At 45.6% G+C, this 283,365-nt stretch overlaps 6 protein-coding genes across 35 annotated transcripts; all 6 read left to right on the top strand.

Annotated features, from left to right (window-relative positions):
• Nucleotides 1-21,861: 21,861 nt before the first annotated feature.
• Nucleotides 21,862-25,297, top strand: LOC104046373 (transmembrane protein 151B). Its single transcript, XM_064461236.1, has one exon. The coding sequence runs from the start codon at nt 22,000-22,002 to the stop codon at nt 23,395-23,397; it is 1,398 nt and encodes a 465-aa protein (XP_064317306.1). The 5' UTR covers nt 21,862-21,999; the 3' UTR covers nt 23,398-25,297.
• A 4,294-nt stretch (nt 25,298-29,591) lies between these two features.
• TYRO3 (TYRO3 protein tyrosine kinase) lies at nt 29,592-72,957 on the top strand. Of its 5 annotated transcripts, none has more exons than XM_064462504.1 (19): nt 29,593-30,033; nt 33,126-33,309; nt 35,584-35,684; nt 39,784-39,954; nt 42,706-42,792; nt 46,872-46,987; nt 49,887-50,064; nt 50,550-50,692; nt 52,612-52,756; nt 56,969-57,098; nt 57,932-58,032; nt 59,092-59,187; nt 61,520-61,600; nt 63,291-63,383; nt 64,130-64,251; nt 64,372-64,481; nt 65,943-66,102; nt 67,493-67,629; nt 70,512-72,957. In XM_064462504.1, exons 1-19 carry the CDS (start codon nt 29,946-29,948, stop codon nt 70,879-70,881), a joined length of 2,613 nt encoding a protein of 870 aa, XP_064318574.1. In that variant the 5' UTR covers nt 29,593-29,945; the 3' UTR covers nt 70,882-72,957. The 5 variants fall into 5 exon arrangements, with proteins under 5 accessions (XP_064318576.1, XP_064318574.1, XP_064318577.1 ...); XM_064462505.1 differs by having other exon boundaries at nt 29,945-30,033; nt 33,161-33,309; XM_064462506.1 differs by lacking the exon at nt 39,784-39,954 and having other exon boundaries at nt 29,592-30,033.
• A 12,581-nt stretch (nt 72,958-85,538) lies between these two features.
• Nucleotides 85,539-149,763, top strand: MGA (MAX dimerization protein MGA). Of its 20 annotated transcripts, none has more exons than XM_064462484.1 (26): nt 85,540-85,861; nt 98,225-99,363; nt 105,000-105,930; nt 106,282-106,369; nt 106,510-106,605; nt 111,237-111,365; nt 112,850-112,948; nt 113,846-114,495; nt 115,146-115,503; nt 116,482-116,705; nt 117,631-117,771; nt 118,194-118,266; nt 119,653-120,170; nt 121,673-121,970; nt 123,703-124,338; nt 124,942-125,241; nt 126,704-128,400; nt 135,230-135,343; nt 136,232-136,356; nt 137,726-137,777; nt 139,477-139,662; nt 140,338-140,449; nt 142,073-142,303; nt 143,415-143,591; nt 144,004-144,156; nt 145,173-149,763. In XM_064462484.1, exons 2-26 carry the CDS (start codon nt 98,303-98,305, stop codon nt 146,471-146,473), a joined length of 9,750 nt encoding a protein of 3,249 aa, XP_064318554.1. In that variant the 5' UTR covers nt 85,540-85,861; nt 98,225-98,302; the 3' UTR covers nt 146,474-149,763. The 20 variants fall into 20 exon arrangements, with proteins under 20 accessions (XP_064318573.1, XP_064318554.1, XP_064318572.1 ...); XM_064462487.1 differs by lacking the exon at nt 85,540-85,861 and adding an exon at nt 94,770-94,872 and having other exon boundaries at nt 119,725-120,170; XM_064462485.1 differs by lacking the exon at nt 85,540-85,861 and adding an exon at nt 94,770-94,872 and having other exon boundaries at nt 124,945-125,241.
• A 16,868-nt stretch (nt 149,764-166,631) lies between these two features.
• Nucleotides 166,632-267,683, top strand: MAPKBP1 (mitogen-activated protein kinase binding protein 1). Of its 4 annotated transcripts, none has more exons than XM_064462475.1 (31): nt 166,632-166,953; nt 167,773-168,111; nt 195,880-195,971; nt 219,120-219,182; nt 219,765-219,822; nt 222,912-223,082; nt 225,634-225,771; nt 226,614-226,796; nt 227,954-228,114; nt 230,373-230,562; nt 231,537-231,683; nt 232,591-232,775; nt 232,887-232,978; nt 233,371-233,496; nt 235,170-235,240; nt 235,675-235,796; nt 236,866-236,941; nt 239,075-239,186; nt 239,759-239,822; nt 242,748-242,873; nt 248,362-248,510; nt 249,203-249,249; nt 249,773-250,009; nt 251,035-251,153; nt 252,825-252,970; nt 253,447-253,617; nt 254,488-254,566; nt 256,127-256,437; nt 257,230-258,141; nt 261,616-261,701; nt 262,702-267,683. In XM_064462475.1, the coding sequence occupies exons 2-31, from the start codon at nt 167,995-167,997 to the stop codon at nt 262,993-262,995; spliced, it is 4,845 nt and encodes a 1,614-aa protein (XP_064318545.1). In that variant the 5' UTR covers nt 166,632-166,953; nt 167,773-167,994; the 3' UTR covers nt 262,996-267,683. The 4 variants fall into 4 exon arrangements, with proteins under 4 accessions (XP_064318545.1, XP_064318543.1, XP_064318546.1 ...); XM_064462473.1 differs by having other exon boundaries at nt 166,633-166,953; nt 251,035-251,204; XM_064462474.1 differs by lacking the exon at nt 166,632-166,953 and adding an exon at nt 167,124-167,193 and having other exon boundaries at nt 251,035-251,204.
• Nucleotides 267,684-267,790: 107 nt separating this feature from the next.
• On the top strand, nt 267,791-277,129 carry JMJD7 (jumonji domain containing 7). Of its 3 annotated transcripts, none has more exons than XM_064462482.1 (8): nt 267,791-267,898; nt 269,180-269,250; nt 270,348-270,531; nt 271,355-271,411; nt 271,601-271,696; nt 273,513-273,589; nt 274,688-274,847; nt 276,515-277,129. In XM_064462482.1, the coding sequence occupies exons 1-8, from the start codon at nt 267,832-267,834 to the stop codon at nt 276,601-276,603; spliced, it is 801 nt and encodes a 266-aa protein (XP_064318552.1). In that variant the 5' UTR covers nt 267,791-267,831; the 3' UTR covers nt 276,604-277,129. The 3 variants fall into 3 exon arrangements, with proteins under 3 accessions (XP_064318552.1, XP_064318549.1, XP_064318551.1); XM_064462479.1 differs by having other exon boundaries at nt 269,180-269,333; nt 270,278-270,531; XM_064462481.1 differs by lacking the exon at nt 276,515-277,129 and adding an exon at nt 276,057-276,508 and having other exon boundaries at nt 269,180-269,333; nt 270,278-270,531.
• On the top strand, nt 276,993-282,764 carry LOC104042797 (acyl-coenzyme A thioesterase 1). 2 transcript variants are annotated; one of them, XM_064462478.1, is made up of 4 exons: nt 276,993-277,083; nt 277,178-278,794; nt 280,036-280,238; nt 281,695-282,764. In XM_064462478.1, the coding sequence occupies exons 2-4, from the start codon at nt 278,341-278,343 to the stop codon at nt 282,157-282,159; spliced, it is 1,122 nt and encodes a 373-aa protein (XP_064318548.1). In that variant the 5' UTR covers nt 276,993-277,083; nt 277,178-278,340; the 3' UTR covers nt 282,160-282,764. The 2 variants fall into 2 exon arrangements, with proteins under 2 accessions (XP_064318548.1, XP_009500598.2); XM_009502303.2 differs by lacking the exon at nt 276,993-277,083 and having other exon boundaries at nt 281,557-282,764.
• Nucleotides 282,765-283,365: the final 601 nt, after the last annotated feature.

Genomic DNA, 283,365 nt, shown 5'->3' with positions numbered 1-283,365 from the left:
TGCTCTTACTCCTGGGCTGCTTGGCTTGCCTGGCTGACACCTTTCCCATGCACAGCCTCTCCCTGCGGTCCGTACAGATGGGGTCCCCGACTTCAAAACACTGTCACCCCCTTCTGCCATACCGAATGGGCGTGCTCCTTCGCAGCTGCCTCGCGGCACACCGAAGCCCATTTTTTCTACCTCCCTTCATGGTGCCTTTAACTGTTGCTTTTTAACAGTCCCTACAAATAAAAATTTGGCACAAATATAACATTCAGCCCAGATTTCTCAGTGCACAGTTCTCTGGCTTGGCACATTTCCCCTCTAACCACAACACTCCATCACATCCCAGCACAGCCACAGCCACTGGTTTTATAGTGTATATAAGGTCGCTGAAATCATCTAGACAAACGTGCACAGGCTGACCAAGCAGAACGGGTTTTTAATTTCTCTCCTCCCCTATAGATCTTGGTGGGTAAGTCACAGGGACCCCTTCTGCGTTCTTTACTGCTCCTTCCCGTGTCCCTGATGTGACCTGCTCCCTGCCCATCAACTGGCTCGCTCATCCGCAAGAGATCTTTTCTCATTGTGCCACTTCTGGAAAGGAAACGGGGTATTTGAAATGTACATTTTCATGTGGTTTATAAACCTGCATTGTACTGCCTTCTGCTATGTGCATCCAGCAGCTCCTCTCCCGGGCTGACAGGAGCAAAAGCCAGACTATTTCGCACATCCAATATATTGGATGCAGCCAAATGCCATTCCTGCCAGGAGTTGTCCTCAGGGGAGGACATGGCACATGTGGCTGTAGCTACAGTGGCGCTAGGTGCGCTGCGGTGTGATCCAGAGCCACGGGAGGCAAAGGGAGTTTGTCGGTTGTCTCTCATAGACATCCTGCACCTCCGAAAATGGGTGGGTTTCTACACCTGGCACCACCCAAGACTTGTCCAATGCAATGAATGTCCTGAAATTCACAACACACCTACAAAATCCCAGCCTTGGAGCTTTTTTCTCTCTACATTCACACACCAAGCACTGTTCCCTGCTCTACGGTCCTTCTAACCAACCTCTCACGCAGCCCGAGTGCCTTGAAACTTGAAAGTGGAGTGGGGTTTTCCAGAGCAGCATGCCCGAAAAGCAGCAAGCGTGTTGTGGCAGGGGTTGAGGTGCGAATATTAAAGTGAAGGTTGATGCTTCAAGTCTGATCACTTGCCTGCTTGCAAGATTTTATGAAGCATTTAAAATATATACTGCTGTAGGGCACAGAGAGAGAAATGGATCAAATGAGACGAGCCTCACGAGGCAAAGAGTGTAATGAAACATGAAGCAAAACATGCAGAGATAAGATTGGTGCAGTACACCAGTCCTGGTCAGCAGGAGAGCCGATAATGACTGGATGCGCTGAGTGCAGGATGCAGGCAGGAGGAAGAGATATTGACAGTGCAGGGAGTTTGCAGGAGGCTGCAGTTGTGCGGGGAAGACCTGTGCTGGAGGCAGATGAAGGGCAGGCTCAGGCAGCAGGGAGGGGAGGAAGCGGCAGGAGCAGCGGGGTGCCTCCGTTTCGTGGGGGAAGGAGGTGCAGGTGGGGGACGGGCTGCTGGGGCAGCTCTTGTCGCACCGGGGGCAGCAGAAATCCCGCTGCGGGGGATGGGGGCGGGTTGGGGGCGGCTGCTGCTACTCCCCGGCCGAGCCTGGGGGGCTGGGGCGGCCTCAGGGCTCGGTCCCGGCAGCGTCGCCCCCGCCCCCCGGTGCGGGCATCCAGCGACCGGGGCATCTCCGGGCACGTTTGGCTGGCAGCTCCGTGCGGGAGCGCTAACCCGGGCCAGCCTTCCTCCTCCTCCTCCTCCTCCTCTTGCTGCTGCCGGGCCGAGAGGTGCCGCCGCCAGCCCGGGGGAGGTGCGGGACTCGGGAATAGTCGGGGGCGGGTGGCCGGGGCTGAGCTGCGTGAAGATGCGCCGAGATGGAGTGGCCGGCGGCGGGGGTGCACCCCGGAGGAGGCGGGGGGGGACACAAAGCTCACCCCCAGAAGGAGACGAGAGGGGACACCCCGGGGAGGGTAGGGGTTGGGGGGGCACCCCGGGAGGGGAGGGCGCACCCCGCAGCTCCAAGCCTCCCACCGGGCGGTCTCCTGCCCACCTGGGGGAGCCGGGAGCGGCAGGGGCACCCGCCACCCCCACCCCCCACCCCCCCGCCTCGTCTTTCTCTCCTCCCCTCCGCCGCCTCCCTCCCTCCCTCCCTCCCTCCCTCCCCGCCCGCCTGACTGGGATGGTGGAGGGAACCGGGAGCACCCGGCGGGGCGGCGGTGATGGCCAAGGATGTCCTCGGAAGGGGAAGCCGAGGCGGCTGCTGAGAGCGGGCCGGGCAGCACCCCCGCGCCGGGGGCCGCCGCCGGGCGGGAGGAGGTGAGGGGCGGCGGGGACGCCCGCCCCGCCCGGGGCCGGGCCGGGAGGACCGGGAACGGGGAGCGGGGGGCGAGCCGCGGCGGGAGGAGGGTACCCTGGCCGGGGGTGCTTTTTGCGGGGGGGGGGGAGCCGGGGAGCCAGCCGAGCCCGCCCGGTCACCTGCAGCCGCGCCGCGGGGGCGGCCGCCGGCCGGGGCGGGGCGGGGCGGGGCGGGGCGGGGCCCTGCGGGACCCCCCGCGCCGCCCCGCAGAGCCGGCCCTGAGCGCCCCTTGCCGACGGACCCCCGGTGCCTGGCTCGGGGCGGCGGGGGGCACGGGCAGGGGAAGTTTGGCTAAATACGCCCCTTGGGGTTCGGCCTGCTGCTCCCCTGGGGCTTCTGCAATGCCCGAGGAAATTGCGGCTCTGCCGGGCGCCGGCGGAGCTGGAGGAGGGGCCCATGGAACGTGGGAAGGGGCTTGCAGTGCGGGGCTCCGTGGCTTTCAAGTGTTTTGGGCCAAAGGAGGAGGTAATCCCTCTCCTTTTCCCTTGGGGCCCAGGCACTCCCGTTGCCTAATCTGCAATAGAAAATACCATAGAAAATACAGCTTAATATGTTTCTTGAGACCGGCTGGGAAGTGTTACTGTGGCCTTGCACGTTATAGACGGGGGACGACAGATGTGTCGGAGTGTTGACACAAAAAATCCTGAGCCACAAGGCATTGGCCAGGCAGAACTGCAGGGCTTCCTGGCAGCCAGTGGCAATGCGTGTACCGTCCTGCGCGTTCGGGACACCAAGCTGTCCTGTATTAGGAATGCCTGAGATTTTCTTCTATGCCTGATGTAGCCTTTGCTCCCAACTGTTTCGACAGGTCTGCCGTTTACATCCTGTGATCCATGCGCAGATCATGGAAGTAACTGAACTTTCTTCGTAATACGGAGTTAAAAATAAAAGTACACGCTCCCAGGGATGCAGAGGGCAGCCTTAAAGCAGGCACGGGAAACTGAAAACAGAAGTGAAAGCAACCCTGGAACATTGCTGTGTGCAGTCTGCTTAAAGCTTCTGTTAACGGGTCCCGTGGCTCATCAACAGCCTCATGGTCCTGTAGTCAAAATCTGGTAACCTCAACAAAGCCTGCCTGAAGCTGCAGTATACTTAGGCTAAAACTAAGCATCACTTTTTAAAGTACCTATAACAGAAAATTGACTTTGCAGCTCAGGTTGAAAAAACTGTCTTCCATGGGTGAAAATTAGGGTTTTCTTCGGTACAATTGCTTTTTAAACACCTGCGACACGGTTCACCGCAAAATGCTGTGGCTGGCTCCAGGATACAGCTGCTGTTCCAACGGTAGAGCTCCCCAATGTAATTACAGCCCTGCGGAAGATCAATAGATGGTTAATGCTGGAAGGGATTTTTTGACTTATTTGGTCTATGACCAGGAGCTACAGGAGGCTTTCCAATATATTAAGTGCGCCATAAAAACACCCAAGCCATTTCTAGACATGAGAGCACTTGATCTCCCCTCTAAGTACATTATATCTTGCGTCACTCATCCTGTTTTCAGTTTTTCTTCTGATCCAACACAAGCATTTGCACATTTGAGTCTATATCTTGAATATCTGTAACAGTGATATCTTAACACTGCAGTCCTACAATATTGGTCTTTTCTTCATGTTTTCTCCATCTCTGTTTAAGTATTCTTTTTGCGCTTGGACCTGCAGCTGCATTTAATGCCCAGTATTAAATGGGCATTTCATGGGCTTCTCTATTAGTCTTGTCATTTATGGATTTCATGTCGATCTTAACAGTGACTTAAAATTGCCTTTATTGGGTAATAAATCAAGGTGAGGTAAAACCCTGAGCTAGTAACGCAGAACGTGTCCGAAGCCTAAGTTTTTACTCTTGAAGGCAGGACAAGTGGAGGCGCAGCTGCGTAGCAGGAAGGAGAGAGGCGGTGCGGTTCCCTGCCACGGCTCTCGTCCTCTCCTGCCGAGGGCCGCTTAGGCTTACTGCTGATGTTGCCGAATGTCAGAGCAAGCCCTCGGACTACCTGCCAGTATTCTGGTTTGGGTTTTTTTCTGTTGAGGTATCAATTGCTTGAGCTGGATGATCTGGAACAGCCATGCTTTTGGTGGTGGTGTAGGATTTTACCATCCCATCAACTCTTGCAAGAAAGAATCAAGATCTTTTAGGGGAGGGAATGTAAAGGATGTTTTTCCAGGCATTTCAGCACTTATTGCTGTAGATTGATTCTCTGGACATATTTTCCTTCACTTTCCTCTCTGAGGTAATAGAACCTGCTGCTCTGTTCTGCCCCGGTTGAGCTGTGGGATAGCAGTTTTTCTTGTCTTACTACTGTGACAGCCTACACCTACACTGAAGAGTTGGTAGGGACTTCTGCATTTCTGCTAATTTACATCTCAATCGGGAAATGGTCTTAAATATTTAAGTCTTTAAAACTTAGTTGGAAATTGTTTTTCTTTTTTCAGGAGAGTGAAGCTGGTGAGTACAAACATAATTTATTTGCTACCATAGCCAAGTAATCACTGAAGAAAGCTGAAAGCAGCAGCCACTTGACGTTTTGAAATATGTATTTGCCTTGTCTGTACCGGCAGAGTCAAATGGCAGTTGTCCATGCCTGGTTTTATCTTCTCTTCCATATTTAACTACTTTAATTGGGCATGACATAATGTAATCAGTTAAGCTATTTAAATAAAAGGGGGAAGACCTTATAGGCCAATGTTCCTGAAACCCACAGTTATCAGCTCACTGATGGAGATGTTACAGAAGAGAGAGGCCACTTAAAACTGTCTCATCCACTTCTTACTGCCACTGCTCATTTCAAAAGTGCTGTTTGTGGTCACAACAGCACCAAGGGGTGTTACAAGATAAGAAAACATACATATTGCTTGTTTGCAGGCTACAGCTTTACAGACTGTCAGGTCAAAAGGCAGCTGGGTCCTTTTCTTTTAAGAATGCCACTGGAGAGACACCTTCTATTGTGGGTTTGACTCCATTTAGTTCTCCAGCTTTTTGATCCCTTTTCACAAATAGGAATGTCAAACACGTTTTTTTTTTATTCGTCAAGGCTTATTTTATGGCATCAAAAACATTGAGCATAAAGCCCTTTAGAACTTAGGCTGGGTAGCTTTAAATTGTCCCCATCTGATGTACTCGTGGGGCTGAGAGGTGGTGGAGGAAGCGAGGCAGGCAAGCCTCTCAGGTTTATCAGGCCTGCTGTAGGTACACTTTCCTCACCAGCAGGTCCCCACCAACTGATGAACCCTGCTCCATCACAGATCTCCAGGAGCCCCTTTGCTCCCCGCTGCCTCTCTGGTGACATCCTCTCCCTATAGAGGCTTGTTGTCATCCCTAAGGCTTCTGTGCTCAGGCGAAAGGAATCCAGGAGCAGGGGATGGAGAGCAGGGGGGACACAGGGCCTGTGATAGAGGTTAACGTCCTTCCCTGCCACCTTTTAAGCAGAAGCTGAGGAGGGACCATTGGGTACCAGTCTCCAGAGGGGCTATTTCCCTTGTAAACCTCCCTGCCGAAAGCTGCACAGGGCACTGACCTGATGGCCTCTCCCCAGAGGAGGGCACAAACTGTGAGATGTGGCTCCTAGGGAAGTTCTGCTTTTCCTTCTCAACAGCTCTTCCAAACCTCTTGCAAAAGGCCTGCTCAGCAGCACCCTGAATTATACCTGCTGGCTAGCCTGGCGGAAGGCTGCCACCATCCCAAGCAAGTGTGATTGACTAAACAGTTATTTTTTATGCAGTGCATGATATTGCCCCTCTTGAATGAGGGTCAAACAGGAAAAGCCCCTTTCTGCCTCTCCTGCCTGTGCATTCAGCAGACGTAAACCAAGAAGTGCATCTCATTCCTTGATCCCCCCCATATGAGGGATGGTCTCCCTCTTAGAGACAAAGGAAAAAGTCCAGCAGTAGTGGCGTCGGAGGAATTGGAAAGCTTTTTTCATGATCCTTCAGTTCCAGGCAATATTTGCATTGCAGATCCTGTCATAAGAAAATTCATGCTGAGGCATCACATATTTTTTCTGCTTTTGTTCTTTTCGTTGTCCCACTTTATCTTCTGATCACATGTCTGTTCTTGGTGCCCTGAAGTTGGCTGTCTTCTCTGTACTTCACATGAGAAGTTGCAAAGGGTAAAAAAAAATAGATAGGAAAAATCAAATGGTTGTGTCTGAGCTCCAAAGGGCAGCCTGGGCTCCATCTGCGTGGACTTTGACGGGCAAAGTCTTCTGTCCTCTCCAACAGAGAGTACTCCCTGACCACCCTGGGTGAGACAGAAGTGAGTTGCTCCTCCCGGCTGACTTTCCCAGTTCCCTCCAGTAATGGAATTTTCTTAACGGAGCATTGGGCTGGAGCAACTGGGGAGCTTGTGGAGCTCCGTCATTGGGGGGCTGTAAGGACAAATCAGGCAAACAGCTGTTAAGTATGTAGATGTTGCCTCCTGGGAGAAGGAGAGAGTAGGTGACTTAGTGGTAAGTGCCCCCTGGCTCCTAATGCTGTTCTCTCAGGTGGACAGACAGTCAGCTGATACCAGTGGAAAAGCAATGGGTCTGCACGTTGTTTTGAAGCCCCAAATACTCTCCTGGTTCTCCCGTTCTCACTTCAGAGACACCAAGGGATGATCTCCCCCCAGAAGGGAAGGGTGGATACCAAGGACACTTTTCAATCAATGCAAGCCATTGCAAGAGTGCGGTAGGAGGTATCTTATCCCTGGGAACAGGGCACGAGGCTTCCTCTCAGCTGTTTCTACACCTTGGAAGAAATTTGCTCAAATCATTGCGAGTGACCGGGGACATTGCGGAAACGGAGATCAAAAAGGGTAAAATGTCCCCAAGTAGTCCGGAGTGAGTGAGGCTTGTTCCTAGGTGTGTCCTAACACATGGTAGCGAGCTAACACCAAAAGCAGCGGCTGCTGAGCTATCATCGATACTATATGGCCTTTTCAGTTGTGACAGCGACACTGTCGGGACCCTACAGATAAGGCTGTGTTTGCTTTTTCACTTACGGCTGGAGTTCTACTTTTTGGAAAAGCATGGTTGAGTAGTTAATTAGTTTTTAAGTTCTAATCATGGAAAATATAGGTCACTCAGGAGTTCACTTTCAGACTCTAATCATTCATCAGGCTCCTCTGAGCTTAAGAGCTTTAAAGTTAAAACTAGCGCATCCTGAAACTTTGTTGAGGTCACAGTGGTTATAACAGCTTCGTTAACTACCCAGAACTATAACGGGGTAACTTCGTTTAAGCAGCAGCACGCAGAATAGCTGAAGAAGGTGCTGCCGGCAGCGGAGCTGGCAAGGTGTCTGCCCGCGGGAGCCCGCAGCGCAGGTCAGGGGTAGGAGCTGCCTCTGAGCTGCCCATGGTGGCTCCTCCCTGGGCACTGACCCCTCTGCCCGCAGCACGTCTCATCCACAGCTGCAAAAGCAAAGAAGAAAAGTGCCTGAAACTGGCAGGGCAGATGGCGAGTGGGAAGGCTGGAGGAGCCTGGCTGTGCACAGTGCCAGCAGCTCGGCAGCACCGGGAGGCTGGCAGCCTTCCCAGAGCAGAGTTAAGGTTGTGAAGCGGTGTCTGGCGTACCTGGCAGCCACTCTCACAGTGCCATGCGCGCCACCGGCAGAGGACGGAGGGGATTATGCCCCATGAAATGCCCAAGCTTTTACTTCTGTGACTTTACATCAGGTGAATAACCTGCAGGGGATCCCAACTCACACGTAGCACTGTTTCTATATGGCTGAGGTATTGCACATCCCAGTTCAGCATTCAGCCAGCGGAGGCCTGGTTAAGGAAAGGCTGGTAATACTGGGCCTCAGGGAAGACAGGGGCTGGAAACAGCTGGCTGGTGAGAGCAGGGACTGGTGGGGCGGGAGCCGACAGCAAAGGGCAGCGAGCAGGTCACGCTCCTGGCAAGGAAGCTAATGGTAGGTAATCGGTGTGATTTGCACATGTGGAGTCTGTATAACCTCGCTTTACCAGAGAAGTGGATGGGATCAGTTAGAGACTTCTACAGCTCGCAGCATATTTGGCTGCATGAGAGAAGTGATTTGTGGCCATGCATTTATGGCTGGAGGCCTTCTTCATACCCACGAGATTGATTGCCCTTAGGAACTGGACTGGGAATTGCGGTGTACAACATTTGATTACCGTGGTAACAAAAGTGATTCAGCACGAGGCATCGGCATCTGAGTAGCTCTCACAAACCAGCACGGTGTGTCCTGGAGGACAAGAGCTGGAAGAGCCTGAGTACCCACAGGCACAAGCCGTGCCATCTAGCCCACCCAGCGATGGGCAGAGCGAGCACGGAGCACCACGGAGGCTGGGATGGTAGCATCTGCCAGTAGGGTCCTGCCAGCATGGGGGTCCCTCTGAGGACCAAAAAGATGGAGAACGACCACCACCTCGTGCCTGCCTGGAAGTGAGGTGGCCAGCCAGAAGTGCCAGTACCTGGTGGAGGAAGGGGATTAGTGAGGGCATGTGCTGAAAGGATGGGAATGGCAGTCTGTCTGCAGGCCTGAGGTGCGCCGTGGTCCTCTGTAGGGGACTGTCTGTTGGCAGGCCAGGGCGGCAGCTCAATCCTCTGGTTCCCACCAGCTGGTACTCAGAGTGGCAGGATGCAACAGCTTACATGCAGATGAGACGCCTTCCCAGAGAGTGCAGCCACAATGCTTACGTGAAAGCGCTTTCTAAATGCCATTTTTTCAGTGTTTTCAGGTGCTATTAAAAGGTGTGCCGAAGCTATGCCATGGGCCAAAGTCAAGTCAAGAAATAAAATCCAGGTGTCCTGGCTCCCAGCTTCCCTTTTAACCATTAGGTGTTTAAATGAATTTCCAGTGAAGTTTTCACCTGCTGTGCTGTCACATATTATTACGGAATGTGTCACAGAGAAAGAAGAGAGAAGTGAGAGGGAGAGAGAAGTGATGTTTATGATGAAGCCTCTTACCTCAAAGGGAAGCATTAGCTGCTGGAATACTACCTCATCTTAACTGGAGCACCATTATAAAAAAAAATAAACCTGACAGCACTGAGGTCCCAGCTGTGTTCAAAAAGGTGCAAAGATGGGAAAACGCACTCCCTGAATCTGTCAGAGCAGCTGAAGCTCGAGCAGTGGCTGAGTGTTATTGCAAGGGATGCTCAGCTCAGCAGCGTGAGGGACCTGACACGGCCCCAGCCTGAGCTGCGGCAGCCCAGCACCACGGGCTGGCAGGTTCTCTGCTGAAGTGTGGCTGGCAGGCTCTCACTGGGAGGTCACACATGGGAAAGGGGAAGGCTGGAGGATGAGAGGTCAAATCACAGAGCCACCTTGTTCTGGTTTTACTAGGTAAAATGACGGCTTTGCAAAAAAAGAGAATAAAAATCAAACTTCATGGTTCTGGACAAAGCTTGATTCACAGTTCACTTTGAAAGACTTCCCCTGACTTCTCTGGAGCTTGGATCAGTCCCAGATCATATTTCTTCTGAGGACTTGGGAGATGTTCCTATCCCCCATTTAAATCTCAAGGTGTTCCTTCAAAGTAAACAAAGATTAAATGCCATTGATAATAATGAACTATTTTTTCTCATTTGCAAAGCCTCTCAACAGTGGCATTCAACAACTGGGCTGCAAATAGCTGGTGAGGAGCTAAGACTCAGGCTTCTTCCTCACAAGGCTGTCTCCTCCCGGCTCCCTGCCTCCCCGCCCAGGGAAGCTGGTCTGAGGCTGTTGTCCAGCCTGGCTCCAGGTCAGTCCCTCACTCCCCCGTGTTGAGATTGAGCGAAGGTCAGGCAGGGCCTGTGGCAAAGGTGGGAACACTAAAGCACAGGACATGCACCTTCAAGGATGGAGAGAATGCCTGTGAACCTAGGGACCCAGGACTGTGAAGGAACAAGCTGACCACTGAACTATGGCTCTAACATCCACTACTGCAGGCTGCTTGTTTGCACAGCACAAGAGAAAATACACCCGCTCAAGCACCGCCAGCCTCCTCTTGCTGCTCGCTCCTCCGCTACCCCTGAAGAGCTGCATCTTGCGAGCAAAGGTGGGTGAGAAAGAGGTATTTACAGGATTCCTGTTTAACCCGACTGGGACTTTGTCAAGCACACAGAGGCCAGCAGCTAGCTACTCTCCCCTTCTCCCCTCCCTGCTGTCCCCATCCCTCCGGGACTGAAGCAACAGGAGCTGGTCCCACCAGCCCTCCTCTTTTCCCTTGGCCGGTGTCAGTTTTCTCTTTGTGTCAGCAAAGACACCAGTAACACCAGTGCCATCAGCAGGTTGCATCTAGCTGATATCCTGGGGCTGTAGGACTTCTGTGTCCCCTGTGGCTTGCCCAAGGGTGCAGGGAGCTGGGTCTGGTGTTCGCAGGCTGGAGCACGCTGGAGCCTGCTCCTGCTGAGGTGAGGATCGCTCTGCTCTGCAGCCACAGGATGGACAGACACACGCATGCTGCCGTCAGCCCTGCCAGGAGCTCCCTGCAGCGCAGGAGCAGGGGCAAGGGCAGCTGCCCTGAAGCCCCTGTGCAGCGGGGCTGCTGACTGTGGTGGGGGGCAAGCGGGAGGCTAGGCACGATGCAAGCTGCAAAATACCAAACGGCACAGCTATGGCTCGTGCCAATCGCCCGGTCTCACTAATCTGGCAATGGCTGGGAACCACATCCCAGGACCTTTCCTGAGGATATGTGATGCTTTTATCATTTGACTGATAAGTATTGAGGTAAACCATGTTGTTATACCTGTAAAATTTACCCTGTGTCTACTAGGAACCACCGATATTCAAGGTGGGGGAGTGGGGAATATGAGCTAAACCTGTTGGGTATGCTTAAAGCGTAGGAAAAAGAACCATTCTTGGAGCTACTCACTTGTTCTGAGGCAGCTCAAATCCCAGCTTTTCTTTCCTGATGAACTCATTCCCAGCATTGACATTACTGGAAAAAATCCTCTGCCCCCAGAATATGGTCTTTGTGTTGCTGCCAAGTCAAAAGCCAGTGGCAGCAACATGAGCAACATGGGGGAAAAAGGGATAATTTTGTTAGTGTAGCATTTTCGTGAGCTTGTAGGAAGCTGCCACTAAAATAGCCCTGATTTCTGTTTTGCAAATGGTGACCACTTTGTTGATTCCTTGGCGCTGAAGATGGAAATGCACAGCCTTCCTTGGAGCCGCGTGCGGGAGCATCACCAGCCAGTGTGGCCAGGGCCAAATTCTTCGTGCCACTCTCATACTTACCCTTGTATTTTAGTAAGCGGCTTTCCCATCCTGCTGCGATGTGCGGCATATATATTGGCTGGGATCCAAATGTCTTTCTTTTCTGGGATTTCCTTTATTTCTGCTTGAAGTACTCAAAAGTATCCTGCAAGAGGGACTGCTGAATCTGACATTTTAGAGGACCGGAGGCTCCTTCTGTCCTGACCTCTGCTATCCTCTTCTTCAGATGATGGCTTGAATTCATTAGGGCAAATGGTGTGAAGTAACAGGCTGTTGTTCTGCGGTACTTCAGGGTGTCCTAGCATCTGAAATTCAGGTGAATCGGCAAGATTTGTGCCTTTTCATGGTTCTTCTTGTCCTGTGAGAGGCTTTGCTGGGGAGAGAATTTAATGCTACCATTTCATGCACCTTCCCACCCTGAAACATACCTTCTGACAGCTCTGTCGATGGAAGGAAGAGATTAAATCTCTGCAGGGGCTTAAACAACGAGAAACCAAGCGATGCCTGCTCACCACGGGAGGGCAACTGCCAAAGCGAATGCCTGAGTCAGTGAAGCTACGAACACATGGATTGCATGCAGGTTATTCTTTTTTAAATCAAGTAACATAATTTCTGCTTGGCATTGATGTCACGGCCCCTGCCTGCAGGAAGTTTTCATTCTCACAGAAGTTCCATGGCAGAAGAGGAAATGGTGCATCCAAAACGTACGTGCAGCCACCAGTGTGGTACACGTTCAAGGACTGGGCAGAAATTCTCTTTGGTGCAAAATGTCTTATTCTGTTGCCTTCTATCCCTTATATCTCCCGTCCCGTCCGTGCTGACAGCCACGCCAAGAGCACTTGTTACTGGCTCAGCATGAGCTAGGTGTAATGGCCGTCTTGCCGTTCAAGCTGGATGACAGGAGGGATTTTGTTTCAGGCTCCACAGGAGAGGATTTATGAGGTGGCTGGTGTAATATCTCCCTTTCCCTCACCAGGCCTTGTTATCGATGCCCCATGTGGTGCCCAGATTGGGTCACATGGTGGTGGAGCACTTCTGCCTGTCATACACCAACGTCTGGTTTAGCACAGCCCTGCAGGCTCCTTCCTCACCGTACTAATGCGTGCCTGACCTAGGAGTTCATTTGGCCCTGGAAGGCAATAAGAGGTTGTATTCTGCCTCTTCTCCTGTGGTTGTCTTCCCCCTGGTCACCCCAGACCTCTTGGGCCAGTCTTTCACCAGGATCACCTCAGGAGCGGGAAGGTATCTGCACCCACATCTGTTGTGGCTGCTTGGGGAAGGGTGGTAGAGATCTCCTTGCTCTTCTTGCATCATCCCTGTCCACTGCACGAATGGTAAAGCCTTTCTCACTGTCCAAGGTTGGTCCTGGTGTCGGAGCTCACATCATTTAAGGTTAACAGCCCAGCCTAGCGCTTGCCTAGCAAGGACTCTGTGGTCCTCTCTGTGTTATGTCCTGCCAGGAGGTGGAACATTTGCCACTGCTCTCTCTTGGTCAAGATAGAAGAGGTCTTGTAGGTAGAGACAAAAATCTGCTTTCATCCAGGCAGGTCACCCCCTGCCAAAGTGTGTGACTTGTGGTTATTGATTAGTCTTTCCCTTTCATGTATCTCATTGGGATGTATTCATCACTTGTATAAATCTGCAGAGACAAATGGAATTATGAATTGCATAAATTTATCAATTTTTTTTTCTGTCTTCTTGCTTTTCTGCTTTTACTTCTTTTCTTCCAATGCTATGTCAGTCTTTGCTCCACTCTTTTTTCCCCCATGGACAGGAAGATAATTCTTGCTAAACGAAAGAGGAAAAAAAAGAAGGAAAAGGTAAGATTGACCTTTTGCTCATATGAGTAATCCTGAGATGTGGGGTCCTTTTGTTCTTGAAAACAGTGATCGAGTCACCCCGTAGCCCCAAAGCCAGGTCTTGATAGAGAGCAGGAGCATGCGGTGATGCCGCACATCTCTCTGAGACACAGCTGCAGTGTCAGCCCTGCAACATGCTGTCACCTCCATGGGAGTCTCTGCCCCAATTTAGCACAACCTTATCCCACCCCCCAGGCTGTGAGGAGGAGAAAGGGGCATAGATCTGGGGATTTTTTTGAGAAGTTCCCAGTGGCAAGAAGCAGCTGTTCAGAAGTACTGCTTTCCAGGTCACAGATGGGCCCGGAGGACTGCTGGCTTATGAGACCGATGCTTTGGCGCTGTCAGGGGCAGTTCTTGCCCCACTGATCCTCACCCAGGTCCTTTCTCTGGGCCTGATTCCCTCCTGCCCCTGCCCAGGCTGACTGGTCTCCATCCTCGCCTGCCAGTGCCCTTCGCCTGCCTTGGTGGCACTGGCATTTGGAGCACGTCTAGGCTGTCCTTTTCTCTCCTCCACCTCTTGCCACCCCCCATGTTTCCCCTCATTTCTCTGTTTCTATTTGGGCCACGTCTTCCATACCCTCTGTTTTCTCTCATTTCATTTTAGACGTGATAGCATTTTGCTTCAGCAAAATTGCAGCTCTTGAGGTCATCCACCAAGGGCAAGCGCATTTACACGTGGGGTTTATACGGACAGCAAACGCCGTTGGCATGGTTTCCCTGAAGGAGGATTTTAATGCTTTTGAAATGGGGGAACCCAGATATCTGGCTGCAAACCACACGCAGCCAAACTTGGGCCCCAAACTGTCTACAAAACAAACATTAGAATAAATCCATGCAGGGGCAGCATATTTTCTGCCTGTACTGCTCGTGCTGGAGTTCTCAAGGAGACTGAAGCATGAAGTCTGACAGAAGAGGAAAAGCCATTTTGTCAGTCGAGAGCTGTGGAGAAATAGTAAGCATAAGGAAAAATGATATATCGAATTTTTAAAGACTCTGACTCCAAAACAGTTTGGTCCATTACCTTTGGACTTCACAGACTATTTCTTCCCCTCTGTTGGAGTCAGTTTGGTAACTTCCAGTTCAAATTTATTTTGCCAGTCAAAAACAGAAGTGGACGAAACAAGAGCTTTGTAATTGTCAGCGTAACTGTTTGCATGCCGTCAGCAGTACCGAGGCAGCTAGAAAAAGATGCTTCAAGCCCACACTGCTGTACAGCTACTTTTGGAGTAAAATACAGCTACTGATGAATAGCAGACCGCAACAGCAAGCTAGGTGATAATGTGCTCCACCAAAGCTTTGGGAGGATTTATCCTAGAATTGTGTCTAGACCTGCGTGTGGGATGACTCCTGGCAGTGAGCACTGGAAGCGTGAGGAGCGCCTTGGTGTCCACATAAGACCGAGAGCCTTGTTTTTATGATTGACACTTATTTTTATGAAGACAATTGTCTTGTATAAGTTAACGGGGTATTTAGCCATTAGAATGGCAGAGTTCTGCAGGAATAATTACCAGATTTGGCACTATCCACTGGAATTAAGCATAAAATCAGTACTGGTAACATTTACAGTTGGCACAAACTTTAGCAGGCTGGTCTGTAACGATGAGATGAACACAGTCCTACAGAGGGACCTGCTTCATTTGATAATTTTACTATTCAATCCAAAGCCAAATCTGAAGTTACACATTTCAGGGTGGAGAGTGCAGCCAACCATTCGGCTGTCCTCAGAAACGGTGACTTGAAAAATACCTGGGAGCAAAGCGGGTGAGTGGTTGAACATGAACTCCCAGGGTGGTGCTGGGCAAAAATCTGCTCATGGAACTCCTGAAGACAGTAAAAAGGGGGAATGAGTGGGAATGGGAGGTGATTTTATGTTTTGGTATGATGCCAGTGAAATAAGTGCTGAAGTCCTGTATCCACTTGCAGGGTACACGTTTGAGAAGGATCTCAAGGCGCTGGAGAGAAAGCAGAGCACCAAAAAGAGCTAGGAAAAGGACTATGCAGTGAAGGACTTCAAGACCTTGACCCATTTAAATTGTCAAAAAGAAGGCTGAGAGGTGTCATAATTAGAATGGAGAGGTATATTCAGAGAGAGGAGAGAGTCATATAAAAGGAGTCTTCCATCACCCAGAGAATGGGCATCCACACTGCCACGAATAGGGGCTCAAGTGAGGCAAAATTACAATGGCAGTAAAATTTCATCACCAGAACAAATTACAAAGTGGATCGCAGGTTCTGCATTTCTTTTAGTCTATCAGTTAAAGCAGAGTGTCTTTATGGAAGATGAGCTTTTACCACCACTTACAGGGCTGCACATAGGGCTGTAGAGTGAAATGGCATTGCCTGTGCGATATGGGAGCTACGGAGGGAAGGTGTAGTGTCTCCCAGTCTTAAGGTGTAAATATAGTTTGGGTTGTAATAGAAGCCAAGGCTTTCTGACTCAGAATAGCTTTGCAAAGTCAATAGGAGAAATTTCTGTGACTACCTGTAAGTGCTAAAGAACCGTCTGGCTGTTTATTATATCAAAAGTATCCCAGCCATCACCAAGGGTGACCCCTGCTGTCAAATATACTCCTCTCCAGAGGCCAGCAAAAGCAGCGAGCTGTCACTGGTAAAACAGAGGCACCGGAGTTTCAGGTTAGGGACCCAAAAACCTGGGCTGGTGGAATCTGTCTGGTTTTCTCTGAGTGTGGCTTTTCCTCCTCCTGCTAATGGGGGGGGCTCACCTGGGAGAATGGGGATGGCCAGCCCGCCTCAACCTGCACCCCAGGAAATTCATCAGTTCTTATGTATCCATCAAGGAAGGGACCTAGAGACATAGGCACAATTTGGTCACCCAGAAATATGTTGTTCTGCTTCTTTAGCGTCAGCCTGACATTTCAAATGTGCCTTTTAAGGAGAAATCAGGGCTGGGGGCTGTGTGTAATTTTTTACATTCTTGGCCACCGCCAGTACAGTGGCTTGCAGACTCACTCTAGGATGGTTACCAGCTACAACTTACTTGCCTGCATCTTAATGCTGCTCGCTCGCAAGTATTCAAGGGATGGGTCAGAGAGCCAAAACCAGCCGCTTGCTCTTGCCACCAGAGCATGCTCAGTTCCAGCTGCTAAGCAGGGGATGTGCCGGGCTGTGCACTCCCCCTCTGCTCTCTCTCCAACCCTTTCTGCGGGTGAGCGAGATTAGCAGCCCAAATCGGCGCACTGCTACAACACAGAGCATGTTTTAATGATTTTAATTACAGTTGCTGCAGCCAGAACCTGACCTGGCTGCTCTAGAGCCAGGATGAGCACTGGGTGGGTGTGCCTGTGTGCGAGGGAGGCTCCACACCGGTCCTTGCATACCTGCTTTTGATCTTGGGCATCTGCCATCGGAGGGTGTCTTTGAAGGCAATTGCCCTTTCAGCCACTGCCCGGATGTTTTATCATTTGCAAACGAAGTTTTGCACAGAACTTTCTTGAAAGAGAAATAATTGAAGTGTTGTCAGCCTGGAAACTCCTGTCTGCTACAGGTGTCGGTTGAAATTCCAGTTCTCTGTCGGCAGTTAGGGCTTTCCAGACTAACTTCCAGCAACTGCGGCAACAAATTAAATAGCATCTATTGTTTAGCGTCTCAAAAGGCTCCACAGACAGAAAATAGGCCATGGGAGGACGTGGAGCTGCCTCTTCGTTTTGCATGGTACACAGACCCTTTCGCTCGACCTGAGCTTTCTGGAAATGATGGGCCAAAAAAACCCGACGCAAATGCAGAGCGCTGCTGCGGAGCTGACTGCCTGGGGCAGAGCTGTCCCCAAACCTTGGCCCTCTCCACAAGTGCCACTTCTCATCCGTGACGCTCTCCTCATTTGTGCTGAGATCTACTAAAGAATTTGGGAAATATTTTTGTTGTTGTTTTTAAGTGTGGAAGAGTAAAGTGAATTTTGACTTGTGACTATGAATAGCTTGGGTAAGAGTTAGCAGGAGTTTCCAATCCGGTCAGGTATGATGAGAAGGGAGGCCTCTGAAAGCTGTTCAGCAGCATGCCAGAGCGTAGCAAGGCATTATTTATAGCGTATGTTTTTAACACGGCTTGAAATTCGTAAACAATAATACTGACAGCTCAGCTGTGCATCGTCACAGCATTCCATCCAAAACAGGAGATTTCCACAATTTGTGCTGTCATCAGAGCTGGTCAGGACCTTTCGGGTGAAACTCTTGATTTGGCAAAGCCATCCCTCTTCGCAGAAGTGGTTGTAGAATCACAGAACGGTTTGGGTTGGAAGAGGGCTTCAAAGATCATCTAGTCCAACCCCCCCCTCCATGGGCAGGGACATCTTGTACTAGATTGGGTTGCTGAAAGCCCTGTCCAACCTGACCTTGAACACTTCCAGCAATGGGACATCCACAACTTCTCTGGGCAACCTATGCCTCGTTTAGTCTTCTGTCAGGAGTTCTTTCAGGTCAGTGCTGGAAGCAAAGCCCGAAGCAAAGCCCCCAGTATGCAGGAGAGGAAGGACACCTCTCTTGATTTGGGTTAGAGACCCAAATCCGTGAGTCCTAGCTCACAGGCAAAGTGCCTGGTGACTGAACCTTCATCTGTTCTGGGGCAATCTCTGGCTCTGGCTTTCTGTCAGGCTCTCTGTCTTTGCTTTCTTCAGTTATGTTCCTCTATTAACATTTTCCAGGGATTATGCTTTTGTTCCACGTCAAAGCAACACAGATCCTGCAGCATTCCTCAAAGGACGCAACTCCCGTTTGTTGGCTGGCCCAAGTTATCATGGAAATTATTACTTTCCTTAAGCATTTATTGTGCTCATCCAGAAAGACAAGCCTGCCCTGTTTCGATCTGAAACACTATGCGCGGAAAGGAGAAAATTCCACGTAGTACCACAAACATCATGCTTGCAAGAAGGTGGTATGTTAATTAATAAAGTCTGGGAGCCACTGGTTTATCATATTAATGAATTTGTTATGCAGAGAGAGATGGAAAGATATATTTCCTTATTAAATTTTTGAATGTCTGATACTTTTATTGTAATTATGTTCTATTTTGAGTTTTTCTTATAGACACTCTAATAGTGCTTCTAGTAGTATAATTGTGTTAGAGAATTATTTCAGCAAAGGGGAGGAGAAATAAGGGGATATAAGCTAGATGAACGTATTCAGAACTTGAAATAGGAGGGACAGCTCTGGGGGGTAGACCCTCGAAGAGAGATCCTTTTATAACTGAGGAACTGCGAGGAGTGGGATCTGCTTAGGAACACAGGAAGGTACGAGACAGTGGGACAGAAGAGCCAGGAGAAAAGAATCATGTTTCTCCCAAAGGGTTTTGAAGGTGAAGGCTCTGCTGAACTGGACTGGTAGGTGTGTGAATCACAGAGATGTGGCAGTGGGCTCTATGGTGGCACGTCTTCACTAAGGCAAGGAGGAGAGAAGCTGCCTTTCTTACAGGCTGCAGTAAGAATAGTGAAGGTAGCCTGGCTCGGGCTGATCCAGCCCTTTCAGTGCAGTGGGTTGAAAACCATTTTTGAAGTGTCTCCAGAGGCCGCATACAGAAGTGTTATCTTGGACTGGCAAGCCTCTGAGCTTCTACCAGCCCAGCCTGGTGCTGCTTCAGGGCTGGTGAGACTCTTCCCCAAAGGGGAGATGGCATTTCATAGAGCTAAGCACGTGAGGAGACATTTGCCCACTCTGATACAGCCTCTGATAGCCCTAACCAGCAGCGCTGGTTGAATTACCCCTCGGGCAGAAGCCAAGGTGTGGGTTGTAAGTTGGACCACAGAGCTGCCGAGAGCAGAAGTTGTTAGTCAAGGGATGTGAGATAAAGGGAAGGTGGGGATTGTCTTTGGCAAATAGTGCCTTAACTGATGTGGGACAGCCCCCTTGCATGGCTGCGCTCAGGCCGGGCTGACAGCGCTTCAAACAAGTCATAATAAAAATTGGGGTCCCTGGGGCTGCATGGAGTACTTGAGCACTCACGTTACATTAAAACTGACTCCTGCACAGCTTTTTCTGGGTCCACTGGCATTCTTCACAGTATTAACCGCATGTGATTTTACTTGAGAGGTACTTGTGGAAACCTGAGTGTGAACTTAAATTCCCGAGTTAGAATATTGCCCAGCTGTTTTCTGTCCCAGTGACTGGAGTAGAGAGATGTTAATTTTTAGAGTTTTCTTCACCTCAGAAAACCTTCAGGAGAAAGAAAAGGGTAGAGGTTTGCAATTCTTCATTGCAATCTATACTTTTGCATTACTACGGCACTTAAAAACTCTGGTTCCATGTCAAGAAGAGACAAAGAATAGAAGGCAGTGATTCCTGGTGGAGTTCCCATGAGTGGGGAGAGCCAGGGGCTCTGACCCAGGGTCCAGTGTACCGCTGGGACAGAAGCCTATGCTGGGGCAGTGACCACACTGGAACAGAATGGTGGGTATTTGACAAGAGTTTCAAGGGATTAAACTCTCCATGACGGCATGTAGACTCAGGGTTTCACCCCCAAAACTCCCATAGTTATTTTTCAGCTGGTTTGGTGACTGCCTGAAGCCACATTGTGGCTTTCCTCAAGATTTCCTGCAAAAGGCTAAGGAAAACAGCCTTATTCTCACCCATACTAAGGTCTTTTCGCTGCCCTACCTACAGAAAAGTTATGTACTGTGTCCTTCATAACTCACTTAGCTTCTCTACACACATTTTGGCCACTGTAAAGACAATATAGTCTAGAATAATTATTCTTTATTCTGACACATACACAAAAAAGGCTTGAGATAAGAATTGAAATTTTTTACAGATTCCTTCTGGATGCATCAGGAAGATTCAGGAGCCAGATTCTGCCCTTAATCCCTGCGGATGAATACTAGTGTAGCTCCCTAAAATCAGTAAAATCACTCTGCACTTACACAGTGTCAGATTAGAAGCTACAAGATCAAAACCAAATCCCATGAAGTCTAGTTTAGTTTGGCAGTGCTCAAAGCAAGCCATAAAACCCTCTATAGTTACTTAGAAGTGGTTCTTCTTCCCCCCAAAAAGGAGTATTAAATCTGACCTCAGACCCCTGCAAGGCCAGGTGCCAATGCTTCCATCTTATTGAGAGGACAGTAAACTATTTCTAGTGGCACCGTGTTATTATTTCCTGAGTCATAAGGTGCTGCTTCTTAAATTCCTTGCTGGTTCAAGATTACTTACTGAATCCTAACTGTTGTGGGTCCGAGATAAGCTATACTAGGGGCAAACTTTATCCTGGGAGAAAGAGAAGGCATTTCCCAAACCTAGCATCTATTGGCATCTATGGAGCAGTTTGATGCATTAGAGGTCACCCCTTGGGAGAAGGAGTAACAGTGCTTCTATTTTTGCATTAAATCAGCCTCGGCAGAGGGCACGATGATGCATGAATATCAGTGTGTATCTGCTTTCTCACTGTCATTTCCTGGGAGTTAGGGGGGAGGCAAAAGACGGCGGTAACAAGAGGGACGCAGGCAGCCCTTCACATTACCTATCAGGGCAGCAGGGGGTCTTGCTTCAGGCACTTTCTACAGACAGGCAGCTGCCAGCTGGTAACGTAACTGGTCTTTGCAGGGAGACTACTCTGTTTCCTCTAGCTGCTTGGCTCGATTTGGCATTTTTTACTATAGCCCAACCTAACATGACTATGCAGCTGATTCACTGCACCATGGCTGGGGTAAGGGACTGCAATCACACCATCTCAGGGGACACAGAGTGCAAACTCCAGCTCTACTCCCAGCCTGACTTTTGGGACTTGAAAGAGAGGGATGTGCTATGTTTTAAATATTCACACATACACCCTTAGCTGCCATGCTTAAGCTTTCAGGTATTTTAGGTCAGAGCAAGACTTCTAACCAGCCTGAAGCTCTGCTGCATCGTGCTGTAATCCTGAGATTTTTTTCAACTAAATGTGCTTGAACCTAGTGATTTTCCTGATGGCTCACCTCCAAGAAAAATGGTGTCGGTCTTTTGGTAGGTTTCAGGGTTGGGTGTGAGTCAGCTCTGAGTCAGGCAGCAGCTCCAGCTCCACAAAGTGCTGGTCCCCTGTGTTGGCCATGGCCCTGCGATGGATGCTTCTCCCAAGCCTCCCCAGCAGCACTGTGTGGGAACCCAGCCGCTGGGCACTTGCGAAGCAAACGGACAAGTCCACAACCCCATGCTTTTGGCGGTTCGCATGCTGCAAAGCCCTCTCAGCCTTGGAAAATGGCAGGGTGCTTAGATGATGCTGGCTCCAGACAGGGAGAAGGAGATGGGGACCCATCTCACCCCCTGCAGGGGGGCCCATCTGGCAGGGGAGCGGGCATGGCAAGTCACTGCCACGTGAACAGCTTCCCTCCCCAGAGGCAGGAGGAAGCAAGGAAAGCGTTTGGTCCAGAGATCTCTGTCCCTGGCACAGCATGTCTGTTTATATTCACATTTATATTAAGCAGGGTGGTGTCCCAGTCCTCAGGCAGGTGAGAGCCAAGCCAGATGCAGTCTTGAAGGCAACAGTCACTGTGTACGTTGTGCAAAGTGGTGTGACTGACAGTTTCCTCGCTCTCTTTGTGTCCTTCTCTCCCCCTCCCTGGTGGTGTGATTGAAGCAACGCCCCGTGAAGCAGTCCCTGAGCGCCTGCATGTGCCGAGAGTCCCACTGGAAATGCCTCCTGCTCTCCATCCTCATGTACGGCTGCCTGGGTGCCGTGGCCTGGTGTCAGCTGGCCCGGGTCACGAAGCTCAGCTTTGATAGCTCCTTCAAGGGCAAGTCCATGATCTACCATGACAGCCCGTGCTCAGACGGCTACGTCTATATCCCACTGGCCTTCCTCTCTATGCTGTACGTGGTGTACCTGGTGGAGTGCTGGCACTGCCACGTCAAGAGAGAGCTGCAGTACAAGGCGGATGTGGACAGTGTCTATGAATGTATCAACCGCATGCAGCAAGCCACGCCGTGCATCTGGTGGAAGGCCATCAGCTACCACTTTGTGCGGCGAACCCGGCAGGTGACCCGCTACCGCAACGGTGATGCCTACACCACCACGCAAGTCTACCATGAGAGGGTCAACACCCATGTGGCTGAAGCTGAGTTTGACTACTCTCACTGCGGGTACAAGGACATCTCCAAGGAGCTCCTGGGCCTGGAGAGCTACACAGCCACCAAGCTGAGGTTCACCAAGTGCTTCAGCTTTGCCAACATCGAGTCTGAGAACTCTTACCTGACTCAGAGGGCTCACTTCTTCACGGAGATCGAGGGGCTGGATGACTACATGGAAGTGAGGGAAGGCATGCAGCTCAAAAATGTGGACTTTAAAGAGCTCATGATGGCCTATGGGGACCCCGATCATCTGCCATGGTACGTGTCCCACTATGCTTTCTGGGTGGCAGCCATCCTGATGATCTCATGGCCGCTCAGGGTACTCATAGAGTATCGGACTGCTTATGTCCACTACCATGTGGAGAAGCTGCTGGGTCTGGAGTACACAGTGCCCACGGCAGCGGAGGAGCCCTTGTACCGGTACTGCATGCCCCGAGATGCCACGCAGGACAGCACCGAGCTGGAGTGGCACATCTGCACCAACCGGCAGCTGATCCCCAGCTATTCAGAGGCCATGCTCATGGACCTGGCCAACTCCCCAGCCTACAACAGCTATGCGGCGTGCCGGTACGGCGAAACGGCCCATGGCTGCGAGCGCTGCAACCGTGCCTCCAGCACCTCCTCCATCTTCTCACGCCACGCTTTCCACAGCTGCAGTGGCAACTCCCGCCTCTCCCTCAACACCAGCCGCTTCTCCCTCTGCCGCGTCCACGGCTCCCACAGGACAGGCCTCTGGAGGAGCCGCAGCAGCAGCATCGCGGACCGGGGCTGCCAGGACGAGCAGTGCTGCTCCTACTCCAGCCAGCTAGCTGTCAACGAAAACCCCCCAACCTACCACGACGCCCGCTTCTTCCCTGTCCTGATTGTGCACAGGCCAGAGGGGCGTGATGGGCGTCATTTCTATGTCAGGCGCTCCTCCTGTCTAGAAACCTCTCTGTGACAGGCCTCCATGGTCTGTTGGCTCCTCTGCCCCAGGACAGGGCTTGCAGAGGTGCTGCTGGCAGGGACCCTGCAAGCATCTGTTCTCCACAGCGGGTCAGCAGGACAAGCTTCAGCTCTTCTCCCTGCCATTGCAGGAGGACGCAGTCACTCCGACCGATGGCTAACCTCATTTCCAAGAGCTTCCCCCCCTCCTTTGGCTGGTCTCCCTAGTCTTTCGCTCTCCTCTTCCTTTCGCTCTTTCGCTCCTCATCCTTTCTCTGCTCCTCGGCTCCCTGCCTGTTCTCCCATCCCACCTTCAGTCTTTTTTTTTTTACGTTTCATTCACAGCATTTGACCACTGTTTCTGCTGGAGGATTTATAAAGCCTGTGCTCTGCAGCATATATTTGCCCTCTTGGCTGCCCTGCAAGGTAAGAAACTCAGAGGGAGCAAGGCAAAAGGCACGCAGCCAGCCAGAGTCGAGGCAGAAAGAGAATTCAGATCTGCAGGCGCTGAGTCACCTCCTGCAAGCTCCAAATGCGGTGATTTTTAAAATTAGTTTATTTTCACCAGCCTTTTTTCCTCTTCTTGTGTCGTTTATTCTTCTCTTTCTTCATGTTCTCCTCTCGCTTTACCTTCACCTTCCTTTTTTTTTTTTAGTTTTCTCACTTCCGCTTTCCAAACTTTCTGGGGTTTTGCCAGTGAGGTTGTCTTTAGGATGTAATTGCATTCCATTGGGCAAAAATAAGGTATTCATGGCACAAATGTTACTGACTGCTGACACAGCCACAGGCTGTGCCCCTGAGAAGTGCTGAGGACTTTCTTCCCAGAGCAGTGACGTACACCAATAAAGCAAAAAGCCCTTTGCTCACCTTGCCCTGCCTGGTCTGCAGCAGAGACACTGCTGCGTTTCCAGCTGTAGTTAACCTTGTCCGGCTCCACCCCTGTTACTGATTGTTGAGAACTGTAATGTAGATCAGTGTCCTGTTGGTGCCACTATTTTTAGGACTGTGGGTCTGGTTTGTGGTTGTTTCATTCCTACCACTTGCTCAGAGCTGCACGGGCTGGGCACAGGGAGAGGGGCTGGAGAGGAAAAGGCAAATGTGGTATTAACCCTCCCACTGACAGGCTGGAGTTGTTAGGAAGCTCTTCCACCCACAGCATCTATTAGAGCAGTTGCAGAACAACTCTACGTTATCCTTCAGCTTTCCACGTGCCCTGGGGAGGGCTTCTGGCCCGTAGCCCGCTGCCACCTTCCCACCTTCCCAGGCGGGATGCAGTGCCACCCCAGCCCCGGGCAGGGAGCGCAGCTGGCAGCCACCCGCCCCGGCTGCTCCTGCCGGGCCCCTGCAAGGCTCCCCTCTGAGCGGGCCCAGCTCCTTCCAGAAACGATCGGATTAGTCCCAGCAATGCCAAGGCCAGAGAGTGTCCGGTCCTGGTGGAGCAGAGTGCTGCGCTCTGGGCTGTGGGCTGCCCTCCTGGCCCGGCCGGAGACGCCCCACCAGCCAGGGACGGGCCCGAGAAGCTTATGGCCACACTGAGGACCCGCCAGGGACCTGGCGCCTGCCCAACCTCTATCCCACAAGGGATGGTCATGCGCTGAGCAAGCTCCGTTCCATTTCGTTGTGTGGATGGCGGAGATCATTAGCCACCGTGACTGACAGGAGAGTGCGATACGATCGCAATACAGTCACTTTCAAAAGCAAAGCGTCACTCCCTACGGCAAGTAGGTAAGAAAGCGAGCCCCTGGAGGAGCTGGCAACAAATGCTTCCTCCCAAGTCCATTCTGTGTCTATCTACATGTAATACAAGATTCGTAAAGTCATATTAGTATGTGCAGATTACATATGACTCTGCATACTTATATGGTGATTTCCTATGGCATTGACTGTTGCACCATGTTAAATACATTTTGTTTCAGTTTGAGGACTCTTTTTCGATGTGCTGTGTTTTATTTCAACTCCAGAAATAGAAACATTGGCAATACCTGGCTAACCTGCTGCAAATGATGGCCCCATCAGAAAGGTTGCTCAAATTCGTATGAGTTTATCTTTTTTAATGTAAATACTTTATGTATGATTTCTGTGACATTTTCATTCTGACAGCTTGGTATTTATTGCAAAAGATAGATAACACATATGATGTGTTAGTTTATCACCTCTAAAAAAGAATAACCATCCCAGACACATGGAGGAAGCAGGTTTGGGGCCGGGGTAATGATTATGGTTGGGCTGGGGCCAAACTGGATAACACTGAAACTTAGAGAAAAATCCAAACTTAGATCCACCCTGCAGTGATCCAGCCCTAGCCCCCGTCTACACCATGCCACCTACCACCCCCAGGCAGAGCTGGAAGGGTTTGGTAACTAGGAAAGAATCAAGCCTGAACTTACAGCTCAGACTCATCTTGATTTACTTGTATTCTGAAGATGGAGTAAATGCAAGTCTTTCATATGGTTCTCTGACCTTATCTTCATTCTCACAGAATGTTAAACCCAGCACATATGGAAGATGTAAGAGCTGGAGGTGGCTGAAACTTCATGAAACAGAGAGGCTGGAATATTCCAACACGGTTTCTTACTGAAGAGGTGGTAGGGAGGAAGACAAGAAAGGAGAAAGGAAGAGATGGTCGAAAAATGTAAATTAAAAGAGAACAGAGTTCAGCGGCAGCTATGATAATTCCCAAATAAGCAGCGTACATCAGTTATGGCAAGCTGAGCCCAGACGCAGGCAGGGTGAGTTTCAGTCTTCTTGTGTAGCTGCTGCAGCCACCGGTAGCTTTAAATACCATGTCCAAGGTCTTGGCATGGCCAGTTTGGTCCCATATATATTTCAAGATGGAGAGTTATATTTGTGTCCTCAGAAGTGGCCATGTTAAACAGTGTTATTATCCGACATGAATAAGCTCTGGCAATCCCATTATTATGATGGGCTGGGCAGAGAATGAAGACAGTTTATGCCCAGTTTAACCTTTTTAGTGTCCCCAGAAGCCACTGTAATATCCAGCAGCTCTCAAGCTGTGTCCTTGGCAGGGTTTGGAAAGCCCAGAGGGTTTCTGCTTCCTCATTCCTTATGTTCTGGCCCAATTTTGGGGCATTTATTCGAGAAGCCATCCCTAAGATGCAAAAGCCCCCCCACACATGGAGCTCCCTCCTGTCACTTGCTATAGCCTCTGGTCGTGACTGAAAAGCTAGGAGCAGCTCCCGTTCTGGCCTGGGGCTGAATATGCTGGTTTCAACATATCACCCGCTCAGGAAGCACCTGGACAGCCATCCTGGGTCTTGTACACTGTAGAGCAGAGCTACTCCTGCGACCCTTGAACACTACTTCATTGTCGCTCTTGCCATTGCCACAGCTCCCTGACACAGGATTAGGGATCCATTCCCTAGCAATGGAGGGGATAATGCTGCTCTTCAAATCCCAAGTCAGAGGATGGAGTGGGCAGGTTCTCAAATCCAAGTGCAAACCAGGCAGCTCTACGGAAAATGCCTTGTGCAAAGCACAGGGGTTTTGTATCCAGCTGCAGACTGACTAATTCGACAGCGAAGTAGCGGCATGCGCCAGCAGCTTTTGCTGAACTTTTAGGGCTATGGCTTCTCATGCGGAAAATGTTTTGGGGTGCTTTGTCACTGGGATAACCCATCCTCATCCTGTTGGGTCTCGAAAATTAGAAAAGGCTGAACAGCACAGGAAGGTGAGGAAATCCAGCAAATACTTCTTTCCCTCCTGCCTTCTCTCTCCCCTCCCTCCCTCTCTTAATTTCTTCCTTCTTCCTTCTCCCTCACCTTCAGAAGTCTCCCAGCACTGGGAATTCACCTTTTGATTATTGTGCAGCTCTTCGGACATTTTCTAGAACGTGCCTACACCACCCAGCAGGTCCGTTGAGATGTGACAACGTACTATCTCAACAGAAGGAGCAAGGAAAAGATGTAAGCCAGGAGGGCACCAGCTTATTTATAAGCCACTGTGCTGTGCCCTGCGCGTGTGGGCAGTGAGCCCACTTATATAGAGTTATGACCTGTAGGACAAAGCCACGTTGCTTAATGCAGTGGCGTGAGAGGCCGGGAAAGTTTATTTGTCTTCAGTCTCTAAAAGTATTTCAGAATCACCAGTTCCTTTGATTTCTGCATGGTAATATTGCACTCCTCCGTAAGTTTTCCCACAGCAGTTTGCACTCCAACTGGCAACGCGTGCAGGATTTCAGTCCAATTTTCATATGGCTCTTCCTGCCTATCGCTGTTGACACAAAGCCCTTCTTAGAAGAGCTGAAGCCAGATCCACTGCTGGGGAAAATTCCCTTTGGTCTCCTGCTTCCAGCACAGCTTTGCTGTCTTACACCAGCCCGGAGTCTGGCCTGTGCTGTGCTACAACAGCTTCCTATCCCATACTCCTCTTTGCAGATGAAAGCTCCTTTTCCGTTCTCCTTCCCCTTCCCAAAGCCTTTGGGAGCATCACGTATGACGTTTGGACGAAGCACAACATGCCCGTTGAGGTAGAGGAATGCTCTGGCCACACCGTGTGGAGTCAAGCCTCTCTCTGCCGCAGCCTCCCCGGATGGGCTTGGCCAAGTCACAACGCTTGCCTGTGCCTCCTCTCCCCTCCTTGTACACCCGAGAGTTTCCTGAGCCCACAGGGTCAGTATAACGTAGCAAGCCTCTGTAACTGTAAGGCTGGAAGAAAACCCTAGAAGGAAAACGCTGTAAAAACGCAGCATTATTCTAATGGCCATTATTTTTTCTCATGAGACAACTAAAATCTGCAAAAGTAGCTAGTTCCTGAAGGTGCTGTCACCATGAGTAAGTGCAGAAACACACCATGCACTTGGATAGATGGATATATATGGATACACGGGGGAGAGAGAGCAGCAACAGCAACGGTGCGCGAAGCTTTTAGCAAACACCAGCGCAGAAGCGCTCAGCCCAAAAGCCACCGTGCTCCCGGCGACAGGCATGTCACGATTTCCTGTCCCCGAGAGCGCCGAGGCTTCCCACCAATTCTCGGGTGGATGGCTTGTCGGTGTCTCCTCCTGGGCACCTCATTGCTTGCGGGACACTGGGGTGGGAGTGACATTTCCATTCCAGTCGTGAAGTCTTCTTGGCGTTGCTCCAGTCCCCCGGGAATTCCTCCCAGAAATGGACGTGGCTGGGGGCGGGCCGTGGGGGAGATCAGAGCTTGGGAGGGAGTTACGTGAGTTTATGGTGCCTCAGTTTCCCCATCTCCCTGATGGGGGATACCGCTGTTTCCTCACACCCCTCCGCTTAGCCAGGTTTGCAGCGCATTGCAGGAACCGCTGGGGAAGCATTGCACACCAATGGCTGTGGCAGAGCGGAAAGCTGCATTGTGTTTTAACACTATTGATCCTCACGGTGCCTTCCAACCCAGATTCTCACCGTAACCCCTACAAAAAGGCAACACTAGATTTTTTTTTTTTTTAAATTCTTTGTCGGTGACTTTTCCACACCGTGCTAGTAACTCTGTGGCAGCAGAGATCTCCTTCCTCAGACCTCTCCCTACTTTTCCAATGGTGGAAAAGAGGGCAAGGCCGAGCTGATCCTGCTTGGAGGGGACGGTGCATCTCCTCCCGTTCCCGGTGCTCTTCCACAAGATCAGGCACCGGGATGGGGCGGCCAGCATCCCCAGGGCCGGGGTCCGGCTGGTGAGGGGAGCCGAGGCAAGGAGAGGGAGAGGGCTGCCGTGGGGAGATGGGGCTGGGGGCGCTGGGGGCGCGAGGTGAGGTGCTGCTCGCCCCGGCAGAGCTTTGGTTTTGGGGGGGGGGGGGGGGGCTGAGCCCCGGTGGGGTCCCCAAGCCCTCCTCCCCTGGGGGGGGGGGCTGGAGGGTGCATGTGGGAGCAGGCTGGCCTCCTGCTTCCATATGTAAGTAGGGGAATAAGCGATCTGGTTGTGTGTCCGTCCCCCCCCCGCCCGATGCCCCGGCACCTTCCGCCGATGTGGGTCACCGGCTGCCGCCGCTCCGGCAACTGGGCCGCCCGCTGGGGCAGCCCCCGGGGGCCCGCCTCCAGCCCCCCCCCCCCCACCCCCTCCCGGCCGCCCTCCGGAGGGGCCCGGCCCCCGGGGCGGGGGGCGGCGGGGTCCCCCCCGCGGCGCCGTCCCGCAGCGCCGGAGCGGGGGCGGTGGGCGCGCCGTTGCGGGGGCGGCGGGCTCCGGGCTCATGCATATTCATGAGCGTGATGTCAGAGGGGGAGCACAGCGCTCGGTGACCGCCCGAGAGCGCCATTTCCTGGAGGAGAAGGCGGCGGCTGAGGAGGGACGGACGGACGGACGGACGGGCGGACGGGCGGAACCGCGCGGAGCCGCGCGCCGGCAGGTGGAGATCGCCCGGCTCCAGCCCCGCACCGCCCCGCACCGGCCCCGTCGCTCCCCGGCGGAACCTGCTGCCGCTCGCCCCGGCCGGAGCCGCGGCCAGAAGTTGGAGCGTCCCCGCAGCCTCTCGGGGGAGTCCGGTGGCGGGCAGCGACGCGGGGCCGCCTCCGTCGCCTCCGTCGCCGGTGGGAGCCCCCCGCAGCGCCGGGAGCTCGCGGGGCGAGGGGGGAGGATGGTGGTGCGGGAGCGATGGAGCTGAAGCGGAGCATGGCGATCCCGCCGTTCCTCTTGTTGGGACTGTGGGCTGCGGCGCTGCGGGACGTGGCCGCCGTGGCAGGTGAGAGGGGCGCACAGCGCTGGGCGGGCGGGGGTCGCCGCGGCCCCGGGGCCTCGGGCAGCCGCGGGTCGGGGCTGGGGCCGCCCCGTTTTGCCCTCCCCCCCGCGCCCGGGCTGTGCGGGGCGCGGCCGGTCGCCCGCGAGCACCGGGTAGTAAATCGCAGCCTGAATAATCCTCCTCGTTGTTTGCCGAGGCGGTGCTCTGGTATTTGCCTACCGCGGATCCCCGCCGAGGGAAGCCGGGCATTCCTGAGTGGCTTTGGTTGGGTTTGGTTCCCCTTCCCCCCCCCACCCCGCTCCCCAACTCGTTTTCCCAAGTTTCCCGAAGTGCGGGAGCCTCTCGGCGCCCAGGCGAACCCCCCGCCGGCTCCCCCGGGCGTTCGGGCTCCGCGCTGCCTGCGGGGCGGTGAGCTGCGGTACCACGGGCTGGGGAGCCCGCGGTACGGGGTCCGAAGGAAGCTGGGGAGCAAAAACCTTTGCCTTGGCATGCCTGGGTAGACATCTTCCTCTCTCTCCGCTCCCAAAATAACTTTGCAAAATGCATACTTCTTTCCTAGGAATCAAAATATTCACTTTAAAAAACAAACAAACGTAGCAAACCCCAAACCAAACCAACAAATATGTCATGTATTTTGACAACTACTATGTTTGTTTGCTGTCAATTCTGTCTCACAACCGGCTGATAAGAAATTTAATACAACTTCATTTCCTAGCTATACGTTTTAACTCCTGCAGGTCTTACAGGTAGGCTTGGAGGAACCTATTTGGATGAGATTATTTCTTGCGCTGGCAAGAATGTTATCAGATGAGAAATCGTGAGTGGGAGAGTCAGAGGAGGAATAGGTGGAAATTAAAATCTATCTTGGCCTCCTCCTCTTCCTGATACTTGCAGGAAGAGGTGCTGCAGCTAAAACCGTATTTTTGTCAAAAACCTGTGAATTTATTAAAAATCCTTGATCTGTATTTCTTCATTTCAGTCGGTCCTGATGGAGGGTTTTTACTTGAGTGATGTGGAAAATTACAGCTCGGGCCGAACACTTGTACTGTGTATTCGTTTCCTACACCATTCATTTGTATGGGAACTGAAAACCATAAAGGGTCCCTAACGACACTTCTATGTTTAATTTGTGGCTAACTCTTTCCAGCAGGGCAGGCTGAGGAAAGCTGAGTACTTTGCTTTTCCATGAAGGCACCTGTATTGAAAGTGTCTGTCAGTTCGTGCACGCATTCAACAGCCTGGCGTAACACAGAGAGAGAGCTGCTGTGAAGCTTTCATGTTTTATTCCAATATTGTGAGTGGTGAAAGGGAGGATGCTTTCTGGCATGCACTGGAACATGTAATTTGTGTTACAGATGAGTTAAGTAATAGGAGGTTAGATCATCCTCACCCAAGGTGATTAAATCCTTAGCCCAGCAAACGAGCTGTAGCAACTGAACTAAAATGATCATCTTACCAGTTTTCCAGTGCTCTCTGTGAGTTTGCTAAATTAATAACAGCGGATAGAAAGGCAAAAGACCGAGTGTGGGAAACCAGATGTTTACAGTCTGGGGGATCTCATTAAAGAAAGGAATAAAGTCCTTCTGCCTGTGTTCCGGGATTGCTCCTGCAGCAGCGGTGCTCGGCAGGGTACCAGCTGCCGGTGGCGGAGCGCCGGCTGGTCCCACAGTGCTGGCTTCCCCTTCTTCCAGCTGTTCGAATCGTGCCGCAAGTCCCTCCACTGTTGCTTTGCCCTGCGAGGTGGTGCCCTCGTGGCTGTGGGAGGGTGGCGTGTTGGCAAGAAGGGAGCTGGCACATAAGAAATCTCTATTCGATCACCGATCAGGCTGTGACAGAGTTGGAGAGCAACAGGGCTGCTCGGTGAGCGGCGCTCGGGATTTCACAACTGGCATGTTTCTGTCTGGCTCTGTAGGCTAGCGAGGCATCGCGTGAGAAGCTGACCAGCCGGTGAACTGGGTGAAGTTGTAAAGTATTGTGATAACACGGCTGTGCAAGAGCAACAGAGCGATGGAGCAATTTGTTTCTGAAGGATGTGGAGGCCACTGCTAGGGCATAATATTGGACTAGGCTAGACCTGTTCTGGTCTGTCAGTCCTGTGCTACTGCATAGGAAATGGCCACTCTCCCTAACAAAACTAGCTTTACATTTATTTCCCACCTTCTTGCTTTCCCACGATCTCCTTTGATCCTCCGGTTCCTCCTTTATATGCCTTTCTTTCTTAAATGTGCTTATATAGTTGGCTTCCGTGTTTTCTCATGGTAACAAATTCCATATATTCTGCTTGAGGGAAACACTCCCCATCCACCCACACACGTAACTGTGCTCAGGGCCAAATTCTGATCGCTTCTGTGTCAATGTAAACCTGAGCAGCTCCACCGACTCTAGCCCTGCTGCTTTGGGCTTGCAACTACATAGCTCCGAGTATAACATCGTCCTTTGCTGTAACGAAGGGTCAGGGAGGATTGTTTGAGCACACGCCCACATCACACGACAGAAATATCTGTTCTGTAAACAGTTCTGCTCCTCGGCGAGGTATGCTGTGGAATAGGCTTTGCTTTCACGCGTTTTGCAAATTGCAGAGAAGCTTTCTGTAATGAGAGGAACCGCGTACGCTGAATAAGGAGACGTAATTGATTCTTTCTCGTATCCCAGCTCTTTACAAATGCATACAATGGAGCAAACACGATCATTTCTTAGCAGCACAGGAACACCATAGCTGAAATTCAAACCTGGGGAGAAGAGGGAGGTGTGGTACCGTGTCGAGCGAATGTGCTTAGCACTGCCGGATCACTGACACGGCAAAGCTCCCAGCGATTCTGTCTGGCTCGGCTCTGCAGAAGCTCACCCTGCTGTTACATGAGTTGAAAAAAGCCCCGTGTACGGACTGAGCCACCACTTTTCTCCATCTATTGTGCTTTCAGTGCTTGCCTTTGACTATTGCCTAGCAGACGTGGTAGAGCAGCGCTGAGACTAACAGACCCCTCTGCAATGTATGCTAGTAGGGTGTGTAATCCCAGACCACCAACCTAGAGTAATTTGCTGTACTCCAACCCCCCTTCTTCTGGGGGTGGGGCGGAGTAGTATTTTTTTTTTAGGTATGAAATTTACAGGATCTCCAATCAAATTAAAGGTGTCCCAGGGTCAACCCGTCAAACTAAATTGCAGCCTCGAGGGAATGGAAGATCCCGAGATGTCGTGGATCAAGGACGGAGCAGTGGTGCAAAGCGTAGACCAGGTGTACATTCCAGTAGATGAAGAACACTGGATCGGCTTCCTCAGGTACAACAGATGCAGAGAAGGAAGAATATCGCGAAAACAATTGCAGAGTTTTCTGCTGTCAGCTATATCTATGCAACTGCAGTGCCCTCGGCGGGGCAGGGTCCTTAGGTCCGCAGTTCAGTGCGTGGCAAGGGCAGAACTGAGAGCAGAACTGAAGCCGCTGAGGGCTGAGATTTTATGCACTAGAACCATATTGGTTTCCTGACTACTGTGGTGACAGGTGCTTTGCTAATGCTGGTGATGCTTGAGGCGTGACGTCAAGGTGCAAGGATGTTCTTGCCTTGTTTGTTCATCTTCTGCCGTGCAGCAGGAAGACTAAGGTCTGTCTTGTGTAAATAGGTTTCCTCTCTCGTACTCATTCCATTCTCTTTCTCTCTTGAGCTGTCAGTCTGCCTAAAGGGTGAGGCTTGTTAACTGAAATGAGATTCCCAGGACTATAACCCCTTTGTTTCTCTGGGGAGGAGTGTTTGTCACCTGAACCATCCCTGAGTCGTTTTGCAGAGACTTTCCTAATACGTTTACACTACTTGATATCAGTCCTGCCCCGCTCAGAGGCACAAAAAAGTCTTCTGCAAAGCACTTCTCTGTGCCTTTATTTCAGCAGAAGTGGGATGTCAGCTTGTTCTGGAAGTACCAACTTAAACAAGACCCAAGGTTCTGCTCTGGCTTTTTCTATGCATAAAGAGAGCTTGTACAAGCAAGCATGCCTTGTCACTGAGGTCTTAAAACCGTTGACTGACTGAGAATCTCCCCTGAGCTCTGGCTTCATCTCCTGTTAGGTTTCTTGGATTGACATTGCACGGAGTCTCCAATTCCAGCGACTAAAGTCTCTGTGCTAAAGCTTGTCTGTAATAAACATTTTGATAGGAAAAAAAATCTGTTCCCAGTAAAACGATTGCATAACATTATGTTGTGAAAACAATGGAAACGATTTGTCTTGAAACCATACCATTTACTTCCCCTCAGTTTCCCTAGTCGCCCCTCACAGTCTCTCAGTCTGATCTCCTTTCTCACCTCTTGTTTTCTCCCACTGAGAACTTTCTGTGGCACCAGGGCTAAGTACAGGGTGCTAAATCTAGATGCGTCTTTGTCTTTTTCTACTTTTTCCTTTCTCCTCCTAAAGTGATCATTTCTACCACCCACTGTGTGACTCTCTGCTGCGATCGCTGTGTTTCAGAACGTGCGGCTGGACGGGCAGGACAGCTGATGCCGTTTGAAGGTACAGCTCTGAAAATCAGGCTGTAGCGGGTTCGTTTTGGGCATTTCAGCAAACACTCTCCCTTTTCTGTCTTCCTTTCTGAGGTGTTCTTCCCCTTCCCCAAGGTGGACTGCTAGCATTAGAAAGGCGGACGTCCGATCTGCTGAGGATCCCTGCATGGCAGCAGACGCACGGCTGCACATCCCATGAGAGGCAATCAACGTTTGTACATTGACAGGCACTCAGAGTCACCCTGGTGCCTTCGGTAGCGCAGGCCTTGTTGCTTTGGGACCAAATTCTGCCCTTAGTCATGACGCTAGCCTCATGTTGCTGGTGGTAGTGAGGATACCGCAGATTTCCAGTGGAGCTGAATTTCTCCCCTGAGCTATGACTTGAATGCTTGTGTCCATGGCTGCCTTCCCTTGCTTGGATGCATCTTCTCAGAAGGGGAGCTGTTGAGCAAGGGAGGACACAGAAGAGTTTGTAGGGTGAGGTTGTGTGCTGGAGTAGGCCAGCATAACCCCTTGAAATCACAAATGGAGGGGCCCAAGGAGTTTTGCAGTGTGAGGCACTCTTGGGATAAGTATAACATGGAGTGCAGTTGAGGGTGGGCCTTTTCTAACCCATCTATTCCTGTATGAGGCTGTCACCAGTCCTGTCACCTAACTGAGACAAAACAGCCAGGCTCGTTGGAAGTTTGTCATTTGGAGTTTTCTGCTAGCTCAGACACCGTAGGCCAAGCTGTCGCTCTTGAAGGCTGTAGCCACGGTTCAGGATCAAGACAACCACCCCCTTCCTATCCTCAAAGGACACAAATGACGGGTTTTCTGTGCTGACGTTTTGGAGGAAGGCTGCTCTGCTGAGGATTCCCTCCACCCACTTTAGAGAGGAGCCTCCCACCTCTGCTGTTCTGCTGCGCCCTGCGTGCTGGCTAGCTGTTGCCCTCCTCCCCAGAGCTGGCTGCGTCTCAGTGGGTTTTGTCCATGCATCTGGTTTGCCAAACACTGGAGGGTCCTTTGGGGCAAAAACATGCTTTATCCACGTAAAATATCGATATGGCTTTTGACTTTTTTCAGCTTGAAATCCGTCGAGCGGACAGATTCTGGGAAGTACTGGTGCCAGGTTGAGAACGGGGGGAAGAAGGAAGAATCACAGCAAGTGTGGCTCATAGTGGAAGGTAAGGAGGAGTAGTAGTGCTGGTTTCCTTTCAGGGCTGACCCACCAATATGCTCTAGGTGGTAGTGGTGAGAGCAGATTGCTCCAGTGACAGGCTTCTTGGCTCTGAACCATTGCTGCTCACTGCAGTGAGATTACTACAGAGCAGGAGTAAGAAGTGGTAGGAGAGTAGCTTCAAGGAGAGCAGCTGTCAGTTTATTACCTTCTGGTTTTATTTTGGCACATTAGGAAACAAGTGAAAGATCCTTTCATGCACGTGCATTTCTTTCCAGCCCCTCAATCAGTTGTTCCTTTGGTCTCCAAATAATTTGTAGAATGATGGGATATTTCAGGTTGAAAGGGATCCATGGGGATCATTTGGTCCAACCCACTTCTCAAAGCAGGGTCACAGCCTGGTTCTGTGTATCAGCCAAACAGGTCTTTAAGGGCAAGGTACAGCTTTAGCCCAATTCTGAGTTTCGGGAGAAGGGCTGTACATCAGCGCTTCATAGCTGTGGCTGTTCCACGCGGCACTTTTTTGCCCAGTCTTGTCTGATAGAGAATAACTTCTACGTAGCTGCCCAAAAGTTGCCCAAGGCAGTGTGGATTGCTGGCTTCTTACTGTCTGTAGTTTCATTTTCCTTGAACCACGATTGTGTTAGATCCTCAGAAGCTAGTAGTTGTAGGATGGCTTAATATTTGGTGAGGAAGTTGACAAGAACAGCGCACCGGCAGCGAGAAGTGGCTTTTTGAATGTAGTCGGTAACATTTTGGGCCAGAGCTGAACTGACAGTCCTAAAGAGGGGGAGCAGGGAGGGTGTCGTGGGAGGTGGTGTGGTCTGAGTGATTTACAGCAAAGGTCTCACTCAAAGCCATGGAAACATTCATAGCAGTTCTCCTGGGAAGAGGAATGCTTACCTGCAGCCTTCCATAGATCCCAAGCTTTTGTCCGCCTAAATTTTCAGGTGCAGTTTCAGCTGGAGAACATTGTGTACAGCTTAAAATGCTCTCTATTGTGCAGGGTTTCTATTTCTATTCCAATTAATTGTGGCCTGCTCCAGACGCGGCCGCATTTGCATGGTGGGTGCATTAGGAGGGATTGGGTAGCTCAGTGTGTTAAGCCACCTGAAAAACGAAGGAGTCCTGGATGGTGCAGGCAAGAAATATCAAAGTCACAAAAAACAGCTGCAGCTAGGTGAGGGGGAGTGTTGAGAATGAAGGCCAAAGCTTACAGAGGAAGCATAAGCTAAAAAAATGCAACTGGTCACCATTATGAGAAAAGCAAGTACGGCAGAAGTTAGTTAAACTTGAACCGAGCATGCAATCATGTGAAATGGGAGTTAGCGGAAAAAATTAAAAAATAACAAATAGTAGTAAGGAGTGGATTTTTAAAAATGTGTCAGCTGTTAGCATAAGAAAACCCTGAGGAATGCAAAAGCCCCACTGTCACTGTTATCGCCGCATGTATTTCTTCCCTGGGCGTACCAGCCTCGTCTGGAAGCAGTTGCTGTGTTGGTAACAAGGGTTGCCCTCTTTGACTGAGAAAGGATCTTCACTCTAGTCATTTGCAGCCTTCGGTAGATGCTGACACCCTTCAGCGTGCCACAAAACAAGCGTGGACTGCTGGTGATCTAATGTAAGGCAAGCTCGGATGGATTTCTGTGCTGTCTAATATCTGCCTTGAGATCCACTTAGGTAGTTTGTTTCAGGCAGAATTCATAGCGATGGTATTTGAACGGTCTTTGTAATACAGCTAAAAGGCTTGATCTTACAAAACACTTCTCAGAATTTACAAAAACAAAATTATTTTGAAACTATTTTCTGGTTTAGAAGCTAGATTCTGGCCTTACCAAGAAGATGATAGCGTTCGATGCCTGGAGATGTAATCTAAGAGGCACGGCGCAGAGTGTGGCCACCTGAAAAACATGGATTGTGTTTCTTACAGAACTATCCCTCTGAAATTACACCTCTGACCGTGCGGCTCTTCCCAGGGCTGCTAACCCCTTGTGGCTACAGTCAGAGAGCCAGCCACAGCCACGCCTGCGTGGACACGTCCCGCTGAATTAATGCTGTCTGAAAACGGAGCTGTAGGGAAAAAATCGGCCCCGTAGGTTGGATGCTGGCTTGGAACAGGGACCAGACAGGTTCATTTCCTTGCTTTGCCACAGATTTGCTGGCTGTTGACTGCTCAGCGCATCTGTGAAAGGGGGGGTGCCGGCAGGAGCCGGGAGGCTGATTGTGTCACAGACAGTGAGGTATCCAGGTAACGTGTGTACGGGGGCAGTGCAAGTTCCTGAGCTGGATGAGTCAGCTGCGCTCCCTGAACTATGAGAGTTTTTAATTGTGGTCTTGTCTGATCTGGTTAGCTGCTCCCAAAGTGAGCAAACCTGCTGAGCTGGGCAGGATCCTCCCGAAAGACTACCTCAGGTGCCGTGGCAAAGGGACAGGAGGTGGGGATCCTGCTCACAGGTAGAAGAAACGATGGTATTTTCCCTTCTGATTTTCCTTGGAGAAGGAGGGTAGAGCAGTTGGAGGTGTCACAGCTGATATCTGGAAAGTTTATTCACTTTTATTGGTTGAGTATGACTGCAATAAAAAAAAAAACCAAGTAAAACATGTTAGCAAAGCCCAGCGGTAAATCATGATGATGTCGTGAGCATTAGCCTTTGTACAGGCAGGCAGCATCATTCCTGAAGTGACCTATTTTTAGACCTGTTCTAATTCGCTCATTTACTTGCCATTCTAAAGGGAGTGGGCAAGGAGGCGAGGATGGCACAAAACCTGCCATCTGAAAGACACAAAGAGCAACTGGACGGTCAGTGAAAGACCAAGGACACCACTTTCAGCTGGACTGTAGGAGAAATGTCAAGCCTTAGTCTTGTAAATCCCTGTTTAGGCACCTGCTCTTGGAGGTGCTCAGCATCTGCCACACCAACTTGAGCCACTTGGACCTGTCATCTTTGGCCGGGGACAGACAGTGTAATTTAAGCATGTGAAAGCACAGTATTGTTGGTTCCTCTGTTTATGTGAGGCAGCAGACCAGCAGTTTCCACAACACGCTTTTTCCAGCTGAGAATACCTGATTTTGCTGTAGGTGCAGTTGGTAGCAGCTGTGCTTGACACCCGAAGCCTTGAGGATAAAAGAGAACTCAGTGTTTCTCTGGACCTTCAGTTCTTCCACCAGCCACCAGCAGCGCACGCTGGTTGTCCTGCAGGGTCAGCACTGGTGCCGGTGGCTGGTGCATTTTGTATTACTGGTTTGGAGCACCGAAACCACAAGAATTTTGGCATTGCCCTTAAGAGGAACCACATCTCTTGATGTGTTGAGTTATGCTCAGCTATTGCCACTTAGAGATGACCTGAAGGAGTTAGCATTGCAGCTGCATTTTGTTCCCTATGGAACCTGATCTGAGGCCTGTTGTACCAAGCAGGAATCTTTCCATGGTGGGGAACAGATAGTTATCAAGAGAGCTGTATCCATGGATAGCCTCCAGCTCTGAAACAAATTACCCCAAACTCCAAGGCAGCCTGGTTCTCATGGCGTCTGACCATGCTGGAAGGCGGCTCCACTCAATTAAGCTGTGGAGAAAGAATTGTAAATTATTCCAGTCTCTCACCGAGGTGATTCTTTCCTCATTCATGGGTTTGTTACAGCTGCCAGTTCAACACGTTCACAAGCTTCAGTTTTTAATGCATAGCAAGAAGCATCTGCAGCTGGATTAGGTGTCTTTTAAAGTGTTGTCTGCCATGGCTAAAGTTATTGACTGTTGCTCCTTTAAACACCAATCTCTCCAGCTGAAAAATTGAGCAAATACTTCCACTAGTAGCTGCTTCATAGGGGGAATCTTGAAGAAGACTCAGTGAAAGAGGGTTTTCAAAGGCATTTTGGGAAGCAAGCACTCTTTTTCTCTCTGACTTCTCCTGGTGGGACAATGTGGACATTCGTGCCCTGAGGTGATCCAGCATATCTGACCCTTAGTTCTTGTGAAGGGCTTGGAGGGGCTCAGATTAGGCGTAGGGGCAGGGCAGATGGGTGTCCAGTGTTGGGCACTGGTATTAGTGGAAATAAGCAAGAGACAGGAGTCTCTCCGATTATTATCACTTGTCTGTTACTTTTCTAGGTGTGCCCTACTTTACTGTGGAGCCCGAGGATGCGTCCGTGTCCCCTAATGCCCCATTTCATATGGCCTGTGCTGCTGTTGGTCCCCCTGAACCAGTGACAATTGTCTGGTGGATGGGAGACTCTAGAGTGGGGCTTCCAGACATCTCCCCCTCCATCCTAAATGTGTCAGGTAAGGCTGCTGCCAATTCAGGGGATCACTTTGAGCATCAGAAGAGGAGGAGAGCTCTCTTCTGATCGTGCCTAGTGACACTGGGTAGCTGCACAGTGTGAGAATGGTCTTTGTACATTGAGGGCTGAGAGATCGTGATCTCATACAAAGCCAGATCATCTCAAGGGTTGATCGTTGCCCTGTGTATTTTCTGCTGGCTTGAGGCACACAGGCTCTTCAGAGCTTGGGTGGGTCTGGCGCTGCAGTAAAGATGCTACTGGGCAGATGTTGCATTGCATCTCTCTTTTGTTCCACCTCATGGAGGGTGTTTATTGTTATATTAAGTGACTCTGTTGGTGGCATTTGGCTTAGAAATCTCCAAGCATTGACATGTAACAGATGCCACCTCCTCCTTCTGTGCACGGCCGTGCCATGCACTACTTTCCCCTTTTTTCTCCCCTCTCTGTTCTTGCAGGCTTGATGGATGCTCTTCCTGTTAAAACCTGACCACCTCATGTAATTGTGTCATGCTTTTGAAGTGGTTGTTTTGGTGCTGCATTGAGCTGGTCGATATCCTCAGAGACCAAGGTTTGCCGCTGATCACTAGGGGCATGGTGGTATGACTGCCTTCCCCAGCGGCGCCAGCTAAAGAACTCAGGAGCGAGTAGGTGTTCGGACGTCTCTTCAGCCCGCCTTCAGGGATGGGCGATGTATCCCTGCTGGGACTTGGCCACAGCTATTCTTCTAGTTACCTTGTAAAGGTAACTTTATTCTAGTTAGCTGCCAACAGCTTTGTGTGACTTCTTTTCTATGCTGCTGTTTTATTATTCTGAGCCAAAGTTGAACTAGCTATTTAGAAAGACAAGGTTTTACGACTCACTCATCTCTGGGGCCTCTTCATCAGTCTTAATACAGTTACACCCAGGGGGAGTTTCTTTCTGTACATCTTTGGCCATCCTTTGAGCTATCCAATCCTATTAAGCCTTCCTTTAGAACCTAATTTATATGTAAATCAAAACCTGATTTGTGACTTGCAATGGCTTTATCATCTGCTCCCTCTCTTACGTAGCCACTCAGTGCTGTTCCAAGTTGGAAATGAAAACTGCTCCCTTATGATTTAATCTGCCTGTTGAAATGGAAACTGAAAAGACTGATAGTCAAGAAGGGAAAGACCAAAAAAAAAAAGTCTCCCTTCTTCCACTGAACTCATCCCACGGTACCTCACAAAACTTCTGTCATTGTGGGGCAGCAGCATAGGGGCCTAAAGAAGGGCGTCTGCTCCAAGTGATTCTCCAAATGAATTCCTATTTTATATGTTCATCACCAGCTTCTTTCTTCGCCCCTTTGAGCGTTCTTTGGGATGTCCCTTGGGCAGATTGTCTTTGCAATGGAAAAATGCAGCAGGACACAAGCTGCATGGTCAGATTGCCAAAGCATGTTAAAAAAAGACGGTTGGTAAGAAAATAAACGCTGCTAGCTAAAGAAAGTATCAAATTATGAAGAAAATAATAATAATAAAGTACTGGCTAGAAAGCAAACATTTAGGAAGTTGAGCAAGCAGTTGGTCTGGTAAAAGGATCGTTGTACTTGGAAAGCAGTGCTGGCAATGGTGCCAGAGAGCAAGGAGATCTTGGTTTGTGGTATGTTTTGTGTTTTCCTCAGGGCAGGGCCGTGTCTGGTACTGTCTCTGGGACATGCCTACCATGTCAGGTACTGCTTTGCTCTGCTCTGCTGCCTGGCCTTCAGCCTGCTCGCAGCGTTTTCCCCTGGTTCACTGGGGTGAATGGAAGAAGCTAAAATACTTTGTTCTTTCACTTCATAGCAGTCCTCCTCCTCTTCCACTACACCTTCTTCACAGTGCTGTTAATCTCAGGCTCACGAGATGAATCAAAGGGCAAGGACAAACACTGCAGGCTGCTCTGTGCAGCTCTGAAATCTTTTTCCCTTCTAAACTGTATGCCCATAGTGTGCCAATCCATAACTTTTCTCAGATGGAGCCCTGTAAGGCAACTGGGGGCCAAGCTGAGTGAAAACATGTGGTGGACACACTTCTCCAGGCAGCTTTGCAAATCTTTCTCAATTCTGATTAGTTAGCAATGCCTACATGCACCTTGGAGCCGCCAGACATCAGACTGATGCCATGTTCAGGCCCTGTGGGATGGATGGATGCTCACAGAAGAGAGGGAGCATAGTCCTCATTTGTATTGTGTCACCCCTAGGAAGTGCCTCGGTGCTGGTGCAGTAGCATTTTACTTCTGCTTCCTTTGCGTGCCTTCAAAAGTCTGATGCAAGGTGAGGGACAGGTGGGCATTAGCTTGAAACCTGTGGCATCTGGTTGGAAGTTTGCCTGGGCTTATAGCTCAGTTAGAAGATGGTTGTTGCTCAGGTGGCAGGCTGAGGTCCAGAGCGTTGGATGTTGTATAAGCACGTGGTTCGGCACAGTCCTTGCTCCAGAGATGCTCACCAGAATGTGGGAAGTGGATATCAACTAACTAGGCACTGTGAGCTGCTGTTCTGCCAGATTCATCCTTCTTTTTCTGTGCTTTCTGAAGCTCCCGTGGAAGCTTTTCTACATTGCCACACTCTCTCCATTAAAAATGTGTTTAGCACGTTAATTACATTCAAATCCACGTGCCTTTGGCACCTAGCTCAGCCCTCCAATTGCCTGTACAGCTTGAGCTGGATGTCACACATAATTGAAATTCTGCTGAAGGTTGAAGTTGGATTATATAGCTGTTTGTGTTTCCTTTCCTTTTTTTGGCTGATCTCCAGGTATTAATCAAAGCACAGTTTTCTCCTGCGAAGCTCACAACATAAAGGGATTGTCTTCATCTCGGACAGCCACTGTTCAAATTAAAGGTGAGAGAGTGCAAGAGAATGGGCAAGGGACTTGGTTTGCTCTCTGGGGAGGGAAAGTAGGACTCCTTAATGCAAGGGGTTGCCTCAAAGCTGCCAACAACCAGCACCCGTTGGAGCCCTCAGCAGTCGAAACAATTCTTTGTGCTCTGACAGCAGTTCCCGCTTGCTATGCAGGGCCATATCCCAGGCTGTTGAAAGTAAACCGCATCTGATTCAGGAGTGGAAATGTGATGCCAAATAACAGTTTTTCCTTGAAAAGGAGAGAGTCGGAGCGGTGAAGTTGTTTGTGAGAGATGTAGCCAGATAATCCATCAGTAGCTGGGGAAATCTTTCCTTCTTGGAGATAGGCGGGACTTGTTAGAGCTAAAGGGGCCATTGCTTCTGCTTGCTTCTATTGGCATCACGTTATATGCTGAAAAAACACAAGGAAGGCGATCACCAGTGGCCAGTAGCATCTGTTCATCCGTGCTGTTTTTACAGATATTTTTTTTCTTTTTTTTTAAGTCTTTGCTCTTTGAAATCTCATTCAAAACAAATAATTCCTAGCTTTTGCATGACCAGATCCCATTTGGAAGTCCCTAAGTTGATGTCACGTTTCCTCTGTTCCTCCAGGTGACAGAAACAGGGATAATAAGAGCAATCAGCTCTTCCCTTCCTCTTCATGTTGAGATGCTTCTGTATTTGAATTTTTAGTCACGCTTTAATGCGCATTAAATTACATGATTATCAGTTCCAGGAGAGGCATCAGAAAAATTGTCACAAAAATAATTTGTTCCAAGTGGTGGCTTATTGCTCAGCACGAATAAGAGCAAGCATTTATGTCTGTATCAGAACTCACAGTTGTATTAGCTAATATTCATTACAGGGTAGCTTAAAATCCAGCTCTCACACTGTATTTTTCTTCAGGACATTTGTGGTTTCTGCTATGCCAGGAATGCAGTGTGCTGCACTAGTAAGATTTATAACTTTAAAATTTTGATGTCGTTGCCTTAAAGGCTTGTCTACACAGGGGGATTAGTTATTGTGGAATATATCTTCTATGGATATTTTTATCCTGGGATAGAATTTAGCTCATAAAGCTATTATGCTTTAAAAAAATCTCATCAAGTTGTAATTTGAAATAACATTTAGCAAAAACAAGCTTTTTTTTTTTAATGTCAACACAGATTTTTAAATTTTATTTTTTTTTTAAATAATAATGTGATGGGGTAAAGGCCTCAGAATTCTCACATTTCCCAGCAGTTATGTTTAGCCAAAAGTGCTCCATAGGGATCAGTCATCAGCTGATGAATGCACACAACCTATTTGGGAGGGATGTACGCGTGCACACAAGCGCACACGCTTTAGAGCTGAGGAAGAGCAAGCTTAAGTGATTCGGCAAACGCTGCACCAGTATGTGGCGTGTCCTAGAGATAAAAAAACAGGTTTTAAATAGCGAGTCCAGTGCTGTAGTGATAAAAGTTCTAACTGTAATGCCTCAAAGGTATGTATAAGAGAGTAGTTACAAACTTAGGGAAGTGACGAGGCTCTTCCAAAGAGCAGAAGTTTTGAAGATCTGGTACAGCTCCTGTTAAAATGGATGCAAAGCTCCTAACGAGGACATCAGCAGGAACAAGAGCGGGCCCAGATAATGTTTATTTAGCCCCTGACCTTATGAACATGTTGACTTCAGTGAAATTAATCCTGGGAGTAGTTGTCCGTACATGCATGATCAGGGCCTTCCTACACAGATCCATCTGCTCATGAGGACTCTCAAGCCTTTCTACAATTTATTAAACAATTTGTTTCTTCTGTGTTTCCAGAGGCAAATATTTCTGCTAGGACATTTACAAACTGTTAACATTTCTTCCTATTTGCTGCTGTTGTTTTTCATTATCTATTCTCTGTAGTGCCCACAATGTGCTGGGTGTACTCCAAGCAGAAGATTACTGTAATTGTAGCCCACAGTCCCAGCTGCGTACAAAGCCCCATTGTTCCAGCCACTCTACAAGCACAGAGGAAGCTAACTCTCATTATGTTAGCACTCAAGGTCCTGTTTTCAGACTGGCTTTGCTCTCCTTCATGTGTGCAGCTAAGACTTTTGGGGTTGTATCGTACGCTTCAGAGCACAACAGGGAACAGTCACCCAGAGTTTTTTCCCAACACATGATGGGGAAACGCGTCTGTCCCCTCGACAGATTGCTGGATTAGGGGAAGGTGCTAGTGAGCTGACCCTCTTCAATGGCTGTCTCCATTACAGAGTAGATGTGTTAGTAGTTGATTATTTATTCTCCTTTGGGCCTGTCATCTGGTGTTGAAAATGACATGTTGCTAAACCCAAAAGTTATGTGTTAAGTCTTTTGTAAAGGGCAATGTTTCAGTGATACCCAAGTAAGCAGTGAAAGCAAGCTTTCTTCCCCCAAAGAGCTTATAAACCTGAACACCCAACTCCAAAAGGCAAAGAAACCAAGACACAGAAACGACTTAAGTTAGCTCACAAAGACCTTTCACTGAAAGGCAGAGAACTCATTGCCCATCTTCCATCCCAGACCCTTGCTCTGCTGCCCCACCTCCCACCCGTGCACCCAGTTCTTATCTAGGTGGCAGCTTCTTCCCCGAGTCCTGGTAACTAGTTAACCAGACAACCTTTATAGGCTTGATGTGTGGCACGGCCTATTCCCGGCACCATCCTCTCCTCTAGGCCCTCTGCAGAGACCTGGAAGGGGGCTTTGGTCTAAGCATCTATCCTGCAGGATGGCCCTGTGGAGATGCTGAAGGCAGTATTGTGGTTGTCCTCCACACAGCGAGAGACAAAGGTGCCCTCTGGCAGAGCAGAAGGTGCACCTGGAGGAATCCTGGTTTGCAGTTACTTTTCCAGCGCTGCTTTCCACTGGATACAGCTCAGGAGAAGTGGGGAAAATCGGTCTGTAGGCAGAATGTCCTGCGGACCACTGGGTTTTTGAAAGAGGACTCCTGAGGGTACAGTTTGTTCAGATGCTGCAGCACAGGATTTTTTTTTAAATGAGCAAAAGGTCAGGGGAGAGGTTGGTATCCATGAAGCTGGCAATTTTTTGAGGAGTGGGCTGCCTAAACAAAAACAGAGACTCAGGAGTGAAAAAGAGATGGTATGGGGCATATTGGGAAGAATAGGAAGTAATTATGTGGAATTACAGTGGGAGGAAAAGACAAGGCAAAGGGAGGCACTGAGGATCTTAAAAGGAAGCCGAAGAGCTCAAGTTAATGTGACAATGTACTAGAGACCCCTGCAGTGATGGAGGTGTCTGGTCAGAGGGAGAGCGGAGGGGCAGCAGTCTGGTGCTGCTCGGTTGTGGTAGGAGGTGAAAGCAGCTGAATAAACGGCCAGTCTGGGAATCCTGATTTTGTTCCTGGCTCTGTCCCTAACTTGTAGTGCAGTGTCAGCCATGAGGCGCTCCCTAAGCCTCAGATTGCCCCTTTATACAACAGAGAGTGCTTTCCAAGTTTATTTATGCCAAGGCTGAAGGAGGCACAGATTTCAGTCCAGGATCTGTCCCAGGGTGTTTCGGGAAGGGTTTGTAATGGACACCTGGAGGCAGCACTTTCACAGCACAAAGCGGTCTGCTGCAAACCCGGCTGCAGGGTTATTTGGGTCGCTGCAGCAAACCACCCTTCCACTGGTGCTGGCAGAGCTGGTTTCGGGGTGGGGCTGGACTGAGAACCGGGGGAGGGATTTTAAACCCTGATTCGGTTCACAGTGTAGGTCCACAGACAATTGTGTGTGCCGGGCCGGGTCATGCATTGCAGCGGAGGGGGCAGGGAAGAGGGCTGAGTAGCCAAGGTGTAAACATCACATGCTGGCATCGCTATCAAAGAGAGCAACCGCTGCCTGTATGCATCAGGCAAGTGTGCTGGACGGTTAAAGAATGGATGCCAATAGCTTGTTCGATGATAAGATAATAGTTTCATTCACAACAGTCAGGGACACTCTCTAAAGATGTGATATTGTACTATTTGTGTTTGTGATTTCATTGCATAATTTCTAGCCTGAAGCCTCTGCCATTTTCGCGTGAATACCTGCTCAGTTCTGTATATACTGAAAGGTGTGTTTGTTTCCTTTATAGCCATGCCTCTCCCGCCTCTCAATGTAACTGTAAGCCAAGTCACCAGCAGCAATGCCAGCGTGGTCTGGGTGCCAGGATTTGATGGCCGCGCACCCCTCCACTCTTGCACCCTCCAGGTATGGCCCCTCTGGATTGTCCCTTGCCCTGCATGAAGAATGGGATTCCCTTGAGCCATGACACTGCTTGGGCCATCTTTTGCTCTCCTAACTGCTTTGTAGCAATGTTTGGATTATTATTCCACAGTTTTAAAACACGGAAACTTCACAGGATGCAACTCCGGGCATAAACAGGTGCCAAACAGCAGGGCCAGTTCATGCTCAAAGTGTCCGGCTGAGAATTTGAGGCTGGCCCCGTGCTCCCTCCCGGCAGGTTATCGCATCGGTTGCTCCACGGCAGTGTCGTACACTGCAGCACCGGTGAAGCACATACCACCCTATGGGAAGCGCCCTTGGGTGGCTGCAGGGTGCTCGCACGTCCTGCTAGCACGGAGCCGATGGCCTGTGGCACCCTGTTCCGCTGCAGTGCCCTCTGACGCCCGCGCCAGCTCTGCCCTGCGCGTTGCGGTGCCAGGGGAAATGCTGGGCTCCGCACTTACTGGTGAGCCCAAGGGGTGAGGAGCTTGCGAAGTATAGGATGTGGTACAAGAAACGTGGGAATGACGGAAGCGGGAGACAGATTGGGCTTTTCGACGCAAAGTCAGGCCTATTTGCGTGTTTCAGAAAAATTTTAAGCTCTGCCTCTAAATCTTGATTGTTTTTCCATTGTCAAAGACCAGTTCTGCCCAGAAAATAAAGGGCGATAACATCCTTTAGCTCTACTGGGTGCCGAGCACTCAACATCTATGAAAAAATGGACTGCTTCTTTATGTTCCTGGGAACAATGTTGTGTCCAGCTTCAGAGTTAGTTTCTGGCATTGCACACTTAACTGTAAAATCAGATCAAACAGGCAGCAACTGAGTGTTAAAAAGAAATGGTGATTCCTAAGGCAGGCCATGTAAACACAGCTAGGCACATTCCCCATGGATTTACCTGTCAGGTGTGAATATTGGGCCCTCATGCTTTCCCTACCTGATTACAGCAGCAATGTGAGCTGGAGTGGAATTTCTATAACGTGTTGCCAACTATGTAGAGGAGGATTATAAACACAAGGTATGCTGGAAACAGCCTAGCTTATTTGCTTGCAGTCCTGTTTTTATTTGGGGAGGAAACCAGAGATTTCATGCTCTGATATTTATTTCCTTTCACAAGGAAAAGAAACGATCATCTTGTTTTAACTCGGCGGCAGAAAGAATGCCTGAATATAGCTGGCCCCAATCTCTGGGTTTTGTTGCTGCTTCTGGTTTTGTTCGCAGTCAAAAATGGTTTTCTTTCTCTGTTTTACAATGTGAGTTATCTCCAGTTGGAACAACCTGTTCTCTCTGGCTTGCTTGCTGCAATGCTAATCACCTTGGGTTTTGAGTTCCTCCTCTCACTTTTGGCAGAGGCACGGTTTGGAGGGGGGCGGCGGGCGGGGGCGGGTGGGACATGTGGAAAAGAGGCTGAATCAGAGCAGCTCAGTTTCTGCCCTCTCATCAGTCTCTCACCCCTTTTGTAAGCTTTTTCTGTTCTATTTGGGGAGGACAAAGTTCCTGCTTTTGGATCTGGGAGCAGGGTAACTTGGCAATAACTCCACTGATGGAAAGCTGTGCTTCCTCTGTCTCCCACACTGAGAGGTTTTGTGAGAGACGCTGACCCACATTTCCATGTGAAAATGCACACGCTCCTGGCTCCCCAGGATTCCACTTCTGCTCCGAGCCTCCTGGAAAGGGAAGGGGGATTGAAACTTGCCCATGGTTTTCTGGCACTTGGCAGAGGGGGGGCCCCAACAGCACCATGTTCAGACAGGGAGGTTGCTTCTGGGGACAGCATAGGGACTCGCCGGGTTTACTCACTGTTAACACAAGCCATGATCCAGGGCGTAAAGGGGGCAGATGTAAGAGCCCCAACTCTTCAGACTGTTGAACAGAAACACATCATCAAACTGACAGGGTTTTATACAGAAGTCTCCTTGTCTTTTCCCTGCTTTGGGTGATACTGATCATGACAACAGTAGGCTTTTCTGTTAAGGAAACTTGGGATTATTCCTTTTTATGAGCCAAATAAATCAGTGGGCTAGAAGTGTGCATGAGAATGAGCAGAAGGGCAGAGAGAAAGGGAGAAAGACTGCTATATAATGAATAAAAAGTCCACATGAGTGTTTCAGTTTTGTCAGCACACCTCGCTTTTACTCCCAGCTTTGCTATTTCATATGCACTTGAGAAGAAAGATACACTGAGCCTGGGAGCTATGCAGTGATTTCTGCTATTGTCAGGAACATTGAGCTTGCCTGTGCATTAAAAGCACACAGTGATACCACGTTTAAATTAACATTGATGTTGCTTAAAAGTTCAGATTTGGGAGGGAAAAAAAAAGGGGTTGCAGGAGTGGTAAAAAGTTTCTTTTCAGTTTAATTTGAAACAGTTTAGTTGGACCAAGCCATCAGTGTCTACCATGTCTTTAATCCACTACAAAACTGAAAATATACGAACTTCTGAAAAAGGACTTGAGAAAAAGGTGATGCTAGGCAACAGGGGAGTTAATCTACCAATTTGCATTGCCCAAATTTAGATAAGCCTCAGAAGCTAGCTGCTAGCACTCAAAGGGTCAAGCACATTTAGTTTTCTTTAAAGGAAATAATTATCAACTGTAGAATTTGTAAGATAGGTAAGGAAGCGTTTTAAAATATGGAACCACATTTTCAGCTAGTGGAAAACTGTTGTACTGCCAGAGGTAGGAGAGTGATGTGACTTAAACCAAATAAAGGCATGGCTCATGGTTCTTCATTCGACGACTCCCTTTTCAGTATTTTAAACACCGCTGGTACCATATCTATTCTTACCCGTTCCTAAACTAACCATGAAATGGATTCTTATCCCTCTGGGCCGGTTAGTCATATGGCTTATGGCAACAGTCTTCTCCGTTTCACTCTTGGCACAGGTAGCTGAGTCCCCAGACGGCCAGGAGGTCTCCACCGAAGTCACCCCAGTGCCCCCCTTTGCCTACCACGTGCAAGGCCTGAAGCATTCCACCAACTACAGTGTTCGTGTGCAGTGCAGCAATGAGATGGGCAGCTCCCCTTTCACCGACAGGGTTTATTTCCAGACCCTGGAGCTTGGTAAGCAAATAGCCGACAAGAACAGGGAAGCAGTTCTGAATATGAAAAGGAGACAATGGTAAACTTAACTGAACAGTTCCTTGCTAATTCTGAAACGCAGGAAACATACTGTCAGATTGCTTGACCGCTCTAAGGGTCTCCTAACACCTAACGTAATGATACGCAGTCAAATGGGGTTAACAGCAATGACACACAACAAACAAGCTGATCCAGCCGTGGGGCTTTCTGCATGCTAGGCATATGTCTCCTTGGCTGCCTGAGATTCTTGGGGTCTCAGAAAGAAACAAGAGCCGCTGACCAACCTTATCTTCTCCACTTGAAGCAAACATAGTGCTGGTGGCGTGCAGAAGTTGTTTGTTCCCCTCACGCTCTCTTTTCTGGCTGATCTCTGGAAAGAAGGTGAAACTATCTTTTCAGCCACTTTCAGTGTGGGTAGTGCCTTATTTTCCTGCACAGAGTGATTGTGATCTGTCCTTTGCTTTCAGCTCCAAGCAGCACTCCACAAAATATCCATGTTATCCAAAGAGATCCTGGTCTTATTTTGGAGTGGGAAGGTGTGGCTCCGGATGTGCTGAAAGAAAATGTCCTGGGATACAGGCTGGAGTGGATTCAGGATAATGTAACTCAGGTAACAGATCGAGAGGGGAGCTGAGCCATTGGGCACAGAGTCGGAGAACACTCGTATTACGTTTTCTAGGCATAAGGGTCCCTCATCCCTTATGGTCATGGTTTAACCCCAGCCAGTGACTCTGCCCCACACAGCCGCTTGCTCACTCCCCCACAGTGGGATGGGGGAGAGAACTGGAAGGGTAAAAGTGAGACAACTTGTGGGTTGAGATACAGGCAGTTTAATAAGTGAAGCAAAAGCCATGCACTCGAGCAAAGCAAAACAAGGGATTAATTCACCCCTTCCCACGGGCAGGCAGGTGCTCAGCTGTCTCCAGGAAAGCGGGGCTCCATCACACCTAACAGTTACTTGGGAAGACAAACGCCATCACTCCAAACGTCCCCCCTTCCTCCTCCTTCCCCCACTTTTATTGCTGAGCATGACATCATATGGTGTGGGAGGGACATCCCTTGGGTCAGTTGGGGTCAGCTGTCCCAGCCGTGTCCCCTCCCGACCCCTTGTGCCCCCCCAGCCCACTCGCTGGTGGGGTGGGGTGAGAGAGAGAAAAGGCCTTGACTCTGTGTCAGCACTGCTCAGCAGGAACAACAACATCCCCGTGTTATCGGCACTGTTCCCGGCACAAATCCAGAACATCGCCCCACACCAGCTACTAGGAAGGAAATTATCTCTATCCCAGCCAGAACCAGCACACTTATCCATACCAGGAGACTAGATTGCTGGCATTGCTTTTGTGTAAATGGATCTGTTATGATTTGCCACAACTCCTCAGTGTTCGGTGTCAAGATTTAGTCCCATTTCTCCCTTCCTGGCATATTCAGAATTCCTTGGCTTGAATGTTCATCTGCAGACAGACCTATTCTCTGCTGTTCCTTGTACAACAAGGACAACATAGAGATAATTCAGTTAATCTCTGCCTCTTTCTAGTGCTGTCCCAAAAGCAGCTCAGACAGTACAGGATCTGGGCTTTCTCTCTCCTGTGGCTGGGGCTTGGCTTTCCAAATCTTAGCAGCAAAGGTGTATTTAATAAGTGAATGAGTTATACTGTAAATCACAGAAAGAAGGTTGCAGAATCTTTTATTTAATGTACAATATATAGGGAGTTGAAAAGACCCTGTCATGGTAGAAGGCCTTTCATTTGTGCTTCAGCATTGACCTTTCCCAGGCGTCTATCTGCCTTTGAAGTTCACAGCATTTCTTATGGTTTCTCACTTCTTAATATGTATTTAGCCAGTGCTTATTAATGATGAAGAAGCCTGTAATAGTAGACAGCTAGAGGGAAGAGACTTATTTCCTTTTTTGCATGATTCACTTCATACTAGGTCAGTGTCACTGACATTCAATGGCAATATTTTGAGTTCCCATTTAATTGACATTGTGTCAGTGGTGGCAGCCAAATCTTCATGGGTTTACTGCAAATGATGTGCGTGAAGATCCACAAAATTACTGAAAATATGTTGGCCTTGCCCTCCTAAGTGAAAACTGGCCATGAAATTCAGAAGCCATTTGGGATTTGGTCAACAAGTTAAAACAGGCAGACTCCTCCCTTGGATTAAAACTGTCAGATGCTAGTATGTGAGCGCATCTTTGCGTTTAAACCACGGGAAGGAGGTGTATCTTTTAATAGCAGAAAAAAAAACATGTTTCTGTAGCAACTTTCATGGAAGGAGCAGAGAAGGAATTCATTAAACCTTATATCTTCCCTACACCATGGGAAGCTATTAGCAATTTTTGAGAAGAGAAACCCAAGATGACAGCCCAAGTTAGTGGCAAAACTGAGACCAGGATGCAGGAGTCACAACTCCCAACCCTTGTTATAGCACCAGTGAAGTACACAGTAGTGTTTGGTTTAGTTCTAAAAGTGAATTTTTAGACTCGATTCCTTTTAAGACAGCTTACCGTTTGTTGCCGTTTCCTCTCAGGGGGAGATGATCGTACAGGATACAAAAGCTAATCTCACAATGTGGAATCCTCTCAAAGACCTGATCATCAGGGTGTGCGTGCTGAACTCTGCAGGATGCGGGCCCTGGAGTGACCTCTTCCTGCTTGAAGCCCAAGAGGTGATGGGTGAGTATCCACTGCCTTCCCTTCACTTTGGGGAAAAAAAGTCAGAAGTGCTTGGACTTCTGTTTTCTCTGACCCTTCTCCTTTCAGTGCTTACAGCTGACTGAGCCACGTGGCTTTATACAACAGCACACTTCATCAAGCAGAGTAAAAATGAAATAATATTTTAAAAGCTGGTATAAACAGAACAGCTTCTGGCCACTACTGTGTCTTCTTTAATGGGCTTTTGCTGTGCTTAGTGCACAGCAGGGCGAGAAGAGGCACAATAGAAAAGCTGCGAATGAAGGTTTGAAGTCCTTCATTTAGGCTTAAGCCACACACACATTTACAAGAGCAAATGTGACAGAAAACCCCTCTAAACAGAGGTTCTCTTCTCTGATTTAATTTGAAGTCATTCCTGACTAGTTTCACTTGGACTTAATTTAAACCACGGCCACATGGGGTTTTGTAATGGTTTTAATGAATGCTTTTATATTAAACCAGTTTAGCTCTCTCCGTGGAAAAGCTGAGCTACTGAAGAGGGAGGTGATGGTACAGAAGCTGTACCACGCAATCTGGACCGCATGGAAGAGTTTGTTGGGAGCAAAGAACATGCACGCGTGGAGTGTTATTCTAGCGATAAAGGGCAGTTTTGCTTGCTGCTTGTGTTTCACAGTGAATGGGAAATGAGAGTCAGGCTATGGAGAAGGGCAGGATGTTTTACGGGGAGATGGGTAGCCTGAAGAGAAGAACACTGCTTGTGAAGGAAACTGTAAAACAAATAAGAGGAAGATGTTCAGAATAAAAATACAAATTGGTGATAAGAAGTCAGTGAAGTGCGATTGTGCATAAAGCCCACCATCTCCTCAGGTTCTGTTCCCACCACCTGTGGCAGGATGAGACAGCAATCTCTAATGCTGACCCATCTGCTGCTGCTTTCTTCCCAACCCACATGTCTTTTGAGGAATCACATGGACATTGATCCCTCCTGGTCCCTCCACACTTAGGGGTTGCAGGGGGAACCTACAGGTGGGGTTCCCAGGCAAGCAGGAGGTGGGGGATAGGGGCAGAGTAACCAGGAGAGAACTGTAGCCTTACTTGTAGTAGTGCATCTAATGCTGGTTTTAATGTGCATGTTACTCAGAAAGGCCCTTTGGCAACCTGGTTCTTGTGTTGAAGCTGGCGGTTATGTGTGAGCACACAGTCACTGTGGGATCAAAGCCCTCAGATTATTTAAAGCAGAATGAAGGGGTGTGGAGGTCCAGAGCTGACTCTACTAGAGGTTGGGCATCAGTTCCATCAATTTTTTTTCCTCCAGCTTTTTGCTCAGTTATTTTTCTGTGGCACCCAAACACAGAGAAAAGTACCTGAAAGGACTAGAAGATCCCTTTGGAAAACGATCAACATTGGCAAGAAGCCCCAGGGAATGTATGGGGTTTGCACTTCACAGGGAGCTGGAATGGGATAATCCTGAAAGCACAAAATGTTTGCTTGTTTTTATTTAAAACCACTTCAGAAAAGTAGCATCAGGAGTGGTGCTTGTTTTGGCCAAATGCTGTTTGAAAGCACATGTATTTCTTCACAAGCATAACAGGCTGGAAATAAAGGTTCACTGTGGAAACACTGACAGGCCTTGAACAGCAGAGCTGCAGAAAGACTGCAGTTTTGTTTCAGGCCTGGTAGAAAATATAAGTCGCTTCCTTTCCTAAAATAGCAAACTGGCACTGGTTGCTTTATGTGAGAAATGCCAGGGGTGGTTTCTGACCAGCTCCCAGTGCGGCAGTAAGGATGACTAAGCTTGTATAAACTTTAAGTTGTCTTATTTGTCATCACAGCAAAGCTAGTGGGAGCTCCACCCTGCTTATGCAGAGATCCTGTGCACTATTAAGAGAGATTGTTTTATTATTTCCAATAGCATTCTCAGTACAAACCTCTTTCACTGCAGAGAGAGGAACAGAATGGTCTGAAAGCTTTTTCCTGTCTGTAATCTTCATGATCGTATGCAGGAGAAGACTCCTGGATTACATTCTTTACATACCTTTGTGATATAAAACCAAAAATAAAAGGGGGTCTTTCATCATCAAAGGACTCCTAAATACCCATTTAAGCTCATCTAATAACACTGTCTTCCCTCTGCCTTGTGCGGTCTTAAGGATTATGCTGGCTGGAAAAGGGGATACAGGAAATGGGAGGGAGACGGAGTTGGGGGAGGAGAGGCAACTCAGTCTTGGGCTGCAGCCGTCCTCTCTAGGTCAGTGGCACAAGAGGGAAGCAGTGATCTGTGGGGCAGAGGAGGAGGAGCAGTGATTTTCAATATTAATTTCTATTTCTGACACATTTGCTAGAAACTGCGGGGTGGGCTCCTGATTCCTAGCAGTTTAGAAACAGGGAGAAGAGTTTTGTTTTGTTTTCATCCGTCCTCCTTTTGGAGGGACCCCCTGGAAGGTGACCTAAATCCCTGCTCTCTCAGCTAGCAGGCAGAGACTAGAAAAACAGGCTGAAAGAGATTTGCCTGACCATAGCAGGAAGGAAACCTTACCATTAACTATCAGAGAGGACCTTTTACATCAGTGTTGTTCATTGTTTCTGCCCTGATTGTTTGGCAGTAACAGCCCAAGTGATCGGCTTGGGAATTGTGGAGGGTTGGAGTTACCTTTCATTGTATTTTCATTCCACTTGTGCTTCTGATCCCTCTCCCTCCTCATAAACAGCCTTGAAGCCCAGGTCAGAAGGTGCTGCAGGAGAGAGTATCATAAAACCCAGAGCCTATAAAGCCTTCTGGGTGGGAAAAGTATATGTGAGTCACTGAAAGATATAAGATGCTGAAAAATAGGTGCCAAAGCTCTGATAGTTGTTTCAGGCCGAGAAGTACTAGTCTGCTTCCTCAGTGGTCCAGAATTCTGTTTCCTTACGCTCTGCCTGTTCATTAGACTAACATTGCTGCTTTAAAAACTTGGATGGCTAGACAGTGTAAGTAGTAATGAAGCCTTAGAAGCCTTTTCCCTGCCAGGACTCTGCCAGTAAGGATGTTTGACTCCTTTTCACATACATCTATGCAGAGGTTCATTTAAATCTCAGCCCGTTAACCTAACATCTCTCTTAAGGACAGGTTTACTTACACTGTCATGACACATAACATCATAGAATTACTTACATTGTCAAAGATGATTCTTCCTTAGCTTCTGGTAAAGCACAGTCAACTCCTGAAGGTGAGCAAGGGAGCATGAAGATGAAGGAAGAGCTTAGGGACCGGTTACCTGTTCTTGTTTGCTCTTCGACAATTTGGAGATATGAGGGCTGTCCTAGACTTTAATAAACCCATTCAAATTCACACTTAATCTTTAGTAGTTGTATTTGGAGAAGAAATCTCTCAGGGAATTGGATTAATTTATCTGTTGTTTGCCAAGCATAGATAATATTCCTTTATTCATAACCATATTGCTTATCTTCCTTCCCTGGCAGCGTACTCAGATGGGCAGCATCTCCAGTTCTTCTGTAGACAGTTTGTAGTCAAAAGCGTACATATTCTGGGAGCAGATATTAGACCAGAATTAGGACCTGCGTGCGAGCTAACTTATTTCTTGACTCGTGGGGCACTTTTGAAAATTCACCTTCTCTTTGGTAGAGACACATTGAGAAGTTACAACCACCCAACACCATTGGGAAGCTACAGCCAATACCAAGACCCACAGGGTGCTTCTCTTTGTGGGAGGGGTGAGAGGCAGAATTTAAATATTTTCAGCCAGATTGCCATGAGGCAATTGTCTTTCTCTGTTGTCTTTCAAAATGCTATCTGGTTGGCATTCAAGCAGTGCTTTGTAGCCTGGTCAAGGCTCTGCTGGCTGCCTCAAACAGGACAAGGTGAAACCTGCACAGAAGGTGCTCATATCAAGCAACCTTTTTGTGCTGAGACTCCAGTTTAAAGCGCCCCAGATCATGAGTTCACGTAGTCTAATCTGGAGCAGCGCTTTTTACTTTCTTGAGGTTCAGATCTAAGAACAGGTTCTGATAACTGGATGCGTCTGCTCTGCCTTTGCTGTATGAAACAGCTAGTTTTTCTCATGATTAACTGAGTAGCCGCTTGTGCCAAATTCCAGCGTACAATGATTCACTGTGTACACCAGATCTAGCAGCATGGCTTGTCCATTTAAAAGCAGAAAGAAGAAATATCCCAGTATGGTCTGTTTACCATTGACAGTTTTCTGTTTCCTGACTGGTGTTTTCTCCGTCATCTAGGTGGCCAGAGACAACCTCCTTATGGGACATCCTGGGTTCCCGTGGCATTGGGCATTCTCACAGCTCTGGTCACGGCAGTTGCCCTGGCTCTGATTCTGCTTCGAAAAAGAAGAAAGGAAACTCGGTTTGGGTAAGCGAAGTTCTCCTTGTACTGATTGGAGAGATCTTTGCTTTCTCCTCCGGTGTGGTGTCTGACTCAGCTGTTTTTCAGAAAGCATTGTGGATTGAGTACCTTTGGCACTTTCTTTGGATAACTGTTTTTTTCACAATTTTAGGGGTGACGCTGGATTAGAGAGTAGCAGGAAAGTGCCCGCCCTACCTTTTCTTCAAAATGAGAACACCAGAAATACAGTAGAAAAAAATGTTACGTCAATAGCTGGGCTTTATTAGAATATAGAAATATAAACTAGATCAAGATAATTCTGTAAGTCCTTAGCACTGCTGCTTAAGAGTTTCAAAGAGAAGAGACCCACAGATGTATCATCTTCTGTGTTCTTATGGGCTGGGCCCTTTATCCCATGCTGGTTTTCAGTCCAGCAGCTTCTTGTAACTTCCTGACTGCCAAGAACCCTCTGGATCCCCAGGAAAGTCTCCTTTTCATCACCTCTAACACTTGGACATGGGTTGCACCCTTTCACAAGCAAGATTCCCACTCTTTTCAGAGTCTCCCAGACTTCTCTCTCACAGCAGCATCTGTTTATGTGACTTTTGCAACCTGCCCCAGCCTGCAGCTTCTCCCAGGCACTCAGGATGAGTGATTTCCCTCTTTGGGAAGGCTCCCACCTCTCTAGATGCATCAGCAAGGCAGCATAAACCCATTGTTCCAGCTACGCCCTCTTTAACAAAACAGTCTGTAGTGTTTATATGGCAAGGTGTGAGAAATCATCCATAATACTCAACACACCCTTTTAGAACTGAATGGCCCATGTAATCATGGCCCTGTGTGTCTTTTCTGCCTTCTAGCCATGCCTTTGGCAGTGTGGTTGGCAGAGGGGATCCAGCAGTCCATTTCAGAGCTGCCAGGTCTTTCAACAGGGAGGGTCCAGAGCTCATTGAAGCAACATGTAAGTAAAATGACCGGAGTGATTCTGCCTGAGAAGCTGTGTTCACACATGTACTATGCTTTCTCTTTGTTTTCCCTGAAACGGATGTTTTTGGATCAAGAACATGGGATTCATTTACAAGGAGGCTTAGACACTGGAGATGGCAGAGGTGAAAGGCCAGAATTGCTGTTGCCATACCAATTACATACCACTTGCTAATTACAGCTACAGTCATTGTGTATATTAGTGCAAGGCGTAAATTCACCACTCCCCTGCCCCAGTTTCACGCTATAGGGACTCCTTTGTAATACGCAACAGTGAGATAAATACGAGTTAACAATATTAGCAGTACGCTTTAAACTAAGTGTGTTGAGTTGTGCTATAAGCCTGAACCAATCAATCAGTCTTGGAAGGCCTGGAATTAGTAACTTCTCAAACAGGAGATGGAGTCCCAGGAATGGCCAGAGTTAAGATGATCCATTTCTGTCTCCTCGTTCAGCAAGGGCATGGCTCTCTGAGACGATGCTGCGTGGCTGGGTTAGAATGATGCTTTAGCTGTCTTTGACTTTGCTCCCCTGGGTTTAGAGGACTCTCCATTAAATCTAGTGACCGCAAACTGTTGGATATTATGTTACCCTCTCATCCAGGTACCGTGAGACTTGTACTTAAAATAGTCCGAGAGCCAGTCGTTGAAAACTGGTGCATCTCCATCAGCTTAAATGAAGCTGTGTAAACCAGTGTCTGTCAGTGTCCCTTCTGATGGGATTTTGTCTTCTCACCGTTATTTCCAGCAGTTCTGTATTTCTGTTGCTCTTGGTGTGTTTAAGAGTTGTGTTATCCACCCTCTCCCTTTCAGTATTACTGGTACATTTTCTCGTGGTTGAAAGTTATTGGCCTCTTGTCTATGCCGAGGCTAGAGGACATGGAAGGGAACTCCGTCTTTGTCAAGTTTTCCCGCTTACGGTATGGGAATAGGGTTGGAGGTGGAGATTAGAACAGGTGACCCTTGATGTTGTGGCAGAATATTTAAGTATCCTTTATTTGACTCCTCCTTTGTTGTTTTGTTTTTTTTTTTTCCAGTGGAGAGTGTAGGTATCAGTGATGAGCTGAAGACAAAACTCAAAGATGTCCTAATCCAGGAACAGCAGTTCACCTTGGGAAGAATGTTGGGCAAGGGTAAGAACCAAAACTGAGCACAGCTTTTACATTGAAATCACCGCTTGTGTTGCCTTTACTGTTGAGTAGGGAGAAGCAATTTTAACTCCTTCTGCTTGTAATTTAAATGGAGCTCTCCTTTCTGCTGGGATAAAACATTTCAAAGGTTTAGCATAACTAAGAGAATATTGGCTAATCCATTCCTAGAATGTGGCTCTACAGAGTCATGAACTGACGTCTATGCACAGCTTTCCAACGTACTGTTGATTCACTGGTGTGTGAATTTCTTTCAGAGATTTAAACAAGGAATATTCAATTAAACTTCTGCTTTTTCTACTAACAAAGTGGTGCTGTAGAATTCCCTCCATTTATGTAAGCATGCATCAAGTATTGAACGGGCTGAGACAATACAGAGACAGAGATGATCTACCTCAAACACTCCAACCCCTCAAAAAAATTGTTGATTCAGTTTCAGATATTCTAAATGTCTGGGGTGGTTTGACGCCAGATTTTAGTTTGGGCTCTTAAGAGGCACATTTGGAACACGTACTGAATTTTGCTGGCATTTGTCCTCAGTAGTTCAGGTCCGTAGGAGCTCTTCTGATCGTGGATCTCCATCTGGATCTCCCACACAGGTGCTCCTAACATTTCTCTGAGGTTTTCAGGTCAGGAGGGATGGCCAGAGTAAAGGTGGGATGCTTCTCACGTGACTTAAGCTAAAAGATTGGCCCAGAAACTGCGTGTGAAAAGATGGTTTTGAATTTAGATTTCCCAAATGGCAGGCCAGTGTGCTAACTGTTGAATCATCCTTCCTTACTTCTCAGGCTGAAGGTTATCTCTAGAAATAAGTGAAAACATGTAACAATAGAGCCAATAACTAAGAGAGGAGCAAAAGTCAGGGGTCATAAGCAAAAGGAACCTGAAGCGTTTGGCTTCCTTTTTCTTTATAAGACTAGTTTTCTTGCAGTTTTCTTTGACCCTTTCCCACTGGGAGCATTCTGCTGCTCCATCCCTCCCAGAACAAATGCGTTTTTTTCAGAGCAGGAAGATGACCTTCTTGCAGAAGTGGTCTCAGAGGGTTTAGCAATGCTAAGTAATTAAACAGCTGCGTCATCTGTTTGTGAGTGTCAGCTCTCGGCCAGTTTCTGGGATCCTGCTTCAACCCTTCTGGGCTGTCCCCATGACAGGTAAAAAACTGGAATTCGGCTGCAGTCGGGCACCTGGGGATGGCCTTGGTGGGAGGATGCTAGGTGGCAGGATCTGGTCTGTGTGTCAGCCCTATTCCCCCAGCTCAGCATACAGGTTATAAGATGGCATGACTGTGTTATCTTGGGCTCTGCTGACTCTGCAGCTGAGCAACAGCTCCATCATACAGAAGCAGTGCAAAATGCCTGTGCTCCTTCCCGTTTTCCTCTTTTGTGGTCAGAGCCACTGCTCTTGGTTGTTGTGAAATAAGCATGTGCCATACAGTAGTGAAGGACACTGATGAAAAGCTAGTGGAAAGATAGTATTTTTGGAGTAGGTGTCCTGAGTGCCATACTTTGCTTCCTTCTTTGCAGTACCAGAGTTCCTCACAGTAATGCATTTTGGGTGGGTTAAGCAGTTACAAAATTAGGGAGAGCAAATCTAGAGCCAGATCTAATGCAAAGAGGCTTTTACACCGTGGTATAAAGCCACTTCAGGCTAAAATAATTTTTAAGAGGGTTTGGCCAGTTGCATTTCCTCTTGTGTCCCTTAGAGAACACACCAGGGTAAACACTTCCTCCTGTGAGTTAGCATATCACGTACGCACAGGTAGGTGTTCTATGTTTTGTCTGGTCAGCTGTGATTCATAGAAGTCACTCCCTGAGTTTTGAGAGATAAGGCCTGATTGTGTCTCAGATGGTTGAGTCCTGGCACCGTTACTTAGCTCTGACGGATGTCAGCGCTGAAAGCCTCTTCAGCCAACCCATGCACTCACTGTTCCAGCTAATAGCCCCCTCTCTGACCAGCGCCTCACTCAGGCTCATCCCTCATGATATGGCTTCCCCAGAAACATCTGCCTGGGATCCCATCTTATACTCTGACTCTGCATCATCCATCTGGTAGAGGATTGCTTTCTTTCCCTCTTGTTTTCCTTTGCCTTCTGGACTGCCAGCACAGTGGCCTCTGCATACTGGTAGTGCTACCTCTTCTAGGCACATGGATGCTGAAAGCTGCTGGCTGGAACTGCGGAATGACAAATGAAGCTGGGAGCTGCATTTCTTATGGTTTTTCAGCTTCCTTGCCAGTGACGCCTGGAGTGAACGTGCTGTGAATGATACTTTCTTCACAAGAAGCTGTTCCCTCACTGCCTGCTCTGGTCATTTCACAGGGGAGTTTGGGTCAGTTCGAGAGGCCCTACTGAAGCTAGATGATGGCTCTTTCCAGAAAGTGGCAGTGAAGATGCTGAAAGGTAAGTGAGAGCAGGGCTACCTGAAGTATTTAAGAGAGCTTGGAAAAATTAAATGCCATCTGCCTTTTTCTCCAGCAAACATCCCCTGAAGCTCTTTACTCCTCTCTGAGCTTCCCACTCAACCACTCTACCCACGTTGTCTCCTATCCCTTTCACATCAGTCTTTTTGTAGTGGAAGCTGTTCAGGGAAGGATCTATACCACCTTAGTTGCTTGTACAGCACCTAGCACGTGGTGAGTGCAACCAAAACCAAGACATGGCTACAGCTTCTTCTGCGTATAGAGGATCTTGTTCAATTGCTTGGTTCAAGCAGCACTACATCGCGTGGCATAGACAGCTGAGGCAGGTCTGCTTTGCCCTAATAATTCAGCAGTGAAAGGTGGTATTCCTCCAAGCATATATCCTAGAATAAACAGAAGAGTACTTGGGCTGAATGCAGCGACAAGCTAACTCATCTCAGTCAGGCATATTTGAGTACGTAGGCTAACTCCCTTCTCATTTGCCATCTGATGAGCGTGCATAGCAAGGGCAACTAACACGTTCACCAGGCAGAAGTCTGTAACAAGAAAACCAATTAACAGGTAGGTATTAGTCAAAGCAAGTATGTGCATATATGTGTGTATATATGTTAACCTGTGTTATTTCACCCCTATTGCCTGTAAGACAAAAATTAACTGTGACTGACTTAAAGCAGAGTCACATTCACTTATCTCTGGAGCTGAGTTTGGCTTCCACAGAATACCCATTTGTATTAACACAGTAACCCTACATCAGTGTGAGTTCCATCATGTTCTCCGCTTTCAGCAATAATCCCAATCAGTTTGCAAGCTGTTTTGTGTAGTCAGGCTGTCTACCTTCAGGCATCTAACTTGGGATCTGCCACCTTCCCGAGACACTTTCTTTTCTCCATTGACTGTAAAAAAGGAATCTACTTTTGTCTTCTGAATCATATTTCAATTACTTGCCTAAAGCACATAATGTGAATACTCCCCCACAGGTCTAAATCTGATCTTGCTGCAGGACTGGAGGACTCCCACTAAATTTAGCAGCAGCAGTGGGTGAGGTAGTCCACCGGGCTAATTCTTGATGATATTGATATACTTCCATAAATCTGGAGTAATAGCAATGAGAAACAATTTACTCCAAATTTATGCTCATACATGTCACTACTGAATTTGGTCCAAGGTCTCTAGGAGTGTGGTTATTTAAGGAATCTTAGCTCTAGCACCTTAAAGACTCATTCATGCTAAGAGACGTAAAAGCATTGATCTTTTCATGCCATCCTTATCAGATACAAATTGGTGTCTTCCATGCCAGCCATCTCCTCACTTTCAACATTGTCTTTAATTTTGTGTGACGCCTCCTCTCTCCAAGGTCCTTCTAGCTAAATAATTCCTACGTCTTTAACACACACATGATTTCCATGGCTTCCAGAAAGGTTGTTACTGAGAAAAGAGCTGCAAATCAGCAGGTCTTTGCCGTGAATCAATTTCTTGGATATCCCTGATGTACACTTACCGCCGCCCATCCCAGGAGGAAGTGTCAGGCTTTGCTTTGTAAACTGGCTCATATAGCTGTAGGTCTGAGAGGATGTGCTGCGCCACAAAGATCAGGCTTCTGATAATCATTATCTGTAAAGTCCCTTGGAGCCTCCCACAAAGGAGGAAAACTTACAGTCGCTTTTTTCCAGCGGACATCTTCACCTCAACTGACATCGAGGAGTTCCTGCGAGAGGCTGCGTGCATGAAGGAGTTTGACCACCCGCACGTCACTAAACTGATTGGTAAGCCAGCGCCGCTGCCTGTGGTGCCGCAGACCCCCTCCCAGTCCCACACAGTCCTGCACAGCCTCGCCTCCTCACCCCCGCTGCTGTCCAGCCCCAGCGCTAGAGCAGCTACCTCTGTGCTGCCTGGAGTCCTGCATGTACCAGCATCGCTCTGTCCCAGTCTCGAGGGACCTGGCGTGTGTGTAAGTGCTCACAACGCATGCCCTCATACGCCAGCAATGAGCGTCTCTCCTTTGAGCCACTTCTTTGGTTCTTGCAAATAATACAGAGGGGGTTTGGCTGGCTAAGAAATGTCCGAACTTCTGTGAGGTACGGACAGGTGGGTTGGTAGAAAAATCGAGGGAAGGGAGATTGTGCCTTTCCAAAATACTGTGTAAAAAGCAAGACATTCATGGGTGGGCGCTATGGAACATGGACAATTTCCAGAATGTGGAGATCGCTCTGCAGACCCTGGGGTCTGGGGCTGTCTGGTCTGGAGTGATCCTAGAAACATTTATACCCAGTACAGCAAGGAAAGCTGAGAGCCACCGGGCACTTAGTACTGCCTCTGAAGTAAACAGGGTTAGAGGTAGCTTCTCACCTCCTGGCACAAAGCCACGCAAAGGAGCTTGGAGCATGGAACTGACCCACCAAACTGACACGTTTTCCTCCACATTTGTAAGAGGAAGGCGCAGCAGCCTGTAAGATTCCCCTTTGGACTGACGTGTTTGCTAAAACTCCTTTGCTGTTTGTGTCCTCATTAGGAGTCAGTCTACGGAGCCGTCCCAAGGGCCGACTCCCAATTCCCATGGTGATCCTGCCCTTCATGAAGCATGGAGACCTTCACGCTTTTCTGCTGATGTCACGGATTGGGGAAAACCCTTTTGTAAGTGTGTCTTACTGTAGAATTCCTTCTGAGGCGGTGTGGACTTTCAGATAATTTACTCAGATCAGTTCAGTGCTTGAAAGCCTCCAGGAACAGAACTTAAACTGTTATTTCTTTCAGAACTTGCCTGTTCAGACGCTCCTCAAGTTCATGATTGACATTGCCAGCGGAATGGAGTACTTGAGCTCAAAAAATTTCATACACAGAGACCTTGCAGCTCGGAACTGCATGTAAGTGACACACGAGTTTTTAGAGAAAAGAAGGACCAGAGTGGGTGGGAGAGGGATGAGAAGTTTTTGCATGACAGAAGTGGGACGGGATCCTGTCAGAGGACGCTGGTCTTTGCATTTAAGTGACAATAGGCATGGGGGAGCCATGGCCGTGGGGGGGTGTGGGGGTGGTGCTGGGGACAGGGAGCAACTCCTAATGTCCCACTGAGCTTCTAAATCAACCCTATTTATAAAGAACTTTTCCATCATTGGCCTGCACATATATTTTCATAGGGTTGATTACAATATGTGTTTGTAATTAGTTACTCTAATGGCTGTGTGTCAGCATGGCTATTTATTCCACAATGTAATGTAACCAACAGGAGGGAACGGGTTTGGCTTTGGTAGGAGAAAGGAACTTTCACTGTAGCCTGAAATCTGTATTTCTTGTACCTATTTTGAGGACTTGATTATCGCAGTGTAAGAAATGTAGAATTTCCCTGAAAGCTTGTGAAGAATGGCTTATGTGGAGAATGCCTTTATAAATAATTGCATGGTAAACACACTGTATGATCCCACAGTGCTGTTCTTGTCCCCAAACTGCCTTGCCTGATTTGAAGGGAAGAAAAGTCCTTTTTTTATCCTTTCCTCTCTTCTTCCCTGAGAATGGAGTAAGGAACAACCCATTCCACAGACAGAACTCTGAATAAAACCACGACAACCGGTAAAATCCGCAATGAGACACAGATTTCCAAAGGCATTTGAATTTCCAGATGTACGGACAGGAGCCTGATAGTCACGATGAAAAATGATGGGTTAGCCTGCTTTGACATTTATGAGAAACGCATACTCATTTCCTATTTTTAAACATTTAAAAAAAATACAGACTTCCTTCAGAGGAAGCTGCATGCCTATTTCATCGTATCTTCTTGGAAAAGCAGGGGGTCCTTTATGAGTCCTGGGAGCATGAAGTCTTTGTGGGCTTTATTTGCGCTGCCTACCGACAGCGTGTCCAGGTCTAAGTGGGTGACAGAGCAATTCAGACCATTAACGAGTCCTGGAGAGAACATCTTGCAGATCTAGTTTGGGCAGTTGTAATAGGAAGCCTAGGCAAGCGCCTGTGTTTTTTGATTGCCTGTACAGAGTGTAGGCCGCAGTTGTAGCAATGAGCACTACAGATGTCTTCTGTTAATCTTGGAAACTACAGGAAGTATCTGAGTCGCTTTGGCTGATAGACTAGACCACATAAGCGTGGCCATTTCTTACTTTCTTAGTCCTAATTATCTCCCTGTTAGTCTCAATGAACTGTTGTGAGACCACTAGACTAATTCACATTGGTCATCAAGAAGATGAAGTCATTATCCTTCTGGGCAATACTTGCTGAACTATATGCCTCAGTTCCCTGGCCAGACAGGGACATACCTCTTTTTTGGCTGAGGTAGCCATTAAGTGCTTTTCTCAGTCATTAAAACTTTCCCTTAGGCTGGATGAGAACATGAGCGTGAGTGTTGCAGACTTTGGGCTTTCTAAGAAGATCTACAGCGGAGACTACTACCGTCAGGGCTGTGCTTCCAAGCTGCCAGTGAAGTGGCTCGCTCTGGAAAGTCTGGCGGATAATCTGTACACAACACACAGTGATGTGGTGAGTTTTGCTCTGGTGCATTTCGGGACCGCCTGTGTTCCTGCTGAAGCGGAGGAATGCTTCTGTATTCACTGAGGGTGGGAAAAGGCCCTTCTGATGGGAAAGGGAGTTTGCCTTGTGTTTGAGGGACAGTGCCACCTCTGCTGTGGGTGCTTTCGGAACTCAAGACTAAAGATGCGTACGAGTAGTTTATGGCAGAAGACATGAATCCTTTTCCTCTTGTCCTTTGGTCCTTCATTCTTCGGTGCTTATCCCCATCCCCTCCTTCAATTTTCCACTTCTTTTCCTCTCTCTTTATGTAGTCTCTTCTTTCTTACTCTTTCTGTTCTGCGTGACAATTTGAAGGTGACATTTGAAACGCACATACGCCACACACTCGTGTACGCATGCAGCAATTGTACTCCATTCTACAGAAGGCATGGGTGGAACTTTGTAGACTCTGAATATATCAGTGCTTAGACACTCCTCCCCATAACTTTGTGCTTGGAGGGTGAGGCTAAACCCATTCATCTGAAATTTTTGCTTCCTTTCCCTTTGTTTTTTTTTTCCTCTGATACTTTCTCCCCTCTTTCTTGCTGCCTTTTGATCTGGTTTCACACTAGTATTGCCCTTCAGACCTGTGGACTTGCCTTCCCAGTTATCCATGTCACAGTGTCCCTGAAGAGATCACCAAGAGCACCTTCTAGCTTGGCTGCTGTGTTGCCTGGTGATTGCTGTAACCACTGTGGACAGTGTTTAGTGATTGCTGATTGCTAGTTCATACAGATTATGATAGACACTGTACAGGGTTTTACTTATGAAAATCATAATTTTTGCACCTAACAAACCTTGCAGTTTAGATTTAAGTTTACACGTACGACCGTTGCAGTGCAGAGCACAAACGAACGTGAATGAAAATGAATGTGAGCCATAAGTGGTTTGTTCCTTGCCCTGTTTTATTGGCTAAACACTGCTCTGATTTGTGCCTTTACGTTTCCGGTAACCCAGAATCTGGCTCAATGAATTAAGCAGCTGATTTGTGAGCCCCAACCCAAAATCTTCATGTAGCTGAGAACCGCAAAACTGATAACAGTATGCCTTAAAGAACCATGAGTAGGAGATGCTTGGGAGAGGTCTGCAGGTGGAAGACAGCAGCATCTCCCAAATCTTCCCCTACTCCGCTGCAGGATGGGGCTGAGCAGGGCCTTCAGCTGTGTCCCAAGATGATGTGTCAGCATAAGTTGGGTCATTTGCTTGTTTTCTAGCTAGTGTTCGGATAGTCCTTGCATCACTGCTACTCACGTGGCATTACGCAGGCTGGGAGGATTGGCGCTGTCTGAGCACGCTGAAACCCCACCACAGCAAGCAGGGAGCTGTCTGTTCACTTGTTTTGTGTGCTCTTCCCTTTCAGTGGGCGTTTGGGGTGACCATGTGGGAGATTGTGACCCGAGGGCAAACCCCTTATGCTGGCATTGAGAATGCAGAAATCTACAACTACCTCATCAGCGGGAACAGGCTGAAGCAGCCACCGGAGTGCTTGGAAGATGTGTGAGTACTTCTTTGCCCTGCTGACATGATTCCTTGAGAAGTTTGCCTCACTGGAAGGAAACAGGGGCAGCTGGCTAGAGCTCTGGTCTGAATCTATCCACTTTTTAGGATACAGAGGCATTCACTAGAAAATCTCTGAGTTACCCACGAGATACTCTTTGCTGGCACAGCTCCCTGGAACCTGTGGTAGCTACACAGACAGCTAACTTGTCTCAAGTGTTTGAACAGCGTCAGCATTAGAACCTCTTGGCTTTGTGGAAGCTATAACTGTGTTTCCAGAAACTCACTGCTCCCTACCTTTTCAGATCAGCATGTGTGAAAAGAGATGAGTTTCATGGCACGCCCTGAAGGCTGAATAGAAAAGCAATCTAGCAAGAGTATGAGAAAAGTGGATGGCAGAGGCAGTGGCCTGCATGTGTCTTTCAAAGCTGGGCCCAGTTTTCAAAATCGGATCTACTACTCTCACAGAAATAGCAGGGTGAAAGAGAACGGGGGAGATAGGAGGATCTAAAGTTCCGTAGATCAGTGTCCCACCTTAAATTATAGGTGGAAAAAAACCCAGGACAGTCTTGCAGATACTGGTTTCAGAACCTTTCAGACTTGTAGGAAGGACTCCGCAGGCTAGCCTGCGGAGGAGCAGACAGCCTCATGCTGCAGCCTGTACTCCTGCCTTAGTCCTGCGGCCGAGGGTAACCTGGCCTGCAGGTTACATGAAATGTGTGCCCAGGCACCGTTGCTCCATGGGCGGTGGCTGCAGTAAGTTTCCTAGAGTCCACACATGGCGTTGAGGACCTCCAGGGAGCATCACCATAACTTTTCCCAGTGCAAAAGCTTGCCTAGACCAGACGAGGTGAAATCATTTCACTGAGTGCCCAAGCAAGCCTCTCTTTTCTCTGTGTCCTGCCCAAAGCAGGACATAACTACGAGCACTGACTTCAGTGGCCTTTTCAAGCCATTCCTTTTGTGTAAAATGGACAGCATGAAGTCCTCTTTCCTCCCTCTTCCCTCCTGCTCAGACGGTGGATTATTTCATGTGGTTTCCTTTCTCCAGCCCTTTTTCCACATAGGGAATTATCTGGACTCTTTTTATTAAAGCTGTACACTTCTATCTACTCAGCAGTTCATTTTAACTGTTCCTGAGTTCAAATTACAACATCATTATGCCACTGCTTAAAATCATTATATGTCTGCATCTTGACTGCTGTGCGTAGTTATGGTTCCAAGGTCTGGAGCTTATGGCCATAGGATGTTACAGATGCTAAAAGTAGAGAAAAGATTCAAAAAGCTGCAAGGTATTGAGGAAAAATCCATCAAAAACTACTAAAATGGTACAACCTCCATTTTAAGAGGCCCTTGAGCTACAGGTTATTGAGACCTGAGAGAAGATGCCAGAAAGGTCTCACTACATGCTCACCTGCAGGTTATGTGCTTTCCCCAAGCATCTGCCACTGACCACTGTCAGAGGCTGGGTGCCGGGGCAAATGGACTTTTGGGCTGATTTGGTACAGCCAGTAGTTTTCTACCTTTCTTTCAAATTAATTTCTGCTGTTTGCCAGCGAGGGTAAAAGAAACTATTTAACTTGGTGCCACAGAATAGGAAGTTTCTATGTTATCTGGAGCATTTTGTAAGGGATGTAAATCGGGATTAAGACAACTGAACCATAGAAGTTTTCTGTAGAACTAGTGTGAGATCAAAAACAGTCTTGTAAAGCTGATAGCAAGCAAGGGACACAAAAAGTAAAATAAAAGCCATCATGAAATGCTTTATTTCCCAGTAAAGGCCATATCAGATTTTTTCCATTTACAACTTTAACTGAGGTTTGTTTGTCTGTGGTGTTTTTCAGTGCCACTACTGTGCTTTGTCCCCGTTCCCTGCAGAACTGGCAACAATAACGCCATAGGAATGCAGCTGCCAGTCTTGTGGGTGATGCACAAAGAGGAGGAGGACAATGGCTCTGGCCGTGCTCCAGCCCAGTAGGCTCCGGCGGGAGGCCTGGCCGGCAGGAGGCCAGCCAGCACAGCGCTGAGCCATGGCGGCGGAGGCAGGACAGTCGAGCTCCTCACTCCTTGCCCAAGCACAGGCTGTCGGAGCCAGCCTCACGCTGGCCCTCAGGCAGCCAGAGCTGAGGTAGCTGGCGTTCGACCGCAGGAGAAACGCTGCAGGGCAGAGGCAGAGGCTGGTAGCGGCCCTGAACACGTCTTCTGCGTAGTGGTGGTGCCTTTGTGGTAGAAAGTCTGTTTCAGCATCCCTCTTCCAGCGGTGAAGCTGTTGTCCATTGCTCCACAGCCCTCTAAACAAACCCACCGTGCTTTTTGCCATCCCGCTGGCAACCTGTCGGGCAGCAACAGTGGCACACCTCCGTTGCTCCAGGAGTCCTGGGTTAACACGGTCTGAAATAAGAATTTTCTGGAAATAACTTGCACCTCCCACAGTTGGATCTCTGTTTTCTTTCCTTCTGTGTTTTATCTGCTCTTGAACAGAATTTGGAGGGGTGGCTTCAGCCACAGCAGAGGTTGTCGGGATGCTTTTTGTGAATAAATTCAAAAACTATTACTAAGATTTACACTCACGGTCCTATTCTAGCTCTTCAGAGACAGGTTTTTACCAAGATGTTCAGCAGCCATTGACAGGGCTTTTGGGGTTTTTTTGGTACTGTCGAAATAATTATTTTGACCAGAATGAGAATGCCTTTGAAAATGGGAAGGAACAAGGATTTAGATCCGTGATGGCTGCCCACATGCTATCACCTGTGCAAGGCCAAAGCTGGGAGGTTTTGGGGAAGGTGTCTGTGCTTTTTAAGCTGCACTGTGCAGAGCCTGCTCAGAGATGCAGGGGGTGGTTGCTCCGTTTCTCAGTGCTCTTGTCTCCCTCTATTTTGCAGCTACGATCTGATGTGCAGATGTTGGCATCCTGAGCCCAAGCTACGCCCCAGCTTTGGAGTGCTCCGGTCCCAGCTGGAAATGATTCGGGGGAGGATGTCCACACTCTCTTCCAGTCAAGATCCTCTCTATGTCAACATTGGGAAGGACAAAGAGGCATCTGCGAGTGACCTGCACGCTTCCTCTGCAAACACAGACGGTGAAGAGACCATTGCTGGGGCAGCTGCCGCTGTCACGAGTGACTATCGCTACATCATGAGCCCCTTGTGCCTTGGAGATGGTGCCGAGGGTGAAAGGCATCCAGATGGGCAGGAAGGGGAGGACAAAAGCCTTCTGTGTGAGCTGGAGACAGAAGGAGAGAAAAGTTGTTAGCCTGTACATAGCACTGACACTCTGCTTCCCTGGGACGGGATGTGTGAGGCCGCGGTGCTGTGTCGCCTGGGACTCCAATGCCGGATCTGGAATGTCTTTGAACAGCACTGGCCAGAGCTCTTGGGCTGCTTTTGTGGCTTTCACCACCTGTGTGGGCTGCAGTGGTGGTGGCTCGGAAGGACCGCAACCCCAAGAATCCCTTGGATTTGGGGGAGAGGGGCAGGAGAGTTACAGGTTGATTGCATCCCGCTGAAGGGAGTTCAAAGCTAAGGCGGGCAGTCAGAGTCTGTGCTCTGCTCCTCACCGATTGCTGGAGCAGAGCTGCATACACCTTCTGTTCAGTCAGTGCTCGCTCTCGTGTAGATGTTGTCTTCAATCCTGGCTGCGTGACTCTGGGACTAGTACCTCTGAAATCGCCAGTGGGTATTTACACTGTCACTCAGGACAAGAAGGCAAAACTCCCCTTGTGTTCACCCAGCAGTACTGCCTAGACTTGTTGCCTACCTCAGTGGTTCTCAAACTGATCCGCGGATCTGCTTCTACCCAGCACTGATTTTGATCATCTGGCTTATTTCATGCAGTGACACTTGCTGCTTCCTCAGTCCGGGGGTTTTTTAAGAGTTTCAGATGTTTTGGTGAGCGATGGAATCAGAAAAAAAATGAAAATCCAGCATCCCTCTTCACCCACGTATCTCTTTTTATGCCTTTTTTTCTTCTGTTTGATGCCAGTTCAGGCCTGACCAGACTTGCAGCTGGCATTAAAATGCGAAGGGAGGGAGAGCAGCTGGCATGTGTGAGGACAGAATCCAATTTCAAAGGGATGGAAAGGAAACAGGGCAGAGAGAGGACTGAACAGCAGTATGGGGAAACAAGTGCTAATTAATGCTAAGCGCTGCCCTCCAGGGGAGGAAGGAGACAGCTTAGATACAGAATGGCAGACTTCATTCGGTTTCAGCGGGAGCAGGATTCAGCCCTTGCTTTAAAATAGGATTAATTTAATTTAATCTCTAACAGTCCTATGACTTCTTCAAATAACCAAGTGCTGTAGCTGCTGTAGTGAAGGTGTGAAATTGGTTTTGGGGAAGGTGTGTGTGTTTCGGGGAAGGGATCAGCTGTGAGATCTCTTTCTGAAGAGAGAGTCCTCATGATGAAAAAGCTTGAGAACCACTGGCCTTCCTTTTAGGAGGTCTTCTGGTACGCTGTAAAAGCCACATCAGAACATAGACTACTATCACTGCAGCCTTCCAGACAGGGCAAAATTAATGGTTTTGCTCTTCGGGTTTTGTTTTGTTTTCCAACCAGCATGTCTGACTCACTGTAACTGCAAGTGCTTGTGTGGTTTTTAATAATTTAATATTTTACTGTAAATCAGCATTTGTTTTGTGCAGTGGTTCCCAGCAAGGAAATGCAGTTACATCTTGCTCTACTTATCCTAAATATTTGCTAGATCTTAATTTCTTTTGTTTCCAGTGTGCTGAAAACTCGGCAGTACCACAAGACTTAGGATTCCACGTTGCTCTTCCTCAGAAACAAATGCCATCGTTTGCTGAGTTGGCAAAGGTGGGACCAATAAGTCAAATGAGATTGCAGGCTTGGTATCAGAACACGCCACCCTTCCATGCCCAGTATTTGCTTACTGTAAGGTTTGGGGCTAACTACAAAATTGAGGTCCGGTTTCAGCCCTTAGTGAGAACACCTCCTAGGGAAGGGGAATTTCAGTCTGGGGCTCGGGCACGGGTCCTTTCTGTAAAGTTTCCTGTTGAAGAGCGATGTCCTGCACATGCCTCCAGAAGTGCAGTACAGTTTCTCAGTGGCAGGTACAATCTGCACCATCTCATACCCCAGGCAGTTACAGGCTTTTCTCTTCATTTAGCTGGAATGCTGTAAACGCAGGTGAGAAGATAACACCTAACAAAGGGTAACAAAAACCTGTGCAGTGCCCCTTTGCAGTGAAGGCAGAAGGCTGTGCTCCTTGCAGTTGCCTGGGAAGCACAGATGTACATATAGACTCTAACTTTGGGAAGCATGTCTTTAGTTTTTATGCATTTTTTAATAATAAAACATGTACTGTGTCTGAGTCCCAGCCTTCTTATCTGTGGCAGAGTTTGTGATGATGCTCACCGGGTGGGGTCACAGCGAATCTGTCAGCCCCAGCTAAAAGCCATCTTTCTCCCTTCCCCAAGCACAATTAAGCTGCTTCTTGGAGGCAGAGAACAGGTTTGGCCTCTCCCAATGGCAGTTCCTCTGCGTTGCTCCAACCTTGAGACTGAAGGCCAAAATCTGATTTGGTGGTTCCACAAAGAGAGAGGCTCTGTGGCCATCGCCGTGCAGGAGCCTGGAGAGAGGCCCTTACTGGGACGTGCTGCATCCTACTTGGGAATGCGAAACCTCTGCACCAGTTCTTCCCTGAGGACTGTCACCTGTACCCATCTAACTACTGGCAGTGCTGTCTGTGGAAGAGAGGTTTGGGGGCAGTGGGTAAAATTCAGCTGCTGAGTCAAATGTTCCAAGCACAACATAGAAGAGCCCCTGGATTTCCAGCTCACCGAGAAGAAAAGGTGTACCTCACACTTTCATTCTTCATCAGCAAGCAGCACATTGCACGCCCTCTGCCTGCCAGCTCACACAGAGTGGAAAAGCGATGGTAAACTGTAAGAGTGCTCACCCCCCATCTGCAATGCAGGAAAAATTAGTTCTGAAGCGCGAAGTGGCTGATTTAGTTAATATTTTAAGGTTCCATTGCCCAGTGATGTCCCTTGGATCTCATTCAAATGATGATTTAATCCTTTTGCACGCAAGCCTGTTTAGACCAGGTACAAATGAGGCTGTGTTGTGGGTGGGAAAAGTGACACCAGAAGAAGAGCTAGTGAGCGAAGAGGGAGGAAAGGAAATGTTAAAACGGGACAGATGGGATGAGCTGTGAAGACAGTAAACAAGGGAGTCGGAAAGCAGAGATGGGGAATTTTATACATGAAATCCCAGAACAGAGAAACCGTTGCCCTAGCTGGGACCAGGCAGGGGGTCTGAGGTGGGGGCTGGCTTTGTGTTTTGGTAAAGGGTGAGATGCTCTGGTCCAGCCCAGCTGCCCTGCAGTGCATTGCTCTTAAAGCGTGAAGAGGCTGTAGGCAGCTGGCCTGGCTCTGGGTCCACTTGATGACAGCACTGTGACCCTGACCCCAGGGAAGCTTTAGCCTAACAGTTCTGATTTAGGCACCAGTCTGGCACGCTGGTTTCCTAACTAAACCAAACATTTACCCCACAACCACCCATTTTTTCCCACCACCCCAGTACAACCGTGCAGTGCCTCCCATCCTGCCAAGCAGCAGCCCTTGCCCCATCCCCTGTGGTGGGACAGCCGAGGGGCACTGCACGTTTCTGCTGAAGCAACCTGTATCCCACGCTGGTAGGCCTGACCACACTCCTCCATTCACATCTACCTGAGAATAGGACAGGGTCTTCTCCTTTCTAACGCAGGCTTAAGCCGCTCAGCGCAGTTACCAGCCCAGCTGTGAGACAGTGTGGCCCCGTGGTGCCTCGCAAGAGCACGGCAGAAGCTCATACCTCCATCTGTATTGTGTAGGGGTAGTTAACACACAAGGAGAGATGCCCTCATCAGCTCCAGTGCTGCTGGAGACTCCGCAGCCTCCCTGGGCAGCCTGTGCCACTGCTCTGGCACCCTCACAGAAAATAAGTTTTTTCTCAAGTTTAAGTGGAACTTCCCGTGTTCCAACTTGCGCCCGTCGCCCCTTGGCCTGGCGTTGGGCACAACGCTCCAGCCCGACCCAATACCAGAACAGTGCGGGGCGTAGCATGCTCAGGGCTGACGGCTCAGCAGGCCCCTGCAGTGCATGGATATACCTCAGAGGTAATGCACAGCTGGGACCTGCCTCCTTACCTTCCTTCTTGACCTGTGTTTGGAGGAAAGTCTTGCAGTCTCGACTCAGTAAAAACACTCCCTGAAGCCAAACGCAATTAATTTTGAGTAAAAGTTTGGGTCTGGTTGACCAGAGAAAGGATCAATATTCGTGCATAGATATTTTCCTGATTTACATTCTATTTTGCTGCCGGTATTCATTCACCCCGATGCTCAACGGTCACCAGCTTTTACAAATTCTCACATTTTTTACCAGGGATTTCTGTGATGGACCCTCATGCACAGTCCTATTTTTATACTGATTTGTTATTTAATACCTATTACGCTCCCTTAAAATAGCAAGTTGTTCTATGAACACTCGGAGCGAAAGAAGCCTGGTCTCCTGTGGATTTGCGTCCCACAGGTGATTGCAAGCCCCAGGTGAAGCTTGCCCCTAGTTAGGGTGATTACAAGAGCTGCTCCCTTGGTGGAGTCTCTGGTGTCCCATACAAAGTCATTGAACTTCCATCTGCAGTGAAGGTACTGATGTGGCACTAATAGAGTCTGCCACAAAGAGCCTGTTTTCAGAAAACTTGTAAGAACTTAATTATCCTTCAGACCTCAATCTTGCCATCACATTTGGCTGAAATGAAGCCGTAGATTCAAAAGCTACTAGGGCCAACACGTGCAGCTGGTGATCAGAAAGCCTTGTTACCATGGGAAACCAAGCTAAAAATCAATGACTTCCTCCAAGAACAGAAAAGACTGACGGACATGGTTTTTGATTGCATTTACTCTGTCATATAAAAGGAAATCGGCATCAGTATGAACCAGACCTCAGCCACTGCACCGAGGTCTAGTGGCAAAACAAAGATGATCGACTACTCGCTTACTAATTACTCCGTGGATCCTCCGGCTTGAGGCACGCCAAGCCAATTCATTCCTAAATGCGGGTAGGCTGGGGAAACGGAACAGCTTTTGGTCATGTTGACAATAGCACCAAAATTAGGAGCTGGGTATTTCAGCAGCACTGTTGCTGGCTCCCACTGAGCCCAGCTTTCCGGGCGGGTGCTCCAATGAGCCACCAGCCGCAGCTTGGAAAGTATCTAAACAGCTTTTGTCTCCTCCAGTTTCTTTTCACTGGCTAAATTAGAACTGAGAGAAACATTTGACCTCAGGAAATGGATGACACTTGTTGATTTAAGCTTTGTTGAGTTCAGTAGGGATTTAATGGGACTGGACTAATTTCCAGAAGAGTCTTTACAGCAGCTGGCTCTTGCCAGCCTGCTATGTGAGTGAGCGAGCAGAAATTCATGAAAAGGAAAGAGGGTTTGCATGCATAAATGATCTAATTGGGAATATAAGATATTGCATTACATGCTGATAAACACGTTGTCAGTAAAGGTGACAAAAAGGGGGAGCTGAGAGAAACGGTGGGGCATTGGAGGGAAGCATGTTCTGTACACTGCAACATGGCAATTAGTGTAGCAAATTCAGAGGGTTGCTGCTTTCTTAGTTAATATATAAGACAACGATCCTGGCTGCTACGCTGTCATTACCCAAGCTGCGTGGGAGACTGCTGCCGCCTCTTTACTTCTGCTCTGCCAATGAATGCCTCTGCAACAGCCACTTTTGCTTGTGTGACGCAGGTGTTAGCTGGAGCAGAGAGCCCTTTGGCACTGGCTGCTGCCTCTCCTTGTTTCTTCTTATGAAATTACCTTAAAAGAAGCTTAAAAACACAAGGTTCACATTGCTAGATGATGTAAAGCTGCATGCCTCCACTAACATCAGCTAAGGTTCAGGCCTAATTAATACGTTTCCCAGTATTATTTGTCTACATCCTTCCTCTTGCACAAAGATACACAAAGCGAAACGGGAGCAGAAGCATTTTGCAGGCTTGTGGCTGGATGTACAAGGAGGGACTGAGCTAATTTAACAGGCTTTTGATGCCTGTGAACCTTGTACCAGAGCTGCAGGGTGTAAGGGCAAAGGAAGATGCAGTCTTGGGGGTTACGCAGGGCATCCAAACTGCACCCCAGAATGAAGCAGGTGCTTAGCTGTTGCCTGAAGCCCTGGTACTAAAAATACCTGGTCAAATCCTGATTTCAAGGCTTGGCATTTATTCAGACAGCTAGGGCAGTTTTAGAGCCATGTTCCTGGTATTTGTTTGTTCCTTCTCTGCTGGATTTGGGGATCCTGGCAGCTGGGGCCAGCAGTGCCGGTGCCGCTGAAGGTAGCGAAGACAGCAGACAATGCAGAGAAAAGGATGAAGCACAGGCACATGTTTCTACCGGCACTGCTGTGGGGGTGGAAATCTCCGGCAGAGCAAACAGCCGGTGACTTCTCACACTCCCTCCCCACCTCCCCCCCCCGCCCCAGTCTGATTCACTCCAGCTTGTCTGCCAACGCTCCCAATTGCGCCAATGCACTTTCGTGGATGCTGATATGCTGGGCTGTACCTGAGGCAACAATTGGGCTCGCTACGTGAAATATTTCCCATATTTTCTGCCTATTGATGAAATCTCTCTGGGTCACCACTGAAATGGCTCAGCCTGCTGCCCTGCCAGCGGGCCAACTTCTTCTGCAGGCATCATCAGGCAAGGATCCAAATGAGAGGAGCTGAACCTATTTATAGCAGAAAATAACATGGCTCGATATTTCTTCTTTTTCTCTCTTAATATACTCCAGGAAATATTGCCAGTCTGCTGAGCTCTGTCGAGCTGTAGGTGGGGGGCTGAAGTGCTGTAATTGAAGACAACAGTTGGCCCACAGGGACTTTATTTGGGGATTTATGCTCTCACATTCACGTTCGACCATTGTTGTCTCAGTGGAGCAGAACTTATCCCAGGGGCCTCCTGTACCATGGGCCTGAACTGCCCGTTGCCAATACTGGTGTATATCAGTGAGAAAGGCACCAAGATCATCAGAGGTTGGTTCCCTGGCATGAAATAACACAACTGAGAGAAGAACATAGTTGTAATCTAGATATGCACCCAGCCTGCCTTTATACGATGCCCTGATCTCTCCTGGGTGAAGATGATTTGCTGGGATGACATTGGTTTTCCTCCTTGCGCCTGTTCAGCCACTGAAGCGTTATTTAGCACTGCTGAGCCCTGATGCTGATCCCACAGCAGGGGCAATGCGCAGCAGTTCACGGAAGTCCATGGGATGATGCCGTCACAAGGCTGGCAAGCATTCAACATCGTGCTTTACAGCTTGCCTGTTTCTAGGCTAATTTCTATTGGCATCAGAAATCTGTGAACGTAGAATATCTGCACTTGCCTTTGTTCCAGGAAGGCTCTAAACCTTCATGAGAAAAAATTAATGGATTTATTTTCTCAGTAAACATCTTACAAATGGTCTGGGCAACAGAGCATCATTGAGGGTGAGCTTGGCAAATAAAGAAAAAGATGTTTTCAGCGCAACATTAGTGCAAAAGGGGGTAAAATCCTAAAGAAGACAAGGCCTTCTGTGGTCTTCCCATGCATTAGCAGGGTGAGGTGTATCTCTGTCTCACTCACAACTGTTTTTTCCTGGACCTGCTATCGCAGGTGGAAGCAAGATGCTGCCTTGTTTTCGCCAGCTATGGTGGAAGGGCACAACATAACTTTCCCTCGGTGCAGATGAACAGGCAATTGTCCAGTTTCTTCCCACCTGAGCTTTTGCTTGCTGGGAAGATGCTGGAAACAGGAGCTGAGCTGGCTGTGGAGGTGGTGGTGGTGGGATCCCTCCGGAGGAGCACAGAAAAGCCCCAGCGCAGGCCGTAGGGAGCAAGATTTTACTCTGAGGATGTTGGGGATTAAATTCCATTTTGGCCCCCCCATGGCCAGCTACAGAGGGCCAGCCAGGGAGCTGGAGCTGGCTGCTTCAGCGGAGAGCTGGAAAGATCAGAGAGGTCAGTGGTGGGATAACGTGCCCATCAGGGACATTTTGTCCTCTGCAGCATGACGTTTGTGTCTCTCAGAAGTGCTGGCCTCCTCTTCTACAGCAGGAATCAGAGCTGCTCTAGGGACTCAGCTGACAGCAGACTTTGCCCTGCCTTTTAAAAATCCTTCACATCTCATTGTTTACCTTCCTCAGAAACACACCCATAAAAGCAGTTGAACACGGGCCCTCCAGAAAGCTGAAAACATTCATTTAATGACCTTCAGGTCTATAGGGGAAACCCTTCACCATTTACCAGAAGGTCCTGTTTCCCCCACAGCTCTTCTTCCAGCCTGCCCTCCTACCTGCCTGCCCACAAAATCCTATTTTGCATCCTGCAAATGTAATTTCAATACCTCCCCTTGGCCACATTCTCCTTCATATCCCTGCCCCAACTCAGGTAGAGAGCCGTCACTCTGCCTGGCTTGGGGCAGGCCCAGCAACAACGGCAGCCCCTGAGCCCCAGCAGTGTTTCCACCCGCGAGGATGCTGCGCATGCTGGCTGAATCCTTCGTCTTGTTGACTAATTCAAGACCTTTGCCACCACGCCACTGAACTGCCTGGGGGTCTGGGGCAGCAGGCACACTCCCCCAGCCAGCCTCAGCGCACTGCTCTGCTTAGCAGTCTTGCTGGTGAACAGTGAAGAGTAATCCCGCTGATGTTTCTGAACATAAATTTTAACGTGGTTCAGCTGTTAAGAGGGAGTAGCAGACTGCTGAGCGAGAGAAAATTGTGGCCTTTGGCTCTATGCACTCTGAGAGTTGGGAGACTTTCTTGGCTGGACTTTACTTCTGCTCAGTTACACCTACTGACTCCTGCAAAACTACAGGAAGCAACTGACATGAGAATTTGGCCCTAAACTAGTAATTTTTGCCTTGCATTGATATTCGGTGTACAAAACCTGCGATTTCTGGATGTGCAATTGGTGACGTCCCCTGTGAAGCCAACAGTGAAACAGGCTTGGGAGAGCTCCGGAAACACCTTCGACAAGTGCCTCCTCTCAGTCCATGCAGTGTTTGTTGCATGTTTGCTCTCCAGGATGATTTGTGATGTGGTTATGTTGTTTATTGGCAGCATCTATGGTGAAAGTGCTTTGCATATTTGATGGTTGCCTTGTCCGTGCCGTTTTGTAATTTCTCTGGATGCATTTCAGTGAAATACATAATGTGTGAACCCTGGCTTTCAGTGGACACTGTAGAGTTTCCTTGCTTTGGATAAGGATGCTGCTTTCACAGTGAATGTCCTGGTGGTGCCTCCTCACCATGCGTTGGGGAGTTTTGGCTGATGCCCTGCTGGGAGACAGGCTGCGGGAGTGCACCTACTGCACCCAGATTGCCAAAGGGCTGCCGGTTCCCAGGCCCAGAGACAAGCTGGACTGAAGCAACCATCCCTGCCCCACCTGGGTACAACACAAGCAGCGGGTTGCTAACGCCAACCGTTTTGGTCTGTGAATATGCTCTGGCTCCATAACTTGATGCAGCCATAGCTTTTGAGCAAGTTTCCTTGCCTCAGGTGAGATGGAGAGGGCTGGTGCTCCGCTGCCGGGTCTCTGAGCTGGTTTCTGGGTTATGTGCCTGCCTCAGGAGCTTTATTTTTCCTTTGCAACAGCCTCTGAGGCGGGACATGGGTGGCAGCCAAGCAGGCAGGTGCTTAGGGCAGTGCTTTGCTTTGGGTGGCAAAATTGCCCGTCCTGCTGCTTAGCTCTGCCAGGGCAGTGCTGGGAGCCAGGGGAGGGGAGAGGGGTCCCCCAGGCGCAGGTGGGAGGGCTGGTGCCTTGGGCTCCCCCTCCGTGCACCCACCTGCTGTTGGCCATTCACACATCCTTGAGGAAGGCAAACATTTTGCACACGTGTGGGAGCCTGTAGATAGCCCGTAATGGTCTGAAGATGGTTTCCAACCCACCCAAGCAAGCTCACTGCCCCCACTGCTTCCCCTCTAAGCAGTGCCCCAGCCCCTGGCACCTGCCCCTTCCCTTTCTCCTCGTCCTCTCGCTTTTCCTTCCTCTCTGTTACCCCCTGGGGAGGCCTCCAGTTTTGGGGAAGGGCCAAAGGCTTGGCCCCAGCGTGGTGGCAGCTGGCAGCCTGGGCTGCAGGGGCAGAGCTCTGGCCCTTGCAGAAGGGATGAACTATGCCTCCTTCATGTCTCCTTGCACCGGTGCAGTCAGGATGGAGAGGCTGCAGGGCAATGATACAGTTTGTCTTTTAGTGCCATTTAGATCTTTAGTATCTTTTGGGGCTCTCAAAGCTGCTTTCAGTAAGGACATCGCAGTATGAGAACTACTGGCTTCACACATCTGAGAAATCATCAGCACTTCCAACTTAAAAGGAAACTCAATACAGGGCCCTTCTTACAGGGGGACCCTCAGGAAACCAGGGCTGGGGAGCCAGCCTCATGCTCTTCCCTGGCTGCACAACGTCCTCCACATTGTACTTCAGGAAAGGTTTATCCCCCCCACCCCCTTGCCTCCATTTCTTAAAAGGTCTTGGATTCATGCGGTTGCAATAATGAACTGCCCGCAGGGAGCTGCGCCTGCATCCTCCTTCCTTGAAGCTTTGGCAGGGGGAAGGTTTATCCCCTCGCTCTCGGAGTCGCCCACTGCAGTAGGGAAGGGGCAGCACAGAGCCAGGCACCTGGGGACAGTGGTTCATAGCCATTTGGGCAGGGAAGTGTTTGTTAGGCTGTGGTCCCTTCAAAAGGGGAAAAGGAAGGAAAAAGACACGGCTCGGCAAGGCTTATTGCAGCAGAAAAGCCAAACCTCTGGTGAATAAAGCAGCTGGGAGAAACAGTACGGCTGGAAGAGCGGCGCTGGGAGGGCTGTTGTTTGCTGTTCCCTCAGGGAGTGATGATCTTGAGCCACAGCCCACAGGTAGCTTGTGCCTCTTAGGAACTGGGCCACAGCAAGAAAGCCAAGTCCAAGTGTCTCACCACACATGCATTCCCAGGAGGTTTCTGCCTTAAATAAACACCGTGCCAGAGCAAACTGCACAGAGACGTGCCACAGCCAGCAGCTTGCCTCATTTGGGTGCTGTGGCATGTCTCCTCTCTGTGGAAAGACAGATGGTGAGGGACTGAAGTGCAGTCCTGTTTGTGCCCTGACTTCTGAGGGCTGGGTAGGGCAACAGACAAGCCAGTGAGGGAAAAACTCAGAAGTCGCAACTGTCCCTGGTCCCTGTGGAGGAAAGCTGGGATGGGAAGACCCCTGTGGAGAAGAGGACTTGGCCATCTTGCAATCTGCTGTAAAAGAGAAAAAGGGAGCCCAACCTCAGCAGTGCAGGCTCTCACGTGCGTCCAGAGACAGAGGGGTGTCCTCACCACCACCGACCAGAAGATGTAAGAAGGCAGGCTACTAGAGGATGCAGTCTGGAGACCTCAAGTAAGCTCTTGGTGGACTTTATTACATCTGTGAAACAAAAAACGACAGTAAAGCTAGTGACATGCCTTCCACTTTGCTGGTTTTCCTTGCAGAACTATTTAAGACAATCCGGACAGGCCTTCCTCCTGGCCTTACCTCTCCAGTCCCAGAAGCTGATCCCTGGCCTTCAGGCCTTGGAAAGAAAAGCAAAAAACCCCAAGTTCTTGCCGTGCAATTACAGTGCTACCTTTGCGGCTCCAGTGACAAGTATAAAAGGAAGGTTCGGGCTTAAATTGTGAGGATGATGCACAACAGCAGCAGCAGCTCCAAGCGTTAACCAAGACAACTGATCTTTCTGAAAGCTTTACCCAGTGAAAACAACATTAAGGAACTCTTAGAAAGCAGCCACCATCAATGACCCCTTTCCATACATACAGACAAGAAAGTCCGTATTTGGGACGCAAAATCAACACTAGAAAGCTGGTAAATGCCAGCTTCACAATTATCTCAGCAATCTTTATCTGGCTCCCATGTGCTTAACGATGATTTCATGAAATATTCACACATTATTTTCTTCATATTATCCTGACTCATTCAGTGCCCAGGAAGTTGCATCCTTCATTCTGACATTTTGCAGACTTTGAATGATTGATTAAAGTGTTTAAATAACATACTTCAAACATAAGGGTGGTGGTCATTGTTAAATGTAATTATTGTGGTTTAAATGTAATAATTTTTACATTATGACTAATTATAAGTGGATATTATTAATGGGAGAACTAAATTTGTTTTTTGGGGTTTGGATTCTGCAGTCATCAGGAATAAACACACCAGGTGATGAGTTTGGCAATAAAATGCCAGCCTTAGGCACAGACCAGATTTAGCGCCACCCTTTCTCTTTGTATCACACTTCCTTCCTCCCACGAGCTCAGCCCACTCAAAACCTGTATAATTTCTTCCTATAAAAGGATATGCCTGTTTCTGCTCAGTTTTCTAAAGCATATGCCTTTATTTCCTAAATATGTTCCTCAGTGGGAACTCTCCTAATGGATTTACAGGCCCATTTTACCGTTCTTCCTGGGATGGGTGGGAATGGAAGAGCTGGAAAAGTTGGGGTTTGATTTAGAGTAAAGGGGAGGAGGCCCGTGGTGAAGGATCTGCAAACAGGAGAGCAGAGAGAAGTGGGATAGTGTGTGGGAGCCTCTGGGAGAGATGATGATGTGGAAAAGCAGCGTGGTCCCTGGGCAAACATGCCCATGGAAGAACAGGTGCTGCTCTTCCCCCAGTTTTCCCTTTTAAAGGTTTTATTCAGAAAGGAAAGGAGTGGGAGAGGAGGAATACTCTTTTTTCTCGCTTATTTAAGCTCCCTGAATCTCTAATGAGCTCCAGGTTCCCAATACTCATCTTCCAAAATAAAAAAACCAACCCCAAAACCCGATTAGCCAACAAGCAGAAGATTGTTCGTAGGTGAATAAAAGCAGAAGGAATGAGCAGCAAAGATTTTTTCCTGCAAAACCTCACCATGTAATTTGGGCATCTCTGCTTCAAATTACATGCACACTTTCAAAATTAAGATTTCCACATCTGACTTGCATAGGAACTTCTTCAGCAGAGCAGTCGTGAGATCTGCCTCTCGCAGATAAAGGATGGGTTTTGCACTTAGAGACCAAAATAATGTTGGGTTTTTTTGTTTTGTTTTGGTTTTGGGTTTTTTTTTTGGCTGTAGCACACTGTTGGCTCACTTCTCTGATATTCACAAACACCGCCAGGTTTCCTTCCAGACCGCTCCAGTCAAAATGCCTTTTTCCCCTGAGAAATAACCATCAATGACCTACTTCCCCTGCCTGTGTTATCTTTCATTTATCCAGAGCCCCAGAACCTTCATTTGCCTTTGCGTTACTTCTGGTTCCTTCCTGGGTTTGCAGCAACATTACCTTTAATGTCAAATGGTAAATTTAATTTGCGTGGCGTTTCCTCTGCGTGGTCTGTTAACTAAAACGCACCTTGCAGCTGGGAATCGGGCACCGCATCCATTACAGTAGCAGGAATTTCAAAGAAGCAGTTGCAACGTGGCCGTCCCTCGATCTGCTCATGAACTCCAAAAAGACAAGGACCACACCTTCCAGAAAATACTCAGCTGACACCCAAACGCTTCCAAACGTTGGCTGCAAGATTGCAAAAGCCCGCCACAGGTTTAGCTTCTGTACCGGTTAATGTGTTTGTAACCCTTGCACACGGATTCCTCAAAAATATTTATCCAACAGGGGAGAGAAGATACTCTTGAGCTTTTCAGTGACCTGGGAATCAACTGCTCAATTCAATACAATTCCGAAGGTTGTTCAATTTTGTAAAATTATAAATCTACACCTAATTAGATGCCTCCCTTTTTATATCCCTTGTGGATCCCTAAGCCGTATGGTCACAAATTCTCCGTAACATTACCACGCCTGGGGGACGCTGATCGCCGCCATAGCTGAGCACCCTGCCAGGCCGAGACCTCCACCACAGAAGTTTTATCCCAGCGCTGCACGACGGCGCCGTTTACCACCACCTTTTGCTTACGTTTTTGTTTCGTTTCCACTGCATGTGATCTGCCTGTACCCGAGTCAGCCTAAAATTATTTTTCCTGACTGTACGAGATGCCTCACCTTTTCCGTTGACACAACTACCGTACTGTCGGTTACAGCTGCCGCCGAGTTCGTCCAGCCTCACCTATCTGTACGTGCCCACGCTGCCTAGAGCGCAAGGGGTTTTGTTTACATATATTTTTGGGTTTGTTTTTTTTTTTTCAGCATTTGTTCCATTATTTTAGTCAGGGCTGAATACAGCCTTTCCGGATGGGAATCTCTGGGACCACCTTTTGTCCAAGCCGCTGTTATATTTAGATCTATTATTGTGTATGCCCCCACGCTGGAGGACTGGACAGCCTTTACCTGTTAACTCTTTCAGCTGATAGATCAGCACCGGAGACCTCCCACTAACTCAGTAACCAGTACGATTACGGTTCCGTGGGTGCTCAACAAACACACTCGCCCCCAGGAGTCCTGCAGGGCACAGAGGTTTTGTGCAAGAAGAGTGAAAAACCAGTATGAAGATGTTTATTAACCACGCGCGAGGGCAGGGGCTCCAACGACCGCCCGATCACCGCCCCCCTCTGCAGGCGGACCCCTTTTTCCCCGGGTTGTGGAGATGCCGCTGGCGGGGGGTGGGGGGGGGCGGGCCGTGACGGTGCCGCGGGAGGAGAGCGCCCACGAGAGGCGCCAGCGGGGACGGCGCGTGTGTCGTGCCGTGTCGTGCCGTGTCGTGTCTCCCCTCCCCGCGGCATCGGGACCGACCCGGCGATCGATCGCCCCTCGCTGCCGGCCCGGAGAGAGCACCCATTGGCCCCACTAACCGCGCCCGTGCGGCCCACGCGCGAGCGGCGTGTTTCCCTCGCGCAAGGGCGGGGGAGGGGCAGGAAGGGCGTGGCCCGGCGGAGGGGAACGGAAGTACGTCGGAGGGAGGATCCGGCCAATCGGTAGCGCTCCGCTGGCGGGCGTCGCGAGGCAGCTTTAACGGCCGCCGGTGGCGCGCGCCTCCTCTTCACCCTCCCCCCCCCCCCCCCCCTCCCCGAGCACCGCCCGCCTCCCGGAGCGGCCACCCCCGTAAGACGGGAACCGGAGCGGCCCCGCCGCGGGAAAGGAGGGGGGGGGGAACCGGGAGCGGCCCACGTGATGGGCCGGTGCAGCCAATGAAGACGGCAGGAGGTTGCGCGTGGTAGGCGAAGGCCGCGGGAAGCCGCGAGCGGGGCGCGTGGGCCAGGGCGTTGCTCGGTGCCCCGCAGCCGCGTGAAGCACGGCGGCGGGAGACAGGTAGGAGACGGCCGAACTCCCCTCCCCCCCCTCCTTCCCCCAGTTTGGAAGTTTTTAAGTCGAGGAGGCGGCGTGAGGTGCGCGCGTCACGTGAAGGCCCAGTCACACGTGCGCGCTCCTTCCCCTTCGCCTGCCGGGGCCGCGTTTGAGGCGTGAGGGGGCACCGGCGGCGGGGAGCGGCGGGCGGGCTGGCCTCCCTTCCCGCCCGCCCCCGCTGCGCTCTCTCCCCGCTCCGTCCGGGGTCGCGGGTAGATGGAGGTGGGGGCTGGGCGGTGGCTGGCAGTCACCTGACGCAGGGGTGTGCTGGGGGGAGTTAAAGGGACAGAGCACTCCCCGCCGCTCCGAATCCGGGCTCTCCAACCGGGAAGGGTCGGGTGAGGCCCAGCCCCGAGCAGCTGCCGCGTCTTAGAGCCATCGCGCTCCGGGGGACCGTCCCCCGGCGGGGGCGTGGCCGACGCCACCCGTGAGACGGGGCTGGGTTACCCGCGCCCCGCCCCGCCAGGAGAGCCGCCCCCCTCCCCGGGGACCTGCCGCCCCCCCCCCCCGCCCCGCAGTCCCGGTGCTGGGGGCCGCACCCGCCCCTCCGCCCGAGCCGGCGCGGCGGGAGGGAGGCCGCGGGGCCCCTCAGCCGGAGGCGGGGCGGTAACGGCTCAGCGGGGCGGCGCGCGTGCGCCCGGGCACGTCGCGTGAGGCGGCCGTTAGCGGTGGGTGGGGGCACCGCCCCCCCCCCCTCCCCGCTGCCGTGCCCTGTCAGCTCTCGGTTACCGGTGGCTCGGCCAACCCGCTGGTATTGTGGTATTTCCTAGCTTTCCGCTGGCTGAGGCCGAGCGCCGCGGGGCCGAGCCACAGTCTTTGACTGTCCCGCCGCGAGGAGACGGAGAAATAAACCACGGTGCTCGCCTGGAAGGGCGATGCGGTGCCGGGGTCGCGTTCCCTGGTGGCCTTTGGCACCGCACTAGTTGATAACTGGTTTAAAAGGGGTTTAAAGAACGGTAAGGTGAGCGTAGCCTGCAGCTGGTAGTTGTGAGGTTAGCAGTTATCTCATCAGCCTGGTTAGGCGAGCGGGTTCCAATAACGTGGTTCGAGTTTCTTGGCTAGCTTCTTAAGATGTACAAATTTATGCAGTCACACCGCCTTACTCCTAACACGTAGCATCTGAACGCGTGGATTGTCTTTAATCACGCTTGATGGAGTGGGCTAAAACCCTGAAGATTTGAAGTTGCTACAGACTTTGAAAACCGAAGGTTGTGTAAAGAAGAAGGGGGGCTGCTGCTGAACTGGTCTTGCTGCTTTAAGGTGTTTTGCCCGATGCAGCCGCTGGCTCTGGGACCTGAGCACCCTTTCAGCGCCCTCGGGCACAGTTCCATGTGGGTCTGTATTGGGAACCTGAATGGAGAATTGATTCTGCTTGAAAAACGTTGCTGTGGACGAGCGTTTTTGTGCACCTATGGGGAAAAAAGTATAGTTCTTAGGTCTGGCAGAGATGGGCAGTATTTGTTCACTTAAGTGTTCCATCTGGCAGCAGCTGGCTACTAATCTCACCTACTGCTTGCTCAGCGTTGATGCAGATGCTGTTGTGCCTGCCACGGGCTGGAAACATGCAACTGGATGTTAGTCCTAACCGCTTGAGAATAAACTTGTTTGGTCACCTACCAGAGGAAAAAAATAATTGAAATTCTTTCTCTTTGAGCTTCTGCCATGTCTTCATTTACATTTGAATCAGCTAGATCGCTTCTAAAGTATGTGGTTGTGTGTGTTGGCTTTTAAAATCCTAATTTCCTGAGGAATGGGAAGTCCAAGACATTCTTTTTATAAACAATGAAACAGATCTCTGCCTAGACGAGTGAGAAAGATCTCATCCAAGAAGAGGCTGTTGTCCGTTTGCTGTTTCATAGACAGCAGAGGATCTACTACAAAATTCAGCCATGGTATGAACATAGGAAACAGTGCTGTTAGCTGTGACGCCAGCAGGGCTTACTTGATGTCTTATTCTTCTATAATTAAGGGTGTGGTGTGGTGGATGTTTGGGTTTTTTAGTGCGTGTGTGTTGTTGTAGTGCTTTTTTTTTTTTAATACTGGGTGACTTTAGAACAAAGAATCAGAAGCTGGTGGTGGTGGTGTTTGTTCTCCACAGAAAGATGGAATCTGCTTTGACTGCTGGATTTTGGCAGTTTTTAGTACCTATGATAAATTCTTGATATATCTTTTTCTGAACTGGGTAAGGAAGAATGCAGTGAGAATGATATGGGTAGGAAGAATGATGAAGGCTTGTCAAGAGAAGAAAGCAACCAGAAGAAAGTCTCTACCTTTTTTCTTTTTTTTCCCTTTTTTTTTAAATCAGGCCCCAAACAGAACGGCAGTGAGGGATGTGAACAGTATAAAAGACAGAAAATGAATGTGGGAGCCAGATAAAACATATCTACAATAAAAATGTTTGTGTTCCTTGCTACAGTCGCTATCTTCAGGAAATGCCAATTTGCGGAATGACAAGATTGTGGCCTAATTACTGTTAAACAAATACTTGTGATGATGAAATTGTGCTGTTTTGCTAACTCTTGTAGCACAGTGCTTTCTGCTAATGTGGTGTGGTCTGCCAGGGTAGGTCAGTGAGTCAGTGATGAAGATGTATATAAACCTGGAACCCATTGCCAAGAGTCTGGTACTTTAATTGGTGTTAATCTCGGGTTTTTTTTAACATAGCTTAAAAGGGGAATAGAGGTTCCCTGGCAGTTCTAACTTTATGAGCCAGTGGTGACTGTAGAAATGAGTATTTTTATAAGGCAACAGCTGAATAAGTAGTATAGTCCTGAGCTCAGGTGAGGGCTTTTTTGACTTGTTCTGCTGAATATTCTTTTTTGCCTCTATGATGTGGACAAGATCCCCAGCTGAAGATTCATATATGTGATAAATGTTCCTCATGATGGCCATAATAGGACTGAAATTCATCAAAGTGGTGGTATTCCTGCTGATTATGGCCTGTTTCTGCCAGTGTTGCATGGCAAAAATAACAAAAATAATGAATTATTGCTTTATTCTTTTATTTTGTAGTTTTTGGTAGTTTAAACAGTATATTGAAAAAAATACAATAATTGAATGTATAAGTAGCGGGCATACCAACAACTTTCTGATAAAATATGGAGAGTCATGTGAAATACATTATTTTAAATAATTGAATAATTTGAACAATTGAAATAATAACGTATAGAGGTAAAAAAAGAGCAGTTTTTTGTGGTGAACACTGGATTTCCTCCCTGCCCTCTCACTGGTGGTTCATACTTTATATAAAAGGTTTGTGTGTTTCCTTTTTGCAGTCTTCAGTCTTTGGGAAGAATTCTGTATTTCCCAAAAGCTGGAGAATACTGTGCACCGTATGCTGCAGGATTAATGCTGGTAAACAAAGCACCAACTTTACAGGGGACTGAAAGTTCGGGCTCTTGGGGCAAAGTGTTGGCATTGGAGAGGTGAAGCAGGTATTTCCCTCCTCCTCCCCCCGCGTTTGCCCTGTTCCTCCAATAGTAGCTGCTGCTTTTGCAGGGGTGTAGCTGACCGTTGATGAAGCATTTCCTGAACTACCACCTATGCATCCTGCAGTAGTCAGGGCTCTGAGTGTTCAGTGAATTTGGTCTGAGTATAAAGGAATGCTGAAATCTGATGGCGCGCAAGCTGTGTCATACTTGCTGTGGGGACAGCGCATTCTGTGTGCAGCTGTAGCATGTGTTTTAGCATGTTTGCACCAGCAAGAAAACATAAATCTGGAAAAGCAGATTTCCTGCTCTTCCTCCTCCCTCCCCCTGCCCCCCCCCCCAGTTAATTTCTTGCAATAAAATTTTCAATCTCATGCTTTTTAGCTAGATTCTGCCACTGCTTATACCTTTTAATCTTACTGACACTGGATTATAATTCCTCACTATAGCTATATGAAGAACTTAAGATGCTTCTCTACCATAAATAAAATAATGTAAACTTTTGAAGTAGATTTTGGCTGGGAATCTGTTGCCTAAGGACAGGGGTCCAGAGCTGTTGTAGATGCTGCAAGTTATTAGAGACACCCGTGTAGAGCAAATGTGCAACTGTGCCAGTACCCTTCTGGAGAAGCAGCTGGAGGCCAGTGGTGCCAGTTACAGTATAGAAAATAGGACTAGATACCTTTCCATAGGCAGTTTAATCCAACCTGGAGTTTTTAGAACTCACAGACTTTCTTGCAGGGTGCTACTGTGTTAATCATTCTCCAAAGTGGCAAAACATTGGCTAAAGAAAAAATGTCTTTGTATTTTAACCCTTCTAGTGTGCACATTGCACAACACTTCTGACTATAACATCACTAGATTTTTCAGGTCTTTAATTTTTTTTTTAATGGCCAAAACTTGGGACTTTGATTGTCAGGGCTGTCTGGTCATAGTAATACACTGGTAGCCTCTGGGCTCTGCTGAATGACTGACTGGCTGCCACTGTGGATGTATTACACTGTCACAGTTGGTTTTGATAGCTGTTGGTTTCCGCTAGTGAGCCGGGTTTCAGCTATGGCTTGTTTTTAGCTAGTGAATTTGAGAGCTGAAAGCCTCCTTTATGCTCTAGTAGTAATGCCTTTCAAAGTACACTGTATGACAGAAATGTCCTGTCGTGGATCTACTTGTGCAGTAGAGATCTACTGAAAACGGGATTGCTTACAGAAAGTGTAATTGGCACATGTTTTATGTTTTCCACAGGTTGGCAACTGTTATGTTCTGCTTCTCTGTGTCTGCAACATATGTTGCTCTCCCACATACAGATCTTTAGCAAAGCCTGGGCCTTGTGACCCTCCAGCTCGTGATCTGTTACTAATCTTTACGGAATCTTTTTTTTTTTGGAGACAGGTTGGAAATAAGAGTGGCTGAAGAACACAGGTTTTTTTGCTACAGCTCCAACTAGCAATCTCTGGACTGCTGGCTGGTAAAAGTTACAGGCTCTGTGTTACTCATAGGGTGTAGGCTTGAACTGGTGTTTTGTGCTTGTAGACATCGCTAAAAGAAGGAATATGATTTACTGGATACTGACATACAGTTTGTAAAGACTGATTCATACTTTCAAGGTGCTGCAAAGCAGGGAATATGTCTGGAAGAAGCATTTTGAGGAACAGGGTACTTCTTGGTAGTGAACTTGAGCATTTCAAATGCAACATCACATTACTGGTCAGTGTAAGGTAACTCCCCCTGGTCATGGAGGGCAGTATTCAGCCGGTGCAAACCGGTTCATTTCTGTGCTGCCAATTCGGTGTTTAACGCAAACAAGGACTTAAAACTGGTATTTGTACTAATCTAAATGGGCTGTAGTTCTTAATTGCAGTAGTCCTGTTTCTTGTCAGCTATAAGCTGCTCAGAACCGGGTTACCTGAGCTGGTGGGAATCTGTGGTACTGCTGTGACTTCTACTGGTGAAGTTGTTCTCTTGATAAACTAGAGGTTTCACTTTGCTGCAGGCAAGAATTTCTACCTGTGTTAGGTAAAATGGTAGCAAAATCCCTGGGAACATCAACAATCTTTAGTGTTCTTCTCTTATCGTCCCTGGAACATGTGGCTTGTGGGACATGAAGGCGGCGCTGTCTGCTATTCAGTTCTGTGTGGCTGCTCTTAATTGTACAAACGGCCCTCTTGCTGAAGGAAAAAAAGATTTGGTTTTGTATTGTCACTGTTCAGAAACATACTGCTTAGTAGAAACTAGTGTCACTGTATCCTGTGACCCTGAAACTTGATGACTGCTATACCTAATATGTGATTACTGTAGGTCTAAAATGACTATTCCTGATCAATCTTGGACAACGTGGCTTAGTTTTTTAGCTGGTGTAATTATTTCTGATCGAATTTAAGGGGAAAATACCATGCTGGATCCAACAGCTTGAGGATGCTGCAGCTCCGTGTCCCCAGGTATAACCAGTAGTAGGGCTGAAGATGTATTCCCTGTAGGCACAAGTACACAGGGCACACGTATACATGACGTATACACTTCTGGCCACACAGATTGGGAAGACACACAGATACTCACAGGAACACAGACAGCAGCGACAGCCTCATCCCGCTCCCTTCCCTCAGCAGGATGGAGGATCAGCTAGCAAGAGTGTGTGTGCATATATATTTTTATATATGCACATGCATATATATGTATGTATATACATGTATGAGGTAGATTCCCTCCAGCAGCTGAGCTTGGACATATAGTCTGCCTGGCAGCTGGTTCCTGGATCCCAGTCTCCCCAGTTGCTGCTTGCTGGACACTTAAGCCCCTGAGGCTGGGACTGCCCTGGCTCCCTGATGTCCAGCACCCACAGCCCCACATGACCCTTCCCCAACAAGAGGCAGGGGTGTGCATATGCATACGGAGCTGGTGGCACTCCCCAGCCCCAGGCATGCAACCCCCACACTGCCCAGTGGTTATAGGTAAACTGGAATGCTTTAGTTCCTTTCTTCCCTTTACTTCCCATTTGCTACATGAAATGTGAAGGCACTTGGCTGTTAGCCTTGGGTTTTTCTTGTGCAAAGATATTTTGGAAACTTCTGAGAGAGAATTGTAATGTGAAGCTGTTTTAGAGAATGGCTGAACACAACCCTTAACAAACAGAATACCATCTCTTCGTTATTTTTTTTTTTTATCTCTTCCCTTCTGGTTCCTCTGAATCTTTATTCTCTTCAAATCTGCTGCTTCCAGCATTTGGGGTGTTTCCCTTGCACCATGCCAACCTTATTTAGTACACAGATGTCAAGGTTTGACCCCTGCTGGCAACCAAGACCCCCACAGCTGCTTGCTCACTCCCCCACAGTGGGATGGGGGAGAGAATTGGAAGGGTAAAAGTGAGACAACTTGTGGGTTGAGATACAAGCAGTTTAATAAGTGAAGCAAAAGCCATGCACTCGAGCAAAGCAAAACAAGGGATTAATTCACCCCTTCCCACAGGCAGGCAGGTGCTCAGCTGTCTCCAGGAAAGCGGGGCTCCATCACACCTAACAGTCACTTGGGAAGACAAACGCCATCACTCCAAACGTCCCCCCTTCCTCCTTCTTCCCCCACTTTTATTGCTGAGCATGACATCATATGGTGTGGGAGGGACATCCCTTGGGTCAGTTGGGGTCAGCTGTCCCAGCCGTGTCCCCTCCCGACCCCTTGTGTCCCCCCAGCCCACTCGCTGGTGGGGTGGGGTGAGAGAGAGAAAAGGCCTTGGCTCTGTGTCAGCACTGCTCAGCAGGAACAACAACATCCCCGTGTTATCGGCACTGTTCCCGGCACAAATCCAGAACATCGCCCCACATCAGCTACTAGGAAGGAAATTATCTCTATCCCAGCCAGAACCAGCACAGTGGGGCTAAAGCTTCCCTTTAGCCTCTGTCCATTTATAAACTGCTGGAAGTATCAAAATTACAATCTTAGATCCTTTCATATTTGCAGAATTTTGTATTTAAGCAGTTTCTCTGTATAGCGAATGTGTTTAATACTCTATTTTTCAGCCTGAATTAATTCTTCTAGTTAAAAGGGAAAAAATACTCCATGGTCTTCTCCTACAGACCTGCCTGTGTTACTGTTCAGATGCAAGTTTTTAAAGTGTGTTAAGAGTGTGCTTTCTTTAGTTATGTATATCTGAGATGAACTCCTACAGCATGAACTTCTGTTGCCAAGAAACCTTCGAGAGGGTGCTGGCCTTTGTAACGTTGCTCTTGATTTGCCCATTTTCTCCATCCTAACTGCAAAGGCACTATTGTGTTGGCTGAACCGAGGAGCAGTGCTAGCGAGGTGGGGGTCTGCGGTAGGTGGTGGTCGGTACAGAGTTCTGGTCTGCTCATGACTCTGGTGTCAGCCTGCTGACTCTGGTGGCTTGACTTTCTGGCACCACTCTGTAAATATCTGTCTTTTCAGAATGGATGCGGTGTTGTAAAACAAATATCCTTAATGGAAAAAGGGGGCCTGGGGGGCTTCACAGAGGTGTTCACCTGCAGCTGTGCTTGCTGCATTGTGGTGTGAATTCCCTCAAGCCCAAACAGAATTCGGGATGTTATTCTCGTAGGCGCCTGGCTTACAAAATGTGATTTCCTTGGCGTGTGTGAAGGACTCCCAGCCTAGGGCTGGCGTGGCAGGCTGCTTGGTTAGGTGCTGAGGGTGTCAAGGTTATGCCTAGACGGTGCTAAGCCAGGTTTTGTTGGTCAACTCGTTTGCCTAACGTGACAGGAGTGGCCAGGCCTTGGGTCCCCGTTAACCTGGGGCGTGGTGTGCTGGGTTTGTGTTTATCCGTCTGCAAGTCGGGGTGCACTAATGCAGCCGCGGCGTTGTAGGGTCAAACCCGGACCTGAGCTTGGGCGGGTCAGCGAGAACTTGCGCAGAGAGGGGTGGAGGCTTTGGCGTGAGCCCCCGGGCTGAGGTTTCCCCGGGGAGGCGGGCGGTGCGGGTCGCCCGGCGGCAGCTCTCCCGGGTGTTGCCTTTGGGGAGGAGAAGGGCGGCGCTTTCCCGGGAAGGCGGCGAGGGAGGAGGCAGGCGGTGCCCGCGGGGGAGGCCCGGTGCGCGGTACGCTGCGACGTCCCGCCGGCGCCGCCCCCTGGCCGTCGCGTGCCAGCGCGGGAGGCGTCCCCGCCGCCGGCGGGCTCCGGGCCAGACCCGTGACCTGAGGGGGGGGGCGGGGGGAGCGCTGTGCGGCCGGGCGCCTCGTCGGCCGGCGGCGCTGCCGCTCGGAGCCCCGCGGGGCTTCGAAGGCTGTAGAGGAGGCGGCGGCGGCGGGGGCGCGCGCGGCGGCTCGCCGCGCCCGCGCCCGTTCGAGAAGCTTCCCCGCGCGCGCGGCGCTGCGCGGGGCGGGTCCGGGCCGAGCGCTTGGCGCGGGCACGTGACGGGCAGGCGGGAGGGAAAGGGGGGGGGGGGGTGCGCGACCTGGCGGCGCGCCTGCGCGCGCTGCGGCGCGGTGACGTCACCGCCGTGCGCACGCACGTTGTCCCCAGCTGGCGGACACACGGTCGGCGTGAGGAGAAAGGAAGTGGGAGGCCCCTCGCCTCGCCTCGCCGCACGGTAACGACCGGGGGCGGGGGCGCGCCGGGGGCACCGGCTGCCAGCGCCGCCCGCCAGCGCCGCCCGCCAGCGCCGCGAGCCTCCCCCCCTGCGCCGCCCGCCCCAACTGAGAAAATTAACACCAGGCTTAGCCACGAGGCGACGGGGCCCCGGGCCCGCCGGCCGCCACGCGAGGCGCCGCTTCGGGGTCGCCCTGGGAGCGCCGCTGTCACCGGGGCCGGGCCGGGGCCGGGGAGCGGGCAAGAGCGGCGCGGCTTCCCCCACGTGCGCTGGTGCCGCTGCCCTGCGCCTCCTCCAGCCGCCGCAGGCGGGCGGTTCCGGGCGCGGGCGGCCCCCGGCTGCCTGCCCCCATCCCGGGGCTTCCGGAAGGGGGCTGCCAGCCGCGGGGAGGCGGGGACCCGCGGGGGGGCGGGCATTAAAAGCGACTAGCGCCGCTCGGCCGGTGGCTGTGACGGGCGGACGGGCGCAGCCTGCCGGGCCGGGGCCGCCCCTCCCGGGGTGCACCGGCGGACGGACGGGCAGACGGACGGCACCGCCACCGCGGTGTTGAACGGCGGCGCCGCGCTTTCAGCACTCGCTGCCATTGGAGCCTGCGGCGGGCTCCCGTCGGCACCGCGGCGGCGGTTGGCGGACCGCGCCGCGGGTCTCGCGCTCGGCATCTCCCCGCCGCCGCGTCACGGCTTTCCTCACGCGGGCAGCCAGATGTCGTCATCGGCTCGCTGCGCGCCTAACGGCGCCTACCCCGCGGCGCCAGAAACCCCTGCGGGACTTCCTGCCTGCTAGCACTGTGCGCAGAAATCCTGGGCTCGTTTGCAGTTGGGGCTGGTTTTTGTTTGGGGTTTTTCTTCTGTTTTGTTTTTTGAAACTGGTCTTTTGACATCCAATTATCTCCTGCTTTAGCACATCTCAGTACAACTTTGATTATTTTTGGCCACTGCTTTCTAGTTGGTTACATGTTGCTTCTCAAGGTCTCTCTATAAAGGTAGAGGGGGGAAGCATCCGAAGCAGGTTAGAATTTCCAACTTCCGTAAATACACACGTTTTCCTTGAAATACTGGATTAGAAACCCCATCCTATAATAAAATAGGCTGGTGTGTACAACCAAGTGTAATGTGGGAAATTGTTCCTGTAATAGACCGCGTTAGAGCTGAAATAACGTAGCTTTTGGCTACTGTAATTGCACATAATCACGTTGAACCACGTGCATCTTTGACGTGATATGGCAAGCTGTGCGTATGGTAGAAATAACTACAATGGTGCAATGTAAGAGCTACAGCAGCTGGAAAACAGAAACTGTGACTCAGTGGCTCCTTGTATGCGTAGAGTTTTTGCTGAATGCATGGTGGTTGAGCTTTCTTGAATTTATTTTTTGCATGTGTAAGTTCTGTCTTAAGTAAATCTAAAGTTACAGGCTTTCTGTGTGTCTTAAACCAGATTTGAAATCACTTTGATAGGGTATTTCCTTCATGAGCTAACACAATTGTAATGTATATTGCACAGCATTAATGTGAATTCACTTTTTGATTGTATCTTCAGTATACATATATAAGTGCTCTATGGGTATATAGAGAGGGTAAGTTGGTGGAAAATCATGTACAACTTAAGACATGATTTCTTTCTCCCTACTCCCTGTATCTGATTTTTAATAGAGATTTATATTTCCGTTGTGTTTTTATAGACAAAGGTTAAAAAGTAGGGTTTTTTTGGATGGCTTTTTGTGTTGCTGGGACTTAAGATGTGCTCTACTGAAAAAGCAGGGCAATATTCTTAAAACAGAAAATCTGAAGCTGATTTTGAACAGCTAATTCATTTTTGCGTTCTGGAATATTACAAGTAGTGCTGGGTTGAGTGGTTGTGGGGGGGAGGGGTCTCAAAACCTGTGTGGAATAGGTTTGGGTTTTTTCCTCCAATTTAACTTCTACATGAAGTCTTAAAGCGCAAAGTTTAACAGGCGGAAGTATATCTCTTGTATTTCCTAGGTGTCAAGAACATTTATTATGGAGTATAAACTGCCTGACTCCTGAGCTTTGTGGTCATTTCCCACATGTGTGTGGCAGGTGGTTTGCACAGAGGAGTGTTTCTTCCTGCAGTACCCCAATCCTAACTAAACAAAATGTGTCTTTTACACATTTAACTCAAACTCCTGAGTTTTAAATAAATCTTTGGGAAGAAATATTGTTTTCAAGCAGCTAACTCCCAGTGATGGTGATTGACTCTTGTCTCTGGTTCCTACTAACTAGACGTTTGATCCAAGGATCAATTTTATTTTTGTCAGTGTTGTATTCCATATATAATAAGGATCAAAATACAAACATCTGAATGTAGAAATGGCATTCGTGTGAGTTACCAGAAGAGCTTACTTTAAATTTTCACCTCAAGAAATGTACAGGCTGTTTGGAAAATGAAGTTGTTTTGTTTAGAGTCTTTTGTTTGAATTTGGAAGTCTGAGTCTTTTGTTAGTGTTGACATAATACTTAACCTGTGAGGTAGACATGCAAGTGGAATTGTGTATATGCAGATAAAGGTAACTATTTTAGTTCCCTGGACAGTGATTAGCCTAATCATAATGGTACAAATGTTTTCTTATGTGATTTAAATTATTTCCATAATTTAGAAGATCGAGGTAGCTGAGGGTTGCCTGGTGCTTCACATTCATCCGTTTAATCTTAGCTGCCTCGCTGGCCTTTGGGGGGGTTAGTTTGTCCCCCTTTCCCCAAAGCTTATTTGTTTGAACTATTTTTTTTCACCTGCTGTTCTTTTTCTCTGCCTTGGACAGATGTTTAGAAGTTCTTGGGGTTGGGTGAGGGGGAGCAAAGAAATTCCAGCCACAGAAATTTAGTCTTTTTCAATAAAGAAATTGGGGGAAATGTTTAACACTTTTTTTTTTTTCTTTCTTTCCCCCTTTTATTTTTGAGAAGTTTTGGACCTCTGGGAACTCCAGAGCAAATGACTTCTGTCTTTGTGCCAGAGATGTGCCATTTGCTCTTCTGAAAACTTCTGCACATTTTGCTAAAAGCTGTTCATTAAGCAAATGATCTGAAGAGTTGAGGGAGTATCAGAACAAAGAGCACTTTGAAATATCAAGCACAGCACGGAGTCCTGTTGTGGCAAAGTGTTATATGAAAATGCAGTTTAAAGGTGTCATAGCCCCCTAGCCTCTAAGGCCTAAATTATATACACACAAGCAACCTTGGTTGGATGCATCCTAATTGAGCTCCATTTTTTAGTACTGACTATCTTTTAAGTTTTTAACATGGAGAGCTGTTACAAAAAGGATTTCTCATGAGACTTCATGCCTGCCTTAGATTGTATTTGAATAATTTTAACTGGGTTTTCCTTTCCTTTTTTCCAGAATGCTGAACACACATACAAGATTACCAGAACTGTGTAGAATTTGCATTTGGTTTGAGAGCTTGTAAGAGTGCTCATCATGGAGAAACAGCAGATTGTCTTGGGTAGCCGTGATGGTGGGACTGTTTCTGGTGCAGCGCCTGCTTTTTTTGTCATCTTGAAACAACAGCAGGGAAATGGTAAAGCTGACCAAGGAGTACTTGTAGCAAACCGTGATGCTTGTGCTCTCGCCAGCAGCGTATCGACTCCAATAAAATCCAAAGTCAAGACCTGCCTCCCAGCTGACTGTGTCTCAGGGGGCATTACCGTCACCCTAGATAACAACAGCATGTGGAACGAATTCTACCATCGCAACACGGAGATGATTCTGACGAAGCAGGGGAGGCGCATGTTCCCGTACTGCCGATACTGGATTACAGGTCTGGATGCCAGTCAGAGGTACATCCTAGTCATGGACATATCCCCTGTGGACAATCACCGATACAAGTGGAATGGCCGTTGGTGGGAGCCCAGTGGGAAGGCAGAACCGCACGTTCTCGGGCGAGTGTTTATCCATCCAGCATCCCCTTCCACTGGCCAGTACTGGATGCATCAGCCAGTGTCCTTCTACAAACTCAAACTTACCAACAATACCCTGGACCAGGAGGGTCATATAATCTTGCATTCTATGCACCGTTATCTGCCACGACTTCACTTGGTGCCTGCAGACAAAGCCACAGGAGTCATTCAGCTCAATGGCCCTGATGTCCATACGTTTACGTTTCCACAGACAGAGTTCTTCGCAGTTACAGCCTACCAGAACATCCAGATTACCCAGCTGAAAATAGATTACAATCCTTTTGCTAAAGGATTCAGAGGTGACGGGTTGAATAGTCGACCTCAGCATGATGTGAAACAAAACAGTAACTTAGAATTGGAAGGTGATGTTTTTAGCGCTGCTAACGTTCGTGGTCGCTCTACTGAAGTTGATGCATTAGATTTGCATCAGAGAAGTTTAGATTCTTCATTCATTGGTCAAAACCCATCAGACATTGATCTGGAAAAAGAGTCCTTTAATGCAGAAAGGGACTTACTGGGTTTCCTTAGCACTGACCTGTCTTTGGGTGATATGCCAAAGCTAAAACAAGAAGTCTCTGAAAGGTGGGTTAACGTTTTATTTTTGGCACAAGTACTGGTTGAGTTGGGGTACTTGGCAAAACATTAAATAATAGGATGCTCAGTATACAGGTTTACAGCTAGAGTTTGTCTGACCTGAAATGGCAAAACACTTAGTATTATTAAAAGCTTTTCTTTGAGTAAATGGTCATGTATCAGTCTGGACTTTCTCATGTGTATGAGGAGTCTAAGAGTTCAGTATTTTCTCCCTATGTTGCTTTAACTCCTTTTGTAAAGAAGTGTTGAGGGATTTCTCTTAACCTTCTTAGCATTTTAGAAGACTAAATTTATTTTTTCAGAGTTTTAAACAGAGCACATAGCAGTCATCAAAACATTGCCTTGCCTTTCTTTTTAGGTCCGCTTACCACAGCGACGTGCTATCTCTGTATCTTCAATTTTCATTAGCGAGTGGGTGTGCGTGGGCATTTAGGTTGGGTATGTGCAGGGATTGCTACAAGGCAGTTGTAACTGGCAGTATGCCACTGTTTTGTCAATAACTGCTTGTGTGAATTCCTCTATTCCCTATAGTAGTATGAGGTAGCCTGCCTGTTGGTAGTCAGTTGCCTCATGTTTCCTGTGAGGTAACTGGATCTCCACCTAGGAAATACCTCAGAATAACTGTCACATTGTTCAGACCTTAATTTTACTCTGGTGATTTTATGTCTGTGTACTTCTCCAGTATTAACTTTTGGAACCATTCTATTCATATCACACAAACAGTAGAAAAGTGACCTAGTGTATATTGAGAGCCTACCCATAGTCTGGAACCTGCTAACCAGGAAGTGTTCGTGTTGGTAAAGTGAGTCTGGTGATACCTGTAGTTTTCCTCCACTTTCACTTAAGTTTCCAAAATCTAAGCAATAGAATAGAGCAGATGTAGGGAATAGTTAATCTGTGTCAAGAGGTGCTAGAAATACTTCAAATCTGAAGAAGTGATTTAAAAAAAAAACCAACACAAAAGTTTCTCTCCTGCTGCGTTTGTTCATGTCTGTCTGTGAATACCAGACTTAATGTGACAAAAGCAGCCTTATGTAGGTCAGTACACCAAGAAATTATTTAAATGCAGGCTATCTGGATGATGTTAATGGTCTAATTAGAGGTCAGTTCTTAGAAGAAAAAAAATTGTATTTATGACATAGTTTGTTTCAAAGGCTATATTTCTAACCTGTTCTAACCTCTGTCCTTTTAGAGAGGACAGAGGTTTGCTTGATTTATTTTTGTGTTTTCCTTGCAGAAAACAGCTCTGTGCCTTTTGAGTAACTGAGAAACATTATAAATTTCTCCATTCTTTGAGACTTTATTGAGTTTAGTAGCAATAATTCTTAAGAATACTAGAATTGCTTTGGGATCCAGAGTGTCCTAACCTTTCTTCTGCAGTATTTTCAAGTGTCAGTGTATTAGGAAGAACATCTTCTAGACTACTTATACTCTCCAAAAATGTTTTAAATTCTAGAGAAACAAATCTTGAAGACTGAAAGTACACTGAGTACACACAGAGAGGATGGGCATTTTTTAGTTACTAAGAATACAGCATGGAGAAATGTTTAGATAACTTTGCATATTGGAAATAAAACAGTAAAACTCTGAAAAATTTACTGAAAGGTTTATTTTGTTTTATTTTATTTTGTGATATTTTTTTTCTCCTTGGGGTTACCTGCAGTTGAAGAAGTTAAAATTCTGATGATTTTGTTTGCCTGAAGGCGTCATTGAAGCAAATTGTTTGGATTAATTCAAAAACTAATGTTTGAATTGGACAGCTTGGGTTTGTGGTTTGTTTGTGTTTGGTTTTTTTTGTTCCCTGCTTTCCCAGGGAATAAAACCCGTCATTTTAAGGACTCAAGGATCTTCCTTAAGAACTGATGAGGCAAATTGGCAGACTAAATTTCTTTTCGTCCAAAGCATTTTAGATGCCTTCCCGGGTTTCACCTCCAAGATAGTTATCTCTCAAATGTGCTAAAAGTCACACAGAAAGGGAAAGACTATAAAGGGGTTTTCTCTATTCTGGGCTGGGAAGCATCTGTCATTTGATGAATAAATGTTACCAGAGTCCTATAACTACCCTCAAGCATTGTCCAGCTTTTCATTTTATGTTTCTGTAGTCTATGTGAAAGTCATATTCTGTACTTGGAAAGAAAAAAATTGATCTCGTCCAAGAAATGTCAGAACTGTCTTTGTATCCCGGAATTTCAGATCGTTAGTTCTCCTTTTTCCTTCAGATCAGTTGACAGAGCTTTCATGCCATGCAGTTGAGATCCGTTTATAAATATGTCAGCCTTTCAAGGACAGTGTTATGTGTCTAGTTTGACAAAGATGCCACTCACTTGAATGTTTATGTATTAATGAAGACTGGGCAATTTTTTTTTGTCACTGGCAAGCTATTACTAGTAGTTGATAGGCACTCTCTTGCTTTAATGCAGGGTAGTGATTTCTGCTGAGTTTAGATTTGGGTGAGAGTCAGAAGTTGGGAACTGCTGCCTCTCAGATAATGCGCTCCAAAGGAAGTGGAGTTCCTCGTGCTGTAGTGCATGGTATTTCCCAACAATGCGCAATTTTTCTGACATTTTTGAGCACGGAACAATGTAGAAGGTTGCATATAGCTGAGAATAATTTTAATCTTGAGTTATTAGTGCTCTTTGGAAATAAAGGAATGTCTTCTTTATACAAGGTAATATGATTATTTTTTCTGAGGCCTGGTAGTGTGTTTAGTTTCACCAGGTGTATTGTAAAGAAAATGAAGGTTTAATTTGAGTTGTGGACACTTCTGTAGGAATGCTTATGCCTGGAACTGCTCAAATGTTGGAGGCGTGGAGGGAACCACAAACAAACCTTACTGTTTTAGGTCTTACAGGCTAATGTACCCTTTCTCCCTTCAGAGGTCTTTTGAGTTTCCTGGATCAGAAATAGAAGTACTGTGGGATTTTTAATGCTCCAATAGTCTTTTTTTTTCTAATTTAGTTGTCTTGTGTTTAGTCTGACAGTTTACTTTTCTTCTCTCCTTGCCTTTTGGAAGGGGAAGGCAAGAGATCATCCTTCAAACCTTAGCCACAGATTGTTAGATTAATTCCTAACTAGACCAGTTGTTTCTCTTTTTTTTTTATGGTGTTTTTTTTTAAATGATCTACCTAATAAAAAAAGATCTGTGTATCTCAGTGCTTTCAATAAAGGACCAGCTAAATGGTTTTTAATTTAGCAAAATGCAAGAAAACTATTTTTCTGCTTTTACTGTTTTATTGTGAGGGTACAAAATACATGGGGTATAAAGAAGCTTGCTTAAATATGAGCATTGTTCCACATCAGGTGAAGAACGTTAAGACGTTATTTCACTATATTTACCTGATCTCAGATTAAGCCGAGGATTTTGAGGGGACAAACTTGCATGATTCATCTTCCCATAGTATATGGGAAGAGAAGTTTCTGTGACTGCTTATGTTATACATAACTACAAAAACTAAGGGCCCCATGAAATTACTTGAGTGCTAATAGGCAACTTTTTATATTGTTTGAAAATTTGATAATTGCATCTGAATTAAAAATCTAGGAAAATGCGGCTCAGCTTTTTGTGCAAATACTTAATATTCTCATGCACACACAAATATAGATGGGCGATACCTCACTCTTGTCACCATCTGTCTTATGGTAGCAATATGCAGAGTAAAATAATGTTTGTGTTTGAAAATTGCATTTTTACAGCAGGGCTTCTTTGTTTTGGATACTGTCTGGATCCCTAATGGAAGAGTAATCCTTAGCTTGAGTGTGCATATTGCAAGATAAAAGAAAATGGCTGGAGAAGTCCAGGCTTTACTGGGCTTCCAACTGACAACAGTAAAACTCAGATGAGAAATTTATTCTTGGCCGGCAAATTTCTTAGGGTTTTTTGTGTCTCTATTTCAGAGAATTTTAAGATAGAGGACCAGATGACTTGGACCTTCTTAATAGTGTTCACTGTAATTGTGGATTTGCTGTACTGAATAAAAAACTCTAGCTGTAATGTGACAGGACTTTATGTTGCCCGTAACCTGTAAGTGGATTGTCTTAGATTTTCTTTCACAGTAGACTCACTGAAGAGAGGCTTTTTGATCTTAAAAAGGCTTTTTAATCTTATGTTTGACATCCTTATTAGAAAGTCTCTAGCTTTCGTTTAGGAAACTCATGGGCCAGAGAGGACAGTAGATGGAACAGGGCTGGTATGCAGTTCTCCTCCTGCCTGCTATTCCTTCACAAGGCAGGCTATTGCTTTAAGGTTAATTCTGGTTACTTAGTGTTCTGAACTGCAGCAGGTTTTCTAGGTAGGTTCCATCTTGTTCTTAGGAATTTTGTATGTAAATATATAAATCTGTCTTGACTGCTCCCTGTTTTAACACTGCAGTCTTTCTTCACGAGGTGGAGATTCCCAGCTCCATGCTGTGACTGTTGTATGTCCCAGCTTTTTTCCCTTAAGTATGTCCTCAGTCTACAAGAAGCAGAAGCAGCCTCTTCCTCTGCATCTTCCCCTCCCTCAGTCCAAGCCAGGGGTTCAACTGAGCATAGGCATTCTTTAAAGGGGGGCAGGATGGTGGTGTTGGATAATAAAAATAAAATATACATGTATCTATGCCCAACATATAAAGCAATATTCCCTTTATTTATAACATATCGTCATAATTTCAAATATAACTTTTAATGTTAGCATTAACTAATATTAACAAATACTCTTAATAACACAATTTGAATTTAACATAATATTTAGCATAATTAAAATTATATATAGCATCTTATAAAATATATGAAGGGAATATTGGAATACTATCCAATATATTTAGTAATTAAGTTCTGGCTGTTATTTTCTGAGGTTCATTGTGGATATGAGTTTCTGTTTTCATATCTTAGCTGTTTCCTCTTGATGGGGAGCCAGCTTCTGATGCAATTAACAAAACTACCGACTGCAGTTTTTTGACTGATGTGCCTGTCCCTCAAGCCCATCACTGGAGTGTAACTGGCTGCACCATTAGTCTTCAGTATCTAATGCAGGATATGTCAAATTCTGGTTAGGTTAATACTCAGACGTAGTGGAAGATGGAGCATAATTCAACAGAATATTAACATTCTGTAAGCATTTGAACAGTTGAATTTAGGAATTGTTTGTACTTGGCTTCAGGAAGAATGAACTAAAACTTTACTTAAATCATGTAAACTGAAGTGCATTAGGCACTCACTTGGCTTCTTACTTGCAAGCAAAATGGCTTAAGGCACAAGGTGACTTAATGAGATACACAGCAAACCAAGGCCACCTCTGAGCATTTAAAACACGATAGCTTAGCGTGAGTTCACGCCAAGTCTCAAATAGGAAAAAGTGCAAATGTTGCCCTGATATTACTAGGGAAGGAAATTGTGCTGCTAGCTGCTGTCCTCAGATAAGAAGTTGGATTGTTTTTAATGATGGTAGTGTTGGTTGGGTTTTTTTGAGTGCTTCTAAAAATGCAGGCTTGTAAATTACAGCTTATTTAGAAGACGCATGGCTCGGGGCATTTTGGAAGCTTTTTGTAATGTGTAATGGGGGATTATGAGAGATGATGGAATTTTGGTAAAGGAAGAGATTTGGTAAAGTTCTTTGTTTTGTTTTTGTCCCCTCCATCCCACCCTAGTCCCATTGCTAGTAGTTACGAAAGCAGTTCCCGTGTGGCATCCCCACTGGACCCAAATGGACAATTTAACGTAGTCATTAAGGAGGAACCAGTAGATGACTATGACTACGAGTCAAGTATTTGCACACAAGGAGTAAGTGTGAAACAAGAAGAGACAGATGAAGAAACTGATGAGTATTCCAACACTGATGATGATGATCCCATCCTACAGAAACACCTGATGAGACGCAGTGAAACTGATGGAATTGATGGAGAGTTCAGGTCTAGGAAGCGTGTGCTAACCAGTCCTTCGGGTGTTGCCAAAGCAAAAATGTTAAAACTGGATGGTGGGAAGATGCCTGTGGTCTATCTGGAACCTTGTGCAGTCACAAAGAGCACAGTGAAGATATCTGAGCTGCCGCAGACCATGCTCTCATCTTGCAAGAAGGATAAATCCTCTTTGAGTGCAATACTGGATTCCTTGCCTGTGTGTTTTGAAAATCACAAAGGCTCTTGCTCAGGCGCAGCCACTGTAACTGAGGAGTTAGTTATCAAAAAACAATCTTCTGGGAGTAGAATGTCACAGAAATACCCTTCGATCAGAGAGGCCCAGTGGGCTCTATCTAAATCACCTAATTTTAATCTCAGGGGCTCTGTAAGTTGTCACTTTTCAGCTAAAGAGATCTGTGGAAGAAAAAGGCCTGGCATACTGAAGAGTCCTGCATCCCTGAAAGGCGCTGGTAGCAATCAAAACACCCTATCATCAGTGACAACTAAAAGAGGAAGGCCACGGAAACTGAAAATTTCCAAGGCTGGTCGACCACCTAAAGGTATAGGGAAAACTGTAATAACAGGCAAGAATGCTTCTCTGGGGCCTGGGAATATTCTTCCAGATGTTAAGCCGGACCTTGAAGATGTTGATGGAGTCCTCTTTGTGTCCTTTGCATCAAAGGTAAAGCCTAACTGTTTTGAGTAAAATTCAAAACCTTTTCTAATGTCATTTTTAAGCCCTTGGTACTTAGAAGCTGAAGTCATATTTTCTTTTAAACTGAGTTTTGAGATTTGTGGCCTCTTTCCAAATCTGTCATTATCTTGTCCCTATGTTAATCCAAACATTTTCTTACTACTTAGCAACTTGGGGAGAAACAGTGGGATCTAGAGCTCTGTATAAAAGAGAGCGTACTTCTTTATTAAACAATCTCATGTTTTGAATATTTCAGTTATATATTGATGTGGCCTAGTTTGCATCTGAGTCATCATTTTAAGTTACCTTATACTTATTCAAGGCTATTTATGTATGTAGGAAGCTCTTGATATTCACACTGTTGATAGAACTGGAGGAGAAGAGTCCCAGAATCCTCAGGCCCCCTTGTTGACTACAAATGATCCAGGTACGTTTTTGTATTTTTAGTAAGTGGCTACTCCCTGCAATAAGGGTATTTGTAAAGACGCACTGGAAAATTAATCAGTTAAGTCAAGTTTTTGCATGGTAAATGTTTTTATATGTTCTCTTTTTTTATTTTTGGAGCAGATTGTCAAGCAAGAATACAAGTACTGGAAAAGGAATTGATGGAAGAGCTGAAGACCTTGAGGCATAAGCAAGTTATACATCCTAGCCTTCAGGAAGGTAAGTGGGCAGTGTACATATTGTTGCACCTGGTTGTATATTATACTTAATCATACTGAGTTGGTAATTTCCTACTGGATTTAATACTGTGTATGCCTGATACAGCTGGGATCTGATTTTTGGTGTTTTGGGTTTTTTTTTCCCACCCAAATACAGGAAGTGTACAGGTATATAGTACAAATGTGAGAGCATGAAAGGAAATTTGTGTGAAACTGTTTTCCTCTTGCCACTTGTGGCAATGAGAGAGGATCTGTGGTATCTGACCCAGTTTTTTTCTCAGAGGCTTCAAAAGTAGTTTCAGCCAGCCAATAGAGATGTTCTTGTTTTCACACGTTCAAACTAGAAGAGATGGAGGAGGCAAAAGATGACTGATGAATCTCCCAACAGCAGAGCAAGAGGCTGCATGCAGCAGAAGATGCTGAGCCTTCAGACTTTGGGCCATGCTTGTCTTGTAATGAGCGAATCCTTGTAGAGAGCAGATGGAGCTGGTTTTACTCCTCCATAGGAAAATAGTCATTTTATGGTAGCAGAGGAGCTAGAGATCCAGAAACAGTTAACTAAGACTACATTTGTTATGTTTGAGTCCATATTTCTTTGAGTCACTGTAGATCCAGGTTCATTAGCTACATAAGAGAGCCAAGCAAGGTACTTTTAACTTGTCATCTTTCATTTATATACAATATTATCCTGAGGTCTGATGGAAGAAAGTCAAGGATCAACACAGCAGGACTTAATGTTCTCTCTACTTATGATGTTGAGAGTCTTCAGCAATAGTAATCCTGAGACCAGTGGTGTTAACATATGCATCAGAGCAAATGATGAAGAAAATGATCCAAATGGAAGCATCGTACCTCATGCTCTTGAGGTTCTGGCTCTGAATCTTTCAAACATAAAACTGTAATGCTGTAGGGATTGAGACTCCAGATATTGGTCTTGATTCAAATACTAGTTATTTTGGGTCCTCACAGAGCTTCAACTGTGAAGACCCCTGTATTATCTTGAAGGGTTTATGCATGGCATATGATGAGAACTAGTCTGGCATTTTTGCAGCTGTTTAAAGGGATGCGTTTGCATCTCGCTAGTGTTGAGCTGACATTCCTGTCTTCCACCTCTGCAAAGCAGTCATAAGAAGGGTAACAGAGAGCTCTTAAAGCTGTGTCGTAGATGTGGTGAGAATGAAACAAGATAATGTATCACTAGCCAGATTGTACCTCAGTGGTATAGCATCAGTGTTGACAGTTGTACCATGGATGTCTAAATGCAGTTTTCCCCTCCCATGATTCCAGAAATAGGCTGCCCTGTTTTCTGATGACCTCACTGGCCACCCTGCCCTCACAGGTCTGTGTGTGTTGTCGTATTTCAAGAATGGTGGTAAAATCCCTTTTGTAGTCAGCTGCTGGGAATGCTACATACAGTGCTAAGGAAATGTTACAGTAATGTTAAGGCTCTTTAGGATTATCTGTGGGTCCCTTAGATGTTATCTTTACCCAGGAAAAGTATAATAAAATCGTGGTATGCTGGCAACCGCATCACTAACGAGGGCTATTTTACTCGTGAGATGATCCTGAAACTGGGAACGTGTAAAACCCACATGCTTTTACTCCAGCTTGTAAATGAGTGGTGGTGAAGTGTGTGGTACCTTCTGAAGGGTGTTGAGCAGTTCACAGAACTACAAAATGGACAAGAAAAGGCAAACATCTAAGAAAAAAGATCTGAAGAGTATTGACTTTCTTGAATGCTTGTGACTGTCATTTCCAGTGTTGGGATGGTAATCTGCTGAGCCTGTTAAATGGTGAAATTGTAGTTCAGCAGTGAAGAGAATGACCCTCGCTTGTCTAATTTTCAGAGGGAAAAGAAGCTATGTGAAGACTATTTGCAGCATAGAGCATTGCTACAGATAAATACGGATGTAATTTGATCAGGTGAATTACAATACATACACTTCTGTTGTTAGACTTGAGCTGGTGCACATGAACTGGATATCAGTCTTTATTGAGATTACCTTCACATTCAAAAAAGTTACAGATATGTTGCCTTCCACTACAGACTTGAGATTAGAGAAGGAAAACGTTAATGGATAGAGGGATTGGGTTCCCCCCCCCCCAATATCATCAGTAACACATAAGAAGGTGGCTGATGAATGCCTCTAGGCCAGACTTAAGGGCTGTATCTTTTCCCAGACATACTGATTCTAAGTATCATCCTGGAGCTTGGTGCAGCCTCATTCACTGTCTTGATTCTGGTACCTGTACTCCAGAATTTCTTGGCCACAGATCATGACTAATATCTCCTTGTCATCTACTATAAAGCAGACAGAGACATGGTTCCCTTCTGTCTGGATGATTTGAAGTGCATGTTTCTAAATGTGCTTTCAGCTATTTTGTAGAAGCTTTACTGGCTTTCTTGTTCTCACTGCAGTATGAGCAATGGACGTACCAATTTTGATGTTAACTCCACTTTTGGTTTTAGACAACGTAGCTGGGAAGCTTAAGTTTCTTAGATCCACTGATGATCTCTTGGAGCTGTACCTGAACCCCACGATTGTTGTTTTGTGAAGTTAGGAAAACAGTGATTGAGGCTATCTAGATCTTAGACACCAGGACCGCAGGAAGAAGATGCTTCAGAAAGAAGGGAATTCAACTTAAGCACCTTAAAAAGAAAGCTTCTGCTGGAGTACTGGATCACAGTGGGGATGCCTCTTTTATCTGAGCTAATTTGAAACCCCTATTACATTCCTGAAAATCAAAGGCACTGTTGTCAAGCATAGTATTTCAGATTTAGCAGCTGCATCTGATGGAGAGGAGAAAGTTCTGAAGGATATGGTTCTTCGTTTGCTATGATTTGATTACAGCAACTGAAATTTAGCAATACTGGGGATGATAGGAATTAATAAAAATGATAGTTCATGTGTCATGTATGGTGATGTCTGTACTGATGTATACTTACTCTTACCATTTGTTCTCGTTAGGCTGTCTGTGTTCATTCCATGTTGCCCTTGTTGGAGTCATCCTCTGTTTTTTGTCTGGGTGTCTTTTACTTCATGATCCTAAACTGAAGTAATCGATTGTATGTATGGGGGGTGGTCTTATTTTTGAGTGTTAAACAAAGCTAGGCTTTTTTTGAAGATGACAGAATAATTCAAATGGAGTGTCAAGAAAAATAAACTGTACTCTTTCAATTTAATTTTAAACTGAGTTCGAAAATATATGGATGGCACCTTGACATTTGGCAGTTGACATGTTTTTATACAAAATGCTGGATTGACTTGCTTGCTGCTCATTTTCTCTATGAAGGTTTGAAAATTATATCTCACTAGTCTGTCTTTGATAAAGTATCAGTTTAGACAACCATGTCTGAGATTTGTTCCATGTTGATTGTTTTCGGGCTGCCAGTAATCAGGTTACTGTGGTGCCACTTATGAACATAAATGTGTACCACCAACACAAGGTTTCTTCTGTATGTGCGAACACTTTTTTATGTGTTCCGAGCCTTGTCAAGTCATGCATTTTCAATTTCAAAACTCACATATTTAAAATACAAATTTCAGACTTATTGGCAACAGGAGCAACATCTGTAGGTTTCTGTAGCTGAAAACCAAAATAGATGTTCTCAACTCCAGGCTGTGAGTGGAATTTGATTGAAAAACTGATTTATTGAATTCAGTGTAACAATATTTTCTGAAAAAGGTATGAGGTCAAATTTACTAGTGTGTTTTTTTCCCCTCACCATTTCTGTATCTGTATTTGTTTTGGCATGGATAAAGATGCCTTTTGTGACCAAGTGAAGTCTTTCAGTGTGAGTACTTTGGGGGAGTTGATGAAGGAAGATGTTATAGGCAATTAAGCATTTGTGGTGGCATCAACAGGATGGATTGTCTAGTTTCTCTATAGCCAGTTTTCCCCTGCTTCAAAAAGAGGCGGGGGTGGGAAGAAGCGTTCTATTGGAAACTGCCAAGCCCGGAAAAAAAAACAAACCTGCTCAGGTCTGGATCATTTGATGACCTAGTCCTGAGAGGGCTGTCTGAATACAATTTTATTTATATCATAATTTCCAAACACGCGCACACACTTCTTCAGAACTAAAATGTGGTTTGCTCTTGTCTCTTATTGCTGGTTGAAACAGAAGTGTGTGGGATATATCTTCTTGTACAAGAATAGGTTTCAGTAGAGAAGGGAATGTGCAAATACCATGGACAGAATTGTTAATTTATGTAGTGAAACAAAATGTCAGATAGTCAGCTGGGTTGGTTCAGGCAGTAACTCTAGCCTTCGAGGATATAAATGATGCTAACCTCTTAAAATAAATGAACAAACATCTGTTGTGAGAATTATTACAACACGGGCACTTTGGTTAATAAATGTGGAAATTTCAGTAGTAATCAAGAAAACTATGAAAAGTAATTAAATTTCTATCCTGATTTAAGATTCCTTAAAATAATCTTTAATTCATACCTGCTGCAAATTCAGTAAAGTAACAGTTAGAGTTGCTCTTTTCAGGTCTTTTAAAATGGTGGGTGAATGCTAGAAAAGCCTATATGTAACTTACTGGTTTATTTTTTAGTAAATATCTTTACTTTCTTTTTCCTAACATCTTGCTGCATTGAGACATTTACTGATACTTGCCTCTTGTAGTGGGACTGAAGTTGAATTCTGTGGACCCAACAATGAGCATTGACTTGAAATACTTGGGTGTGCAGCTTCCTCTTTCCTACTCAAACTACTCTTTGTGGAGCTATCCAGGAGCCAATCCCAATTCTCCAGGTGGGTAGAATATGAATTCGGTGAAATCTGAAGTATTACCTTTTTATTATCAATGATCGAAGGAGGGAATGGCAATTTAGTTGAACTTGATGTCTTAAAGAGATTAAAGCGGTATTAAAATGACAAAATGCGAGAACTTCCTTAAATCACGATGCAGTTACTGGCCAAGGAGTCCTGAGTAATTTTGGCCAGATTGCCCTTAGCCTTCACTTTTGTGGTGGTTGAGATGCAGTAATAATATGTCTGGTTTACTTTAATATGGGCCTGTTTTGTCTACTGAAGCTGGATTTTCTAAATATAAATACACACATTAGCTACTCTCAAATGTATGAGAAAAAGTCTAAGCAATCTGCATTTCTCTGATGTCACTCACATGCGAAACAAAAAATTGTCTTTCACAGAGCTTTCCAGCTCTGTGTATCAGAACTTTCCAGAAAAAGAGCTTGATGCACCACTTGGGGACTAACCTATAACTTCATGATAATTATTACAAAAGTGCTGACCAATTGTGCTTTTTTAAAAACTTATTTGGTATCCCAACGAGTGCATTTTTCGTTATAATGTGACTATGATTCTAATACTGTTGGTAGTATGGTATGGTACCAATAATGTTGGTAGATACTGTTTTTAATAATAAACTGGACAGAATATAGGGGTGCTTATCTTTCTCCTACTTACCTGTTTCTCCTACATTAATATGCCAATTGCTGTGTCTTCCTTAATCTGTTGCTTCTGGGAGCTGGTAAAGGGGCAGATGTATCTCAGCTTTCTTTACACTGCAAAAGAGGCAGATGGAGTTCAGAAGACCTCAGTCAGCTCAGTGTCAAATGCAACTAGCCACACAGATCCCTATTAGTACTTTTTCATTCCAGCTTAGCTCCCAGACCTGACGGGTAACTTGACAGAGATGTCGTGGTTTGCCTTTTGTGATTATTTGCTGTGTCTATCCTTAGTTGATACTCAGCTGAATTTGACAGAACAGCAAATGTTGAATGAGGTTTCTACAGGTTTTATAAGAGTCATTGGATCAACTGAGGGGGGGAAACTAATATTACTTGCCTTGCTGAGAGAGGTTGTAGTATCAATTCAAAACCTGCCTCTTCCATTTTAGCCTGCTACCTTGCTGATTTGCCTGTTTTGAGTTCTGGAATCAACTGCTGGCACCATTGCTAAGGAGACTAAAACTGTAAATACGGGAGAAGACATCTTTTGTATGGGATAGCAGATGCATGACCATATAGCAGAACTCTACAGGAAGCTTGGTTTTGTTAAGTATTCTGTTAATTTAAAAACAAAGAAACAAACAAAAACCAAAGCAACCAACCAACAAACCAAAGCCACCTAGGTCAAAATCAAGTCTCTTTATTCAGTCTTTTTATTTACTACTGTTCATCTATCCCTGAAAAGGAATAAGTAGAGTTTGCTAGGACACTGATACAATCAAGCGTGATTCGTGAACTGAGGATAGCTTTCTTCTTTTCCAGATACCGGATTTCCTTTTGTTTCCAGGACAGGAAAGACAAATGATTTCACAAAAATCAAAGGTTGGCGAGGGAAGCTTCATGGTGCTTCTAGAAATGAAGGTAAAAAAAAAAAAATATATATCAGTGTATATATTTCCAATACATGGCATTTTTCTTGACCTTCCATAATCTTGCAGTTTGGTAATTGTGTGTGTCTTTACGAGAATTTTTTTTTTGAAACTGTCATGAATAAAGAAATTTTTATACCACTTCAGTAGTCAGAATGGAGGCTTATGAGGGAAGAGAAACTTACTCTGAGTAAGAGAAAAATACAGTTATTCAGTACTGTATTCAGTAACACAGTTATATAGGAAATCCAATTTTACACAGAAGGCTTGAGTGAAGGTCAAAGCTGTAATAGTTTTGGTGGTGTTCATCAATTTTGATTTTACTTGGAAGTGTGGTGATTTCATAACTCTGTTGCCCCAGAGACCTTAATGAAATAGAGTAATTTTTATTTATATTGGTGTATTTGTAACTCCAATTAGAGTAGATAGTCCTTACCTATTTGATGACTTTGCCCTGCCTCAGGGAGAAATGGATTTTTGACAATTTTCCAATTTTTATTCTATATTTAGATTAAATATTTATATTGTACCTTCTGCATTTTCATACAATGTTGTGTTGGGGTATTCTGGATGTATCGTGGTGTACCAGGTAGGCTAGATGTTCAGGAAGGACATCAACATGCAACAAAGTAGGCTGCATAGAAGCACTGCCTGTTGAGTTCTTGCTGGTTTTGTGAACGAATACACATGTAAAATATCAACAAATCCAGTTGTTCAGACAGCTGGTTGTGTTTGAGTGGATTATATTTGGCATGCCTGTGTTGTACTCTTCTAAAATAATTGTATATATATTTTTAGAGAGGTATTTACCTCTTCTATATCTTAATTATTATAAGAGTTGCCAGTACGTTTTTCCAGGAGCTAGCTAAAGTGCTCTTTATTTGTTCAGGTGGCAGTTCCGAAGGTTCTTTGAAGAATCGCTCAGCATTCTGTAGTGACAAGCTGGATGAGTACCTGGAAAATGAAGGGAAGTTGATGGAAACGAGTATGGGATTCTCTTCTAGCACTCCCACTTCTCCTGTGGTGTATCAGCTTCCCACTAAGAGCACTAGCTATGTGCGAACACTTGACAGTGTTTTAAAGAAGCAGTCCACCATAATTCCATCAACATCTTACACGTTCAAGCCTGTTCCTCTGTCAGCTACCTCTAGGAAGACAAGGACTCAAAACAGACAGACATCTACAAACAGTAGAGTAAAATCATCTTACAAGCCTATACTGCCTTCACCTTTTTCTGGAAAGCAGAAACAGAACTCTTCAGCAGTAGGGGAAAAGGCTGCTAAGTCAGTCTCAAATAACAGTTTGGCTAACCAAGCAGATAGTTTTGTGGTGCCAGCTCTGGATGAAAGCATACTTCCAAAACAGATTAGTTTGCGCCAAGCACCACAACAGCAACAAGCAGCTCGTCCACCAGGTTTGTCTAAATCTCAAGTGAAGTTAATGGACTTGGAAGACTGTGCTCTCTGGGATGGCAAACCACGGACCTATATTACGGAAGAACGGGCAGACATCTCTCTGGCAACCCTGCTCACAGCTCAGGTAGCTCTATAAGAGTTTCCTTTCTGTACCATTGCTTTTCTAAATGTGTGCACTTTCTGATGTTGCATATAGATGCAGAAAATAAGACTGAAGCCGCTAAGGAGCGTGGCAAAGCATGATGTTCTGTTGTGGTGTGGTCTTTGCAGGGAAAGTTGAGAAGTGTTGACTTAGCAGTATGTGAAGAAACTAATTGTGATAATAGCGGGTTGATATGCATCGTTAATCATTTGAATTAACTCAGATTTACACCATTAAAAATTCTGGTTAATACAATTGCTATTCAGTAACTGCATTTCCTATTTGTTGCTGCTTTTTCCCCCCAGTTGAACTAACTGCAAAAAAATCCGGGTCGTATAACTTGGTTGTTACATAACAACCTCTTTTGCTTTCTTCACGTCCTACTTATTACCAAGATAGTTTAGCCATCTCAAATTGCCTCTCAGAAGACCTTAAGTGTGAACTCTCCTCTTTGTGTTTTTTTTGTTTGTTTGTTTTAAGATAGATGACAAATTTCTCTGTGTAAACCATGTAGTTGGAGGAGTTATTCTAAATGAACTTCGAGTAGCGATTTTGCATATGCTTTATTTAATCTTACTAAAATTTCTTCTTACTAAAGTTTGAAGTGTATGCTTCTCTAAAACTTTTTTTAGGCTTCTCTCAAAAACAAACCTATCCACAAAATAATAAGACGACGAGCACCTCCTTGTAATAATGATTTCTGTCGACTGGGGTGCGTATGTGCCAGTCTAGCACTGGAGAAGCGTCAGCCTACCCACTGCCGCAGACCGGACTGTATGTTTGGTTGTACTTGCTTGAAGAGAAGAGTGTTGCTGGTGAAGGGGGGATCAAAACATAAGAAAATAATGAAAAAGGCTGTACGTGGAAATCTCGTGTTCTATGGAACACAAGAAGATCAGCAAGAGGATGAAGATATAGAAGAGGAGGGTGATGGGGAGGAAGACGAGCTGAAGCAGAAAGATAAGAAGAAGAGAAAAAGGGTAGAATACAGTGAGTATTGCTGGGCAAAAGGGATTGCTTGCAGCTTTGCAGAAACCACCTCTCTTGGTGGGCATTTTTATTAGGACATAGTATTGATGCAGTTTCTAATTCCAGAAATTGGGAGTGAATTCCAAGAGATGTCTGCAGTATCAGCTTTTGTATAGCTGACTAGCAGGAAATAACACCTTTTCCCTTTTTTAAAACTCTTACCTGGTCAGCATTTTGGGCACTACTTCATTTTGATCACTAGTTTATTGTGATCAAATAGCTGGAGTTTCTTTTTGATAATTTAAACTCTTGCTCAACTCTCTAAATATCTTTAAGGACTAAGGATATGAGAATTATAATTACTACTATCACTGTTGGTAATCTTCACAGTCATAGTGATGTTTTCTCTCCCTCTTACCAAGTGAATATCTAGAGCTGTATTTTCAGTTGCTGTGTATAGTTCACTGACTTCAGTGGAAATATAGTGATTTACAGTCATTTTAGATATATTCTAAGGTATACTCGTAAAACCAAATTGGTAGAAATTGGCCATGAATTTACACTTACACTTTCTTGCTAGTAGTACTTCTGGCAATAGCTAAAAACAAACATAGTGTTATCTGGTTTTCCACTGGAATAAATTACTTATTCCGTAGAGCTGTGGTATAAAGTCTGGGTGTTTTGGGGGTGTTTATAATTAAGTGTATAGCATCAGTGAAGACTGCTGATTCTTCGGTGTTTCTCTGTATCTGATATTACAGTACAACTGAGAAATTATGAGTGTAGAATAATTTTTATTTTAATTTCCTCTTTTTGTGGACCAATCCCAGTCACTTTTGGCTAGAATTTGAGACAAGAAAAACAACCAGTAGTGTATTCTGGCAGTATGAACTAGTGATTGCTGTATGACTAGACCTTGGGCTCAAAAATTTCTGTTACGGCTGTGTTAGATGGTGTTTCATTCATAAGTAAGTTGGGTTTTTTCCTGTTTTTTTTCAGCTATCTGTGACTCGGAGCCGGAACAGCCTATTAAGAATTGTCCATTGTGGGTGAAAGTAGAAGGTGAAATAGATCCAGAGCCAATTTACATCCCGACACCATCTGTTATTGAACCAGTTAAATCTGCAGTACTGCCCAACCCTGAAGTCTTGCCTTCTAGTAAGCACAGATCTTCCAGTGGAATGAAACAAGGCAGAGTGTACACTCCTAAACCCAATCCAGTGGTAAGAAAGGAAAGGAGATGCGTTCATTTATCTTTGTATTGAAAATTAAGCTAAGCAGGCCAAATGCTTCTGTGCTAGGCCATTTTAGATGAAATTTGAGATGAAAGCCTAAGACTGACAGCTCATAGGTATGTTGATAAGTTGGGATGAACTTTCTGTGTATAAATCTTTAACTATCTCTGTTGAGAATTCACTGTAGTGATACACAGATGGTGAAAGGTGATTATGATTCATTAATAGCCTGATTTAAAAAGTGCAATAATGTATACTATTTCTGGCAAAATGATTGTTGGTCCTGTAATGTTTGTATAAATTGTTAGCTGCATAACGTAGCCTCTGATTAATGAATTACTTGCAAAAAAAAAAAAAAAGGGATACAGACACACGGGGTTCAGTATAGTTCTGGAGTCTTTTTTTTGGCTCTTGTTTGAGGTTTCACTGCCAATGTTGGAATAATCTGCACTTGCCTCTCCCCTCACCTTAGTGTCTAACAACAGCAACAACAGCAGTAGAGGAGGAACAGCACTAGAGTTGTGTCTAGTTACGTCTGAAGAACAAACATACCAGGGCTACTATTTAATGTATACCAGATAATGTTAAAAAAGCATGATACTTAGGACTCATTTCCCCACTTAAAAGAGTATCTGAATGGGTTTGGGGTTTTTTTGGGGGGGTGGGGTGGTGTTCTGTGCTACCCCTCTACCACCCGGCCCTGAATGTGTCATCTGGAAGCAAGATCTAGGCTGGGCTATGTGATACACTAAGAGGGCAGATTCAGCTTTAAATGATAGACCTTTCTTTTGACATTTACTATTGAAGCATTAATGTTGAAGTGTTGTTAGAAAGCATAACTGTTCCACGAATCTAATGTGTATCTAGAACGGAGAGATTTTCTTTTCTTTTTTGGTTTTTCTTTTTTCGCTAGATTCGAGAGGAGGACAAAGATCCTGTCTACTTGTACTTTGAAAGTATGATGACTTGTGCAAGGGTACGAGCATATGAACGCAGGAGAGAGGAGAAAAAGCAACAAAAAGACAAAAGCGATTCGCAGAGTTCTAGCATAAAGGTAAGAAGTCACAGTAACTAGTTTGTGTCATAGAACAGGCAGGTATATTGAAAATGCAGAAGTAATTTTTTCCCCAGAAACTCCTCCATGACATGAGGGCTTGACTTATATTTCATGGTGATAGGGATGTGGAGCGTGGAGCCTAAATCACCTAGCAGTGCTGGTAGATTTACCTCATTACTATGATAGAAATTATCTTGTCTGTGGAAATTCCTGGCTGACGAGTGCGTTACCGTGTGAGGCTTAAATGTTCATTGTTAAAAGAGCTGTTCTAAGATAAAAATTGTAACACTGTCAAAGTTAGCGTATGTTTTATGATTTGGTGTGACAGTATGATGAAGTAGTTTATTTTGTGATGTGATTTTTAGTTTGGAAGAGATACAGAGGATGAATATTTTTCTTGCATTTCTTTCCTCCCACAGGAGCATGAACCAGAGCTTCAGTCTCCTGAGAAAGCAACCTGTGAGGTAGACAAAGACGCTGATAAATCAGGAGGTAAGAGCTGAGTCTTAAATATAATTTGACCTCTTGGTAGTTCCACATGTTTGCGGGGGTTTAATGTTGGCTTTACTTTTTTTTTATTATGCAGCTATTGATGAAACAAAAGTCCGTGTGCTGGGGGAGTTATTACAGTTGTCAATAAAAAAATCTTGATATGCTTACAGTTTCCTGTTTTCTTAAGCAGTTGTGTTTGTGTCACATGGGAGATACAGCAGGCTTTATATCCACTACTTGCTCTAAGGTTAAAATGACTGGTAGCTTGTTTAGCAATAAAAGATAATACTGCACAGCAAACTTGTCTTCAGGAGTGATAATTAGATTCTTGGAAATGAGTGGAGATTGCTGTACATGGTTTGTCTGGGTTGTTTTTTTCCCCCCTTTTTTTCCTTACTATTACATTGTAGTTACTGAAGAATTAATATCCAAGTGGTACTGTGAGGATGGGATCCTCGTGTTCTCCACTTAGAACCCTATGGGACAAGGAAGCGCCTATACTTTATTTGGAGTTGATTGATGTTGAATTCTTTTAGTTCAAGTGGAAAGGTTGAATTGAAGTTTTGCTATGTTACATATATATAATACTGGGTTTGAGTTTCTAGTTCATAAAGAAGTAGGCTAGACATCTGTGTTCTCCTTCAGTCTGAAGTGGCCCAAGTCATGTTATGACCTTTAAAATGAGACATGTACTAGAGGCATTGTGTCACCCACTAATGAAATATAGCTGCCTTTTTGAGCTGAATTTTTTCACAGTTTAATGTATACAGCAGCACACTCTACATTTAAGGATGGGAATGGAAAAATAATACAACTAGTTGAAAATGCTGGAGAATTGGTAGGTGAAATTAAAACAGCCAGGACACAGGGCTCAACATCCTTACAGGTTTGCAAAAGTGACGTTGGATCTCTAATGACAACAAAAGGTCATGCTTCTGTTGCACATCTTCTGCAAGATAGTTCTACTAGCGGCATGTTTGCCCCTCATGCCATTATAGGACAGTGGTCCTTTTCTGGCTCCAAGAGAAAAGTGCCATCTCTTGAATAACCAGCGATGCTTTCTACTGCATGTTGGTGTTTGTTGGAGGTCTTTCATCCATGTACTGAAACAACCCAGCTTTGTTTAGCTTGTGATGCAATGGGATACAACCTGAGATGGTACGGCTGCAGGGAATGAACTGTGAGAAATAGTTCCATTAGTTTTGCAGTGAGTTTTTGCTTGCTTGTGAAGCTCTGCAAGGGGAAGTGATGCTTTGAACCGTTCTTTTACTTGTTGTTGCCCTGCAGTTGAGAAAGGGTGGAGGTGCGGGCAGAATAAAACTGTTTGAATATCCAGGTGATTAAAATGCCATAGTATTGCAGAAACCTATTTCAATTCTTTCTCAGAGAAAAGCTGGTGGTCTTCCCGTAGTGAGGGGGACTCTTCCTCCACCTCCTATGTTCATCACACCACTCCAGGTGGACCAACCAAGCTTATCGAGATTATCTCTGACTGCAACTGGGAGGAAGATCACAGTAAGATCTTGACCATCTTACCACAACATATCAACAGTAACGCGCCACAGTGCCTCAAAGTGGGTAGCTTCGTTATTGAATTGGCTTCAGAACGCAAAGCCGAGGATGAGAAGGACCCTCCCATCTACTCCTCCAGAGTGAAAATTTCAGTGCCGTCCTACCAGGACAAGGATGAGAAGCCTGAGATACCTGTCTTGGATACTCCTGATAGCAGAGTGCTGTCACGCAAAAACCCAGAAAATCTAAAGTTCTTGCGGGCAGACACATTGGACAAACTGCAGAAGTTGCATGGGGGCAAAGGCTTGCCTTTTTATGCAGGGGTTTCTCCTGCAGGAAAGCTGGTCGTCTACAAACGCAAAGCTAATATGAGCCCCTCAGGCTTGATTCAGGTGGGTCCCTCTGCCTTTACTGTGGAGATTAGATTCAGTTTCATCCAGTATTGCAGAACTCCTTGAAGGGGAGAACACTCTTTAACTAGTCTGCCTAGTCTTTTGCCTGTCCAGACCAGGATTCTTAGTATCTGGTGGCATTCCTGCCTCTCCATAAGCTTGTCCCTTTCAAGATTGACTCAATAACAGGAAATGTGTTTAGAAGTCTGAAATATGACGGTTTAGTTTGCCCTTTTAGCCATTTGGGTCTTGGTGGCCCAAGTACAGAATCTCTCTCAAGATCTTTTTGGTGCTTTTGAAAACTCCCTGCAGGTGCATTTGACAGATAATACTTCTAAATGAATGGCTGTTAGAGGCCACAAAAAGAATATTATCTGAGGAAGTGTACACTGGAACAAAACTTTAAAATGGAACTGTAAACATAAATTGCTTTTTGCTACAGCTTACTGTTAATCTTCACTAATAGCCTGTGTCCTCTTTGCAGAATAGGTGTTGTTCATCGAGACTCCATAATCCATAGCTAAAAGTGAGTCCTTTCTCTGCAGATTCGTGCTGCCGATTTGGTATTATGAATTGGTGATAGGAATTTTAGGGCTAGGATGAAGGTGGTCTTAATCAAAGGTGTTTGTGGTTATAACAACACCACTTTCAGGGAAGGCATATGAATTAGAAGATAAGAGTAAAAATTTTTTTCATAAACCGTTGCAGATACGGGACCCTTACAAAGAGAAGCTAGTGGAGAGAAAAAAAATGTAGGGGGAGATTTCTTGCATTTAATAAAAATTCCTCAATAGAAACAGTCAAGACCTTACTTAGTAGTAGCATATTTAAATATATTTGGGTTTTAGAAGGTATTATCAAACAACGTGAAAGTAAAATGCAACACTACCAAAACTTCCCATTGACCTGTAGGCATAAAGCCTGACATTGAGAGATGTTCCTTTTCTTCTCTCCCGTGCAGTCAGTTACCACTACACTTCTGAATTCGAAGTTAGTCAGCTCATCCTACCTTAATTTCAGTGTCAAATGACAGTACGGATAAGAAAAATGCTGATAAAGCCTTTACAAGCTCTTTAGAGTTTTGTCCCAATGTATATGACAGAAGTAATCTTTCTTTGGTGATGCTAGGTGATAATTAGGTTTGAGAATTTGGATAAAATTATCCTTTAATTTGGGAGCCCATTTTTATTGAGGACATATAAGGAACAAATAAGGAACAGGAAGAACAAATGCTAGCTTCCCACTACCTAATTTCAGTGATTTCACATGCTCCTTTGGACTCTGTAGTTTTATGTGAGTCTGAGTAGCATCTAAAAATCTGTTTTAGAAAGATGTAAGAGTTTGAAGTTCTCCTGGGCAGTAAGGAAATTAGGAATTCCCATTCTGAATTGCAATGGTTTTTTTTGAAAAGGACACTTGGAAGTCCCATGGAATTAAACACCTCTCCAGAGGTGGTGAATTAGCACTCTTTTCACAAAGTTTCCCTTTTCCACTTTTTTCAGGTTAATGATAAAAGGTATCCTCAGGCCAAACTGCTTTTGGGACAGATGGGGGCATTACATCCCACCAGTCGGCTAGCAGCTTATATCACAGGCAGGCTGCAACCCACAGTACTTGATTTCTCAACCCTCAGTACTGTGATCTCCAAGGTAGCATCCAGTGCTAAAGCACCTGCTTCTGGGACACCATCAGTCCAGGTGCCCACAACATCAACTCCCAAAACTACATCTTCCACCAGCACTACTTCAACCCCCTCTGTGACGACTCTGAAAACCCATGTCCCAGCACAGAGACAGATAGGTAGGTTGGAACTTATTACTGTGTTTTAAATTGCGTGAAGCTGAAGTAAAAAGTGAGTGTACAGCATTGCTGTTGATTTCTGTGGAACAGTGCATGCTGCCTTTGGCTGCATTGCCTACCTAAACTGCCTCTGCAATAAATAACCTCTTTAAAGCAAAAAGTTTTATTTTGACTTCAGAATACGATTACAGATGTTGACGATTAGTTATTTTATTAATGCTACTAGAGCATATTTTCAAGAGACAAGGAAGAGTGGATGGAGACACGCTGAATGTTAAGCTTGGATTTTTGTTTTGAGAGTGTCCTTACTATGATTTTTAATTGCTTTTCATCAAACATCGATTTAACTTAAAATGAGTAAAGGATCACTCTAATCTGTGGTTCTTCGCTGTTAGTTTTTCTGATGATGTTGCACTTATAGTTGGAATTCCTGTGACCACCAGAGATGCGTGAAGCAGCAGTGAAAGACAAGATGGTCCAAATCTGGATTAGCGAAACAACAGGTGTGCAGCCAATAACCACACTGGCCTGTAATCTCATCGGATTTCACAAGCTAAACAGGGTTGGACTTACTCAGTGCTTTGAGTAAAAAAAAAACCAAAAAAATATTTAAAAAAAAGTATCAGAAGAAGCATGTGGTACTTGTGTCTGAGTTGGTACTGAAATGGTTACCCCAGCATGGCAAGAGAGGAAGTTTCCTTTAGCTATTACATTTTGCATGAGTTAAAAAAGAAAATATCTAGTGCCCATCCACATACTCCCCACACGTTAATTAAAGATGTGAAGAAGCTTTGCAAGAGAAAAGGATGTTACCTGTGTCCTGGCAAAACTTTAATTTCTGATTGATTGTTTTGTTTTTCTGCCTAAATTTTCATTGCCATGTAAATGGGTGTGTTGTTTTTCTTGTCCTGTAATAAAACTTCTTGTTTTGTGTGTTAATGCAATATTAAAGAGCTGGCTGCATTCCATTGATGGGTGAAGTGATTGTTGCATATATGATTTAAGTGTTCTGGTATATTCTGGGTTAAAAACGCTGTATGCATAAATAACTACAATAACTGAGGTGGGCTTGCTGCATAATCTCAATGCTGTTGTACTCTTCTGTAGGCATCTGGAGTGATGTAGATGCAGTATTCTGATCCCTTGGCGAGAAAGGGCTGAGGGCAAGGATCTTCCCAATGGTGATTACTTCCCATTGGTTAAATTTTTGTCCCATCCAGTCCTCAGTTGCATGAATGTCACTGCAATAAGGGGACATGGCAAACTCTTACCTCCCTCCCACGCCTTTCCCCCATGGCTTTGTCAGATGCGGACACAGTAGAAGGGGGATGAAAACCAAGAAGTGGTGAAAAGAGATGGATCACACAAGCTGTTACAGGAAGAATTTGAGGTTTAGAAAATAGTTTGAGACCATTATTTCACTTAGGTGTTTGCTTTCCTGTACTGTAATTAGAATTGGCTGTTCATAGTTTCATGATAAAGAGCAACCCCTCAAGACCTGATTCTTTTGTGTGGCCAGGAAGAAATGCAACAAAAAGCTATAGAAGTGGAATAAAGCAGACTTATTTCTAATATGTAAGGCATGCTCAGGACCACCATAAAGGTTTCAATTTAATTACAAGCTACAAAGAAAATGGAGGCTCAGATTCATGCTGAAATTACACTTGTAGAGCCTCATGAAAGGCAAAGAGGAAATCTATTAAAATTTTGACCTGCAAGTTTTTATTTGCAGCTGCCCGACACTCCCCTGGTGGTGTGTTCACACAGTTTGTGATGAACAAAGCCGGAGCTCTACAGCAGAAGATTCCTGGAGCGAGCACACGCCAGCCTCCCTCAGGGCCACAGAAGTTCAGTGTCAAGCCTACACCGATAATGGTTGTCGCTCCTGTGGTTCCCTTGAGGCAATCTCCAGCTCAATGCACAGTCTGTCCTGGGGTCACTACAGCCACCACCACTTCTCCAGTTACTGTGGAAAGTACCAATGTGGCAGCATCTACTGTGACCACTCCTAGCCAGACAAGAGCTAATGAACCTGCCTGCTCTCCTCCTGCAGTTAAAGTCACAGCTCCTCCTGCAACATCTGGAACCAACACCTGTACTACTACTCCCTCGTCCACCACTCCTGCTTCCACTGTGAACATAACGAAAGCAGCGGGGATTGTTGCGCCAGTAGCAACCATGTCATTCCCTAAAACTGTAGTAACAACACCAACTGTTACTTGTCCCGTTGTCACAACATCCACTTCTACAGTTGTACTAACAACTGCAACAGCTACATCTGTGGTGACCAGGCCAACTTCCTCTGCTGGCTCCCTTCCCATTATACTATCAGGAGTTAATACAAGTCCTGCACTGAATCCAAAGAGAGGTAAGGCATAGGTGCTTTGGGCTGTTACTGCAAATGCTTTGGTTTTTTATTCTGCCTCCTTCATAGCTGGAGTACAGTCTGCGACTGTAGAACCCCATTTAAATATAGATTCACTTGCCTCCACCCTTCTTTCCAAAATAGGACAAGAAATGTAATCTCTTAAGTTGCTTGTTTTATTCCAGCCTGAGCTGGTAGAGGAGGAAAAAGAATGTAGCTTTCTGGTCAGTGACTGCTATGAAATGAGCTGGAAGTCTCACATCACTTCTTGGCCTGTAGAAACATATAGCACAGTTACTGCTATGACTGCTAGAATTTCACAGCTGGCATAGAGTTCAAGAAGTAGGTGTGGAATTACTCTGTCATTAACACGGAGGTCTTCTGAGTCATGGTAGAGAAATGTCAATAGAACTGCATGAAAAAGACTGTCCTGGCCTGGTTGGTTCTTTGAATTCTGTGAATAAAAAGAGAAAAAAATGCTTTCAAACCAATCTAAAGCTATCCAGTTGTTTCCAAAACATTTGTGCTTGTTTTCATTAAGGATAATGCCTGGTTTGTAGGCTGTTCTCTTAAGTTGATCTTTATATAACTTCAAAAATGTTTCAGAAGATGTGACTCCACAAGCTATAAATAAGCCTCCCCAGAAGATGCCTCCTGGAACAGAGAAACGCATAGGACCTCGGTTGTTGCTGATTCCAGTGCATCAGACGTCTCCTGCTTTGCGACCGCTAAACAACATGCAGCTTGCTCAGAGGCAGAGGATGATCCTTCAGCCTCTCAGGAGCCCTGGTGGTGTGAACCTGTTCCGGCATCCTAATGGACAGATAATTCAGCTTGTCCCTCTGCATCAGTTTCGAGCTGCAGGTACCCAGCCGAGTGTGCAGCCAGTGATGTTCCGCAATCCAGGTACAAGGTCCAGTCTGCCTGTCTCAGCTGACCAGTGTGTTACCCAGAAATGAACAGTGTAATAAATGTCTCTGTGAGGCTCATTCCCCTGCTGGAAGTAATAGAACAGAGTCTAATTTGGTTCTGCATATGTAGTTGAAGAACATAGTGTAATTATTTGTAACACAACTTAAATACCATCCATCTAAAATACAGAAAGTGCAGTTAATAGCTAAGTCACCAAAATTTGGGAGTTCTGTGCAGCAAGTAAAAAGGCCTCTGTTGTGCATGTGGCAATGAGCTGTGTCCATTGTACTGTCAGAACTTAAAAGCAACTCTGTTGATCTGGTGATTCAAAAGTAATTCTTGTTGGAGGTTCTTTTAAAAAGAATGAGCTGTTACTTGTGCCTCATTGGATGTGCTGCTCTGTTTTTGTTTGGTTTGCAGATTTATTAATGCTTTTACAGCAGATATTCAAATCAAATGTTACACTACAGTACAAAATTGCTGGGTTTTTTCCTCAGTATGTATGAACAAAAAAAAAGTGATTTTTTGAGCTGTTTCTCTAGTACAGAGTTGAAGACAGGGTTGGAAGAGTTAGAAATTGCAGGGGTATCTAACAAAAAGTAGGTAGGACACTTGCTGAGCATACTGCTGTACATATTTGTAAATAAAACATGTTTATAAATAAAATACCCTTTAAATGCATGTTTACTTTCCAGTAGGATTTTCTTCTGTTCTCCCTTTATAAAGAAGCATCTTGAGGAGAGGGAGACAGAGTGGTGTTAAAAAGAGAGAGGTGAGAACAAGCAGAGCAGGTGACAAAACTGGGGAGAAGATAATCCTGTGCCTTAGTTTGATACGAGCATGAGGTGTAGTAAAGAATCAGTCAGAAAGTTCATTCCTTTCTGGTTTGGGGCTTTTGCTGTGTAAGAGAAACTAGGTGCCAGTGGTGGTATTTTTACCTCCTTTCCTTACGGAGTTTGAAACGCCGCTGAGGAGTTCATTAAGGTGAAAAAGGTTGTGGTATAATCGTGTAATTTTGTCATGCTTGTAATGGTTTTTCTCTATGGAAGTCTTTTTCTGAGGGAGGGGGGAAAAAAGGGGTTTAAATTTTTTTTTTTTTTTAAGAAAATCCCCATTTTCCTGTTTTCCAGGGAAAGTAAGATACAGAGAACTTTCAACTAAATGCAGTGCCTTTTATTTTTTGCTTTTGATTAAAAAGCTTAATGCGAGAACTTACCATTAAATCTGTTAGAGTAGCTACCTCCTATATTTTGTTGGGGTGTTTCATATAAAAACTCAACAGTTAATATGTCTTTATGCAGTACCAGCTCTTTCGCTGATATCTTGCCGTCAAATAGTGGATCACATTGTGATCCTTGAGAATGCTGGCTACTCCTAGTACAGCGTCAAATATTAAAACTAAAAGAAAAAAAATTGCTTTGAGAAAGTATTAGTTGATGTTTTGTTTTCCTCACAGGATCTGTTGTAGGAATCCGGTTGCCTGCACCTTCTAAGCCTCCTGAGCCTCCTGCGTCTTCCACTTACTCTGTGTCTTCCGCTTCTGCTGCAAATTCAGCTGTACAGACTGCAGTACCCAAGTTATCCCCTACGTCTAACCTAGCCACTCAAGCATCTTCTCTTCTTCCTTCAGTAACAAGTTTTGTGTCACAGGCAGGCACTCTGACCCTGAGGATCTCTCCTCCTGCTGCTAGCAGTGTGGCAACTCAGCCAGCCTCTGAGTGTAAAGTAACCTGCAGCTCAGGTGGTCTGCCAGCTACCACTGCTAACCTCATACCTTTGCAATCCGGTAGTTTTGCTTTACTTCAGCTCCCAGGACAGAAGACTGTGCCTAACTCCATTCTTCACCATTTTGCATCTCTTCAGATGAAGAAAGATTATAGGAAAATATGCAAGAAAGAGGACTCAGGTGCTGCTCAGCAGAATGAAAATGGGAAGGCTTCCTGTTCAAATGACATTGAAGTTATAGAGTCTGAGGTCACAGTGTCAGATAGGAAACAAGAAAATGAGTTGTCGGTTAACCAGTCAAATAATGTTGAAGGGTCAGCACCTGGCACAATCGCACCTGATATAAATTCTATGACATCAGAAATGGTGGAGAAGGACTCAAAGATGATAGAGAACTCTTGTGATGATAGCTGCTCTTCTCAGCATGATGTTTCTGCAGATGTCATATCATCTGACCATTCGTACATCAGTGAGAAGCCAACTGATGACGAAGAAAAAGGGGCCTCTGAGGAGAAAGAGGATTCTGTCAGTTCTGAAGCTGTAGTGGAGGCTGTTTCAGCTAACTCTGAAACTGTCTGTGGGTCACCAGATCAGCCTCTAGTTGTTCCTGTGGATAATGCACATTCACAGAGTCTCAAGAATCAGGAGACTGCACGGTTGAAGAATCATGGGAAGGAACAAATACGTGCTGGACAGGAAGAGCATCTAATAAAAGAGCAAGAAGGAGATGCAGAGACACACATGGAGGACAACAACAAGGCAAGTTCTGGGCAGTCACAGAGTCAACAAAAGCAAGATACACAGCTGGAGAACAAGAAGGAATGGAGAGGGACTGAACTGTCTCAGAACAAACGATGCCAGGTTGATGCCATGCAGCCAGATGTGGGAAGGAAGGACTATATGGGCTCTATAGAAGCAGAAAGCATAAGAGAAAAAAAAGGAAGTAAGTCTGAAATCAGTTCTGCAAAAGAGCAGGATAATGCTTCAGGAGAAGAGCATACAGTCAATACCAAAGAAGGCAAAACAAATGTAGCTAGGCAGGAAGGCAGTAACAACAAAGAACAAGAGGCTTTTGATTCTCAGGAAGAAATGAAAACAGGTCATGATATTGTAACACACGTCAACAGTTCTTGGAGCAAAATATCTAGCATTGTACCCGCTTTAGAAAATAAAAGTGAGGCGGGTAACAAAGCTGATACATCTGAGAAAAGTGACTTTTTGACACCAGAACAGAGGGCACAGGAAGCCAGGCATCACAAAAAGGGTTATATGCCCACTATTGATATAACTGCTGATGATATGGAAGAGGAAGAAGAGGAAGATGAGGATGAGGATGAAGAGGATGAAAAAACTGATGATTCTGCTGATGAGATGCTGGATGGTGCTTCTGACTTCCCAAGTGAAGAGGAAGTAGATGTTGAAAAAGTGGTAAGCATTTAACTGTTTATGAAGGGATATAACTTTTTTTTTAATTGACCAGCTAACGTGTCACAACCCATGGATTTGAAAGATACAGTATGATGTTTGTGTTCCGGACTTCAGTTTCCTTAGAAAGTCTGGATTGGAATTCCGAGTTTATTTCTTAGTTGTGTGCTTTTTTTATAGGTAGCATCGTAGTGGCCTTTTGGAAATTCGCTGTTTTCCAGATAAAAGGAGTTATATTGAGCAAGCTATAATAGAACCATTGCATGTTGTCTTCCTCCAGTATTTACTCAGGCAACTCGCTTCCTGTAACATGACTTATGATCCTAAAATGTAGTAGCCAACCTAGTATTTCTGTTACTTTAAGCTGTTTACTCCTTAATTTTTGTAGCCCTTAGTTAACATTTGTTTCTGGAAGGAATGTTTGAGTCTCTTAAATTCCTTTTGAAATTTAGTCATTCTTTTAAGTAGTGTGTGAAAGCTGTCATTCCCTATTTGGTAGAAAACAAATTTGCTCCAGAAAGCACAGAAGAAGGGTAAACTATTGCTTGGTACAGCTAAGGTTTTAACAGTCTACAGCTAGGTTTTAACAGTCACAGAATTTCCATCAAATTTCACGCAAAAAAAAAAAAAAAAAAAAAATATCCCACGTCCAACTCCTTGATGTACTTTTTAGATACCAGTATGTGCATTCTTACTTAAAATTTATGAAGTTGTGGGTGTTTGAGTCAGTCAAATAGACATAAGGAGTAAGGTAGACATTTCTTGGGATGAGATAAAAGTGGAAAGAGAAAAAAAACTGGAGAGGAATTGAACAAACGAATCGGCAACAGGGGAGATAGTGTCTTCAGGAATTTGGAAGTGTATAGTTTTTCTAGGCCTTCTGTGTTAAAGTAGTCCCCTCGCAGCTGAAAACCAAATTAGATTACTTTTTCTTCTAACCACATCCAGAGTAACTCAGTTAAGTCAGAAACTCTGGCTTCTAGAGAATCTATTTAACTTTCAGAAAAATTGACTAATCAATTCATATTCTAGCTCACTATTCTTGGGCAAGATGATAGCATCTCAGCTGCATGAAGGTGAGGAAACTGAAAGCAGATGTAATTTTTGGAAGTTCTTTCAAGCTGAAAACTGAGCTGTTGCTGTCTTGTCTCGAGTCAAACGGTGACAGTTTAATAACACCTCTATCCCTCAGTAACTTCAGCAGAGTAATTATCAAGTTTTGAGAACCACGGTTAATTCATGCCTGATGCCCAATAATCTTTCCAGACAAGGTAGTCTTAGGAATCTGTTGGTAAGCCAATATAATGTGTAGGTCACAGAGTAGCCTGTTATCAGGGTTCATGTTTTGAAGATGCATTTTCTTTTGTCCTGCAAAAAGATGATGAAATAAAGAAATAATTATCAGAGATTATAAGAAATGTTTGTTTTGGAAGAAACTTGCTATGCAGGTTCTGACGAATGTGATTTGGTAAGCCATATAAGGGGATGTCTTTACCATAAGCTCACACAAACATGAGTCAGCTACCTTTGCTTCTAGAGCAGTAAAGCTGAGGAATGATATCTCAGGACTGTGCAAAAACCTAATCTGGCTGAATTCTTGGTTTGTTGGACTGTGCTGCCTGCAAGTTAAGTTAGCACGTCAATGCCTAATGGAAAACTCAGTTTCAAATCTAAATGTGTCTCTGTTGTTTCTCACTGGGATATACTCTTATCAGTGTAGTGCTTACAAGACAGGCTGCACTGGTATTGTTTGTCAGACTGGATGAAGTCAGGCCATATAAACAGACTGCGAGGGGCTGTTTATCTGTTTCATTAAGCTAGTAGAAACAGAAGCAAAGTGTGCGCACACGTCCACTAATACTTTTGTTTAGTGGAAATACTGATGACAGCTCTCTTACTACTAGTTTGGAATATAGACTGTTACTCAGGAAAGAGCCATTAAAAACTGCAGAAAAATCCAGTGAGAGTCAGGATGATTGCTGCTTGCCTATAGTAGCTATTACTGTTTCTTTTTTAGTACATTTCCCCACACTTGTTCTCACTGGAGTAATGACTTCATTGTTCTTAATTTTGCATAGTGATTCTCTTCAGATGACCTTCTTACCTTGTGCTAGCTTTGTGTCCTTAAGAGACTCTTGTACACTCCTCTACTCAAAAAAAAAAAAGCTTCCTGAGATGGTATCCTTGCCTTTTCGCATTTCCTACCCTGAACTGCATCCAGAGAAGCTTAGGAGGGTTGATCGTCTTGGATTTGGTGAAATGAATAAAACCTTTTGTGAATATCTATATAAGCAAACTAATCAGTATCAGGGCCTGGTGTCTGAACAGATCCAAGTGCCGTGGTCTGGGACATGACGTTAAACTCTTGATCTCCAAGGCATGATGATTGTGCACAAAATAGTTGAGAATGACTGCTTGGCCTGGGCTAGGTCACGGACTGTGCCTGTGAATTGTTCACGAGTGCTTGTTGGCTTAAGCCAAAACCATGCCAGTGTTGTTCTAGTATTTTAATGCTACGGCTAGAGTCCCATGATCCCATTTAACTTACTAGCCTAAACATAGCTTCTGTGTCTGGCAAGTTATTTTAGTTTAAATGTTGTCAAAACTAATTTTTCAAACGTTCTTCTTCTGAGCTGAATATTAAAATGATAAGGAACTATTATGAATTATTATAACATTATCAGTTTAATAAAAAGTGCAAGTGGCATATTTTGTGGACTACTTAAGTTCTAACAATCCCTTGCACGTTCTGAGCTTTTGGTACAGACCATGTATGAAACCTGCAGACATCGTAGCATAGGAGGCAGATCCGGAAATGAGGCATTTGCTTGCGTGGTGTCTAATGCCATCCATTGTCATCCACCCTCCTTCGTTCTCAGTACTGTCACTGAGGACCCTCTGCCCATCAGGCAATTTCCTCTTCAGGAACCAGCCATAGGGGTGCCGATTGCCAGGAACAGACAGATAAAAGTAAGAGGAGATTGCTTAGAAACAGGTGTTGAAATGCAGAGAGAGAAAAGTGCTGACATTTCTGCAGCAACATTGACACTTCTGCTGTACTGTGGGATTGCTCCTCTTGTGTGTCTATTCCTTAAGGTACTTCATTCTTAAAAGCTTGAAGGCATGTAGAAGCTTTGTAACTACAGGACCTGTGGAAAGACTAGTGTTAGCAAGGTAGGGCTCCCACAGGCATTGTAAGTGTTGCACCCCAAGAAGTCATGCTAGGCTATGAATTGGGTTCAGCCTATGACGGGTTGGCAGTTCTTACATAGGAATAGCTGTTCGTATGGTAGAACTTCAGTGGGCTTACTTCTGATGGTCTTTACAATTGTGATAATTTTTCCTGTTATTAGGAATTCAGAGGTAGCAAGGAAAGATTTACCACCCTGAAGCATTTGTTAGATGTAAGAATGAAAAAAATAATGTGCTTTGTTTTATATATGCCCACATACAGGATTTGTAAACTTCAAGATGTGAAGTTCTTGGTGGGAAGTGGAGAGTTTTTACTTCCATTTTCCCCCCTGTCTTTCATGAAAAAGATGCCATGTCTCGGGTTTTGAATACCATTTTTCTAGAGTGGTAGTATGTAGAAAGTTCCACCATGAGAACAGCTCATGGATAATTACTACCAACCCTTTGGTAAGCCCAGTGTAACTTGTCAGCACTCAAAAGCTTTACCACAATAGTGTTTCCACAGTAAGCTAATTTCTTGTTGGTTCCTCCCCCCCCCCTTCTGTTTCGTAGCTTATTCTGGACTACCCTGCATGTCCCCTTTCACTGCAGTGTAATGATGTCCAAAAGTAGTTTAGACAAGGTAGTCCTGCTCATTGAAGAAAAAGAATACACATCTCTTGCATGTGGAATCACAGCAATGAGACTGTATAAAGTGGACAAGCTAGAGAAAATATCAGGAGGCTTCCAGCATCAAGGAGGTTTATGGATGACCCAGGAGAGCAGTGTATAATGAAATACAATTATGTTGTCATAAAATGTGACCTGTTAAAATCACATAACCCTGTACCTCTCACACCTGTAGTATTTTCAACATAATGGCACGTATTTATTCAGTAGTTCTGTAATTTAAATAGTATCTTTGCTTGAATAATTTCTGTTCAGTGTTCCTTCCTCTGGCTTTATGGTGCTTTTCCTTCTCTTATCAGGCCCTGGGGAGGATTAAAAAAAGGCTGTGGAAGCAGCAATGCTACATGTTTACATCACCTGTTGTAGCTTAACAGAAGGTCTGCGTCTGCGGAGACGGTGTAATTTTGATATCTTCCAAATTTTTTTCTTTTGCTTTCCCTTCCTTCTCCTCTTACGAGTTTAAGAGACTTAAGGTTCAAGCTTATGCTCTTTTCCTCAGCTGAGGAGTTCTTGGAATTTCAGCACTCTGGGTCCTCTAGTACATCCTCTAAGTTCACTCTGTGAATCCTGGCATAGCAATTAAGGACTCTGAGAGAATTTGGAAATCTTCAGTTGTGTGTTTTATTTTCTTGCCTTTCTGTGTCTGTGTGCAAATGGGTCGGTCTCTTCAATGGGGAAGCTAGAGAACTGACTTAAAGGCGACTTGGATGCATCTGTTGTCTTAAGAACAAAATGACTTGATAAAAAACATGCGTCCAAAAAGTCGCTCCTGCTCATTAAAACTGGATCTTGACAAGATCTGTAACAAGTAAAGCAGGTGTGAGGAGCGGCTGATGAAAAATTGCTGGCTGTTTGCTTAAGTCATACTCTCCAAGTGAGATTTTATATAGTAGAACTTAAAAGCTTCCATAAGTATATAGAGCCACTCAACAGATGTGAAACAAAGTTGCGTACTGTTCACAGGCAGTGTTTGAAAGCTGCTGAAACTCGAACCAGTCTGAGCTCGGTCACACTTCCAGTAGCCCCTGCGTGTGTGTTCTGGATCCAGGCTGCAGGCAGTATGTGATTGGACCTCAGCAAGGTCCCAGGGACATGGTGTTTCCTGACAGCTCTCCTGCTGCCTTGAGGAGTGGTGGTGACATGCAGCTCCTGACCAGCCTGTCAAGTTCAAAGTGACACGCTGCTTCCTTGGTAAAGACAGTTCATTTTCTTGGTGCTGTACGCAGTCCTAGTGCTAATGTGTCTTGCTTTGTAGGAGAATATTTACAAGATGCAACAAACAAGGATTTTATGGGCTTTCATGCGCAGAGAGAAAAGAAAGAGTACTTACGCTTCTGCCCGTACCATACTTCCAAAGTCAGATGAGAATTTTTTTTTACCTCCATGCTGCTCTCTATATTCATACCAGGGACTGTCATGGCATAATACTAGCTGCTCTGAAGGAAAGCTGCAAGACGCCCCAGAAGTTAGTAGTAGTAGAATAACTTATCTCCTTTCCAAATACAGAACTCAACAGAGATCCAAGCTGCTCTCCTGGGCAGAGAAGAATGGTGTCTTTAAGTCAGCATGTGTTAAAAATATCTTTGAAAGGAAGAGTGAGATTGTTCTCTAAGGCTAGTAATTTCTCATCTAAGGTCGCTCTCCTTGCTGTTCTCTTTTTCAAAAGACATGACCTTTTACAAGCATAGAGATAAAGTAGCATGGGAGTGTCCACAGTACATAATGTGGGAGCGTGCAGAGCAACTTGTAGAAGTAAGGATGCTTTTCTGTTCAGATCTGGCAGCTGTAGCTGGTAACCTGAGCATCACTTCTCTTTGTTTCAGCAGTAACATCTCGATACCTCAGAGCACAGAAAGAGGTGTCAGCTTCTCTGTCAGTGAGTAGTTCAGACGTTTATACCTCTTTCTACACAGAATCTATGCTACCAACACTTTGTAGGCCCCCTTATGATGTGAGTAGAAAGTGATGGAAGACTCAGGAATATTTGAGAGTGGTTTTACAGGGTGAGGGTGCTGCATGGTTTGTCTTAAAAGATTGGAAGATTCTGCTGGCAGTATTGCATATGTGGGTGTATGTAGACAACAAAATATATGTACTATATACATACACACTTTTATATATACATATATATGCCCTCTTTCATATAAGTATATATGCACATAGAGTCGCTAGATATTTTACTAAAGGCTATATTGCTACAAAGTACACATTGCTATACTTTCTGAAGGTTATATCGCAGTGCAGCCTTCAGTATAGGAGGGCAAGCTTCCTTAATTTTTCACACTGATTCTGTTTTCAGTTTTCCGTAGCCTCGATCTCACAGCCATGGGAGATGAAGTATTACAGAAAGTTTAAAAAATACTGATAATTTTAAGTGGCAGCATGATTGACAATGGTGGTCACTCTGTGGTGTCAGTAACTAAGATGGTAATTTTTATGTTGTTTGAATTTTAGATAGCCCTGCTGCGAGTTGTGAGTTTTGGGGTTGTGTGTTCCTTCATTTTTTTGTTTTAGAAAAGGTTGTGTTTAGTCAATATGAAGAAGCCAAACATTGTATCAAACATGAGGTTATTAGAGATCCTGCTTCTCTGTCAAAAAGGAAATTATCAGCTAAGATTTACTGCCTGGTTATAAATTGAGTCCCTTTAAACTAACATAGCTGTAAATTTCATGACTGATTGGAAATGTGTATCCTTAACCACATTTCAGTTCTGCTTGTGTGGTAATGTAGGCTGCTCTTGTTTGTTTTTTGTTATAGTGCTGTATTATAGCCTGATCTGTGGTCAGCTGAGTAAGTGCAACACTTTCTCCTTTCTAACCAGTTTCTTAAAACAGCTGCACGAGCTGTAGGTAACTTTAAATAATTAGTACTATGAAAAGCATTTATTAGAGACATTGCACATTGCTCTTTTTTCTTCCCTGTTCTGCTCTTAGTGTGTTTTTTGTGATTAACTGTTTGCATCAATTTCAGGTAAGTATTCAGTTCAGAGAAGAAGGAGATTGCAGCTCCTCAAAAAGAAAGAAAAGAAGGACAAAGAGAAGGAAGGAAAGACAGAAGAGAAGAATAGGAGGAGGACAAGATTGGGTTAGTTCAGGGAATTGGGTGAAATAGAGTACAGAATGGAAGTATAATTACATTTTCTTGCTTAAGGAGGAGAAAGAGTTCTGCGTTCTGTAAGCAGACCAAAGATTATAATATTAAAAAAGTCAATAAAAACTGTAATACAAGAAGTTGCTTGAATAAGGCTTGTTTTGTTTGCGGGGGGAGGGGAATCACTGGTACAACAAATGGCCACAAGATTGATATTTAACTCTTGTAGTTTGCTACAGCACTTCAGTTGTTCTCTATCTCTGTCTTCACAGATGGTAGCAAGTTTTTTTGGTCAGGCAAGCACGGAGAAAAAGTACTCTTCAGAATATGATAAATATTTAAAATAATTACTGGGCAGCGTTTTGGAAAGAGCCAAAATCATACTCTTCATGTAAGCAGTTTACTGTATGTCCCGAAGAAGCCTGGTTGTATGATGTTCTAACTGTTGCTGTCTTGGTATAAGACACCATTACCAAGGTGATAGCTATCGCAACTTGTGTCCAAAGAAAATGTTAGCGAGAGCCTACAGCAGTAGATCATAAAGGCAGTTTAATCTTATTTGAAAATGGAGGCAGGAAAGCTCTGCCCTGAGAAAGCTTTTTGTCTCACCCACAGTAAAAACGTAAATGACAGAGGTGGGTTTTGCCCTTACCAAAACTAATTTTGCAGAGTTACTAGTGAGAGGAATTCCTTGAGGTGACAGTTAAAATAACCACCTGCCTTAGCACTGTTCATTGGCCAGCGTAGCCAGAGATGTTGATTCTTTAATGGTTCTTAATGTTCTAATGTAATCTCTCTTGAGACTGAAGTGAAACTGTTTTGGCCTGAGCTCTATTGCGAAGTAGATACTCATTTTAAAAAACAAAACAAAAACTGTTCCAGGATGCGTGTGAATACAGTGAGGATGACGAGCAGGTGGACATTGAGACCGTGGAGGAGCTTTCAGAGAAGATTAACATTGCCCGTCTGAAGGCCACAGCTGCTAATATCCGACCTTCCAAACAGAAGTAAGCATCCTTGGAGAGCACTACAGTTTTGTATTTTATTGATGAGCTGGCATTGAATGAACCCATTAAATAACAGGTTTATTGTGATGGTAAGATAAAACAAGGCTTGTGTCAGGTCTTCCTGAGCGCTGGTGCTTCCCAGTGTCCGTGAGGATGGGGCTGTCAGAACTAAGGGTAGATTCAAGGTGTCTTAGCCTTCTTTTTTTATTCCCCCTCTAATTAAATTTGTTTGTGGGTATGTGTATCTTGTAATGTAAAATTATTACGAGTGAATCTCCTCCTTTCCTGCAAACGGAACGTGAGCAGGGACATCTTGGTTTTAAATGTGATTTTGTAAGCTTTGTTTGTTCTTGCTGGTGGACTTGTTATTTTTAGGCAGGAGCAGTCATTGGCTTAACCCCTGATTCTGTAAATGAAAGCTTTGTCTTTGGGACCATTGCCCCAGTGAAGAAAGTATTTTCTTATTTACATATAGTCTGCCATGGTTGGATAGCTTGGCTTGTTTTGTTCTGTTTTTGTTTGTGTTTTTGTTATTGTTGCTGCCCTCGCATTTATAATGACAAAAGGCAAAGTAAAGACGCGGCTTACTGGAGGTATGTAAAGATGGTCATGGCTATTTCTCGGTTGCACCAAATGAGAACGGGGAACATCGCATCCTTAGTTCTTTTTGTTTGCAGAATTTTTTTGTAGAAATGTTGAAAAATCTGTTTGGTGATATTATATATCTCCCAGATAGCTCCTTCGCCCCACCCAAGATACAGTTCAACTTTTATCCTTAGATGGCGACTTAGCTATAAATTGTGAAAATCTTTCAGTGAGAAAAACAGATGTCCTGTTTTGTAAAAAAAATAATTCTTTCAAATGTGTATTGTTCTTTGTTTTCTTGAAGCTTCTGAGATATAAGGAAGCTGTTGTTATATATTAGGATAGTCATAAATGTGAGGGTTTTGACTGGTTGTTCTTGGGGGAGGGATTGCTCTGCCATCTGTATTGAATCTGTGGTTTTTTTTTAAAAGAAGAACCAAAACGTAATTAAAAAAAACCCAAACCAAAAGTTTTCTGTAGCTAACAGTCACAGGCTGAGTTTATTCTCTTTGGCATATAGTGAAATAGTCTGTCTTTTGCACTACAGGACAATTTTACAGTTTTCAGAACCGCTGATTTTTTTTTTTTACCAGGATGATGGCATTGGAGATAGAGTTCACTTTCTTGAGAAAGCTGAACAGTATCCTGCTTTCATGTAGTTTTACAAGGAAGAGATAATTTCAAGGGATGAAAATGAGTAATTCTAGGCTGTTGGAATGTAGTTGATGAGGATAGAGTGCATGAGATGAGTAGTGTTGGGAAAAACTTTCTACCTTTCTTCCAGATACCATGCTCGTAATTCTTCGGATGAAAAATTATCAGAAAAACCTACGAAGGTATATGTTTGCTCTCCTCTTTCCTTTTGGTATCACACCTCCATTTTAAAGATAAACTTTCATCTCAAGTGCAGCTCTTAATGCAATTTATCTACCTTCCATATATTTATGATGAAATGCAAGAAACAAAATGCGTATATGGGGGAAAGGGGCTCAGTCCAAATCTCATTAAAGAAAAAGGACTGCTACTGGCATCAGTGGGTTTCCGATTCAGTTTTATGTATGGGAGGAAATCTGCCTTTTCTAATTAGTATGTTTGCTTAGGTTTTGTGTTCTTGGCATAGATAACTTTTACAGCACATGTAATGAACAACTGAGAAATGTTTTCACATGTCGAAGAAGACGCTATGTAGCATTACATAGGCACAGCACTGGGCAAAGGATTTCTGAAAACGTTAGTTTAATAATATGTATTTAGGCAAGTTAAAGATAATGCAGAATCCTTTCAAACCAAAACTCACTGCAGTCCTTCTGAAGCTTCCGCTGTATTTTAGGGTGGCTTTGAAGCCAGTTTCACTAACTGTCCATCATAACTGTCTGCAATGTACTTGGCGTCAGGTCTAGAGCTACCTGCTGGGGTGGGGCGGGGCTTTGAAGTTGGGTGTGAGCCTGGTGTATGTCTTATAGATCAGTGCAGACTGGTATGTTTGCTTTTGCCTGAGATGGAGATGGGTTCCAGGATGCTCTGCCCGCCTCGCCTTCTCCACATATTCTTCTCTCTGCCTTTGAAGTTACGGAATGAGGCCCTTCCTTGAAAGGAACCCATTGCCCAACGCAAGAGCAGATGCGGCGGCAGCCTTACTGTGCTCAGTCTGCCTATGGGGGCAAAATGGATGTCAGGAGCCAGGTGTAAGGAGACAGTCTTCAGATTCCTCCTAAGGCCAGCAGGCACAGAAATAATATCACTGGACCTGAGGAGTCTTTCCACTGATTCAGTGGGGTTTGGAGCAGACCTCATATGATGTAAAAACTGCATTAACAGTGCTTTTTAAATATTGCTTCATCATGAAATAGCATAATTGTACAAAACCTGTAGGAGTACCAATGAAATAACAAACCTTCAAATCTGTAGAGATTAGTAATTATGCTTATTGCCTGTCAACCTTTTTGAAAACTTGATCAAATTCAAAATCAGAGCCTGTCTTTGACACTTGCTGTTTCTTGGTAGATGTCTGAGGTGAGAAGTTTCAGTGCTGCCTTTCACATTCTTACCTGCGATGTCACTTGGCCCCGACCCATATATACCCATGAAACATAACAGAAGTCAAACTAGTTTAACTCCAGGGCAAAATTCAAGCATCCTATATTTGATGCTGTTGTCTCATTCATCAATAGATTTTTTTGACAAGCAAACAACAACAGAAAATTTGACTGAAACATGCGTGATTTTGCTGTAATGCTGTGGCTTACCTAAGTAGCCTTGTATTGCAAAAAATAAAAGCTTATGAATAGAAGGGACTGCTCATGGTCTTTTCCTTTAGGGTTGATGTGATTATGTTGGTTACTTCTTGTTGGTCAGCATTTCATGCTTAGTGTGTGTGCTTCTGACACTGAACTTTCATGAAGACATAATGGCAGAACAGCATGGCATGAAATCTTCAGGTGTCTGTAGAAACCTTGTAAATCAGGCATGCCTTTGAACATTGTTTGCCATTACCTTTTTTTTTATTTAAACTGGTCAATATGGTTACTTCTCCAGCAGAAACCTCGATTCTGGAACAGAAAGCTGAAGACTGAGGCAGAAGCCTTTGCTCATTACCGCCAGACACACACAGCAAACGAACGCCGGCGACGTAACGAAATGAGAGATCTCTTTGAAAAGTTGAAGAGAACTCTGGGATTACACAGCCTTCCCAAGGTCTCCAAATGCTACATTCTCAAGCAAGTAAGTGTTTTGAAGCTTAAGTGAGGAGGGGAATCATTTTGTCTGGACAGAGTAATTAAGCTAGTGTGAGTCCCAGTGATACTGTGAATAGAGAACTACTGCCACCTTTACAGGACTCTAGAATAAAACAGTATCTGAAAGAATCTCTGCTCCTGGAAGCTTGGAAGCTTAATCTTGATGGCACAGATGGGTATTTTCATATTAGCCCTCTCCTCATTGTATTCTTTGTGAATTTAGCCATGGAAGGTTATGTCTTAATTCCTTAGTGGTTTATATTGAAGACTCCCTTTTTAATGCAGGAGCGGATAGCATTTCATTAAGTATTATATTGACATTAAAAACTTTAATTGTAAAGATGTAAATGACAGAAAACAAAACATAAGCTGTAGATACCCAATTATGCTTATCAGCTGTACCTTGAAATTGAGGGATTAAAAGTTGGGGTTTTTCTGTAAAATAGCTGAACTTCGGAGGAAGGACAACAAGATGTTAATCACTTTTTTCAGCTTGCACTCAAGGAAAGCTGGCCTTACGTGGTACTTCACATGCCGAGTCCTAGTTTCTCCAGATGCTGAAAATGTCTAAATAAATTCTGTAAAGGTTTCTGGGGAGGAAAATTATTTTATTAAGTCGTCTATCGTTGGTTTATAAATCAGTTCCCTGACACTTTTCTAGGCCTATGAAGAAATCCAAGGATTGACTGATCAGGCGGATAAACTTATTGGACAGAAGAACTTACTGACACGCAAACAGGCTGTTTTGATTCGAAAAGTATCCACACTTTCAGGTGAGACTATTTTTGCATATGGACTAGCTGGAATAATGAAAGAAAAGGCTTTTAAGAACAGGATTGAGTGGAGTAATCCTCTGTGAATCCGGGTGAGTCATTAGTTCACATAAAATTTAGACTCTTGACGCCAGAGACCTGCTAAGCTCTGACTCAGTGATACACTCATCATGCTGATAAGAATGGCTTTTATTTTCTTTCGTGTCTAAAGGAAGTGCAGAGTGATCTCCGTGCTGCAAGCCACAGGCTTGGGTTCCTGTGCATTGGGTATGCATTAGTGGTGGTGGGGGGTTACTTTGTTCTGTTATGGATCACTTCCTGAGACGGCTTTTCTGCTCCGTGTCTCACAAGTATACACAGCTGTCTTTGACCAGTACCAAAACTTCTGACTCCTTTGGACAGCTTTGCAGATAACTATCCTTGTACTGCTTTTCTGACAACTACTGCTAGAGTGTCTAGAAGGCGGCAGCTCTGTCCATCAAACAAAATTCTAGTATATTCTGAGCTGCTACTCATCTAGGCATTTCAAGACAAAACCACGTCATATTTATTCGTAGAATCATAGAATCATTAAGGTTGGAAAAGATATCCAAGTACATCAAGTCCAACCATATTGTGTCTTTCTGTCTTATTTGGAGGTGTAGGAAGGCTGTGGCCCCTGTTCAGCCAGTGCCAAAATGTGTGTGAACAAACAAAACATTGAATTTATTCTTGTAATCTTCATAGTGCCTGGGAATAAAAACAGGAGACTACCTGTAAAGTAGAAATGAAAGATACTTAAATCTTGTGTATTTATATGAATCAGTTTGTGTATATTTGAGGAACTGTTTAAAAAAAAAAATTGACTGTTTTAGTGAACCCATTTCTTAATGTAGTAGTGTATGGTAGGCCTTTTGACAGGGAATGGAAGCAACTTCACAAAGTAGTTTTCTGATCTTTTGCATTCCTAGTGAAGTACCTCAAAAGTGATGAGATAAAAAAAATCCTGTCTCAGGAGAGTCAGTTAAATATAGACTTAGTTAAAGATAGACCGTGATGTTAGAACATAAATACTAAGCAGGAAACAAGCCAGTATTGTTATTTCAACTTTGATCATATCAAATTGTGTGCAGCTGCAGAAAACAAATTATTTATAAAATCTTTGTGTTCAAGGTTACAATTTTTATGTCACCAGTAAACTCTATATGAGCTTACCTTGAAATGTCATTTTGAGTAACAGGGTCTGCTCGTCCAAGAAATCTCATATGAGCAAAGGTAACATTTTGCCTGGTAGTTGTATATTTATCATTAGGAGAGATGTTCTTTTCACAGCTGTGGATATTTTCAAATGGTACTTGTTCAGCAAGCACTAGTGCTTGTCCAAGCCGATTTCTGCTCATCCAAGTCGCAGATAAATTCTAAAACGTGGACGTTTCTGAAGAGAAAAAAAAAATATTCTTGGAATAAATAAGTAATTACTTCCCTCTTGTATTAAGTGTGCTATTTACTTGGTGGGGGTGGTGGTTACCTATTGTACGGAAGTTGAACGGTGTCAGCGTAGTAGATGTTTATTTCTGTCTTCAGCCCGTTATCTTTGGAAAGAGAGTTTGAAGGTGGGTTGACTCTGTGGTAATTTTTCTGTAGGGAAGACAGAAGAGGTTGTCCTGAAGAAGCTAGAATACATTTATGCCAAACAAAAAGCAGTAGAGGCACAAAAAAAGAAGAAACAGGCTGAGCCAGAGGAATCTATTGCAACCTCGACTGCTAGCACACAGGAAGAAGGATCCTCTCCTGCCAGAGAGCTGGCCCAGGTGGCCATGACAAACAGAAGAGGCAAACCATTGATACTTGCCAGAAAAGGAGGCCGTGCCACAGGTGGGCTAAGCGCGATGCATGTTTCGCATAAAGGGGAGACAGATGTTGAAGCAGCACCCCATGGGAGGGCAAATGCTAGCCTGCTTGTGGGGGCAACTTCTTTCTTGAAGCAGAATTAAGTATAAGACCAGGAAGCGTCTGCCCAATAGGTGTGGAAACCATTTATTTTCAGTAAGTATGAGACCAGCAGTACTGAGGTCTTCAGATGAGCGTGACTTTTCAGTTTCAGAATGATGGGAACTAAATTCCTGTTAAGTTGCCCTTGGTTTCATGGAGCTTCACTGCAATCCTGCAGCGATTTCTGAGAGGCAAAGGTGGGTCATCTTCTGCTGACTCAAAACCAGAAGCCCAACCCCCAGAGTACTGGAGTTGCTAGAATACATTCAGTTTTTAAAACATTCATTTTTTTAAAACATCTCCCCCCCCCTCAAAGCTAGCTCTCAAAGTGGTGGAAGGCTCTTGAATTGAGTGACAGAATTGTCAAAGACTTGAGAATTTTTTTTGGAGCTGAGAATTTGTGGAGAAATATTTGGTGTTTATGGAGAATTTCTCACCATAAACGCAGGAAGGACCATAAGAATGGCAGAAGTCCAAACTTTCATGGTAGCACCACTTTGATACTCTGTGAGGATCTGGTGGCGCTTCTTATTTTGGTAATAATAAACAGACCTTACTTGAAGTGGTCTTGGGCTTTTCTAAACAACCAATCAGTCTGGTTTCCCAAGCCTTACTTTTGTCCAGTCCTGGAGAAGTTTGGCATCAGAATTTGGATGTGGATGCGGTGAAAGAACGTCCTTTCTTTCTTTGGACTAAGCAAGCCCCCTTTGTAATTTTCAGCAAGACTGCTCTGATACCTGATCAGGATGCCACTCTGGGGCGTTGGGATTATGTTATACTGCCTGAAGAGATAGTAGACTGGCTCTGGCTGCGTAGGTGAGGTACCTGGAGCCTGCATAGCTTCTGTAGTGGCTTTCTAATCTAGGGCTTGTGTACCCTCTAGCTGGAGTGCCTTCCACAGCTGTACATACCATCGGGTTGCAGGATATCATTTGCCATCAAGGGTGCTATGCCAGAATAAATTACTGATTCACATACATCTTTTTTTCTACAGAGGACACCTCCTCCTCTCTTACGCTCACTGCTGCGAGCCTAGTGATGACTCCACAGGGGCAGGTGCTGACACTGAAGAGCCCGCTGGTACCAGGGCAGGTAGCAGCTGTTCCTCCCACACTCTTGCAAGCTGAATTAAAGCCTCGAGCTGTCAATACTACCATGACAGCACAGCCAGGTATGATTGTGTGAGAACATATTAATGAAAATCAGTATCATGCTGTTTATAGATGGGCATAGCAGTTTACAAAGTAACATGTTATATAATTTCTGCTTTAATTTTTCGGTTTTTATAACCTGAGTGAGGTAGAACCTAACTCCAAGAGATTTGATATAATTAGCTCAAACTGTCCATTTATCAACAGGTAAGTAATATCTGTTGATTTTTCACTATTCCCAAATTAGAGAGACATAGGGCAGATATCTTAATCACCCAACCGATCTATATTTCTATTTTTACCACTTTCAGATGGTATTACAGTGTAAAGCCTTGCCTAGAATTGCAAGGCTTTTATGTTTCAGGCTTGACTGAAAGGCTCTGAAAGGCTCTTGTTTCCACCTCACCCTCCCTTCCCCTTTTCTTGGATAAGGTATTGCTTCTGTGATGATTCAGCTGCCAGGATCAACAGTTCCTGTCCAAGTAAAAGGAATCCTTACTAACTCTACTATTCCCATTACACTGTCAACTGTTGCTGGAAACCCAGTGCCCTCAACAGTAGTGTCAGCTACAGAGCCCAGTTCAGGTAGGCTCTTTCGTTTTTGTGGCTCTTTTTGCTTGCATGCAAGGACCATTACCCTTACAAAAATGAACAAAAATTGTTTCCTTACTGAGAAGTAACGATAGGTATTATTGCCTGAGTATTCAAAGGCAATCACTATTAAACGATTTGAACAGTTTAGACTGGCCTCTAGGGGATTATAGATGAGAGCTTGTTAACTTTCCTTCACCTCAGCAATCCTCCTCGCCCTCAGCAAAATCAGAATAAGCAGGGACTGGAATGTGTTTGTGGTGTAATGCAGTCTGCTGGGGAAGCTGCAGTTGAAAATCTTCACCTCTTACACCCAGGCTCTTACCCTGGCACAGCCCCTTCCCACCGCCTGCCCGCTCTGCTGTCCGCTGGAGAGATGCTTCAAGACTGAGAACTGGGTCTAGGTGTGGGGCAGTTCCTTCCAATAGTGTGCTGCTTGCCATCTGGTGTGTTAAAAGCAAGCTGCTCATTTTCTGCTTCGTTGTGGTCATTGGGTCATAACGAAAGAGGAAAGTTCACTTCAGATTTGGGGCTGGGAAAAATCTGAGTGCTATAAATAGGGAACCGCTTGGAGGCAGAAAGCAAGTTATCGTGTAGTCCCTGAAGTGCCTCTGTAGAAAACCAGTATTGCAAAATATGAGCATAGAAGTAAAACATGAAAAAACAGTAAGGGAGAAAATTGTCATTCCGTTTTCCTTGTGCCTCACCAACAGAACTGTAAGTGCTACTGACGCTTGCATTTATGCCAGCCTGCCAAGTGAAGGGACCGGGCCAGTGGTTCTGGGGTAATAGATGCGGAGCTTGCTTTTTCTGCAAGTGGGAAGTTAAGCTGTTAGTGTTTCAAGGCTTTTGACCAAAACGGTGTAAGTGGTTTAAATTGTGAATAGCAGCTTACTTGAGGAAGACTCAAGTAAGTTAAGTAACCTGAAAGGGAGCAAATTATATTTAATTAAGGATTATCTTGCAGCGAGCATGGGTCCTGATGGATGCTGCTTTGTTTGGTTTTGCAGAAAGCGAAGATTCGTTCATGATGCCAAAGATTGTTAACGTGACATCACTGGCTGCTGAGGGAAGCATGAGTCTAACCCTGAACAGAAATAAAAATTCTAATAGAACAACAGCTCTGGGTGCTCAGGCTTCTGAGCAATCCTTGGCTGCAACACCCCTTGAGAATAGGAAGAGTGATAGCATCCTTTCAGAAGAAAAAGCCAAACCAGGTTCTGGAGACAGTGGTGGAGATGAAAGAAACACCACAGGTCCTGCGAAAGTTTTCTTTGAAAATAAAGATGGCTTTCCGCAGCTCCGGAACGTGTTGTGTACAAAGGAACCTCCCAAGTCCTTTAGCAAAAAGCCCTCTGTTGGTGAGTTTGTAGGAAGCCAAGCCAGGAGGAAAGATGGTGATCCTGGAGGGGAAAGATTAAAATCTAAAGACTTGCCGTTCCGCAAGCTGCAGATCAAAGATTCCAGGATAGAAATGGAATTGAGGAAAGTCGCGTCTGCAATGGAGGAAGCAGAACTGGATGCAAATGAGCTGCTGAGCAGCATCGAGGAGAGCGATGACACTGATGAAACCCTCACCTCACTGCTCAATGAGATTGCCTTCCTCAATCAGCAACTGAACGACGATGCTTCAGCTATGTCAGAACTGCCCAGCACTCTCAACTCAGATTTCTCTCATGAAGATGCAGAAGCTCGTCAAGGAACAGCCAGTGATTTCGCTTCTGCAGATGGGTCTTCCTTCCAGTTCAGCCATTTGGGAGGCACTTTTAAGGACCTTTCTGAAGTTCCAGAGGGTGGTGGCTCTATAAGCCCTCTCCTGCTGCACCTGGAAGACGACGACCTTACTGATGGGGACAAGAACGCTGGGGAGCCTTCGTCTGAAGCAGATGTTTTAAAGATAGTAATAGGTGCTGAAATGAAGGATCCACTTCCCAATCTGTCTGTAACCAGCGGTGGGAATGGCAAAAAAGTAACAACCTTGGCCGAGACCACTAGTGTGACTCCACCAGTTTTGCAGATGAAAACTAGTCCAGAAGTTAGTAATGCTGATGCTTTGTGGAGGCCCATGCCCAAGCTGGCACCGCTTGGCTTAAAAGTGGCGAGTCTGCCGGTAGACTCAGAAGGGCAGAGTAATAAAGTGATGCCCTTGCTGGCACCGGTAGTCGCAAAAGTGACACCCAGTGGGGTAAAAACTTCATTACCTGCAACTGTCCAAGAAGGACAGGATAACAAGGTGATGCCCACATTAGCACCTGTGGTTACAAAACTGAATACTGCTGGGACCTTGCCTTCAAATTCAGCAGGCAAATAAATGCGTATATTTTTAATGGCATACTGGAACGGAGATCTGGATCAGTGAACCAGTGTTGGAGTTTGGCAGCCTCACTTGTCTGCAACACTCGTTTTCTGTATGGCATCAGCACTCTCTTCATCTGAGGGCAGGCCCCAAATTGAGAAATAAGTGCTATGAAACTTTAAGCATGTTGACATATTTTTACCTCAATATTGTATTCTGGGTGTTCTCCTTCCCCTTCACAAAACAAGGAAGATGATCTGTAACCATTGCTGGGCACATGGTATCCTTCCAAAACTGGGTCCTTCACAGAAAGAGTTTGTTGAAGGACTGAGAAACCTAGGCTATTGAAAGAGATTTCCCCCCTGCCCGTCCCCCCCCTTCTCCCCCAGTAGGGAGGCAGCTCTCTGGTGGGGAAAACCAGTCGGGATTACTTGTTTTTGTACCAGGCAAATTATCTATGCAGAAATGGGATTGTTCACAATTGCTGTTTTTAGTGTTTGCAGGATATGATGAATGTGCAGAAATGACATTGCAGTTACTCTCCAACTTGTTACCTAGAGCAGCAGAAGGAAAATAGAGACTGTGCACAGGGGCTGAAGTGAAAGGATTTTGTTCTTTGGTGCTAGGTAGTTCTCTGGCAGAGACTCTTTAGGAGCTTATGCACAGAAGATTTCCATAAACATCTGTAACTCTCACTACATGGGGAAGAAAATTATATTTCCGAGTGTAATGAGAAGGAGGACAGCATGTTAACTTTAATAAAACTACTAAAAAAAGAAAATCCCCATCACTTTTGCCTCCTGCCCGATGCAGATACTCCCTCCTCTGGTGCTTGGGGCATTCAGAAGGAAAAATTACAGAGAGTAGAAAGAAACATGGGCACCCTGTTGCTACATCTTTAAATACATTGCCGAAGTAGCTCGAGTGTTTTCCCAGTTCCCGTTTGCTTTCCTCCTGTCGTTCTTCAAGATGTATTTGGTGGTTAGGAATGTTAATAGGAAGGGTCGCTTCATAAAAATACGGAATGTTTTCAGGTCTGTAGCCTACCATAAATGAGCGAGGTGTATATGTGAATGTATATATGAAAATATGTGTATATCTTTCCAAACCTTCCATTTCTTTATAAATTCAGGAAAGGTACTCAGAGGTTTCTCACTGCATTTGCACAAGCTGTGTATAGCAAAAAAAAAAAGTCAAGAAAAAAATGCTCATTACCAGGGAAATAGGGCAGTATTGAATCACAAGATGTATTTTTTATTGTTCTCTGCCACTGCTTACTCAATAACCTGTAGAGACGCTTCACTGTTCAGCTGGTGGATGTGAAGGGCCTACAGACTGTAAAGATATTTATATTTTTGTACACAATTTTTGTTTTCATAATTTTCTTGACAAATGAAATTTTCAGCCTAGGAGAGATGATTTGTTAATGAGTGTATACACAATCTTTTCCTATCAAGTTTGTAAATATGAGTTGTGGTGCGCTTGAGGGGCTTCTGAACTGCTCCATAAAGGTCAAAAACTTTGGCATGAAAACTAGACAGAATTTGGTGGTGCATTTCACTTTATGTTTTAGGAACATAGTCCCGTTTTACTGTTTCAGCAACAGCAGCTGGGATTCCCCCCCCCGCCCCCAATTCCCTTTCTTTGGTGATGCAGTAATGCAGGATTTTCATCTTTCCACAACACCAGGCTTTGCAGGTGTTGAGGGCGATGTTCTTCCGTGGTTCGGGAGCAGCGTGCGGGCAGAGTGTGAGCATCCGCCCTGCTCAGTGAGCTGCATCTTCTGGAGCTGTGCCTAGGCTAGAACCACCGGGGATACCCGTACCGCGGCTGTTTCCCCGTCGTCTTTTATGATTTTTATATCATGCTGCAGAGGAGAGAAGCCCTTCAAGCTCAGTATGCATAAAGTTACTCCAGAGCCTACCTAAAAATGGCTTTTCACCTGGCCATTCTAAATGGATTGTTTTAAATCGGTTACACGTAATTCTTTATTGCATCCTGCTTATTTGCTATTTTAATATTTGATACAAGTTCTGGGTTGGTGATTTGGAAGAGAGTATAGGTCAGCATGTGAGTCATGCAGGGTCTCACAGTTGTCACTGAATGCCTTAGAAAAGGGAATTTATGATATGAGTAAGCATTTAGACATAAGTATTTTAAACCAGTGGAAATCTGGAGTAACTAAATCAGTAGCACTACATCAGACTTAAATTTATTTACCTGGAAATCTGGTTCTGAGCATTTCTAATAGGCTGAAGTTGCTTTTTTTTATTATTTTACCCACGGCAGTTTGTTTTGCCAACAGATTTCCTTCCTCCTGTGCATGAAACAGCACCCAGAACTGTGCTGCGATCCTTTTAAAATTCCTACTCGCTGACCTTTCTTTCTGCACCCTGTCCTTTTATGGTTCCAAATGGCTAATTTTAATTACAGAATTGAATACTAATCATATCGGAATACTTTTTTTTAAAGTACGGGTGCTTTGCACACTTCTGTGGGACAGAGAAAGCTGTAACGTGAAAACCATTCAGTGATTATCTAAAATAAGTGCTGTAATTTTGAGGATGTTTTGTCCATTATCAAGGTAATGGAAAATACCTGGATGTGTTTTCTGTTTGGCACCAGGCAGGAAGGAATCTTGCTGCAGTGAAAATGTGCTGCATAAAGGTGACAGCAAAAAATTTTTTTGGTTCCTGAACGTGATTATTAAATTAACGAGGAACAGAGCCCAGATTTGGCTGCAGAAAATGGTAGTTGGTGTGCAGTTCCAGGGAGGATCCATGGTGGGTTCTACCAGGCAACAAAGCACGTTTGAAATGCTCTTAGCTTTTGCTCTCCTTGTTCCGCCGTCTCATGGCTGCAGCTTAATACTTTGCGATGAATCTAAATGCTGACTCTCTCTTCTTTGCGCTTCTCCCAAGCTCCCATTGGTTTGGAACAAACCTTTTAAAGATTATGTATGCTGTCTTTTGAGGCAATAATGCAAGAATATGACACGTAATGAAAAGATTTTAGAATCAGGAGGACAAAGGAAACCCCTGCAAGGCGCACGCTCTCACTAGACCAAGAGACCCGGAGATTTTCTTTGTTTTTTATGCATCTGTAAATAGACTGGAATGTTTTTAAGAATATAATGAAATGTCAGATTTAGCTTTTTTCCTTTTATATATTAAAATATATCTTTCCCTCTTTTCTGCTTTTGAAAAATTGATATTTTTGTAGAAATCTAACAGTACAGGACTCAAATAACTGTATGTGAGGACAAAGCATAAAACTAAAATAAACCAATCGAGGTCGACTAGAAACTGGCTTTGGAAGTTTATTACAGGGAGGGAGAGGGGGAAGAAGCGTCGTGGCTGCTGGTGACACGTGGCGTTGGGCCTGAGCCGGCGACGCGCGCGTGCGCTCCGCGGCAGAAGTTTGGGCACCGCAAACACCTGGGTTTTGGTTCAGGTGATCGGACAGCTTGGAGGAGCAGTTCTGTCTCTGGTCTCGAGCAGTAAGCAGGACGTGTTGCTGGTTTTAAAAAGGGATTTTGACTGGCTAAATGCAGAAGTACCAAAGGGGCTTTATTTTCATCAAAATGCATCTTTGATCATGGCATGAAAAGGGGAGGGGGGGAACCCCAACAGTTGAAGATTAAGTCCACGTAAAACCATTCTCCAGTGTCCCTCCCCCAGCCCCAAGCTTAGGTTAATCCTTTGTATCCGTTTCCTCTAGAGAAGTTGTCTGACACGGCTGTCCTTACGGGAGCAAGTGGGATGTTCTGTCGCCAAGTGAGGCGTCAGAGGGGATGCTTTTTTAGCAGAAATAGACAAAATGCCCATAACAAGTCACTGTCTATTGCCTCCATATCCATTAAATGGAAGATAACACATTTGCTAAATGTTGTTTGTTTTAAAGTAGTGGAACGTCTGCAAATAAGCAAGTCTGACTACAGACCTGAGCAAAGAAAGTACAACAGTCATGCGTGAGGGTAAGTGACGGGCTGGAAAAGGGATGTCACAGATTTTATTTTATTTTTTTTAAAGAGGAGGATCAGACCTCGCAGGAGAGAATGAACAAACGTGGGTGATAGTCAGGTAACATAGCTTTGAAAACTTCTGATGAAGCCCTGCAGCAAGGCCTCATCCCATGAATCCTTATTTTAAGGGGTAAAGTTACTTCTTGGAATAGAAAGGAGGATAAGCGTAGGGTCTGTCCAGTCAGGCTTGCAATGGAAAGAACTCCTCAATAGAGTCCCGTGACGATCTTTGCTGGGGACCGATGTTTTCCAGCATATTCATTGTGTTTTTGGAAACACGGACGATGGTACAAATAGGCTCAGCTGGCTGGTTGTCTATGAAAAGGTACAGGGAGCTTTTACGCCACCTGATTTAAGGCCGGATTTGAGTCCATAAATGCAGCCTAAAAATGTGCAGAGGACCAGTTTGTCTGTAATTAGCAAAGAATGGAATCTAAATTACTGCCACTTGGGATCCTAGTAGTGGAGGAATTGTGGCACCCTCTGTGTGATCACTTAAGCTTGGTGCATCATCGATTTGCCCTTTTAACTGCCGCTGCCGGCCAGTGTGGTGACCTTGCACCGCTGTGTGCGTGGCTATTTCTGGGCACTGGAATTTTGCATTGCCTCAGCTGGCACCTTTGTCTGTTTTGGGTCTCTTGGGAGCTGGGGGTCCAGCTCCCGTAACAGCTTTTTTGGAGGTTCCCCCATCTTCCTTTTGAAACAGAATTCTACCCCGGGAAGATTTGGAGTCTCCACTTGTCTGAGAGTCTCCTCCGACAAAGGAAAGCCGCAGTCTCTCCTTCCCACCAGCCCCCCGGGCCTTGCTGGCTGCCGGCACAAACAGCCCCTGCAGCATTTCAAGGCAATTGCAAAGCCCTTTGCCCCAGGTTTGTGGCGGCGTGCTCATCAGGATGAGCGTGCCCCCGTGCTGGGCAGGCCTCCAGGACGCGGTCACGCCTGTCCGTGAGCCGCTGCGAGCATCCGCCCCGCCAGCCTGGGGCATCGCGCTGGCGCTGGGGTAGCGGGGCCGCTCCCTCGCAGCCCCGCGCGGGTAGCAGGAGTCCTGTCATGCAGGGCAGAAGCAACGGAAGGCCTCTCCTTGCTTTACAGTGTTCGCTTACCTGTTCCACCTCGTCCTTGTGAGAGTTCCCTGGTTTTTGCAGGGCTGCCTCCGTGCAGGACTGTGGTTCCTTGAGGTTACAGCTCTTGGCCCTGTGTCTCCTCTAGTGAAAAGCAGATGCTGGAAATCAAAGCCTGAGGGACCCAAAACCTGGAGGTGGCTCCCTAAAACGCTGTCTTTGCAGCCTTCCTCCTCGGCACAAGGCTGGCAACCAGCCGGGCCAGGGTCCGTGCCTGTGTGAGGTGTGGGTGTGAAGGGGAGGGTGCATCAGCACCGCCCTGGCCAAGGCAGGTGTCCGTAAGGGCAGCGGCGCCTGCCCGGCCGCGGTCACAGGCTACGTGGGCGTAGGCGGGGGGGCTGCGGGGCTGCAAAGGCAGGCCTCGCGCTCTCCTGTGCCAGCCCGCTGCGACCAGCTCCGAGGAGGAGGAGGTGGGCTTGCCTGCGTGGTTTTTGACTGCTTTTCTTCTCTCTGGCTGGCAGCAGGGCTCCTGCCTCCCCGCCGGCCTCGGGGCCCCTGTCGTTCCCCCGGCTGACTCAGAGGGGTGCCCCCCGCCAGCGCCGCCGCACGCCGTGCCGCGTGGGCTGCGACCGGGCCATCGAACGGCAGCTACAGAAAGGTACACGCGCATAAGCCGTATGCCATTTTTCGTGACTTTCGGTTGTGATTAACTCCTTAGACAACAGCCGCGTGAAACAATTTGGCTGGCTCCTCCTGAGCCGCTCCCCTGGCCAAAGCTGGGGTTTGAGGGCAAAAAATGCAGTGAAAAATGCGAGGTGTGGGGCTCAGCCCCTGTTTCTCCAGTGCCCAGGGCTGTATGAGGCCAAAGCTTTTGGGCAAGGTCTGTAGGCTGGCATGGGTCTGCACAGCCTACATCAGCAACGGGCTGCAATTGCAGCTGAGGCTCCCGAGCCCCGCAAGGCTACTTCACGCTGCTGAGGTGCCAAAGGACCTGGCACACGGACTTTGGGTCCCTGGGCTTTGGGATCTAGTCATATATGATTGTTATTAGAAAAAAAAAAAAAAGTAAAATAACCCCAGCGTTATCACCAGTCAGCTTAAAAACGGGGGGCCAGAGTTTGTTTTTAAACTGTGCTGGACCCAATCTACATAAAAACATAAATAGGAGGATGAATGTATGACAGAAGCTTGCTGATTTCTGGAACAAGTGCAATGTGTTTTCTGCCCCCTGGCCTTCCCCTGGACATTCTGCAGAGTGAAAATATGACCGAGGCTTCTTTGGTTTGTAACTATGTGATTGAGGCCCATTAACAGGAGAGTAACAGCTTTACAGGCATTTTTAGGACAGCACAGCAGCACCCTGCTGTTCCCCCGAAGGACTGAGAGCACCTGTTGCAGCAGCACGTGTCGCTGTAGCATCTTGTTGAACACTGGGCCGGGATTTCCCACAGCAGTAAGAGGAGAAGGGTGGGTCTGTGCTGGAGGTGACGGGGTGGTTTGGCGGAGGCAACTGGGGAAGCTGCCAGCGTCACCCCTCCCTCGCTGCTGCCACAGTACCCTGTGTGCCAGGCCCCTTGCAGGAGCTGCTCCTGCCCTGAGGGGCAGAGGCTCCTCTTTCTCCCCTTCTCCCACCAGCCCTTCTGCCTTGCACGGGCCCGGGCCTCTGAGTCCCCATCCGTGGCATAAGGAGAAGGGTCTCAGCCCCTGCTCTCTTCCCCACTCCACCCTGCCACAGCGCCTCAAAGCCCAGGCCTGTGGCTACGCTCACCTTGCTGGCTCAAAGTCAACTGCTAAGCAAATGCTGGGGTTTCTCGTCTTGAGAGCGAGAGTAGGGCAGCCTCCCAGTGTGAGAGTGCTCTGGCAGAGCCCTGCTGGTCCTGCTGAGTGGAGCTCCAGCCATCCGCCCGGCTGCAAAGAGTGGATCCTCAGCACCAGCCTCCTACAGGTTTTGTACCTAGCCACCTCTATCCTGCTTTCCTTCAGGTGCCACATATTGTGCCTTATCCTGCAACCATCAAACGCACACCTTGCACCCCCCGAGTCGTGCCTGTGCACTCAGAGCTCACCCGGGCAGCGGTATCAGGGCAAGCCCTCTGCTCCCTTCTGCTTCCCTCCAGCTTGCCCTGCCCTCTGCGTAAGTGAGGGCTTGCCAGTTGTGCTCTTTTACTCACGTATCTTCCACTCTGAGATGCCCCAAACCAATGCTAAAATTATTGAACAGATCCTGGAATTCCTTGCTGAGTTGCTTTCTCCTGAAGGGAAAAAACCTAATGGCGACCAGGTGTCTGCTTTCTTCTGGTATCGAATGAAGCCCAGAGCTGTTTGGGTAAAGAGCAGCTAAAGATGCTTCTTCCCACAGAAGCCGCTTGTTGCTTGGCGTGGCTGAAGCTGGGCCGCCCCAAGAGTGAGCCTGTGGCCCTTTCTGCATGGGGGCACAGCGCTCTGTTATTCAGCTTTGTCTGCCCCTGCCTAAGCCAGGGGCACCGGCAGTGCAAGCTTTGGAAATGTGTTAGCTAATGTTATGCCTTATTTCTGAGACGTGCTAGACCTGGACTTTACTATAAAACAAAGTTATGCAGCTGGAGTAAAACGTGATTCGATAAACCATTACTGTCCCTTTGGGGCCTGGCTGGAGCCATGGTTTGAATGCTCAGCCTTGGAAAAGCGGCAGGGCCCGGACAAGGTGCCTCCTCGTCCCCGGGAGCGGGGCGCCGGGGCGGGTGGGAGGCTGGTGGGACCCCCCCGCAGAACCTGCCCCTTGATGCGGGGTGAGGAGCAGCCACTGGCTTGGCTGGCCTTGGCCGGGTTCGGGGTGTGCGGGAGGTGGTGATGGGGCCTGCTGACGGCTAGCAGCCCCTCGCTCGAGGGCCTGGGACTGGTTATGGGGCTGGGTAAATTTGGATGGGCCAAGCTTCAGCAAAATTCAAACGTGAACATTTCCACGTATGAGATGGGTAACACAGCTGATAGGATTTTTCTCCCCTGGTTATCTTGATGCTTTTTTTTAATGACGTAGATCTGATGTGATTGTGTTGTAACTTGTGTTACGGCGATTGGTCGCAAAGGCCTGATGGAAAAAGGAGATGCCTGCAAATCTTTTGCAGCAGTAACGAGTAACTCCAGCCCATCAACCAGTGCCCTTGCTTCTAGGTTACGACGACTCTTCGGTTTAAAAAAAATGGCTTAAGCAGACTTTCAGCTTGTGATCATTTTGCAAAGGTTTAAAATTGCTTCCTCATCTTTTGGATGTCCATGGCAAAAAAAAAAACCAACAAGTCTTCCTGCAGAATCTCACCCCAGAAATGTTTTGTGGCTCTGACATATGGGGCAATCAACTTGAACCGGGAGGCTTAGTCTCCAGGAAGAAATTTTAATAAATGGCTCCCACCAGGCGAGCTGAACTGATGGCAGCCACAGTGGGAACTGTTTACTACCGTGCTCCAGCATAGACAAGGCCTCATTGTCTGGCTTTGACGGGGAAAATGTCCAGTTTCATAAACTTTGCTGAGCAAGGGAGAAAATAATTATATTGCAGATCAGCTTACAAGGGGCACATTCATGTTTGAAAGAAAACTTGATTTTTCATAGGGTGGGGAAGAGAGGCATAACTGCCAAAGGGAAAAGCCAGCGGCTTTCGTGACCTACTAAAATTGCTTCAAGTCAGAAGTTATTCCTGGCCGAAGGTGGGTCCCAGGGGGTTGGATCCTTGGCTCTGTCTGGGAGGCAGGCAGTGCAAGGGGAAAGCGTGCGGGAAACCAAGCGCTCCTCCGCCTCCCGAGCTGCTCCGGGTGCAGCCGGCGCCCTGGCGTGAGGCGGGCAGGGCAGGCAGCGGAGCACGCGCCCCGGCTGGAGGGAAAGCCGTCGCTGCAGCTGCGCCATCACGCCCGGGCCCCGCCGCCCGCACGCCTCTGAGCTGCCCAGCGGGCGCTTGCCGGGGCAGACGCTGCGGCGGCAGGCCTGCGCGCCCCGGGCTCTGCCTCAGGAGGAGCCCGCAGGCGCTTGCGAGGAGGTCAGCGCGGCGCTCCCCCCGCGAGCCGCGAACCCGCGTGGGTGGTGGGCTCCCCACGGCTACTCGCCAGGTGAGCGGCATCGTGCCGCAGGAGTGCTGCTGCCTAAAATTTGCCTGTTTTCAACTCCCAATTACCACAGTCACAATTTCATATGCAGTATTTGAGCGAAGCGCTGGCAGCGTTTTGCTTCATGTGTTTCTACTTAGGAGGACGACAGGGTGAACGCTGAAGGAATATGTTTTACAGCACTGGTTTGGCTGTGATGAGCCACATGCAGCTGGCCCCAGCTCCTGACTGGCTGCCTTCTCCTGGCACTGGGAGTATTAGTTGAAGCCATCTTGGTTGTCTCCCCAAGGGGGAGGATGTAATTATCTTCTTTTAGCAAGATTGCATGTAATTTTCTCCCCTCTATCTTAAAAAAAAAAACCAAACCAAACTGAAACAGAAGCAGAAATGAACTGTGTAACAAGCTGATAACCTATTAATTCTTTCATCACATTGAGCACAAAGCTCTGATGAGCCTAGCGCTATAAGTCTTGCTGGTTTTTTGTGAACATTTCTTTCAAGGAAGCAAGTGGTCTCTTTGCAGGAAGCCACAACACCAGCCTAAACCCAGTGTGTTGTCATGGCACTGTCAATAGTTGCCCTTACCTGTACGCCAAACTGTGGGCACTTGTAGGATCGTAGGAAACTCATATGGGGAGGGACGTCCAGAGAGCTGTAGTCCAGCCGCCTGCTCAGGGCAGGGTCAGCCATGAGATCAAACCAGGTTGCTCAGGGCTTCCTCCAGCCAGGACTTAAATACCTCAAGGGATGGAGATGGTGCCACTGCCCTGGGCAACGTTTCTCAGCTGTTGCTACCAGCCTTCCTAATTCCAGTCATTCTGGGAATGATATTTTCGGTTTGCTGTGTCTTTGGCATTTATTCACTGTGCACTCTATTTTTCACCACCTAGAGTCTATCCAGAAGAATTTCCTTTCCACTTTGATTTCTTTCTCTGTCTCCAGGGTTGTTACACATCGCACTGTTGCTCGTGAACATCCTAGCGCAGGCCACGCCGCTCTCTTGCATTCTCTCATCTGCTGAGGTTTTTGATGCCGTGCTGATCACCGTGACATCTGAAGAGTTTCTCCCGTGCACTTACGACATGGCTATACTTTTATATTTCCCTCTCTTCCGGTCAGTCATCCTGTGCCCGTGTTTTTATATGTCCTTGTTCTGAAGGGCACCCACTTGCCAACTCTCTTTTGACAGGATTGTTTCATGAGTTTTGTGTTTCACTCTTCTGCTTGTATCATATTTAGTATACCATGTCCTGAGGGCAACTGCTGTCCAACGTTTGTCCCATTTAATTGAATTATGGTTGCCACAGGGAGTGGAAAGGTCAAATTTCATTCTGCGTGGTGAATTCTGCAAGCCAAGGTACGTTACAGAGGAAGGGGGCAACCTGGCTCCCAAAGCCTGTGTCAGGGAGCCAGGGGTTGAACTGATGGGGATTTTAAAAGGCATCGCCCTTCTTCCCAAGGAAATGCAGTTGGAGTTGGGTACCGAATTTAGTCTTATTGGAAAACCCCAGCTGTGCAGCCAAGCACCGCAGTTCTTTTTGTGCCTATCTCCATGCTGCTTCTCTGCTTTCTGGCCAGAGCCTCCTCTGGGACAGAGTCGTGCTTTGCCTCAGATGCCTACCGAAGTCCTCTCAGAGAGTGTCTCTAGAGAACCAAGCACAAGCGGAGGGACTGATATAAACTGCATACTTCTAGGTAGGGCTGGGCAGGGTACCAGCAACGGGTCTGCAAAAACACAAATAGATGCAGTGCTAGCATTTCTGGTATTTAGTTTTTAAACAGCATGAAATGTTTGCATTTCAGCCTCCGTGCCTCATTTCAGCATCTCTGAGGCAAGAGGATGGAGCTTAGTGCTCATGGATGCCACAGTGCTAAGCCCTCCCCTTACAGGCTCTGTAACAACCCCTGGGGGCCTCCACACTGACCTCCTCCACACTGACCTCCTCCACACTGACCTCCTCCACACTGACCTCCTCCACACTGACCTCCTCCACACTGACCTCCTCCACACTGACCTCCTCCACACTGACCTCCTCCACACTGACCTCCTCCACACTGACCTCCTCCACACTGACCTCCGTACGGACCCTGAGGCAGCCCTGCCTGCAGGAGCAGGACACAGAGGTGGGCATTCAGTGGGAAGCAGCAGAACATCTTTATGGGAGGGTCTGGGACACAGCAGGATGTTTTGGGAAAAACTTTCTTGAAAGGTTTTGTTTTGATGTTTGCTTTGTGTTTGTAAGGATGTGAAAGGCAAAAAGCAGAGCAAGTAAAGGGAGTGTTAATGAAACGTCACCCTGCAGGCAGGACTTCATGAGAACAGATGAAGAAAATGAGGCAAAAGACAGTGCTTGAAACCCCACCAGCTGAGTGTTGCTCAACAACATGAGAGAAAGAGAGCGATAACTTGCGTGCTCCAACATTCATATTTGAGCCCTAACAGGGAAGGCAGGGTCATGACATGAGAGGAAATTTAGAACATCATCGCCATGCTAAGTGTGACTGCAGGAGACAGCGAGCAGCTGCAAAAACTGATATAAATGGGTGGATTTCATGGCTTGCAATATAATGCTTTGAAATCACTTGTCATCAGAGGGACTTTCGTTTTTGCTTGCTCACTCACAGTTTTGCTGTAGTTCTTCAATTTCAATTTCAATTCAGTTCTTCAACTTTCAATTCAGTAGTAATAATAAAATGCTTCTGTCGAGGCCAGAGAGCCGTACAACACATTCAGGCTGTAAGATCTGTCATGCCGTCGTCTTCTCAGGCCAAAACCCAAAGCCAGCTGAGTTTTGGTTTACACTGTCAGCTTGCTGAGGATCACCAAGAGCAAGACTAACTCCAGCCAGGGCACTGTCTGCTTTGGGCTTGCAGAAGATATTTGTGCTACATTGTTCTCCTTAATTACTGCTCTCTGGAAACATAAGGCATGGGATAAAGGAGAATGAAACAAACAGGCTTATTTAGGTCAATTACAAAAGTACAAGCTAATTGCAAACAAAGCGGTAAAACGAGTAGAGGAGGCTCAGAGGAAAACATTGTCAAGAGTGACCTACATACTCTCGGGGAGGGAGGGGGAGGTTAGACAGCAGGCGGTGGGGCACGCATAGCTCAGCACGAGAGGGGTTTGCATGCTTCTCTCCTCTCAGGTCCCTGGCCTGGGGCCAGCCTGCATGCTGAGTGCCATCCCCGTGGTCTGCGAAGAGCTGGCCTCAAACATGTAAGAACATCCAGGGAGCCATCAGCCAAGTGATGCGGAGGCATCGGTCTTATGTGACCTTCAGCCCTACAGGGAGATGCAAGACCTCTTCCCCAAGCTTTGGGGCAGACCTGGAAAATAATAGCCCGCTGGTTTCCATGCAGAACAGCCCTGGAGTGAAAACAGCGTAGTCTGTACGCTCTTGCTTGTGCTGCCAGAGGGAGGACAAGTGAGGGACAATCAGTTGCTTAGACACATGCTGGAGAACATATCTTGTGATCCCTTTCTGTGCCTGTAACGGTAAGGAGCTCTCTCTAATCCAACCTGACCCAACAATAACCTAACCCAACCCAACCTTCCTACGGGAAACAGGCCCTTGGGTGATCTTAGAGCGGTAATGCAGCGACTTTCAACCTCCGCTCAGTGAGCCCTTGCAGCTACTTTTAAAACGTTTGTAAAAGGTAGCAGTTCTCGACTACCCTTCACAAACCTCCTAAACCCACTGCCAACAGGCTGAAGCGTGTAGGCGTCTGCACTGCAAAACATTCATGGGCCCAAAACTGGGAAAGGTATGAAGTGGCTACTCTGAGGGAAACCTTTCTTGTTCCTCGCAGAGTTCAATGGTAAATTCAGCCTCTGCTTTGTATTTCCCAGAGAGCAGTAATTAAGAACAATGGAACACAAATAACTCCTACAAAAGGGAACAAGGATTTGGCATTCCTTATTTAAGTGTCAGCTCAGTCAAATGCTTTTCTATCATGTGGTTTTCAGCTCTGGGCTCCCCTTACAAGGAGGGACCTCTGTATCCAACATCCAATCTGTGCGTGCCTGCCAGCCCTGGTGCCTGGCCAGTCTGTGAGAGGCAGCCCTCTCCTGTCTGCACGCTGCCATTCTTGTCTCTGCCCACATCCAAGGGCCCAGCTAATTACTCTGTAAAAAAGGCAGGAGTTCATGCAAGACTGCAGTTCCGCTGGGGGCTTTTGAGACTGTCAAACCATTTGGTCCTGCGTGTAAATCGTACCAGACTCAGATCTGAGCTTAAAGAAACCCCTGTGGATTCGCCTGGGTAACACGTCATGGCTTATCTGAGCAGCCAGAGCTGTGATGGTGAGGAGTTCACAGGACCGAGAGAGTGTCCAGGCTGAGCTCTGCCTCAGTACTTGCGACATCCGAGCACTGACAAGGCTGTCATGAGGACCATTCACAGCGCGTGCTGCCGGAGGTGGCTGTGGGAAGTCCTGCAGCCATTCCTCCAGGCTTAAATCAGCTGGCCCAGGTTTTTTTTTAATCAATCACATCTGCCACCTCAGAGCAAGTGTACAGAAGCATACCTCGCTGCACACCAAACATGCACGTGCCTCAGGCACCAGTGAGTCAGACAGCAGCCTTGGTTTGAGAGCTGAGCAGACACACGCACGCACTTTGCTAATTATGTTAAAAATAGTTTTATCCGAGGGCATGGATTTTGTTGATCCCTTGAAATACAGGAGTGAGACTTAAGTGGACAAGTTCACCTGTTATAACAGCAGAGCCAAAATTTAAATGGGTTTATATTTTTTTTTCCTTCAGTTTAGGACATTCTTCTAATTCATTAAAAAAAAAAAAAAATCAGTGTAGCTGTGCTTGGGATTCCCAGGTACATCTGCGCACCTTTTGTCATATTACAGAAATCATCTATCCTTGGTGGATACAAGCCTTTCCTAAGCAGCATCTTCCTATCTTCAGCCAGGCTTTCTATACTACACGTTTTGTTCGTACGCCCATGGTTTCTCTTTGTCAGCACGATTTCCTGGCGCCCAGCTGAATGGTATTCATGCATGTATAGTTTTCTTTTTTTAAAGCTTAGCTGGGATTTGTGATATAAGCATGTTCTCCCTGGATGGTTTACAAAGCATGGATGATGTCTACATGACTTTTCCATGGAAACAGATGAAGAAAAGATCCTGTGTAACCTCTGCCTGGAATCTAAACTTTTTAAGTCATGTACCAGGAGTCTGATAGAAAGACCCAGGCTATGGTTGGAAACAATTTCCAGAACTTTATTTTGCTTATCCCTTGTAGCTGCAGCAATAAAGGAGAGATAGGAAGGAACAAAGCTCACTGCAGGAAAACAAATCAACAAAACCAACTAACTCCAGCAGGGGTTCATCACCTGTAACGCTGTACATTGAGCATTGAAAACTTTTGTGTGTCCTACAAAGAATCCTCTGTGCATTTTGCCAGGGCAAACTCATATCTAATTAAGAGGTTAATAATGACATTATTAAGCTTGCAGTAATTTTTATTTCTGGAGAAAAATCAAATGTAAAATGCTCTCCATACATACTCCATGGTAGTTGCTTTTCTTCTCTTACCTTCTACCCTTCTATTTTCTCATCTAGGTATTTTTATTCCGGACTAGACCAAAGCTGTTTATCTTTCTGCCTCCACCCTCTCTCCCTGTCCGAGTTCCTGCTGTTCACTGCTCTAACAAGTCAACAGGTGGAAAAAGGCATTACAACCCTGCTGAATCAACATCCTGTGAGGCTAAAATGATAGCTGTTAGCCTAAATGGAAAGCAGCCCCGTGGTCCTTTGGAGGTGGAAGGGTAGACAACTGTTAGGGAAGAAGACTGAATGCTCTTCTTCCGCAGGGTTTCAAAGTTTGTGGGAAAAAAAAAAATGTGTTCCCTCATCTTCACTTGGCCCAAAAGCTGCTCAGGAAAGTGACAATGAGAGTGTGGAGCAAAATGTCTGTCCTGAATATTTTTGCAGACTCACATGAGCAAGTTCAAGCCATGCCCTCAGCTGTCTGGAAGCTGTGAATCTGCATGAGTGTGACGCTGATCCCTGTCTACCTCACCTGGTCTCTGAGCTGGCCCCAGTTGCTCATGCTGGATGCCACAACTTCCAGTTTGGACTCCCTCCAGTACCAGGAGAGCAGGTCAGCTCTAACACGTTGGTGTGTGGAAAAAAAAAAAAAAAAAAGAAATCCTTTCTCAGATCTATTTCTCTTACTAAGAAATCAATAAAAAATTGGCAGAAACAAGCTGAGCAAGCAACCATCCTGGGTCATGGCTGCAGCGTGGAGTCAACATATCAGGGTCTCAGGGGCATGGAGCACCTTGCTGCCCCTGCCAGACAGAGCCCAGTGGATCCGGAGATGGGACGACGACTGCCCTCATTGTGTCAGCACAGCTGGCTGGAGGGTCACCTCACGCTCCCTGCTTGGCTGCAGATGACAAGAGCTTTGCATGTAAGGAGAACAAGTTCAAGGAAAGGTTTTAATATCACACTGAGAGGGCTTGTGTAGCACTTCTGCTCTGTTGCTTTGTGTCTTCTTTCACATGCTTTTTTTATCATGGTATTTTTGGCTAGGAAAATAATTTTGTTTAAAATCTCTTCAAAAACGTTCCTTTTGCTTGGAGCCCTACAGGAGGATTATGGGATTATTTCCAAGATGCTATTTCTTAGAAAAGCACAGATGATTTCTGCAACAGAGAAAAACATTTTCAGATACTTCATTACCTAAAGCTTAAAAATACGACATTTCGTTTATCGAGGCATCTGTTCTCTTTCATTTTTTATGGCATCCCTTGGAAGACTACTTTAAGAACACATCATTCAAGACCAAATGCTGCAAATTCCAAAGAAAAATGATATAATTTATTCATGGTACTTTGCCCTTTCTGGCAAGGAAGAACTCATGATCTCTGGAGTGAAACTGAAAATCCTGTTGCCTTCGGTTATCAACTGATGGCAGCCAGTGCTGCCCAATGGAGACGGGCCTTACAGGACTGTGCTGTAAAAGACAAGCTTTGTTCTGACGTAAAGGCACTCAAGAAAAAGGCGAGCAATAGCGAGAAGACAATAATAGGGGCACAACAAGAGTAAGAGCAGTAATCGGTGGGATGGGTGAGCACAGCGAGAAGCACACTCACCATCACAAGCCACACACGTGTGCCTTTAATGAGCTTCGACAGAAGCAGCAGCAAATGACTGACCAGCAGTTTACCAGCTTGACTGCTGCCGTGGGAGAGCTTATTTTGGACACCATGAGCAAGAGCAACATCAGGAGGCATGTCATGGCGCAGCAGGTTTACCACTTGCTTCTAGACATGCCACTCTTAGTTTCAAGTTATTTGGTATTTATTGGAGGATATGACTGGGAGAACAGAAGCCATGCAGGTTAGCATCATCTTCTCCAGGTTCACCCAAGCTAGAAGTCTAGTAGTTGTACAGACAGTGCAAGGGTTTTGCACTAACCTTTCATAAGTTGATACTGCAATTGGAAAAATCAGGCCCTTCTAATGGTGAAATAGGTGTGTGGCAAGACTTGTACGGCAATGCCTAGAGGAATAAAAAGAACAAGTGTTTGTATTAATAAAACTATAGAAAAAGTTTCTTTAAAAATAACTGGTAAGATCCTTCTTTTTAGGATGAACTGAAGAAGCTCTGTGATATTTCATCCTGCTTAAAAAAATAACTAGAAAGGTAGTATGCTTTAGTCAGAAAATCAGAAACATCCGTTCCCTGTCCCAGTTCCCTTTCACCGAATTTAGAAGTCCACTGATGTTTCAGAGTTAGCCTGTCTCTTCGGTGCTTCACAGACACAAAGCACTGTAATCACAAATCACACTATGCCGGGCTCAGCTTTCCACAAAAGAGGAACAATGCTAGCTGCTTTTAAACAGTGTCTCCCAAGCAAACATCTCAGCTGTCCCTTGTTTTCAAAGACATCCCTCACTTCTTTCTCAAATATATGCATGTTTCTCCCAAATGTGATGACTCTGATGTTTTACTGATGAAGAGCAGAAATTTAAGAACTGTCAACTATTTTTTTCCCCCTGTGCAGTGCCAGGTCCCAGTCCTGTACAGGCTGGTGCACGTTTTTAACTCCATGTCCAGTGTGAGTTGTTCCACTCACTAGAATTGATAGTCTGGATAAAACTAAACATATGTTTAAATCTTCATAGAAAAGGGATTTTATTTTTGCAGCAGCAGCTCTGGTTTCCTTCATGAATTTCTCCTCATCCTTAGCAACATGGCACTGTTATTCAGCAATAGGGCAATAGAGTCGGTAGGAATGGACAACATTCACATTTTCTAGAATTCTTTTCTTACGTGCCACCCCTCGGGTTGCAGGCCATGTCTGGGCCTGAAAGCTAAGACAAAGGATTTTATGATGCTATACTTATATTACTAGCTCCCATGGACTTCAATTACTTTTATTTTTAAAATAATTGCAACATTACCAACTCTTGCAATTTTACTGTAAACCTCACAAAATTTGGTATCTTTCGGAAAGCCCCCGTTCCTGGAACCTTGTGACTTTTTGACACAGCAACAAGCATGGCTTTCTCTATGGCACCTGTGTATCAAAACTAAAGCCTAACATAGGTAGGAAACAGATATTTTAAATTCATTTCCTGCGGGTTACTGTGACATGACTGGAACTAATAGAGATTAGAAAGATGTCCCATGTTTTGCCTCTGAGTGGTTTCATCAATACATGCAGGTTTCTGACGAGTCAAGCCTTAAGATCCTAATCCCGCAAGCCCTTGTGCCTGCTCAGGATCCCGCTTGGAATGCAAACAGCCTTTTCCTGAAATTCAGGCAGAGCAGGTTCACATAGTCACAAGCTGTGACAGTGGCAGTGTGCTGGCCACCATGGGCACCGCTAAGGAGAAGACCATAGCCCATATGTGGATCCTTTGTCATAGTAAATCTGTGAGTGAACTTCAGCAGATTTTCGTGGACTATTTTCTGGAACGATCATCTCCCATTACTGCAAATACTCTGGGTTTGCATTAATCACTGAAGATGGGACAGTCACGAAAGTCGGGAAAGGTGGGGATGGCAGCTGCTATAGGAAATGGGGAGCCAGAAGGATGATCCAAGGACAGAGGATAGGTTGCAATAAGTGGCAGAGCATGTTAAGGAAGTGGGTGCCAGCAGGACTTTTCCACCCTAAGAAATGCTGGTTTCCTTTCTCACCTTTAGGGCTTTGGTGTTAGGCCAGTGTGGATGTGTCCACAGCCTCTTTGAACTCTTAGAAAGAGAGCTACATCCTAAATGTACACTCTTTTATAGCAATTCAGGCTTGGTGGCCTGTGAAATCTGCCTCCCTGCCTCCTCCCATGCAGTTAGTGCCTGCCATGGCATGGCAGGGCAGCTGTCTGTCCCCATTTGGGAAGCACAAGAATTAGCGTAGCGCTTCTGAACTCTTCCATGGGGAACAGATAATAGGTAGTTCCAGGGCAAAACCTTCTGCTGGCCTGGTGTATGTTTGCTTCTAGGCTCTCATCTGCCATGAGCCAGCACACAAGCATCGAAATTTCTGACTCCATTGGCTCCATCCCCACATCTTGATGTGACAGCAGCCTGCCAGACTCTTAGCAAGAACTTTGTAGAGAGCTATGGGGAGAAGGAGCTCCAGGACCTCTTCATAGGTGGGAACAGACCACAGTTGCACTGGAGTCCTGCTGTGCCATTGTGAGGCTGTGGAGAACAATGGTCATCTGGTTATGTCCAGCTCAGCTGCTATGGCTTTGGCTTTGCCAGCAGCCTCTGCATCAGCTAGTGCCCCAGTAAAGGATCCAAACACCAGTGATTCGGAAGATGTGTATCATCCAAGCCTGACTACCCTGAGGTAAGGTGGTCACTCAACCCATTTTACACTGACTGCAGGACCCAGAATCACAGAATGGCAGGGGTTGGAAGGGACCTCTGGAGATCATCTTGTCCAAGCCCCCTGCTTGAACAGGCACACCCAGAGCAGGGGGCACAGGAATGTGTCCAGGAGGGTTTTGAATGTCTCCAGGGAAGGAGACTCTACAACCTCCCTGGGCAGCCTGTGCCACTGCTCTGTCACCCTCACAGGAAAGAAGTTTTTTCTCATGTTTAGCTGGAACTTCCTGTTTTCCAGTTTGTGACCATTGGCCCTTGTCCTGTCGTTTGGCACTACTGAAAAGAGGCTGGCCCCATCCTTTTGACACCCACCCTTCAGATATTTATAAGTATTGATAAGATCCCCCCTCAGTCTTCTCCAGGCTAAACAAACCCAGGTCTCTCAGCCTTTCCTCATATGGGAGACGCTCCAGTCCCTGGATCATCTTGGTAGCTCTCTGCTGGACTTGCTCCAGCAGTTCCCTGTCCTTCTTGAACAGGGGGGCCCAGAACTGGCCGCAGAACTCCAGATGTGGTCTCACTGGGGCAGAGTAGAGGGGGCCAAACTCCTTTCCATGCACCCCAGGACACCGCTGGCCCCCTTGGCTCCAAGGGCCCGGTGCTGGCTCAGGGTCACCTCGCTGCCCCCCAGGGCCTTCTCAGCAGAGCCGCTCTCCAGCAGGTCCCCCCCAGCCTGTGCTGGTGCGGGGGGTTGTTCCTCCCCAGGGGCAGGACCTGGCACTTGCTCTTGTTGAATCCCATGAGGTTCCCCTGGGCCCAGCTCTCCAGCCTGTCCAGGTCTCACTGGATGGCAGCACAGCCTTCTGGTGTATCAGCTGCTCCTCCCAGCTTGGTATCACCAGCGAACTTGCTGAGGTTACGCTCTATCCCTTTGTCCAGGTCATTGATGAATATATTGAACAGACTCAAGCCTTTCCAGAAGCATCCTCAGCACCGCTGCCCTCCAGGCCTGGAGACCCCTCGGGTGTCCCCGCAACGCTGTGCGTGTCTCTCGGGTGGGAGATGCACTCCCACTTTTCGCTGAGACTGACCAGCGCCAAGCTCCCTCACGGCCCGTTCACCGCCGCCGCGCCGCGATCCCTCCGCTTCCCCGTCTCCCTCCGCCGCCCCCCCCACCGCGGTTTGACCCGCGCGGGCCGCCGTAGCGCGGCGGGGCGGTCGGCCGGGGGATGCGGGCGGTGCTGGGGCCGCCGGGGGCAGCGGCTGTGGCGAGCGACGCGGGCGGGCGCTCGCCCCTGGGCTCCCGGGACCGCCACGGGGCTCGCCTAGGCGGCCTCGGCCCCGCCACCGCCGCGTCTGGCCGAGACGAGCCGCCCCCGCGCTCCCGCCGCCTCTGAGGGAGCGGCCCCCGCCCCGCCCGCGGGGGCGGCCCGCGCCGCGGCCCCTCCTCGGGGGAGGCCGGCTGCATGGGCAGGCGCTGCGGGGCTCCGTGGTGCCCGGCCTCGTCGAGCCGCTCCTGGGCACCAGGTAGGAGAGGTTTAACCCGGCGGAGGAGAAGGCGCGTTCCCCCAGTCCGCAGCGCTGCCGCTGCCGGGAGAGGGGCTGGTGGTTGTGCTGACTTGGACGGTTCTCTCTTCCCCGCCTCTCTCCCCTTCTCTCTTCCCCGCTCTCTCTTCCCCCCGCCCCCATTTTGCACGGAAGCCGGCTGGATAACTTACTGCAGGCTTTGGCTGAATCCCTCCTTCCCCCTTCCTCGCTTCGGGAAAGGTGAACGTTTTGGCGGGGGGGGTGGGGTGGGGTGTCTGTGATTGTTGGCAGCAGTTGCAGCTCCTCATTCACCCCCTTTATAAATAGGGGGTGCGGGGATGTGCAACATTATCTGCCTTTATTATCAGATATCACACGCTTTATATATGCGTACTTAAAGCAGAGCTAAATTTGTGGGAGTTAAAAACTCCCTCGTGTGTATTCTCGGTGTGCTTCTGTGACTTGGTGTTTAATAACGAGGTACGGTGTTGTGCTTTCCAGACCATGAAGCCTAAGGTGGAATGGATATGTATGGAGCAAAAGCAAGGGGCTGGACTGACTGCTGTTAATAGGCTGCAACAATGGGAATTTCTGTCTTTGTCATAAGATGATGCCGAAGTGTAAAACACCTAAATTTTGCATCTGGGGATTGGTTTAGATTATACTAAAAGGATGATAATTTTTGTGGAAGCCTTGGGGAATAAGTAATACTGCACACATCCTTATCATAAACTCCTGAATTTGGCATTTCTTGCAAAGAATAAGGCTGGAATTTATTGCAAATGTTGTATTGACCCACAGGCGCATCTTTCTGTTTAGATTACTGCTGATTTGATCCTCTGGAATCTGCAAAAGGAAAGTCTGCCAGCCTCTGTGAATAGCTTTGCAGTGTAACAGGACTGGAGTCCCTGAGCAGAATTGCTGAGAGATATGTGAACGAATGTAAGCAAAGCTGAGCACGTCAGAATTTCTGCCTCAAACCTGGGCTCGTTCCCCAGGTGAAGTTTGTGTGTGGGGTGAATACCCTCTTGGCACCTGGAGATGATGTCAGTCGAAGGGTCTACAATAACAAGTCGGATCAAAAATCTGCTTCGCTCCCCTTCCATTAAGCTGAGGAGAAGCAAGCCTGGGAACAAGCGGGAAGATATAGGCAGCAAGGTGAGTGCTGTGTGGTGCGGTCAGCACGCTTTAACTTTGTTGCCTAAGGTCCCGTCTGTGTTAGCAATACTGCTTTGGGAGACCTGGTGTAACCGTAGGGTGATGCACAGCAACTGATATGTGACTGTAGTTTGTCTTTTAGTTGGGTTCTTTACTGTGCTGCAGATCCTTGCTGAAGCCCGGGTCCCTTTTCTGAAACATGCTCTTTTTGCTTGTATGGTATGTGCTCAGTCTGTATCAGAAAGCTTTTGGTATTTTCCACACTGTGGTGTGGGGAATTGTTACAGATGACTGACAGGAGAAATATAATGCTGCCTCTTCCTCCATGTTTCCAACTGCTAACCGGCATTACCAGCAGCTAACCATACACAAAGACACGTTCTTCTGTGTAAGCCATTGCTCTCAGCCCGGCAAAGGAGTGTTCTGTGAGCATGTGGGGAATGCTAGGATGGTCTGAAGGATGAAGGATGTGAGATGTGTCTCAGAGGTGACTGTTCAGGTGGGGTCTGTGTTCCACAGGCCTGGATGCGCTTTCTTCAGTGTTCCTTCTCTGCTTGCCTCAGACACCCTTCCCTTGGAGATGTCTTGTCTGGGGTATAATTGCTTCTGCCTGAAAAATCCATCATTCTTGGCATTATGGAGAACTCCTGACAGACAGTCACTCACTGGGAATTGACTTGTGTCATGAGGAGAGGAGGATGACTTAACCCCGGCTGCAGGGAGAACAGGAGCTGGGTGGCATTGCCTTGTGCTGACAGCAGGCGTTTCTGAGTCAGGGCACCTTGTTCTGCCCCTGCCACTGTTTCACTTGTAGCCCTGGGCAAACCACTCAGCCTTTTTGTAGCTCACTTTCTCCATAAATAGAAAGCTTAATCCCTCTTCCCTTGTGAAGACTCACTAATAAACAAGAAATGCTTGTAATCTGTGACTGCAAAGTACATTTATTTGTCTCAAAACAGTAGTGCTTCAAAATTTATTTCGTGGAGTGAAGAGTGTCTGTAAAACTTCAGGGGAAATAAATGACCCCTTACCTAAATGGCCTGTCCCCAGCATGAAATCCTGTTCTCAGAACTGTAGTTCAAGTCAGAGTTTCCCTGAGATGACTGCTCAGTACTGAGGAACACAATATTCTTCTCTTGCTGAGCAAGAGAAAAACCCGCTCAGCTTCCTCAAAGTTGTCTGGAGGAGAGTCCTTGGTGTTTGTGTGTGATCTCGGTATGTGCATGCATGTGCTGCACTTAATGCAGCCTGTGAACTGCCAGGGAAATGTGCTTTGTAGCTGTTGCTGAAGAGCAGATAGTTGATCTGTATTCTGCAGAGACCCCTGTCAAAAGAGCCAAAAGCCACCTGTTCCACTGCATGCAGTGGTCGTTGGATTCTGGCTCTGTGAATAGGTGTGAGGTCAGCACACTCCATTTCAGAGCTGAGATCTACTGCCACATACCCCAGGTCTTCTCTGGTACCTATTTCATTTTGTTTTCCTTGCACGTGCCTTTTGGAAGAGCTCTGTTGTATCCTTTGTGCTGTCTCCCAGTGTGCAGCCAGAGCTGTCTGATCCCCTGGGGATATCATGGATTCATTCCACACCATCCAATTAGAGTGTGAGGTCTGGATTTTCTGTATCTTATTAGTAAGAGCAGTTAATCAGTGAGATGCAAAGGAATTGCTGGGGAGTTTGCTGGTAAAAGCAATTTGTCACTGATGAGGAGGTAGTTGCTGGTGTTGGTTTCCTAGTGATCTGCTCTGAATTTCCCTCAAATGAGTTATGGCCTGCCTTCAGTGGGACAGCTGGAGTGGGCAAGGCAAAAAGGAGTGGGCCCCTTACCAAAGATCTGACATATGTTGGTTGTTTGTGAAGATGCTCCCTCTGCTATGTGAGCGTAAATCCCTTGGGACTGAAATTGAGCATCGTACATGCTGCTCCTGAAGAATCCTTGCTGAGCTGCAGGGACTGGTTTTTCAGGCATCTTTTGTCTCTTGGACGTTTTGAGAAATGGCTGCTCCAAGAGTTGTATGTGACTCTAGTCTTGTGGAAGTGTGGAAGGGCATATGAAGCTGGTAGCTTTGGGTGGTCATCTCTGCTGAATGCTGCTTGGTTACGCAGGACAGAGGACTGTCGCCTTTAGATTAATGCATGAAAGGTGATACTGTGCTTTGTACGTGCAGATGTAGGTGAAGAGCAGGTCCTCAAAGCCCTGTGGTTCCTCTGAGTCCCTCAAGCTTTTATTGCAACCAGCTGCTCAATTTAAGATGGACAGGCACCCTCAGCGGCACTGCCTTGACTTCCATGAGCTATGATTTTCCTTGCCAGTGGAAGGTGTCCCTGGTGTCTCTTCTCTTTCCTGAGCAAGCCTTTGGCAGTGTGAGGCATGCCAGGCTGTCTCAGTGGTTAGGGACAGACCCCCTTGGGCAGTTTGTCATGCTGAAGAGAAGCCCTGTGAAAACTGGCTCCTTTCAGTGAAGCAGCCTTGTAATGCTGGGCTGGATGTGGGCAGGCTGTGGGAGGCTGGCTTCGCAGAGACCTGTTTGTGCATTGCTCTGGAAGGGGGAGTGTGGGTAAGTACAGATATTTTGCATGAGGGCTGTGCAGGACATGCAGTGTGTTACTTGGGAGCTGTACAAGAGAGAACTTGTTTTGTGACTTTTATTAGGACTTATTCCTCACCTATAATTAATGCATGGTTGTACTGTGCAGCCCCAGGAGATCTCTGCAGGAGTAAAACTAAGGAACCAATATTTATTCATGCATATTTAAAAAAAATAAAATAAGGGGAAGGAACAGCAGTTCTTTACGTAACGCTTGTTGACAAATTGGATGTAGTGTTCATGTTGCTGCTTTTTGAAAACAACTTTTGTTTTGTGGGAGTGAGTCCTGATTTTTGTTGCTGCGTGACTAGCTCTGTGTTTGGATGGGGTTTTTTGTGTGTCTTCTGATGTTCATGGCTTGAATCCACTTTTTCTGTCCCCTCCAGGTCTCTGTTTTTTTCGTGTTGAATCAATATAGACCTAGAGTACAGTGACTTAAGTCTAGCCTTGGTGTTTGTTGGGATTGTAACATGCCAGTGTTGTGGCTGGAAGCTAAAATTTCCTTAGATAAGTTGGTTGGCCTTAGTTCAATTTTGAAAGAATTACTAGCCCTACCAGAAACCCAGCCGTGCATTTGGTCACCATGCTTGTGATTCCAGTAGAGACAGAAAGTTAAAAACTAGGCAGCGAGCTAAAACTAGCCTTTTGAAGCAGCACTGATCACCCTGAATGATCGGCACTAGCAGGACAGTGGGGTTGAGCCATTTCCCATCGCTAAATCCCTGGTTGCTGTGGTACCATGGCGTTTGGCTACACAAATCTCTCTCTGCCCACAAAAGTAATGTACCTGAGCAGGTACACTTCCTGCAGGGGCTGTTCATATCATTAAGCTCTACTCTTCTAAATATAAGCATCATTTTAACTGATGCAGCTGTGCCTATTTGGGGGGGGCCTGTATCTTCAGTCAAACCAGATTATGAATGTCAATGTAGAAACAAATCGCTACAAAACCTGCTACAGGCTTTTCCCTACAATGGTAAGGCAGTGAGTCAAAGAAACACATTTGGAATTTGCTGCTTGTTTCTTTGATCTCTCCTGTTTTTTCTAAGCCAGAAATATTTCAAATTGCCAGTTTAGAAGAGTGCTTTGAGTAAAACCTGATGTTCCCCAGCAGGAAGTCATTCAGCACGGGGACTGTTGTATTTTGGTCTCCCACGCAGCTGGAGCACCTGTTTCTACTCCATAATGTTGGGTTGGACTGAAAATGAGCCCTGATTAGGGCAGCAGAAACATGTATGCCTGCTTCTGTGTCCTGCCGATGAGCAGGGTGTGCACAGGCGCAGATTTAAGAGGGAAGCAGGTCCATGGAACCTTGAGATCCCTGATGCCTTGTCATGCCCCTCACATTCCCAATGCAGTTCTCCAGCTCCTCAATCCCCTGAAAAGCTGCAGGGCTCAGCTAGGACTGTAAGCGGTCCTGGACACAGGAGAATGGAGTAATGTTTCTGGCCTGGCTCTAGCTTCCTGCCTTCAGAACACAGTCCTTTTTGTTTGAAAATATTGTAGCTTCCAACATGAATCAGTTTAGACTGCTACTGGTCTTAACTGGATCAGCTGACAATTGCTGAACCTGAACTGGAACAGAACCAAAGACCATGCAAGTTTGATTCACTGATATAAAGTGTTCAAAAATCATCACCTCTTATTAAATGGTTTAAGGTGCAGCTGAGGCCTGTTACGGAGTGGGATTCTTTGTAAGTCTGTGGGAACAACTTGGTCCTGTGGCAGCAGAGCCTGCTAGGTTCCTCATGGGCAGCATTTCCCAGGAAGCTGGATGCGGGGCTGAGCAGCCTGGCTGCGTGGCTGAGGTAAAGAGCAGACTGTCTGATGCTGTCATAAGCTTTTGTTTTGGCAGGATTTGGAAAGGTCTTTTACACAATGATAGTGCTTTTGAGGAGCTGTTCAGTGCCGTATTGCTCTATTCCCCTTCTCTGCTCCACTAGTCTGAGTAGTGCTCACCCCACCAGCTCTGGGACCAGTGCAGCCAGTGGCACAGCTGAGAGGATGCATCTAACCCTGGTCTGGCCTTCTGCTGTTGTGCCTGTTCTGCTTCAGAGCTGATATCCATGAATGCTGCTTGGCCCTGGTTGATAGCAAGGGATCCCTCTCACAGCTCTGCACCGCTCAGTCTAATTGCACCCAGTTGCTTCAACAGCTTAGGTGCTGCTGTCTAGAGATAGAAGGGATTTTATCTCTCTCTGGTCAGGCTTATAACAATGTCTCTTAAGGCAGAGGATAAAGGCTGGTTAGCTTCTCCATAGCCAGACCTGCATTTCAGTGGCATGTCCGTATGTGTGGATAGAGTCAGTGTAACAACTGGAAGTGTCATAGCTCTGGGGCTGAATCCTTCCCTGCTGGACTGCTCTGGTTCCTTCCCTTTCATCCTCAAATACATAGTGCTCAAGACGACTTTGTGTTTGTTAGCAATCTCACACACAGGTTTTCCTCGCTCTGTTCTTTGCTCTGTGCGTGTTATGCCTGAAATTACAGGGTGGTCTGGCTTGGAGTCGAACATGAATGTTAAATGTGACTTATAGCCACAGGGCATATCAAAGCCAAAGTTTTTCTGCTGGTGGACTGTAGCACTAATTGCTTCTTGTTCTTGAAGTAGGATGGATGTAAAAGCATATAGCAATTCAACATGTTTGGTTTTGTAGCCTGCAACTGTATCCATGAACCACTGTGACTCTTGCCAATTCTGAGACAAGGTTGCTGGAAGGATCACCCTTCTGTCCACCCCTAAATAATGTGCTGTCTTTACCACAAAAGACAGCAGGAAGACCCCTCTATAGCAGGGAGGAGCAATGATGTGCTGACAGCTGGGGTGCAGTCAGCACAAATTACACAAACCAGGTCACTTGCTGAGTGAGTTTAAATGGTTATTGCTTTCCTTGGGTGGTCACACGCTGCTTTCCTGGAGGGTCTTTTAGATCTGCTCAGGTCTTGGCTTGCATGTTGTTCTTTACCTCCTTCACATAAGCTGAGTGTTCTGAGAAGGCACGTGAGACTTAGCTAACCTGGCTGGAGAGACTCGTAAGCAGGTTTTACTCTGTCCCTGCTGTGCTGGATAAACCGTACACATATAGACTGATGACCTCATTTTGCTTGTGAGCTGTTGTTCTGCAGTGGGCTGTGAAGCATGTAGTGTTATGCCAAAGACCTGGCTGGGATGGTGAGGTGGCAGAGGTCAGGGCTGGTCAGGGGTGTTGCAGGTGGTACATTTGCTGCTTGCTGGTCAGAGCTGTTGTTCACTGTAGTGCAGGGAAGGCTGGTGGAGAAAGACATCCACAGACACAGTGGAAAGAGACCTCCTCCAAAGTATACCATCTGTTTTGCTAGCTGTGTGCTTGGCGTTGCCTGTGGTGTATCACCTCATTTGCTTCAGGAGGGCAGAACAGTTGAAGTGATGGTTGGGAGTCAGGCCAGGTTGGACCACTATCTGCTTTTGTATCATCAAGGGTCTGCAAGTGCCTGTAAAATGACTTGTATATTTTTTCACTCTCCTCTGTGTCTAGTGGAAAGCAACCGCAAGGCATCACCTCTGTTTCCAGCTGAGAAAGTGGCGGTCAGCATTTTGATGGCCTGGCAAAGCTGAGAAGATAAGTTTGCTTTCTAAGACCTGAGTCTTAGGAATTAGTTTCTTCGTTAGCTTTGATACAGTTTTCTCTGTGAGAATGAAAGCAAACACCATGTACTAGGCAGTCTTTGGCTTTTTTTTAAAAGGTCTCTTGTCTTGATGTTGGGGCAGGGAGTGGCACTTACATGGCACTCAAGCAGCGCTTAGCGAAATGAAGCCATGATATTGGTGCTGAGTGATCTGAATAATTAACTAGCACCAGGCCTAGTTTCAGTCACTTCAGGCTTCTGTTTGTGTCTGATGTACCTGGCTTTGCCAAGCTGGCAATTTCCGAGGGCTCCTGTATGTGCATAGCAAAGTTGCAGCGTTTCCTGCTCAGGTTTCCAGCTCCAGATGTGGGCTGGTCCCTGTGCCTGAAACCCTGCGGGCTCTGCTGATGCTGTACCCACCAAAGGGTGGCTACTGAAATTCAGAAAAACCTCCTGCTATTTCCTTTCACCACAGTGCTGTTTAGCCTTTCCCAGAGCATGCCTGCATGTTGTGCAAGGAAAATACAGCTGAGGCCTGTGGCTGTTGTAACCAGCAGTGGATATGTGCCGTGTGATCTGTCTTCAAAAATATTAGTGCAAAGGTGAGTCGCTGCTAATATTTGTATGACCATAGACTGCAGGAGCATCACATCTCTACCTTGCTTTGGTGAGGTTTGGACAGATATGTGATAAAGTAGACCCAGCCAAGAGGAGCCTCAGGCTTAAAAAACACAGGTGTGGGAGGAATGGGGCATGATTTTCCTCTACACACATGGCTCCAAACTCCCACTGGAAGTCTGAGGCAGACCTAGAAATTGAATCCTGATCCTCTGAGGCCAAATCTTAGCCTTATCCACAAAGCCCAGTCTCTTGCAGATTACTAGGGATGTTTCTCACCTCTTCCGTATGAGGACTGTGTGTTCATTTAGGATTATTTACTTAAAAGTCCCCAAACCATGCTGTTGTAAATGCTGACTCGGTTCCATTGTCACTAATGATTTCAGTAGCTCTGGTGATGATGACTTTCCAACAGGCTCAGGCAGATTAAGCACCGTATGAATTAGAGCTGTGGAAACCCCAGTAAGCCTTGTAATTTTGCTAGTGTCCCAGGAGACCTGTACTGTTGTTGGTTACTGTGGGGAAGCTCTGACTGAAGATCGTACCACAGAAAACTCTGTGAACTGCTGTTGTATTCAGTGTTTCCAATCCAATAGCAATAAAAGTCAGGCCTGCTTGTTCTCCCAAATACAGTATTAAAATTCACAGTTGGTCAAGAAGCCTAATGTGATTTAACAACTATTATGATATTTCTCACCTGGGGGAATTTGAACAATGACATTCCTTCCTCTACACTGATGGTTCTTTATTTTCTGCAACTCCCAAACACTTTGCATAGTTAGGCTGAAACTCCCCCTATCATGGATCAAGAGAGACTCCTTTCTCTGGAAGAAAGTAGATTATTAGAGGCTGTGTAGTAGTAGAGAGTCAATACATTGACAAATGGCTTGAGAGCAGGCAGATGGAGGAGTTTCTGGAAGAAGGAGAAAGCAACTTTATGGCAGTGTCAATGGATTGAAGGATATAGAATTCTTAAGCTCTCTGCTCCTGTTTTTCTTCCAAGTAGGCACTGTGAAAAACAGTGCTGCCTGTTCAGAAACCCTCCCCTATGGACACGCAGCCTCAGCGCAGGGTAGTTGTTTGAACTTCCAGTACTGAAGTGTTAGCTACGTCTCCTGCGCTGAACAGCGGTAACCTTTGAGCTTACCCAAGGGCTTTGAAATTGGTTGCTCACCTTTGAGTAGCACATCAGGGGCCGATTGCTTTTGAAGTCTTGTTTGTGCTAGGGATGCCTTCATTTAAAAAAAAAAAAAAAAGACATCATTGTTCAGCCCAGGACTTTGCACCAAAGGAGTTTGAGTTCATTACATGGTCCCTAACGCAATCTAGATGCTGGAGTAGCTGAAACATTGAATAGGACTGGGGGTGCAAGGGGTGTGTGCAAGATCTGTCTCCTTTGGTGACTGCTCTTGGTGCTCAGAACTTGCTCTGCTCTGTGCTTCAGCTGTGGGGCCGTGACCTGGACCATAAGAGAATGGGGATGGTGTCAGAGGTATCCAGAGTGGGCATGAGTGCAAGGGTGTACTTGGCCAAGCACTTGCCTCTGCTAGAAACAACTTGCAAGCTGAGCTTCCTCATCAAGCTGTCTTAACGGTGATGCAGCATCAAAAGAGTCTATTGAATGATCCTGCCCCTCAAAGAAACAGGCTATACCAGTAAAAGGACTTCTTTTTTGCCAGTTACATTGCATCAATATTAGTGTCTTTTTCTGAAAGAGCTTTTTCTGGGCTAAGAATGATCTTTTTCATGCTCCTAACCAACACTTCTGGGCTGCTGAAATGTGTAGATCGAACCTTGAAATAGAGCTTTTTTTATTTCAAATTGCAGTTAATGTTGTTGGGTTCTGTGCTCTGATCTTCAGGCTCTCTCTGAGCCTCTTTTTTTCCCCTCAGTGTAAAACAGACAGGATACTTATCACTTACTGCAAAGTGTCCCAGCATCTAGGGCTTTAAAACAGCTGTGTAGCTCCTTGCATTTGGCTTATCTCCCAGTTTTGAGCTAGATATAGTGGTCCCAAGCACAGTTGTTTCAAACCTGCTTTGGGTTGTCATCCTTCTTGAGCAGCTGGGTCCAAAAGCATTGCTGACTGCAAACTGGAGCTGACAAGTTTGGGATCTGCTTCATTTGTTTAAGCTGATCTGGTCCCAGCTCACCTGATTTTCTTGGACTGAATTGTGGCCAGGCAGACTGCAACAGTGGTTCAGTGTATCTTGCCTGACTGTGAGGCCTGGCTGGAGGGTGTTTGCTTAGCCTGTACCCCAGACCCTGCTATGGGAGTGGTGGTGGAGGGGAATAGGGACAAGATGACATAAACGTTCTTAATGGAATGCATTAACAAATATTTCTGATGAATGTGTGATCCACCTCAATGGACATAATTGTTTCTAAAACCCTGACCTGCTTTTGATGCTGGAATTGGGATTCCACCTTCTCCTGCACAGGGAGGATAATCTTCCTCCCTGATAATCCATGTCTTGTGCTGCATGTCTCTGCAGGCTTCCCGAGCTAAGCTGTTGAGATGTATTTTGCATGCAATCAGCAGTGCAAGTAACCAACCGGCGCTGGGGGAGGATGAGGGTAGGGTACTCTGGGCTAGAGGTGTCTTTCTTCAGCTTCCTTGCTGCTGACTTCTTTGGCTGTGTTTTTGGCTGTATATTCTGGAAGGGGAGGTCTTACACATCACTGTTGTGGTGAGTGGCTTATATATGCTTGTTTTGCCAAGTTCTCAGCCCATTTTCAGTAGTGGGCCTGCAAATAAGCTTTTTTTTTTTAATGTCCGAGATCTGGGATAAATAGTTTTTTTTGATAGAGCCATCACTGGAAAACAGACGTAATGGTGGGGGACAAGATGGAGTGCCTGGACTGTCTCTGCTGTACATCGGAGCTACTCCAGGTCCTTGGAATGAACATCTCTGCTCAGGAGCATCTGAATGTAAACACGACCGCTCAGCGGTCAGTGTCTGTATCTCCAGACAGTGCCTGGTCCTTGGTGGTGGAGCTCTGGTGACCAAAGTTTCAGGCTGACCAGCAAGGCTGGAGGAAAGCACCAGGTTGCCCTGGGTAGAAACACTGTCCTCTGTGGTAAGAGGATATGGTTGCGTAAGATGCGCTGGGCAGCTTCCAGCTCTGCATCTCTGCCAAGGGATCTGAGTTGTCATGTTAGTTTGGGGAGAAACTGCCTCTTTCTTTTGTGAAAGAAAAGGGTTTTACAGGGCACCTGGGGAGCTCTGAGGCCACCAGGGGTTAGAGAAATACTGCTCACTGTGGAGAGCCTTGTGATGTTCCAGTGGGAAGAGGAGAGTGCTTGCTGCGATAAGGCATTTAGTTTTACTGTCAGTCCTTTCCAGAGGTTTAAAACACTTGGGAACACTCATCACCTACTGCCTAAAGGTTTGTTGGCAAGCAACAGAAACTCCTTTCTAGTCGTAGTTTTTTCTGGCAGTTAGGGCCTGTTGTACTGGGAGGAGCAACCTGGCTGGCCTTAGCGAGCAGCTCTGGCTGAGGAGGGGAGGAGGCTGTATAAACAATACTGTAACTCTTCAGGCAGAGAGGAGCTGGTATTGCTGCCCTGGGCTGTGGGGAAGGGAGCTGTGGGCCTGAAGCGTGTTTATGTAGCATTTGGGATTAGCTGAGTTGGGGAGCTCTCGTGCTGAGGAGATGGCAGAACTGTAAATCATCAGTGATCTATGTAAGCTGCGGAAGCAGTTAGGGCAGAAAGAAGAGCTTAGAAGTAAAATCCATTATAAAATGTCAAAGTGGGTGATTTCCCTTGCTGGGGGTGGGGGGGGGTGTCTTGTTTCTGGGCAGCAGAGGGAACGCTGCATATGTGTTGTGGCCATACCTCTGGAAGAGGGATTTACTTCCAGGACTGCTGCCTGGGTTCTGTCCCATGTCCTGCCCTTCTACTCTCTAGTGTGATTTAGTTTGGATGCTTTTCTCAGATCCCCAGAAAGGAAAGTACTGGACACAGCTGCCAAGCAGAATTTTGCATTGCAGAGCATACTTAAATGCTGGGGCCTGGTTGGATGATTGTAAGAGTATGTTTCTATTTTTCTGTGTGCATGTGTGTTTAATAGGAAGAGCATATTCTGTTCTGGTCGAGTGTATGTTATGTTTCTTGGTGTGCCTGTTAGTACAGTAACTTACAACCCACCCTTTTCCCCTGCTTATAAAGTGACACTGGTATTGTGTTACAGCTGTAATGTACACAAAGTCTTGTACAACTCTTCATGTAACATTTTTACAGTCATGATGACTGTGAAGGGTTTAAAAAAAGACTGGATGCAAACTCTGGCACCATTCCTGTGGATACTTAAGCATGTGCTTAATTTTGTGTGAGGTAGTATGAGAGCATGAGTAGATCAGTGCCTCTGTGGCTGATTGCAAATTCAGAGTCTGTCTATGACGATTCCTTTCATGCACGTAACTGTATGTGTGTGCATGCCTTATATGTATATCACGCAGTTGTCTTTATCGTGTTGTTTTGACCAGCTCAGCTGCACTTTGTCCATTAATCCCTATTCTGTGGACACGTTGTTAACCAGTCCTGTGAAGCCTGGAACAGATAGTGTTTCTCTTTCCCTGTTTCCCATCCCCCAAATAAACATTTAACCAGAGAAATTCCATTTTTCTCTTTTACCCCCATCACCATCCCCAAAATGTTGATTTGTTTTCCCCTTTTTTCCCCAGCTAGAGGGTCCCTGACAGAGGCGCCTCCTGATCTAATTAAAATGCTGACCTGACATGTTCAGGAAGGGCAGTTTCATCTTTGAAGTTATAAACAGGTTTATGCAAGGATAAAACTAGGTTATTTATGCCCCAGGACAAGAGAAGCCTGTCTCTGCAGAGGCCTGAGATGTTGGTCATTAACTTTTCCACATCACATAACCAAAAATGCTGTGCCATTTTAGATAATTCTGATAATTCTGAAGTGTTGATTATACTGTCTTCCTCTTTAAAGTCCAGTCCTATTGGATTCAGACATAAGAAAATGCAAGGTTTGTTTTTGAACATGTTAATCCCTGCTCCCAGTATTTAGCTGTTGCAGAGAAAAATGTGATGAAAGGTTGTTTTAATGTATTCTGGGAAGACTGGCAGGGCTGTCTTTGCAGCCCATGAGAGGGACAATCTGGTGAAAGGCATGGTAGCTATCACCTGGTAGTTGTTTGTATGTGGTAGTGGGAGCACCCTCCTTTAGGAGAGGGAATACAGCAGACACCATGTCTCCCTGTGGGCCGCTGCCTAGGGTTTGGCTCACCTGGGGTCACGATAAAACCTGGGCCTAGCACTGGAATCAGCATCCTGTGGGTTTACAGCAGGCACCTCTCTCATCTACGTGTCACTGAGGTCCCTGCAACCAGTGCCAGGGGAAGGACATTTTGGACGTTGGTCTATGGCTCTTGGACTTTGCCCTCCTTGTTTCTTTTCAGTGCTACAGTCAGACTCATGAAAATATGGTAGCACTACTGGTATTTTCAGTACAAGCAGGGTTTGCAAAGAGACCTGTGCAAATCAGGCTATTTTCTGTTTGTCCAGCCCTTAAGTTTATAAGATTACTTTGAAATGCAAGTGGGTACTGGCAGATGCTGTATGTATTGCCTTTCTGCCCTTATGCTGGCACACACCCTGGTCACCTCTACGTGGTCTCTTGGCAGTCAGACATTGTATCTTGATGTGACGAGAGCTGGCTGTTAACAGCTATAAATCTGTTGAGGCTGTAGTGGAAGTCTGTCAGTGCTGTGCAGGTGGCAAGTGGCTTGTTTAACTTCTGGGTGGATGATTGATTGATTTATTTATTTTTCTTAATTTTCCTAACGGCTTGTATTTCTGCAGTGGTAGAGCCTGTTCTGGTCACAGTGGAGCAGCAGAGTTAACAGCATTTATGGGACATTCTTTCCAATTGCTGTGGTCTAAACATATGTACACCAGCATTGAGTTACTTGTGCTTGGAAATAAGCCACAGAGCTATATATAAAATGTTTGAACTGTAGCAGTAATGTTGTTGGTATAAATAGGAGAAAGGGGTAGCACCAGGGCTTCCCTTCCTTAGAGCTGATTCAAGAAGACTTCCCAGTGCTCTGCCTTCAGTGCAAAAGGCTGGGGAAGGGGTCTGAAAGCAGCAACCAAATGCCATACAGCTAGCCTTCAGGGAAGAGCATGAAGGGCAAGATACTTGGGTCTGGAGCGTTGGCTTCCTGCCTGATGGTTGCCTGTCTCTTTGGTCTTCTGGTGGAAGATCTGTCAGAAACCCCACAGATTTCAGTTTGCAGCAACCTGGTCCCCCAAAGCCATGGGGTTTGGTCCGTGACAGTCTGTTGGGTTCTTGTGACTCCAAAACTGCTGCTGAATTGTCTAGAACTCCTTCTGGCAGACATTTCTGTCCTTTAGCTATGAGACAAGTAGTCCAGGTACGTCTGGAGCTTCTAGTTGCCTTGGTCATCATGTTGTGACATGTTGTAGGGAGCAGTATTTTGAAGTGACATCGTTGTGTGGCTGTGTTTCATGGGTGCATTGGGATGCTGCTGTCACCTTTTGAACTGTGTGAAGTGTGCATAGGACTTCTCCCAGGAAGTGCTTGTAAGCAGAACAACTTCTGCAATTTCTAAGTACCTTTCTGGTTCTTTGTAAAAGATTGTTTAGTGCAAATCTTTCCTTGGTCAGCTGGCTGCTGTAGCAGATTGTGCCAATTTCTGTGGTCCATTCTGTCACTAATAGATTTTTTACCTCACCCAAAAGAAATGTAGGAAGTGACCTCTGTAGAAATAGCAGAAAGTGCTGATAAGCACTGAGCAGCCAGTTTTAGTCTTTACTTGTGACTGGTGTTAATTCCATCTTTAAGTGCTTTTTTGTCTTTGGCTAATTTGTAAACAGATCCGTCTACAATATTGCTTTATAAGTGCTTTATTGCAGGTATCAACCTGTGATGCTCTAAGGATGTAAGAGAGGCAAGGTTTGTGGGTAGAAGTAACGTCTTTTCTTAAACAGACTGACAACTTACAAGATGAGAGGCAAGACTTTAGACAGGTGGGAACACTTTCAGGGTTCAGTGTTCCATCAACAATTCTCTACAATAATTTCTTTCTTCAATTTTTTTTTTTTCAAAGGAAGAACACAACTGATGATTCAGACTCTGACAGGCAATCAGCTCCATTTCATCCAACACCTCTTCTCTGGTCGGTGATGGGAATTGCAGCCTGGCTTCACGCAGGGCCCAGTTCCTGTGCAGGGGTGAAAGTAAAGCTTGTATCCAGCTGTTTCCCACTACTGAGCTGCCAGTGCACCTCAGCAAGGAGTGGACAGAAACTGCATAGAAGCTTCTATGCAATCTTTTTGCTGGAGGACATGAAATACAGTTTGAGCGGGGTTAGCATAGTGGTTCAGTACAAACGACAGTCAACAGGGATGTACTGACTCTTAAGTGTCGCTTTGCTGTTCAATCTTACTGCTTGCCCTTCAAGTGTTTGCTTCTTATATCCTTTGTTTAAACAGTTGAAGTGTACTTAGGACTGGTAGTTCAGGTATTTCTGAACTACATGTGTCACTCAAAGTCATTTCTTACCAAGACAGATTCTGCTAAATGCTTCTAAGTAGGTGAATGAGTCTAAAACTAGTGACCGGAAAATCATGCTGAAGACTGGAGTTGTTTGATCTGTTTTTCTGTGTTCTGCTTTTTACAGCAGCAGTTTTTGCTAAGAACTAAACATGTAAAAACAGAATTACTTTGTGAAGTGTTGAAGGAACAGGAGTTGGTTGTGTACCTGGATCTAGGGCTTTTGGAATTTCTAAACAAGGGCAGTAAAGAAGTGGCGGTAGTTGTAATTGTTTGCTTTCCTGAAGTAGCTAGTCAGGAGCTAGGTAGTAACAAAACCAAAAGGGTTTCTAAACCTGTGGATAACATTTGCTTCCTCTAAGTGTGCCTTTACTTTCTCAGTTCTCACATTTTGTAATTCTACCAGTTACCCATGCTCCTGAGCCTAAATGTAGGATAGAGGAGACCGGCTTTTCCGGTGTTACTCCCCCTGTTTCAGGGTTTTAAGTCACTTAGATGGCAGCCTGCTCCCTTTTTCTTTCTGTTAAGTCACCTCTAACAGACTCCTCAAATAAGTCATCTTATGTTGGACTATTGTATCTCGCATGTACAGACTTTGTTTCCTTCAGGAAAAGAAACTGAAAAGGTGCTTGGGAAAAATCGCAGGAAGAAGTGATTTGAGGGCAAAGTATGTGAAGAAGGAAAGTGGGCTGAATGAATGATCTAATGAGTTTGTTTAGGATTCCTTTGTAGTTGTCTTTATAACCTTTTGTCTCTCTGTGCGGTTTAATGTCTAGTGGTGGTTTCCTCTGTGTGTGTGTGTAAAGGAGAGAGAATTGATGGTGTTTCTTGCTGCTGACTTGCAGGGGGAGTTTTTCAGGTCTTCGGGGTGCTGGGTCTAGGCCATAAAACTTGCAAGAAATTTTAACTGTTTAGAAAAATCTAAACCAAGTTCTGCATCTGGGATACCTGTGCAAATGATGATTGCCTCTCCTGTAGTGCCAGTTTGCATCTTTGAAGCGGAAAGATGGCCCAGAGGTGTGTACCTGAGTGAGCTTGTGGGAGTTGTCTGTGCTGGTGGCTGAGCAGCGGGTGCAGTGGTGGGGGCACTGTATTACTGGTGAAGAACTTTCCAGCCGTACTGGAATAGGAGGAGGTGGCAGCAGGGTTGTGGAGGAGACGAGAGATCTGCTTGTGCTGTTCTCTTGAGTTTGTTTTCTCAATCTTTGGCCTGCGTTCCTATGCATTGCGGCTCTTGGAGGACACGGTCTCCTTTCTGGCTGACAGGAGAAATCTCTTGGGTGCTCAATATGTATGTTGACTGACAGATGTGAAGAGCTTCTTAATTCTAGGATGCACAAAGGGCAGACGATGATGAAGGCTCTTCTGTAAGAAGCTTATTCCTCAGGGCAGAGGGCAGGGAGGAGTGCAGGAAGGGATTGCGAAGAGCTCTGCAGTGAGTGGTGGCTGGGGTTGGGCAGGAAGCTTGGGTGGCTCCTTCTGTATATCCTGATTGGTTTTGGGGGGTAAAAGAAATCGCTCATGCTTTCCTTAGATTAATTTTTAAGCATTCTTTGAAAATACTGTCCCTAACCCCAAGCAGGAGTGAGATACAGCAATGGTGCAGCATGGTCCGTGCAGCCGATAGTTGCTGGAATTTGGGAGGGAGGTGAGATTATTCCCAGCAATGCTGCTAATTTGTTGCATGACCAGAATCAGTATATTTTACCTCAGTGTTTCTGGTTTTTTTACCACCTGGTCCTCTTATATCTGGTTATAGATTGCAAGCTGTGTGAGAATACATGTTGCTACCCACTGCAAGTACAGAAGGCCTTCATGTTTGTTGGGACTTCTTGCAAGTACTGTGAAAAATACTAACTAGCCTAGACACTGTTTAGGGAAAGACTGAATACTACTCTCTTTACCACCTGCCTTGTTCTGTAGGGATGTTGTCTGTGTGATAAATCCCGTGTACTCGCTCTGTCCTTCCTGTTGTATTTATTTCAATCTTAGCATCTTTTAAATTGCTGATGTTTTTTTAAATGTAATTTAAACACAACCATTTTCTAATTGCCTGAGGATGCAAGTATGTACCTTCCCCCATAGCATCACCAAAGTCTTGGGGAGATGCGAGTGTGGGAGGACAAAGTGTCTAGTCCTGGAGTGGTTCAGGTGTTACAGGCAGCCTTCAGGCTCCAGGAGAAGTGGGCTCTTTGGCCTCCTGTGGAGGGGACAGATACCTGCTCTGTGTAAGGAATCTGGGCATAAAAAGGTGAGGCTTTTACATACAGAAAGTCTCTTTAAATCTTTCCTGGGGACTTTAAATGCACTACTTAGAGGTGTCCCTTCTCCAAAAAAACTGTGTGGTTTCCTTTGTGGCAACAGGGGTAGGTAGGGACGAGATCTAGAGACACAATTTAGACATGGCAGTCAGCTACTTCTAGGACAGAACTGCTGTGCAAATCAGTGGTGAAGAATAAAAATAGATTGATTTGGTGTGGGGTGTTATGCATAAATAAAGAAATCACAGATGAATTATGAGTGTCGCCTCAGGCAGGCTGATCAAGAGGCTTTTCTTTACCCTGCATAGCTCTAGCTTAAGCATTTCTACTCTTGGGCTCAAGGTTGACTACCAAGTTTTCCCCCCAAGCCTTGTCAAACGGGGCACTGATCCATTTATACCAAAACTAAGCCCCAGCGAGAAGAAATGGAGGGGAAGAAGGTTGTAACATGGTGCTTTTCTTGAGATACCAAGATGTGACTTTCCTTCTCTGGCTCCCCTCAGCAGGGTTAACTGTGGGGAAGGCTTTCTGTACCCTCTCTTTTGGTCTATCTTCTCCATGTCCAAGTTTAGTTTGAGTATATACATTGTTTATAGAGTTCAGCAGAAGGTGATTTAGGATGGAGTTCCTTGCCATGGCCATATCAGTATTAGAAATACTGTGTTAGGGCCCCTGTGTTTGACTTCTCCGGAGTCAGGAGTTATGTGGAGCTGCCACAGCTTCCTTGGAGTGGATAGTCATCTCTGACATGAAGCTGTGGACTTTTAACCGTTGGCTGTTTTTATTTAGGAGCGGGCTCAGCTCAGGACTGGGGCTGCGGGGAGGGACTTTGGCAGAGCTGCAGAGGGAGCAGCCTTGCCAGCCCATGCCCACATCCCTGTTTGGCTCTTTTCCTTGTTCTTGTCTCTTGCTTCTCGTGAATGTTAAAGCTGGGTGAAACAGAGGGGAAAGAGCCTTTCCTATCTGGGAAGTAATGATTAACAATGATAAACAGTGACCCTTACGCTGAGAGAACCGTTTGTTCCTGCTTGATTTCAAACCCTTATATGAGTAACTGAAATGCTGCCCAAGGGAGCTGTATCTACTTTTTTTTTTACTACTTCTTCTCACTGAAGCACTTTCTTTGCCTATATTCAGGCCCTGTGCATGGATTTGGAGGAGACCAATGAATAACACTGCCAGAGAGTCAGAATTTGTTTCCTTTGATCTCCACTGTTGGGACAGATTGATGGAGGAGTGTTGCAAGTCCTCTCTTGTACCTAATCCTCTTACAGATAGTTCTCCATGCAGGGGAAGGTGAATTAGTTCTTTTTTCTACTACAGAGGTGGAATCGCTTGACAAATTGCCTATGTGGGAAGGCAAAAGCACCCCCTGCATAAGGTCTGGTATCTTGCATGCTCTCTTTCCTTATGAAAAAGTAATGCACGTTTGCAAATTGGAAAAATCTGTTCCTTGTGAAGATGTGATCCTGCACAATTCCAGGTCCAGACAGCTCAAGAAATGGCTTCTTTGAAGCCTGCCCACAGAGGATGCATCTCTCTCTTGTGTCCCTTAGGAATCTCCTGCCCATGGAGCTGGTCTAATTGACTCCATGGGCAGATGCTTAGTCTGGAATAAATCAGAACTGACTCTTTATGTGCCAGCAAACCTGTAGCCTGTTTGATGTTGCTTTTTCTTTTTTAAAGTATACATTCATCACACAATCTTCACAAACTTTGCTTACATCAACAAAACAAATTCCCCACACCAAAGTCAAAACAGCATCATCACACCACCGACAAAAGTGGACAATTTGCACATCCTCCACCCCTTGTCCCTTCACCACATTTGTGTCTCTGAAGCTGAGATATTCTAAAGGTTTTGTGAAATTTCATGAAAATCTGACTCTGGGCTGCTTTTATGGTGAGAATGATGGCTGAATGGAAGAAGGAGGAGAAGTTGCTGCTTGCCATGTCTTTAGCCAGAGTTGGTAAGGTTACACGTGCCTTTCTTCATCCCTGTAACATTTTAGAAGAAATTGGACCTTGTTGTGGGGAAGAGGAAGTTGGGGGATAAGGCTAGTGTTAAGTAAAGAAACAGAAGGTAATTATTTCATGATGGCTAGGTCATGCTGCAGAAGCTGGTAAGAAATTAACCCTCTATCTATCCTCTTTTGCAGGCCGCATGCACACTTGCAGATGTTTGCTGCTGTCAGTTCTGAGTTCCCTCCCTATGGTTCCTGGTAGAGATGCTTTTAATAGCCTCCCAGACCGCTTCCCTGGGGCTATGCAATGGTATTGATGGCCTCCCTGTGACTGCCGTACTCCAGGTGCATGGAGAAGAAGGCAGAGTGCAGATTCAGCACGTAGCCCCTGACAGCTGGGGCTGACAGGACAGGAATGCAGTCCTGACAGCTGGAATTGGACTGAAAGCAGGCTGAAAGCACAGTGAGGAGGCCAGGAGGGGAGAGCAGGCAGGAGAGGCTGTGTGGAGAGACCCACAAACACATGCACACTGTGTCCAGGCATGTGTGGAAAGACAGCCTGCAGGGACCCTGGGTTGCTCATGTTCCCTTTCTTCCACCTCCATCCTCATTCTTTCAACTGCCTCGATCATTTTTAATAAACGTGCATGCACACCCATACACAACCATTGTAGTGACACCTGGCAGAGCCATTAGAGCTGGGACTCAGTATTTCCATTAAAACCCACCCCTCTCTGATTTTATGCAGGTTTATGAATGTATTGTAATGCTTTCCATAACTCAGTGATTCAAAACCTTTAGACAAGTTGATTTCTAGCCTTGCCACTCTTGTGCCAAGGCCCGTCAATCATAATCCGTGTTGTAGGAGATCATTCCCTGATGTTCCTAAAGTGATTATCTTGAAATCCAATTGCCCAGAATTGGCAACTGCTTGTTGCAGATGATGATGTTTTGGTCAGGTGTTTGTTGTGTTTGTTTTTTTTTTTCCCAATTGATTAAAATGTGAGGACCTGTTCAGTATTCAGGCATAGCTCTGAATCCTTTCGCCCCATGAATGCTGCTTCAAATTGACCATTGGGTGGAAACACCTTGAAATGTTGCAACAAGTTGGTGGATTGCATGAAACAGTTGGATGGTCTTGGAGTAGTTCCTAGGGGGTCAGTTAGGCAATTGGTATGAGTCTGCAACAGTGGCAGTGTGCAAGGCTTGTGAAACGTACTGCAAGAGTCACGGAGGCTGCTCTGTCAAGGCAGAGGTGGCCTGAATTGGTCGTGTGTTAGAGCTCACCTTACTACTGTTGCTTTTGCAGGTGGAATATTTTCAGTCTCCAGGCTTGTCAAGACAATACTCTTTGCTTGCACTGGATGCTGAGGGACAGAATCTCAGGTTGGAGAGGAGGGATAGAAAAGCTTCTTGAAGAAAATTTTAAAAATTATGTAAAAAAATCCTTTTGAAGTGCATATCCTATGTTGTGCGCATACAAAACCAGGGGGAGGCATTAGGTAGGTGAGGAGCAGAAACTGACTGAAACTGGGACTGGGTGGTTGTGTCGTTTGTGTGCTCTTGTAAGTCAAACATCCCCTGCAGTTAATTCCATCCACCCGTCTTCAGCCTTCCTCTTGGCAGACCAACAACAAAAGCCCCAACTCCCCAAAAAACAAACAGGCAGAGGAACCTGGGCCAAAGCCAGACCTTTGCATGTCAAGCTCAAGTGCAAAATTAATATTTCACAGCTGTGCCATAAAGCCTTGAAATGAAAGCTTTGCAGTAGAAATGCTGACAGCCCCTTTAGTAGAATATTGTACTGTAATTAGTGTTGTGTGTTTAATGTGCCAAAAGCAGCACAGCAGAGCTAAATGTAAAACTTCAAGCCTTTATTTTTCTGCAGCAGTAACAGGATATCAGACAGCATGTTCAGACGGTGGATTAGAGCCTACAACGTGCACACTGATCCCTGGAGGTTAAACGTGCTTTTTTGCGATGGGGCTCAGGGGTGGCAGGAGAGATGTACAAACAGGGCCAGCTGTGAGATTTGGTGCTCTATCAAATTTCACTTATGTAAGAAACAGCTATTTTTTAAATGCTGACACTGACAATGTACAGCTACCATGCATTTTCATGTATTGGATGCCAGAGTACATTGATACGACTTTGCTGTGTTGCAGCACGGAAAACACGTTGGAGTGTGTGCAGCGGTGCTGAAAACGCTGGGAGCAAAATGTAGGGAGATGGATGTGAAAAGTACGGTGCTGTTGTGAGACTTGGCCTGATTTTTGTAGCTCCCTGTATCAGTGTACTTCCAGGACTGAGGAGTCCTGGGGTCTCAAGTTGAGCCCTAAAAGCTGCTCCTCAGACAAGATGGTAACTGATTACTTGACGTGCTAGGGGAGGCTTCCCAAAGGAACCTTCATGGGTTTCTGTGTCCACCACTTTCTCAGGAACGTGTGCCTTTGCATGTACGTTACTAATATGCCCACATTCAGGCAGGAGAGGGATGAGGCCATATACATTGTGCAGTGGATGATATGTGAACTCTGATGGATGTTGTCGTTTCATGCTGACTTGATGCTGCTAGTTAATTAAATGGATTCAAACGTTAACTGTGTTATACACAGGCCCATGGGAAGGCTTTTAAAATAGAACTTGTCTGCATGTGGACATTTATTGCAGTAGCCATTCTGGAGTGGAATGGAATAATTGTGCTGCAATTGTGCTCCCTCTGAGGATGCTCCTGTTCATGAATAAGCACTCATAAAAGCATGGAGAGGAAGGAGGAAGTAGAAATCAAACTGTTGATTCAAGAATAGGATTTCCCTTTCCATAGCGGAGCAGAGAGGAGAAAATGGGGGATGAGTTTCCAACTGCAAAGCAGCAGGAGTTCTTATCCGTGACTTTGTTGAGCAGGGCAACCTCTTCACTGCTGTCTGTAAATGATCTTAGATGTCAGAAAGGTAGATCGAGCGTAAGGTGTAAATGGGCAAAAAGGAACGGAGAACAGAAGACTATATTATTCCACTCTGTAAACACTTGCTGTGACCACATGTTGAAAGCTATGTGTAGTCTTGGTGTCTCTTTCATCTCAGGAAGGATATAGCGGACCTGGAAGGTGGTTCACAGAAGAGCGTCAGAGCTGATCAAAGATATGAAATGGCTTTCAGGAGAGCCATAAACTGAGTAAATGAAGACTCTGGTTCGTGGAACACAGGTGACTTGGGGGTGATAGCATAGTGCCTTGCAAAATCATGAGCCACCTAAAGATGGTAGGTGAGGCATGACTATTCACTCTGTCTTCCTGTACAAGAACTAAGGCACATCAAATGAAATGAATACAAGTCAGGTTTAAAACAAGCAATGAAATATGGTTGTTCTTGCAACATGTACCAGACTGGTAGAATTCCTTGCCAAAAGATGCTGTGAATACCAGGCTTTTAAAGAAATAGTGGATAAGCTCATGGTAGAGAACTCTACTGAAATAGGTTAAAAACTGAGAATATCTATTTTGAGACTGGGAGATTGACAGGAGGTGAGAAAGAATCAAATTTGCTTTCCCTGCTCTTAAACTTTATCCATAGATTTGTTTATGATACTGTTTTTCTGACTTTTCTCCTTCACTTATGGCTGCAAATGGAAACAAGAACCAGGGCTGTCTGATCCAGACTTCATGAGATTGCCCATCTTGGAACAGACACGTCTGCTTCCTGGACATGTTTTTCCTAGACTGTACCCTCCTGCCTAACGCCATAGGACATATGGGCAGCCTTGTACAGTAACACCAGTTTTCAGTCCTTGGTGGTCTTTTTGAGCACTGAAGAGTGGCATGTGTCCTCTCAAATGCTTTCCCTTTTTTTCCATTCTTAAATAAGTTGTGTTTATAGAGAATGATGAGTTTTTGGGCCCAGAAGAGAATGTGGATAGTATTAGAAGGTGATGTGATGGCATCGGAAAACTCCTCAATTTCTTGAGTATATGAGTATGGGGAAGAAGGGCTGAAATACCACTTAACTCCTGCTTAGTCTTTTGCTGGTCTGGGCAGGGCTTTTCCTTTCTTGCATTAAGGTGAAGCCAGACTGCAGGAGTCTGCTGGTGGGCAAGCAGGTATAGGCACAGGAGCTCCTACCCAGCACCAGTGGCTCGGTGCAGCTGGAGAGAGAGCGCCTGTGAGCTCAGGCAGGCAGGACTGTCATTGTGACTAGGTTGTCTCCTTTGGCACCCATTTTGGTGGAAATTACTACTGCACTGTGTGTGTTTACTATTGCTTTCTAACAGCGTGCTGCCTGGATGGGCAGGGCGCAGTGTTTGCTTCCCATACACCTCCCGTGTGGCTTTGCAGTGTAGACATTCCCAAGGGATGCAAACGATGGGAAGGAGGAGAGTGTGTGCAGGGGGCTGAAGTTGGGCTGATCCTTCAAGGATTTCTTTTAGCATGTGGAAACAATTGCTTGTGGTAACTTCCTCAAAACAACAGAAAGAGCTTGCACAAGTACGAACCTCACTCTCTGAGAGCTGGGAGCAGCTGGTCATGCATCTCGTTTTCTGAAAAGACAAATGAGGCTGGCCAGGGCTTTTAGACCAGGCTTTCTGAAAGGAGTATCTGCACTTCAGTAGTAAGGCAGAGGTTGCATGGCTTCGTCATGCAAGCGTGGGCTTTCCCCTCTGTGCTTCCTGGCTGCATGGGACCGTGCCTGAGGGAAGCAAGGGCTGCTTTCAGACATGCCCTTTGACTTCCAGGTGGGATTGGGCTGCAGCAAGACCCTTCTCCCTGGGAAGTCTTGGCTGCCATGAATACCTCTTGGTACCTCGAGTCCTGCAATTCAGAACTCTGCTGGTCTGGTCCTACCAGGTGTGGGAACTATCTAGTGATCTGTTGTGGAAGGAGCAGGGTGAGTGAGTTGCTTAGGCACTGAAGTTTCTTTACATATTGGTGCAACTCCGAGCAGCCAAGCTTAGATTTAAGCCTGTAAAATGGGTGAATATCAGGTTTTGCAAGACAGGTGTTATCTGCACAGCTGATTCTGGTTTTGGTGCCTAAGAGTTGTGTATTGAGCCTCCAGTCTTGAAAAAAGTTGACCTTAAAGGATTGGAGATGAGGTGGTTACAGGTAGCATAGTGGTAATGCAAAGCGAGCTGCAGAAGCATGTTGGTGTGTGGATCAATTTGATAACACTTGCAAATTGTGTAGAGAACCTTGACTGAAAATGCCAAATACTATTAATAGAAGCCTCGAGATGAAGTAACAAATGTGGATAGCTGGCCTTCTTCTGCACCTCTAATTTAGGCACACAAAATGACAGGTTTAATCTTGCAGTTGTTTCCAGGCTTGGATGAGGGTGGTGAGGTGGCCCATTGATTGCCTGAGAAGGCCTGAGCAAGTAGTGACATGTCTGATGACTGTGGGAAGCAAAATGGACCAACATGGGAGCTGCTGTTAACGAACACAGTATCTCAGATCTGCAGGGGGACTGTCCAGGTCCTGTAGTTAGCTCAGATCAGACTTGGAAAAGTCTGTCAGGGAATTTATTTCTGTCTGGGATGTGCTGAAGTACCGCCTGGGAGACTTGTATGAATGGCAGTGGTTATGGCTGTGTAGGACTGGGAGACTGCGCTTGCCATATAGAATCATTAAGGTTGGAGAAGACCTCTAAGATCACCAAGTCTAACCAAAGGAAAGAACCAACTTCCACATGAGGAAGTGGGTTCCTACCTTGTTGTAAGTCATAACTTCAGAGGTGGGATAATGGCAGACCTGTATGGGCAAACTTGCCCTTTGCTGACAAATCTTAATTCCAAATTAGGAAGTTAAAGTTGGTGTACTCCTGCCCTAATTAATTATATTAATAATATATTTGTTTTAGCTGGCAAGTTGAGAGGAATTCAGTTTATACTGCATTGTTGCCAATTGTTTTTTTCTCTCTGAAATGTTTTTATTCTTCTGTCAGGTTTTGTGACAAGTGACTGTCACCTAGTCTGGAGGTTCGTTGTGGGGATAAAGCTGTAGTGTACTGTGGGCAGAGTGGTGGGAGTGGAGCTTCAAGTGTCATAAGACCAAATTTTAAATTTGTAGGTACTCCTTTTCAAAGCAAGTTGTTTTTAATACTCAAGGATTATCATGGGGAGGCGTTGTAAGACATCCATTGCATAGGTTCATGGGGTTGCCTTTCAGATTCTTTACATTAGGAAGGTTTTAAAGCTAAGACTAGGAGCAGAAGAGGGGGAGTCTTTTTCAGAAAGTTAGTTATGAGTCTCTGGACACAGGTGTTTGCATATATGGCACCAGGTGTATCAATACCAGTGTTATGGCCTTGATAGTTGGTGTCTTTTTCTAATGGAACAGGTGATCTGTTGGAGGCTAGATGATGCTTGCTGGCAGTAGAATAACTGGACCCAAAGACTGAGCTACTCGTTTTGTGTCAAGCTGTGTGCTGACCGTAGGAGAAAGGTGGACTTTCCACCTCCTAGCATTGCCACAAATAGTCTATTTGCAGAGCATCATGGGACCTCCATGGACGGTAGAGCGAGAGAGGAAGCTGGAGCAAGTGTGATATTTTGCTGTTGGTGGGGTGAGAGTGCCAAGATAAATCAGTTAGTGCTCTTTTTTTGGTTTCTCCCCCTCTTAAAGAGCAGGAGGGGGCAGATTTTTCCACACCACCAAGTACTGTGTGGGTTTTGGAGGTACAGCTGGACTGATATAGTTGCCAGTGAAAGGAGAGTTTTTCATTTACCTGGCTTTGAGCTCCCTGTGGCTTCCCCCAGCTGGCAAACAGAAAACAGAAACTCCAACATAGTTTTCTGATGGTTTGGCCTGCTGGGCAGGCAGTTGCCATGCCAGTGCTGGTGCAAGGGATACAATGGGGGGTGTCACTGGGATGAGGGGGGAACTGTCCGTTCCGGAGCAGGCAGCTGTAAGATCATACATTATGATCTTACAGCGTGCAGTATGCTGCGGCATAAGACTGCACACTGAGAGGCTCAATACACATACTTGCAGAGCAAAAATGTACCTGTTGATGAGAGTAGGTTGCTGAATTGCTGCTGAATAGCTGCATAGCCAAGGTCAAGTAGTGCCTTTTAGGATAGTTGCAATTACAGCCAGCCTGAGCTAAAGCCTGTGCTGAACAGCGTAAGCACAGCATTGCTAAACTGATGTTTGCTGACAGCATCAAGTAATTGTTGCCTTATCTAATTGGAGCACTTGAATGGCACATGCCTCTTCCACTTCCTCCTTCGCTGACAAGAATATGGTTTCTATAGGAATTTAAACATCTCTTAGTTTGATGGGTTGGGAACTGCTGATATGAGCTGGAACCTCAGCAGTAGAAGCATTGGGTGGTTCTTTCTGTGCATTTTTGGGACTGCTTTAAAAATAAATGTGTTTTGAAGTATTGTTAACAAGCCTGGAAGAGTAGATGTCCTCCTAGCCTCCCTCACTCCTTTCTCCCCCATGACATTTTTGTTCCTACATTAAGCTGGAACAAAACTATTTCCTTTTTTCACTGGTGGATTTGTAAATGGATTTTTAATTGTATGTTCTTATACTAAACAAAAATCTAGTGGAGTTCTGTAATAGCCATGTTTCCAGGGATACTCATTTTGCAAGGGAAGGGGACAATTTAGTGTTCTCTCATACTGTCTCAGAGTATCTGGGGTATGTTATTACTAAACAGTAAAAAAAAAAAGACCAAATTGTTCCAGAGACTGGGATATGAGATCTTCCACTTTCCATGTCACTGGTTTGAAGGCAGGCCAAATTTGAACTAGCTAAAGCGCGGACAGCAAACTTGAGGTGGTGGCACCTCAGCCCTGCTTTACCTGTTGAAGCAAGGTGGTTCTCTGGGGAGGGGTTACTTGTGTCACCATCTCTAGTAACCTGGGCCGTGAGCTCAGTGAGACCTTGTTTCTTCACCCTACAGCCAAACTCCTCGTGTCTGGTAAGCTGTGCAGTCAGGGTGGCATGGGGAACCTGCCTTTTGTGCACCATGTTGGTATAAATACAAGACGTTTGTCTTCAGGGCAGCTATTAAAGATAGTAGTAATTATTACAATAGTAACTTCTTATGCTGAGTCCATGCCCTTAAGGCCTTAGCCAAATATAACTTAGATGATGATAATTAAAAACAGAAGACTGTGACCCAGTAAAATCCATGAGTTTGGCAGGGACAGCAATGCTGAGGAGGAATGTATGCATCAAATATATAATAAATAAAATCAAGCTGTGCAAATGTAAAGGAAAGAGAATAATTTTGTGCGAGTCAAAACAGCTCCAGGGCTGATAACTGGTTTGTGCTCAGAGGTTGAGTCCTTTCATGCTACAGACCAGATCTTGTGCAGTGTAATCCCACTGCAACCTTTTGCTTTGGAGTAATTGCTAAATTCTGATACCTTCTCTGACAGGGAGCGCTCCCCAAAATATTGTGTCTATCTGTCCCCCTCCTTTCCCCTTTTGTTTTTGCTTTTCCTAGCTTCTTGCCACGGAGGCATGGCTATAAATCTTTGTATCATCCAAGTAGCTTTTCCCAGTTGCATTTCTTTTCTTTTCCTAAAAATAGTTGAGATCTTTGCTCAGGGGGGAAAGCAAGTGTTTTGGATTACTGTCTCTTGCATGGGTCATTGGTATTCAGGCTTGTGAACCCAGTCATGTAAGTTGTTCTGCCTCTTGAGATTCCTGGAGAGGGATGCCCTGGTCTACTTGACGTGATTTCCACTTCAAGCACTGTGGGAAAAATTGACTATTCAGTTCCTAGGATGGGGCTGGGACCAGACATACCACTGGGTGGAGGAGGTAAAGAGACCAGGATAACCTGGAAACAATTATTGGGAAAGAGCTCTGGAGGAAGTGGTTTGCTGCTCTTGCTGGGAGAATGGGAATCATTGGGCAGAGAATGTGCATCCCAGCCTCTCACCAGTACTATCTACTGCTTGCAATCCTCTGCTTTGCAGTGCTCTGGCATAGACAAAGTAATCAGTGGATTGATAACCTCCCTCACTGTACCTCAGCAGCATTTTATTGTGCCTGTGTTGAAAACTGAGTAAGGTTGCTTCAGGTCCTGGGTGCTTGTCAGTGAATTTTTAGGAGCTGTGATTCTTCTTGCTGCCAGCGTGAACCAGACCATCAGCATCTGTGTGTGGGTCCATTTGAACTCCACTCATATTTCATAACACTTCTTATTTTCTTTTTCATATGCACTAGGTGACTTTGGAGAAGGTGTTGGGGATAACTGTGTCGGGAGGCAGAGGATTAGCCTGTGACCCCAGAACCGGCCTCGTTGCATATCCAGCAGGGTAAGTCACTAACCACATTCTTCAAAGCTCAGATAAATCAGGACTGATGTGTCAACATAAAGATTCAGGGTGCACTATAGTCTCCTATAAGGAGGCTATTTTACCTTTATTTAGTCTTTTAACACAGGAGAATGGTGAGACTTAATATTGTTAGTGTAATTGGCAACGGAGAGGTCTTGCATTTTAGCCGTCAAGTTTTAACGGGATCCCTTTTAATAGAATGCCTCTCCCTTTCTTTCTCTAAGCTGGGTGTTAAATTGTGGGCTTTTGAGCTGTGCTCTGGTGTGGTGAGATTGCACAAAACTGCATGCAATGCTCAAGCTGGTGAGTACCTAATGGTGCAGGTGACGCTTTCAATGAATTGACAAAAGCCTTCTTGTATATGCCCTGCAACTTATGACTTACCATGTTCCTCATCCAAACACGGAGAAAGATTTCAGGCCTACAGTCCCTTGCATGTGCGTTCTCTGGAGTGCAATACATCTATTAACAGTGGTCTAAGATCAAATAGAGATATCCAGAAGGAGACTTTGATGGGCAGCAAAAGAGCTACTTAGAGGGAGATAGCTGAAGGCTGGAGAGGTGGCTTTGTGAGTTGCAAATTTGGCAAAATCATAGACATCTGGGGCCAGATCCTGGTCTTGCTGAAGGTAGAGCTTGCCCAAAGGGCATGTGTCTGGAGGAGCGGAACACATCACTGTTGCTGATCTGTGGGATAGGACTGAAATATCAAAGCCCCTGAAAATTTTTAAAGAGACTGTGAAAGAGGCAGGTAGAGGTCTCATAATAGATGGCATTTTGAAAAGCTGGGGAGGAAAACTATTTTACCCTGCCTGTGGAAGTGTGGCTGTTGAGACGGGGTATATCTATGGCTTAGATGAAAAGATATGACACTGTAGTGGGAATAGATTGAGAAGACAGAATAGTGACTCTTCAGGAGAAGCCTTCACTGCTTGATGTAGCACTATGTGGGGATACTCCAGCTGACTGGATTGCAGAAGTTTTGTATGAGCTTGGCTCTTCCTCTGAGCTAGTTTATTCTGCTGGTCAGCAAGCTAAAGGAGAAGAGGAAGGGCAGTATCTCCAAGTGGTGTTGCATAGGCATACTTTTAAGTCATGAAAGCTGGAATTAGAATAAAGTTACTTCTACAACAATTAGAGATGACATTTTTCAAGTGTATAAGAAACAGGCTAGCAACACAAGGATTCTGTGTTTGTGGCCAAAATGAGAGATGGGGCTAGTAAAACTGGCTATAAATTTTTGCCCATCCTGGCGATAGCCTAGTTCATAGAATCATTGTGGTTGGGAAGAACCTCTTGAAGTCATCTAGACCAACCCCCATGTTGAAGCAGTGTCACCTAGAGCAGGTTGCCCAGGGCCATGGCCAGGCATCTGTTGAATGTCTCCAAAGATGGAGACTCTACAACCTCCCTGGACAAGATGTTCCAGTGTTTGACTACTCTCACAGTAATAATAAAAACCAAAGTGGGGTGTGTGGTGGTTGTTTTTTTTTCCCCTTTGTGTTTAAATGGAATTTCATGTGTTTTAATTTCTGCCCATTCCCTCTTTTTCTGTCAGTGGACAGTCTGTTAAACTGCAGACAGTTTGAGATCCACATCTGCACTTGACAATATCCTTTATGCTTGAACTCTTTGGAGCCAGGCAAATATATTCCAGTGTGTGTTGCCTCTTCCTCTGCATCTTTTCTGACACTGAGCATGTTCGCGCTTGAAGTGGGCAAGGAGACAGAGAAGAAAACAAGTGCAGTAAATAGGTGTTTTGGGCTCTTGCATAGCTAAAGATAGATTAGTTTTGTTAATAGCGATGTCCTCTGATGAGCTTGTGTGTGCCTAACATTGATTTAATCAAGCATTAGGACACCTGGGATTCTTTTGGGTAATTAAAAGGTTATGTGATGCCTTAGGGCTTTGCAAGGGAGTTCCTGTTCTTACTTGTTGGTGGTAGCATCTCATGGCCTGGGCAGGAAACCCATGGAATATACCAGATATGTGTTGTAACAGTTTAATGGCTTCTATGACTTGCTGCTTTTGTGCCATGGCTGGCCTGTTTTGTGACGCTGTTGTGATTTGCTGCAGTCGAGACAATCTCTGACAAAACTAGCATTAGTTAAGGAGTCAAAACATGAGAAGGGTACTGGTGCAGACCTAACTAAGCCTCATACATGAGGCTGATGTAGGAGACTGGATATGGCTCATTCACAGTCAGTTCATGACCTGTCCATGCAAGTAGGTCATCTTCAGCTGTGCTCCAGGTACTCCATTGATTTCCTCAGCCCTCTGCTCATCTACTGAGCTTTTGCAATCCTGACGTGCAGATGCTTTGCTCCTCCAGCCTGTCCTAGCCCTGAAAGCTGAATTTACGTAATAACTCTGTATGTTCTACTTTCAACACACCTATATTCATTTGGTTGAGATCAAAACAGCTGCCCCAGGCATCCTGACTTTACCCATACCAGGCATATGAATGTGTATGTGACTGAAGACTTGTGCATGAGAAGCTTTGTATTCTTTGAGCAGAATCTTAACTCTGGTCTCTGGTTTGCCTAAAGTAATTTTTTTTAAACATGATTGCTTTTTTTGTGATTTTTTTCTCTTTCCTGGAGCTTCTGAATCTCTTGAAGTTTCTGAATCTCCTGAAAGAAGCAGTTCCCAGTGCAACCCAAGCTCCTTCCAACTCCACAGTGGTGCCAAAGAGCTGAGTGTTACATTATTACTTTCTTTCCTTCTCACTGGCTTTTGAACGTTTTATCCTTTCTCTTCTTTGACTCTAATGAGGCTTTTGCTCCGGCAGTGTGTGACAGCAGCTTTGCTGACCCTGGTATTGTTTTGGTGGGATGCTTGTGTTATAGGAGGCTTTTCTTCATGTCTGCTGTAAAGGCTAAAGGCACCAAGTCCTGCAGATATTCTAGGCCACCACTTTCATATAAGGCCGTTGTCTTGGGAGATAAGACAATATAAGAGAGAGAATTACATCCACTCCGAAGGTCTGCTGCCTGCACTCGCCTCTTTTTATGCTGGCAAGTGAAAGAAACCCAAAGTTGCATAATCTGATCTCTGTTAGAGTTATGCAGTGAGTAACAAAGTTGGTCTTGTGGGAGGAGTGGGGGCGGACAAAAGTGTACTGAATTTTTTACTTCTTGTGTCAGGACCGATGCTCTGTCCTCCTTTCCTTCCAGGTTTTTGTTCCCTTTTGCTTTTTCCCTGTCCTTCTCTCATTTTGCTTTATTCTCCTTTTTTTTTTTTTTTTTTTTTGCAGTAGCTAGTTGAGGTTCTGTTTCCTAGAAACAAGAAGGAAAACAAAGCTAAGAAAATCCTCTGAGGAGTGTTAAAAAAGTGTTAAAAAAGGGGAGAGGGGGGAAGGGGAGGGGGGCAAAATATCTATCCACTTAAATTCTAGACCAGCTCCTCAGATAGCTTGAGTCAGCTTGTCTGTTTTGGAGCTGTGTTCGCTGTTGTTTTTTAAGTCTTGTAGGTTGGTGTGACTGACTGATTTGCTTCTCTTCGTTCTTCCTCTGCTCTCAGTTGGTCATGATAGCTGGTTGGGAACCTGGTCTTCATGTGAGGCACTTGCCTGCTTGAAGGGAGCAGCCTGTGCTTTTTCTTCCATGGGAGCAGGGGCATAGTGCTTCATGCTGTTCAGTATGCAGTGTCTTTTAGACACTATTCTGTTATGTTCTGGCAAGCTTAAGCCTCTCTCTAGCTCTGCTCGTCAATTCCCAGCCACTCTGCTAGAAGTCAGGGATTTTTCACATTAGTCTTCCTTACTGGAGAAATTGGTATTTGATACATAGTACATGAAATGAGTTCTTTGGTCTTGGCTTGCATATTCTTCCCTCCCCTTCAGCGCTCTAGCTTAGCTCTTTACATACAGCGTCTCCTGCTAACAGCAGGCATGGGTTTAATATAGTGAATCCTCTCTGAAATACAGTGAAATGAATTTATTTGGGTTTCTCGCAGAAATTACTGTAGCCAGCACAGTCACGGCCCTCTGGCTAGCTCTGTATGTGCATGGTGCATTTGAGGAACGAATGATTTGGATGCCCCCATATTCTGTACTGTTTCAGAATGAATCACCTTTGTACATAGGAAAGGAGGGACAATAAAAGAAGCTATATGATCAAAGTTAAGATGAAGAGTCTTTTCTCCTGCTGCATTTTGCCACAAGATCTTGTTGAAGAGCTAGACTTGTTCTTGCTTCAGCTTTATCACCTTGAGGTTGGTTTTTTTTTTTTTGAGATAGGACAGCTAATATTCAGAAGTGAATAGTGGCATGATGTATTCAAAATCAAAAAACTGTACAGCTGTCTGGGTCAAATTTTATTTTACTGCTGCTGTGTTGTGCATGTTGGATGTCAGTGCAGCAGCCTCTCGTGTGCCAACCTGCACTGCAGCAGAATCAAGTGACAATCTCTTTTCATTTCACTGTGCCTCCCCTTGTTGCACCCCTCATCCTTGGCTGGTTTGCAGTACTGAGTGGAAGCTTCTGTCAGCCCTTCTGACTGACTCATACCCCTCCTGGCTCCCTGTCCTTGGATCCAGGGAGGTGTCAGGTCCTGCACAGGCAGGAGAGCGACCATGGTCTGTGTCACAGCTAAGGAAGGAAGGGGAGGAGCACAGTGGGAAATGAGTGGACTGGTTTTAATCCAGCCAGGAGTCTGCTCAGCACGTGTGGAGCAGTCTCACACAACTGAGTGGTAAAACCTACTGGGAGCTGAAAGAGTGAGGATTTTTCTTTTCCAGAAGTGGTTGTTGGTTTGCTCCCAAATACCTCCTTCCAGTTCCGGTAGATAGGCTGTAAGGCTAAGTGGTTTCCAGCCCATCCACATGTGGAGTCTCTTGGAATGCTTAATCATCATTTTCCATCATTATATAGATAGATTATTGCACAATATAATAAACTATCAGCTTAGAACAATTTCCCTTCACTTAAAGCTACATATAACCCACAGTAGAAGAATAACATTTAGGATAAACACTGCATGGCTTTACCAGGCATGGTGTTGCCTTGCTCTTTCTTTCCTCTTTAAAGTGGAAGGTTTTCGTCAGTGGGGCACAGGAATGAATCGTGAGGGCCAGGCCTAGTAGATGATTGCTGGTGAATGAGGCAAAATGCTGTTCTGAACTGGGCCAGATTAGAATCGGTGGCTACGTGGACAATGAAATCCTAATTTGCAAGATTACAAGTATTCCTGCCTTACCTCAGAGTGTATTTTTCTTAAATAATTGGTCACTTTGCTTGGACACTGCAATGGCAGTTGCCTTTAGAAAGCTTGTAGGTACACAGAAGGAATCCACTTCTTTATAGACCCCATGTACCTTTTGGTACATGTGCAGTTTGTGCAAAGCTCTACTGCTCTGTGCAGGTACAGTTCTTCACTATTTTTCCGTGGCATAAATGCTAATGCTGTTGGGCTGTATCCCAAATACAGCTTAAATGGGTACAGGGACACTGAAATACTCAAATGCTGCGTTACCAGTAGATAAATCCAGTTCTGCTGGTGCTGGGTCATTCAATTTTACTTTACCCAAAACTCTGATGGAGAATTTCTGGACCTTCTTTGTATGTTCTTTTCTAAAGCAGAATCCTGCAGCATTGTAAAGACTGTAGGAACCTTCCCTAAATGAAGAGAAGTTCTCATCTATGGTTCAAAGCAAATACCCAGCATCTTTGGCCACACCAGAGGCAGTTTGCTTTTGCCTTCTTTAAAATGGGATAGTTGCCTTTCAAGGGTTAGATCTCTTTCCTCTCGCCGTCTCCCAGGAATCAGAACTGTTAATGCATTTCTTCTGTGAAGCTGCTGTGCTTGTACATGCCATCTGGGGAGATTTTTCCAGCTAGCACAGTTGTGGTGGTGGACCTGGAGGGGAAGATAAGAAAATCCCCTTCACTGAGATTAAGTGCAATTTGAACTGAAGAGCTGAGGCTGCAGCTGGATTTGAGTTGGACCATTACAACCAAACAAAACAAATTTTTCTGTGCCAAGAGGGAACAACACCAGGTTCCAGTGTCCTGAAAGTGTCCAAAAAGATGATGAGAAGTAGGCAAACCCTTCCCCAGCAATAGCAGATCTCTCAGAAAGAAGCAGGGATAGTTTGTTTAACTCTTAAATCTGTATCTTAAATACCCACTGGAGGGAAAGCAGCATATCTGCACTGAGGCACTAAGGCCTGAAGTGTAAAATATTTCCTTTCACTTCTTGCTTTTATTACTGTAGATTAGACAGGGAGGGTGGGCTGAGGAAGACTAATGCAGTATTAGTTTCTGGCAAGTAAGCAAACTCTTTGCACTTGGGATGAGAGAATGGAGATCTCCTTTGCAACAGTGCTTTGTTCTCAGGCCAAAGACTCATAACTTCAATATTTTAATTTGCAGAGGTGGATTTAAGGGGGCTATGGCCTCTCCCCTGCTCTCTTGCTGTTGGCCATGAGATTCACATGCAGTCCTGGACCAGTTGCCCTCTTCCCACCTATGCAGCAGCTGGGTCCAGTCCTGAATCCCTTCATTGCACTTCAGACAGAAAAGACCCTGCCTAATGGAGTAGGTGCAGTCTTACTTGTCTGACATGCCTATACAGCTAGGCAAGAACTTTTAAACTGGTTTTTGCTTGGTTTCCCTTTTTGTGAGTCCTGGAAACTCTGCCACATCGTCTCTGTAATAAAACTGCACCTAAAAGGTAGAGTTGTTTGCTGAACGGTTGTGTGTTGATCCAGTTCAGCTCTAATCTCACTTGGTTTGGCAGAAGAAGAGACGAAGAAGCAAATGAAGCAGTACTAGCAGTCATCTAGAGCTGCAGGCAAACTCCTCCTTAGCAGAATGGAGTCAAGCCTGTCAAATTCACTTTCAGGCAGTTTCCACCAGCCAGTCCCCAGGCATGGCTGCACATGGGGGGCTTTTGATGTCATATCTAATTAATTTGAAATCTCTACCTGCGACAAACAACTGAGGAGACATAACATTTGGTAGAATCTTAAATAACGAGGTAGCCACAAAGCTTTAGACCTGTAGCAAACCTGCTGCCCAGCAGAAAAAGGAAAAAAATACGGCAAAACCTCAAAATAGCTGGGCATAAAAGCTTCTTACTAAACCAGAGGGAGACTATTTCAAGTCTCTGCTAGAAGTGCTGCTGTCTGCGGAGCATGCAGTGGAGACTGCAGCATCAGGATGCTGTCAGACTGCTGGAAGGAAGGCTTTAGGGGCATGAGCCCTTGACTCTGAGAGCTCAGCTGCTGGCTGGGGAGGTGGTTAATGCCATCTTCGTCAGGAGTGGAGTAGGTTGAAGATCTTGTGGTGGACAGCAGGAATCTTGTGGGGCACTTGGCTTCCGACCCTGTGTGACGTTGTACCTCGTGTTGCACTTTGTATTGAAAACCTCATCAGGGCAGCGCGTATGTTTGGTGTTGCCAGCTCCTTTTGAGACAAGCTGCCATCTTGTACGTAGAGCTGCTGTTTTGATGCACGCAGAGCTTCTGGTTACTTCTCCAGAGTGCCATATGCTAATCCAGCCTTCAAGTTACAAGGGGGTGGGTTGCTGTTTTGCAGCCAGCTGCTACAGCCTTGGGAGAAAGAGAGATGAAACGTGATGCTTTGTCCCACAGTTACTCTTTAAAGATCTGGCAGCAGCAGTAGGTCTGATATGGCATCCTTCCTCAAGCTGCCAGGTACCAACGTCCCCATTTATTCTCTGTCTTTCCACAGAAGCCACATGAATTGAGCCCTTTCTCCTAAAGTGCTTCCTTTGTACATCCCTCCTATCTGGCATGAGCCTGTGCTGCTTCTGTGCTTCCTCCTGTCTGTCAGGCACTGGGGAAGGGCTGGGCTCTGCAGCTGTGCTCAGCATAGAAGCATGCTGCTGCATGGCGGTGTTGCTGTAGAACACCCCCCAAGCAAGGAGCAGCAGTCTGTGCTTCCTCTTGCAGCCATTCCAGCGGGAGGATCCACCCTGTTGACAGACAGTACCTGCTCTCTAGGCTCAGGGATGAATCAAAGCTAAAGTCTGGTGACCCTTGGTAGCAGAGTTTGCTGCTGTTTAAAAAAGAAAACCAACAAAAAAAACCCCAACAAACCCTCCCCCTAAAAACCAAACCAAAAAACCCCAAACAAAGCCCTAAAAGCCACAACAGGAAGCCTTGACCTGTTAGATTGCCAGGTGGTTTTTGACATTTAGATTGAACCAATAATTTTTCAAGAGAATGGTCCAGATGCAATGAAACATTTCAGGAAATGTTTCACAAATTTTACCAGGAATTCTGTGGAGAGAGGGAGTGCATAAGTGGGAGCCGATGCCTTTCCCCAGAACAAATTGCCAGAGAACACCTCCACGGGATGTGGGCAACCCTGCTTTTAGTTGAGCAGAAAACTGAGTTCAGTTCAGAGATGAACTGGTAACTATTCCTCCTTCCCCGCCCCACCTTCAAAATTACAGGGTTGAGGACAGGAAAATCATAGAATCATAGAATAGTTTGGGTTGGAAGAGACCTTTAGAGGTCATCTAGTCCAACCCTCTTACAGTGAGCAGGGATATGTTCAAGTCGATCAGGCTCAGAGCCCCATCCATCCTGACCTTGAATGTTCCCAGGGATGGGGCATCTACCACCTCTCTGCGCAGCCTGTTCCAGTGTTTCACCACCCTCATGGTAAAACGTTTCTTCCTTACATCTTGTCTAAATCTACCCTCTTTTAGTTTGAAACCATTACCCCTTGTCCTATCACAACAGGCCTTGCTAAAAAGAGTGTCCCCATCCTTCCTATAGTACCCCTTTAAGTACTGAAAGACCTTATGTCTCCCTGGAGCCTTCTCTTCTTCAGGCTGAACAACCCCAACTCTCTCAGCGTGTCCTCATAGGAGAAATTCTTCAGCCTTTGGATCACTTTTGTGGCCCTCTTCTGGACCTGCTCCAACAGGTCCATGTCTTTCCTGTGCTGAGGACCCTGGAGCTGGATGCAGTGCTCCAGGTGGGGTCTCACTAGAATGATGTTGCTCTGTATTTGGGATGATAGTGAGTTTGTCTGAAGGACAGGAAGACTTTTCTGAAAAAAGCCAGCAGCGGGGAAGAAGCAATGTATTGTAGGGCACTTTTTTCCTTTATTTTTGGTCTGCCATGGGGCTGGATGGTAGAGAAAATCACTTTGCTTCTCCCAGCTGCACCTTTTTCTAAAAATAAGAACAAGAGTTTTCTATTTTCTTCCTTACAGTGCTGTAGATAATAGGAGGTGGGATGACTTTAAGTCTTTTTTTTTTTTTTAAAAAAAAAAGGCCTGTCTTGTACAGCAATCCTTACACTTGCTAGTTTGGACACTCTGCTCCCAACATCACACACTAGCCAGCCCTCAAGATGGTAGAATCCTCAAAGACATGTTGTGCTGGTTCATAAGAGCCTCTGCAGTGTGCTGCTTCTCCTGAATGTCCTGCAGCTGGCTCCATGCATGAGACATGAGCTCAGGTGATGTTGTGTAAGGTATATACACAGAGAAGTTTAGGATGTGATTAAGGCAAGATGATCAACACCAGATGCTGCCTGCTCCACTGCCTCTGAGTACCTGTTCCCAGTGCTGAGCAAGCTTGGTTCCTGACAGAGAGAGGAGAGCAGAATGGGGCAGTGGTGGAAAGAAATGCTCTCAGAATGGTTCTGTACAAGGAATTGGATGGAGGTTGCATAGGCATCTCTTCCATGGTGCATTTTGCTTTTTTTTTTTTTAATATCAGGGCATTTTTACATGCAATTTTTTTGATTACTTCAAAGAAATAAGTAAACGCTTTTCTTGTTCCACCCCCTCCTCTGCCATATTGCACACCTTTGAACTCTGACCATTCAGGGGGCCACAGCATGGCACGCAACTGTGTAAACTATAAGCAACTTTTGTGCTTAACTGACAGTGAAGTTGGGGATGGTTTTTAGTGTAAGAATGAGTTGCAGGACCCTTACTCTGGGCCAAGGAAGGCTCCTTGCCTGTAGCATGCGTGCATGCAGTGTGAATGTGCTCTGACCTCCAGCGACAGAAATCCTGGAGAGGGGTTTTCTTCCCGTGTGTGATGCTGCAGTGGTGTGAGCCAGCCGTAAATGAAGTTTGGTAGTGTGGGTAGTTAGGTAGCAAGTCTAGTTAAGTAGCTTCAGTCCCGCACTGCCTCACACAAGTGGTGTGGCAGGTCCGGGCGCTTGCCTGTGTGGTGTGTCTTGGGGGGCCAGAATTATTAGCTGAACCCTGAAGAAAGTTTATGTTAAAGTGTGGATTCTTCCTGTTGCCAAAAATGTTAGTGATGAAGAAAGTTAGAGGAGGGAAATAGGAACGCTTTTATCTTTGCAAGGGTGAAGTGAAAATACTTGTGGCAAAGAAAAAGCACTTAACTGCCCTTGAAGCTTCCCTGTGCTGGATTCCTGAGGCTGCAAGCAGAGAAAGAGCGTCTTGGAGGAGTCCTGCGAGTTTGCTGCTGGTTAGGTTGCCTGACAAACCATGTTAAGGAGAACTATATAGTACATGCTTGTTACTGCTTCCATCCTACTTCCAGGGCAAATATTCTGGTTCTCGCAATGGGAAAGTGTTACCGTGTCTGTCAGAATAGCTACAACAGTTGCTGTTTTAATGATTATGTTGGTCGTATCTGACTTTAACCTACCACAGTAAAAGAAACACTGACTGTCCTTAATCTTTCAGTGTGCCAGTTGTACCGATTTGATTTTAAACTGGGAATCAAGCCAGAAATAATCCCATGAAGATGGTTAGTTTGTTACTTTGTGCTTTGATCTCGTTAACACCATGTGAACTAAAGGGAAGTCACTAAAAGAAAAAAAAAAAAGAAAAAAAAAGCAGTCCCGTGGTGAGGTTTACTTGCAGTTTATGTGCAAAGAAATTGAAGCGAGAGAACAAGCATGTCTGCTTTATTTAATAACAGAGCTAAAGACCCTGGTAGAGCTGTGCAAGTGGGAAGCTTTGACAGGTTTGGAAAGCTACTGCGTGCTAGTAGAATAGGGAGGAGGAGTGGTTGCAAAGCTCATGCTGCCTTGGCTATTTCGGAATATGTAGGCCTTTTCTCAGCTTGAAGCTCTGCAACCCCCTGGGGTCTGCCCATTGCCTGAGAAAGGAGGGGGAATGGCATAGAGGACTGCTCGAAAGCCTGTGTACCTGCAGGTAGTGATCTGCTCTCTCCTCTACCTGCTCTGTATCTCTCCAGCATTTATACCTCCTAGCAACCAGTGCCTTGGTGTGGCAACACGACTTGCTCGTGAGCCAAGTCCTGAGCTTGCATAAGAGCGGAGGGGTGGTGGGGTGGGGGGCCGGGATGAAAAGTCTGGGATGAAAATGAGATACCAACCACTTCAGCTGAGCTCCACCCTTTCTAAGAATCTCAAAACAGGGGCCGTGTCTCCTGGCAACCTTGACACAAATTGTATAGTTTAACTTAAAAGTATTACATACAGGAGATATCCCATCACCCAGTGTGAACAACAGGGATTTGGTTATTTTTGTCTTCCTGGAAAATCTGGCACTGTCAATGGCCTCGGATTTCAGTTGCTGTCAGAAAGGCAACAAGTTAAAGGTGAAAGAGCATTGTGTTAGGATAGCTAAGAAGTGCCAAGAAGCAGTGTATTTTGTTTGTTGTAAGCAGGCCCAGAAGTGCCCTGACTATTGCTTAGGAACCAGATGTAGGACTTGGCCCTCCCTCCTGGGCGAGCGCTGGAAGCTGTTCCTGCAACACGCACACATGTGCACTGGCCTGTTGTGTACCTGAACCCAGTTCTTCCAGCTGGCAGTCAAGTACCGACAGAGCTGATACCAGCCACTTCCTTGACTTCGTGGCTGTTGCTACCCTTTTGCAATGCTGACCTAGTGCTTCTTAGTTTTGGATTCCCACCTGGCCACGTTTGTCTGTGACAAGAGATGTAGATATATGAGAAAGCAAAACTGGGTTTTATCATGATTGCTTCTCCTTCTGCCAACCTGTCTTTTCAGATCTCTTGACAACTGGTACTCATTAGCTTCCCTGAAGAAACATTTTAGTGCTTTTTAAATGCTCTATATTTTGACATTAAAATGCTGAGATACTGGAAAAGCAGAGGTAAATGTTCACCTTTCATTAAAGCTGGAGCGGTCACAAGGCTCCTAAAAAGATCACATAGGCAGAATTGAATCTTGCCAACCCGAGCTGTTCCTGATCTGAGAAGCAGCGGGGCTGGGGTAGGGAGCCGGCAAGAGCTCTGGGTGTTTGGGCCCGGGGGCCATGGCAGGCTTCCTGTGGGTTGTGGCACGAACAGCAGCTGGGGGGAGAAGAAGGCTCCCCTCTGTCCCTTCTTTCATCGTTGGCCAGCCTGACCTCGTCAGGCTCCGAATAGGCAGGCAGGAGGTTTTATTGCTGTTTTGCAGGCCCTGGCAGCCTTCCTTAGCTGTGAGCTTTGCCGTGGCTCGAGGAGCCAAACACAACTGACCGTTTGGAGCGGGTGATTCTTTAACTCCATGATTTCAAAGAAGCGGGTTTGAGTTTTTTTTGTCTCTGACACTCTTACAGAGATACCGAAGGGATTATGCTTACCGAAGCGTTCAAGGGGAAGAGCTGCTCCAGTTTCCCTGCTGCAGTGGGGGCTTTTCCCATCTGCTTTGGAACACAGGAGAGATCAATGCTGGGTCGATGGCCGCTGGAGTGGCCTACGCAGCACCTTACCCTCCGTGTGGCCATCCTCCCCAGGGAGACGGTGGTGGGGAGGGGGCTGGAGACAGACCTGCCTCAGTCGGCTTCTTTCTGAAGGTTAGGTGAGATGGGGGAGAGAGTTAAATTGTATTATTTTTGGTTTGCTCCTTTGATTGATGCCACTTTAATATTGACTATACTGCTTGCTCATGGTAAAACAATTAAAGCCCTGAGGCATCTGCCATGAGCTGTCATGTTCATCTGCCCCACTTGATTAGTTTGATGTATAGATCTTTCTCCCTGCTTCCGAGCTGCTCAGGCGCTATGAGGGAATATTCTGGCTGCGCTTGCTCCTGGGAATGCAGGTGCTGGCCAACTGCTTGCAAGTGGGGTATGCTTTTCCTTTGGGACTTGATTTTAAAGGAAGACTCTTATTCAGCTTTTGAGGCTTAGTGGCTCTGCTATTGCAGAGAAGTTGGTGCAGACCCGAATTGTAGAGCCAAATGTTCCTGTATGAGCCCAGCTGCATCTGCGAATCTCTGCTGGGAGCTGCTTGCCTCCAGGAGGGTGCCTTTAGAGAGCTCCCATCTTCTCTTGTTATACTGTTGGGCTGGAGAGCTGAATTTGCTCAGCACTTGATGGCAGATTTGATTATTCTGCAGGAATTTTATTGTAAACTTTGCTTCTCTTGACCTTTCTTGCCTTTCCCTCTGAACTGCTCTTCGCCTGAGGTTTTAAAATATTTATTTTCTTCAACTTGTCTTTCATTGCTTCCTCTTCTCCTAGATCTGTGCATTTTCTTTTCTTTGAGGCACTCTCCATGAGCTTTGTTATACCCTGTTGTTTATGGGCAAAGAGGAAGCATCCCTTATATATACAGGCTATGTGTGTGTATAAATAAAAAAAGGCAAGAATTTATTGTTACCATAACTGAACTCTTAACACTGTAATTCAAGAATAATTTTACTCTACCACTAATTATTACAGAAAAAGAAAGAATAATAATGCATTAGAATGTCTATATAGAAAAAAAGTCTCAATAATTGTGATAATACAACTAAAACTGTAACACATTTCTTAATTTCTATTTGGTTTTCCTGGTGTTGTGCTCACCCTTGTGTTGCTCCGTGGTGTCTCCACTGCCAAGCATGTGCTTCATCTCTTATCACCCTGTGCCTGTACTCCTCTGCACTGCATCCCGCATCTCCACTTCTCAAGGCCTCTGCTATCATACCGTGCCTGCACTTCTCTCCACTATATCATTGTGTTAGTTGTAAATATCTCAGTTTACACAAAATAACTACTTGTTACTGATACTTATATAAAACTATGGTTGTATCACACAAAGATAAAGTAGAACAAATTAGCCAGACACCTGGTCAGTTAGAGGAATTGCTGTCACAGCTCAACCAGGTAAAACAGAGCTATAGGCAGGTCAAGAGAAGTTCAGAGCAAGGAAGGCCAATGCCTTTCAGACTCAGTACAGAGCTTAAGGCCTGTTGCTGAGAATGGCAAATCTGGGGCTGTCAGCCAGATGCTGATCGAAGAGGGACTGGCTCTTGAGAGCAAGCAAAGCGGTGGAGCACAACTGGGGAGCAAGAGATCACCAAAGCAGGTGTCTTGGCAGGTCTGTCAGGACAGACAGTTGTTTGTTCTCTTCTACTTGTTGATGTGCCTGTGACAGCTGTAACTTTGGGAAGAGACCTCAGCGTATGGAGACAAGTCCTTTTTCAAGAATTAATATAGTATACTGTGGTTCTGTAGCATCCATCCTGGAAAAAGTTGCACTCCCTGCCTTGATGCAAAGCCCTTTAGGTTTTCAGCCATGTTCTGGCTGTTTGTTTCATCCTTCTTGGTCATACCTGAGACCAGCCAGATTCTGCTCAAGGCTCCATTTTCTACTGCTTCTCAGTCTTTCCTGTCTGACTGATCAGCACATTTTCTTGGCATGAACTGTCTCAGTGATCCTTTTATTCTTCCAGCCTTCCTATCATCAGTTGCCCATTGCTCTAGCCCCTGAGGCTGCTGCTCATTTGCAGTGTTCAGGGGGTGTTTGTCGAGAGCGCTGAAACAAAATGCAGCTCAGCAACTCCTACTCCCAGCCCAGCTGATTTAATGCTTCATGTAGGTGTATTGCTGGCATTGCTTCCCTCCCCTAGGGAAATGAGTGGTTTTTGAGAAAGGGAGGGAGAAATGTGGACTCTATATGTGTGTGTTATAGTCAGCCATGAGCCGTATGTATGCATGTGTCTGTACATATACCTACATGCACATATATACGTGTGTATGCACACACTTGTTTGTCATCAGTGCCTTACATCCTTTGAAGCCTGTCAGAGATGCAAGCTGACAGGCAATTCAGTGTGTGTGTGTGCAGCTGCTGCTTTGTGTGGCTTCATTGTTCCATCTACCTTTGCTGCAGGCTGGAGGAGAGATGGGATATTTTGCAAGGCAAGGGAGCTGGCCTGTCCCCAGTTCTGCTGGGGCAGGGTTTTATCCCTGGTTTCTCATCCATGAGGGTTCATTTCCACCCCCCTTTCCTGGCTTTGGAGTGTCAAAGGGAACTGGGATGTTTTGCAGGTGAAGTTGCTGCTGAATCACTGGTGACTAGGCAGCTGTGAGCCATAACAACTAACTGGAATTATTTTCATCTTCCTTGCAACTGTAATGATTCTCAGTTGGTAAGCTGGTTTAAATTCTGTGGGTTTCCTCTGAGCCTGTTTCGCCCCTCCACTTCCCTGACGTGCTCTTCTTGCCCATGTCTTTCACAGTCTCTGTCTGGCTTAACTCTTTGCCTTCCGGAAAAGGTGCAGCTCTGTGAAAAGCCATCACTCTCCCGAGGGCACTACCATTGCATCTCTGGCTCCAGCGTGGCTGCTGTGGAATTGCGGATAACTTACCCGGTGGGAGGGAGGCAGGACCCAGGCTGTCTTCGGTCCCTGCCTCCATTTTGTGCGAAGCGTGGAGTCTGAATTTGTTTTCCTGAATCATCACTCTGCCTTATGTTTGCCCACTGTCAGAAGGGTCACCGGTTTTAAAAAACTCCTCCTCTTCCTCTGCTCTGACCCCTTAAAAAGAGACCTTGAAATAACCTAGTGTTGGAGGCTTCCATGCTAAGATGGAGTTTTCCACATGTGGTAGTATCGGGGGGGGAAGGATATGTTGCACTAAGATTGGCTGGACCCACTAAAAATCACCACAGAAATCACTAGAAATCTGTGCGGGCAGGCAGCATCTTCACTCTGGCAGGACGTGGGCAGGAGGACTCCTGCAGAGCTTCTCCTCTGTGTTCCTGGTAAAGCTGAAACTTCAGTCATGCCTATGTGTGTGCAAGCCTGGACTGGTCAGTGTACAGTCACAATCTCTGCTCCTTATTGGATCTTTTATTCCGTTTATGTGTTGGTTTTTTTTTTTTTTAAAGTCTTTTTAAAGTATTTTGGGTGTCTATTCAGATCTGTGCGTCTGTTCTCTGGCATCTGCAGCTTGAGGTCAGAGACGCGGCTGGTTGTTTTAAAGATATAGTCTGGCAGGAGTAAAATGGCTGTTGGGAGTTGCTGGTGGAAGCTGTTGGCTGTGCACAGCTGGAGTTTGTGTTGGCCCCATGCGGGGCAGGAGCTGAGGAGGAGCTTCTTGGGCACTTAGCCCTGTCCCCTCATTTGCAGCCGGGCCTGTACATGTAGACAGGCACAAACCATGGTGGCGGCAGCAGATCACGAGGGTGGCAGCATCCTCGCCAGGTGGTGGGGAGAGCAAGTTGCCTGTTTTGCTGGATGTCATCAGATCATGTAGGTGCTGGTGGGTTTTTTGTGGCAGTGGTGGGCATTTTGAGGCTCACATGTTTGGGAATGTAGTATTTGTTCTCTTGCATGGCTTGCTTTTCTGTCTCAGTCCACTGAAGGTTGAGTGGGAAGTGAGCTGTCACTGGTGTTCCCTACCTCAGCTGAGGAGAGTAATCGGAGCTCTGTCCTCTGGTTGTGCAGAGCAAATGACACTGGGCAGAGAGAGAGCGAGCTTCTTCATCTTGTGTTTCCCTCATGCTGGACACGTCTGCCCTATTAGTCAATGCAATGGGTGATGTGAATTCAGTAGGCTGAAATGGGGGGGAAGCAGAGGTGTCCCTTGTCCCTTTGGGGACTATCCCTACAGATCCTTCTTGTCAGTTCTGCTCTGCCTTCTTGTAGACTCAATTTACTGTGCTGCTGTCCCTGTTCTTGTGTGTGGGTGCCCACAGGCTTAAAATATCTCTGAATGTCAAATTACTGGAGGCTGGAAGAATAGTCTGGCCAAGTGTCTTAAAATCTGCCCTGTTCTTCCCTAGGCCTGGGCTTTTGAAGGCAAGATGTCGGACTTCAGTTTGGCCTGGCGGTTCTTGTTGGTTTTGAAGCAGAGCCTGTTCCATGGTGCATTTGACCTCTCGCTCCTGCAGATCTGGGGTGCCACACAGCATTTTAAACATAACAAACATGTCCCTGGTTGGCAATCAGAAATTCTTATGCTATTAGTCTAGTGACACTCTAAATGTATCACTCACTTTATTTTTCACAGTGGATTTCTTGTTCAGTATTCATGGCTTTTCATTAGTCTGGAAGCGTGAATTTAGCTGCATCTCTCAGGCTCTCACCTTTCCAGTCGTCTTGGTCGTGGATTGGTACAGGGAGCTCCGAAGGCTTTTCTGCTCAGGCAGTGGCACCGAAATCTTAACCTCTCAAAAGATAAATCTTTCTTCTGAGCATGCCTTTAATTAATATAGCTCACATGAAAATACCTATTCAGTTACATCGTCAGCGTGCACATCCTCTCTTGTTGTTAACCCACTCCCAATATTGGCTGTGAATTAAAGAAGTTTTTTGGCAGGAAGAGTTGCCACGTAGAAAATTAACACCATCTTTTGCAGACACTGCTTCACTATGATCAAGCTTCCCTTGGCAACCAGTGCAGTGTAAAAAAGATTTTGTTCTCATCAATGCCTTTTTTCTTTTTCATGCATTTAGTGCATAGGACACTATTGCACTCTCATTTGAATAGCTTTGGGTGGGGAGAAGAGAGCAGAGTATGGGCCAGAAATTGAGAAATGGACTGATTTTTGAAGGGATGGGGTTGTTTGCTCTTTTCATTTATTCTTGCAGCAGTGTGAAAGGAATATATTGTGGGAAGAGAAGAAAGCCAACATTTGTTGTGATATCTTAATGGAGTTTTCTTTCCTCCATACAGCATGTTCTTTGTAGCATAGGAGGACTTGACCCATGAACTCTGCCTCCAGTCATGTGTCCCACAAGATAGGGCAACGCTGCGTTGATGGATAACTTGGAAATGAATGCTATCATGGGCTTTTAATTTTCCCAGTTCCCCCTGAAGCGGAGTGTGGCCTGCAGAGGAAGGAAAGGGGAAAACTGACTTCTTCAGAAATCTGTGTTTTTATCAGCTTGGTGAAGAAGGGTGAGGAAGGAGGTGGCTGGGGGAAGGCAGCTGAGACTAGAGGGATGTGTGGGGAAACAGGAGGACAATGAGAAGAGTAAAACGCCTGAGAACTAGGATTTTGGGAAAAGCAGGAGTAAATCCAGTAGGAGAAAAGGCAGAAGTAAAGGTGGGAGGAACTGCATGGAGTGACCCACTGCTGTTGACTTAGTGAGTCAGATACTGTGTGTAAATGTGATACCGATGTCCGATTCCTCTCCATTTCTGTTCCTATATTTAGCTTAGGGAAATTGCTTCTTTTTTTACATTTCGGGTTTTTCTTCCTTTTGCTGGAGCCAATGGGAAACTGCTCTGACACTCCCTCCCCCCTTTTGAAACAACATCAGCTTTTTATCTGCATATATGGTGCAAGTATAAGATAGGGCTGTGCCTTCATGGAAGTTTGGAAAGCCCTGCAACGAACCTTTCGCCACTTTCCTGTTGGCTGACCCAAATGGGCTGTCTGATGGGCAGAGCTCAGGTTGTCTGTAAAAACCTTTGACACTGCTGTGAGAGCCGATTCTGTTCTTCCATTGTGTTTGAGGTTACCTGAATGTCTCACAAGAAAGAGGAGAACTGGGAGAGATTCCACAGCTGAGTTGTTTCTAAAAGCTGCTTGCATCAGGAAGGTGTACTTAAAGGTTGTGGGGTGGCATCATAGACCTAGAAATATAATACCTTTAAGTATGTGTGCCATTGCCAACGGCCTCTGCAGGAACCAGCATGCAAGCAAACAGGACACTTGATCTCAGCTGGCTGATACAGCCAGCTGGCTGATGGTTTGTACAACAGTAATCCATACAGCAGTGAATAGATTCTATAAATGTCTTGGAAATCAGCACCTTTTTAATCCACAAGTTTATTCTGTGGTCATCAAGCGCTGCCCTCAGCTGCAGAGGAGGTAGGTTTTGTGCTGAAACAAGGGTGCTAACAATGTTAACCTCCTAAACAGCTAGTGTGTGCCAGGGTCAGTGTTTCTCTCAGTAAGTCCCATGTGAGGTGCTTTTGGAGCTAGCCTTAGTTTGCATGTTGGCACTAGCATTTAAAAAGTTCTCTTCAGACAAATGTGTCTTGAGAGCATGAGTTTGTTTTGAAAGCTTCAGTTTGGGGAAGAGGTGGAGTGGGTGGAAGAGGTGATGTGACCATTACAGAAGTGCAGGTCTGAAGTACTTTGCTTGGTCTACATCCTCAATTAGAAGCTGGAAACAAAAACATCAGTGCTCTCTTCCCTTGTGTCCTTTCCATACTTCTGGCTGTAAAATGCTGAATGCAGTCTTATAACGGAAGAGGCAAAGGTGGAGGATGGATAGATGGGTGTACGCTCTTGTATGCAATTAATTTTCCATGGTAATTATTTTTATTATTTTAACTGCTGTAAGATTAAAGCCAGCATAAATGGAAAGGAGTAGATACTTTGAGTCTCCTGAGGGCTTGGTAGCCTTACTGGACTTGGAGGCAGTGTGGAGTAGGTGGGTCAGCGATCTGACCATTCAGTGTCTCCATTCCTTTTATTTTGCTAGACCAATTTCCTTTCCTAAAACAAACACACTCAGAGTACTTATGGGCTCTGAGCCACCTTGTTTGGGGAGCTGCTGCAGGTTGTGCTGAAGAATGACTTGCTGGCTGTGTGGGCTGGAGGTAGCTGTTCTGGGGCCACGCTGAGCTGAGTTGTGAGTATCTGAGCAGGCAACTGAGGCCACCCTGAACACTCAGAAGAGATTAAAGTGCTAGAAATGGTTAATTTCTGCTCATTGAGGAGATGTGCTCTCTAGGATAGAGTGGACTAGACACTTTCCCAAGCATTTTGAGAGGGAGTCAGTTTTCAAAGTCGGGTGCTCCTGCCTCCCAGAACAGTATCTGTGCCCCACTGTAAGGTTTGAGGATTGTGGCCTGCCACCCTGCTGGATAACACGGCCTTGGAGTTGGCTGAGGTCTTCACTGTCCTTGTGTTTGTCAGACAGGAGAGTGATGGTGGAAAAGCAGTGTGGGACAGCATAGCAGTGGGGTAGCTTTTGTTGGGTAGCAACTGACTTGCTTTCTTAAGATTAGAAGACTAGTTTATCCTGACTAAATGACTTTACTGGTATAGAAGGTAATAACCAATTAGCAAGTTACGTTAGTTGTTAGCTTCCAACTGAACATAACCACGTGCAATCTTATTTCACCAAGTCTGTGAGTTAAAATTACCTTTTCATGGCATAAATCAATGCTTGCTGACCAGTAAGGAGATATTGTGATTTACTTCCCTCTTCCCCCCGCCCCGCCCCTTCCAGATATAATTTTTAAATTATGGGTCAAACTCAAGTGAATTTTGCATAGGGGTGTTTCAAGAGAGTTAAAATATCCATGTTTGTGATGGCTGCTCTGGCACTAGAAGCCATGTGGCTCTTGGAGCGGTTTGTTGGTTTGCCTTGGTGCGTGAGCTGGGTGGTTCTTACCTTCGCTGTGGGCTCTGGACTTGGCAAAGGGCTGGGAAGTGGGGAGGAAGCCTGCCAGCAGATGGCTTGCTCCAGAGTGCAACTGAACTAAAAGTCGTAACTGTAAGTGGCCAAAGGCTCTGTCATGTAAGTTAGTAATGGCAAAGCCCTGGACCTTCTTGGTTCACTATACTATTCCAGGAAGTGGTTTGTTTTCTTACCTGGTTTGAAGACCATGGTTTGTTTTTTTGCATCTTTCCTGTGTTTTTAGACTGTTTTCACTTCTCTGAAGTCCTGTTTTTCTGTAGAGTTCCTCACAATAAAACAGTAACTTAAATTTAAGAGCTGCATAGGAAACTCTGCCAGGATTTTGTTTCTTTCCTTTATTCTTTCTTGTTTTTTGAAACTTATGAGCACAATTCATCCGTGTTGTAACTCGGCAAGATTTTGGTCCATTAACCCTATACAACTCCACATAATGGGGTTTTGCTTTGCTTTTCTGATTAGCCGGAGGCTTGGGATTAGATAGATTTTCACATCTACTAACTTCCTATTTCATATTTTGTGATTTACGAGGCTTAACCTCTCCTGACTTGTTAATGGATCACAAACCACCCGCTTCTTTACACTAATCCCTTAGAAATATATAGCGTAGCTTTGACTTGAAACTCTCCAGATTGGTTCCCCAGGGTAAAAAGTACAGAAGGATCAATCCCAGTCTGAACAAACTGCTTATTTACACTTTCCCTGCTCTTCCACAAGATTACCTTTCCAACTATGGCTGTCTGCCTTAACTGTCAAGAAAGTTAAGGCTTTAATTGCTTTGGCCTTCTGGGTAGGATGTGGGTGGAGAAGAGTAATCTAATGGGCGGGCATATCTTGTGAGTAGTTGGTGCTTTGGAGGTTAAAGCTTTGGTATCCTCTGACGCTGTCTGCTTTGAGCTAGCAATGTTAATGGAGCATGACAGCTTCAGCCAAGGGCTCTGGGCTCAAGGTCTTGGTGCCTCAGTCCTCCTTTCTGCTCTCTTTTCCCTTTCACAATTTACACCACTTCTGGCAGGGCAGCCTGGTCAGATCAGGAGAGAGATCAGCTGCCCAGGTTAGGTGAGGAGGTGCGGAGACATTGTAGGTCCCTGCCAGCCCTGAGCCATGCCTGCAGCACTGCGGCTGGGGGCATGGAGAGGGGCCTGGAAGGACACAGCTCTTATCCCGGGCAGCACAGCGCCAAGGTGTCCCTAGTCCTGGCTAAAGCCCTGCACGTGAGCATGCGCTGCCTGTGTTGAAAAGTTGGTGAGGTGCTGCAATGGATTTCTGTGATGCCTCAGCTTTTGCCTTTCTGCTTGGCTGCTTCAGGCCAGCTCCTCTACTTTTCTGTCACCGCATTTCTCCCCCTCACTGACATCTGTAGCCTGGCACGCATTGCGGGCAAGCCCCAGTGCGATGGTGGTGTGAGTGAAGTCCCCAGCGTGGTGAGGGCTGCTGGCAGCGGAGCAGGGGCATCCCAGAGTGCTCCCCTGGCACTGCAGCAAGGGAGGAGCCGGGACTCTCTGAGCACTAGCAGTCTGTACTAGCAGAGGGACAGGCGAAAATCAGTTTCTATTTTTGTGGTGAAGTGAGAGGTAGAGCACATGGTCATGAGAGCAATTGCTGTTCTAGCTGAGGCCAGCTTCCCCTTCCTTTTATTCCCTTAAAATTTACTTTTCTGGGAGGGGGCAGTAAGGGCTGTGTGTGTTCTGTTACCAGTGGCTACTGCTCTCTACTATGAGACAAACGCTGGGGTGTGTGTAGGGTGCTTGCAGATAGTGGGGAGGGCTCCAGTGCCCGGGACTGCACCAGGCTTGTTGTGGTGGGCTGAGGCACCAAGCCAATGTGCTATGGGCAAGATTAGTGGGGAAGCAGGGCCTGTTCTCCTTCCCTCCTCTCCCAGTCAGCGACTGTTTTGCTCCCGATGGGGGTGATTATGTTGCTTACCAGGAGTTTACTATTGCTTGCTTTTGCAGTTCATCTTGCTGAGAGATTTTTGCAATGCCCCTGAGCAAGTTGTTTATTCAGATACATCCCCTGGGTCAATAGTTTTTGGAATCACGTCTCACTTCTCAGCTGGCCAGCCACTTCAACAGTTTCTGTCCTGTCTAGTGTTATGGCCTGGCACAGAAATTCCTCTGCTTTACCTCCCCTTTTCCCCCCTCCAAAAGCTTGTCTGAAAGATCCCCTCTTTCCTCCTTTCTGATCTTCTTACTCTGCTTTAGACATGCTGGTTTGGTGCCCAGTACATAGGGTCACTTTTATGGCAGGGGACACAATCCATTAGGGCAGTTGCACAAACGTTCACGGTTAACCTTCCTGTCCAGCTTGAGCATTCAGAGACTCAGGGCTCCCAGATGCTAGAAAGGTAATTATTTATGGTACTAGTGCATGGTACCCCTCAACATGGGGAGGGACTTGTGATTCCCCTCTGGGCCGCTCTTTTTCTTTGTGATTTCTAGTTAACCCCAGCTCAGTCTGTGAGATTAGGGGATGAAACAGCTTTTGGGGGCTGCCTTTGCTGCTGCTTTGCCAGCAAGGATAGCTCTTTTGTTTTCTTTATACACATTGGTCATGTCAACTCTTCTTGTTCCTCTGTTTCTTCCATCTAGGTGTGTTGTTGTGCTGTTCAACCCTAGAAAAAATAAGCAACACCATATTCTAAACAGTTCCAGGTGAGTGAAGCTTTAAGCTGGGCTTGCTTTCTGTGGGAGGTGAATTCAAGGTTTGTATGGCTTGAGTGAAGTGCAGGAGCTGCTGTTGCTCTAGGCTAAATCCCCTCAGTGAGAGCTGTCTTGGGGAGAGGCTGCCTGCGTTCGACTCCAGCTCCTTCTAATGTGAGGTGCTATTGCTGATGAGATACCACCTCATAAACATTGTGGTCCCATGAGGAACTGCTAACAGGCACGACATGGAGGAGATAGATCTTACTAGAAGTCGATGGTATCTGAATTTTTTTTTTTCCCTCCACCTAAAACTATGACCCCATTATTGAAGCCAGGACTGGGACATGGTACTGCATCTGGAATTAACGGCACAAGGATGAACCTTGACTTTTGGAGCTTTTCCGGTGCCGTAGGCATGCTGCTTGAGACTTGGGCAGCAGGGGATCCCCATAGCAAGTGTTAGACCTCTGGTAAAGCAAAACCATTGTGCCAGCCTCTTCCCAGTTCGTCCCAACCTACTCCCCCGTCATGACATATTGAAATGGAATCAGGTGTTGGGAATGTTTCTCAGTGTCATTTTCTCTGTTTTAGGAAAACAATTACAGCACTTGCTTTCTCTCCGGATGGAAAATATTTGGTTACAGGAGAGGTAAGTGTGAGAGGAGTGAGGGCACACCTTGTCCATCACATTTTGAAGCAGGGCAGATAGTGTTAGAAGAAACAAGCCAGTGAGCTGCCTTGACACAGACATTATTTCAGTGTTGTATCTCTGGGTGGACCTACTGGGTTATGGGTGGCTCTGGATGCTCCTGCTGGCAGTTATTCAGTGTGTTGTCTCATCAGCTTGGGGGATGGATCTTCTGGGGTGTTGCCTGTGGGCTAAAGTTAGAGTGAAAATGAGTGGAGGGACACACAGCATGGCTTTACTCTAGCATCAACAAAGAGTACTTGGATGGTCCTTAATCTTGGTCCAAGTTTAGCATTGTCCCTTTAGGATTTCAGGAAGTAACTGAAGCCAGTAACAGTGTCATGGAAAGAGCGAAAAGTGCACGTGGAATGGAGCTTTAGGAGTAGTGACAGAAGATGCTGGTGCCTGTGGTTTGCCATTGTGCATTTGGCTGGGGGTGACAATTGCTGCTTCTTTCCAAACGTGCCCAAGGGGGAGAATAATGATGAGCGCACTGCACGTCTGTTCTGCGTGAGAAGTTCAAGACACAGGCTGTGTGTCATGAGGTTGGAATTGCTGGATGTTAGAAATCCACAGAAATGCTGACTGTCCCCTGAATGGTTGGGCTCAGTTTGCTCTTGTGTGTGATTAATGGTAATTTACTGCTAGTCTCTGTGACTGTAAGAAGTGGGCAGGGAACATGTGTGATACAGGTCCCCTCCTGAGCCTCAGCCACAGAGAAGTATGTCACAGCCTGTGTCATAGCTGTCAAGACAGAGGCTGTTTGCTCCAGAGGTTCCTAGCGCAGCCACCATGATGGCAGCTGTCATGTCACTGGATGGCTCCGAAGCTGGGCCTGAATCCTGCGTAGATCAGGCCAAGGATAGAAACAACAGTGGTTTGGGATGGAGGCTACATTGACACAGAAAAAGTAAGCACAAGTTTTCCATCAGAGCGTCAGAGATTGTTGTTGTTATTACCTTTTCAGTGAAAGTGTGAGGTTTTATAGCTGTAATTTGTTTTAATGCTTCCTTAGACTTTAGAAGTCTTAATGTAATAAACCCCTTTATATTAAAATTACATAATATATATTTTTTTCTTCCTGGTGTTCAGTTCTGATGATACTGGTGTGTTCTTTTATCTTTCTTCTTCTTTTTTTTTTTTTTTTTAATTTGTGGTGCTCTATTCTTTTTCATATGGGGTAGGAAAAGTGTTGAAAAATGGTTATTTTTCTTACTGACAGCTAAAACTTTTCAGCTCGAAATTTCATTGGGGTAAATGGCAAGTTCAAATTTAAACAAACAAATAAAACCTTTCCAATTACACCTGAAAGCTTTTTTTTTTTTTGCGCCTTGTTGCAAAACACATCTCTTCTTGCCCTGTTGTTAAGACCATTTCTCTTTTTGGTATCCTCCCACATGTGTGACATTTGAGTTATTACTTGGTGTAGCAGTGTCCCCTGCCGGTGTCAGGAGTCTGGTCTTAGTTCAACCTCTGTCCTGTGGGTGGTCCCATAGGGAAGTGCTTTCTGAGTTCGTTTTTGTCAAGCTCACTTTTAGCAGCCTCATGCTAATTCTGCCTAGTAACACTTTAGTTTCCTACATGGCTGGCTTTTCAGGAGGCAGAGCTTGGAGCTTAGTCATATTAGACATATCATTAGACATATTAAATGTCTTTTATACATTTCAAATCCAGAAGAAAAGTGATTCCCCTCCCCCCCTTTTATTTTTTTTTATTCTCCTCATAGAGGCCTGGATTCTTCATCCATGGGAATCACACAGAGCTCACTTTTGATGAGCATTTCTTAAATGAGGAAATACGAATTGAATTTTTTAACGTCTTGGGATGTATGCTAAGATGCTAGAAATATATGCATGTATATGCACATGTAATGTATGTGTTCAAGTACAGTAGTTGCTTTGAAGAGCAGCTGATTCAGCTCATTTTAACATCTTGCCAGCCACCTTGAGACCTGAGCTCTGCCTTGCAGGAGGGAGAACTGCACCAACTGCAGTAAAACCTGACCACAGTGTTTTCCCAGGCCACAAGCAGTTGCTTGGCAAATCTTTTGAACAAGACAATTAAAGCATGCACAGTTCTGAGTTTTTAAAGCTTTAACCTCTCCTTACTTGCCTCTCCCACACAATCAAATTACTTATTTAAAACTGATCAGAAAAGGTACCATTTTGCCATGTTGCCATGGATAAGTTATCTTGCAAGCTATTGTTATGACAGACTTCAATGTGAAATCATGAGCAGGCTCCTGAGTCGGATTTGCCCATCGGGCACATTTTTTGGCCAGAATTTCAGCTCATCCTGTGACCCTTGTTTTATTTTGGTTTAATAACAAACAAACAAAAGAATAGAGTCATCTGGCAGAAGGTGCTGGCTGAATTGGTATTTCTGAAGTCTGTGACCTTCTGTTTCTTTGGAGAACAAGCATAAAACCAGATGCTCTGTTCTGTCAATGTCTCTCTTTCTGACCCTACCCTGCCCATACTCTTTCAGGCAGCATGCATCCATGTGTTACCTTTGTGATAGAAATGATGCTGCTAGTCTCCCAGAGACCTTCCTCAAATGCTCTGTGATAGTTATCACAGCTGTCGTGTCATGTTTTTGTATGGCATGACCTGGCTTGGGATCTCTGGTGTCCACATTGTATTAGGAACAGGATGTGAGGGCCTTTTGGCTCACTGAGTCCAGGGATGCAATCTATTATAATGCTTTTCGTGAGCTGGCTGTGAGTTCCCATTGCAAAGATCAGGGTTGTACGTAAAAAGTATTGTCCTAGTCTCTGGCTATTTTATGAGTAGCATAAGAGAGTAGATTAAGGCAGGGGAGATCATATTAAGTCTTTCAGACACCTGTTGAAATGCATATACTCCTTACGTTGTCAGTCTCAAGCTGGGCTTTGAAGAGTTGAAGGAACTGAGGTCTAACCTCTAACCCTACTGTGAATGCACCATCTAGACATCTTTTTCCAAACCTCCACGTATTTGTGTTCTTCAGTCTGTCAGAACTGACCTCGGGGGTTACGTTTTCTGCTCTGTGTCTCTTTTTGTCCCCTCCAGAGTGGACACATGCCAGCAGTTCGGGTATGGGATGTGGCCGAGCGAACCCAGGTGGCTGAGCTCCAGGAGCACAAGTATGGCGTGGCCTGCGTGGCTTTTTCCCCCAGCTCCAAGTACATTGTTTCAGTGGGGTACCAGCATGACATGATTGTCAACGTGTGGTCATGGAAGGTAAGTTCTCTAGGAGGTTAGGCGGACCACAAGGTGTTGCTAAATTAAAAGAAGTGGACAGTCTTCCACTTTTCAGTTCCACCTTGCTTTCTGCTTTTTGTTTTTTATGCTGTTGTTGTTTGGTTTTGACATTCATAGACACAGACAAGTTTGGACATGAGAGAGAGCTATAACCCCTTAGGGAAGGTCTAAGTCACTCCAGAGAAGGGATATTTTCTATACTTGGAGACGTGTGGCATCTTGCTGCCGTCCAGTCAGAAAAGCCTGGACTTTGAAACCTTGTCAAAGTCTTGTACTTTTTAGAGGCTTATTTAAAAACTAATTTATGAGGTTGCAGAAGGAAACTCATCAGCTAGGGCTTTCTTTTGTGGTGCAGCAAATGCTCTTGGCTTGTTTTGTTGTGCCAGGGTTTGGGATGCTCTAATCCCATCCTTGATGATTGAGAAGGGGAACATAGAGAAAGCGCAGTGGGTGAAAGCTGATGGAGGCCACTGTCTGCCAGTAGATTGGGCAGCACTCTCTGGAAACAAAACCTGTGTCTTATCTTCTAGAAATCATGTGTGTGGTGTTTGTATATAAAAAAGATACATTTATTGTCAGTAGGGTTGGAGTCTTCTGTGTTAATAAATGCTAAGCACTTATTCAGCTACTGCTACCCCTTCAGGTGTTGTAACCCTCTCTTTTAGAGATACAGTTTAAAAAAATCTTCAATGCATCTGTTAAATCTCTCATGATGCAGCTTGTAGGTCTGTGCTCATTTAGTATGTTGCTCTCTTCACTACATTTCTTGTGCTGTAATTTAAGCGCTGTTAGTTCTCTCCTGCTTGAGCTGAACTTTGACCTTGCTATTTTTTTGTGTAGCTGAACTCTGCAGCGATAAAAGCTAAGTGTGTTTATCAGTGTTGACATTCAAATGCTCAGTCTTTTGGGTCTTTCTAGTTATACAAACAAAAGCAGTGACTTGGAGATGGTGATAATGCATGGCATGTGTGGGTCTGAGTACAAGTAGCTTTGTTTTCCCTTGCTTATGCAAGTTTTTCTGTTCACTGTGATCCTATTTATAATTATGTGCATGAGAGCCTGTGAGGTAAGGATTGTCTCACTCTTCTGTGCTGACAAACACATGCTCTAAGCATATGCTCCAGACTGTGATGCTCAGGAGGTCCAGCTAGCCTCTATTTTGCAAGCTAGGTACCAAAACCAGAGAGACTTTTTACCTGCCCAAAATCAAAGAAGAGTAAGAGACCAAGAGGTGAAAACAGAGCTCCTAAAGCACTTTCCTGCACTTGTAATCACAACCCTGCTATCCACTGTGCTGCTTAGTAGGTTTCCCTGTTTTTCCTGGCTGGGAGACTTGGTCAGTCATTTAACTGTGAAGGAAAAGAAAACACCTGTTGTCTGTAGGGTCCCCTTGCTTCCCTAAAGAAAGGCCACAGCAACAATCCACATGTTAAGGTCTGTAAGGGCCCTAGGCCTTTCTCTGTGTGTTGTCTTGGAAGAAGTTATATTAATGGCAATGCCACTTGCTTTTCTCCCCGTCTGGGTTGGGGGGTCCTCTGTGGTGATGCTGCAGCAGCCTAGACTCCTCTATTGTTGGTTTCTTCTGTGCTGTCAGCACGCAGTCCGATGTGGCCCTTGGAATGACGTGGTTTGTGACCTGAGGGCATTGTGTTGGGAATACTGGGAGCAACCAATACAGAGTGAGAATAAAAAGTGGTGCATGGTTGTCAACCATGTGCTGTGTGGATGAAAACCCACCACAAACAAAGGGGAAAATTTTTTATTCTCTCTCTTCTACCAATCACTGGAGAAAGGGAGGGGGAGGAAAACTGAGTGCCGCTGTTGTGGGCAGCAAGCTACTGCCATCTGACCGTTCTGCTTGGGCAGGGTCCATTCCTGTGTCACTGCTGTGTTCTTTCTCCTTTCCCAAACTCTTTGAAGTTTTGAAGTGTATATTTGAGGTCTAGCCGATTTTGCTTTGTCCCTTCCAATACAGGCATTGTCTCTGTGTTCTGGGTGTTTCGATAAAGCGTCATGCCTTTAAAGAGAAGAGAGAATTTATGGAGGAACCAGTACTGTTTTTCCTGCAAAAAATACCTGTTTCCCATCTTGAATGCCTTGCCCTCATTGCTGCCTGGAGACTGGGAGAGCTCCTCCTTGTGCTGGCCTACATATGCTTTTGCTGTTTAGAAAGGGAAATCAGACTTGCTCTGAGCACCTCTGAGCACAATCACCTCTAAGGTGACTGTGAAACCAACACATTTGTCATGGCTCAGACAGCAAATTCCTGCAGGCACTTGTGCTTGCTGATTTGTTCTAGATCCCAGTGAATGTGGAAGTGGAATTGAATGTAAATGTGAATTGTACTGTCTGCCAAATCGATGCTCCCAGCTAATGCTGGGGAGACTGTATTCAGGGATGAATGGGGAATAGTCTGGGCCTCATCTTTTCCCTGCTGCAGCATTTGTGCTGGATATGTGCCTGTAATTGAAATGAGTTTCTTTTGCTTCTGAGCAAAGAAATTAAGCTATCTAAACAATTATGTTTCCAGAAAAACATTGTAGTGGCAGCCAACAAAGTCTCAAGTAAAGTGACAGCTGTGTCATTCTCGGAGGACTGCAGTTACTTTGTCACTGCTGGAAATCGACACATCAAGTTCTGGTACCTGGATGACAGCAAAACCTCCAAGGTGAGAGAAGGTGCATGAAGGCCAAGCTGTGAAGAGGCATTTCCATCTTATGGCAGGGTGGATTTTGCCCCAGTGAGCTGTGGGAAATGGGAACTCTTTGATTTTGCTGGGATTCAATGACAGCCTTCCTCCACCACTGGCTCTCAACTCTCTGTCTCCCCATGGGCAGGTAGCATCAAAAGGCACCAAAAGCTTGTCCTGCACTGAGGTAGGGGCATGGCTCCTGGAGCTGTATAGCAGCATGCTTGTTCTTTAGTAGTTACATAAACTGAGGGACAAAAAAAAAAAAAAAATAGAAAGAAGCCACATTCATGAATCAGCTGAGAACACAGAGGTGGGGAGAGCTGTTTGATGTTGGTGTGAGCATCTCAAAAGATTGTGAGTGTTGTTTTGAAGCGTCAGCTAAAGTGTTTAAACTTTTAGCTGTTTGATTCTTCTCTTGGGAACCAGAATCCACATATGATATTTTTTCTGCATGCTCATGATAAGATGTTCCTACTTCATGCTTGAACCCTGCTTTGGCATTTGGTATAAATCACAGATTCGCCATGGAAGGGTTGTTCTTCCAGGGATTGATGTGCTGTCTTTGGGTCGTATGTTTGGATGAGCAGTTTTGGTGGCTATAATAGTGTTCTGTTCCACTGATGTGCTAATACTGATGGTCTCAATATACTATGCAACCAATGGGTCTCCAGCAAGTAAAATGTGTCACTACCTCTCCCTGTAGGCTGTTTGTAGCCCTCTTTCTTTGAGGTACTTCAGCACTCAAGGGTTGATGTTCTAAAAAAATGTCTATCTGGAGTGCCTTGCTCTGTTTCTAATAAACTGTTTTTTATTGGTAGGTCAATGCCACAGTCCCCTTGCTAGGTCGCTCAGGATTGCTTGGAGAACTGAGGAACAACTTCTTTGCAGACGTGGCGTGTGGAAGGGGCAAAAAAGCCGACAGCACCTTCTGTATCACATCCTCAGGCCTGCTCTGTGAATTCAATGAAAAAAGGCTGCTAGACAAGTGGGTAGAGCTGAGGGTGAGTTTTACATCCTCCTGTCCTGCAATATTTGTGCCTGCTGAAGCACAGCAGGAACAACAAATAATAAGGGCACTCAGGGAGCACAAGCTGACCACCAGCAGTGAAAGTCATTGGGCCTCTGCCACTTTGTGATTTACTCTGGAAGGCCAGGCAAAAATAGCGTTGCTTCTTGGCAAAGGGATTTTATTAATCATTGAGGCTCTTCCATTCTCAAGCGTCAGTGTTACAGCTACGGGCAAAGCAGTGTCCTGAAGTAGTTTTGGCAACCTCTGTGTTGTCCCTCCTGGCTTGGCCTGGACAAGTAGGAGTTTTAGAAGGATTCTGATTTCTACCCGTGCTGCCAAGTCTTACTTGGCTTGTGCATCTCCAATGCATGTTCCCAAGGTGCTAGTTGGTTTGGCTATTCTAAACCACCAGGTTAGTCCCTTGATAAGAATTTGATTGTGCTTATTTTCCTTTCAACTGAATGTGAGATGCCCACCTGAAAGGATCCAGTGTATTAAAATCAAGAGAAAGATCTTTTCACGCTTTCATTCAAGTGAAATGCCTCTTCTTTTCTTTCCTTTCCTCTCTATAATCTGCCTTTCACTCTCGCTCAGAATACAGACAGCTTCACAGTAAGTTGGAAAACAGCATTGAACTCATCCCCTTATCACAGTGCTCCATTTTGTACCATTTTCTGCCATTTGTACAGATCCCAGTGGGAGGGGGAAGAAAATCCTTTTTTTTTTTTTTTTTTTCTTTTCTTATCCCCTTGTGACAGGTAATGTATTGGCGTGCTAGTGCAGGGTGAGGTGCTGCTTGCCTGCCAGTGGTGCTGAATTTCACAGAGGAACAAAGGACAATATTCAGAGTAAGAATCAGCTGGAGCAAATGTGTAGCTCCGCTGACCTCCCACCACAGTGGGTGGCAGAGGAACGAGGCTTTTTCCTTAACTGCTTGGAATCTGCAGTGGACCTTGGCTGGGAAGCTCCTCAGAAAGGAAAATTGGATTTTTAGGCTTTTCCTTACTCTCAGGGCTTGACTTCACTTCAGCTCCGCTGACCATAACTCCTTTGTCTGTCGGTTTGCTATTCTCCCTGTCTTGTGTCTGGTGACCTTTGAAGTGAAAGCACATTGCCTATTCACCTTCTTCTGTGCTGTGTCCTCCTCAGACCACTGTGGCAAACTGCATCTCTGTGAATCATGACTACATCTTCTGTGGCTGTGCTGATGGCACCGTGCGGATTTTTAACCCTCTGAACCTTCACTTTGTTACAACACTGCCGAAGCCGCACTTCCTGGGAACCGACATCGCGAGTGTGACTGAAGCAAGGTACCGTGGAGGGGGTGGAAGAGAACAAGGGAGGCTTGTGGGGGTTAGAGCTGCTCCCCAGACCTTTGCCATCTGGACTGTGCTTTTTTTATGGATTTTAATTGGCAGCCTGTTGCAGTCTCCCTGAGTTGTTGCAGCCTTGCCTTGCATGGCTGCGCTACAGCCCAAAGCTGGTTGCTGGACTACATAGTGTATCTTGCTTCTCATCTCCTTGGGATTGCTCAGGCCTGGTGGCCTTTTGACATTGGTTGCTGTGAGCAAGCAGGCAGAGGGCACAGGATGCTGTGGCACACTGCAGTTGTTCCTGTACCATGGCACATCCTTTGCTTATCACTGGTAAAGGCTGAAGACTCTTCTCCATAGCCATATAATGATGTTGCTAAGAGATGCCCAAGCTCTGATGGAGCACTTTTTCAAAGGCTCCCTTGCAATCTTTTATAGACCCAAATCTCCTACTATTGTTTGTAGTCTTTCTTTTCCTACCTTGTCTTGTTTTCCTACTTCAGACCAGTATCTTCTGCCTTGGCTCTCTATTTCTCACCTTCTGAGATGGGTAATGTTGATTTCCCTACAGTTCTGTCTGCCAGCTTGCAGATTCTTACACTAGAGAAAACCCTTCACGTGCTGCTGTTTGCCAGTCCTGCTTGGAGGCTTTCCCAATCTCCTCTTGCCCTCTTTCACTTCTGTCACTAGTGGGAAAAGAAATCCAAAGGTGTATGAATCCACCAGCCATCATTCCACTGGATATCTGGAGTTCCCATGTCTACAGATACTTTTTTTTTTCTCTCGCTCTTTTTTTTTTCTTCTTCTTTTACTCTTGTGTCTCAACATGTTTTCTCGAAACTTTTATTGGGAACTTGAGGTAAAGGTTCAAACTGTGCGCTGTATATTCCTCCTCCAGAAGATCAGTGGGAGATAGTGATATTCCAGTAAGGGAACTGGAAAAGGAACTCTCTCAATTTAAAATGTTACCAGTGTCTGGTTGTGCTAAAGTCACGCAATTGTATACGTGGACCCTTTAAAAATTCTCTCTGCCGCTCTCATGCATCACGTGAGCAGAAATATTCATGTGATTCTTAAACATGCATTTGTAGTGGTGATTACAGTCTTAACAACATTTTTTTTCCTTTTTATTACTTCCAAAGAAGCCTGAAAACGCAGCTCTCCTTATATTCCCGTGCATGCCAGAGCCTCTCTGTGGGATGCCAGTTGCTTGCAGTGAACTGCCCATAACCGTATCAATGACTTGATGTTTTCGACAGGTCTGGGCTGCACTTTTCTAGCCTGCAAAGCTTTGCACTTGCAGAAGCAGAGCTCCAGTTTGTGTGCTACATGCGCTTAGGCTCTCATGCCTGCATCTCCATCAGTCCTTTTAAAGTACCCGCTCTCAGCACGTGGGCATTCTGGGTATAATTACCTTATTTGATACCATTAGCAGCATTGTGGGATGGTTGTGTTCACCTCAGGTCATGAAAGCAGCTCCTTCTTTATGTGCGCAGCAGCAGGACATAACGGAGGACTCCTGTAGAGGAGACACAGGGTTCACATGGCATGGTCTTGGTCTAACCTGAGGAAAGTGATGTTTCCTTGTTCTGCAGAATTCCTGTTTTTAAACTTGCATCAGAGAGCTTGCCTATCCAGAAAGGACTGTATCATCTGCAGTTGTCCATCTCATGAGCTGCTGCAAGCAGCACCAAGGTGGCCTGTCTGTGGGGCAGGGGTGGAAGGGAAGCATATCAGACAAGCAGCTGTTGAAATAAATCATTTCTTTGTCCATTGTGCTGGTGTGCTCCTGTCTTTTCAGTGCAGTACTCTTGCTTGGTCACACACAAGGGCAGTTCCTGCAATCAGTAAACAAAATATAGTAGCCACCAAAAGATGATCCTCCCTCTCCTTTGTTCTGAGATTATTTGACTTGGATTTTACGACCTGGTTATGCAGGGGTAAATGATGAAGAGCTCCAGTGATGATCAAGTGTCCTGTTTGGGCCTTCTTCAGGGAAGGTCAATTGCCTGTCTATGGTGAGACTCTGGGTTGGATGGCAAGGAGAATGACTTTTGCCATGGGACTTTAAGGCATCTTTTGGGACTCTGGTTGTTCAAGAGGCAGGTCTTCCAGCCAGCTACTCTCTCTACCTATATGTGCCACAGTTCACCTTGCCAGCGCCCTTTGGAGAATCTGAGCTCTCATGCTTCACCACTTTGCTCTGACTCCAAAAGAGCGCAAGTTAACCAAGCTGTTGTTCTCTCTTTGTGCAGTCGTCTTTTCTCTGGTATGGCTGATGCGAAGTATCCGGACACGATTGCTTTGACCTTTGACCCCACCAACCAGTGGCTTTCCTGTGTATACAATGACCACAGCCTGTACGTGTGGGATGTCAAAGATCCAAAGAAAGTGGGCAAGGTGTACTCCGCTTTGTACCACTCTTCCTGCGTGTGGAACATTGAGGTACGTTGTCTGCAGACACAAGTGTTGGATTGAGAGTTGCAGCTGAGGAAGTCGTCTGAAGAGCTGCCAAATTTGAATGCAAACACTTACTGCAGAGAGAAAGAATTAACTCAGATGTCCTCCTGTGGCTAGTGTGGCTGCTGCGAGGCTTGAGTGGGAGCTGGGAACAGTTCTTTGGCTGCACTGCAATAGCTGACCAAATACGTTAGCTGCAGTGTGTTACTGGGAAAAAAAGTTTCACCATTAGGAGGTGAGAGGTGGGAGAAGGAGCAGACCTGGACAAAGCTGAATGCGGGGGCTCCTCTCACATAATGCACAAGAGTTCACTGTGATGAGCAAGCGCTCCAAAGTCAAAGGAATGAAACAAGTGATAAGATCTTAACTTAATCTTAACCTATATCTTAACCTATTTACCAGGACACCTGGAATTAGTCCCTGAAGTGGCTGTCAACTTCCGGTCTGTCTACTTGGCTTTACCTCAGGGGGAAGGAAACAATATAATTGTATAGGAAACAATGTAATTGTTAATAAGTTGAAATATGTCCGACAATTGTCAGGAAAGGGGGAGGTGGAAAGAAAGTGGGAAGAGGTTGAGGACTTTTTGTTATTATTTATTAATCGCATCTCACCCTTTCCTTCTGGATGATAAATAGACAGTAGTTGTTAAAATCTGTAAACCGTGCAGAGTTGTTGTTGCATGGTCATTGAAATGCTCTCTTCGAACTACTAGAAACAGAGGATGCTGGCTTGTTGCCTGCTTCTTGGTGTTCTACATTCAGGGAAGCTCGGTGAGCATTTGTCTGAAGTGAATATGAAGTTCTGGTCTGCAAACAGGTTTTTGTTAGACTGGCTGGCTCTCAACTTCACAAAACAGAGAGGACAGGTCTCTTGGTTTATTTTGAAACTTGCTACCAGTGTCTAGGATGCCAGGTGCCAGGCAGTCTCATTCAGGGGTTGATTTTACCTGCCCTTAGATCTATCCGGAGGTGAAGGACAACAATCAGTCATGCCTCCCGCCGGGTTCCTTCATCACCTGCTCCTCCGACAATACCATACGTCTGTGGAACACTGAGAGCTCCAACATTCACGGCACAGCTCTGCACCGCAACATCCTCAGCAATGTAAGATCCCAGGTTTTGATCACCTCCTTGCCTTTGGGGTTGCTCTTCCTTGTGCGCAGGTATTCCCAAGTTAAGGCCCAAACTCCTTTGGATTCTAAGTCAGCACAAGCTTCTCTGCCCAGACTTGTGCTGTGTTTACAAATAGATGAACCTGAAGAAACATGGAGGGAGTTATCAGGTGGAAAGAAAATTTGTCTGAAATGGCCCGGGGAACTGTTGCTTTTTCCATAAACCACCCAAGGATTCGCCAAGCTTAGTCTCTTCCAAAATGGCTCATGCCACATGCGTCAGGAGACCTGTTTCTCTTTTTCTTCATCTCTGTAACCACTTTACGATTTGTTTGGAAAACATGTGTTAAATAAGGCAGAGGTTTGGGAGAATTGAATGAGAAACAGTTTACACTCACTTCATCTGTGTAAGACGGAGGATACTCATATAGAATAGTGATTACTTGTGGACATTTGCTTGGGTTCTCAGTTGTGTTGGAAGATCCACGGGCACAGCAGCCCTGACCTGCCTGTTCTCAGTAATCTGCTCATGCTAGGAAAAGCTCCTGCTTTTTCTGTCATTTCTCAAAAGGTATGAGTTGATCTGGATGATCCCTAGAAGTCTCCCAAACTCACGTTGTAATAACTAATCCCAGAGCTTGTTTGTTGTGCAGAAGATGCTCTTAGTTTCTAGCGTGAAGAGAGATCTTTTGCAAAGGGTGATCATGAGACACAGCTGTGAAACTTTCATCCTACATTGTGAAGGGGCTGAGTGTTTGCTCCTAGCTTAAAGATCCCACCAACTACAGCATTACTGCCAGTGAAATGTATATGTTGGCCAGGAACCTGGTTTCTAAGGTAGGTGCTTCACTTTAATATTTTGTAACTAGTTAATATTTCCAGGTCTATTGTATCCCCAGGACTTGATGAAAATCATCTACGTAGATGACAACACTCAGGTACTTCTGGACACTGATTACAACTCAGCAGGAAGTGCAGACAAAGCTGATGCACAAGTGATGGATACGAAGGTGGGGATACGTACTGTCTGTGTGAGTCCCAGTGGGGAGCACCTGGCCTCGGGGGACAGGATAGGCACTCTCAGGTAATCCTATAGAGTTTCTTGTGAGGAACGCGGGCTGGGAAGGCATGAGAATCAAAACTAGATCTTGCAAATTTTATGAAACATACTGAAATCAGCCATGTTGTGTCTTAGGATATATGAGTTGCAGTCTCTGAGGGAAATGCTGAAGGTGGAAGCTCATGACTCTGAGATCCTATGTCTGGAGTACTCCAAACCTGACACAGGTAAATGCAATCAAGCTTCTTCCCTTTTTGCATATGAATGTAGTGTTGAGTAAGTCAGAATGTCCAGCCGTGGTATGTCAGACCTTTCAGTGGTGACTACTGCTGGATTTCAGAGCAGCCTGTAGTGTTGGGCCAGTAGAGCTGGAGAACGAAAAAGGCTTCTCTCATATTTTTCCTTGGAATATTGTAGGTTGAGATGGGAACTTTTTCTGTCTGTTACTATAGTGTGAAATCCAGGGGTGTTCCTTTTAGTTCATCCATGCAGTTAGCTACAGTATAATGTTTTGTCCCTAAGATGACTTGAGAAGCTGTTTTGAAGTAGTGACTGGAAGAGAAAATGACTTTTTAGTAATGGTAGTAATGGTCTTGCACTCTTTTTGACTTTCTGACAGGCTTAAAGCTCTTGGCCTCAGCAAGTCGCGATAGATTGATTCATGTCTTGGATGCAGGAAAGGACTACAGCCTGCAGCAGACCCTAGATGAACACTCTTCTTCCATCACTGCTGTGAAATTTGCAGGTAGAGAACCATGGCCTACCTCCAAAACTGGATTTGAGCACTACCATTGTCCCATTGTGGCTGTAAAGTAATTTTAACTGCTTAAACACTGGGTTAGGCCAGGCTGAAGCTGCAGCTGCTTTCCATGTCACCTTCTGTAGCTGCAGTCATAAAAGAAGGTGATATTTGATGATACTTGCAGCCTTCTCCCCTTTGTTTTTTTTCTCCTCTCCTTCCACCCCACTCAAAAAAACTCTCCTGCATGAAGTCCTCAGCATTTCTTTGGAAAGCTGTTTTCTGTAATGACTTACTCCCTTTAACTGATGTCAGGCGGCTACACGGCTACATGCTGTTCTTAATGAGGAGAACTGTGGAACAGTCATTCTCAAAAAAAAAAATCCCCAAACCAACAAAAACCATTTTGGGATTAACTAGTCACAAGTAAATTTGTCATTGCAAACCGGTGTAAGACTTTGCATTCGTGGTAAGGGAGCACACTGCATCCCCAGCACTCGGTTACTAGTGATGATCAGACGTCGGTGCGGCGTGTTGTGCTATTGCTGGGGAACAGCAAGCATTGGCAGGCAAAGGCAATGGCTTCGCTGGCAATGGGAAAGTCTCACAGTAGCTGAACAAGGAGGAACATACCAAGCCCAGTGGCAGTAACTAGATCCAGCCAGTAGTTCAGATCACCAGACAAATCTATAGTGATAAGACAGGTCAGCAATTCAAGGTCAGGATCAGCCTGGAGAGAGTGGCAGTGCCTGCCAGGCAAGCCCACAGCAGCAAGGCGGGTTCAAGTTCAAATGAGGCTGAGTCCATGGGTCAGGAATCAGATCAGCAGGGTGTGTGGCTGCAGTGCTGCTACCCTGTAGCTCAGGTGGGGTTTAAGGATGAGAATCTCAGCTTGAAAGTAGCTCCCAAATGAAGGGCAGGGACCTTGCTGAAGCTTCATATTATAGGCTCTGTGAAGCTGCTGTGAGGTTTTTTCAGGTCTTTTTCTGAAGGAGCTCCAAGGCCAGCAAAAGTTTCTCTGACAGGTGTGTCTTATCAGTAAGCTGAGCTTGAATGCAGCCAGCTCAACTCTTAGATGAGGGAACTGCGCTCAAGGGCCTGGCAGCAAAGGCCTTTGTGCTAGTCGCTGAGCTCAGTGCAGCCCTGCTCAAAGTGCATGTGGTTCAAGTGGACTTGTGTGATATTGGACCCGTTTCCATTACATGGAGTTTTATCAGATGTTGCTTTGCTGAAGGAGCAGATGGGTTACAAGAGTGCTAAAGGACAACGGAAAACCTGCTCCTCCTGAAAGACAGGGCAGCAAGAAACATGTGACTGACTGACGACTGAAAAGTGCCTATTGCCTGTTTTCAGCTCATACTGAGTGTGAAGCCGTCATATTGCCAGGGTGCTGTGGCACACAGAGAATAAGTGTGCAAGCGTATTATTGGGGGAGAAGACAGAATTACATCCTAATCTGTTGTGTAAAGCCTCTGTATTAAGGCCTCGTGCATGCTGAGCTTTAATAAATGCTGGCCCTGAGAAGGGCCCTCTGTTTTGCTGCAGCATCCTGCTGCTCAGGTAGGAGTCAGTCCTAGTGAATGAGGGCTGGAATAAATGAACACTGGTATAAATTGAAACATTTTCTCCACCTTGTATTTGTGTTTATCTTTTGTTTGGCTCCTGCCTTTTCGTTCCAGCCAATGATGGGAAAGTGCGAATGATAAGCTGTGGGGCAGACAAGAGCATCTATTTCCGCACCGCGCAGAAGGTGAGCTTATTACACTTTTAAAAATAATGTCTCCACAAAGGAACTACTTTAAAGAGTGATATAAGAGTTTCTGTATGACCTTACTGCTATTTCAGCCTCAGTGCCTCCCACTGAGTCAATGCAAGAGAGTACTTTTGGAGAACTAGTTCTGTGAAGCATGCAGCTGCACCCAGCCTGACCTCTTAGCAAGATGCAAAGTAGAGAACTGTTAGGATATCTGCTTTTCTTTTGCTGCCAGGGCAATTGTGAGGAGTGGTGAAAGAATATGGGCTGGAGAGGATTTCATTGTGCCTCCAGTCCCAGCTGCTTCCAGCAGACCTGGTTAGTGGGAAGGGTTGTTTTTTGCTGGCTGTGTGAGAGGACTCGTGTATTTAGAAGTTTTTAATACTGGATTAACTACTTGATTTTGACACAGTCTTTACCCACATGCTTAGACAGGCGAAGGGGTTCAGTTTACCCGAACACATCACATTGTTAGGAAGACCACTCTGTATGACATGGATGTGGACCCCAGCTGGAAATACGCAGCTATTGGATGCCAGGATCGTAACATCAGGTTAGTTTACTTATTGTCTTGAAAATATTTTTGCAGTCATAAATGAATTGGCCAGGGTGGCCCCATCTCCATCATTGTTCCTGTAGGTTCTTTGACACAACATTTTCAGACCGATCTGAGGCCTCACCTCACACTCTGTGAGGTTGAACTCTGCCTTTCCCCTTGCTGATAAAAGTCGTGGATATATGCAGATGCCCATGGGACTCTTGCCTTCCCACTGGGTTACTCTGTAGAGCAAAGCCTTTCTGCTGGGAGAGCAAGTGTGCCTTCCTTGGCACGTCATTGAGCTGTGGTGCAAGAAGTTCTGTGCTTGGGGTAATTTTTGCTTTTAAAGGTATGTCTAGTGAGAAGCTGTGAGGTCCTGTGGAATAGCTGAGATCTAAAATTGAGCTAGCTGTGACTGTCCTTGGACAAGTGGCATCCATTCTTTGCTTCCTTTTTATCCATTTCTCCAGCTGGCCTGCTTCTACCTTCAAAGCAAAGGAGACTCTCTGTAATTGTGTGTCTCCTCTTGTGTCTGGGTGAGATGCTGAGAGTTTTGGTCATAGCTAGATACCACTGCTGGATGTAATTTGGTTTTGTATTCTAATGTAAATAAAGGGTCTTGCTCTCTCAACCCTTTCCTGTAGTATGAAGGAGCCACAGGTATTTTTGTAGTAGGAAGGACTGACTGAAGCTTATTAAGAGCCGTTCCTGCTACATAAGCATTAGCCGTTACAAGGCATGGCAAGATTTTCTCCCTCCCATTTGATCCTTCAGTGCCATGATGCGATACTTGTTTTTGATTATCAGCTTGAGAATCAAGCCTCAATTTTAATTCAGACAATCTGCTTGATATCATATTATCCAGTCACGGGCCCCTACATTACTGTTGAGATTGTTTCTTGAACTGTTTAAATGATTGGTGGTTATAGTTCATAGAGGTAATTTCTCCACTTCCTGTGGCTTGGCCCTGTGCCCTGTATCTGTTGTGGAATGAGAAGCAGAAAAGAGAAAAGGATCCTGGTGACGAGCCGCAGAGCAGTACCTGAGCAAAATGAGCAATGTTGTCTTTTGTTGTCCCCCTCAGGGTTTTCAACATAAGCAGTGGGAAGCAGAAGAAGCTTTACAAGGGATCCCAAGGTGAAGATGGCACCCTCATCAAAGTAAGCTGGTGGTTTGGTTTTTTTCCTTCCCTTTTCCTTTTCTTCAGCTCCTCTGAATGCAGCTCAGCACTAAAAAAATGTAACACAAATCTGAACACGGGAAAACACAAACACTTTTTGTTTTGCTTGCTCCATACTTTGTCCCTTATTCTGCTGCCTCCATCCTTAAGGGCTGGTAGCGAATTTGGGTTCCATCAGGCTAAAACGGGAGAAGAGTCAGTGAATGCTGAAGCTGATCTATAACTTCCCTCTCTGTACTGTTTCTAAAGTGAGGCACAGGCCCATGCTGTAAAAGCAAGTAGAACTGCACCAGTATCTGTCAGGAGATTATTTAGTCCATTTACTTTAATCCTTTACTTTCTGCTCCAGAGAGCTCATTCTGGCTTTCTTGATGATTTTTGTTAGGGTTTTTAAGGTGGAGCTGCCTGTTGACCAGTGTTTGAGAAATTTGTGGTTGCCAGAGGGAATATACAAGTGCAACTTTTCATGAGTTTATGAAATTAAGTAGCATCTGCCCTGAAAAGCCCATATTGTTCAGGTCTTGGAGTGCTGGACAAGGTCGGTACTGCTTAGAGAGAGTCTGTTCATGTTTCCTACCTGCTGAGTGCATCCAGGCCTTGGGGTAGGGTAGCATGCCTGCTTCTGCCGCTGTCCTGGGCTTCCTCTGGAACCAGGTGCATTCAAGATTCAGTGTTAAGAGTGATGCCAGCACACTGGGATGTGGAAGAATTGCATTCTTGTCTTTAAAGGGGGAAGACCAATTGACACAACCAAAATACCTCTCAAGTTAAGTCGCCAAACAAGCATCTTCATTGTATTTGTTTTCACTGATAATTTTTCTACTTTTTAAACCAAATATTTCTGTTCAGCCGCACAGGCCAGCAGTATTATTGATGGGTGTAAATAACTGGGTAAAACGGGAGAGGAAAGCAAACAGCTTTGTTCAGCATCACCTCTTCTGTTTTACAGAGGAAGATAAGTTCTCTTTACCGATTATAAGTCCTACAAAGTTTTTTTATAAGCCAGAGTAATGAAAATGAAAAATTGATGCTACATTTCGTTGTTTGTAAGCTTAGGTGCTTGCGTATATCTTTCTCAGACCACAAACCATGAAATGTTGCTGGGAGCTGGAGTTCTTGTTTTTGATTTCCTTTAGGTTTTGGGTTATTTAATGTGTAGCCTAAGTGGGGATTCTCAATTATTTTTAATGTTGCTTTCTTTGTTTTTAGGACAGCTATGTAATCAAGGGATTATGGTTGTCTCTGGAATTTAAACTTTCTTGGCATGCTGTTCTGAGGTGGCAATATACATTGCAGTTTAACAAGTAGAACCCAAACAGTGACATGCAAAGCAAAAGATGCAGCAACAAAATAAACATAAACAAAAAAGTTACCATTATTTCAATACCATGTCTCTTTTAAAAACCAGTCATTTTCACTCTCAGTTCCTTAAAATTCTGCAAAGGACAAAGCAGGGTATTTGGTGACAGTAGCTATATTTGCTGTGTAGTGCTGTGTTAGCCCTAGTGAGGCATTTGGAGGGGCTTTTATATTTGATCCATGATCAAGCAACAAAAGGGTATGTACGGAGCAAAAAAGAAAAACCAACCCAAAAACGAGAGTTGCAGATGCTGGAGACTTGACAGCATCATTATCAGAGACAGTTTCCCTGCAGTGTTGAGTTCTTGTTTGGTTTCTCTCCTCCAGATTGGGGACTTGAAATATTTCACTTAACTGTCAGCTCTGATTATTTTGGAGGGGGCTGTGTGTTTTGGTGCGTGTGTGGTTTTGTTTTGTTTTGATCTTAAGATAGAAGAAGGTAAGACCCCAGTGGTTAAAAGGAGGTAGGAGAGAAAGGTATAAGTCTGTCCATTGGTGGTGGTGCCTTCAGGCTCATGAAGGTGTTTAATGTAAGTGCCTTTAATCTCTGATTAGGTTGGAGATAGTTTTAACACTTTAATCAGGCTGGAGATTTGTCCTGGGATGCTGGATAGCCTGGTACTCAACCAGAGTCCTGTGGGAGCTACCTACACTTTTAACTACTATAAGTATCTTGGGTGTTCTGGACCATTTTCATGCAGCTTGAAGGCACTTCCTCACTAGATCTTTGCATTTCTCTTATCTCTTAAACCAGGTACAAACGGATCCCTCTGGTCTTTATATTGCAACCAGTTGTTCTGACAAGAACCTCTCCATCTTTGATTTCTATTCTGGCGAGTGTGTTGCAACCATGTATGGACATTCAGGTAAGGCACGTAAACTTCTGGAAATGCATTTTTTTTTCTGCTGATGACTATGTAGCAGGATCTGATATGAGTCAAAGCTTTCTGAAGGTTCTTCCCCACCAAAGGTTACCCAATGAGTATTTTAGAGTGGGTTATTGTTGGTTGAAGTGTAATAACTTATTTCATTGCAATTTCAACTTTTTTCAGACCTCATTTTGCATTGCAAAACACAAGCACAGACCTGCCTGTCAGGTCATGTATTTGTCTACACAGTTTTTCTAATAGCCTGTAAGGTAGTCTGTGTTAAGTTTTGTTATGATATATGCCTAGCTCCTACCATGCAAGGGCTATTCTATCATAGGCAAAAGAGACTTCAGGATTCATCCTTATTTTGCCACGGGATACCCTTTCTATGTCAAGCCTAGATTCTTTGTTAAATGGTTATGGTAATTGGGGAATATTGATCTGTGAAGTGTGTTGGCTTTTTTCAGAATTTGAGTTGCTGAGCACAGATAGGCTATTTGGCTAATGATCTCTTCTGCCATTGGAATAATTCAGGGAATTATTTTTTTCTTGTGCTTTATTTCACACAGAGATTGTAACTGGGATGAAATTCAGTAATGACTGCAAACATCTGATCTCTGTTTCTGGTGACAGGTAAGGGGGGTTTGCTTGTTTGTGATATCAGCTCATGCCATCTCCCACTGGATTTAAAGTGTGTCCTGAAGGAAGGTAGATTTTTTTTAAAATGAGGGATGTTTTATGAATTCAAAAGGAACCTCAGAGCTTTCTGAATCCTAGATGTGTCCTGTTGGGTTATATTATCGTTCCGTGGAATGAGACACCTGTGTAAAGTGCTTCCCTTGTGGTTTTCTGAGTGTAGGCACTATTCCCTGCTGGAAAGGAGCCAGGGATGTGGCCTGTTTCCCTACCAGCCTTCAGGTCTGTAATGTAATGCAGTTTGTGATATTCTGACCAGTTGTGCCAAATCTTTTTCTTACAGTACTCCTGTTGGTGAGGTTTTGCCAGGTAAATGAGCCTGTCTAGGTGCAAAAGGGTCAGGCCTGTCCCCAGTCCTTGCTCCTGCTCCCCTCAGTCAGCCGTGGTGTGGGTGACCCCTCGTTAAGCTGATTCAGGTCACTACATCAGCACCCCTCCAAACTGAGTCTTCTGCTGATTTAATGAGCTAAGTCAGCTCACCAAAAGCTTAAGTAATCGCCAGACTGAGCCCAAGGGGAAAAGGAGAATACATGTTTAATGTGACTGTAGAGTTGAGTAGACCCACTACTTCTGGAATCATTGAATACTTAAATCTGCTGAACTGAATACCATTTTTCCTTGAGAAAGATGGTTCCTGGAGTGATATCTCAAGGCCAGAGCAGCCCAGATTCTCTCCTTTTTTTTTACCCCTCTCTTCTATTAATAAACTACAGTTTGAACCAGAAAAAGAGTTTTAGAGCGTGAGTTGTTACAGAACATTCAATATATCACATTAAATTGCATCAGTTGGTTATTTCTGACTTTCAGTAAAAAGTAAATAATTTGGTTTTTCCTCTTTCTTTACCTTTCAAGTGTGTAAATAGATGAGGGTAAAAGATGCAGAAAAAAAGGTCCTTTTGTTGTGGATTTCTGATAAATTCCAGAAAATGGATGGTTTGAGGTCCCCCGTGATCTTTGTGATTTAGTGCAATGTTCCCTTGTTGATCATTTCCATGAGCAAAAGGGTCTTTTTCTTCACTAAGGGTGTGGAGGAGATGGATGAGAACTGAGGAAGGATTCATTAAGAACTCTGCTGTAAGGAGAGCAGAAAGCATGTTTTTCAAAGGACAACAGGGAAGATAGTCTGTTCACACTCAGCAGCATGTGTAAAGAACAAAACTGAATCTAGAAAGAGGAATGGAGATGGAGAAGGGCACAAGGATTGGGAGACCCATGTGAAAAAAGTACTGTAAGGGAAAAAAACAAAGCGGCAAGGGAAAAGCAGCAAAAGGGGTAGGTGGGAGCATGCTTCTGTAGAGCTTTGTGTAGAATGTTAATGTATTTACAAGTTCATACTGTTTGCTGCTTATCTCTAGGTTTGATAGCTGTGGGGTGGGATAAAGGAACAAGCCAGATTTGCTTTCTGAATTTTGCTTCCTGCTTTTCACTATTTTCTCAGCAGCAGATTATGGTTGCTGTTATGTTCAAGAGAGCTGCTGCTTGAAGGGAGGCAGCTGGCTGCCTCTGGGTTGCCATAGTTCCCAGACGCAGTGCCTCACCACTTTCTCCTGGCTGAAAAGCTGGGGTGGGAGGATGACAGCCTGTTCGCTGTCGATGGGAAGCATCTGTACCTGTGTGTGACTTCAGTACCTGGGAGTAGTGCTCCTGAGCCTTGTCGCAAAGGGGGTGGCACTGGGGGCAAGTAGGGAATTTGTTTTTCGTTAAAATCTCCTCAGACTGCAAAGTGGGGGTTCTGTTTTCTTTTTGCGTGGCATGGAAGTAAAACCTTTTAAAATGTCTTCTCATGAGATGACAAAAATGGAAAAGATGCAGGCATTCAGGATCCTGGTGCTTTTGGCATTTGCCTCAGGTCCCGGAGACCAAAGTTCATGGCCATTGTTCAAAATGGCAGAGCAAATGAATTTTTACAAACGAGCAATGAAGAGGGGAAAGCCCCTCATTGAAAACTCCGTGGTGAATTGGAGTACCCGTGAGTATGGTGGCACTGATGGGTCTTGAAGAACTTGATTAAATCCTCTTTGGATTCCAAAGTAGTGTGTAGGATTTTATAAATGATAGTGAAGCACCACCTCTGTTTCTACATCAGTGTAAGTATACTCAGCTACGTAGGAAAGATGGGTGAGATGAAAAGAATTAGTTAACTGAGGTTAAATGTCAAAGAAAAGGCTAGTCATTTTACTCTCTAGTAGCTGAAGATGAGATACAGTATTCTGTAACATAATGAGGAATTTTCTTTTTTAAATTTTTTTAGCCACATTTCTGAAGAAAGTGAGACCAATGAGATCACACTGTTTGTTTCCTTCTCTTAAATGCTTTTGAATCCACTGACCAAATTCAGTCAAATTCCTTAGAAGGTTCCTGGAGGGAGTCCAAGTAAAATATTAGGAGTACCCTGACTGCAAAAAGTACTGCCATATAAGCTTAACTGTTATGACACGCCAGAGACTCCATGGTTTGGTGGGCATTAGGAAGGCCTTGCCCGTGGGGGTAGTTGCAATCAGAGGCTGCAGCTTAGCCACTGTTAGAGGATGCAAAGGACATGTAGGCTCAACTTATCCTGCTGACCATGGAGGGACTTATTATGACAATTCCTTCAGCAGCTGGTCAGATAGTCAAATAAAGGTATAGGATCAGAGACGAGCCTGTGCAAATATCTCTGCAGTTGCTCTCGCCCACAGGCGGTCTTTGTCAGGCAGGTTTTATCTTTTTGTCATGAGGCTTGTGATGGGATTGAGTTTCTGGGAAGCTGTTTCTGTGTGTGTCTCTCCCCACCACAGACAGACACTGCCTTTGCCGTGAGAATTTATAATATCAATAAATTGAACTGAGACTTGACCCCAGCCTTGCCTTTCCCTTTTTCAGCTGCATCTTCATCTGGCGTCTCAGCTCAGAGATGACCATCAACATGCGGCAGCGAATGTCTGACATGAAGCAGAGAGGGAAGCAGGCAGAAAAGTCTCCTCCACACAAAGGAGCTGAACTCATGAGGTGAGTTCATGAGAGCAGACTGAGAAGAGTTTTGGCTTTGTAGGGTTTAACGTGAAAAATGTGGCACTGGGATTCAAGTGCAAGGTTTCTGCTGTCTTCACTGGTAGCGTCTTCCAAAAGTTCTCTTACTCTTCTGTTGGATTTGCCATGGTTTTTGTGCCTCCCTTCTTTGGATATAGATGGCTGACTGTGAATTTCCAGACAGACTTACTAGTGTTGCTTCACTGATTGCAATGTGTATGCAATACCCCTTGTGCCTTAATTTAGTTTAATGATGTGGTCAGAAACTGAAATAAGCAGTTTACCTAGCAATACTGAGGTTGCTACACACCATCCCACCAGGGAAACCTTGCTCCTTCAAGAATGAAGTTGTCTGGATCGAGGCTGAATGCAATTTAAAGGCTGTTTTCTACAGTGTCAGTACTAAGTATACCTGTGAGCTGTCTGAGTTTGCCACGTTGATCATAATTCTGAAAGAATCCTTACAGTTGCGCTGTTTCTTTGTTAACTATTTTCCAGAGGCTTTGAAAAAGGTCATCTAAAAATAATTATAGTATAAATAATAAAGATAAAACTAATTTCCATGGGAAAAGTTCTTGGCAGCTAAATCATGTTGTTATTTTTTGCTCAGTAAGCAACATACCTAAAAACAAACTACCACAGCCTACAAACTGAATAGATCTAAATTTATCTGGTGACCTTTCTTTAAAAAGTGGTGCTTAAACACAAACCCTGTTTTGAAACAGAACAAGACCTGTAGGGGATTGTGGATTATTAATGTGTAATGTATTTGGTTTCTCTGTAGTTAGTCAAACTAGTCCCAGCTACTTACTATAAGCGATGCAGGAGAGAGTCTGGACCAAGATGATATGGGATCAAAGTAGGGAAAAAAAGGATAAACACAGATTTTTGATGTGTCCCACAGTTTTCCTCCTCTAAATGACTACAAATTGAGTTCTGGATATAAAAGAGCCAAAATATTGGAGGACTTACCAGACTGGTTGTTGGAATATCACAGGGACCTTCCCACTCCCTTTGGGAGCTGAAACAAGTCTGTCTGCATAATTTCATTTGGGAAAGTCTTGATCTGGTCACTTTGAAATGAGTCTTGTCTAATAAGTGCTTTTGGTAATGATGCTGGGAGAACTCAGGAAGCCTTTTTTCTAGCCAAAATTCTGGAGCTGTCAAGCAATGTGCTTTTTATAGCAGACTCTCCATTATTCCAGCAGCTGCAGTCCTACCCTACCGAGGCTCAGCCTGTGACAGATAATCCGTCCTCTTCTGCATTAGGTGATACTTGTTTCCGTCACAGACGCTTGCTGAAGGGCGGTGTTAGTACCATGCCAAGCCCAGTGCTTTATTAAACTTGTTTGGTAACCTCTTTGCAAGCCTGGAATCTAGTTGTTTGGTCAGCTTTGAAAGCTTGTGTTCAGTTTTGATCAACTGCTGTGGTCACTGGAGATCAGCAAAGACGTAACTCCAGAGCATTTTGGATTGGGACTGAATATGGAGGAAGAGCCTACTGGACCAGCATTATTGAGGTGGGAAAAGAAAAACTAATGAACTCAAGTAAGACTGGTTTTCTAGATGCCTTGTACCTGTTCTGATTGTTTCCAAAGTCTGTCTCTGCAGGTTGGTAGAGACTGGGGTTGCACTTTGTGATGTAAAACTGTTGTCTCAAAAGGACTCACAGTAGTATAAGAAAGGTCCCTGCTTGGTGATGTGTCATTTGTTCTACAATGTTTTCTCCAGAATGGTATTGTTAGAACACCATTCTCTCCAAACCAAAGAGTCCCAGCCCCTCCAAAAACTTCTGGAGAGACTAAAGTTTCTCCTCTGAAGGATTTCTCTGACTTGCCTTTATGGGACGTTGGATTGTTTTGGAACTGATCTGACCTGTATGACCCACAGTCCTCCATAGTGCCCCTGAAACCGTTTCAGTTCTGCCTCTGATTGCGATAATTGCAAATGTGTGCTCTTCTCTCATCTGCTGAACACGAGGAGCTTTGATTGTTTGGTATAATAGAACTTGTACTCATCTGATATTGCTGGTACATTTTGGCTTTGAGTCATTTATGTTTTCAGAGAACGAACCATGTAAAGTTCTTTTAATACAGTTTTGATTTTGATCCAAGTATGCATTTATTGTTTAGAAAAGCTTATCTCACATCTTCGGAAGGGAATTTTTAAGTTCATTTTTGCTGTGGAATGTTTGCAAGGCTTATAGTCATGTTTTAGCTGAGCATTTATATTTTTTATTTTAATTTAAAAAGTCATGTTTTCTGTGACTTTTATTGAAGCTCTAGTATAAATAGCAGGAGACAGAAATAATCCAAATTAAATAGTCTAAAACTAATATATGTATGCTGAAGAAATACTGTGTGCCCTTACATTTGGAAAGAGGAGCTTCTTATCAAAATCTCAATGAGGCTTTGTTCCAGTCTAGGAAAGCTGTGTGGTTTCCAGGGCTCAGAATGAGGCAGGCTTTTGATGCCAGATCAGAAGTGGTGCCTGAGTCTGTGCTGAACTACTTACTGTAATTATAACATCAGGGAAACTCTCAAGTCCGAAGCACTGGGATCTTTCTGTGAGGAAAAGCAGGGTAACTTTCTTTATAAAACCCTTAGGCATTTGGGGAGGGAGGGGAGGCAATTTCCTAGTGATCCCTACCACATAGGATGTAACAGTTTCATGAATAGGCCTCGAAACCTGAGGGTTTAAGTAGCACAAATCAGAGTGGGAATCCTGACAGCATATCTCTTTAGATGGATAGTTGCCATTCTTGTCTGATTTGTTTTGTTTTAAGAAAAGAAAGAGGGGCTAAATTCAGGACATGCAAAAGAATACAGAGAATCTAATATTAGATGTCTTAATACTAGAACTCCATAAAGACATGTGGTACTGTTAAGTCTATATATGTGTCCTGAAGACTTTCTAACTGAAGATCCTTCCCTGCCATTGACACCGTACTGGCAAACCCTTAAAAAGAGGGACCTGAAATGCAACTGACTCTGCCCACCCGTACAGAACAAGACCCAGGCATAGTACTAGAATGGGATAGTTCCTCAGCAAAGGAAGAAGACAAGAGAAAGGGTAATTAGAATCCTTGCTCTGAGTCACATGTGTCGTAAGAATTGGACATGTCTGTTCATGCTATTCTGGAATAACTACTCTGAAACATTCATTCTGGTTTAACGCTGCTTTGTTGGGGTTTGGCGTAACCTGCTCTCAGCAGGAATTTAGCAAAACCCAGAAGTCTTATTCCTTTGCTTTCAGAATGCTCTACTGTGGTGCTTATTTGGAAGCAGCTCCTGTGCTTGAAACCCCACCCTACATTACTCTGACTTCCATCTAAGCATGAACAAGAACTGAGGAAGAGTGTTGAGGAGATGTGTGCAACAGAGGGGCTTAGAAGAAAATCCAAAGTACATAGAGGAAGGCAAGGAAAGAGAGTAAAGCCTGAACTGAGGGATTGACTTGGGCAAGCACTAGAGTTAAAACACTCAAGACCTTGTGAACCTACGTTTCATTTTCAGGAGTATCTCGGTTTCAAGTTAGTGGGCATAAGATCCTTTTGAGAACACCATTCATTTATCTTCCTTCAAGTGACAGGTCTGAGTTTGAAAAGCATATTTGAGTTGTAAAAAGGAGGATGTGGAAAGGAAGTGTGAATTTTTGCTGAGATAATGCAAATTACATTTGTATCAGACACATGTGACTTCATAATTTGCTTGGCACTTCCTGTGAGGTACGAAACAACACCTGTCCAACTTCCAAAATATGTTTTGCATTCTCTTACTCAGCTCCTTTGAGAATACTGAAACATACTTTTTCCTCCTTTACTAATTTTGTCAGTCACCACCTGAGGGACAGAGGTCATCTTTCTATTTGTAACATAAAACGCAATCCTCCCTTCTCCATTTATGCCAATGACAGTACATGCCGGAGGTTAGCAAACGCAGAACCTTGCCTTGCCGTACCACCTCATCATAGTGAGGTATTCAACCAGTTAGATGTTAAAATGTCTAATAATCCAACTCTTCGTCCTCAACAAACTCCTCAGCCGTTGTGAATACAAGCAGCAAGATGTCATCAAAGTTACTGATGCAAAATTAATATTGTCTACCATGTGTAAATGTAATATACCTCATAGGATGAAATAGGGCATAACCTCAAACGTACTGTGGTACTTGACCTTTGTTAGGATTCCCCTGCTTAAGCACAAGAACCTGAGAGTGACAAGATGGACTGCAGAAAAGAGGAAGAGATTGACAAACTCAAATGTGAAAAGTAAACGAGGGCAGCCAATATGAAACTGTTTCCCTGGAGGACGCTGCAGAATGCAGTCAGTTTCATTCTTCTCTTTGCCCGAGCACCTCAAAGCTCGTCTGAAAGATTCGGGTAGTTATTGCTCAGCCACTCCTAATAAAATGGAAGTTAACGTTCTGCCACTGTATGGGAAAAGATTAAACAGCTTAACTACTTCTTACCATATTTCAGTGCTGCCTGCTATCTGTCAGCTGCAGAGGAAGTTTGTTCCTGGCCAGGCTGTATTTGGTGGATGAGCTATTTTTAGTTCATGAATAATGCTTGGCACTCAACACCCACCAGTGATATCCTATAAATGTCACTAATGATGAGTTTGGCACTCTAGCTCAAGGCCATGGAATGGGCGATACTCAAATTTGTTAGGGATTTTTCATGTATTCAATTATTGTCCAAAGTGGGTTAGTTCATGTGGTTCTGTTGACTGAAGGGGTGAGGGGAGGAAGGGGAAGAGGAGAAGAAAGAGAGAAGATAAAGTTTGGTGTTGGTAAGTGTCCTTGATTGGTATTGGGGAATTCTATGCTGGGAGTGCCTCCAAGGTCTGTGTGAGAACACTTTGATTAAAGATCTGCCTAAAATACGTTCTACTTTGTTCCTTGTGTCTGAAGGCTAAAAAAAGGCAGCACAGCACTTCTACGGTGAGTGGGCTGTGCCTGCAGGTTCTGTGTGGTGCAATCCTTGATATCAGCCTGTCTCTTACGTGATAATTTGCCGTATACCCAATTGCTGTCAAACAGGTAGTATCTCTATGATGCTTTTGATGTGTAAAGCAGTTCCACAGAGGAAACGCATAAGAGTGGAAAATATTTGCCTTTCAAATATGCTCTACCATCTTGACCTTATGAATTTGCAGGGCCTGAAATGGAAGACCAAGTTTCATTCCACTCGACCTTCTCAGACTCGTTTACTTTCATTCTGATTTCTGTCATCCGTCCACACATATGAGACAATTGCTATGGCAGGGTGTACGCACCTTTGAACAGGGTTTAACCTGCTCTGTCTTTCCGAGATGGGTTTTGCTAGAATGAGGGTTGTTTGAAAGAGTCAAGGCAGCCTGCTTGTGTGGATGGAGATAAGGTGGAAAACTGTCTGGTGTAGGGATTGAAATGGTGGGCAATTCTTGAGATAGACCATAATACTCTTTCCAATTCCTGCCTTCCAGGCACCAGTCCATCTCTGCCCTGTCCTCTGTGCCTGCGCTCTCATCAGACAGCGACAAGGATGGTGAAGACGAGGGGAATGATGAAGATGAGTTACGTGGGCTGCAGTCTTTCCACATTCAGTCCAACTGCAACACTGAGAGAGACTCAGGTATAAATGGGAGAGGGGCATGGGCAGGGATGGCCAAAATGCATGAATGTAAAGTGGGGAGAAGATGAGCGATGCTGGCTTAGGGATAACAAGATATTTGCAGAAAGAGAAAGACCAAGACAGAAACAGATGGATCAACACCAGTGAATAATGTGGAGTTGCCCCGTTCCTTCATCTGAAAAGGGGTACATTTCAGAGTTCTCTGATTGGAAATTCAGTTGTTAAATTGCCAAATTTCTTGCTAGTTCCAACTGGCCAAACAAATTTTGAATTAGTGTTCTGGGCTTGGATCTACAAGCTGTTAGAAGTCGACAGAAGCCAAAAGAGATATCACAGAGGATTCTAGAGATGTCTGATAAAACCCATTACTAATTTGAGGTATTTTTACCACAGATGCTACAGTGTCTTGGAGCGGGTTTTTTTCCCAAGCCTTGGGTGGGTCACTGCACTGTGGCAAGTGTTTTGCAATGGGTCTGCCGAGTCAGTGAAAATCTTACATAGAACAGTTCCTCCCCATTAAAATTTTGATACAATGATTTGGTAGGCTATGGGAAAGCATATGTTGTCAGTGATCTGCTATTTGAAGAGGTGTAGCAATGCTCCCTTTGAGGAAAGATGAGGTAAGAGGTCTTTAAAAAGCTGGACTGCTGGCCAAGGATGTCAACTGGGTATATATATGTTTCCCTTTCCAGATCCAGACCTTACTCTCTCAAGGAGCCTTTCCCATTGGGAAATGAGGGTGAGTTGCTAAACCTTCAAATTGTATTCCTTGTCATAGGGAAACTGGAAAAGAAATTCCCATGGGGATTAAAAACTTCATTCTCACTGGTGGGAAAGGTGCAGCTGTGGTGGGAAACTGTTGAGAAGCTCCTCTGAAGAATGACTTGGGAATGGCAAAATATAGCCTAGTTAAGAGATGGCTTCACTTGGGATTTTTACATCAGTATCTTTCCATCAGGTGTTATGCTTTTGTCCCCTTCATTTCTAGCCTGAATGTCACATAGTGCTGAAGCTGATGATATACTTGGATCCAAGTGAGGCCTATAAATGTTCAGTTATGCAAGATGCAGCAACAGAAGTTATCACCTTTACAAGATGTCTTTATGATTAAGGGAGGAATTTTAAGCTGTCTCACCGACAGCTTTGGGGCTTTTATGGAGAAGGATAAAATTGTGTTTTTCTGTGGGTCTTTTGTTTTCTCTCCTATTTTTCTATCAGCAGAACTCAGTCCCTAAGACTGTCTTTCTTTCAATTTCCTTCAGGCCAAAGAGATAGCAGCAATCCAGCACACAGAGGCACCAATGAGCAAGATGCCCCGGCAACGTGGGCGCTGGTCCCAGCCAACCAGCAACATAGAGATGACTGTGAAGTCCATGCTTGACTTGCGTCAGTTGGAGTCTTTCTCTGTTTCCCGTTCTCCAAGTCGAGACTCGCTGTCTCAGAACAGCAATGGGGATGACAGAGAAGAACAGGCAGAGATTCCTGTGCACATCAGCAAAGTAAGGGCAGTACTACTCTAAGGAGGTGAACCTACTCTGAGTGCATCAGTCCTGCCTCTTTATTATTACCTATATTTATTACTACCTGATGCCATTCTTTATATCTCTAGAGGTGACTCTAAATGTCTTCTGAGAAGCCTGTTCAGATAACGCTTTTGAAGTTAGTACTCCTGTAATGTGACTGGCTTTTCTGCCGTCTCGTAGCAGAGCCTATATGGGATCAAGGTTTCTTTCCAATGCCAGAGGAAGGCCTCATGTTTTCTTTTTAGCTCTTTGATTATTTTTGGCAAAAAAAAAATCTGAGAAGCTGAGCTTGGAATTACAGATGTGTACTTGATTACCTGTTAGCTTACTCTGCTGGGGTGCAGTTTCTCAACTCCAGTAGCCACTGAAATGTGGCTCATATGATGCCCTTAGTTGTGAGCTGTGCTAGATTATTAAATTCTCTCTAAAACATATCCAGAATCTCAGTATTGAACGGTCACAGTATGTAATGCATGCTCGTACCTCAGAAGGCTAATGACCTTTTTCCAGTAGCAGTCTGTCCTGCTGTCTAACTTCATTAGAATTTTTCCTGCCTTTATAACTGCGTGACTGAGGAAAGGATTGGGCTCGCTGCATGCCGTAAATCAGTGTTTTTTCAGATGTGGCCCAGAGACTTCTCTGAATGATGTCCGATCAGTCTATAAAAAGTAATGAAAGAACCTGCTGCAACATGGCTTACACTCCTGATGTGTGGTCAAAGGGGGATGGCGGAGTCCAGTACTTTCCCAGAGAACTTTAGGGGATTGCAAGCAGGTAACAAGATAGGAAACTATGGCAGTAGTCTTGTCAAGTTTAGTAGGTAAAAGGAAAGACATAGGAGTGCTGTGCTTTCTGATCTCAGATTTCTGGTCATATTCTGTGCTCTAATGCGTACTTTCTAGCTCTGCACAGCACTTGCTGACTTAAGGAAAAACACTGGTAATATCTAGCTTTCTCTCTCTTTTTTTAATTTTATTTTTTATTTATTTTTAAAAAAACAGGTTGGCAGCTCAATACCCCCCCAAGATAACCGGTCTTGTGTGCGACCCCAAGTGATCCAGCTCGTGCCTTGTGAAGAGGGGATTTTCTCTCAGGAACTGGAACCTTCTGAGAGTGAGGAGTGTGTAATCTACCCTGAGCAAAATGAAATCCACCCCACAGACCCTAGCAGGTTCAAAATAAGCTCTCTGCTGTGCACGGCTTAGATGTTTCTGTTTGTTTGCTTGTAGCTTGCATGGTAACTTGGATGAGTTGACTTACTGCCTGATTGATGCCAGGCATGTTTTGCTGAGAGTTTTATGCCAGCCTGATGCTAAAGGAATCTGAAACTAAGAAGGCATCATTAAAATAATCTCTCATTGGAGGAAACTGCTCATTAGCAGCCTCCTCCAGGTTTTTTTTGTTGAATAAACAACTTGGGAGCAGCCTTTTTGCTTTCTCCCTTATCTGGATTGAAATAAGCAAGGGAAAACTTGGAAGCTGGAAAACCACCCAATAGTGACGTATGTGTGGCAGTGAAATGTCTGCCCAGGAGAAATGATAGGACACTATTATGACAATTTCAAACCTAATTGGGCAAGAATTTAACAAATGCAGCATGTGATGACCCTGTGGTGGGAAATAGAATGGTTTGCATGAGATAGAGGGCATTGAAAAGGATGCTGGAGACAGTGAAGACCTTTTTTATTCCTGTGCTGTTTCTTCTGGTTTAGTTTTACCTCGTTTAATTTTCCGTTTCATTCTGTGCTCCATTTATTTTCCTTCCCTGAATTTTATTCTTCCCTTCCCCTCTTAACCTGATGCTAATAGCTGTTTTATTTCCTCTGTTGCCTCCTGCTCTGTTACAAAAAGTGGGCTAATAGCTTTAGACAGGCTTTTATGCAGAAGTGCATGCCAAGATTTTGCAGTTGAAGTTGCTAGGTTTCTCTCAGTTTCTCTTTATTTACATTTTTTATTTTGTTATGATAACATTTGGACAGAGCAGACACATGTGCTGCTCCATCATGTAAGAAAGGGAGGCCCTCTGGTCGTGTTGGATACAGACTGGACACATCTCAAAGAATGCAGAGTTTGCAAGCTGCCAGGGGTAATTGCCATTCAGTTCTGTTGAGTGACTTCTGCATCCTACCTTGTGTTGGAGTACATCTGAAACCAAAGTATTTCATAAAGTGGAAAACTGAAGTCCTCAGGCATCAGCCAAAAGAACACTGCTGGTGTCATTTGAGAAAATCAGACTCATGAAATCACAACAGAAATCAGGAACCCTGTCCTACAATATTGTGTTTTTGTACGATGTTCTTCAGGAAATTAGTCTTGCTCAAACCCAGAATTTTCTCTATTTTGCAACACAGAAGTTGCCCAAAGAAGCAGGTCATAAGCATGGTAAAAATACTATATTAGAGCTCAAATCTATGGCAGACTGGAGTTTGTCATGCAGGTATAGGCCTGGTTTTAGTCCCTTTTCATTATGTAAACCTCTACATCTGTTCCTCACCTGTGCTGAAGATCAAGCCAGGGCAGTGCTGTGCTGGTGCCTGGTAATCATGGGAAACGGCCAACACCCAGAAAGTCAGACAGTCCCCTTGAGACTTCACTGTCCAAGCTTAATGAAATGCAAAAAATATACTGTGTAATGATGAGAGAAATCAACTTCTTTTTCTCTTTAAAGCCTTACTTTTGTAATCAAAGGTGTTACTAACACAGGTAAGGTCTTATTAAAGTTAGAATGTGCTTCTTTACATGTAAACCAAATATCTCTTCTAGTGCTGTATCTTTCCTATCTCTCTTGTAGTGAGTACCAGGTAAAAGCATTGCCCCACGGGAAGCTAAGTAGAGGTTATCACAGTAATGGATGCCCAGACAAACACAGTCCTGACAGTGCCTGCTCTGTAGATTACAGCAGCAGTCGTCTGTCCAGCCCAGACCATCCAAATGAAGGTAAGATGCAAAGACATTACAAGTATATTTATATGTGATGTGGAGCACTGTGGAAACTTGCTAGGGTTGTTCCGTGCCATGCTTATCAGTTGCTATCCTGATCTCTAATGCCTGATCCTCTTCATGAGCTGAGCTGAGGTCACGCTCCTATTAGTCTTGCTAGTACTCCTCTAAAGATTCAGGCCCACTTGAACAGGCACTTCACTGAAGCCACTGTAGAAGCAGGAGTTGGTTAAAGTGCTCTGTCCCTGTGTGCCTCTGGATTTCTTGTCCCTGCTAGGTAGGGAGACAGATTTAGTACTGATTATCCCATAGGCTATGCTGTTTGTGGGATATGGTAGATTAGAGAATTACACTTACTGTGGACCAATTTTCTGCTTTAACATTCCAGGTTCAGTTTAGGATCTTCACTGAATATCTTTTTTTAACCTGACTAATGTTACTGTTACAGCATTGGGGTTTTTGCCTTTTCCCAGATTCTGAAAGCACTGAGCCCCTAAGTGTGGATGGCATCTCAGACCTGGAGGGAGAGGAAGGAGAGGAGGATGTGAGTACTAGCATGCCAGAGGGAGAAATCCCCCAGACACCCGATCAGGAAAGGTTCCTCAAGCAGCATTTTGGGACCCTGGGCAGCACTGATGGAAAAGGTACAGCTCTCTGCTTGGTGGGGGGATTTGGTGAGGTCGCTCCAGATTTGTCCCTTGTATAAATCAAACCAGGCTACAAGTTCGGCTAGGCTTTCGTGGGTGTGTGTGTACGAGGCAGTAAAAATGGGGAACCAATGTAGAGAGGCCTAAAGAAGAGCAACATCTGTTAACTCACATCAGTGTGTGTGTAATTTTGTGAGGATGAGATTGGGGTCTGTGTCAGTTTGGGCTAAGTATTGTCCCTGGAATCCTGAAGAGACAGACATTCTTTTGTTCCTGGAGTAGTTTTTCCTGTTGTGTATGAAGGTGCTAACTTGTCTGTTCACCGCCTCCCCCCAGAGGTGACATGTAGTGGCCTCTAGTGGTATATTAAGGCATAACGAATGTCACAAAAGAAAAGGCTGAAATGCTGGGTGGAGGGAGAGAATAAGAGGAGACATCAGAGTGGCAAAGGAGCTGGTTCATCTTTATCGACCAACTCCAGAACAAAGCGTATCTTTCTAGAATTGATAATGGTTTCAGGCAGCAATATCTATGTGAGTTGTCTCTTTTTTTTCTTTCCTTTGATTGGTTTGTTTTCTGCTTGATGCCAGTGCTTCACAGTCCTATAGACAGGATAGGACACAAAGGGAAGAGAAAAAAGAGGAGGCGACCCCTTAAGGAGAGTAGCAGTTTAAGGCAGAGTAATCTAAGTGGAATAGAAAAGGCAAAGGCAATGAAATTTTTTCATTTTCTGTGGTTTTAGCTCAAAAAAATCCCTTTGGATATGGGGAACATTTGATAGTCTCTGTGATAAGAAAATGTATATGTCAGAATGTTCTGTAACTGAACTGCTTCTTTTTTTCTCTCCCCTTTAACCAAAATTTTTAGGTGGCTCATGTAGGAATCTGGAAAGAACTGAAAACCTCAGCATTTCCTCTCGCTTTCTTTCCCAGTCCCCGGCTCTCAGGTATGGCTCTACTTGTTTTGAGTGTTTCTGTCTGTTTTTTACTAGTGTGAGTAGGTCTCATGCTAGGCCCTGGATCAAAATAGTTGAGCAAACTTCTGGCCTTAGTGTGCCTAGGCACAGCAAAGTATTAGCATAGCCCCTGGCAGGCTCATTGCAGACCCTTGTGATTTGGACAGGCCACCCTGTGTCACTTTATCTGCTCTATTTCTTCCTAAAGCATCACTGTTGTTTTGTTCTCTTTCCTCTTTCAACGATGTGCTTAATTGTTTCATGATTAATGCTGTGATTGATTAAGCTGGAGGAATTGCTAATCGCCTAATTTACTCTTCACTGTTTATGCTCTGTTTATTCTTTTGCATTTCATTCAGCTTGGACAATGAAAGTAGGCTTGTCAACTTTTCCTTTGTTTTACAGACCTTTCTTATTCGGCTTTGTTTCTCAGTCCCCTGCCTTCACAGGGTGCTCTGGTGTCTCACACAAAGCCCCATGGGGATATTATTCTTCAAAAAAACCCTCTACTCTAAAGCACCCCAAAAGGCTTCCCCAAGCTGTTTCCCTTGTTGTTAAAAAAAAAAAAAAATTCCCAACAAAAAAAAGGAACAAAAAATGAACAAAAAATGGGGTAAATACTTTTGCTGATTTGGGTTCATAAATGTTTAAAACAAATAATCCTGTATTCCTCTAAAATGACAACATGAAATCTCAGCTTAAATTAATTTCGTTGTAGAGGACTGCACAGATTTGGGTACATCTCCTGTGGTTCACCAGCTGTGTCTAGATTCACCATGTTAGGGAAATTTTTTTGTCATTGCTGTATTCAGATGCTGTTGCTGCTGTCAGGAGCGCCTCTTCTTAGTCTGACTCATGTTGGGATCGTATGTTTGGGAAGAAAGCCAGTGGTTAGCTATTATGTAAGCTTCTGGAGAGTTGCAATAGTGAGTGAAGGAACTCAGTGGTGCTCTAGAGGTGTAACAAGACAGGTAGTTTTAGATTATGAAAACCTCTGGGCTTTTAACCTGTTCAGGTGTTTGCATGTGCCAGATTAAGAGTTGCCTCCTTTCAGAGGTAAGGCCACTGTGCATGTCTAAAGTAGAGGGGAAGAGGAAATGAGGCTTTCTTCTTGAAGATACTGACCAGCTTTCCTAGTAATTATACTTTCATAATGTTAGGAAAGTATAATTACTTTCTTTTAGGGTATCTTAGAATGGAAAAGATTTCATTGTTAGTAAGGTGAGCTGAGAGAAAAGATCTGCCTTTGCCGAGTCTTCCCTCTGCCTGGAATTTTTCCTTCTCTTTTGCCTTCACCTTTTACAGTGTCCCCCCGGAAACAATGACCAAATGCTGTTTGTGATCACAGAGCCTAATGTCAAATGCCTGACTACCAGTGCTTCCAGGGATGAGCAGAATGAAGCAGTAACAGCTTAGGGCATTTTTGACTTGAAAAAATCCAGATAGGGAAAGGCTCTTTATCCCAGAGAAACTGGCTTAATGTGTGTGCCTGTTTGTCCAGCGCGACATATCTACTTGTTTTAACTGGGATTTCTTTATCATGTTCTCTAGACGACTGTCACTCTCATCATCAAATCTGATACTGGATTCAAGGCCAATCGAGCCACCAACCCAGACCAATCAGTTTACACCAGACCTGTTGAAAAATGGCAGCAGCCATCCTGGTGATGCACTGGAGGACAGCCAGCTCCTGGACAGTGTAAATTCAAATCGGGCTGTTTATGTCCAGAAAAAACGCAGATCAGCTTTGGAGGCCAGCAGAGTTGGTATGGCTCCTGGACGGGTTATTGCATCCTTTCCAGAAGGCCCTGTGAATGCAGTGATGAGAAAGGCACAGTCAGTTCATGACCTCGTTCATGAGGGTAAGGACACAGGTTGGAATGATGGTATAAACCCGAGAATGAAATAAGGAGATTTGAGCTTGAGTAGAGATTTAAATTAAGCTTATGTCTTTCTGCATTCTGAGCTACAGGCTTTTCATGTCTTCGAACTCTTAGCCTGTCAAAGGAAAATGTTTTTAATTTGTAATGCAGATGGTAGGTCTCCTAATTCTGAGTCTGTGGTATTTGCCTGGCAGCTCTGGGAGGAGCAATGCCAAGGGTGAAATGAACTACTTGCAAAGAAATTATCTCTTGCTGTGGGTGGTTGCTCCAGGCCAGGACTGAAACTCCCCAGGGTGGGGAGGAGAGGAAGAGGAAAGGAGTGGGGGCAGTAAGAGGGAGCTTCCTGTATCCATGCACTCTGTGTGAAAGAACTCAATTTTTAAACAATCAACTCATGAACCATCAATAAATAAGCAGTGTGTTTTAAAAAAACCCCAAAACTTTATGACCAAAACACCATATAAAAGTTTTTGCATGTTTCCTCTGGCCTCTCAATTAACGGTCACAGTGGTCTGAGGTCTTCTGGCCATATACCTTAAGCACAAGTGTCTCTCATCAGGTAAGCAGCAGTGTGTGAGCAGGGTGAGGGATGGGTGACAAAGCAAGCTGTTGAGGCTTGGTGATAATTAACCTGAAGCAGTGGTTCTGTACACCTCTCCCAGGGGCTGAGCTGAGGCATAAAGGCTGGAACAGCTCCGTTACTTTCCGTTTTTGGAATTCACTGCAGGCTCTTGTCTATTTTTGGTATGTTTGTCTGTTTAATTTTCACAGATAAGGGTCCTGGAGTTATATCCTCTGCCAAGCAGCGTCCTCAGACTCTTATGGTGGTTGAGAAGGATCCCAGACCTAACAATTGCAGGGTGTTATCAACCAGTATGTTGAAGATGGATGGATCTGGTGCTCTGCTGGCCAAAGATGTCAGGGCTGCAAAACCAAAGTCCTACATGAACCCCACAACCAGCTTCCGAGCTAAGATGTCAAGGAGCATATCTGTGGGGGAAAATCTGTACCTTGGCTACTCAACTGAAATGTTGACTGATGGGAGGACTAGCCCTCCAGTGGCAGAGAAGACACAGTTTAGTTCCACAGCAGATGCTGAGAAGATTAAGCTACCAGTGAAAGAAAATGTTCCGGTGAAGCCAGCACTTCAGCCTGTTGTAAACTGCTCATCTCCCAAGTCCTTCCACATCAAGTTGGCATCAACAAACCGAGCACATCTGATTCTTGACATTCCCAAGCCATTGCCTGATAGACCTACCCTGGCCTCCTTCTCACCCACTACCAAAACAAAAACCCTGCTTGAGCCACAGTCTCCGCAGTCGCCTGCTGGGGCCTGTAAAAAGAAACCCTCTTTTCCTGAGGTCCGAACCTCCAAGAGGGAGAATCAAACTGCTGGGCCTCTGATTCCTGGTAGAGAGATCCCAACAGGACTTGCTAAGGAGAGCCCAGTGGAGAGTCCAGTCTCAAGGTCAAGTTGCCAGGATGAGCCAGGGGTCACTAATCCAAAACTGAGGGAGTTGTCAGAGGGCCGGCATCTAAGGTCTCCTGAGGGTACACTGACCAGGTGCAGGGAGAGGATCACCGGCATCGCCTGTGTGCTAGACAACCAACCTGGACTTTGCCCACTAGACCCCAGCAGGCTGAGGTCTCCTACATCTATAACTGCCTCGGCACAGGTCTCAGGTGTGCATGGATACCCGTCTCTTATCTTCCCCCTTCTTTCTCCTGTCTTTGTGAACCGCCTCACGATCCCATCACATTTCTTTACGTCCAGCTTCTGGCCTGTCTCGTCCTGTCTGCACCTGTCTCGTTCCATAAGCCATCCCCTCAATGGTGAGACACTTCTTCAACCTGACATCTTTTTCTCAGTCTTTAATTTCCATTTCCTCTGGGTCTTATGTCTGAAGGTCCTTTTTAGCTGAATGTTTTGTAGACCTCAGCACTCTCATGTTTTTAGTCATACAATTGCATGTAGGAGCTAAAACGTCTTTCTGGTCAATGCTAAAAGCTGACATGCTGGGCATCCCCATGATTGTGTGAAGGCTACATCCCTCATGCTCCCCTCAGAGCATGTCTGACCAGCAGATGAAGTGCAGGCCAACACGTACTAGCTGAACCTACTGAGCACAGATAATAATGACGGTTATGCCAGGCAGCTCCGGCTTTACTTTGTTAATGTGCAAGTGTGCAGGGTCTGGAAGGGTTTGCATACAGTTTTCTTGCATGAGATGAGGCTTGATCAAGGTTAGTTCCTTGCTGTAGTCACCTGTGAGAGTGAGAAGGTCCCTGTACTGCTATCGCTCTGCTTTGAGGACGTGCCTGCAAACTGGGCATGCAATGCACGTGCAGGCCTAGCCTTTGGGTTTAAGCATAATGAACGTGGATTAATTTTTGAATTTTGAATTATCTCTAGTTTAGAGAAAAAGGTGCGATGTGAGAAACTGCTGTTTTACCTGCTGAAAATAGCTCTTGGATCTGTTACAAGCCCTGGTTGAAGGTACTTCAATCAAATGAAAACTAGCAGGTAACTTCAAACTGAAGCAAAAATCCTGCCCTCCAAGGCAGGAGAACCTCCAGCAGCAGAGAAGACAGTTTAGTCCCATAGCATCTGCTGCAGGACTAAAACCTCCACAGGTTTTTCTTTTTGTGTCACAACCTGAAAGGAAATACACCTTCCTGAAATACTGAGTTGAGTCGTGCAGTAGGAAGCTGGATGTTAACCACTGCACTGATACCTTGCACCTTCAGGGGACTATGCAGCGCACAGTTTTTAATCCTTTTTGCTATGTTATTCTTATTCATATCTGAGAAGGGCCGCCTCTGTAATCCTCTGATTAATTACCTTCTGTGGTACCAGGCTGCTCCACCATTCATTGCAACGGTTAAGCGCAATATTGCTGCACCAAAGCATCGCAGAGGGATAATCTGGTTTTGATGCACTGTTTATTTTCCATTTTGCAGTTCCAGAGGGATCAAATGCCCTAATATTGACGCATGCATGTAGAACAGGAAATGTGGTGTTTTGCCTGAGGGACCTGCTGTTCCTATGCCACAGGGTAGCCGCTCTGTAGAACAGTGAGTGCATCTGAAACTTTCAGACCCTACCCCCACAGGGGTGAGGTTTCCTCCAACAGCAGATGCAGCCTGGAGCTGTGGAATCACATTCTACAGCAGAGAAGTAACAGTGCAGTTGTCTGTACGCTTTAGGCTGTTTTCTCTTCTAGACTTGGGAATCAAGCTACATATCACATGGTTTTTGGTCAGTTGCTATGAATCTTTGTTTTGCAGCATTAGCACAGATAGTGCAGAGAAAGAGCAATTCTTTTGCAGCAGTGATGATTATTTTTTTTAAAGCAGTTCCCAACACATAGCGTGCCCTGACAGAATATTTAGCAGCTTCCTTTAGTGAGTTAGGATGATTTAGCGCAGTGGAACCCCAGTTGTTTGTTTTTTTTTTCTTAACAGACAGCTGTCAGCCTTCAAATTCTTGCAGACATTTCCCAAATGTTTAGTGGTAGATGCTAGAAAAGCTGTTTAGATCCAAGTTGACTGTTGCTGTGAACAATTTACTGCGGCTTCTGTGGATCGTAGTGTAGCAGTTTAGATCAGAACTGTAGGGTTGACAGAGACCTGCTCTGCTTCTGACTTGCTCTATGACTTTGGGTTTCCACTTAATTTTTCTGTCCTTCCATTTTCCCGCCTGTGTAACAGCTGCAGATAAAGAGACTTAATCGTTTTTGTTAAAGCATTTTGACATCTATAGTTAAAACGCTGTAGATGTGCTTAATACTGATGCTGTGTTTAATATTCTCTGCTGGTTTCTGAAGAGCTCTGCTCTGCACACCCGAGAGGCAGAAAGCACCTGTTACTCAAGCACTGATGTTGTGTTTGTGACCTTTCTCCAGACTGGCAGCTCACAAAGCTGGAGACCAGCATAAAAAAGATCATCAGAGGAGAAATCCAGAAACAATTATGTGAAGAAACAGCTGGGTTTAAAACAAAGAGAGGGGAGAAAGTGGGGTGGGGGTGGGAAAGAGGTTTAAAAAAAAAGGGAAAGAATTTTGGACTGTACTGAAGCCCACTGTGCTCAAACTCTACAAGGTTGGGTGATTTTGGAACGAAAAATGCAGATGGAAGGATTTGTTCATGCACCTTTGTTCTTTTAGATGTGTTTATGTATAAATAGATGTTTTTCTAGCTGTATTTATTTATACATCATCTAGATGTATTCATAAAATTAGGTAAGGTCCCCTCCAGCCTGTTCAGAGATGATGTTCTTAGAAGTGCAGAAATAATAGTGCTAATGTGACCAAGTTTGTTTTTAGGTAACTAAAGGAAGTCAAGTGGCCTTTGTTCAGGTCTTTGCAAACTGAAGATAACTGCGGATTGTGTGTGTGTGTCTATGTACTTTGTTCATGGTTTATGTCTAACTCGTGAAAGTGTTTATTAAAACATTGCAGGCCTTCAGCTCTGATGCTTTGGAGAGAATATCTGGTGGGGCCGGGCAGAATATGGTGTTCTTCAGTTGCTTGCTTTTGTTTTTCATTTTTGAATTACAGTGTATTAGCAGTGCACATCCTGGGTTGCTCAGAAATGTGATTCTCTTGTGATCGAGTTTGTTTGTTAACACTCCTCTGGACCTCAGTCCTCACTAGAGAACACTGTAATAATTCATTATAATCCTTCATCCTCAGTGCTCCGTTGTACACTGTGCAGAAGATACATGACGGGGAGCATGTAGATTTCTGGCTAGGTGGAAGCTAAATTAGAGGCTCCTCAGATCAGTCCCTTTTGCCGCTAGAAGCCTTCATTCAAACTTGTCTTTAATTATTGAGAATGGCATGGGTAATATGTGAATATCCTTGGTGTAACAAAAATGTGCAATCTGAGAAAAAACGTTGACTTTGGAGAGGCTAAAGACTGGAAAACCAGGGACATTTGAAACAAGCAGCATCTCTAGGTAGTATGAAGGAAAGCTAACGTAGGACTTGCCTGTTGAATGATTGGCTCAAACCAGCCCTAAAAACTCAATGAGAAGTGTGTGCACATGGTCTTTCAAATAGATATTTTTTAAAAAAAATGTTTTCTTACCCAACTGTGAGATATTAGATTGTGTCTGTGCCTTAGTTTGTGTTTTTATTTTTTCCTCCCCTTCAGAATCGTGCATCAGCATAGAGCAGTGTGAGCACGTGGTGTCCGAGCTCCAGGACAGCATGCGCAAAGCCATTCATCTTTACCGCGTGGTGAGTGACCTCGGACACAGGCTCTGGTACAGCAGGTTGGCTTTACAGCCCACGAGCATCAAATGTATGTCCTTACTGGCTCAAGGTGTTCTCTTGACTGGGTGTTCAGTGACGCAAGCTGCCTGGTTGTCCACTTGACTGCACCTTAAGCTTGAACCAGGGATGCAGGAGCTCCTGATTTCCAACTTTTAGATTCTCCAATGGCTTGCTATGGTTCTCTGAGCAAATTAACTTTTCAGTCTGTGTAGCATCTCTGTAAACTGAAGACAACAGTACGCTCTTTTTCAAAGGGGTATTAGGGAATTAGTTAATATTTATACAGTGCTTGAGAGATATGAAATATTATAGGAGCTTTTAGTTTTATTATCCCCATCTGTTCTCTGTCTTTGATGCCTGGGAAAAGGATTAGCAAATGTGAGACATCATGGGAATCCAGCTGTGAAAGGGAACGTGCAACCACTCGCCTGTCCCTCTCACTGCCAGACCAGAGTTACATGCAGAGCAATTTCACAGCTCTTTGTTTCTTTGATTAGCACTGATCTGTCAAGCCTCCAGTAATGAGCTTGAAGCTTCCACAGTGAGCTTCTGCCATGTGGTCCTCTGCAGCTCTGGCCTTAGTGCTTGCGTTCGCTCTCTGACCTCGCTCTGTTCCTGGGACAAGCTGCACCTGGCAGACAGGAAGAGGAGGCGGCTGTGGCCCTGTGCCGCCGCTGGGGAACAGAGCACCTCCCAGTAGAAGGGGAACACTACCCAGAAACGTGCTTCCCATCTCTATCCTATTGGAGTAGTGCCTCTGGATTTTGTGCGAGTAGCAGTATTGGATGCACACCCTGCTCTATGGCTAAATTGGCAGTCTTGAATGTTGAAGAAAAGGACACTTGAGTGGTCTGCAAATCTTCCCTTAAGGGCTGAAACTACTTCTTACTTGGTGCTCTACCTAAAAACCCCAATGCATTCTTTTTTTTGTTTGTTTGTTTTACTTTTCCCTCTCTCTTTTCAGGTGATAAATGATATGGAGTCTTCTACTGACAAAGATAAAATAGCAGGCCTCCTGACAGAAACATTTTCCTCCATGAAGAAAGAATTGGATTCTCTGAAGGATGAGGAAGAGCTTCCACAGGTTAAGGAGGTACTGGTGAAGCCACAAGATACCAGCAGCGCACTGAATGAGGGATGTGGTGCCAATCTACCAAGTCCCAAGAGTCTGGGAGATGAGCAGACACTAGCTTTGCTGGAACAGTACTCAGAGCTATTGTTACAAGCTGTGGAACGACGCATGGACAAAAAACTCTGAGAGGGGTGGCTTTCAGGTGTTTGTGAACACACAGAAATAATCCCAAGAAGAGGACCACAGAGAGCGCTTCGGACCGATGCTATCATTGCACTGGTCTAGGGCTGGTGGGGACACCTTTATAAATTGATTTCCTCAGGCCCCTACAACTGACTTGCTCTAATTCTTAGCGATGTGCTGGCCACAATTTTAGTATTTTTTTTTTCCCCAAAGGTCTTCAACTTCCTGTCTCTAGACAAAGTCTTGAAAGAGGAGTTTGGAGAATTCACCTTGAAATGTCTTCATAGCCAGGAGGTCAGGATGTTTGGCACCTAAAGAAACAAAGAAAATCCAGTGTATCCAAGAAATTCTGAACTGCTGACTAAAAACAAAGGAGTCCAAGTGAAGCCAATCTCTTCCTCTCCAAGGCTTCATGAGAATCAAGAAGCAGACTTTTTATGGGTTTATTTATTAATTTATTTTTCTGACTTGCTCTATGTCACATTTGTGGCTGTTATCTTTGTCCTTTAACAAAAACTGTCAGTCCCTTTGCCATATCCCAGCGAGAAACAATCTCTGTATTATAAACCCCCAACAGGGAGACAGGCTGGAGTGTCTGTGCAATTAATGAACTATTTTCTGCTTAAATCTTGTCTTGCTAGTCTGTTCTTTTCCTGCCTTAGTTTTATTACCTGGTGTAATCCTGCTGTTGTCATGACAACCCTGTCTGCTTTTTTTCCTCCTTTCAAGACAGTCCCCACACTGTGTTTTATCTGAGTTCACCTCTGGGGGGAAGGCTCTGCAACCCTTGGACCATGCTTTGGAGATTATTTAATGAATTCAGTAGTGGTATTTTTAATCTGGAATTTGACATTATATTGATACTTCAGACTAGGTTTTCTGCAGCCATTTTAAAAACGGGATTTAGATACAAATATGAAAGTTTGTTTCAGCTACCTGTCATGATTAGGAATTGGACCGTGACTTTGATGTTATCATGCCTGGGAAATTTTGGGTGATGATTTATTTGTGGAGAAGTGACATGGAAAAGCTGGTTTCCATCTCTTACAGTGTAACTCTGGATTCGAGAGATCTTCAGTGCAACAGCTCATTCATGTCATTTGTTCGTTTCACTGTGACAGGAAAATGTTTTCTTCTTCCTTGTCCAGGAAAATGGAATACTTACATCCCAAGGAAGCTGTGATTCTCTTACCTTTTGTAAAGCTATTTCAACTACCCACAGAAAATGGTTTCCCAAAAACTTCAATCAAGATATTCTGGGATGTGATTACCACCCTTTCCCCTGCCCCCAGCCTGCTTTTCATGAATTTCTCATCTGAGAAAAAGAAAGTTTTCCCTTCTTGCATTTCTGTGTGCACCCTGTGGAGCTTCTCTAAGCCCATGCTAACTTGTGCTTGTTGTGGCTTAAAACTGTCCAGTGATTTTTATTTTTTTTTTTGGTCAATAATAAGCTAAGAAACAAAAATTGAAATGAATTTTTTCAGCACCTTCCCCTTTACTCTCACTTCTTTCCATAACAGGGATGGATATACAAAATGCTTTATTTCTTCCTCCATCTCCAGTTTGTCTTCTATTTATTTTAAGGCAGAGCGGTGTAACCCCAGTTTATCTAACTAATGCAAGCAGCAACCTTTCAGTAGGAGAGAGACTGCTAGCATCTTGGAAGTCACTCAAAGGTAGCCAGACTTCATCACTTGGTTTCACAGGTTTCAGGCTTGAAGAAGCAGTTTTCTTTCATTTTACTGTCCTGGCTGTCATCTCTCTGAAACCTTGTGGCACTCAGAAATGTGGTCTGTTGACTTCTTGTCTTTCTGTGACTGGAGATCTGCAGTGCAGCCTTTTTTCTACTGGGCTGGCCAGGCTGGTGTAGGACGACCTATTTCTTCCAGATAACTCCGGAAGGGCTAGATAATCTGCAGTCCTTGCTCTCCCCCTAACAGGTTTGCTGGCTGATCGCCACTTCAGAGTGCTCAGGAGTTGGCATTACGGGGAGCACTTTGAGAGCTTTTCAGCTACTTTTTCCTGTAATTTAAACCTGCCTAATCATGTTTCAGGTGTCCTTGCTAACCTTTCCTTCCATGGGCTTGTACTGAAACTTTACAAGTGTTATTTTCTAGTCCTGTCCTAGCATTGCACTAGGCTGGATCAGCTGGTGTGCTCAGCCCTGTGGGCAGCTTCTTGCACAGACAGGTTTTGCAAAGGAAGGCGGGCTGAAAACCAGAGAGAAAATTTCTGGCAGTTTCCTTGAGTGACAAGGTGTGCTGGAGATGCCGTGAGTGCAGTGGATGATGGTGGTCATGTTGAGTCTGTGATGGAGTTAGTGTGGGTCAAGCTTGCTTTTGAGGTGGATTAGTTCCTCCACTTTCAGACTGTGAACATATGTCCTAGTATACAGGAAATTTCTTGCCGTACTGGGGCCACAAGACACTCAGGTAAAATAGCAGTCCCTTCAACCCAGGTATCTTTTGGTACTGGCGATAATGGTTTGAGGGTCCTTTATATTACTTCCCTGTGCAATTTTATTCCATTTTATTATTTAAACTTTGAGGCAGTGACAAAAAGGGTCAGAGATGCTACGTAAGAGCCAGTGGCAAGAATGAAAATCCCATTAAAGAGCAACAACCAGTGAAGCTGGCGAAGAGATATGAAAGAAAGCTCCTCGGAAATGAGTCGTGTGAAGCAAATCTGATTTTTAAGCTGATCAGGGTGTGTTTTGCTTCCTGGAATGGCTTTTGCTTGGGGTCATAGCTGCATACAGGAAACCAGAGGTAAAAATCTGATCAGAATGACGGTAAGAGAAGCGCTGAGCAAGTAGATCAGCTGGAGGATGGTTGTGTAGTTTAAAATAAATTAGAATAGTATATGTAGGACACACAGGAAAACAGAGTAGAGGTAGAGGTAGTCTTGGCCTGAGGAACATCATTTGGCTAATACCTGTGAAAGATATAGTACAGAAAGGCTTCAGGAAAGTAGATTTAGGACTGAGATGGTGATCTGTAATTGGAGAGTGAATTGGAAGGGGTTTGTTTTTAAATATGTCCTATTGGGCCTCTTGTTTCTTTGTTTGCTGTCCTCTAAGCAACTGTTTTTTCTTAGAAGGCAAAGTTGTGAGCTGTTTGCTGAAGGCTTGGATGTTAAAAATTGAGTAGTGGAAGCCCAGTAAAGCAGCTGCTGGTGCCACAAGTTCGTTGCTCAGAGGGGTGAGGAGATAGTGTTGCTCTTTATAATTTGAGACTGATCCAACTGATTCTTCCCTGCTAACTTCCTATTGCTGGCAGTAGGAAATATTCCTAAAAATACTAGTTTACAGAGCAAAGAGAGCGTAAATGTGTTACATTTTGTTGCGCTTTGTGAATATGTTTCACCACAGGCTGTCCATTGGGCCAGGTAGAGAAATATTGAATGGCAACTGCCTGGGAAGTGAAGAGGCTTGTGGGAGGAGGTAATAAACTTGAGTCTATCCCTCTTACTGGTTTATGTGGGTGGTAGCATAGGCACAACCAGGTATCTGTATTAAGACGAGTTATTTGTTTACCTTAAAGCCTGAAAAATAATTTGGATCTACGTGTCCTCTTTACGTACGTTTTGTTCCCTCCAGCCCAGCATTCCTGGTCAAAATGAGAATAGTTATTGGTTTGTTTTGGGTTCGCCCCCCCCCCCATCTTGTAAATAGTATTACTTTGCCTGTGGGACCCCTTGGTTCATTCTTGGCCCCTCTGAACTGGTGCAGTAGGAAAGGCTGTAACCTGAGAGGGCAGAAAACACTGTTTTATTTTCTGCAGCAGGCAGGGTAACACCTTCCTCCTCCTCCTCACCTAGCACCCAGGAGCTGTGTGTATGGGAGCCTGTGTTTCTTCCTCTCTCAGGTTGTCCTCTCCTTTTCATGCAACCTCCCAGGTGATGGTTGGGGCAGGCCTTACAGCAGCCCCCTCCCCAGTGCCCTCTTTTGCAGACTTCATCGTGACTCAGAGGAATTGGGACATTTCTTTCTGGGAGTAGACACTTTTTTTTTTTTTAAGAAAGAATATGTATATAATTATATATAAGAAAAAATCAAATACAGGTATTTACACACCATTTGTGAATTCATGCATGCAGATGGTGTCTCCCATCACCCCACCCCATCAGATGTGTAGCATCCAGGATAAATGACAAAAACCTTGTTAAAATAATAGGTCATACAGCAGCCCGCGAGAGCAGGTGCTTCCTTCTCTGGGTAAGACCAGCATATCCCATATTTCAAATCATTCGTGTAGATGACACGGGGCGGCTGGGACCGTGTTTGGATGGGTGAAATGCAGCGGGGGGGAGATGCGTGGGGCAGCAGATTTAGGAATAAGCCATGTCCACTCCCCACACCTTGCGTGTGCCCTAGGCACCAGGCGGGCAACTCTTTCCCTCTGTTCTCCAACACTGCCCTTTTCCTTCACCCATTTTAGAAACAAAACAAATCCTTCCTGCTTTATTTATAAAATGTGTGTTTTTATACTTTTGGCTTTAGGTAAAATAATCCTTTAAAATGTTGTTGTTTTTTTTTTTTAATTAATTTGGAAAAAGGTAATAAAAATCGTTTGGGTTTTTTTTTTTTTTTGCACTATGAGGCTCCATCCGGCAGCCGTTTTTAACTCTGTATTCATTTGTACTCCGTGTCTTAAAACTGTTTCAATAAAAATGTGATCATTTGTTATCAAGCTGCTGCTGAGCTGCGCCACCCGCTCGCGCACAGCCCTCGGGATTGTATTTTTCCAGGGGCGGGAGCAGAAAGGGAGGCCGCGGCGAGGCGGTGCCTCTTCCTCCACCTCCTCTTCCTCCTCCTCCTTCCTGCGCCGGGGCCAGGCCATGGCGGAGGGCGCGGCGCTGAGGGCCCTCCGGGGCTGCCTGGCCGCCTTCCCGCGGGAGGCCCGCGGTGAGCGCTGGGCCGGGGCCGGAGGGAGGGCAGGGGCCTGGGCGGGATGGAGGGAGCGGCCGGGCCCCAGCCCGCCCTGCGGGAGGGAGAACCGAGCCCCGGGCGCCTGGGCGCCCTGGTTGGGCCGCAGCAGCTGCCAGCGGCACCTGCAGGGCTTGCACTGGAGCACCCGGTGCCAGTGTGCCCTGGCGGCCAGCCGTGCCCTGGGCTGCATCAGGCTCTGTATTGCAGCCGGTCGGGGGAGGGGATTGTCCTGCTCGCTCTGCACTGTGTGCGGGTTTGGGCGCCATGGTACAATAAGGATATAAAGCTGCTGGAGAGTGTCCAGAGGAGGGCCACGAACTTGGTGAAGGGTTTAGAGGAGAAACCGTATGAGGAGCAGCTAAAGTCACTTGGTTTGTTCAGCCTGGAGGAGACTGAAGGGAGACCTCATCGCGCTCTGCAGCTTCCTCACAAGGGGAGGAGGGGCAGGCGCTGCTCTCTTCTTGCTGGTGACCAACGCCAGGACCCGAGGGAATGGCAGGGAGATGTGCCAGGGGAGGGTTAGGTTCGATATTAGGAAAAGGTTCTTCCCCCAGAGGGTGGTGGAGCCCTGGGACAGGCTCCCCAGGGAGGCGGTAACGGCACCAAGCGTGATGATATTCAAGAAACCCGTGGACAACGCCCTCAGAGACATGGTGTGAATGTGGGGGTGTCCTGTGCAGGGACAGGAGCTGGACTCAATGATCCCTGTGGGTCCCTTCCAACTCAGGATATTCTATGATCCGCCCTCCTACTCTTGTTTTCAGCCAAATATTTCCAAGGTGAAGAAAAAGTAGAAAGGCCGCTGCAAAAAAGAAAACACAACTCAAGAAAATCGCCCTTTTAGGTTGTTTTCCTACATACAAAATAGCAAAACAAAGCACTATTCCAGCATTCAAAAACCCTCCTGTGATACCATCTCCGTATTGAAGGTGCATTTCCTGTAACCTATGTCCTTTGTGCCCACTTTCCTGTGGGCACATGGTGTCGTCACCCGTGGGATGAGCTGTGACTGATAGCTGGGGAGTAGCCGGGTGACGGCCTGAGGTATCCATTTGGCCCCAAAACCCTCTGGGTTAAAAGCCTCTGGATTTTAACAGAGTGATTTATTGAGCCAGCGGGGATGCTGCTTGCTTTCAGTTGGTGTGGTTGAAGCTGGTTCTTCTTCAACTGAAGCTTCAGTTGAAGCTGGTTAGTGTGCTAGCAGAGGGCACTTCTCTCAGGATGCTGCGTAAAACTGTGTCTCATTTGCCCGGACAGAGCTGGGGTCGTTGGAGTCCATACCCTATCTTGATAGGCCTCCGTCCCCGCTGGAGTTTTATCGAGAATGGGTGAGTCCGAATAAACCTTGTATAATTCGGAATGCTATCAGCCACTGGCCGGCTCTGAAGAAATGGACCTCAGCGTACCTCAGGTATTAACCAGCTTTGGAGCAGGGCTGGTGGTCAGTTTTGGTTGACCTCAGTAAAAGACTCTTCGTTAATCTTTGTTTTTATCTGTAAGATTAGCTTAGATTCCTTCATGCATCTGTATGAGGTGTTCAGTCTTGCCAAACTCAGGTGTAAATTTCTTCCTGGAAACGTACTGTCCTGACCAGTTCCGATAGGAACTTGCAGTGTGCAGGGTGGGTGTTTTGGCTGTGCAGCCAACAGGCTGGGCTCTCGAAACCAGTTCCGCTGTGTTCTGGCTAGTGCTCCACCCTGTAGCCTCCCAGTTGGAATGGGGCTGTAGAGCTGTAAGAACAGGCTGACTTCTTTCTGATGGAATACACCTTGGTGGTGTTGTGTTTTTTTTTTTCAAAAAAGATGAGCATTTTAATGACTAATATTTTTTTTAAGTTCTCTTTTGAGAGAGGATTTCTGATTAGGCCTAAAATCTATGGGTTTAAAATTAAATGTCTCACAGAAATAAGGGCTGTTAGCCTCACAATGTCTGTGTCTGTCAGTCTCTGTCTGCCCTTTCTCCCTCCTCAATTGCTTTTGAACATATGGCCGCCCAGATTCGGCTGGGTTGAGTGGTCCTGAGAATATCAGGCTCTGCCATGATTCATGGAAAGAAGTGGATGAAGAGGGCCCTCTGTCTGCACGGAGGAAAAAGCAGCTCCTTAGTGAACTCGCCTGTTAGACACAGAGAATTTAGAGAGTTGAAAGATACTACGGTTGCCTTCACATGGAGCAATCAGAGCAGAATGCCAGAGACCTTATCAGACAGTAGAAAATCTAGTCTAGAGACACCCATTCATGGAAAGCCAGGCTTCTTTCTTTTGCTGGCCATAAAACATGTTCTTTTTAAAGTATCCAGTGTCCAATATATGGGCCAGTTGCAGGTCTGGCTATAAACCTTTGATTTATTTTGCAGGGAGGTAGTAGGCCCCAAGGTAGTGAGTGTGGCAGTAACACCAAATGGTTATGCAGATGCGGTGTTTCAGGACCGTTTTGTCATGCCAGAGGAGCGCCAAATGCCTTTCATGGACTTTTTGGACATTGTGGAGAAGAAAGTGACCTCTCCCAACATATTCTACGTGCAGAAGCAGTGTTCAAACCTCACTGAGGAATTCTCTGAACTTGTCTGTGATGTACAGCCTGACATACCATGGATGAGTGAGGCACTTGGTAAACCTTCTGTTTCTCCTATATTTAGTAAATATTTTATAGAGAGCTTAAAAACAATCATGCTAGGAACATGGTGAATGTTTGTTCTGTTCCTGGATGCCCCAGCTCAGTTCGGTTTGATCCCCTTAGAAAATAGAAGTGATAAAATACTTAATAATAGAGTATCCAAGTTTTGGGTTTGGGTTACTCCAGAATCAGTATCTTGGCTGTGTGTTGGGACCACTGCAACTGAAACAATGTGGTGATAGTGCCATATAGCACTTCTTTTCATATAGTGGCTTTTCTCTGATTTAGAGTCCTGTTTTGCCTCAGATTCATGCTGTTGTTCCCAAAGCTAGCATAACAAATGAGTGGAACAACACACAGCTCCCACCTCCTTTGGTAAAATTACAGCTGTTTGTTTCTAGTTAAGTACTGTTCTGCTTCAGTTGGTTTTTATTTTACAGCATGTCTTTCCTTAAAATGTCAATGAAAATGATTTAGTGTGATCTCACCACCTTTTTTGTATGTAGACATGCTGCGGTTTCTCTGTGAGCTAAGTCTTACAGATTCAGAATGTGGAAACAAAGGGTTGTAACCATCTATTTGGGGATGAATAATACTGTGTCGTGAAGTCTGATGGGCACTGCAGTGGCTTCCACCATAGAAGGAGGTTGCTGTTGTTCACAGCTTGCTATTTGCAATGAAGCCTGTCATAGTTATGAAGGAAGTTAAAGGACAGAATTTGGCAGAAATTGGCAGAAAATTATTTGAAATGCTTTTAAACATGACATTTCAAATTCTTCTTTTGTTGACAATGTTTCTCTATTCCCTAACCATACAGGGAAGAAGCCTGATGCTGTGAATTTCTGGCTTGGGGAATCAGCTGCTGTGACATCTTGTACGTATTGTATGGTGCTGTAAATACTCTGTGTGCTTTCAGCACAGGTTTAAGCAGGCTTGTTTTGAGTTAGTGGCTCAATAATAAGAGGACAAGCTGACGCTTTCAGCCTACTGTAGTTTCTGATGTAGAGAAGGAAGTAACACTGATTTTCTCTCTTTCCCCACATCTCTCTCTTTTCGATCCTAGTACATAAAGATCATTATGAGAACTTGTACTGTGTGATATCTGGAGAGAAATATTTTCTACTGCATCCACCGAGTGACCGTCCCTTCATCCCATATGGTACGTAATTTACTATGCAGTATGTCTGGGAGTTGGAAGGAAGAGAGAATAAAATACTGAAAGATATGAAAAAGGAAGCAGAGATAATATATTGATGTTTATGCAGTGTTACGCTTGCCAGTGTGAACAGAAATCTCTTCTATTTTGTGCTGCAGATAGATTGTAATACAAACATTATGCTGAGGTCAGGTTTTCCAGTCCTGTAAAGTAATAAGTTCATTGCTACTCATAGCAATCTCTTCAGCTTTAGAATATTTAAATTATTTAAGCATCTTGTCAGTGTTGCGTGTCATCTTTGACGTTTAATAGGTTTGGATTCTGGCTGCTCATTCTTTTCTCTAGGAAAAAGGCCAGGAAGCTGAAAAATAAGTTGTAATTTAATTAAATATTCAAGTTACTAACAGAAACTCTGAAAACTGGAGAAAGGAAAAAAGAGATTCTTATGGCAGCATTGCTTCGCATTACCTATTTTCTATTTCTTTATGTTGCTTTCCTATGTGCACAGTAATAGTTTGTTATGTTGCAGTGTCGTCTAGGCGATGGACAGCTTGAGTTTACACCTCATAAAATAAGACTTTATTTTCCCATTCCTTGACTTTCAAACCTCCAGATTAAGTGAATGTAGAATGCTGTATGACACTAATATTATTTTGCCTAGATATGTGCGATGCTACAATATTTTATTTATACCGGTCTTATTTTGTTTACCACCTTCAAGTCATAGAATCATAGAATGGTTTGGGTTGGAAGGGACCTTTAAAATCATCTAGTCCATCCCCGCTGCCATTAACTACACCAGGTTGCTCAAAGCCTCGTCCAACCTGGTCTTGAACACTTCCAGTGATGGAGCATCCACAACTTCTGTGGGCAACCTGTTCCAGTGTCTCACCACCCTCGATGTAAAAAATTTGTTCCTTAGATCCAGTCTAAATCTGCCCTCTCTCAGGTTGAAACCGTTGCCGTTTGTTGTGTCACTACAGGCTTTGGTAAAAAAGTCTTTCTCTGTCTTTCTTATAAGCCCACTTTATATATTGAAAGGTCACAATAAGGCTTCCCCAGAGCCTTCTCGTCTCCAGGCTGAACAACGCCAACTGTCTCAGCCTTTCTGCATAGGAGAGGTGGTGTCACATGTATGTGAAAGTATGAAATACATGCGTATCGTGAGGCATACTTTGTAAAACAAATCACCGTTAAGGCATAGACAGACATAATGCTTACGTTTTATAGTGTGTAGTAAAAAGACGACGCCATCTTTTGAACATCAGATTAATGGAGAGAAACTCTCTCAAGGGAGGGCTTAAAAAGCCACATGTGCTGAAGCAAGGAAAGAAAAAGCAGCCTGCAGTTTCTGAAGCAGTTGATGAGCCCATTGGATAAAATTAGAAGTGAAAGGCTGGCCACAAGTCACTAATAACTCTTGTGAGTGCTATCTTGCTAGGCTGACCTAAGAAGAAACACCAGAATATAGAACAATGTTTAAGTCAGGGATGCATTTATGACTCTGAAAGGGAAACAAGACAGTTGCTGGAACAAAAGGACCAGGAGTAAAATGTTTTTCGAGGGGAATAATTCCTGTGAATAAAGAAGGTTGGAATTCCAAACAGGAAGGCAGTTCTGTATTCAGACTGACTTTAAAAAAAAATTAAGAAACTGGATAAAAATTGAAATAGGCAGAGGGAAGGACAGTGAGGACAGTAAGCTGAAAATGGTTTTGTCTTAGTTGTTCTTTTACTTGGTGAAAGTGTGACATGCCCTGCCATTAGTTTCTCTGAGTACTACTCTGAGTTGTATCATTTAATTCTTTCTGTGGTTCCAGAGCTCTATCAGCCAGCAACCTACCAGGTATCAGAAGATGGCTCATTCCAAATTGTGGATGAGAAGAGTGCAGATAAGGTAAAAAGGATATAAAGAACACAATCAATCCAGTAAAGATAGTTTTGGGCAATGCTGAGCCCTCAAACTGAGCATATTGGTTGATATTTAGAAATCCCTCATTACTGGAAAGAGAATGCCCAGATATTTATCATGTATTTTACTATTCTCTAAGGATACCTAGCTTTCAGAAAAGGTTTTTACTGCACACCTGAAACCATTGATATCACAAACTGTCTTCCTTGCACCAAACGTAAATAGATCCAGTAAAGGACTTTTAAATGAATCAACAATAAAGGAATTTATTTCATTAAGCCTAAAAAAGGACTCCTCTGCATTCGCTTTCCTTTGGCCCTCTACCTAGGGCTAGGTTTTGCTCTACAACAGTATCACCCAGTGCAATAAAACGTATCTGTCTCAATCAGTAAATTGTGTTTTCTTAGTCGTAGCAATATTTATCTGATTAAAATGTATAGATCTGGAAGCACTTTACAATAACTCAGTAGCCTTTTATATCTAATCTCTCTCCTTTTGCCTCTGCAATGTGTGACTAATGCTATAGCTGAACTTGAGCTGGGGCTTTATCTCTGTTCCCAGAGTGGTGCTTGTGGAATCTCATGGGAGCATTCATGTAACAGTAAGGTGGAGTGCTGAGGTTTATAATTCTGTAGGGCATAGAAGAAATGAATGCAGGCAAGAGGGATTTCCCAGCGGGAAAGTGGAGTTTAGTTGCTGGGAATAAAATTAGACCAGAGAGCTTTAGAAGAAGAAATGAATTTCTAAAAAGAGTGGTGCAGATAAAATACTCAAGTACTGAACATAGGGGGAACAAGTGAGTTAAGGGGATGGAGGTATTTTGAAAGTGTACTGTGAGACTGAAATTTCATGGCTGACATTCAGCACCTTTTCCCTAATTAGAAATGCTTTACTGAAGAAGGCAAATTTTTGCATCCTTGACCTATTCCTAGCTGAATGTGGAAAACTGTGTTGCTGTATGTGTTTTGCCAGGCAAAGTACATGTTTTGTAACCTAGTAGTTTTGGTTATCTGTTGTTTTTCTGGAAGCTTGCTGGAATTCTTTGCCAGGGTCAGTACCATATACATACCCTTTTGCTTTTAGGTACCCTGGATCCCCCTGGACCCATTGAACCCAAATCTGGAACAGTATCCAGAGTATGCTCAGGCAAAACCTTTGCAGTGTACAGTGAAAGCTGGTGAGATGTTATACCTGCCTTCCCTCTGGTTCCATCATGTTCAGCAATCACATGGCTGTATAGCAGGTAAAATACACAGTGTTCCCAGATATTATTTTTGAACTGTGGTGGGTGTGCAGCTACAGCAAAGCATAACTGGGACCGAAGGTCCCTTTCACCATCTACCTCCCCTCAGGAGGAAAGAGCAATCTTGGCAGATACTATGGGGCTACCTCCTTGCAGTCTTTTTTTCCCTATAATTCATAGCCTTGTTGGTAAGTGCTAGGGATGTAGCAGAAGGAGAAGTCTTCCTAGTTGTCAGTTCTGGAGAAGGATAGCTAATTCAGTGATTATGATCCAGTTTCTGTTTATAACATGGAGCTAAGCAGTTTGTCTGCCTAGCCTGCTAACTGCAAGTTGGTCATCTACATCTCTTTCACCAAGAAACTGCACGTTGTGCGTGCCGTTATCACATCAGCAAAAAAGGACCTGGGGAAGAAAAGGAAACCAGAAAAGTGTATGAGTTTTAGGCGTGGGTATAGACACAATGTGGAAGATACTCAGTTGTCATGTGAGCTGGAATCTGCTCCGATCCAGTCTCCTACATTGCTGATAAGCCTATGCTTGTGTTACTGTTCCCCTGTGCTTATCAAACGTCTTGTCATCTCTGTCTTCCCAGGATTTGTCATCATCTCTAGCTTTTTTTTTTCCCCCTTCCCAAAGAGAGTTCCAGAATTTCAAGCTCATTTGGTGCAGGTGGAGGGGTGGAGGTGGTGCAAAGTATTATTATATTCTCTAAGTTTTGCAAGGTTTGAGAAAGAGTTTTTTGCTGTCTTTTACCTGGAATGATTCTGTCTGCTCAGGAAGAGTAAATACAGTATTTTGAACAACATAACATAACACTACAGTATTTGTGTAACTGCAAATATTGCAAGCCCTTTTCTTCCAACATTTGCGATACTGTGATAAAAAGACAAGCTAGCAGTAAAGCAGTATTTCTGATTCTTTTTTCCCAGTAGTGTTGCATCAGTCCTTAAAGATCTTTTAGATGAAGTAGAGTTGTTTCCAGTTGCAAGCCCCTGGCCACTCTCTTTTTCTCTGTCTAGCAGAAATGCTAGAGAGTTGAAGAGTTTATTTAGCCTTTAGTCTATTAACTGCACTACAGTCTGTATACACTTGAAAAATCAATATTCTCTGGGCCTGCTCCAGTGAATGTCTGAAGCTGTAGTGTATCCTCCTCCAAGAACCATTGGTACAATATTATACTGCTTGGTTTATTTTTCTTACTTTTTCCAGGAGACACACCAAAATTAAAATGAGAAGCAGAATTAAAGCTAACTGATGACCATTGTGAAGTAGTGGTGAATTTCCCATCCTTTACACCCTCAGAGGAAGAGAAGTTCCCATCCAGATATTAAACTTTGCAGTGCATTTGGTACTTTTTGTCTAAACTGAAGCATATATTTTTTGTTCCTAAACATTTCGCCAGCTTCTGCTCCAAGGAATCACCAGTATTGAGTCTGAAGAGGAGTTGGTTTGGGTTAAGACAGAGTTGCACTGGCAGCTCTGTTAAAGAACTCTAATGTTTGCTTATGTTATTTTTGGCTGTAGTCAAAGATTTGCTCATTTCAGAGTTCAGGCAATAATAAGGAGAAGCCTGTACTAGCTGAACTGTGTAAAACAGTCTGTGAATGTGTTTGTAAACCTTTATATTCTAGCCTTAGAAGTGTTTTTTCCTTTTCTTGTCTCCTCAGTGAATTATTGGTATGACATGGAATATGACCTCAAGTACAGCTATTATCAACTAGTAGATCGTCTCACAAAAATCGTGGGAGTGTTATAGCAGAGGTGGGAGGCTCAAGCTTGTGATTTCTGTGGCTGATGTGATACAATGAACATCTGTGGCTGGAGTACAAACATGATTCAAGTGAAAAGAACTGAACATTAAACTATCATCAACAACGTTTGTCAAACAGATCATGGCTATTTTGTTTGATTTCAGAGTCCAGATCAATTGGCCAGATTTTTTGGCTTGTAAGTAGGTTAGATAACGGCATTTTTAGGTCTTTGCATGTTGCCTCAGTGACGGTGAGCAAAATAAAATTTGAAGGGAGGCAATCCAGGTTTTGGAAATCCCAAAACAGAAGCCATGACTGTTCAGATCTACAGATTGTTCTCATAACAACCCAAGTGGACAAGGAAGAATCTCTTCTGTCACCGACCGGTGCATCAGGCCGCATCAGTCCAACACATGCACTCTGCTTAAGGAAAAAGTCCTGTCAGGTTGTCATTCACTGACTTCAGTGGCTGTGGTGTTTTGATGGTGAGAAATTACAACTTCTGCAATAAAAGGTCAGTTTAAAAGCCTATTTCTGTACTAATTTTTTTTTTTTTTTCAAATGATGTGATGGGTGGAGGACATCTAGGAAGATGTGCAAAGGTCAGTGCTGGCTATTTTCCATGTTAAGCTACATGTTTTTATTTCTTTCCATCATTGTATTTAAATGTATCTACATTCTCTTACATCCTGGATGGTGATTTTAGAGTTGCTTTGCCAGACCTACAGTCAATCTACACATCACCTGTGGTCTCGTGGCATGATGAGTGATTGTGCAGCTTGTAGGCTCGTTGATTGTGTCAGTCCTTTGCTGTTAATTGCTGCCTAACACGTGGTCAGGCAAGTTGTGTGAACCAGGAGCCTATTTCTGCACCCTTAATTCCCATTTGTATTTCCATGGAACAGGATGATACTACTCATGTGTCTGAGACCCACAGGGTAGGACTAGAAGGCTATTAAATATGCGGACATAGCAAAAATGTTGCATTGTTAATTTTGAAAACCAAATATTGGTATTCATCGTGAAATATTCAAACAGTTCCTTAGACATGTTAGCAATCTAGGGGGAAATTTATTTTCCATGTATTAATTAGGAAAATGCAGATACCCTTTAGGCAAGATTGATTATTGTGAAGAAAAAAGAGAATTTTTTTGCTTTGCCTGTTTCTTTTGTTTTTTTAAAGAAGCATAGCTAAAAGCATAAAGCATCATTTTACCTTCTGGCACTTGTCCAAAAATTGCTGAAAACCCAAGGTGGATTAAGGGCAGGCTTTTTTTCATAGCTAGATGAAGATGTGACGTTACTTCATGCTTTCCAGTTTGTTTGTGTTCTTTGTGCCTTGACAAAGGCGCCCAAGGCAGTCCTGCAGTGGAATCTGGACTTTCCGACTGTCGGGGATAAAGGCAATTTGAATATCTCTTTTTGTCACTTCAAGGTTTTTTCTTTAGTCTCTCTCTGTAATCAAAAGTAACACTGCACGCCAGGACAGCTTGTGTCTGAGCAAGTGGATGGTGTTACTGTACCACCCTTAAGCCAGAGTGTCTGTGGGGGAGGCATGCTCTGAACTACATCTCCCAGCAGCCCGTGCTCGCTGCCTGAAGGAAGCTGTCACAGTGGTTCCTCCTGGACTTTGAGCAGGGATTTTAAGTCTGAGAGCGACAGTGTCCTGAGGATCCTGTTTCACGCAGCCCTCTGTCTTGCCACAAAAAAGGGCAGCTCCTCTCCCTGGCAGGAGAGCTGGGATGGCGGTGCGGGTGACGGTTTTGCCTTCCCACAGGTGTCTGTTCGATGACCCTGTGCAGATCTGCGTGGCAGGGCTCCTGCCGCAGCAGGTGGTCACGCTCCGAGCCAGCCTGGTGGATGAGAGCGGGGAGCTTTTCCAAGCCCACGCTCACTATAGAGCTGGGAGCAATGGAGAGCTCGACCTCAGCCACTCCCCAGCACTGGGGGGGAGCTATTCTGGAGTGGAGCCGATGGGGCTGCTCTGGTCTCTGCAGTCTAAAGCGCCCTATAAGCGGCTGGCAAAGAGGAACGTCCTTACCCCTTTCTATGTGGAATTTGAAGTGTATGAGGGCCACATGGAGACAAGCTGCTTGCTGGGAAAATGCACCAATGAACGATGGTTTTTAGGAGAGGGGGTGAAGAGGATTTCGGTCAGAGAAGGTCGTCTGAAAGCAACCCTCTTCCTCCCTCCTGGTGAGTTTTAATTCTGTTTCTGTTTTCCCAGGTGTGACTTACACCACATACTGTGCCCCGTGGCCCCTGGACGCACTCGGCAACCCAGAGCAAAGCCTCAGCTAACAGAGAGCAGGGAGGAGCAGGCATTGCCCAGGGAGGTCAGGTGCTGAGGTGGGGGGGCTGCAGGGAGGGCAGCAGTGGTAACGCAAGGCATGTCCTGTTTGCTCTAGCTGAGGGGATCAGGACCTCTCCTGCAGTGAGAGCTCTGGGGAAAAGTGTGTTTATTTCTTAGCCCTTCTGTTTAGCTGACAGGGTAAAGAGGCCCCTGGTCTTTGGCACAGCTGTGAGGCATGACGGCTCCAGCCATGGAGCGAGGAATGACGAGGTGTGGTGGTAGCTCTGGGCTTGTTTTTCTGTCTCTCATTTTGGCTCAGGAAAAGCCAAAGAAAGAAGTCTCTACCCAGTCGGGCAGCTTGACTGCACAGGATACTTAGGAAGATGGGAAACAAATGAAAAAAGTAAGGTCTTTGATTAAATAGATGCCATATTCCACAGCTCCATATGGAGACAGTGCCAAGATGGGGTCCTGTGTAAAGCTGCTCTGAGCCCGGCACTGTTCATATTCCTTGAGCAGTACTTAAATGTGAATTTCTTGCTCTGTAATGGATGAAAAGTCCCTTGCAGCTGCTGTGACACCAGATCTTGTAAGGGAAGTCTGGCTATAAGAATGGGCAGAGCAGCAGCAGGAAAGGAAGGTCCTATGGCCGCAGGAGGAAAACTGAGAAGCCATGGCATAGTTACCCAGATCCGACTGAAGCCTGAATTGGTGTAGGTCAGTGCTGGCATTTGCAGGTAGATTTTGTAATTGAAGTATTCCCTCCCTGGAAAACCTACTAGCACACTTCCTAAAGAAGTGCAGCTTATGCAGCAATACTGTTTGTTGATCGATCCCTAATGGTCTGAGAACATCTAGGCCAATTTTAGCCAATACTCATGGTGGGAGAAGGATGCCCAACATATGAACTTCCCATAGTGAGTTCCTAAGAGAGAGAAGAACTATCCAAATTAGCGTCCTTATATTGATTGTGTGTGTGCCTGAGAATGAGAACCTCCATGGAAAACTTCAGAGGATATTTCCTTTTGATATCTACTGTCCTGCTATGTGCTGACGGGATGCTACTGAAAGGACAACTTTAGAAACTTTTCTTTTTGAGCATATATACATATATATATACACACACACACCCCTTTCATTGCAGGACCTGGTCCATTCCCCGGACTTATTGATTTGTATGGATCTGGAGGAGGTCTTGTGGAATACAGAGCAAGTCTCCTGGCTAGCAGAGGCTTTGTGACTCTGGCTCTTGCTTATATGGCCTTTGAAGATCTCCCTGCTATGCCAGAGATTCTTGAGCTGGGCTATTTTGAGGAAGCTGTAAACTTTTTGCGGAAGCAGCAGCAGGTAAGAGACAAATTATGAAGCTCATCCTGTTGGAATTACTTTCCAGTTTTGTAATGTGAAATGTCAGATGTCACTGAATGCAGCGAAGTTTCTGAGATGTTAGGAGACAGCATTGTCTGAAAGACAGCGTGATCTGAGAGATGGAAAAGCATGTACCTCAACTCCAGTTTTGCAGGTAGTTGGATAGTTGGTTTTGCACAGCATCCTGTGACAGTCCACTGAGTGTTGTGCAAACTAGTATTTGTTTAAGGTTAAATCAAAGCGGTTCCTGGGCTAGAAGCGCAACACTGCTTAATTTTTTCCCTACTTTTGCATCTTTCAAGATTTTAGAAGAGAAAAAAAAATCCATTTACTTTTTCTACTATTTCTGAAACGTTGCAGACTTTTGATTCTGAGTAAGTTTCACAAGACAGTAATAAAACACTTTAGCAACAGGATCCCTTATAGTTGTAGCACTGGCAAGAGAAGTGTGCCATGTCTTAAGAAACTGGGGCTATATTTGAACAAGTATGTGGGATGAGGAGGACACTTTATAGCAATATATAATCATGCTTAAACAAAATAGACCAAGAGAAATCAAGTAGCATTTAAACTTTGAATGGAATGCTACTTAATGTGGCATTCATTTCACAAAGTTATTTATTTTCTAGCATGTAGAGACCAGGAATAAAGCCAGTGTGAGAGCAGAATATAGCCTTGCTTGTTTGTCTTGTTCATCACAGAGCTCTGAAACTTCCAGAGTATCTTACAAGGCACACATTACAAAATTAATTTGGTGCTAAGAGCTTTGAAAATAAATAGGTTGATTTAAACAGTTGCTGGGCTTACTCAGCCTCAGCTGTAATGAATCTTGTGCACTGCAAAACAAAACAGAAGATAGCAGGTCAGCTGTAGGTGAGTATCAAAAAACAATGGCATGAAAGAAAATCAGTGTGAGTAAACCCATCAAAAACTGGTTTTCCAAAGGGGACCTGAGGAAAGACGATTGAGGGTGTTTGGAAACAGGAGCAGTAAAAGCTACATTACTGAGAGCAAGTGTCGAGACAAGATGTGGAGGGAGCAAAGAGGCTTTGTCTGTAGAGGTCTCCAGGGAGAAAGAGTGTTACAGGAGGAGGAATGTTGAGGGGCTGTACAATTCATAGTCAGTCTTGTGGAGGCTCAGCAAAGGGAGAGATGTGGGAGTGATGTAACCTGAATAGAGAGGGAAGGATAAAATATGGGTGGTCTTAGCTGGGTGAGTGAGGAAGCAGAACTGGAGACATCATGTCAGCCCAGGAAATGAGAAATTGATAATGGTTGTATCATAACTGTGTTTCAGGTGAAAGACACTGGGATTGGCGTTTTGGGCTTGTCTAAAGGAGCTGATCTAGCCCTTTCCATGGCCACATTTCTACCTGGCATCAAGGCAGCTGTCAGCATATCTGGAAGTGGTTTTAATTCTTTCATTCCCCTGCAGGGGGATGGCTTCACTGTTCCTCCCCACCCATATGATTTGAGGAGGATGAAGACCGATGATAAATCTGGCCTAGTAGATTTTTCAGATATCCTAGATGATCACAGGGACCCAGCGACTTGGCATTGCCGCATTCCAATGGAGAGGTCCTTGGCCAAGTTCCTCTTCCTGTCAGGACTGGATGACACAAACTGGAAAAGTGACCTCTATTGCAGGGATGCTGTTCAGCGCCTTCAGCAGCATGGACGGGAAGTGGAGTTTTGCTCCTATTCTGGAGCAGGACACCTCCTGGAGCCACCATACTTGCCTCTGTGCCAGGCTTCAATCCACAAAGTGCTTGGGGTGTTTGTGCATTGGGGAGGGCAATGGAGGGAGCATGCCAAAGCCCAAGAAGATGCATGGCACAGGATACAGGCCTTTTTCTGGCAACATTTGATGGACTCAGACGTCCCTAAGAGCAAGCTGTAGTGGAAGCTGTCAAAGATGCTGACCAGGGTTGGTATTTTGGCTCTCACTGAATCTTGGAAACTCATCCAGAGTTTCCTGCCCTGCTTTCCTCTGAACCCCACTGTTGCACAATTGTTTCTTTTCATTCCCCAATTAATTTTCCATTTTTTAGTTGAATTTTAGTTATCTTCTGGCTCCATCTGCACCATCTGATCTGTCTGTGTGCTGTAGTCATCTGAAAAAAACCCAGCATGCTGTCATGCAGGTAGCATTTGTACTGAGCTATCTTTACCCTCAGACTCCACTGAATTGTTTAGTCTTGCACCTTTAACTAACACTTTCTTGCGACAACACATTAGTATACTCACCTTTCCTCCTGGTATATAATTTTCTCATATTTCTTAGTAAAAAGGTTGCAGCAGTTCTGATCTCACCTAGGTAAAGGGACACTCTTCTGACTTATTCTGAAGTGCAGTGATAACATTTTTTTTCTAGTACCTCAAAAACAGAAGTAGTGAATCTTACCCAGGTTACGCTGGCTGTATCTCCTGCTCTGACTCCAGATAAGTTATGTATCAGTGTAAAGTTTCCACGGCACTACTCAATAAATACAATGCATATGTGTATATGCACAGTTTATTTGAAATTATCTGAATGAAGCCTTCGACTGTCTTTATGCCTGTAAATACACAGGCAGCAATCCTGGTGTAGTCACAAGCTGTTGTTTCACCTGGCTGAAGAATATAAATACAGAAGTCCTCCTCTCCTATTGGTAAGCGGAGTGGTGGATTTTGCAGTAGGGTTCTGCACAGTGCTCAAGATGGGGGTGATACAGATGTGCTAAGTACCTGCTTTTGAATGTTGAAAGTCAGTTTATCCCCATTTTGGGGAGGAAGAATAAAGCTGCTGCTGCTGCTGAGTTCCCAGGAGCCCTGTGGAGTGTGCCGTCTCAGTGGTCTTGCCACTATAGCAGACAACTGTGGGCTCAGTGACAGCTAGGAAATGCCACTCTTCGGAGAGGACTGACCTTGCCTTCTGGGGAGAATGTGCATTATTTCACTCTTTACTGAGGTCCATCTCAGCTGTGATCTACCTTGTGCATTTGTGGGTTATGGCAAACGGCAGCTTGCTGGCATTTTCTAGACATCAGATGGCATCAACTGAGGAAATTTTGCCTCCTGGAGCAGTCAAGGCTCCCATTCTGACCAAAGAAGTAAGCAGGAGTTG

Source organism: Phalacrocorax carbo, chromosome 10 (genome assembly GCF_963921805.1).
Source record: "Phalacrocorax carbo chromosome 10, bPhaCar2.1, whole genome shotgun sequence".
Classification (NCBI taxonomy): domain Eukaryota; kingdom Metazoa; phylum Chordata; class Aves; order Suliformes; family Phalacrocoracidae; genus Phalacrocorax; species Phalacrocorax carbo.
The sequence above is the reverse complement of the archived record's forward strand: the minus strand, read 5'-3'. Positions and strand labels throughout refer to the sequence as shown.

What these genes read in the sequence shown, in the direction of transcription:
- LOC104046373 (XM_064461236.1), top strand. Translation starts at nt 22,000, where the DNA reads ATGTGCCGAGAGTCCCACTGGAAATGCCTCCTGCTCTCCATCCTCATG.
- TYRO3 (XM_064462504.1), top strand. Translation starts at nt 29,946, where the DNA reads ATGGAGCTGAAGCGGAGCATGGCGATCCCGCCGTTCCTCTTGTTGGGA. An exon ending in GGCAGTGAAGATGCTGAAAG is followed by an intron (nt 61,601 to 63,290) that starts GTAAGTGAGAGC and finishes GCTTTTTTCCAG; the next exon opens with CGGACATCTTCACCTCAACT. An exon ending in GGATTGGGGAAAACCCTTTT is followed by an intron (nt 64,252 to 64,371) that starts GTAAGTGTGTCT and finishes TATTTCTTTCAG; the next exon opens with AACTTGCCTGTTCAGACGCT.
- MGA (XM_064462484.1), top strand. Translation starts at nt 98,303, where the DNA reads ATGGAGAAACAGCAGATTGTCTTGGGTAGCCGTGATGGTGGGACTGTT. An exon ending in CTCCTAAACCCAATCCAGTG is followed by an intron (nt 116,706 to 117,630) that starts GTAAGAAAGGAA and finishes TTTTTTCGCTAG; the next exon opens with ATTCGAGAGGAGGACAAAGA. An exon ending in AAGTAGATGTTGAAAAAGTG is followed by an intron (nt 128,401 to 135,229) that starts GTAAGCATTTAA and finishes CATCAATTTCAG; the next exon opens with GTAAGTATTCAGTTCAGAGA.
- MAPKBP1 (XM_064462473.1), top strand. Translation starts at nt 167,995, where the DNA reads ATGATGTCAGTCGAAGGGTCTACAATAACAAGTCGGATCAAAAATCTG. An exon ending in TTCCTGTGCACATCAGCAAA is followed by an intron (nt 250,010 to 251,034) that starts GTAAGGGCAGTA and finishes TTAAAAAAACAG; the next exon opens with GTTGGCAGCTCAATACCCCC. An exon ending in TGCCTCGGCACAGGTCTCAG is followed by an intron (nt 258,142 to 261,615) that starts GTGTGCATGGAT and finishes CCTCCCCTTCAG; the next exon opens with AATCGTGCATCAGCATAGAG.
- JMJD7 (XM_064462479.1), top strand. Translation starts at nt 267,832, where the DNA reads ATGGCGGAGGGCGCGGCGCTGAGGGCCCTCCGGGGCTGCCTGGCCGCC. An exon ending in CTTCCCGCGGGAGGCCCGCG is followed by an intron (nt 267,899 to 269,179) that starts GTGAGCGCTGGG and finishes TTGCCCGGACAG; the next exon opens with AGCTGGGGTCGTTGGAGTCC. An exon ending in TGGACCTCAGCGTACCTCAG is followed by an intron (nt 269,334 to 270,277) that starts GTATTAACCAGC and finishes TTTATTTTGCAG; the next exon opens with GGAGGTAGTAGGCCCCAAGG.
- LOC104042797 (XM_009502303.2), top strand. Translation starts at nt 278,341, where the DNA reads ATGGCGGTGCGGGTGACGGTTTTGCCTTCCCACAGGTGTCTGTTCGAT. An exon ending in AACCCTCTTCCTCCCTCCTG is followed by an intron (nt 278,795 to 280,035) that starts GTGAGTTTTAAT and finishes CTTTCATTGCAG; the next exon opens with GACCTGGTCCATTCCCCGGA. An exon ending in TTTTGCGGAAGCAGCAGCAG is followed by an intron (nt 280,239 to 281,556) that starts GTAAGAGACAAA and finishes ACTGTGTTTCAG; the next exon opens with GTGAAAGACACTGGGATTGG.